Raw genomic sequence first — 286,677 nt, forward strand, 5'->3', positions numbered from 1 at the left:
ACTAATGAACCACTGGGAGGGAATTTGCTGCAAGCTTGCTGAAAAAGTTCTAGCTGTCTAATTTCTTTTCTTTTTTAAAAATTCTTGAACATTTTCAAATTAAGTCTTAAAATAAAAGGCCACTCAGAAGCCTGAAAAGAATCCAGACCAAGAGTTTTATTCTATCCTCAGGCAGAAAGTCCCGATACATTTGGTATGTTATCTTGTCAAGAAGAGAAGATTTGAAAGGGCAGTTCAATGCTGGAAAAAGCTGCAGACGCAACTAGGTAAAGCATCTTGCAGTACATTTCAGGGTAACACGTCACACCTTCCTCAATGGGCTGGGTAAAAGGAAAGGAAAACAAGTAGAAGCCAAAGAATTCTGAGTTTTTTATGAATTAGAATAGAATTTGGAAAGCAACAGTTTCGTGAAATACAGGACTAGTCACAGTGGGTATTATACCTCTCAGTATATAAACAAGTGGAAGTCGTCTTCTCAAACTTGGCAAAAGCATCCTTTAGTCACAAAATGGGACAACTCAGACATTTGTTAACGTCACCCATTGTTCTTCCAAATAGCAAAGTGCCTGGAATGAATACTTATTACTCTTTACATCAATTCACTGCCCTGCATATTCTAAACCAAACTGTTAACTATCTCAGTTGGTTAATACCAAACTTCAACATTCGGAAGACATAGTTGTTGGGGTACCACTTTGGTTAGTGGTGGTTGGAGGCAAGTCAAGCTACAGGTGAAACTTGAAAAATTAGAATATGTGCAAAAGTTCATTTATTTCAGTAATGCAACTTAAAAGGTGAAACTAATATATGAGATACTCATTGCATGCAAAGCAAGATAGTTCAAGCCATGATTTGTCATAATTGTAATGATTATGGTTTACAGCTCATGAAAACCCCAAATCCACAATCTCAGAAAATTTGAATATTACGTGCAATCAATAAAACAAGGATTGTACAAAGAACAATATCAGACCTTTGAAACGTATAACCATGCATATGTACTCAGTACTTGGTTTGGGGCCCTTTTGCAGCAATTACTGCCTCAGTGTGGCGTGGCATGGAAGCTATCAGCCTGTGGCACTGCTGAGGTGTTATGGAAGAGCAGAATGCTTCAATAGCGGCCTTTAGCTCTTCTGCATTGTTCAGTCTCATGTCTCATCTTTCTCTTGGCAATGCCCATAGATTCTCTATGGGGTTCAGGTCAGGAGAGTTTGCTGGACAATCAAGCACAGTAATCCCACGGTCATTGAACCAGGTTTTGGTGCTTTTGGCAGTGTGGGAAGGTGCCAAGTCCTGCTGGAAAATGAAGTCAGCATCCCCATAAAGCTCGTCTGGAAGGAAGCATGAAGTGCTCCAAAATCTCCTGGTAGACAGCTACGTTGACCCTGGACTTAATGAAGCACAGTGGACCAACACCAGCAGCTGACATGGCTCCCCAAATCAACACAGACTGGAAACTTCACACTGGACTTCAAGCATCTTGCAGTGAGTGCCTCTCCATTCTTCCTCCATACTCTGGGTCCTTGGTTTCCAAATGAGATGCAAACATTGCTCTCATCAGAAAAGAGGACTTTGGACCATTGAGCAACAGACCAGGTCTGTTTTTAGGCCAGGTAAGACGCTTCTGACGTTGTTTGCTGTTCAGGAGCGGCTTGACAAGAGGAATACGATATTTGAAGCCCATGTCCAGGATCCGTCTGTGTGTGGTAGCTCTTGATGCACTGACTCCAGCCTCAGTCCACTCCTTGCAAAAGTCCCCAACACTTTTGAATGGCTTTTTCCTGACAATCCTCTCCAGCCTGGGGTCATCCCTGCTGCTTGTGCACCTTTTTCTTCCACTTTTCCCTTCCACATAACTTTCTATTAATGTGCTTTGATACAGCACTTTGGGAACATCCAACTTATTTTGCAATTACCTTTTGAGGCTTTCCCTCCTTATGGAGGGTGTCAATGATGGTTTTCTGCACAACTGTCAGGTCAGCAGGCTTTCCCATGATTGTGATCCCTACTGAAGCAGACTCAGAGACCATTTAAAGGCTCAGGAACCCTTTGCAGGTGTTATGGCTTAATTAGCTGATTAGAGTGGGACACTTTGAGCCTAGAATATTGCACCTTTTCACAATATTCTAATTTTCTGAGATTGTGGATTTGGGGTTTTCATGAGCTGTAAGCCATAATCATCACAATTATGACAAATCACGGCTTGAACCATCTTGCTTTGCATGTAATGAGTCTCTCATATTAGTTTCACCTTTTAAGTTGCGTAACTGAAATAAATGAACTTTTGCACATATTCTAATTTTTCGAGTTTCACCTGTAGAATCCTTTTTTCTTCAGCTTAGCTTTGCTCACCCAACAGTGGTGACCCATCCATCCTGAATGCCAAAGCCTATTATAAACTTTAATCCTGAAGGATCATTGTTGAGATGTCAACTCGTGTGTGTTACATGGGGCACCAGGCCCAAGATTCACCAAGAACAAGACAGAACTACACTCTTACTGGGGTATAAGAATGGCAAGTGATTTTAGAGTACTTGTGACCCACTTCAAAAAACCAGATGGTGTCTTATTAAATAAGAGCAACCTGAATGGGTCTATTCAGGAATGCTGTTTTCTGTGGGATAGGAGGAAAAGATTTCCTTTTCTCTGTGATGGAGCAACAGAAAAGGCAATTTGCTTAAATTAAACCATTTTCTGGGTTGACAAAATGAAGCTAAGCACTTTGCTTCACACATAACGTGCTAAACTTCAAAAGCTTTTAATCAAGGTTAAAAGTCACATAATTCTATGAGTGCAGATGTAGTGGCTAAGTCTTTGGCCTGGTAATACATGTTAAAACTCAGTCATCCTTCATGGAATAATACTCAATCTTGTTTACATGATCTTTATAAACAGGATGATATCCATTCCATCCTGCTGATGGCAGGGATCAATTTGGGGATCTTTTGCATGCAAAGATGATATAGAGGCAGTCCTCAACTTACAAAAATGTGTTTAGTGACAGTTTGAAGTTACAACAGCACTGCAAAAAGTGACATGACCATGTTTTCAGTTACGACCATTGCAGCATCCCCATGGTCACATGATCAAAATTTGGACGCTCATGACTGCAGTGTCCCAGGGTCATGAGATCACCTTTTATGACCATCTGATAAGCAGAGTTAATGGGGAAACGAGTTACTTAACAAATGTGTTACTAACTTAACTGGTGTTTAACTTAAGTCTGGCAAAAAGGTTCTAAATGGGGCAAAACAACTTTCTCAGTTAGCAAAAAAAATGTTATCAATTGAGGTAGCAAGTCAAATACTACCTATATTGCCTATGAACTCTGGCCAACTCTCAATGGTGGTTTGTTAGACCCAAATATGGATAAAAAATACTTCAGGCTGCATTTTGTGGTTCCTGAAACCAGCATAGCTGCTACCAGACAGTCTGCTGCTCTCCTTACTCTCCTGTTTCACTTTCCTTGCAAGGATTCTGGCCAATTCATCTAGAGTAGCCGCTGTCCTATTTCTGAGCAAAGTAACGTTTGGCGTAAGTCAGTTTGTTGACCAAGAGCATAAACAAAGTTTCACAACTACTTGGTCATCGAATGGCTTGACTGCTGTAATGCAGCGTCTGGGGCTGTCCTTGAAGACCGTCTAGAAGCTTCACCTGGTGCCAAAGGCCACAACGGCGCTTAAGGAGCTGGGCTGGTCAGGGCTGCAACTCGAGGGGAAAGGCCCACCCTGCCCAGAGCCTTGGTTTACTCGCCTCTCCTGACAGGGATCTGGCCAATTCAATCCTGCACGTTAATGCCGTCTGGCCGTCCTGTCCCTCCCCCCAAAAGCGCACCTGCCGCCTGGAGATCCCGATGGCCCGCCTGCCTTGTTCAAGTCTCTTGCCCCGGGCCGTCGGAGAGCGAGAGCTCTTCCTTCCACCCGACTTGCCGTTCGAATAGAGTAACGGAGTCGGAAGGGGCCTTGTGGGTCATCTAGTCCAACCCCCTTCTCACGCAGGAGACCCCGCACCGTCCTTGCCCTCCTTTATCCTTTAATCCTGGGATTAAAGCCGGCAACTCCCCTTCCCCCCCCCCCGGCTTCAGCCACCGATTCGTGTCCCAAAATCGCCGCCGCGGAGCCCCCACCCGGCCCTCCCCCTGCCCACGAGCGGCTACTGAGCGCCGATCGGGGCGGCCGCAGCGTGACGGGACGGAGACGCCGCCGCGGAGCTGGTACCGCCCCTTCCAACCTCCCGCCCCTTCCAACCTCCCGCCCGCTGGCCGCTCTCTGCCGGAGCGAGGGGCGTGGCCTCGGAGCGTCCCGCGCTGCGGGGTTCGGCTTCGCGCTCTCGGCGCAGGCGCTGTGGCGCAGACGGGTCGCGCCGAGGGACAGGCCGTGCTGACGCGCTCCGTTTTCTGCGAGGGAAAGGCCGGGTTTGAGACAAAAGGGGGGAGGCGGGCAGGGAACATCCGGGTCATTCGCCGCCGCCGCCGCCGCCGCCTGAATCCGGGACACGCGCGGGGGTTGCTGCTGCCGCCGCCGCCTCCGCCGGGGCGCTTCACGGTAAGGCCCGCGGGAGGCCCGGGGGGCATGAAGGCCGCTTCGGGGGGCGCCGGGGGGGCGAGCCGCGCGGCGCCTGTCAAGGTCAGCCGGGGCCTCGGCCTTCCCTCCCGGGGGCCCCGACGCCGCCTTAACCGGCCGCCTTTGTGTCGCAGAGTCCGTCGACCATGTCTGGCATCGCGCTCAGCCGCCTGGCGCAGGAGAGGAAGGCCTGGAGGAAGGACCACCCGTTCGTAAGTGGCGGCGGGGGCGGCCGGGGCGGGCGGCGCGGGGCGGGCGGCGCGGCTAACCTCCGGCTCCTTGCAGGGCTTCGTGGCGGTGCCCACCAAGAACCCCGACGGCACCATGAACCTCATGAACTGGGAGTGCGCGATTCCGGGCAAGAAAGGGGTAAGGAAGCGCCCGGACCGCCCTTTGTCCGCTGCCGCAGGGCCGCAGGGCGCCTCAGGGCCCCGGGAGCCTCCGGAAGGGGAAGGAGGAGGAGGGGAGGCGGCGCCCGGAGAGAAAGGCGGCCTGGGCGCTGCGGTTGAAAGGAGCCCGAGGCGGAAAGGGCCCGGAGCCCCCTAAGAGAGCCGGCCTGTGGCGGCCTCCCCCGCAGCCTCGGACGCTTCCCCTGCGGCCCTCGGGAAAGAGGCGCTGCGGGCCAACGGCTCCCTCCTCTCTCTCTTGTGCTTTCCCCGCAGACCCCGTGGGAAGGAGGCTTGTTTAAGTTACGGATGCTTTTTAAGGACGATTATCCCTCGTCGCCTCCGAAATGTAAGTCTGGCAACCCCCGGAGCTGCCGGGTAGAAGCTCAGGACTTTAAAGTAAAGAGATGGAGCAAAGTAGGAGAATTTGCTGCTTCCCTTCTTTTGTATTCCTAGCTTACTAAGTTTTACATGGGCAGAGATTCTGAAATTCACTTTTTGGTAACTCTGAAGCTGTCCCGTCTTCTGTTTGTCTCTTCTGGAGGATTTCTTTCTTTCCATTGGATATTTTGATATTTTTCATTTTTATTTTCATTTTGTTAATTGGTGCCAAGTCTAAGTGCTTGAATAAATATTTTGGTGCATGGAACAAATATATTTAGATGCATTTTTAAAAATTGCTGTACTTCAGTTTCAGCTTCTTTCAATCCTTTGGGATTCTTTCCTACCCAACTCTTGTCACCATCTTTAAGTTACTAGTCCTCTTTTAAAAGAAACTCAAAGAAACCTCATTCAGAGGATTTCAGAGCGATATCGGCTCTAGTCCTTAAGATCTAAGGGACTATAAATAAATTCAATTGGTTTACTTCAGAGAAGGGGGTTCAAACTGAGCATAGAGGCAAAGACCATATTCTTGCTCCCTACAATAGATTGAAGCCCCGCTAGCTTTTAAGTGTTTTGCCAAAGCCTTGTATCTGAACCAAATTTTCCTTTCTCTAGGCAAATTTGAGCCACCCTTATTCCATCCAAACGTCTATCCTTCAGGCACAGTCTGTCTGTCTATCTTAGAAGAGGATAAGGATTGGAGGCCTGCAATCACAATTAAACAAGTATGCATTTTGTTAGAACACGGACGTAATTTATGAATCATACTATATTGACTCAAATGCCTTAATTGTAAGACTTAATGATTTCTTAATATTTTAAACTCTCAATTAACAGCTGAGGATTTAATATCTTGAAGAAAATATGTATCTGATTTTAATTCATGATTTTGCAAGGTGAAAGTCTACTTTACAGTGATACTTCTTCCCTTCTATGCTCTTAGATCTTGTTAGGAATTCAAGAACTCCTAAATGAACCAAATATCCAGGACCCAGCTCAAGCAGAGGCTTACACAATCTACTGGTGAGTTTCCTTTTGACTCCTTTTCTTTTTTAATAGCAAACATAGATCATGGAGTTTGAGATTAAAATTGGTTTCATCTTAGGTCTCTGAACTACAGGTAGTCCTCCACTTACGGTCAACAATTGAGCCCAAAATGTATGTTGCTAAATGAGACATTTGTTAAGTGAAGTTTTGCACCATTTTACGATTTTTCTTGCCATGGATGTTAAGTGAATCACTGCATTTGTTAAGTTAGCAACCTGGTTGTTAAATGAATCTGGCTTCCCCATTAACTTTGCTTGTCAGAAGGTCGCAAAAGAGGATCACATGATCCCAGGACACTGCAACCGTCATAAATATGAGTCAGTTGTCAAGGATCCGAATTTGATCACTTGACCATGGGAATGCAACAGTCGTGAGTGTGAAAAACAGTCACAAATCACTTTTTTCAGTGCTGTTGTCACTTTGAATGGTCACTAAATGAACTTGTAAGTCAAGGACTCCCTGTATCTCCTTTCCTTTCCACTATTCTTTTAAACATTCAAACAGGTGACAGAACAGATTCATTTTCTGCTGCTCTTGGAACAAGGGCTTCATTTTAAACACTGGCGTACCGGTGCCTACCGGGAGCACCGGCTACCATTCTGGTACGGTGCTCCGAAGGGCCCACTCGCCATCCTTACCTGCATTTGAGCTCTTCGGGGCTTATGTGCACAGAGTTTATGGCGCCTGCGCAACGTTCTGCCAAACAGCTGGAGCGTTGTGGAGTGTTGCAGACAGTAAATACGCATGCATGCGCTGTGTACATGCGCATGCTGTGTGCGTTCATGTGGTGGACCCATTGCACCATTCCAGTTGCACCGGGATCCGGAACTCCCTACTGGTGTGTTTCTATCTGTGCATACCTAGGTACATTTTTAAAAAGATTTATCTGAGGTACAAATGTTGCTGGGGAAGTGAGTCAGGCCGAAGAGGGGAAGTTGGCCTCAAAGCAGGAGGTAGGCACTGTTTGTAAGCGAGACCAAAGGGTGTGTGTGTGTGTGTGTGTGTGAGACCACCGTTTGCAGGCGTATTAGTTCATCCCTGCCTCCGATAGAATTTGATTGATTTAAATGGCCACCCACCTTTATAAAACACCAATAATATGATCAGTCTTACAGTTGAAGAGATGAGAAAACTCAAGGCGCCTAATCTGCAACCTCCAGCCTTATTCCTATGCGACCCCCAGGCTCCAGCCATGGCATTTCAGGGCCTGGGGTGTGTGTTTGTTCTCTTTATGGCTTTCCAGAAACGTAAAGAGGTGGAGGGAGGCTTGCTTGATCTGGAGAGGAAGAATGTTTACTGGATGGGGCTGCTACACAACTGGTGCTCTGCCTCGCTCCCACTAGATGGCAGAATTTAACGGGAGGGACCCAAAGGTTGCCCTGCAGTGAGAAAGGCACATGGGCCGCCTGATGGAATCAGCATCGCTTTGAATTGCACCCAGGAAGAAACTGAAAGGCAGTGCAGCTTCTGCAACCAAGTTGTCAGATGGGTAAAAGGGGAGATGTCCAGCACTGGTTGAGCTGCTGCATTCTGGGCACCTATGACTTCTGGGCAGTTTCCAAGGGCAGTCCCCGCAGAAGGTACTGCTGCAGTCCCACCAATAAGTGACCAAGCCATGGTTAATCATTAGCAGCAAGGCCTCCTTGCCCCGGAAAGGGTGCAGTTGGCCAGCAAGAGCTACCATTACAAAAGCCTCTCTAGCTGTGGTTGTTCCCTGAAGCCCCAAACCCAGGAGGACTCCCCTGTCACACAGCAGTTCTGTCAGGGAAGGGCTACCTTAGAGTCAGAGGGGAAGGGGAACAGAGAGCGCAAACCCTGTCTTGCTGAGGTTGAGCTTAGCCGCTTCCTGCCCGCCACAGCTGCCAGGCACTGAGGGAGCACTGCATCAGCTGCCCAGCTGGGGTGAAGATGCCCGTCTAAGTATCTTCAGTTCATGTAGATGTTAAAAGAAGTGGGCAGCCCAAACACTGAGGCAGTCACATTGTTGTGGTTTAGGGCTAGACATCCCCCCCCACCTCCTAATAGCCACAGAGAAAAGGAGAATCACTGAAAAACAGTGGTTCCCAATCTGCAGGTAAGCCAGAGGATGCCTGATCGTGATCTGGCCTAAACTCAGACTGAAAAGGGTGCAGGTGATCCACTTCATTCTGGCCCCTCTGCAGTTGAATGCCAGCCACCCTTTCAATCTTCCTCCCTAGGAAGCAGAAACTGAAGATTGGCTGGGTCCAAGGATGGCCTCTTCTAATAGGGTTGGGCCATTGCCCCCTTCAAGACAGGCAGAACCCCTCCCTCCCTCCCTCCCTCAAAGCAGCATTCACTTCAGTTGCAGATTTTGTCAGAGAAGTTATTGACTGTTAGATTTCTACTTACATGCTTCTTACAAGCCAACTCACTGTAGTTTTACAGTGCAACAACAAGTGATATTAAACAGGAGCAAAGTTATAAAACAGAAAATAAAGCAAATAAAAATGTGTAAATCCAAAACAGTCGTCATCCCAAATCATAAAAAATATAAGAATGAAATGCTTGTATAAGGAGGTTTTCAGTCTTAACCAGGGGAGAAACACGGCCGATTCTGACCGATTCACTAGAACCAGTAGCAAAAAATGCTTTAAAAAGTGAGGGGGGGGAAGGTTCCGTGTGCCCCGCAATCGTGGGAACTTTTTTTTCTCACTTTTTAAAGCATTTTTTCCTGCCTCTTTGTCTGAAACCACCCCCACCCCCAGCTACTCCCACAGAACTGGTGGCAAAAAAATTTAGATTTCACCTCTAGTCTAACACTCAAAAAGCAAAGAGAAAAATTAGGTAATTCCATAAGAGCAGCCCAAATGGAAGAAGCGTTCTGAGGTTCTTTCCTCCTGTCAATTCACTACAGCTAGTCCTCGACTTACAACCACAATTGAGCCCAAAAAGTAAAACATTTGTTAAGTGAGTTTGCCCCATTTTACAACCTTTCCACGGTTAAGTGAATCCCTACAGCTGTTACATTGGTAACATGGCTGTTAAGTGATCATTTGGTTTCCCCGTTGACTTTGCATGTCAGAAGGTTGCAAAGGGGGATCACGTGACCTCGGGACACTGACCGTCACAAATACGAGTTGGTTGTCAAGCATCCGAATGTAAATCACATGAGCCTGGGGATGTTGTAATGGTCATAAGTGTGAAACATGGTCACAAGTCACTTATTTCAGAGCCACTGTAACTTCGGTCACCTAATGAAGTGTTGTAAATGGAGGATTGCCTGCCCTCTGCTTCCTGGAGCTCTTTAGGGAGGATCCTCTGTGGTATTGCTTATCCAGAATGTGATCCCCCTCCCCCCCAAGAAGTGAGATCCCAAGAGCGGAGCAGGGTCCCTGAGCTGCTCTCTTGTTGCACTGAAGCCCCTCTTGGAGAACAGGCGGAGAGAGGATGGGGAGCCGATGGGGAGCCTGTTGCCTTTAAGCCAGCCAATGTGTTCAATCCCCTGCTTCTCGCCTGGGTTCTTGTGCTCATTCCTATTTTTTTAAGCAGACATAAATGCAGACATAAGGTAAATGCCTCCCTAATCTGCACACACGTAGCTAATCAAGAGCCCTTTGTAGTTTCCTAAGGCTCTCAGCTCCTTTAAGGGGGGGGGGCAGAGAGGGGGAAGCAGGCATTCATGGGCAGAATCCCAAGATTAACATTAAAGATGCAAGTTAGGTAATAAAATATCCAGTCTGTTCCCTGAGGAGAAGCAGAAATGACGTTGCTATTGCAATATGCAAACCTAATCCATTCCTAACAGGTTCCACTGAACTGCAGTCTAGCCAGGATGGTTTAGCAGAATTTCTGAAACAATGTATTTATTTGAAAAAACTTTTTTAAAATTTTGAAAGTTAATTTTGAAGTATTGTTTTATTTTATGAAATTATGAACTACTATAAGCATATTTTTTTCCCTGGAAAAGCTTCCTGCTAGGTGGATACTGTTAGGTATTCATAATTAAAAAGAGTTGAGGCCCATTTTCTATCTCGTGAATAAAGAGTTTGCTGCTAAAAGCCTTGGGGCATGAGAAAACACCATTAAGGTCTCTGAGGCATCGATTAAAAATGAAGCAGTTTTTGGTTTGATTTTTGGAGATTCCTCCCCTTTAGAGTTCCTGTGCTTATTATCTTTCCCATTCTTTTAAATTATTTCATTATTATAAATAATTGCATTCAGTCTGATACTGATTTTGCATCTGAAACCGATAGCATTCATACAAATTCATGCATATCAAAATTCTTAGGAGGCGTCTTCTAAAATGCTTGTACTTGAGTCCTAGCCTGTAACTCCTGTCTAATTTCCATCTCCAGGGAAAGTGAAAATTAACTTAAAATACCAACAGTTTGATTTTTGTGGGTTTTTGTGCTAGGGAGAATCTGATCTAGAACACTTTATGGATTCTGGTCTTTGAGAATCGTTAGCTTTTTTTTCCTCTACATTTAGCCAAAACAGAGTGGAATATGAAAAGAGGGTTCGAGCACAAGCCAAGAAGTTTGCACCATCATAAGCTCCTGTCATCCACATCTTTAAAGGAAGGGATTAATTGGCAAGAACTTGTTTACAAAACTTTTGCAAATCTAATGTCGCTATGTACAATTAATAGTCATTTAGGGGAAGGGATTATATGTGTGCCATTTTCCATATTCACCACTTGTATACAGTTCTAAACTTGCTGAATTGTCCCCAGTTTTTCATACAGGGTCTCTTCCTTCAGTCTTTTGTATTTTTGATTGTTATGTAAAACTTGCTTTTATTTTAATATTGATGTCAGTATTTCAACTGCTGTAAACTATAAACTTTTATACTTCTATAAATTCACTAGTATCTCTAGTTTCTTTGCTCTCAGATGCAGGCACGCTTTAAAATGTTTTTTGGGGTTTTTTTTTTTTGGTTTTGGTTTTTTTTTGCCTCTACTTGGCTGGTAAGAAAAAAAAACATGTCCTCCATTCCCTTTTGTTTTCTACCAATAAGGAATTAGATTGTTGCATAAATACCTTGGATCCAAAGTCAGCCGCATCTTGATTCTGCGTCACCTCCTTTGTGTTTATGGAGTTTTGTCTGTGTTGCTGTTTAGAGTAAATAAACTGTTTCTATAAAGTTTTTTGTCTCGCTTTCTTCAATATTACACCACTGGAGAAACAACTGCTGTATGGTGCAGATAGCACAACCTGATGTGCAGTAGTTTCCATTAAACACCTGGTGAAGGGAAACACTTGCTGACCCTCAGAAGATGAGTTTGTCTGCTGTAGCACCATCCTAGGAAATCCGGGAGTTTTTAAGAATTTTAACTCTGCTTTTCATACATCTGTAAAATGCAGTTAATTTGTTTATGATTGCACTAAAAAGTGCAAAGAAAAAGCAGAAATGTTTGAAAAATTGAGAAATCTTAAAGAAAGCTTACTTAATTCTCTGACAGACTTGTGAGAGTTTACCAAAAAAAATATGGTTCGGTCTGGAACTTATCAAGATAAGCAAGAATTTATCATTCTGTGACAGGAACTTTCCAGAGAACTCCAAAATATACCAAGGCTGGTTGGGGTATTTTCCAAGATGAATGATCTGAACATGAAGCACTGGGAGGGTTGGAGATGTGGTTCACCCCTTCTAAACTTTCTTGGTAAAGACCAAGAATCACTTCCAGAACCCCACTGGATCAGGAAGAAGGTACGATTGGCACAACTCCAGCAATCTAGTCTGACTTTGGGCAACCCCAGATAGATGAACATTTCAGTCAAACCTGGTTTTCTGATGGGGATGCTAAAAACTTTCAGGTTTTGAAAACGGACATTCTAGACTTGGAAAAAAGCATCCAATATTCTTGTTTCAACCCGTGTCCAGGACACCATTGGACTTCCTGGCCATTCCTCAATTGGCTTTTAATTGCTGGGGCAAAAATGTGGGGAAAAGTGGATGGGTCAAAGCAGAAAATGCAGATTTTCTTGATGGATTCAAAAAATCTAAAGCCACATTGATTTACTGCATCAAACTACAAACTGGATTTATTGCTGCTGTCTCTACACCTTTTTTGTGTTGTTTTTCTGGCACAAAAGGAAAAGCTTAAACATAGTAGTCAAAGAGTAGTATTTCTCCTAATCCTGCATTTGTTCATGAATTCCTATTCAATTAAGAAGCATCTCCAGGCAACTAACAACAAACACAAAATACAGGTGAAACTCAAAAAATTAGAATGTCGTGTAAAAGTTCATTTATTTCAGTAATGCAACTTAAAAGGTGAAACTAATATATGAGATAGACACATTGCATGCAAAGCAAGATAGTTCAAGCTGTGATTTGTCATAATTGTGATGATTATGACTTACAGCTCATGAAAACCCCAAATCCACAATCTCGGAAAATTAGAACATTACATGCAATCAATAAAACAAGGATTGTACAAAGAACAATATCGGACCTCTGAAAAGTATAAGCATGCATATGTACTCAGTACTTGGTTTGGGCCCCTTTTGCAGCAATTACTGCCTCAGTGCGGCGTGGCATGGAAGCTATCAGCCTGTGGCACTGCTGAGGTGTTATGGAAGAGCAGGATGCTTCAATAGCGGCCTTTCGCTCTTCTGCATTGTTCGGTCTCATGTCTCATCTTTCTCTTGGCAATGCCCATAGATTCTCTCTGGGGTTCAGGTCAGGAGAGTTTGCTGGCCAATCAAGCACAGTACTCCCACGGTCATTGAACCAGGTTTTGGTCCTTTGGTACTGGCCAAATCCTGCTGGAAAATGAGCATCCCCATAAAGCCCGTCTGCAGAAGGAAGCATGAAGTGCTCCAAAATCTGGTAGACCGCTGCGTTGACCCTGGACTTAATGAAGCTAAGTGGACCAACAGCAGCAGCTGACACGGCTCCCCAAATCAACACAGTGGAAACTTCACACTGGACTTCAAGCGTCTTGCAGTGTGTGCCTCTCCATTCTTCCATACTCTGGGTCCTTGGTTTCCAAATGAGATGCAAAAGTTGCTCTCATCAGAAAAGAGGACTTTGGATCACTGAGCAACAGACCAGGTCTATTTTTCTTTAGCCCAGGTAAGACACTTCTGACGTTGTTCAGGAGAGGCTTGACAAGAGGAATATGACATTTGAAGCCCATGTCCAGGATCAGTCTGTGTGTGGTAGCTCTTGATGCACTGACTCCAGCTTTAGTCCACTCCTTGCGAAAGTCCCCAACACTTTTGAATGATCTTTTCCTGACAATCCTCTCCAGCCTGGGGTCATCCCTGCTGCTTGTGCACCTTTTTCTTCCACACTTTTCCCTTCCACACAACTTTATTAATGTGCTTTGATACAGCACTTTGGGAACATCCAACTTCTTTTGCAATTACCTTTTGAGGCTTTCCCTCCTTATGGAGGGTGTCAATGATGGTTTTCTGCACAACTGTTAGGTGAGCAGTCTTTCCCATGATTGTGATCCCTACTGAAGCAGACTCAGAGACCATTTAAAGGCTCAGGAACCCTTTGCAGGTGTTATGGCTTAATTAGCTGATTAGAGTGGGACACTTTGAGCCTAGAATATTGCACCTTTTCACAATATTCTAATTTTCTGAGATTGTGGATTTGGGGTTTTCATGAGCTGTAAGCCATAATCATCACAATTATGACAAATCACGGCTTGAACTATCTTGCTTTGCATGTAATGAGTCTCTCATATTAGTTTCACCTTTTAAGTTGCATAACTGAAATAAACTTTTGCACATATTCTAATTTTTTGAGTTTCACCTGTATTTTCAAAGCAAGTTTAGGGGGAAAAAACAGATCAGTGGAGATTTAAAAAAATGAGAAATTCAGTCCATAACCACATGGACTCCAGCTATTTGCCTCATTATTCAAAAGCCCAGGAATAAATTTTTATGCTAAAATTAATGTTAGTGTGTCACTCTTGGCTCTAACAGCTATTTGCAGGCAGAAAAAAAGCTGTTACTGCTTGCTATAGCAAATGCCAATACTTTTTATAGGATTGGTAAGGAACAGCCAGTTCCCACTTATCCCACACTGTTATGGCCTCCTTTGTTCTGAAGTTTTTTAAAAAATGTTCACGTTCAAATGGAAGCTGCCAATGACACACTGCAGCCTTCTGAAAGATTTCATAGGAAAGCAAAGTGGATCTGTTGCTTGGATGGTGAGTTGCCAATCGTGACGCTGTGAGAATTATTCAGTCTCCAGCTGACTCACGACTTGCAGTTCTGATCCTTTGTGCCTGCTGCTTCCTATTTGAAGTTCTTATGGGTGATCATCAGGAGACCTGATCCATTCATAGGATTTAATTTTGAGGCTGTCCAATGCCACAGTGACACTGGGTGGCTTACAGAAAAGTAAAAGAATAAGCAGTATATCGAGTGCAAGAAGAGACTAGAGACAACACTTCAAAAAATGAAACCCGAAAAAACAACCCAAGTGGTGCTTCATGTTGTGTCTCAAGCAGTTTGCAGAAAGTCAAAGGGGTCATGGTGATACATTCCCCATTTAACTGACGAGACCCGAAGCATATAGTAGTTTGCTTTCTGGATTTAAGCGACAATGTTTTTATGACACATTTAGCTACCCGAGACCCTTGCTCTAATAGAACAAGGTAGTTATAACCACTTTGAGAACAACTTTGCTGCGAGCTATAAGTGGAATTGTTTTTAAAAAATTGGTTTGGGTTTAAAATTTGTCCATAATGTGGCAAAAGACAAAAGTTTTGGCCTCATTTCACTGCACTGAACTCTAGTACCTTCAGCCAAATTAGGCGCTAGAGCAGAAAGATCCCTCAGAGTATCGTCCTGGAGTCAAGTAAAGGTTTATTGTAAGTTTGCAATGCAATATTTTAGTTGCTATTTAATATTACAGTTTTGAGGCCACACAACTCTGGGTGGTTCACAATGAAGTAAAATTAAAATCTTTATCAAAGAAGAGACGGATGACTGCAACGCATTGAATTTCAAGGCCTGGAGAAGAACCAGGTTTTCAGCAAGTTGTGAAAAATCAATAGCTTGGGAACAATATGAACTTCCAGGTATCGATCATTCCAGAGAGCAGGAGCCATCATTGGGCTTTCTGGGTCCTGTGACATTGCTAAAGTCTACTCTGACCTCAATGGGCAATTCGCTCAGGTAGCTGGGCCCTAACTCACAAAGGGCTTTCACGAGTGCCTTGAATTGCATTAGAAACCAAACAGTAACCAGTGTAACTCATGAAACAGCAGAGGATGTGCCTATATTGTCATCCACCCATGACTGCCTACACTGCTGTGGGAGTGGACTAGCTGTGGTTTCCAAATGGTCTTCAAGGGTGGTCCGATGTAGAGGATATTAGCAATCCAATCATAAGATGAGTCATTTTCTGAAGAACTTATGGACCACAAATAGGCACAACTGGTGGACAAGATGCCCTTTCAGTCACTATTATTCCCTGCTCTTGAGCCCCAATCTGTTCTTCACATCCAGGCCCATCCAGGCTCCAGACACTGGATCAGCACTTTGAGAGTCACTTCAGTATAATTGGGTTCCCTCTGAAGGGGAGACAGACAGGAACCCTGCATTGCCCCTCCCGTGCTCCATAAATAAGGGACTGTGGTATGACTCAGAATCCTAGGGCCAGAAGGAATCTTGGCTGGCTGGGGGATTCTGGGAGTTGAAGTCCACAGGACCTAAAGTCGCCAAGGTTGAGAAACACTGCTCTAGGCCAATCCCTTGCCCAAGGCAGAAGTCCCTATACCACTGCAGACAAAATATTGTCTGATCTTTTCTTGAAAAGCAAAATGGAGCACCTACAACTCCAGGAGGCAAGTTGCTCCAGTGATTAACTCTTCTTACTGTCAGGAAATTTCTCATTTCTAGGTTGAATCTCACTCTAGTCAGCCATTCATTGCTACTTCTCCTGCGCTCAGGTCCTGTGGAGAATAATTCAATGCCCTCTTTCCTGTGATAGCCTTCAAGTATTGGAAGACTGCTATCACGTCTCTCCTGAGCCTTCACTTCATTCGACTAAATGTACATAGCTGTTTCTTGGCTGTTCATTGTAAGATTTAGCTTTGAGGCCCCGTTGCTCTTCTCTGCACTATCTCCAGGGCCTCAGCATCTTTTCTGAATTGTGGTCACCAGAACTGAATTCCAAGTGAGGTCTCATTGGTATAAAGCAGAACTATCACGCCCATGATCGTGATGTTATCCCTTTGCTGAATCAGCCTAGAATGGCATTTTTTTTTAGCAGCGGCAGTACACTGCTGACTCACATTTAAAGCAGTCATTCACCAGGATACTTAGGCTTTCTCTCTCTGTTGAGCCAGATGCCTCCTAATCTATATCTATGCATTTGGTTTTTCCTTCTTAAGTGCAGGACCTTACTTTTTTCGTCACTGAACTGCATCTTTATTGGATAGGTCCCAGTGCTCAAGTCTGTCAAGATCCTTCTGAATCTTGCGTCTATCTTCCAAAGCAATTCCCCCAGTTTGGTGTCATCTACAAATTTGATGAGTTTGCCATTATTTTATTTGTTTGTTTGTTTTTGAGATTTATTTATGATATTTATATTGCTGCCTATTCACACATGGTGACTCAAGGCGGCTTACAAGAATATAAAAATAAACAAAAACAATAAGAGAAAATCATATATAACAAAATAACCTCACCCCAGCAGCAACACATCATACGAGCCGTTTGATTTTAGCCCTTCATTTAGATCATTTATGAAGATGTTGAAGAGCACCAGGACCAATCGATGACTAAACCCTGAATGCGATTGTTCAGCCAACTGTGAATCAATCTGGTGGTAAAAAAGTCTATTCCATATTGTTCTATCTTATAAAGTAGTAGGCCATGGTCTGCTGTGTCGCATGCCTTATTGAAGTCCAAGTATATTATATCCACATGATTTTCCTGATTCACTAATTTAGTCACTTTATCAAAAAGAGCAGTGAGTTTTGTTTGGCTTGAACTATATTTAACAAACCCATACTGGCTTCCAAATAATCACCTTGTTCATTTCTAAATGCTCACAAATTCACTGATCGGTGCTCTTTTCCAGGATTTTCCCAGGTATTGATATCAAGAAGATTGATCTGCAATTTCCCGGATCCAGACCTTTCAAAAACCATGAGAAGCCAGTTTCCACTGTAATTTTTGGTTTAGAGCATTTATTGTCAACTATCCATCCACAACATATTAAGAACTGAAACAACCAAAAGGTAGCGATATCAGATATGAGGAAGTTGCTTCTGGTTTTTCCTCCATCATCTCAAAACAATTCTTAGAATAATAATTAACTGATATGCTAAGTAAAAAAAACAAGACCAGGATATGGATGTTGCATTAGTAAAATCTATTTGACAAGCAGTGTATTAATGAAGTTCATCACACAGCTCAATTGACAGACAAGACCCACAGGCTGAATGAAGTATTTCAGACTGGAAGAACATTGTCCAATTTGTATCCTAACTTTAGTAACAAACCTTGTTACTAAACTCAGTGAAACTTCTTCTCTTTGAGAATGCTCTTTTGCCTCCATGCAGCTGACTTACTGGCTCCAGAACAGTCTGTGTTTAGGTCCTCATCGCTGCTGCTGCTGCTGCTGCTGCTGCTGCTGCTGTCCTCAGGGATCTCCTCAGAGGAGCTCTCATCTGCAGCAGCAGCTCTAAACAAATGGAGATCAGGGTTATTCTAGAACAAATGATCTCTAGAGACTCTTCAAGGAATCCTTTAGAAAACTTACTCTGTGGTACGCCGAGGCCCGTTGAGTATAAAAAATTCCTTTCCTGAATCAACATCAAAAGGATCTGGGGGGAAAACATAAGAGACTGTTAAAATAAAAGTCCACATCCATTTGACCTACCAGAAAAGTAAGGTAGCAACTATTAATTTAAATTCCACATTAAATCCACAAATTCCAAACAAATGATAAATCAACAGCTTCTCTGACAGAGGTGGCTTATCATTCGCCAAGTAATTTTCAGGAACGGATCTGAATTTTTCTACATTAGCCTTACTAGGGATGGGGGTTAAAATGGCCTTTAAGGCAGGGCTGGAAACCTGCAGTTGAAGCCACCCAACTATGTAACTTTAAAAAAAAAAAAAGATTTTGTTGGCCCCAATTGTTATATATTATAATGAACTGATGTGAGCGATAAGTAAATTGGACTGAAGATTAAAGAGCAAATAACAGAACTATCTTTAAATGAGATGGATCATATTATAGGTCCACAGAACATAATAATTGAAATGATCCTAATTCATTTGTCTGCCTCACCCCCCATCCCACGGTGCTGCATTGCTGTGGTGATGGGTTGCTCCTTGGGGGGGGGGGGGAAGGATAAGCAAATAATATTGGATGCGTATGCCAAGGATATATATTTCCAGAGGCTGCTAAAGCAACCGGGTGTCCACACTGGGCAGCAGCGATAGAGGAACTTGCTGGAGCCAAACGATCCCTTGAATGGAAATGGCAAAGGTATCCACGGGAGAAGGCAGTGTGGAACCACTCTGGTATTTTCACCAGGAAAGCTACGTGGATAAAAAATATCACATGATTGAGCAAACACTGCTGGACGATGGTCTCTCAGGTCAGATGGCAGTGACAAAAAGGAGCTGGGGATGTTTTGGAGAACAACTGGCGTTTATGACATGGCTGGATTACAGCCTTCAGGATGCCAGGAAAAGAAAAAGTAAAGTTGCAAAGACAGAACTAAAGGGAGCGGGGGGCTGGGGGGGGGGGATGCAGGAAAATTTAACACAGTGAAATATGAATCAAACCAATACAAACTGACATCAGGCATGAAAAACATAAATAGTCCTTAACTTGCAAAATTATGATGGTGTTGAATACAAGGATTGTAAACTGCCCAGGGAGTGCTGTAAAGTAGTAGGTATGGAGTGGTATATAAGTGCTATTGCTATAGAAATCAAATTGATTCTATTATTACTAAAAGAGGTGGAGAAGCTCAATTAGTCTCAAAGAGATGGACAGGTGCTGACAATGGAACACATCACACTGTCACAAATCACAAATTGCTTGTGTGCAAGCTCCAAGTTAACCTAAAGAAGAAGAAATTCAGTCAGCTTCCATAATATAATCTTGAATGCCCATCAGAAATTGCTTTGAAACCCTGATCTTCTTTGACAGAGAACTAGAAAAACATGGAATGAATTTAGATAACTTGTTAAGGATGAATGTGAAAAGAGCCTGCTGAAAAGGAAGAAAGCAAACTGGATGTTAGAACGAACTGGAAATTGCCCAAGAGAACAGGAGCCAAAGGCAGGAAAGGTAACAAAAATCTCAGAAAGGAACTCAACATAGGGATTCAGAAAGCTGTTAGAAGAAACAAGCAGCAGCATTTGTAAAGGCACTGAAAAGGGAATCAGACACGGAAAGCAAGGGAAGTCTTTCAAAAGATCTCAGCAGGAGGCTCTGACCTTAAACTAGTGTGACAATGGACTGTAACGTATTCCAAAAAAATACGTTGGGAGGCATATAATGGAATTCTGTGCAGTAGACATGTCAATATCCAAGACTGTTTAGAAAATCTTCCGTACTTTACAAGAACCTCTAGTCCTAGAGCATGAAGTTAGATTAGTGGTCCAGTCATTATCAAGTTGGAAGGCTACAGTTGCTGACAGAAGACCTGCTGTAATATGGCAAGCAACAGATCAGGCAGCAGAGACAGATTTTAAGGCTCTTCGGAAAGTGCAGGGGCCGATGTCACATCAGGTGAGAGACAAGGGTGGGGCCAGAGCAGAAAAAGGCTCTTCTCTCGCACCCTGCTCGGTTAGTAGGTATCCAACAGAGTGAGTGGGACAGGCCAAGGTAAACTTTAAAGAAGCAGAATAGGAAGAGCTTTGGAGCCTTTGAACTTTGGGGTTGGACAAAACTGCTGAGGATACCGTGGATAGCAAAATAAATAAAATAAAAAATAAATATATTGAATATATCAGTACAGATACAGCATTAATGACATTTATTGTGGCTGCTTGATACCACTAAGAAATCCACACTGTTTGTTCACCATTATGATTACTTCTCATGGATTATGGTTGAAAGATTCCTCACTTTTTCTCATTACATCAAAATTTCTTGGAATGTTAATCAGAATAAATAATAATAAATAATTAAAATAAAATAAAAAATAAACCAATGATTCAAATCAATATTCAATGATTTATTTTAATTTTAATTATTTATATTTATTATTTATTTATAATAGAGTTCTTAATCAAGGCACCAATGACCATTTGTCATATTTTGGACATATAAAGATAAAAAGGTAAAGGTTCCCCTTGCACATATATGCTAGTCGTTCCCAACTATAGGGGGCGATGCTCATCTCCATTTCAAAGACGAGCCAGCACTGTCCAAAAACGTCTCCGTGGCCAGCATGACTAAATGCTGAAGGCGCACGGAACACTGTTACCTTCCCACCAAGGTGGTACGTATTTTTCTACTTGCATTTTTACATGCTTTCGAACTGCTAGGTTGGAAGACGCTGGGACAAGTAATGGGAGCTCACTCTGTTATGCGGTGCTAGAGATTCGAACCACCAACCTTTCTGATCGACAAACTCAGCATCTTAGACACTGATTCACTGTGTCCCTTTTATTTTGGACATATGTCCAATTAATGTGGACTATTTATCCCCCATGCATGTTTAAGTGATTTCTTCCTCTCTTTATCTAGACCCAAATATTTAAGTTTACTTTAAAATTTTGATAAAAGCATCACTAATTTGCCAATTCAATTCCATCTCTTTTTCTCTAAGAAGCTAAAAAAACAAAACAAAACAAAAACCTTGGGATGTCATACCTGTTTCATCTTTTTCTTGGGGGTGGTTCAGAAATTCATTCTCAACACTTAAAACTTCCTCTTCACAGCTACATGCTGCATATTTCTCCAGGAGATCTTTGTTCAGATCAAGAAACACTTTTCCCCATTTAAATTTTCCCAAAAGAACTGTGGCTATATCAGAGAGTCCTAAAATAAGGAAAATTATCATTCAGCAATGATCAAACACTCAGTAATTTGCATATCTTACTGGTGAAATATATTTCTCAGTCAAGGTTACTAAAAGAATCTTATATATGAAGCTTTTGAATTTGAGATTTTATCCATGGGCCAAGACTTGTGCTTTGGTAGTCTATGTATCATGGCATTTTATATTTCTGTCTACTTTATATTTATAAACCACCCAGCATCTTGGATGGGATCAGTAATAAACCAATGCAACAAATAAAAAGAAATGATGCTTCGCAGAGCAACTTAAATAATTATTATTCTAATCTGAAAGATAAGGAATCCAAACAATATTTATTGCAGCTCACCTACAATGCACAGGGTAGCTGCAAAAGCTTCCACACAAGTAAGTTTGTATGGCCGTCCATAATTCACTGGATTCGCAGCTATCAAGTAGGGTAACAGGCGGAGGTGACTTCCCTTCATCTTGCTAAATGGTGTTTTGTCCAGCTTTGCCCAAGAGCAGTCAATCACCGCAACTCCATTCTGGGATACAACCTCCCTGAAAATACACCTGCCGTTTTAATATAGGATATTTCTGTTTTGCTGCCTTGTCAGGAAATCAGATCAATTTTGCAGGCTGCCAGAAGAAAAGTGGTTGAAAAGCTGCCACCCTACCATGAAAGCAACATTACAAAAACTCAAATATTTTAAAATCAATAACAAATGTTTAGATTCTGATTGTGCAATTCAGAAAGTTTTCAGGAACCTGGAACAAAAAGCCGATTGGCAGAGCCAGCGCAGGGGCTTCCCCGGGGTTTTCAGGCGTGGAGCTGCCAAGGGAGCCGGGACCGCTTGAAGCTTAACCAGCAAAGGGTCCGGGAGGTATCGGTCGTTGGGCCATTAGCCCATCCGCTCCACCGGGCTCCTCTAGCAGGCGAAGAACCCCCCACAGCAGCCAATCGGCGCTCACCTGTCGGCGGGCGAGAGGAAGCGGGCGGCGGCGGGGCTGAGCACCAGGCCGCCGAAGCGCTGCCCCAGGCGGAGCGTCCGCACCAGCCCCTTCCGCGCCAGCCGCCTCCCGGTGCACCGCCGCGGGTCGCAGTGGCCCAGGTCCCACATGGCCAGCGGGCACAGGCGGCGCTGCGTTCCGGCCGCGGCCCCCGCCTCTTCTCCTCCCCCGCCTTCGCCATCCTCCAAGGCGCCTGCGGAGAAAAGGAGGCGCGTCAGGGAGCGTTAGGAGACCGCCCGCCCCCGCCGCCCGCCGCGCCCTCACCGCCCAGCGCCTCCGGTAAGGTCTCCAGGGACAGCTCCCCGCCCGCTCGCCTCGCCCGCCGCCGCCCCCGGCCCATCTCCCGCTCTTCCGGTGCAGCCAAAGGCTCCGCCCACCGTCGGCCAATCGCAGGGAGCGACTCCGGAAGGGAACGCCCGCCGCTTCCAGGGACGCGAAGATGGCGGCCTGGGACCCCGCGGGGAAGAGGCGGCGGCCGCCCCGGCTCCTCTGGTCGTTGCTGCTGCCGCTGCTAGCGGGAGGTGAGGAGGTGCCCGTCCTGCCCCCGAGGCGCTACCGTGGCCTCCGCCGTGGCTGCCCGTCTCTCTCGCGCTCTCTCTCTCTCTCGCCTTCCAGGACTCGCGGCTGCCGGGAAAATGAAGGTGGTGGAGGAACCCAACAGCTTCGGGTGAGGCGGCGGCGGGCCTGGGCGGGGCGGCGGCGCTTGGTCCCCGCTCTCCGCGATTCTGAAGGCTTGTCTTTCTGTCTCCCTTTCCCGAGAAGGCTGAACAACCCCTTCCTGCCTCCGTCCAACCGGCTCCAGCCCAAAGCGGCGCCCTCCCCTATCTCAGGTGAGCCGGGCGGGGCGAGGGTCCGGGGCTGCAGGGCCTCCCAACCGCCAGGCGTCATTCCGAGCCCGGCATTTTGCGAAATCCCTGATCGGATATAAACCGCTTTCCTTTTCCAGGGCCCGAGCATCTTTTTAGGCTGGCGGGCAAATGCTTTGGTTACGTAGAATCTACGTAAGTTTTTTAAATTACCGTAGACGTGCATTTTAAAAATCGCTGCCTTCTAAAAACTGGAAATAAAACTGACTTATTTTGAAATTTTAGGTATAAATACGAGTTCTGCCCATTTTATAACGTCACCCAACACGAGCAAACTTTCAGGTGGAATGCCTACAGCGGGATTCTTGGGTAAGAAGATCCAGCTCCACGGCCACCTTTCTCTGTTGTGTGTTGAAGGTGATGATCCAAGCTTAAAAATGCCCAGTTTGATGATGATATAATAAATGATAAGATAGTAATATTGCATGGAAATGATGCAGAATAATACCTTAATTTCTACATTTCCTAAGCACATTCTACAGTTTCATCTCTTGTGTATTTGCTACCTATAAAAGAATACTTTGTGTTACAGTGAGGCTGAGAGGTGGTGATAGTTTTAAGAATCTATGAGATTGACCAATACCCTGTTTCCCCGAAAATAAGACCTCTCCAGATAATAAGCCCAATCGGACTTTTGAGCGCATGTGCTAAAATAAGTCCTCCCTGAAAATATTGCAACACAGCAGCAGCCATGAGGTGACCACGCTTGCCATTTTCTTTTTTCTTTTCTTTTTTTTTTTATGAAATTTTTTTTAAATTTTAATTTGAAACAAGTACAACATCTTTCTTTACATCTATAGAAAGTGTATCAGTCGATCACAAATAAACTTTGGTACATCTCCTCCACAGTCAACAAACACAACTCATATTAACTCAAGCATTTTAACTCAGATATTCATACACATCACCATCGTCATATATCCATTTTCATTTGACTGTAATTATTATTTAAAAATATTAATAAAGGTAATAATCTTGAACACTACATGCCCACACCAGTGGGAAAAGAAAAAAGAAAAAAGAAAAAGCAAAAAAAAAAAAAAAAAAAGCAAAAAGAAAACAAAAAGGACAAAAGACAAGGCAGGAAAGAAAAAGAAAAAAAGAAAAAAAAAGGAACACAAGTATCTATTATAAAAAAAAAAGTATATCAGCTGGTTACAACATGCTTTGGTGCATCTCTTCCATTAACTCATATTAATTCAAATATCTTAACTCAAATGTTTACCATATTAACATCATTATACCTCCACTTTTAGTTAACTATAGTTATTTAAACATCCTTCATCCTTAACTATGCCAAAGAATTAATCCATAACACATGCTGACATTTCATTTACTTGTTTGTAAAATCCTCAACATCAAATCCTCATATCCTATTTTAGCTGAACATCCATAATATTTAGTTATATCATATATCATAACATTTTCCCCATATTAATTAACATTTAACTGTATATATTTTATTTAGTTTTTTAATAGTGATAATTATTGTAATTAATGCCCTTTATGTATAATCCAAAAATGTTTCCAACCTTCCTTTCTCATATCCAATTGTTATTTATCATATCAACTCCACATTATATACATTACTATCAATATCAATTATTATTCAGCTATATCTATTACAAATAAAAGTAGTTAGATTTAGCTAATTTTCAATTATATTCTTCAGTCTATCAGCCTATGTCTCTCCAATAGCAAAACTTCCTTAGTCCTCTTACCATTCCTAAAACAAATTCCCCAAACGTTTTTATAAGCAAGTCCAAACAGAAATATCTTCGCACCTTTTTGCTTAGGATGCCTCTGACATAATAACTTTGTCCTTGGCTTGTTCCAATCAATTTGTCTTTGTCTTTGTCTTTCAAGGGTGGTGTCGAAAGTTCTGCAAGTAATGTTTCATAAAGTATAGATTCTTTAATGTTTCTCATTCCTTCTGGAATCTGTCTTTTAAGATAAATTTTCTGTATGGCCCCCCTTTTTTTCAAACGTTACATCTCTTTCTCTTTCTGCCTCCGAAGTAAAACAGACGCCTGGCGTGTCAGCAAATTGAGAAACTTCCTTTCTGACATTCTTCATTTGGATTTCAGGAGCACTCAAACATTCAACGCTCTGATTCTTTCTTTCATAGTTTGATGTTAAAAACAAGAGATAATCCATTTTTTTTCCAGATTTTTTTTCAGATTTTTCATAAATATCAAACAACTTCTGAAAAGCGGAGAAAATCTTTTGAAATGAATCACTTGAAGCAAGTACAAACGCCATGATGTGACGCAGATGAAATTGCAAATAGGAACACGCTGGGAGCTATGCAGTCTTATCTGATCTTAGACCAACACAGCCAAGCAATAAAAGTGTCAAGTTATAAGAAGCCAAATTGTAGTAAATTGGTTTACAGCCCACTTAAGGAGAGCCGTGAGGGAGTGTTGAAGTAAAATAAACTTTCCTTTATCCACGTAAACAGCATTCAAGACATTTAAGAGATAGAGTAACTACCAGCCATAAATCCATTAAAAAAAACAAATTCGCCGCTAGATTCTTCTGTTCTTTGGTTTCAATTAGCTTAAATTTTAGTGCGGACCGTCTCTCTCTTTGAGTAATAAAATCAGCTTACCAGTTGGAAACACTTCTACCATTCTTAGGGGCTGCCTGCAGTTTCGGTTAGCATAGAGCTAATCCAGGAAGGTATGGCAAAAGGGGTTGAAATCCGAGCCCCCCCCCCCCCCCCCCCCGAGACCTGCGGACGTCTCTGAGGTCACTGGATCTCCCCAAACCTTCACTGTCTCTTCGGGACAGCTAGGGTCGTAAACGACCCGTCCATTTCTTCTGGAATAGAGGAATTTCAGGAATGGCCTGAAACTCCGTCTTCTCACTGCTAAGCCCCGCCTTCTTCCCACGCTTGCCATTTTCTATACCTCAAAAATAATAAGATCTCCACAAAAATAAGGCCAAGCACTTTTTCCGGGGGGGGGGGGGGTGTCAAAAGAAATTGAGACCCTGACTTATTTTTGGGGAAACATGGTAGTTAACAGCTGTCTTTTTTTCACTTAAGAATGAATAAGGTATGTGTGCTTTGCCTAAAGAGGAGAAATTAAAGCTACTGGTTGATACTTTACCTTGTAAATTACCAAATATGTACTCACTGCTCATTTACGCATCCAGAGCCCATTCGATTTAATTAAAGCATACCTGAATTAAGTTACATTAAGTACTCACTTCAGAGTAAAGGTCTGTAATTTTTGGAAGAGGTGGGTGGGTTTCAACCTCCAAAGCAGCTGAAGACGAAGAGGAGGCAATGGATGGAAACTAATTACGGAGAGAAGCAATCTAGAATTAAGGAGAAATTTCCTGACAGTGAAAACAATCAGCTTGCCTTCAGAAATTATGGATGCTCCATCACTGGAGGTTTTTTTAAAGAAGGGATTGGACAACCATTTGTCTAAAACGGTATAGGGTTTCCTGCTTAAACAGAGGTTAGAAGACTTCCAAGGTCCCTTCAAACTCTGTTATTCTGTTTTTAAAATCAGTCATTTTTAGAGATGTAATCTATGGGGTTGTGTAATGTACCCAACTACCAAAACATTCAAGTGGAAGTGAGAGGTAGGAATTGTGGCTGGAAGACAATTTTTGCAAATGTGGTTGCAGCTACAATTGGCAAGTGTTTGGAAAAAGTCAAGAGTTGGAAAGTGGTAGCAGGGCTGAAGACGATGTTTTAAAACAGGATGAAAATTAATCAAACCCACTGATTATTATTTCCTCTTTCATGTTGGGGCAAATGATAAACAAAGATCCTGAAAACAATATCAAGAGACTATGAGGAGTTAGGCATGAAAGCCAAAGAGATAGAAGCACAAGTGTTGTTTTCATCTGTACTTCCGACAGAAGGTCAACAGCCAATGAGGAAATGGAAGATTCTAGAAGTAAATCCTCTGGCTTAAGGGATGGTGCCTTCAAGAGAACTTTGGATTTCTAGACTATGGTTTACCTACAGAAAGGACTTCTGTGAAGTACCTCACAGGGACAGGGAAGAATGTTTGGAAAACAACTGGCCAAAAGATGCTGAGGCCATAGAAAGAGTGCAGAGAAGAGTAACAAAAATGATATGCATTTAGAAGCTAAATCGTGCAATCACTGGCTAAGGATATGTTTAGCCTAAGAGGTGTAAGCATGGCATATTACCTCTCTTCCAATATTTGAAGGGTTGTCACAGGGAAGAGGGGGTTGATTTATTCTCTAAAACACTGAAGACAGGACAAGAAACAATGGATGGAAGTTCAGAGAGAGAGAGAGAGAGAGACAACCTGGAACTAGGGGGAAACTTCCTGACAGAACAGTTAGTCAACCTGCCTCCAGAATTGTGGCTTTCAGGGAAAATATATTTTTTTAATCTTTCAAAAAAAAATTGGACAATCATTTGTCCGGGATGGAATAAGGATTCCTGCCTAAGGTAGCGCATTGAATTAGAAGAATTCAAAGGTCTCTTCCAGCCCAAGATTCTATGATTTTAATTAGCTGACTTGATTGCTGTAACATTTCATCATTTGTGAGATTGATAGCTGAAAAATTGATGATATAATTTCTGGAAATCCCTAATTAACTATTTGAAAAGTGGTTTGGGGAGGCAACTAACCCTTTCACCTAAATACAGCATTATATTTACTTATGATTTGACAGTGTATTTACTGTATTGCAAATATTTATATATCCTGTCTCAGGATAAGAGTCCTTCACAGGTTTGGAAACAAATAAAAATATATATTAAGCAACAATTATAGGATCTTTTAAAAACGGCCCTATTTTGGGGGCCATAGGGTTGGGCAGGAAGTCTGGCTTGCAGGAGCCATTTTGGCCTCCCTTCTTTTCCCTCTTCCATTTTAAGTGCATTGCTAATGTTCATAACAGTGAGAATATGTTTTGTGCTCCTTGAACTAAGGGGAGGTTAATCAAGCAAATCTAAGTTGCAGGTCAATTTGGCCCATTATGATTTACATCCATAAATTCAATATTTCTATAGTATGAGTTCTTGTACACTTGTCAATGTGCACTTCGCTTCTGATTCTTGGATTAATGCTAATGTTTCCTATACAGGTATACGATAAAAAACTGCAGGACTCTTTAATTTTGCAGATCAAAAGAGTAGCTCTGAGTAGCTCCTTTTTGAGATCAACATCTATGAGTGGAAGTAAACCTTAACAATCCTAAAACCATTGTTTTTAATATCAAAAGTTGCTGAGAGATCCAGAAGAATAAATGAAGACTTAACCCTGATTCATCCTGATATCAGGGTGAACTAAGAGAAGGTTCTAGAATCAGGCTTGAAATCAAACTGCCAGTGGCCTTCTTTGAAATATCTGAAGTATATTATTATTATTTCCTAGAATCTGGCATGAATGGGAAATTGAAAACAACACTTTTGTTGGAATGTGGATGAGAGAAGGAGATTCTTGTGAAGCAAAAAATAGAGAAACAAAGGTAAAGAATTTGACATAATAAAGAAACCAACACATATCTTTACATTCTATATTATTTATTTATTTGATATTTTTCCCAAATAATTTTTTATTTTTTTCTCTTACATTCCATTTTAAACATACTTTCACACGATTGTTATCTTTACATTTATCATTCTTATACATTTATAATTTCATTTAATAGGTTATAATATACAGTTTGGGTTGCTTTATTTACCATCCCTTCCTCCTTTTGTAACACCACCCTGTTTTCCCTTTCTTTTCTTTCTTTATTTGATTTTTATCCTGCCCTTTTGTAAGCAGTTTAAGCAGCATATTAGTGTCACCACCTGCTATTTTTTTCTTGCAATAATAATCCTGTGGAAGGTAGGGTGAGCTGAGAATGCAGGACTGGCCCGATGAGCTTCTGCAGCCGAGAGTGGATTAGATTCTGAGTCAGCTTGCTCCTAGTTCAATACTTCACTTCCTATTTCAATAAACATTATTTTTTTATAATCTAGTTAGATATACTTTATTTATTTAGGATGTAAATATTCAACACTAAATAGTTTGCAACAGCATAGCTGTAATATCTAGAATGTTTCTCTATATCTGTCAAATATTGTAAATTCATTGAGCAGATTATATTAGGTCTCTTTACTGGTCTGTGATTTAGAGAAATTAGTTAAATTTATGAATTCTATTTATAAGTACTGAAATTTCTGCTTTACAGGTACTTCTTGTATGTGGAAAAAACAATAGATTGGCTCAAGTATCTGAACCAAGTACTTGCGTTTATTCTCTTACATTTGAAACTCCACTTGTTTGTCATCCACATTCTCTTTTAGGTGAGAAAATTCTTTCTTTGGATTAAAAGCAGAAAACTGAAATGATGCAATTTATACTCCAATCTTGACATTGTATATGTTCAATAAGTCAGTTACATGAAACTATTTTTCGTTCCCAAACATTTCTTGCTATGTCATGATCCCAAGAACTAAGGGCTTCTGTAAGTTAGTCTTACTTTTTGATATGAACTTTTCTAACAGACAAGCCCTGCTAAGCTGATAGCAACTGACCCAGTAACACTTGCCGTTCTATAGCCGTTGGTGCCCAGAGTTGCCCCTTTTCACCAGGAAGGGGTGAGGATTGCTGGAAGATACATGCTGATTTATCTTGCTCAAAACCTATTTCAAGGGTCCGGGAACCAGGCCTTGTGAGGAAAGCTTCTATCTAGTTTTCCTAAATAAAAGACAGTTGAGGACTACTATTTTTATAATAGCTAACGCTTAGAAACATAAAACAAAAATGGCCCCAGATTGATTAGAATCTGCTTTAATGTAACCTCTAAAGAATCTGTCAGTAGCAGTCCCTGGACATGGCAGAGTGTGGTGCATCTTCTTTGTCCCTTTAAGTCACTAGTGACATTCCCTAACGGGCTGTATTGCTGGGTTGAAAGCAGGGGAGACGTTTGAATGGTCGCAAGTGTTCTCCTCTTCCTCTGGGCCCCTTGCAGAGCTTCCAGTGGGAGGATTTCAGGGAATACCTTTTATGGCTCTAACCAACTTTTGCTCTTACTTGGGCTTTTTTTCCTCCTTTTCATGGGCACTTTTAAGCTACAGAATTAAATTGAGTCAAATCAATTTTGCTGTTTATTGGTGAGAATTTCTTCCAGAATATCTGATTAGTTGAGTATTAATCATTTTTTCTGGGTGCTCATAATAAAGATGCCTGAACAGTTGAGGTGCTAATAACAATGATGGTGATGATGGCCAATAGAAACTTCATACCCAATTTATTGTTTACTAATAAAGTAGAAGTAGCAATAATGATTACCAATGCCAAACCATAAAGATGTTTTAGTGACAGTAATGAAAACAATTTTAGTAATTATATAACAGCAAGCACAGACTAGATTTCAATAAAGGAGAATATTTGTAGCTCAAGGTTTAATGAGGGATCCTTGGTTTTAGCTTTTCTGTACATTTTTTTTTCATTTTCATTACTTTAAAAAAAACTTTTTATTAGATTGTAAAATGCAGAGTTGCTGTATCAACATCATGGGCAGCATGGAAATGTTTACAATGGTAGCTTGGTACTTCTCATTAATTTGTTCCAGGAGGCACTATTGTTATCAAAATCGATGAGTATTAAAAAACAAGGAATAATTTAGTGAGTCACAAGACAGCCACCACTGATGTGTTCTAGCTTGTGCATTGAGTACCAAACAAATGATCAATACCAGGACAAAATGTTCATGTCAAAACATGTTGAATGCCAAAATTGATGCGTTTTAAAGCAGTACCAAGGTGCCACTGTAACTTTCTTAAGGGGGAATCAATTCTAGAATCATGGACGCACTCTAGATTGATTCTGCTTCTTAAGCAAAACAAAAAACTGGCAGAATCTTATCTTATAGTTATATAAATATAAAGCTTTGCTTAATCAAGTTTTGAAAAATTCTATAGCTTGTTTAGCAAGGCTTAATACTTTTATAGTTTATCCATTTATTAAAGGCATATTGCTGATCCAATTTGTGCATTGTGAATTGCCTGCATTATAGTCGACGCACTAACATTCCCTTCAGAATTCTTACCTTAGGTATTTTGAAAATCTGAACAAATATGTGGTACCAATAAAAGAGAATATTAATAGCTAGTTGAACAGTGCAGTCCTTGGTACTCTCTGAGCTCACTAGTTTTCACTTGATTGCACTGAAGATGTTAGTTAGTTTAGTAATGAAATGTCTGCAAGAAAAAAACCAAGCTCAGAGAGCACTAAGGACCCCACAAATATATGGTAAATCCTTTGCCCAATCCAGATAAATCTCTGAAGTTCTGAATCAGTTGCTATCACTTGAGGTACAAAGGAGTGCCCACTTCCTCCCTTGCTATTTGCACTCACCATTGAAACTGTCTGTGTGCATGCCTTCAAGTCAATATGGAGAAGTCTGCGGTTTTCTTGGCATGAAAATTGGAAAATGAGACAATACTTCTATAAAAGAATCACAGCTACTAACATATTTCCATCCTTCCGAGGTGGGTAAAATGAGGACCCAGATTGTTGGGGGCAATATGTTGACTGTAAACCCTTAGAGAGGGTTGTAAAGAACCTTAACTGCTATTGCTAGTGCTATTGCCTCGGTTTTTATTTGAAGTTTTGCTAATTCATTTATCTTTGTTACTTAGACAATGGGAAAATTGCTAATATTATACTTTCTATTTAAGTCTAGGATTTGTAAAATTGTATTTAAAAGCATCTCAGAATCAGTTTGAATTTTAAATTTATCTTTTTATTATAAGGCTTGACACATATAAAACATATCATTCTTAGTAGAGGTGGGAACCAAAACCTTGGTTAAAATGAAGGCCCCAAAAGAACATCCCAGTGGTAAGGATGTTAAACATTCCACGTTTCTATCAAACACTGTTAAAAGTTTTAAATACAATGACAATCATTTTTCAAGTTTCTTAACATTAAAGTTTGGGCAAAATGCGAAAAGCTTTAGCTTCTTATTTTACTCTTGTTTCTGTTTTTAGCTATCCAAAATTCCCTATATTAACTAACATTTTATAAAGCAAAGACCAATCAGAAATTATACATATTAAAGGATTAAGAGTTATTAATTTAAAGTTGATAATTGATTAATCTCTTCAATATATATTTGGCTACTTCATTTATAATTTAAATCTCTTTAATTTAGAAATAAAGGCTCAAACTTTTATTTCACAAACTTTGAAGCAGTGTTATTAAGTCTTTCAGAAAGAAAGTGATTGGCTCAATGTCATGCTGACTTTGTGCCCAAGCCAGGACTAGAGCTCATAATTTCCCAGTTTTTAGCTTGCCCCTCTTTTTGTTTTTTAAAGCCACCTTTATTATTTTTATAAATAACTTGTGAACTTACCTACTAATTAGCAGGTAGTGAGCTTATCTACTAATCTTTCCTCCTCCTATTTTCTACCCAATAACAACCCTGTGAGAGTTGGGCTGAGAAAGTGTGACTGGCCCAAGGTCACCCAGCCAGCTTTCATCCCTAATGTAGGACTACAACTCCCTGCCTCCTGGCCTTTTAGACAAAACTGACTCTGACAATTTAGCATCCATGAATCAAAAACATCCTCTGATTGTTAGAACATTTGTGAGAAAAAGGGAATACAATTGTCCTTATGGTGGTCATATTCCTATGTTTTTCTTGGAGTGGGGTCTGTAAGGTTTGAAGATTGGTAAAGTTATAAATCAAAATTAAGAGTATTCACTGCTGCTAAAATGTCCGTATTAATCACTGGAAAGATTAAACTATGATATTAGAGGTCTGTTACCAAAAGGACTGGCCTATCACCGTATCAGAGAAACTGACTTACACTTTTCATTTCTGTACTGGTCAAGCTGAACTCAGTTATTCTGTTAAAGGTAAAGCTTTCAAGCAGTGTGTTTTATTTTATACCTTAAAATAATCAATCAATGAATATATTAACAGGTGGGAAGAATTGTTATAACATTTGTGTCCTTGAGTGAGCATAAGATTCCTCCCTAAACAGGTTCATTTTCCCTCGGCCAGCAAGCATGTGGCTGATAGTGGTACTTAATGGCAGCAAACGAATGGTAAAAGTGCTTGCATTGTAACCCTCTGCCTCTGTGAGTCTTTGAGGAAGTGGAATCCAGAGAGAACTCAAAGTATGATCATTTCTTCTTATAGTCTATCCAACCTTGCCTGAAGCTCTTCAGAGAAAGTGGGATGAAGTTGAACAGCTGCTTTATGATGAATTAATCACAAAACAGGTGTGTGCATTTTATGCTATACTAATACATACATACATATAGACAGATAGATAGATAGATACAGACATACATACATACATACATACATACATACATACATCAAGGTAAATAACTAAAAAAGTGACCCCTTGAGTCACATTGGATTTCTGCTCACTAAATGGATGGCTGAAATTTCCTTGATAATAATGTGGGCCTGGTCTTCTACTTACTGCCATCTATTCCTTTGCATTAATTTACCAGTCCAGCCTTAAGCTTTTGGATTTCTTGGTGGGAGCCATCCAAATTTAGCCCTATTAGGCTTCTGATTTTTTTAAAAAGTTGTACACACACACACACACACACACACACACACACAAACACAGAGTATATATTTGTCTCAACTTGTTTAATGTAAGGCACAGAGTCGTCCTCTGAAATCTCTGTTAAAGTGCTGTTGGAGAAAGTCAGAATGAACCCAATAAATACAAATAATCAGAGGGTGGATTCAGCAGGTTCGCACTGGTTCAGGCGAACCGGTTAACTTTTTACCCAGTTCGGAGAATTGGCTAATCCCACCTCTGGCTGGCTGCTCCCCTCCCAGGAGTCCCCCCACACACCCCATTTTGGCTTCCAGGTTGGTGCAAGAGGCCTTCCAGGCCCAAACCCCTGCTCTAGGGTGAGTTGGGAATGGGGATTTTGTATGATGATTTAAGAACCAGTAAAAGAGGAATGGAAAAATCCTTATCTGTAGATCAGCGTTTTTGAGTCTTGGCAAGTTTAAGATGGGTGAACTTCATGCTGCATGGGAATTCTGGGAATTGAAGTCCATGCACCTTAAATTTGCCAAGGTTGAGAAGCATGGGTCTACACTAGAGCTTAGGATTTTCCATTCTTGTTTTATTTAGAGTTTGGTGCAATTAAATAAATTAGTTTTGGTTTCGTTAACAAATAGTGATTAAAGCGATAAGAACCATTATTGGACTATTTGTGAGAAACTGAAATTAAAAGTTGATCTGGTCTTTGATGGTTAAATAAGGGATTATGGAAATAATGTAGACAAATGTTAATCTTAGAGTAAGAGCTTGATATTCTTTTTCAGTTTTTCTTCTTTTCCTCTTTCTTGCGCTTCCACTCTTTCTTTCCTGAACCTTTTTTTTTCAAATCTGTTTTTTATTTGTTTATCCCTTAGCTTTGTATTTTTTGATGTATGAAGGATCAAATATCAGCCATTATAATGCTACATTCCTTATTTACAGAAATCATATCAACATTTAGAATGAAATCCACTGAGAGCCATCTCATATAAGGCAGACTCTTGAGTCCCTCTAACCAAAAAGTGTTTATCAATAAAAGAGAATATTTGTAGCTCAGGGTTGAACTATGGGGTCCTTGGTGCTCTCTGAGCTTGATGGTTTTCTTGCAGATGTTTCATTACCAAACTAGGTAACATCATCAGTATTAGAAGGGAGTGGAGTTTGCTCTTATTTTCATATACTCATGGCTTACCCTGTCAGTGTTGATTAGTTGCTTCACAAAAAGTGTTTTGATTAGTACCAGGTCTCTACAGCCTCAGGCAGAGAATGGCTACTCTGCACTCCTCCCTCAAATGTTCTTTAAAATGCAGAGTTTCCCAGCATTCCAATGTGCAAACTGCGGTTACTCATCCTAGAATGAATCCTCTTTACCAGGCGCTTCAAAATTTGCTGTTTGCTAGGAAGATGTGTAGTAAAAGTCAGTCTACATTTAGTGTACATCTGACTTTGGGGATATTTCTTCATAACCAAACAAAGGTGTATTCTCTGCAGTTCTCACCCCTTGCTCCCTGGATCTGTATGTCACAAAGCAAAGCCCATATTCTGTAATTAACCCCCGTGCCCCGTTTTGACTGGCAGAGCTGAGTGCTGTCATGCCCCCTGGCCATGCCCACCATGACCATGCCCACTCAGCTGGTCATTAGGGCAGAAAACCGTTTGTTAAATTATTTGAAACCCAACACTGCAAATAATAATTCATATTTGGCTTCCATAAGGGCAGTAAAATGCTTCGATTTCTATATCCACCTTATGTCTGCTGATGGTGTCTTGTTTATAGTTACTTATTGCCTGTGTGGGAGGGGCACTTGGGATGGTATGTGAGAAGGTAAAACCAAGAGGCTATGCCAGGCGAAAGGAGAGGCAGCTTAGCCCACAGTGGGAATGTGGGCAGGGGGAATGTTTCAGAAGGGACCCTCCCTAGTTTCTTGGGCTGTAAAGGCAACAGGGGAAATTTTTTCTTTCTGACTTGCAAGACTCTGTTAATGTAACCGTAGATTATAGAATAGAATGAGTTCATCTGGATTCTTGTCTGGATTACCTTACCAGGATGATAGTTACAGCCTCTGGAACAGCCTCCTCACAGAAATATACATGCCCCCCCCTCCCCGCTCTCTGAGGGTGCCAGAAGGCTCTTCAGATTTGGCTGTGTCCTGAGGTGGGTATGTTTAGAAGAGCCCCTGCTGTGTTTTTCACTGCTGTGGTGGTTTTTCTCCTCTGTTAGGTTCTGTGGTGTTTTTAATATTTAAAAATTGTGTTTGGATATTGTAAGCCACTGAGAGTCCTCTGGAGTGAGACCACATATTGATGAGGACTTGAAAGTGTACATATTTTGCTTTATGAATAGTATCCATTTTCCATCTTAGTACCCCATTATTTGCAACAAATGTTAGACTTTATGACCTAACGAGCATTGATCTGAAAATTAATGTTTTCAAAGGTAATTTTTGTGTTTGACAGGGGAAATGGAATAAACAAATGCATAGCAACATAAACTGAACCCCCCCCCCCCCCAAAAAAAAGGTCCCAGTTGAATGCTTCAGCCCTTGGCTAACTTTTAACCTTAAGCCACTGTCTTCTTCCAGAATGTTCTTTTCTTTATTAAAAAAAATTAAGGGGGAGGGGGGTAAACCTATAACAATTAAGCCTATAAACCTGGGATTTCTAGATCGTCTCCATCTGACCAGCCCTGCTTAGTTTCTGAGTTCAGCTGGAAATGTCTTCTGTCTCTTAATCTTGAGCCTTCCAAAATGAAAAATTAAAGTATTACTTTTGTTTTCAGGGATACAAGAAAAGACTGAGAGAACTGTTTGAAGAAGGCTCCCTTTTAAAATCAACCAGAGAGAAAAAAGAGGACATTCATCTTCGACATTTGGAATTTGAGTCTGTGGAAAAGTGCAGCAAGGTACAGGATCTTTTCAGACAGTCCCTTGTGGTTGGCTGGGTTTCCTTGCTGTTTCAGATGTGGTTATTTTAGGCTGTCCAATTAATTCACATAGGAACATCAGTGAAAATGATCCTAAGGCCCAGAAGTCTTACTAATGACGGCTGAATTAAAGATAAATCTTCTTCAGAAAAACTGGAGATGATTTTTTTTTAATTCACAGCTTTTCCTCTTTGCTGTTTTGTAACTCTTGGACTTTGTATAAATCTATTCTGTTTTTGTGGTTAAAATCAATGTGAAGTTACTCTCCTTTTTTTTCTAGGAATATAAGCGACTCTCCAATGATCTGCAGAAATTATCAGATTTACTAACCCAGCATGGAATTCCATATGAACCCGTCCTATGTAAGTTTGCAATATTTTTCCTTCTGAAGAACCACCTTGCTTAATGATTGCCATATTACAACAGCACTGAAAAAGTCACTTTATGACTGGTCCTTTCAAACTTCCTGGCCTCCTTACACTCCTATGATTGAGGTTCAGGATCCTCACAGAGCTCCACAATCACACACAGCTGCTTTTTGCAAGCAGCTGGTTTCCAACAAGCAAAGTTAATGGAGAAGCCAGGGGTAAATAGCAAGCCATGGCCATGTGCTGCCTCACTCAACGAGCCACAGGGGACTCTCTTAATGTCTGTGGGGTAAGTGAGGTTGTAAGTCCATCTGAAGCCAGTTATGGTCATTAAGTGAGGATTACCTGTAAAGCAGTAATACATTTCATTTTCCAAAAGCAGGGAACAAAATATCTGCTAGAATTTTTGAATTCTTAATTCAAAAATTATTTTGAAATAATCTTAAAATTATTTCATGTTGGTTTAAGCACCAGAAACCTGACATTTAAATTTGATGCTGTAATTGAAGTTAATTGTAGAGTTGGAAGAGACCACAAGGATCAATCAGTTGAGCCTTCTGCAATGTGCAGTAAAGCCAATTAATGTATCCATGAATGGGGCTATTTTGCCTCTTCTTAAAACTTTCCAGAAATGGAAAACCCACAAACCATAAGCAGATTCTTCCATTGTTGTATAGGACGTTTTTCCTTATACCTGAAACCCAGGTAACTTGAGATTTATATCACAGTTTCTGGTTTCCGTTTCTATGATGATGGGAATAGTAATTTTAGAAAAGATTACAACAAGTACAATAAAAATAAATACGAATAAAAATGTAGAAAGGGATGAAAAGAAAGGAAAAAGGGAAATAGAAAAGAAAGAAAGAAATAAGAAAATATTTCAACCACCTGCAAATTATCCAGTTCACTCGTCCATGTCAGGCTCTAGAAACCAAAGAAGTACAGAGGTTCTTTTAAGCAGTTTCTTTTCCTTACCTACAGACAGATTTGTTTGCCAAAATGAAGCAGACAACTTCACCATTAAACATATACTCTAAGAAGAAGTTGAGAGAACTTGCTATGTGTTCCTCCTGGAAATCCAGACTATTATTTTATTAACATTTTATTTAAATTAGTAGAACACAATAAAATGTAGACATTAAAAAGTTCTATGTTTACCAATATCTAGGCCCATCATGCAAGCCACAGGTGACACACGGAGCCACTTGTTAGGGCATGCAAAGCGTTGCCCTGTCAGCTACAGCGTGCATGCGCGCGTTGGCCAGCTGACTTTGGCCTTCATTTTCGGCCATTTCTCGCCCTTCGGAGGCTTTCCTTAAGGGCAAAAAACAATCCAACACGCAAATTGGAAGTCCGGGGATGGACTTCCAGTTTGCGTGTTAGGCAGTTTTTCTCCCTCCAGAGGCTTCCCTAGAAGTTAAGGAATGGACTTCTGGTTTACCCATAGGACCATTTTTTGTCCTCTGGAGGTTTCCTGAAGCCTTCAGAGGGCCTCCGGGAAAGGCAGGGGAGGCCATTTTCACCCTCCCCAAGCTCCTAGAAAACTTCTGGAGCTTGGGGTGGGCGAAAAAGAGGTCCATCACGGGTGTTGCATGCATAGAATTATGGGTGTGGGCAAGCCTGTGCACAAATTGCGCTCCCCGTTTTTGGCACACAATGGGAAAAGGGTTAGCCATCATTGTTCTAGGCCATCTAGCCATTGAGGCAGGATTAGGTATGCTCACTGTCTTAAGATATATTTATAAAAAAGACAGGATAAAAAACTAATAATAATAAAGTAATAATAGTAATTTCCACATGTTGAATAAGCAATGAGCCTGCCATCAACTTTGCCTTCTGATATAGTTGAATATATTCCTGCTTGCCTGGCTTATTTCCCACTTTTCCTTTCGTTTCCTCTGAGATGAAGCTTTGCGTTCTCTGGGCATGGGGCCTCCTTGAATAGGGGGCTGCCTATTCAGCCATGTTGGCTCTTTTAGCCACCTCCTAGTTTTCTTCTTCGTTGGTATTGCTTGAGACCCAGCTATCTGTCAACTCGCAAAGCATCCCTGGCCTGCTCTTGAATTGCCATAGGCAAGAGGGGGGAAAACTGGCACGGCAGCCACATCAAAAAGCACCTTCCACACGTACCTTTCTCAAGGCTGGATCCCAGGTTACCTGCAGCAGCCAGAGCCCACGAAAGTGAATATGATTTATGACACACTGGCGGAGAGGGGGGAAACAGGGTTATAATTGGGCCATAAATTACATGGGGTCAGAGCTGGCTTCACTTGGGTATGTGAATGTTGCTCCTAATAAATAACTGAATTTCTTTTGAAAATTTAATTAGGGCATCTTTCGGAACCCTGACACTATCTTTATTTTCCTTTTAAAGAAGTCTCAGCTGACCCGAACAGATCTTTTACCACAATTACTTTGACTTTTTTGCAATTTAATTTTTTTTCAAAGTTAAAATACAAACTCCCATTTTTTTAAACAGCAACAAACAAAAAACACATACAAAGACATTTAAAAAGTTGCATTAAAAAGAAACAAACACTTCTATACATACTTCTAGCTAAATACTGATAAATATATTGCAATGATAGACCGCCTGCTGCCAATTACCTCCCAAAGACCCATTAGATCACACAGATTAGGCCTCCTCCGGGTTCCGTCTACTAGCCAATATCATCTGGCCACTACCCGGGGGAGGGCCTTCTCTGTGGCGGCTCCGGCCCTTTGGAACGAGCTCCCCGCAGAGATTCAGACCCTCACCTCTCTCCAGGCCTTCCGAAAAGCCGTTAAAACCTGGCTGTGTCGGCAGGCCTGGGGTCGATGAGTTCCCTTCCCCTCTCGAATCGTGTGGCTGTTGGTTGTTTTAAATGCCCTGTACTTTTTGTTGTAGTTTTTGTGTTTCCCTTCCCCTCCTTGGGTTTGTGTGCCGCCCTGAGTCCCGCCGGGAATAGGGCGGCATATAAATAAAATGAACCTTGAACCTTGATACTAGTTCCCCACACTTTGAAACAGATCCCCAAAATTTTTTACATAAGTTCTATTTTCACATGATTAACTTGTCATTTATGAGCTGTGTTGGGGTAGTGGTTGGAATGCAGCATTGCAGGCTGACTCTGCCAACTGCCAGGAGTTTGATCCTGACAGGTTCAAGATTGACTCACTCTTACATCCTTCCATGGTCGGTAAAATGAAGACCCAGATTGTTGGGGGCAACATGCTGACATTTGTAAACTACTCAGAGATATAGTTTCCACATACAAATTAAGCATTAAAATATTTTACACTATCTCTTTACTTCACCTTCATCTACTTTTAATTCTATTCACCCTTCATTTAGCCTTTTTTTCATTCACTTTAAATTGTTCTGCATCTTCTCCTGTGTGTTGCTTGGAGAATCCAAGCATGGGTTAACTTTGTCCATTAGCCAGCCTAGAGACTGTTACGAAATTGTTGACCATGCCTCCTCTGACTGGAAGAGTTCAGTTTTTTTAACTCAGTCCAGCCTCAAGGTTTCAAGGTTTATTGTCATTTGTGTGCCGCCCACTCCCTAGGGACTCTGGGCGGCTTTCAAAGAAGACAAGGGGACATATAAATTTAAAAATAGACATACAATTTAAAAAAAACTACACATCATACAAACTGCTTAGAGTGGGGCTGGATAAAAATCAACAGCCCCAGGCCTGCCGGAATAGCCAGATCTTCGTAGCTTTACGGAAGGCCGGAAGAGTAGTAAGGGTCCGGATCTGTACGGGGAGATCATTCCATAGGACCGGGGCAGCAAAAGAGAAGGCCCTCCCCCAGGGAGCCGCCAACTGACATTGACCGGCCGATGGCACCCGGAGGAGGCCCAATCTGTGCGATCTTATCGGTCTTTGGGAGGTAAATGGCAGGAGGCGGTCTCTCAGGTAGCCTGGTCCTAAACCATGTAGAGCTTTAAAAGTAATGACTAGCACCTTGAAGCGTGTCCTGAGACCAATGGGGAGCCAGTGCAGCTCGCGGAGGATAGGTGTAATGCGGGTGTATCTAGGTATACCCATTATCGCTCGCGCGGCTGCATTCTGAACCAGCTGCAGTCTTCGAACACTCTTCAGGGGCAGCCCCATGTAGAGCGCATTACAGTAGTCCAGTCTTGAGGTGACAAGGGCGTGAGTGACCATCCAAAGGGCCTCCTGGTCCAGATAGGGTTGCAACTGGTGCACCAGGTGAAGTTGGGCAAAGGCCCCCCTGGTCACAGCCGACAGATGATGTTCTAACGTCAGCTGCGGATCCAGGAGGACCCCCAAATTGTGGACCCTCTCTGAGGGGCGTATAATTTCACCCCCCAGGCTAAGGGATGGAATGTCTGGACCATCCTTGGGAGGGAGCATCAATAGCCACTCAGTCTTGTCCGGATTGAGTGCAAGCTTGTTCGCTCCCATCCAGACCCTGACAGCTTCCAGGCACTGGCACATCACTTCTACTGCTTCGCTGAGTTGGCACGGGGCGGACAGATACAGTTGAGTATCGTCCACGTATTGGTGGTATTTAATCCCGTGCCGGCATATAATCTCATGAAGAGATGTAAGTATATTTTCTCTAGGTTAATAGACAATAATTTAACTCAGATTAACAATAAATTTTCTGTTTTGAATTGTTAGTTAAAACTAGCAATTTAAATTTCCTGATTTATTGTATTTGGTAGTTGTAATGTATTATCTCTTGTTGTACTGCGTGAGTGGATTGCTATTCTGATGGACAGCTGCTACTTAAAAGGGCCGGCACCAGGTTGCCTTCCAAGGCTTAGGCACCGGCAAAATGGGTGTTGTTCCTTGAATGAGAATGTCAGTTGGTCTTACCTGAACTGCATGTCTCGAAGGTGGCGTGGGAGTAGTCACAGCTGGGTATTAACACAGCCCATTTGCCCAGAGACTGAGGTAAATCTTGAGGCCACACCTCTGCTCCTCCTCCTGACTCCCCCAGATTAACTAACTTCTCATGCCCCTAGGCGCAGGGCACACCTAACGGGTGGGAAGTGACTACTCCTACGCCACCTTTGAGACATGCAGTTCAGGTAAGACCAACTGATGGTCTCTGAAGTGGGGCGTAGGAGGAGTCACAGCTGGGACATACCAAAGCTAGATGTCCATGGGAGGAATCATTGGGCCTGAGTCCCCCGAGAGTCCAGGACTCCCTGCAGAACCCTCCTCCTGAAGGCAGCATCCGCAGAGGCGTAGAAATCCAGCTGGTAGTGTCTGATGAATGGCAAGGGCGACAACCAGGCAGCTGCTCTGCAGATCTCCTCAATGGGTGCCTGGGTGGCCCAGGCCGCGGAGGTGGCTGCACTCCTGGTGGAATGCACAGTAAGGCCCTCCGGTACCTGGAACCATCGTGCCTCATAGGCCTTGGAGATCGCCAGTCTGATCCATCTGCTTATGGTGGCCGGAGAGACCTTAGCTCCTTGGGTTAAAGGTTGGAAGGAGACAAAGAGCATCTCCGACCACCTGAAGGCCGCCGTGCGTTTCAGATATATGCGCAGGGCCCTTCTTATGTCCAGGTGGTGCCAGGACGTTTCCCTTCCCCTGGAGGGGTTCGGACAGAAGTCCAGGAGAACTATCTCTTGAGCCCTATGGAAGGGAGAGTTGATCTTAGGCATGAAGGCAGGGTCGAGTCTGAGGACGAACCGGTTGTTGTGGAAGGAACAGAGATCTGCCCTGCTGGAAAAAGCGTTAAGATCAGACACCCTCCTGGCCGAGGTGATCGCTACCAGGAAGACCACCTTGAGGGTCAGGAACTGTAGGCTCACCTCCCTCAGGGGCTCGAAAGGTGCCTGGACTGTGGGAAGGTCCCAGGTGGGAAAGCGGTGGACTGCCAGGGGCTGAAGGTTCGCTGCCCCTCTGAGGAATTGCCTTATGATGGGGTGGTGTGACAAGGAACAGAAACCCGCCCCCCACCCCCAAACTGTGGCTAAGTCTGAGACCTGCCTCCTGAGGGTACTGTGGGAGAAACCCTTCTCTAGGCCGTCCTGGAGGAAGTCCAGTACCTGGGGCAAGGAGGCCGAGGTCAGGTCTATCCCCGCAGCCTGGCACCAGGTCGCAAAGGCGGCCCAGGACTTGTAAATGTGGGTGTGGAACTCCTTCTGGAGGCCTCAATGGTTCTGATGACCCTGGCGAAGAAGTGGGCTTTCCCTTAGCTGCTCCCGCTCAAGCGCGAGATGGAGCCACTCTGGATCTGGGTGTTCCAGAGTCCCCTGGCGCAGGGACACCTCCCCCTGTGGGATCCTCTAGTGGGGTAGCTTCAACATGTCCACCAGGTCTGCGAATAGGGGGCTATTAGGATGACCTCTGCCCTCTCTACTACTAGCTTCCTCAGGACCCAGGGAGGAAGAGAAGGGGAGGGAAGGTGTAGAGGAGGCCCGCCAGTCATCTGCAGCATAGGGTGTTGGTGTCCACTGCTCCTTGAGACAGGAACCTTGAGATGAATCTCAGCAGCTGGGTGTTTGATGGGGAGGTGAAGAGATCCATGGACGACCGAATCTCTGGCAGATCTGTTTGAAGATTCTAGGATGAAGCTGTCACTCCCCGTTGTCCACTGTCTCTCTGCTGAGCCAGTTCGCCTGTTGGTTCTCTACCCCGGAGATGTGCTTCGCCTGGATCGATTGGAGGTTCCATTCCACCCAGCTCCCCAGCCGAAGAGTTTCGTTGCACAGCGCTTTGGAGTGTGTGCCTCCCTGCTTGTTCACGAGCGCTTTGGCCGCCACGTTGTCCATCAGGACCAGGAAATGTTGACTGAAGACTGTCACCTTGAAGTGCCGAAGGGCTAGGTGGATCGCTCTGAGCTCCAGCCATTGATGTTCTTTCGCAGGTCCGTTGGGGTCCAGCGGCCCTGCGCTAGTTTGGACTCCAGGTGAACAGAGTTGCATCCATCGTTAGGACCATCCTTTCTGGTTCCCTGAACAGGGATCCCTTGCTCAGAGCCGGCGACAGCCACCAGCGGAGGGAAAGGAGCACCTGGGGTGTCACGGGGACCTTGAAGCTCGCGTCGCACATCCCGTCCCTCTGGTGTGGAAGTAGGAACCACTCTTTGGCATGGAGACGAGCCCAGGGCACGATCCCGATGCAGGATGAGTTTTACGAGAAGCCTGGATAGAAGAGCTATGGGAGCAGAGCGAGTATGGCAGATCTCCTGAACCAGCTGAACAATACTGTTCCTACGCTCCTGTGAGCGTGGCACGACAAAACCGCACTCGACTAAAGCGCGCCCGATTAAACCGCGTCGCTGACGTCATCAACAGGACGACAACAGCGAGCGCGGAGAAAAGGGCGCTTTAAATAGCGCTTTGAAAGCAAGCCGATTTAACTTAAGGTAAGGGTTAGGTTTAGGGTTACGTTAAGGGTTAGAGTTAGGTTAAGGGTTAGGATTAGGTTTAGGGTTAGGTTTAGGATTAGGTTTAGGGGGGTTAGGTTTAGGTTTAGGGGTTAATTTTAGGTTTAGCGTTTACAGCGTGCTTCTGTCTCCGCGCTGTTGTCGCCCTGTGATGACGTCAGCTACGCGGTTTCGTTGAGCGCGCTTTAGTCGAACGCGGTTTTGTGGTGGAACCTCCTGTGAGAGGAACACCTCGCAGGTCACTGAGTCAATGATGGTCCCTAAATGTTGGAGCCTGGTGGAGGGAGCCAGATGGCACTTCTTGAGGTTAATCGAGAACCCTAGGGACCTCAGGGTGTTGATTGTGATACCCAGATCCTCCTCGGCCCTGGCAGCCAACTTAGCCAGGATGAGAATATCATCTAGGTAGCAATGTAGCCAGACTGGGATGGAATGGAGGTGCCCTGCTGCTGCGGCCAATACCTTGGTGAAGGTTCTGGGAGCCGATGCTAACCCAAAGGGAAGAGCCCTGTATTGGTAGTGGGTACCCTCGTGGGAGAATCTAAGGAACATGCGGTGCTCGGGGGCGATCATGATGTGTAGGTAGGCCTCCATGAGGTCTATGGAGGCTAGGAAGTCCCCTTATCGGATACTTTCCAGGATGGACTTGAGGGAGGCCACCTTGAACCTGCGGTAGACCAGTCTAGAGTTCAGTAACTTGAGTTCCAAGATGGCTCTCATCCTCCCCCCCCCCCCCCGCGAACCCTTGGGAACTAAAAACAGGTTTGAATACAATCCTGAACCCTAGCCCTCCCTCCAACCAACTCTACTGCCTTGATATCCAGCAGGTGTTGGATAGCCTTGCGCATGAAGGAGCGCTTGGATGGATTCCTGGAGGAGAAGATCCGGAACTTATTCGGGGAATGTGACCGGAACTCCAGTCTTAGCCTGAGCCTAACAGTCAGGAGAACCCACTCATCCGTGGTGATGTGCTCCCAGGTATTTGCAAACAAGGAGAGATGGATCACTTGGACCTGCGGAAGGGACAGTTTCCCCCCTCCCGCGAAAGGGCCGCTTATCCTGTGGTTGGAACCTGAATCTGTCCCTGGAATACTGCCTATCTCCCTGCCTGTGGAATCTGAGTGCAGAGTACCTTGGTTGTTGGAAGTCCGACTCAGGGGGACAATAGGAGGGCCTCCTGGGATAAGGAGCCGGCCGATGATTGGAGCGCCTGTTCGTGGGTGGGAAGACCTTACGTTTGTTCTTGTCTTCTATGAGGGTGGAGTCCAGCAATGAGCTGAAGAGCTTGTCTCTGGTGTAATCTGCCCCTGTCAGATGCCATTTTACTTGGGACTCGGCCTGCCAATGGCGCAGCCATAGTAAACGTCTGGATGCCACTGAGGAAGATAAAGCTCTGGATGAATACTTTACCGCGTCTAGCGTGACGTTGGCTGAAAATTGGGTGGCTGCCATTAACTTCATAATGTCCTGCAGCTGTCTCACATCTGACGCCGGCGTTCTGTCCCGAAGCTCCAGCCATAGCAGGGTGGACCTGTTAAAAAAAATGTGACAACCGCCACCCAGTCGCCCATGTCATGGCCTGGAAAGTCTTGCGCATGACAAGTTCTGCCCTCCTGTCCTCCACCTTGAGGCAGTTGGAGATGTCTCCCGCCATCACCGCGGAGGAAGCCACTGGAGTGTCCACTGAAGGAACCTGTAAAGCCTGGGTGAAGGTAGCATTAAGATTGTAACACCTGCGGTCATTGCTCCCCGGGGTTGGGAAGGTACCTGGTTTAACCCACTGGGTCTTAAGTACTTCTAGGAAGAGGTCTGGGGTAGGAATCTCTTCCTTCTCTACCTGGGGACTGTGGAAGGGCCCCTTCTTGTTCCCATTTGTGCAAGGAGTGGCAGCGGCTTGGGTGGGCTCTGGGGTTGCTGTCCACATCTGCAGTGGCCTTGGCCTTGCATAAAAAGGAACTAAACAAGGCAGGACAGAAGAGCCCCGTGATATTGGGTACTTCAGGGACCTGGGAGTTCTCGTCTTCTGAGAACTCAATATCCTTCTGTTCTTCTAAACCTGACCCTTCACTGGCGGTGGAGGGTGAAGGAGGCCTGGTGTCAGCACTGACTTCATTTAGTAATCAGGAAAGGAAACCACTGGACTCCATTTGAATTGAAATCAAGTGTACTTTTACTAATTATAAATGAACAGTTGCAAAACAAAGCTGAGTCTGGTTAATTAGGCGCGAAAGCGGATATCAAGTACAGTTCAATCCCCTCCCCTTGGCACCCCTGAACATAGTCCAATTATAATGCACCCAACTGTCAGGTGGGAGATAACTTCAAAAAGTCTCATCAGAATGGAATGCCGGACAGTTAGCCTTGGCGGGAAACTCCCTTCTTCCACATGTGCAGTAAGGTGGTCAGATCAGCGACTAGAAACTTCCTTCAGCACATAATGATTCCCCTCCTAGATACCATGCCCCCCCTCCCCATTTCAATGACAGCCAAAGCAGCAAGCAGAGGCTGACACCTGGCCTCTCTGGGGACAGGGGACCCCAGTTGGTCTAGATGTATATAGAGCCGAGGTGGCGCAGTGGTTAGGGTGCAGTACTGCAGGCCACTTCAGCTGACTGTTATCTGCAGGATGCCCCTGAGGGGTGTGTAGGCGATAGAGGGGGTGATAGGGAGCTGTGCCCCCTGCCAGACCCTTGGGGAGGTCCCAGGGATTCATGCTGGGCCTCCACCAGCGTGGAAAGCCTGCGAGGGGAGTGGGATCTGGAAGGAGAAGGGCTGATGGTATCCCTAGCCCTCCTCCTCATAACCCTGGTGGTCCGCACCTTGCTGGGGATCTCCCTCCTTGCAGCCTTAAGAGGTGCTCTTCATGGAGGTAGACCTCCCCCTGGTGACTGGGAGAACCCCCCTGAAGGTCCCCTCACCTGTATCCGAATCCCCTGGGGATCTAGGGCCAGCCGCTCCCCCGCTCCTTGTGGCCTCTGCCACAATCCTTACAGTCACGCTCACCACCTCGCTCCTGTTGTGCCAATCTCGGCTTGGTTGCACGTCCTGCACCTTTAAGGGTTCCTTGAGCCACGGTGCAATTGCCGGCCAACCGCCAAACAGCTGGATCCTCCCCGGATTACTAGCAGAGCACAGGCCCAAGGAACTCCCTCCCAGGTTCCGGTGGTGGCTTCTGAGCGCCCGTGACCAAGCCTGCCGACCACACGCTCCACTCACATGCTCCTCAAGATGGTCACAGTCCAAGATGGTAACCGCCGAACATGCGGTCTGAATCTGCTCCGATCGGTCATCTTCCGCCGTTCCTTGGGCTTCCTGCAATCCTCCGCAGGCTGTGACTCGGAGATCGCATTGAGCAGCGCCTGCGGCACGTGGCCTGGAGCCCCCCCTCCCCGCGATCGCCCAGCTGCTTGGAGGCTCTGCCAGCGCAGCAAGCTCAGCCTGTGCAAAGCTAGCAATCAGAGAGGTGCAAGTGAGGAGAGGAGGTCAGAAGTCGAAACAATGGAAAGGTAAGTAGTCTTCAAATCGAAGGGAGAGTCAGAACAGTACTCCTTCTGGGCCAAAGACTGGGTTAATCTGGGGGAGTCAGGAGGAGGAGTAGAGGTGTGGCCTCAAGATTCACCTCAGTCTCCGGGCAAATGGGCTGTGTTAATACCCAGCTGTGACTCCTCCCACACCCTACTTCGGAGACTTCAAGTATAGGCAGTGGAAACCTCAAATTTTCTCTAAAATTCTGAAGAGTTACTGCTAATCAGAATAGAAAAGATGAATGGCTGTAAGAATGAAGTATCTCAGGTCTAGCAAAGAGGAGGACTGATAGCAGAGAAGAGGGGATGGACTTATTCTCCAAAGAACCAGAGGGCAGGCAGAAGTTATGGGTGGAAGATCATTAAAGAGAGATCCAACCTAGAACTATGGGAATTTCCTGACAATGAGGACAATTTAATCAGTGGAACAGCTTGCCTTCAGAAGTTGTGGGTGCTCCATCACTAATCACTGGAGGCTTTCAAGAAGAGACTGGACAGCCATTTGTCTGGAATGGTATGGTCGCCTGCTTGAGCAGGAAGTTGCACTAGAAGACTCCTAGGTCCCTTTCAACTCTATCAATATCCTATGACTTCTAAGATAGATTGACATTGTATAAAGTAGTTTTTTCCCCCCTGTGTTCTAGTTGGAAACAAAGATGATAATCACATTGCGCAAGCACTCGAGATAAAAAAGTCAGATTTTATCACTATTCCAAATGCTGACAAGCATGGAGATGCTGAAACTCGGTACAACGCCTTGTGAGAAAATTAAATTGTCCACTTTCCCAGATTCGGTAAAGTATTTCCATCCACATGCAATTTTTACTAATTTGATTATTAAATCCCTAACAATATTATTTTTTTCAACATTTATTCAGAAATTCTTTTCATTATTATGCTGGAGGGAAAATGGGGAGATCAGTGGGCATTTTATGTAGGCAGCTTCCTTAAACCCTGTTTTTTTGCCTCCGTAACAGAGCCTAGTGCGTGAGGGCAGCAAAGGATGCCTTAAGCTGCCAGACTCCGTTCCTTTGTGGAGAATCGCAACTGGAGCCCCATTCAACAGCAAGAGCAAGATTGACAGATGTCTTACCTGTTCAACGCTCACACTGGTGCTGCTGTGGCCCTTCTTTTCTCAGTGGAAGTTGGGAGAATACCTTGGAGCTTTGAATAAAGATAGAGTTATGACCATGCCGCACCTTCTGTGTCCGTTGCTGACTTTGAGGAATAAGTTTCCTTCTTGCCCACAAGAAACAGATTTGCTAGAATTCATTTTGTGTAAAGCTACTTCAGTTTTAATCTGAATTACTGACATGCTTTCCTATACCAAAATGTTTCTTGACTGGATCCAGCCTGTGAACTTCTTTTTGATAAAGAGAAAGGGTGTTGCCAGTTCTGGAAGATGATAAAAAGGCTCCTTATGCTGATGGGGGAGGGGAAGGAGTGGGGATCAATGCTGTCAGCTTCCCAAGGACCGGACCGGACCCGTCCCGTCTGAGGCTTGTTAGGAACCAGGCCACACAGCTGGAGACAAGTGGCAGGCAAGCAAATGAAGCTTCATCTGCATTTGCAGCCACTCCCCAGTGCTACCATCACCGCCTCATAGGAGCGCAAACCCTCCTGCAAACTGCGCCTGTGAGGGATTAGCCGTGGGGGGAGGGAAGAGGCTGGGATGCCTTGAGGAAAGGAGGGGGGGTTTGGGAGGCAAGCCCTGCCAGCCCAGAAAGCGAAAGGCATCCCTTGAGCAGAAGCTCAGCCAAAAGAAGCCCAGGTGGAGAAGGTGCCAACTGAGGGGTCCATTACGTAAACCAGCGGAGAACCTTTAATTGGACACGGACAACGGGGCCAGGGGAGAAAGTTAGTTGCATCTTTTGTGCCAAGCAGGCCGGTTCCCCTTTGCTCCTCCTGTAGCCACTTAAGGCAGTGGGACAGAGAACATTAAGCAGAACCTGCCCAGAAATAGCTTCTACCAAGGTTCTGCATATGATGGCCCAACTCTTGTGAAAAAAGCTTTGTGCATGATCCAGGGGATCCTCAACTTTGGCAACCATTCAAAGCTGCAGTGGGCCTCCCCAAAGGCCCTTGCGACCCGGTTCCAAGTTCTGACAGCCAGACACCCCCCCCCACTCCTTTCACATGGTTGCATTTTGGGTGCTGGCATAAAGGCCAGCCTGTGCTTATGGCCATCTGTAGTGTCCTCCAGTCACATGGCTGTGATTTATATTTTTGATGAAAGGAGGTGTTTACTTCTGGTTTGGGGCAAAAGTGCCCCATAGTGAACAATAGGTTCGTTTAATGTCTGCCACAAAAAAGGTCATAAAATGAGGTCAGTCACATGATGACCCACTTTACAACTTCACAACTTATTTGGGCAAAAGAGCCGTTTGTCTGAGATGATGTGGATTCCCCCTTCCAACCCTGGGATTTTATCACCTCAATAAGAAAATGAGGGGCACCAGAGCTGCCCCCTTTGCCCCACATCAGGGCAGAGGATCCTGAAGGGCAACTCCTCGCTGCCTACAGGACGAGAGTTTTAACAGACCTGCCTGGTTCACACAAAGGGAGGCCGAGGTCAGCAGCTAGGATCCCACCTGAAAGGGCCTGGAGAAGTAACGGCAGCCCAGGTGCCACCAATTGCTTTGCCTCCCCTCCCCTCCCCTCCCCCACTGGGTCCTGCATTGACGGAAAGGTAAGAGGCAAAGAAAGCAAGGCAGCAGGAGGTTTTATTGCCCCCAAATCTCCCCCGTGGGAAAAAGTATCAGACCGTTTCCTATTTTTATATGAATCCCCGAGGCCTCTGGCCACACAAATAGAACCTCCAACCACGGAGCTCCAGAGGGACGGAGAGTCTGGCTTCCATTTCCTGCCGGCCACCTAGTTAAAAAGGGAGCTGCCGACTCCCTCAGAAAACTCTAAACTGGATGCGGGTTTTGCTCTCAACAGTTGGGACAAAAGCAAAAGTGTTTGGTGCTCAGCCCCGAATGCCTCCCGAAACTGGGCTTCAGTAAGGATCCACCCACCTTTGCTGCATTGGCTTTCCCCAGCTCCTGCAAGATCACACCCCCCCACCCCCCCACACACAGGTGGAAGTCGACCGCAGGCACGTTTCATGAAAGTACCAGGAGATCAGAGGTCTTGGGGACATTGATGTCAGGTTGCTGAGTTTCTTTCTGCCATTTCAAATAAACCATCATAAACGTGAGCTGGGCCTTCATTCGCTTTCAAACGCTTGATTACAGAATGGGGGGGTTAGATAAACCAGCAGCCTTCAAGGGAGCCCAAAGCTGCCATCTCGGCTCCTGGGCTGAGAAGAGGCCGAAATGGCCGCAGCTGCTTTGCACCAGAGAGGCTGAGGCAGGGGAACCTTGGTCCTACACGAACTCTGTGAAGTCGTCCACGGAGGAGATCAAGCGCTTCCTCTGTCCAGTTTCGTAGGTGGGGGCCGGGTCCTGGGGGACACGGATGGAGGCTTTGGTGGGGACCGGAGGATGCACGCTGGGGAAACGGGCCTCTTGGAACTGGGTTTCTTCTCGGATCTGGAAGAAAGAGAGGCTGATTGCAAAGGCAAGACTTGTGGCAGCCCCTGCCCAGCTAGCTTCTCCCAAAGACACAGCTGCTGCTCTCTATGAGGTCTTTATGACCTGTTGGTCTTGGGCATCCCGGGCTGTTGCATATAATGTTGGGATCTCTGTCTGCCATCCAGAGAATAACCCTACCCTGAGCTGCCCTTCACTGAGCTCAAAGTGAGCAATCCAGGACTGTGTCGCAAGAGGTCTAGAAAGTGTGTTTCTCGCAGGACATGTTTGCCTTTTGTGGAGAAAGAAGGCTTGAGGGCTCCTTTGCCTGCTTAGACCTCACTGGCTGTTTGGAAGAAGCGAGTGGCTGCTCAAAAGGAGGAAAGAGGCTTCCTTACTCACCCTGTGCCGGAGTCGCTTGATGTGGCGCAGCCGAGCGATCCACTTCGAGGGATAGGTGTCGGTGGGGTTGGAGCGGCTGTGATGGACCAGAGAGGCCATCTGAGTAGAGAGAGGGGAGAAGGGACCTATGGAGCACACCTGAACGGAGGGGCTCTGCTGACTGCGGAATAAGCCAACCCAATCTGACAGTGCAGTGCATATTGGGATGAAAAGAGGCATCCTGGAGGCACAGGCAGGCCCTGGGCCCAGTGGCCCAAGCTGGAGCCACTCTGCAGGGAGAGCCTGATTCTGCTGGGTCAGCTGCCACAGGGACAGAGCTCCTGGCAGCAACCATAAAGTCTTCCTTGCCTTCCAGCCAAAGGATCCCTCTGCTCATTCAGTGCTGTTTTGAAGCTCGAGAGGGCAGAGGGCCTTGAGTGACAGGAGGAAGAGCTGCTGCCAAAGCAATGGCCACAAAAGAGAAACTTGAGTTTGGGCCAGAAAAAGAGCCTCTCCTTAGTTCACATAAGGCTAAAGAGAGGGAGGGGGAAGCTCATTCAGACCGACAAGATTCAGTTCCTAGAACGTTACAGTCAGTCCTCCTGATCTCCATGGCCTTGCCTTCTGAGTCTGGTCTACCTTGTAGGGCTGGTGGAAGGGGAGAGAAGGCCCACCCAAAGGAGACTTACATTGGCATGCAGCGCCATCTGCCGGGCGACAAAGGGAAGGTTTTTGTCTGAGACAATCTTCACCACACTTGTGTCAATGAGCCCCTCCATGTCTGGGATGGCCGGGAGAGAGGAGATTACAGGGTGAGAGCAGAAACCAAACCCACTCAACCCTCCAGCATCCCTATATCCCTGTATGAAGCCAACGGCATTTGCAACACTCACCACCTTTGGCAAACCTGGGTACAGAGAGAGAGAGAGGCTGGGCATACCTTTACGGCACTGGAGAGTGAGCAGGTTGCAGTTATAATCCAGCGGTTTGATGATGACATGAACAAAGTTGAATTGGCCCTAGAAGGGAAAAGCAGAATCAGCACGGAGGAACTGACCTTAAGGAGGACCACCAAACTTTAGTCGCTTTTCCTTGAGTAGCAATCACTTCTCTGGACCACCTGTGTAGGGCAACCTGCTTAGGAAAGAGATTCAGAATCAATCCAGAGTGGGAGTGGGCTTCTTGGGCCACCAAGAGTCCAAATGAAAAAATCCCCCCCGGACCCTTTCACTGACTTCACTCTTTGTTCAGAAGAGCCCTGATTGGTTGGAGATCTTGCTGTCTCTCAGCCTAGAACAGCAGAGGCAACTTCTATCTCCCGTCCATCGACTGGCAGAAAGCCCCTCCTAGAGGTGGGCCAATCGGAAAGCCACCAGCTATCTTGTCCAATCGGTGTCTTCTTCCTTACCTTGATGGTCCCCAGTTTGAAATCTTCCCCAGAATCATTGTAAATTATGGAAACAAAGTCATTCCCCAAATGTCGTTTCTTGTCACAGCAATTTTTATCCGAATCTTTGGTGGGCATCAAAGTGGCAATGTGGAAAATAGCTATAAAACAAGGAGAGAGGAAAATGGATGCAGATAGTAGTTCAGACCTCAAGCAGCAAACGAGGGATCCTCTGGAAATCCCTACTTGGGCAGCTAAATTTAAAACAAAGGGTTTTCGGTAGATGGCTGGATGAAGAGCAGCCGTCTCCGTCCATAAAATGCTCCCAGGAGCCCAAGCTCCCTGCTTGGAGAAACTGACAGAACTGAGAAGTGGGGGAGGTTTTGCTCAGCAAAAAACTTTCTCGCTGAGTTGATCAGAAGGAAAAGTTAAGCTGCAGAACGTCCCCCACCATCTCAAGATCCAGTCAGCCAACAAGCCTCCTGCACCGAACGTTCCTCGGCTGGGGTCTCTGTTCCTTCATGCCAGCTCAATGTAGATGCTAACATCTGTCCAGCATGTCACAGCCAACAGCACAGGCGTGAAGAGGCCTTCAGAGGGACTTCTTAGGCTACTTCCTTGCCTTGACATCAGTACAGTTACACCTGGCAAGGTTTGAATCCCAGAATCTGAAGAATCAAATTGTTCTTGGGCTTCAAAAGAGCTCCTGAACAGCTCAGAGGTGGAGGCGGAGCAAACACAGGTCAGAAGCCGCCTCTCATACCTTGCATGATGTCGTCGTGCCAGCAGTAGGTGAACTGCCCGTCCTCTCCACACACGTCCAGGCCGCCCAGATAAACCTTGTCTGGCTGGCAGTCCTTGAGCTCAATGAGCTTGCCCAGGCCACTCAGGAACTCCGTGTACCTGTAGGAGCCGTGCTCATTGGACAGAACGGCCAGCTCGTTGCTGCTCTGCAGGACCAGAAGCAAAGCAGGCCCTCAAAGCAGAGCCAAGGCAAGAGGAGCCCAAGGCCACCCCAAGGGCTCCATCAGTTAGCATGTATTTCGAAACCCACAATGATTGGATTGTCACGCAGGACCGATCACGCGACTCCGGGGAGAGGAGGAGCTATGGTGGAAACGAGGTCCTCCAATCCAGTTGGGCAACTGGCACTTCCAAGGGAAGAGGGACCAGCTCTTCCAAAGAGGTTCTGCTTACTGTTACCAGACATGGCACATACCTGTCCTTCTCCAACATACAAGACGGCAATCTTGTGGGTGTCATACGGAGGGATCTGATCTAGAAGCTGAATGGAGTTCTCAAAGGTCTATGGATTAAAAGACAAGAGGGTCAGATCCAGCCTCCTGGGCCTTTTAAAAGACTGAAACAAGGTCAAATGCAAACATCCTCTTCACTGCTGAAGGCCTCCCAGGCACCTGGAGAACCTGCACAGGCAACACAACTCCCATGACAACCCAACTGCTTGTCTGAGCACAAGAGATCCTTTTTTCGCCTTTCTTGCAATTCTCAGGAAACAGGGAGCCACATGGGTCTAGTAGTCCAAAAGCCCAGAATCCGCTTCCACAGATACAATCCCTGGAGTGCCAGAGAAGCAGATGGGGGGGAGGGGAGCTGGCCAGACCCCTCCATTGGCTAGAAGAGCAGCAGCTGCAAAAACTTCCTTCCCTGCCCTGATGAGGAAAAGAACCGGCTAAGCCTTTTCTTCTTCTTCCTTCTTAACCTGCTACAGCAGCTGAGGGAGATGACAATGCCACAAATAATAAGTACACACACACAGTTGCAGCCTTGTGTGGTTGGTGGCATTTTGTTTCATTTGCTACAAAACCTGAGCTGCTGCAGTCCCCCAGAAGTCACTGCAGACAGGATGGGGCCCAAAGAGACACGATTCCATCAACCCCCCCACCTGAACAGAAGCCATTAGTAGGCCCCCTCCCCCCACCCCAGGTCTCAAACAAGGGAAGCCCCTGGGAAGCCCCTGGGCGTCTCCTCCCCAACCTCTCCAACGCAACCTGGGAAATCAAGAAACACCTGGAAGCACCCAAAGCATTTGAGCCTCTCTGGGAAAAGAAGTATTTGCCCCCGAGAAGCATTTCTGGGAACACCCCCCTCCCAAGCAGAGCATTTCCCACCTGGAAATTACATTTTAGCAACGCTCCCTCTGCATCCACTCCACCCCCACTCTCTCTAGTGGCATTTATTGGTTCCACTATTTCACATATTTCATACCACATGCTCTCTCCCCCTCTCTACGTCCTGCTGCGCTGTTTCATTGTGGCAGTAACAGGGTGTGTGTTTGTGTGTGATGAGGGAAGAAGGCAGAGAGCATGGACTCCTAGCAGGGGGCGCCATATCCCAGCTGCCAGCTACAGCATCTGCGTTGGGAGCAGTGAGACACAAAGATGCTGGAAGCAGAGGATCAATTACAGGAAGTCCTCAACTTACAACAGTTCACTTGGTGATGGTATGAAATTACAACAGCACTGAAAAAAGTGACTTATGACCATTTTTCACACTTACGACTGATGCAGCCTCCCCATGGGGACGTGGTTTACATTCAGATGCTTGACAACTGATTCACACTTATGACGGTTGCAGTGTCCCAAGGTCATGCAAAGTCAATGCAGAAGCCAGATTACAAACACCACTTTACCAATTCAACAGCTGTGGTGATTTAATTAAATGTGGCAAGAAAAGTTGTAAAATGGGGGAAAACTCACTTAGCAAATTTCTTTGAGTCAACATTTCTCACTTAGCAACATGAATTTTGGGCTCAATTGTGGTGATAAATTGAGGACTACCTGCAATGTCATTAGAGACAATTTAACTAATTTATTTATATCCCACATTGACTTTTACAAATAACTTCAGATGTTGGACGTACCAAATGCCCTTCCTCCTCAATTTCCCCACAACAATCGGTGGTGAGGGAGGGGCTGACAGAGAGGGACCGTCTCTCTCCTCCACCCAGTTTTAATGCCTAAATCACCATTTTCCAGCCTGACGCCTGAACCTCTCGGCCAACTGGCTCTCTTGATGGCGAGAGCAGGAAAAGGCAGCCCTGGACCCTCCTTGTGCTTTCACCAAGAAAACCAGAGGGAGAGAAGAAATCAAATGGCTGATGATGGGTGGATCATCATGGAGAAATCAGCAATGAGTCAGCAATGATTTAATGATACAAAATCAATCAATGAGCCAACATGCTCAAACTTACTTCATTTGGCAGTAAAAGGGGCTTGTTGGATTCATCACCAAAGAAAGGAGAATGATACAACTGCAGGAACACAAAGCTGAAGGGGGGCGGGGAAAGAAGACAAAACCCATTTAGCTGCAGAAGAATTTAGGCTTTCGTGTCACTGTTCACTTATGGAAGACACAATAATCTACGATGAATGCTTTGATGTGAAAAAGGAAATGTCCTTTTTGGTTGCCTGCTCAAAACATTGCAAAGACCATGAAAAAGGGCCAAATGTCCACCCAGGATCCCTCCCATTTCCAGGCTCTTAAAAGCTTGAGCCAGTTTCCTGAGAGAAGGGAGGGGGGACCCTGGTCATTGGTAAAACTGGAGACATGAGCCATTTTTCAGCTATTCTTCCTGGCATTTAATCTGGACGCACCGTTATTATGGCCAGAAGAGCCCACAAGGCCCCCCGAGCTCTCTGCCCTATTTCATGGAGGAAAGGCTGGAAGGGCCTCTGGGGACCAGGCCTCGGCCGGGGAAGCTACCAGGACCGCCCTCCAGGAAGTGCTGCCCTCCTTATCAACTCTAAGCAAGCAGGCTTGTCTTCTGCAGGCCTTTGATTTGTGACTCCCGATTCTGGGTTCTTGTTTCTTCAGTTCCTCAGAATCCGGGCCACTCTCAGCTCTCTTCAACCCACTGAGGAAAGAGGCTCCATCGCCTACAAGGGCCTGTGGGCTGTGACTGAAGGGAAGCAAAGCGAAACTGGGCCAGACCCCACCCACTGATCTGCTGGCCCAAGACTTTCCCCAGGTGTTCCTACCCATTTCAGGAACTGCTGCTCCTTCACCCCACAGTCTCAGGCAGTTCTCTAAATTCTGCCCTAGATTCCGGGAGAGATTCTGATGGAGGCTTCACAGAGGGGAAGCCCCATTTTTACCCTCACCTTGGGTTGATGCCTGGGACTTTCCCTGCGTTGGAGGCAGCTGCTGCTCTTCCCTTCAAGAGGTCTCTCTCCATCCTTTTGCCCCTCCTGGAGGGGGCCGAGTCAGAGATGGTGTATCCGCGCGGCCGGTGGCCAGTTGGGGAATGGGGAGAAGAGGCGGGGGCCGCCACAGCCAGCCTCATCCCTGCCGAGCCCTGGTCCTCTACCTTCGCCAGAGAGCCCCCCGCGGCCTCTCCTTCCAGCTGATCAGACTGAGACTTGGCTTTGCCTTCTTCGCTTCTGAGTTTCTGGGTTGACTCTTCACCACCCGGATCCTTGAGGACTTCCTGAAGAGTCTGGAGCTCCGGGGAGGAGCTGGACTTGCTGAGAGTCTGGGAAGGCTGGAAAGAGAGGGCTTCAAAGGCCCGGCTGTCTTCCAGGTTCCTGGCCCTTTCGATCGGAATGCCAATGGCGGCCAGATCTTCTGCTTTTGGGGCCTTCTCCTCTTGGCTGGAGGTCGACGAGGACTGCCAAGGCGAGGGGGAGAAACAAGACAGCTGCTCAGGGAGGACTCAGCAGGAGCACTCCACCCACAGGGCTGCCCGTAGAAGGCAACCCAGCCTCTAGAAGGCCACTTCCTTGCTCTCTCAGAAACGGCTGTTGCAGGGCCCAGCTCCATTTGAGCCACATACAGGAGGAAGCCCTGAAATTGCCTTGAAGGCTCTCCAACTCCTTGGTCATAACACAAATGCAACCACTCAGGCAGCCAGCAGCTGCCCTGCCTCTAACCAGCCAGGAAAACAAAGGGAGCTGGCCGTTTTTCTAGGCCATCAGTTTCACCATCAAAATATTCTGATCATTTGGATGTTCCTCCGAACAGGCTCCCCAAATCTACCATCCATAACATGGCTTGAACAATCTATAGCGTCTTCCAAGGTGGCTAAACTGACTTGTTCCATTAAGGAAAAGAAATTAGTATTTGGCAATCCCTTCTATACCTTTTTCAGAACGGGGAAAAATGAACTTGTGATTCATGGGATTGACAATTAAAAAAGGCAGACTGTGGAAAGAAGGAAATTATAGTGTAATCTTAACAAGAGAATATAGAATAGAAATGCATTTATAACCATTGTCAACAAGAGTCCCTTCTTATACCACTTCCCAATGCTTTACAGCCCTCTCTAAGCACTTTACAGAGTCAGCCTCTGCCCCCGCAACAATCTGGGCCCTCATTTTTCCCACCTCGGAAGGATGAGTCAACCTTGAGCCGGTGAGATTTGATCTGCTAATTTGCAGGCAGTTGGCAGTCAGCAGAAGTAGCCTGCAGTACTGCACTCTAACCACTGTGCCACTGTGGCTCTTAATCATCTTTTCTTTTTCTTATCATTTGTCTTTCCCTCTTTTCTTTCTTGTCTATTGACTATTTTTCTTTATTTCTTTTCTAAAAAGTGAATTGTTTTTATCTGGTGAAAACTCCTTTAATAAAAATTGTGTTTAAAAAATCCAAAATAATTTACAGTGGCTTCTCTTCTATTTTGGTCTTTCTTCCTTTCTACAGAGCTCTTTACAGTGATTCCCCCTCCCCTGAAATTTCCTGACCATGAGAAGAATTAACCAATGGAACAGCTTGCCTCCTGGGGTTGTGGGAGCTCCATCACTGGCCGTTTTCAAGAAAAGATTGAACAACCACTGATCCAGGATTCCAATCAGGAAGCACCCTAAGCAGCTCTGCCTGAGGGGCAAACAGGGCAGGGAGGGGCTGACTTACTCGGCCATAGACTCCTCGGCCAAATCTCTCCTCCCCCAGGCCTTGCCCCAAACAGGTGGCTTCAAAGTCTTCAATCTCTTGAGATTCAGGGTGGAATTCCACTCCTTTTCCATCTTCCTCTGGGGGGCTTCCTTCTTCTAGTACGACTGCAGATTCTGTCAAGAGACACAAAGAGCCAGGAATGACAGGTGGAGAAATATTTCCTGAGAGCAGGATCCTCTCTTCCTGCAACCCTGTTGTTTTGCAAAGTATCTCCCTTCCACTTCACCAGGCAGCTGTTTCTTCAAACAAAAATTAGAACAATCTAATCTACTGTTTTTCAACCTTGGCAACTTTAACTCTGGACTTCAACTCCCAGAATTCCCCAGCCTGTTCCTCCCACAGAGACAAAGGAGCAACTGCAGCAGAAAAATGCAAAGTTAGTCCAATATTGTTAACAACTTGGCCCAAAGTTGTGACATATATTTAATCTTGTTATGATACCGTAGGTACAACAGTCCCACCCCAGAGGCGAAACTCTTTTCCCAGTATTGATGAGGCCAGAAGAGAGGGCAGCTTGCCTATGACCAGCTTCAGATGCTTCATTCATGGCCAAACGGGAGACAAACAAGAAGCTGATGAGTTCCAACTCTGTTCTTGAGTGTTTTGCTCTTTTTAGGAGGCTTTCTTGCAATATGCAGAGATGCGAACAGAAACCAACACAAACCTTATTAAGATGTCACTAGATGTCAATGTTACTGAACCCTTGAATCAACCCTGTAGGACTTGGGGGTGGCTCTGTGGCCTGGATTAGATTGTGGCCTGGCTGCATTATGGGGTGCTGGCCAGGTCCTATTTTTGTTAATGTAATTATTAAAACATATTTTAAAATGTTTAGTGATTTAGTATTAAAACCACTTATCCTTACTTGCTAATGTGATCTATTAAACTGTTCAAGCAGAAGACTTCTGGCCAACTTCACAAATGTCCCTGATTAGAATCAGGGGTTATTTTTAAGCAAATGGTCTATTTATTGTATACTTTATCTAATTTTCATAATGAAGTATACCTGGGGCAGGTGAGAAGGTAATGGGAAGGATAAGACTTGTTTTGCCCTGATTTCCTGATATTATTTTAAAGTAGCAGCAAAGGTTTGACATCAGTGGCTACTTTTGCACTGAACCAGGGCTCCTGGCAGATGCCTCTCTCCCACCTCTTGCGTTCATACTGGAACTCCCTGACATCCAGCGGTTACAGGACGAGCTTTATAGCTTGAGACTGGAGCAGAATCGTATATAATATGTAATAGCATGACCACAAGGAAATGCAACAGAACATGGCAGAAAATAGAAGGGAAATTGAAGTGGCAAGAAAAGGTCAACGGAATTCTTTGGAAGTTTTGAGTTTCCAGGGAGCAGAGGCTCTGCCTGGCCCACCTTTCCTCCCCTTCCTACGTCCAATGATCGGTGAGAAAGAGGGCTAGCTGGAAGGACCAAGAAAAGCCTTAGGTGTGAATCACAGGCATGCTTCCTTCCACACCAAGCTGCCTTTAGAGCCAAACCAAACAGCAAACACCCTCCTTGAAAAGATGCAAATGTACCTGCCCAGGAAATGCTCCTGTACAACCCTCCTTGAGAGCTGGTCAGGCCCATGGCAGAGAAAGAGGCCACTGTGGAGGGAAAACCAAGGAAGGAGCTACATCAAAAGGGAAGAGAGGAGAGATGGAAAGACAGAGAGAGAGACAGACAACATGGGGGGGAGGGAATAACTGCAACCACAAATGAATATGTGAAAGGCTCAGAAGCAGAGATGGAGGAATTGGACCACCTGCAGTGGAAGATTTAGGACATAGGCATCTTTCAAGGTTTTCACTATAAATTGTAATTTCCTGCTGGGAAAGACAGATTTAATTTCCTACCATTTCAAGCTTATCAGACAATTATTTAGCTTTGATTCTAAATGTACTCCTCTCTGAATTCTTTGACTGCTGTAAGGATTGTTATCCTCGAGAATTAGTTCCTAAATAGGCACAATGCTTAAATTAAATACTGAGTTATAGTTATCATTATGTGAGCTAGCCAATTTGTGAGTATGCAAACATCCATAGATGTAGGGCAAATTGTGACTTTTTAAACATTTCATAATGTTTTGACAAAGCAGATATTAAAGGATTTGTGGAACTTAAAATAAATTCAATTTACCTCATAGACTATAAGTTTTATTATACCACACTGAAAGTACAAATTTAGACCTGATTCACTGTAATTAACTTAACTTAGTCACTTTTCTGAACTTGTTTTATTTATGATATATTTTCTGTGGCCTTTTTCTACTATATTAACACAGATGTGCATGCGCACACACATTTATGGAGTTTCTTATTACTTTTTAAAAAGCAAGCACAAAATATATTTTCATATGTACATTTTGTATATATTTGAGAAAACAATTTCTTCTCAAACACAATGTGTTTTTACATGCTGCATTTACTACAACTGATGTTCTGGGATGTCATTTCACATACACATTGTTGGACCTTTAGATGGAAAACCTGCATCTTCGTGTATGGAAAAGTATCGATAGCAAAACATGCAGCATTCCCAGGCAATCGATACGGCTCCAAAATTAAGTACACCTCAGTTCCGGCTCTGATGTAGGCACAGTGCTTCTCCTGAAGCCCCTCTGAAGAGGGAAGGCGGGGCAGCAGTAGAGGCACTCATGGCCATAGGAGGCTCCCACTGCTCAAGTGCAACTTCTGGACATGAGAGACAGGCTGACTTTTATGGCTAAGGCAGGACTAGAACTCACCATCTCCCAGTTTCTAGCTGAACCAAATTAGCCTTTACATAGAATAAAAAAATAAAGCAGACCTACCCTGGGAAATTCCTGCAAACCTTAGCAAAGAAACAAGCTAGGCACAGAATAATGTTGAATGGCTCTGGTTAGAGGCATTGGAAGAGGAGAGCTGTGCTAATCTATGGTGGTAAAAAAAATCAGGTCTGCAAATCGACTAATTCATTTTTTATTAAAAAGCACACTTTTCAGTTAGAAAGGTGCTAAAAGGATCTTCCTGATATGGAGCAGGCAGCCACGAGCTAAGTAAAAAAAGTTTATTTATGGCCCCTCATTCAGATGAGGCTGCATCTAACCACTCAGATAGGTTGGCAGGAAATTCAGAAGCTGAATTATTTGCTCTAGAATACATTTTGAATGTTGTGATCCCATTAGGAACTGAGACATTGTTTTCCTGCACTTGATAGAATTCCTCAAGCTGCTTTGAGATGATTGCCACTGTCCACAAGCCAGACCAACAGTCTTGTCATCTCCTTTACATGGGAGCATCAGAACCACTGAGTCCCACACCAGACGAGAAGCTGCTCTGGCTGTCAGATTTCATGGTCAAGATCATGCACCACATGGAAAACACATTTACTGAAAGACTAGAGATTTTCCCCCCATGTTGGAAGCAGCAAAGGATTTGCCAGTGACAACACTGTTGCCCAAGGGATGCCCAGTTAGGAGTCTCTTTTGTGTCCCCACGAAGTTGCCCATCAAAGTGGTACCCAAGTCCACATTCAAACTACTGGGTCGGCAGGAGCTGCAGCATGTGATGGGAGCTCACCCCGCCCAGTAGCAGCAACAGGTCTCGAGCGCAAGCCTGCTGATTTCTAACTTCCATGCCCCCTGACTGGAGATGATACAATGGGAAAAGAGGCATTTGACTGTCAATCCACCAGTAAAGCCACAGAAGGAGGGATACTGAGTGATTGCCATCCAGTGTCTGCTGGAGATAATAAACCAGCACAGCTGCCCATCTCTCAGCTACAGGGATGGACCAATAAGGGAGAAAGCTCTTTAACTCCAGGAGATTGCTGAAGGGCCAAAGGCATGAAGGACACACAGGGCTGATCTGTCCTGTGGCTGAAATCGCCCACCAGGTTTGAGGTTTGAGGTTTTATTTGCATTTGTAGGGCGCCCTTTTCCCTGAGGGGACTCAGGGCGGCTCACAGAAAACCAGGGAGGGGGGAATACAACATTGAGACAACAACATATAATAAAATAGTAAACAACATGCATACATCATTCGGGCGGGGTAGCGATCCTTATCCCCAGGCCTGACGGGCGAGCCAGTTCTTCAAGGCTGTGCGGAAGGCTTGGACGGTGGAGAGGGTACGAATCTCTACGGGGAGCTCGTTCCAAAGGGTCGGGGCTACTGCTGAGAAGGCCCTCCTCCTTGTAGTTGCCAGCCGACACTGGCTGGCCGATGGAATGCGGAGGAGGCCTAATCTATGGGATCTTATAGGTCGTAGGGAGGTAATTGGCAGAAGGCGGTCTCTCAAGTATCCAGATCCACTGCCATGTAGGGCTTTATGGGTGATCAATAGCACCTTGAAGCGCATCCGGAGATCGACAGGTAGCCAGCGCAGCTCGCGGAGGATAGGTGTTATGCGGGTGAATCGGGGTGCACCCGCGATCACTCGCGCGGCTGCGTTCTGCACTAGCTGAAGTCGCCGGATGCTCCTCAAGGGCAGCCCCATGTAGAGCACATTGCAGTATTCCAGCCTAGAGGTCACAAGGGCCCGAGTGACTGTTGTGAGGGCCTCCCGATTCAGGTAGGGTCGCAACTGGCGCACCAGGCGAACCTGGGCGAATGCCCCCCTGGTCACAGCCGTTAAATGGTGGTCGAATGACAGCTGTGGATCCAGGAGGACTCCCAAGTTGCGGACCCTCTCTGAGGGGTGTAAAATTTGACCCCCCAGCCTGAGTGTTGGATTATTGGCCAAATCTTTGGGAGGAAAACACAACAGCCACTCGGTCTTTTCTGGGTTGAGCACAAGCTTGTTAATCCTCATCCAGTCCATGACGGCTTCAAGCCCCCGGCCCATCACGTCAACCGCTTCATTGATTTGGCACGGGGCGGACAGATACAATTGAGTATCGTCCGCATATTGATGGTATCTGATCCCGTGCCTGCGGATGATCTCTCCCAGCGGTTTCATGTAGATGTTAAATAGTAGGGGGGATAAGACCGAACCCTGCGGCACCCCATAGTTTAGGGGCCTTGGGGACGATCTCTGCCCTCCCACTAACACCGACTGCGACCTGTCCGAGAGGTAGGAGGAGAACCACCGTAACACGGTGCCTCCCACTCCCACCTCCCGCAGTCGTCGCAGAAGGATACCATGGTCGATGGTATCGAAAGCCGCTGAGAGGTCAAGGAGGACCAGGATGGAGGAATGTCCTTCATCTCTGGCTCTCCAAAGATCATCCATCAATGCGACCAAAGCGGTTTCTGTGCTGTAACCGGGTCTGAAGCCTGACTGGAAGGGGTCTAGGTAGCCGGCACTCCTGTCTTCCTGGAGGAAATGACCGTTGTCTTACCTGAACGGTCCTTCTATGGGTGCTGCGAAGGGAATCCAATCATGGGTTAACTTAGCCCTTTAGCCTTGAGACTGAGTATGTAAATTTCTAAACCACGCCTCCTCTGGCTGGACTGTTTCAGTTTCGCACGAAGTCCACTGAAGAATAAGTATGTCAATGTCAATCAAGCCGTAGGCAATCCTGGTACTAAAGAACAGTCAAAGTCCAGTCAGAGATGAAGATAGTCACAGAGTCACAATCAAGGTGGAGCCCTGGCCAGCCGAAACTGCGGGCGGGTTTGGATTCCCTTCGCAGCACCCATAGAAGGACCGTTCAGGTAAGACAACGGTCATTCTCCTGTGTGCTGCTCAGGGAATCCAATCATGGGATATGCCAAAGCAATTAATTGCCAGGGCGGGAGCTAGGCTGGTCAGGCTCCTCCGCAGAATGAAGGACCCTTTGCAACACTCTCCGCCCGAAGGACGCCTCAGCCGAGGCATAGACATCAATCTTGTAGTGTCGAATAAAGGGTGAGGGCGACGCCCAGGTGGCCGCCCTGCATATTTCCTCTACAGACGCTTGCGTAGCCCAGGCCGCTGTGGTGGCCGCACTCCTGGTGAATTGAGGGGTGATCCGCCTTGGAACCGGTCGTGAGTGACTGTCGTATGCCAACGCAATACACGCCTTCAACCATCGGCCGATGGTATGGGAAGATACTTTTTGTCCCATTGACGAAGGCTGGAAGGAAACGAACAGTGCTTCCGACCTCCTGAACGAAGCCGTGCGCTTCACATAGCGGCGGAGAGCCCGGCGAACATCCAGATGGTGCCACTGGCGTTCCTGAGGATGAGAGGGATGCGGGCAAAAGTCCGGCAGGACGAGTTCCTGTGCCCTGTGAAATAGCGAGTTTATCTTAGGAAGGAAGGTCGGGTCCAAATGAAGCACCACTCTGTTCGGATGGAAGATGCAAAGATCCGCGCGAACAGAGAGCGCTGCCAGCTCCGACACTCTCCTGGCTGATGTGATGGCCACTAGAAACACAGTCTTGAGCGTCAACAACCGGAGACTGATGGAGTGGATGGGTTCAAAGGGAGCAGCTGTGAGAGCTCTGAGAACCAAGGGCAAGTCCCACGTGGGATAACGGTGCACGGTCGGCGGTCGTAAGTTGGAAGCACCCTTCAAGAAGGTTCAGACGCGCGAGTGCTGAGATAAGGAGCGGCCTTGACCTCCCCCAATTACCGTAGACAAGGCTGTGACCTGCCGGCGAAGTGTGTTTGGTGCCAAACCTTTGTTGAGACCGGATTGTACGAAGTCCAAAACTTGAGGCACCGAGGCCTTGATGGGGTCGACCCCGGTGCGACGGCACCACCGACAGAAGGCCTGCCAAGTGGCCTCGTAAATACGGGTAGTCGACGGTCGACGGGCCGCTTGAATAGTGGCGATGACTTCGTCAGAATAGTGAAGAGCCGGTAGAATAACCCGCTCACGTGCCACACGGCTAACTGTAACAGTTGGGGGTTCGGGTGTATGAGAGCCCCCGGTTGAGTTGAATCCGATCGTCCGGAATCCTCCAAGGGCGCGAAACAGACAGATGGACGAGGTCTGCGTACCAGGGTCGTCTGGACCACATCGAAGCGACCAGCAGCACTTCCGCCTGCTCTGTCAAAATCTTCTGAATGACCGACGGAAGGATCGGGAGAGGAGGAAAGGCATAAAGAAGGCCGGCCGGCCACGGACTGCGCAGAGCATCTACCCTCTCCGCTCCCGGGGTCTGGTATCTGGAGTAAAAGCGGGGGAGTTGCGCGTTGTGCGGGTGTGCAAACAGATCCACCTTGGGTTGGCCGAATCGGTGAGAGAGCTCCTGGAAAAGAATGGGGTGGAGTTGCCACTCCCCTTGATCCACAGTGGTCCTGCTCAGCCAATCCGCCTGTGTGTTGGCCACGCCCGAGATGTGCTCCGCCTGAATCGAGAGTCTGGACTCCACCCAATGGAACAACTTTTCCGCCTCCAGCATCAGGGCCCTGGACTGGGTGCCCCCTTGGCGGTTGATGTGGGCTTTGGAGGCCACATTGTCTGTCAAGACCAACACATGGTTGTGAGATACAATGTCCCGAAACTCCAGAAGGGCTAGACGGGTGGCCCGTAGCTCTAGCCAGTTTATGCTGTTCGTCAGCTCCTGCTCCGACCAGCGCCCCTGAGCCACCCTGTCCAGGGCGTGGGCTCCCCATCCAAACAGGCTGGCGTCCATCGTGACCTGGATGCGGTCGGGTTCCTTGAACGGGCACCCCCGGAGAAGCCTGGAGGACATCCACCAACGCAGGGACCGTCGGGCTCTGCTCGGAAGTCGCACTTTGATCTGGGAATGACTGGTATGCACTCTCTGGAAGGGCAGAAGAAACCACTGGAGCGGACGCGCATGGAACCTGGCCCAGGGAACCACGCCGATGCAGGAGATCATCTTCCCCAGCAGCTTGGACAATGTCACCAGCGGTACTCGCCTCTGAGACAGCACATGATGCGCCAGTTGGTGTATGCTCTGTCTCCTCTCCGGAGACAGGAACACTTCGCACGTCACAGATGAAGTAGGGACGTGGTCGGGCGCAAGTGGCTTTTGGGCAAGTTGAGGACAAAACCATGATTGCGTAATGAGTCCATCGTGATCTGCAGGTCTTGCAGGGCCTGGTCCCGAGAGAGCGACAGCACCAACATGTCGTCTAAATAACAATTGATGCGTATTGGGATTGAGCGAAGGGAGGCTGCTAGCACGGCCAAGAGCTTGGTGAACGTGCGCGGAGCCGAGGAGAGGCCAAAGGGTAAGGCCCGGTATTGAAAATGGTGGCCGTTGAAGTGAAACCGCAGGAACTTCCGATGCGCCGGATGAATGGGCACATGGAGGTACGCTTCTTTGATGTCTATTGAAGTCATCATGTCGCCTTGGCGGATGGAAGCCAATATGCTCTTGAGAGACTGCATTTTGAATTTTTGGTATTTGATATAATGATTGAGCCGTTTCAAATCTAGGATTGCCCTCCATCCCCCGGAGTTCTTTGGTACTAGGAACAAGATGGAATAGAACCCTAGGCCTTCCTGCCCTTTGGGTACTTGTTCTATGGCCCTGATGGTGAGAAGATGGAGTATCTCGGCGTCCATAAGGCGCCGCTTCGATGGGCATCTGGGCACGGGGCACCTGATGAACCTTCTCGGGGGGATGGATAGAAATTCTAGAGTGAGTCCCAAGCTCACGACCTGAAGGGCCCAGGCGTCTGATGTGAGCTCCGCCCACTGATGAGCGAAGGCCAGAAGACGCCCCCCCTATGGGCCCTACCTCCTGCGAGTCACCGGTACCTTCGAAAGGACCGGTTGCTTGCTCCTCGGAAGGACCTCCTACTCTGGGACTGCGCCTGACCCTGCTGGCGACCCCTATCTCTGGTTCCAGCGCGGTCCTGGCCACGATCCTGTGCCTGGGAAAACCCCCTGGTGTAGTTGGGGACATAGGGAGCGGGAGCGAACCCCGAGTCCCCGGTCCAAAAGGGCTGCCGCCTATTGTAAGGCTGCTGCCTTCTGTTAATACGAGCACTGGTAGAGGGAAGGACCTTGCGCTTATCCCGTGTCTCAATGAGGATGGGATCCAGCACTGAACCGAACAAGGCTCCGCCCTTGAAGGGCGTAGACGCTAGGCGCCACTTGGACTTGACATCAGCCTGCCAATGACGAAGCCAGAGCAAACGTCGAGAAGCCACATTAGAAACTACGGCCCGGGATGCAAACTTTGCCGCGCTAAGGGTGGCATCCGCAGAAAATTCCAATGCCGTCATCAGTTTGGTGATATCCTGGTGAAGGCGCATTTCCTCCGGGTCCAGTCTATCCTGCAATTACTTAAGCCAAACTAAGGAAGTTCTATTAAAAAAGGAAGCTGCAGTAGCTGAGCGTAAGGCCCAAGCCGCAGCCTGATGAGTCTTGCGGATGACCGTCTCGGCCTTGCGGTCCTCGGCCTTTAATCCTTCTTAAATCTCAGAAGGAATTAATGCCAGCAAAGCAAGAGCAGCAATAGGGGCATCCACAGTGGGAAACTGAAGGAGACTTTCCAATTCTGGGGTGGACGTGTATAACTTCCTATCCCCTGACCCAGGAGGATTAACCACAGTCGGTTGATCCCACTGCTTCTGGATCAAATCAAGGAAAAGCTTGGGAGATGGAATAACATCCTGCAAAGCCACCTGCTCAGCGAAGAGACGCTCGGTGGCATCCAGACCTACAGCTGCACTCTCCTTAGAAGCCGCCTCCCCCATGTGGGTGGTGGTCTTGGCCTTATACAGTAAGGATTTGAAAAGAGCATGCCTGAATAGCCCAGGGGCAGTAGGCTGATCTCTAGGGAGGCCTTCGTCGTCGGAAAATTCCCTATCCAGGATTTCACCTTCTTCCACTAAGGCAGATTCCGCACTGAACACTGAGGGTAAGGGCGAAGGAGGATCCGTTTGCAAAATGGAAGAATCCCCTTGCAACGCCTGGGGAGCTAGGCCTGAGTGGGCTGCAGCGGGCCTAGGGGCCTGGGACCTATGCATTAACTCTGCATCCACCCCTCTAGAAATAGACTCGGAGATCATGAGGTATAAATCAGCAGGAAGGCCCAAATCCTGGCCCTCCAGAGGCCTGAGGCCTGCAGCTGTGGGCGTGAATGTGGCAGAAGGCCCAGCACGTGGGGGCGAGCGAAGAGAAGCCCCACTAGCTTCAGAAATAATTGGGGGGGAGCGAGGCCCAAATACCCCCGCCTCAGGAAGAGGAGCCTGGGGAAGCTGAATATCAGGAGACCAACCCTGCTCAGTAACACGCACCGGAGAGGCATTTTGCGGAATCAGAACCAGAGGTGGACAAGTGGGGGCCCCAGATGACTTTGGGGGAACTTTGGCCTTGTCTTTGCGCTTATGCGACTTGTCCCGGGCAGCGGATGAGGCTCGAGGCCTACTACTGGAAGCCCTGGTTGCGGCCCTGCCGGGCCTAGGGCTAGCCCCTCCTTCGCCAGGGGAACGGGGCTCAGAAACTGGCTCTACAGTACCTTTAACTACTGATTGATCAGCCATGGTATGAGAGATTTGAAAGAGCTCAATCACTGAAACAAAGGAATCCAAATTGCGCACCACTCACCAAAAACGCCACGTGAAAGCAGAGACAGAGACAAGCGACCTCCTCCCTGAACTAGCAGCCTCGAGTGAGGGAAAAGGGAGGGTCGGCAGAAGTGCGCAGACTCCAGCGCACGAACTAAATCTGCATTCTCATCCCTGGGCATTACCACGCATGCGTGAAATCGCTTCCAAATATGGCGACCGGCATCAAGGGCGCGAAATTCAAATGCGAACGGCAGGGAGAAAACCCAACAGCCGATCCATGCAGCCCTCCCGGCAGCCGCTCCAGCGAGAGGACGAGGGAGGTAGGCGGAGAGAGGGGGGGGAAATAGCCCTGTCAGGCCACAGCCTCGGATCCGACCGCGCCCACAGGAGGGGGCTATCCGGCACGAGAAAGGCGGCGGTGGGAGACTCACCGTCCCAACGCGTCGAAAATAAAGGGAGGACAGACAGTAAAGCCGCTTGCAAAGCCGGCAAGATCGTCTTACGCTCCAGCTGCAGAAACCAGACATCCCTTACAGGGGAAGCAGCAATGATGAGGAATCGGGCTGGCAGAAACTACCGCCTCCACCCCAATAACGGAAAGAAATCCACAGAAGTACAAATACTAAATCCAGTAATCCTGAGAAGTTTGTCAATTAGTCAAGAGAAAGACGTCTCGTAGGCTTGGACTGAGTAAAGAAACTGAAACAGTCCAGCCAGAGGAGGCGTGGTTTAGAAATTTACATACTCAGTCTCAAGGCTAAAGGGCTAAGTTAACCCATGATTGGATTCCCTGAGCAGCACACAGGAGAATGAAGGCGCCTCACTGCAGCCAGTCAAGTCCAGGCTCTCCTACAAAGGCGAGGGCAGGGCCTCTTCTACGACTGAGCCCAGAGGGGAGGCTGAGGTTAATGGCAGCTGCCACGCCTGGGCTGAGCCGCTTGGTTGCCTCAGAGACAGATGGAGCTGGATCTAGAGGACCTGCTTCGGCTTGGCTGAAGACCTGGAGGAAGTGAGCAGGTGGAGCGCAATGGCAGCAGGACAGTGGCTGAGCCCTGCCTGACAAGTATCAGATGCAGGAGCACCAGGCCAATCAGTCACAAAAGTTGAGGCTGCCCTGCCTGGCATCTATAGGGTGAACGATGCACTGGAAGCATCGGGAGGGACTTACTCAGTGGTGGGATTCAAATTTCTTTACTACCGCTTCTGTGGGCGTGGCTTGGTAGGCGTGGCAGGATACTGCAAAATCCCCATTTTCCCCCAGTCAGATGGGACTCGGGAAGCAGAGAATAGCGGGACCACTCAGAGGTGGGATTTACTGGTTCGCCCAACTACTCATAATTTCCGCTACTGTTTCTCCAGAACTGTCAGAACCTGCTGAATGCCACCTCTGGACTTACTTGTCCTTCTTAAACTTTCTGGTTCTTGAGGCCCAAACATCTCTTCCACTTCTGAACACAGCTCTTTACTACAGGCCTTGCTACTAGTAGCAGCTCAGGACAAAAATTAATGAATCTACCCAGACCGGGCAGGACTGGCATCTCTAACGCAGCTTCTCAACCTTAGCAAGTTTAAGATTTGTGGACTGCTGGCCCCATAATGCAAGCTGGGGAATTCTGGGACTTGAATTCCACACATCAATTAGGTTTTCAACTCAGGACTGAAGATTTGAACTCTATTCCTGACCTGCCAAAGGCATTCTAGGTGCAGAGGGGAGCCTGAAGACCTGAGCTCTGTTCCTGCAGCTCCGTGTCTGCCTCCACCGAGGGGACATCCTTCAAGGACACCATACTTAAGGATTAAATATGAACTGCCGTACAATCCTCCAAGAACCTGCATAGCATGTGGGCTGCCCCAGAGACTGAAGAAGCCAAAGTCAGCCAAGGCAGAAGCAGGCATTGGCTGGGAATTCAATGTGCTTCCTATAGAGCCTCTTGTTGCCATGTGATCCAGCAGAAGAACCACAACTGTCCTCATCTGCCTGGCTAGAGATAATGCAGATTTTAGTTCCATGTTGGGAGAGTAGCAAGAAAGATCTCCTGCAACTTTTTATGGCCCACAGAACAAATCAAGGTAGGCATCCACATCGACTGAATTTACATTTGTATCCTGCATTTCTACATTAAAGGCTTGAACTTATTCAGGAAATGTTTTTGATGGCTTTTTAAAAGAGACTTTCAACATGGTTATTTAGAACTATCCTGAGTGAACCCCGTCTTTCTTTGGGGAAGCCTGAGGCTGCTCCAAAGCAGCTCCTCCGAAGTGAAGGCAGCTTGGGACAAGTCGTGCTTCCCATTGGCTCCACTGGGGTGGCCCCGCAGGCCTCCCGAGCTTGGCCTCACCTGTGTTGGAGCGCTGCAGGAGAAAGGGCTTGGCTGTTCCCATGGACAAGCTGGAGGAGGGGACTGAGAGGGACTTGTACAGGGCTGTCTCACGATGTTCCTTGAAACGCTCGGCTGCCATCAGGGCGTTGGAGAGCTCCTGCAGGGGCATGTTGTTGATGTCGGAAGAGAAGGGGCTCAGTGGATTTTCCAGGCTCATCAGCCAGCTGGTGTTACCTGAGAAAAGAGAAGAAGGGAGCCAGGAGGAGCCCCATCAAGCTGGGCTGCCTTGTCTGGGAAGAGAAGGACAAAACTCCCAACTAAGGTTTTTCCCTCAGAAGCTCCTTTCGGTACAACTGAACAATTCTGACGCATCTTTCCCAGGAATATCCAGATAGCCCAACTTGGCCAATGGCTAGACTGGCTAAAATTCAACTCCCCAAAGAATCTGAATCCTCTGGCCCTAATCAGGTCTGACGGAAGGCTGCCCTTCTAGGAATCAGGACTTCTTTCCCAGCCCAGCTCCAGACTGGATCCCTTTGAAAGTGCCAGCAGGATCATCTTCTGTTCTCCACAATACTCTGGAACACGAATATCAGTAGAGCCCCCTGATGGAGAGCAGACTCCCCCCGCCCTCTGCCAGCTGTCCCCATTTCCTTGGCAGGCATAGGAAGACACACTCCCGGTACTTAAGTTCTATGGAGATTCTCCATCACCCAGGCCCTAGTTGTCCCAAAGCGGCTTTTTCAAGAGACAACTGGACTTTCTGGTTTTTTTCTTTTTGAAGAAGTTTCGCTTCTCATCCAAGAAGCTTCTTCAGCTCTGACTGGATGGTGGGGAATGGAAGGATTTATACTCCTTGCAGACAGCTGGTCATTTGCATGCTTTTGAATGCAAGGAATATACATCCTTCCATTCCCCACCATCCAGTCAGAGCTAAAGAAGCTTCTTGGATGAGAAGGGAAACATCTTCAAGCAAAAACAAAGGAAGTCCAGTTGCCTCTTGAAAAAAAGCACCTTTGGGACTCCCGTGCTAGTTACCTGTTCTGACCACCCCCTCTTCGCTCGTTCACAAACGACAGCCAGACAGAACTTCAAAGGAAATATCTTTATCAGCCCTGGCTCAAGCTGGCTGCGAGCCCAAAATAAACGTAAATAAAGTCTCTGGCAAAAAGTTACACACCAAATGCAAAAACAAAACTCTTACAGCAAACCAGGTTTACAGAAAGCAAATCACTTATCCAAGTGCCTCTTTGAATCAGGTTTACAGAAAGCAAATCACTTATCCAAGTGCCTCTTTGAATCACGGAACTGAACAAACGAACGATGAACCACAAACGTTGACTTCTGCAACTAAGGCGTGGCACCATCAATCTTTTATCTGCAGGAGAAGACCCTAACGAGCAACAGCTGCTCATTATCCTGCATCCCGAGAGCATCCTGAAACCACTCACTGATAGCAGCTCCAAAGGCTCCTACCGAGCCACAACAGTTACCTTAGTGCACCTACCTGTGGGCCTCCGCACTGATATTTCTGCCCAGCCTTGAGTCAGGAGGGGGACATAAGCAGCCAGGTTGGCCTTCTCGGTTTGGGGAGCAGGAGGAGAGCTTGGGGGCGCCTGGAGTCCCGTGCTGGCTGAGAAGTGAGAGGCAGAGCCGTCCAGAGCACCAACCCGCAAAGCATGGCCTCCTGCAAAAGAGGGGGGCATTTGATTTCAGGCTGAATCAAAGCACAGGAGGAGCAACACAGAAGGGACAAGTCCAGCCTGGGCAACAAAAGGAGAAAGGGCCCACCCCAAGGCCTGGAGTTGGAAATGCATGCACAATTGTACCCCTGCCTTTCTCGGCCAGTATGGCAGGCGGACATATTTCAGCCTAGCCCTCTTTTTCATAACAAGCCACGCACTCACCCACACACCCTGCCAGGCACAGACAACCCCTTTCCCTCCAAGCTCAGAGGAGCTTGGCAACCGGGTTGGACCACGCCCCACCACCAGTCCAGTCCACAGAATGTTTCTGTTCCTCTCCCCTCCAGACGGAAGCCTCGGGGCAGAAGGAGAGAGGGAAGCGGTGCCTGTGAACCCCGGGGCGCACAATCAGGTTCAAGAAAGGCCAGGCCGCTGCTCTTCGCATCCCCTCTGGGGAGCCACCCTGGCCATCTGGCAGAAGCCTTGCCAGGAAAGCCCAGCCGTCTACCTGTGCCCTGCTTAAGGCAGAGGTGGCAACAGGCTCTGAAGCTGGGTCCATGCCATTCCGTTTCCCAGATGAAAAGGGGCTGGGGAAGGGGTGGCTCAGCAGGCCCCGTGAAGAGAGTTATTGACTAGGCCGGCTGCTCTTCTGGGGACCCACAGGCCAGGGAGACACCATGATGCAGCTTTTGATAACATGTTGTGAGATCCAGCTGATAAACAAATTCCTCCTATTTAGGGCAGGGACTGGCAACCTGGTTCCTTCTGGACATTCTGGACTACAACTCCCATCAGTCAAAACCATTAGCTACTTTGACTGGGTTTTCATGGGAGTTGTAGCCTAAAGTCTTAGTGGCTGCCATCAAACTTTCGCTTTCAGTTCCCAAGCAAGAGGCCAAGTCATTCCATGCCGCTGGCCCTGTGGAGGCCGCCAGCATTGAGGGGCTGGGAAGCTTCTTTTGCTCCTCTTGCTCGGACAAAGCAGGCTCTCCTGCCGGAAGGGACCCTCAGCCACCAGAACCAGAACCAGAAGCCAGGCAGCGCCCACTCTATTGCTGCTGGCAGGATAAAGGGTGTGTGTGTCAGGATTTTACCCCAACATTCCCAGTTTCAGTTATCTCACTGCAGGACATCCTTCAATGGACCAGCAGAGCCTACAAACAACAATCTGATTCTTTGACACCATTAACAACCGCAATTCCAGGTATATTTTCCTGTCCATAAATTCATTTGGGTGTTTCAGAGACTCAGGGACGCTCCTTACCTGACATGGACCTGACTCGGTTGCGGGTTCGAACCACCTGAGGGCCAGCCTGAGATTCGAGTTTTGCCGGGGCCTCCTTTGACTGTCTCACTTGCAAGCTGTGATCTGAACTGGGAATCCAAAAGGATCTTGATGTCAATTCATTAGGAAATAGGAGGGTCTGTTGGCCTGAATCTTAACCTGGCAGCATTTACAGGATCTACAGAAAGGCTTCGACTCAACCCTGGCAAGACCCCCACCCCCCAATTTCGGCCCCCAGGCTCAAGCTGGTGTGCAGCTTGGAGTCCTCCTAGAGCTGGTGGTAGCCATGGCTGGGTGCCTGCTTTGCACAGGTTCACCAGGTACACCAATTTTGCTTCTTCCCGGACTGGGCGGCCTTGGTCACTTGTTTGGATTGCTGCAAGGCATTCTACATGGGGCTGCTCTTGAAGACCACCCAGAAACTATAAATGTCCTAGAATCCAGGGGTGCAGACAGTGATGGGAGGCCCTGCATTTGCCCATGGAAGAAGACCTTTATTGCCAGACGGCTTCTGCCTAAGGACGTCTGCCCGCCCTACCAGATGAGATCGGGTGGGCACATGCCTAGTCCTTCCCAGTTCATGCCTTGGAAAGTCAGTCTAGCAATCAACTAGCAACTGCCAGTCAAACATGAAATGAGGGGGAAGATGGACTTGAGGGTTATGGGGAGAAAATGCTTCCAATGTCCACATCTGATAGATTATTTGTTGGGCAGTGGCATCATTGACATGCACATTTGTTTGTTTGTGATGTAAAGCAATGATGTAAGCAGATAGATAGAATTAAAATTGGCAGATTTGTTTACGGCACCATTTTCTGTTTCAACTGTGAAGAAGCCCATAATGGTGGCAGAAGATCCTGGAGAACACTGCCAAGACTGATGACTTAAAAGTCCCCAGACCCAGATCATTCTTTCGAGCTCCATCCCTGCCTTGAGATTTAAGCTACCTTTACAGTTGCAAAGCAGTCTTTCTCAGTCTTGGCAAGTTTATATATGCTGGCTGGAGAATTCTGGCAGCTGAAGTCCACGCATCATACTGATCTAAATAATGCCAGTGTTTAAAATCTGGACAAAAACTCCACCTTCCCTTGCAGTTAGAACATTGTCGTTAATTTTCTGTACCTCTTAGTTTAAAAAGGATCTGAAAAGCGAGCGAGCTGTGGGAAGCTTACCTGGATTCTGCACCATTGTGGAGCTCTCCATGGTCAAGGCCCAGGAGGGACCTGGTTCCTGTCCCAACACTTGTAGTGATTGTAACAAGCTTGTTACCCACTAGCCATGTCTTGGTCCTCCCTCCAGCCAACAGGAACTCACCCACTGGAGACCTAAAAGCCCCCAGAAAACAAGGATAAAGATGCTATTGAAGTCTCTCTGAATAAGGAGATTTCAACATTCACTGAAACTTTTCCAAAGAAAGCTTCTAAATCCTTCTCCCACCTCTGGAAGGAAAATGACTCAAAGAGCCAGGATTCCCAACTGATTTTCTACCCTCCCTGAGCAAACCATTTCTTCAAGCATCATTCTTGATTTGAGGTGCTGATAATCAGACAGAAGTGTTGCCTCCGGGCAGAAACTAGAATTTGCACCAATCCTGGTGCTTAATGCTTCAAGTGCTGGGTCTCACTCCTGGGAAGAGTGAGACACCAGAGGAAAGCAGCTACTCCAACCTTTTGGGCACAGCTGTGAAGTTGGAAAAGACGTATCGGGCCATCATGTCGAGGCAGGTCTCGGTGAGCTCCAAGTGGAGGGTCTTCAGGTTGTCATCTGCCTGAGCCATGGAGTTCTCATCAGCAGAGCCCAGGCTGGAACTGGTGATGGAAGTTTGTATCCGGCTAGAAAAGGGGGGCAGGGAGATTATAATTTGGAAGAACACATCTCCCAAGGGAAGAGGTCCCCCAATTCCATTAAGCATGCAGCAGGCGGAGGTGTGGGCAAATATATCCGATTCGGGGAGGTTTTAACTGACAGGCCTCACACTGGCTTGGGGAGCCTTGAAGCCAAGGGCCAGGAAGCAGATGCAGGGAGAAGAGCAAATGGGTGGCTATTTCATCTGTTCCCAGAAGCAGAGAAGGTTCAGCCGGATGGCATCAGATGGGAACCGGCAACAACTGACTGCGAGTCGTTTTCAGGACTCTCGTTTGTCCTTGATTGAACAGCCAGGGGTTCAGGGGGCTGATTCAGGATTAAACCAGATAATTATGTATAAAAATGAATTTATTTATAAAAAAACTAAAGGAATCAAGCTGAAATACCTCAGAAAAATGCAAACAGAAAGACTCCCATTGATTCAAAGGTGGGAGCCAGAAATCAGTAAAATTTCTTTCTCTCCCCATTCCAGACAATCCAGGAGGCTGCAAATTGCTTTCTCTCCCCCAGTTCCAACCCACAGCAAGAGCCCTTGCAAGGCCCCCAGATGGCTTCTGGTTGAGATGCTCAACTCCACCCAGTCTGATATTTGGGGAAAACTTTATATTTAATATCAGTATTAAGTATTTAATATTAATTAAAATGTTAGCTTAATAGACTTAAGAACACAACTGAGCCCCAAATTTGACTGCTAAGTGAGACAGCTGTTAAGTGGGTTTTGCCCCATTTTACTCTCTTTCTTGCCAGAGTTGTTAAGTGAATCACTGTGGATCTCAACATGGCTGCTAAGTGAATCTGGCTTCCCCATTGACTTTGCTTGTCAGAAGGTCACAAAAGGGTATCCCGTGGCCCTGGGACACCGCGGCCGTCCTGATCCCCTTAGGGTTAAATCGAAACAAATGTGCCAATCTTGGCCACAAGAGGCAGGGCCTCTTCCACTCATTCTGGGGATAGAGCCATAACCTGCCGATGAAAGCCTGAGGGTCAGAGCAGCTTGAAATGAAATGTGCACCCAACACAGGGGTCTCCGCAAGGTCTGCCCCAAATGGAAAAAATGGAGTCTGCCACAGGGCATCAGGGATGCAGAGCTGCATTTGCACAATTTTGACTGCCATCTTATTTTACCATACCCTGCAGAAACCCCCACCCCAACAGTCCCCACCCCCCCAAGCAGAATTATTTCACAAACAAGTTCTGAAGGTGCAGGACTTTGTTCAAGGCACATCAGCTTTCATATCTGAGTCCTGTTGCCTGCGTTTGTGTTGGCTCTTATGGCTGTCCATTGGTTGCTCTTTAACCTACATCTGACCATTGTTGTCTGCAGAAAAATCCCTCCACTCACGCCTTCTCCCCCAGTTCTTAAATCCCCCCCCCCCAGTTAACTGGAAGAAAGTATGTGAGTTTCCAGACAAGGTCATCTCTGTGATGGGCTCCTCTGCAATTACTCTCTTGCTAACTAGGATTAGCAGCTAGGATTCTCCTCTACTCAGGTTCCCAATGTAGCTGTTGAAGTCCGCTCCTGCCAAACACAACCGAGAAGCCAGCACAGATAAAATTTTGATGCCTAAGACAAGACTGGAGGCTCGCAAATCCCCCCTTTCTTTCTCTTCTTCACAACTGGTTAATGATACAATAAAGCAGGCCAAATTATGGTTATCTTCCAAACTAGTGTCAAACATTGACTGACGGGGATCAGGATTAGCTCTGACAAGGCGGGGTAACCTAATTGAATATGATGCTTCATCAGGGCGAAGGTCAGGGTGAGGCTCAGCCTTCAGATGGCAGGGAATAAGTGGGTTTTTCTTGCAGCGAATGTTACATTTGCCTTGGATATGAAAGAGATGCATTCTATAGCAATGGCAATAGCAGTTAGACTTATATACCACTTCATAGGGCTTTCAGCCCTCTCTAAGCGGTTTAGAGAGTCAGCGTATTGCCCCCAACAACAATCTGGGTCCTCATTTTACCCATCTCGGAAGGATGGAAGACTGAGTTAACCCTGAGTCGGTGAGATTTGAACAGCCGAACTGCAGAACTGCAGTCAGCTGAAGTAGCCTGCAGTGCTGCATTTAACCACTGCGCCACCTCTGCTCTTCTGGATGCCTTCCTTGTTTTAAACTGCTTAAACCAAACACGGAGCTATGGAAGATTATGAGATGGCAAACCGTGGTTACAGTTCATTTTCAAAAGATCTCAGGCTTCCACTCCGTGGAATCTGCACAGGTTTTGAACTATGATATTATGAAGCACAGAGCCAGCAAACAGGATGTTTTCGTTCCGGCCATTTGAAAGGCCATTTAAGCCAGAAGCAACTGCAACCTGTCATACCTTAAGAAATGGTGGTGGTGCATCTGAGCAAAGCACTCAAGCCAAGCCAAGCCAAACGGAGACTGTTATCCTGAAACATGCACCGACATGCGTTCAAAGCTAGTGGGAGGCTGGGCATTAGGAAGCCAAGCAGGAGTCTAACATGCAGCATCCCAGCCCCCTTGGCACAGACCCCCTTGCTCCTCCTCCCCTGTCCCAGCATCTCTACCTGTGGGCTGCATGGTCAGACACACTGATGCTGCGGGAGCGGAAGGCATCAACGGCCGAGGGATCCTTCAGGGCTCTCACGGAAGGAGACGGATTCAAGTTTGGCCTGGCATTTTTGGCTACTTTAAAGCTACTAAGGGCAAAGCAGCATCAGAACCAGAGGCATGATTGCACAGCAAGGAAATCATTGGAAGGATGGGATGTGAAAGGCCAGAAAAGCCCCAGAAGACGGTGGAGAAAAGAAAGGAAAAGAAGAAAAAACAGAAGACAAAAGGCCAAAAAAAGGAGGGAAGGGAATTAAAAAACAAGAAAAACTTAACAGCATGAACATTTAAAACACAACAAGCCCATTTTGCTGCGGACTGCTCGGTGTTACCCCAACCCGAAATAAAACAGAACACAAACCAACCACACACAACCAGATGAAATTAGCGCAACTTAACACAAAGGCGGACTGAAAGTGGCAGCTGGGATGTTAAGGTGTGTAGCACAAGGGAGCCCCTTACACAGCTGAGTGGGCAGAGACTTCAAAGTGCCCTTCACAACTGTGCCCCAAGGGACCCACAAAGTACAAGGCTCATAAGGGAGCCCTCCACTCAACAGGGCTGAAGCAGGACAATCCTAAGACTGAAGGCAGGAATGACGGCATTTCTCTTGCTGCCAAACAAAATGATTTCGCTTCCAAGCAAGCAAGTTTTTCTGAGTGGGAATTCCCCTCGTCTAGACCCTAACAGGAAGACCACCCGAGAAAGACATCAGGAGCTGGGAGAATGCATTTCTTACCAGGCGAAAAAGACATTCTTCTATCTCCTACCTGAGCTGCTTCTAGGAAGACATCACAAGACTGACTACAATTGATTCATAGTTTGGGGTCTCCTGGAGAGTGTTCTGTTTAGAAGCCTTAATCTCTGACCAAGAGGGTCTCTCTTTTGGGGAGGAACAGAGTCCAAGAGGTTTTGGAAATAGTCTGTGGAGACTTTATATCCCAATTCCGACTGACAAATCAACAATATTTCAGCTTGATGAGAATAAAATATTCAGTCAAGTTAGTGGAGAGAGAGACAGAGCCAAAAGGGGGAATTGTGCCTGTGAGGGAGATTGATTCAAAACATTTCAATGATTCTGATGTAACCTGAGTCCCAAAGACTCAGGGTCTCTGTCTGGCATCCCCTTCTGATGGCTGTCAGAACTGGGAGAGGAACTAAGATGCCTCTAGAGCACCTCAACCCCCTCAAAACATGGGGAGAAGAGATCAGGCAACACAAGAGGGGGAGTCCGAGTTCCGCACTCGTTCCATGCCCCCAGCCAGCCAGAGCGAGTGAGCCAAGGCCGAGGGAAGCCCTTCTGGCAGAAACCGCCTTCAACTGCTGCCAAAGCCAAGAGAGAAGAGCCTTTCCTGCCCTTAGGACCAACTTACTTCTTGGGTCTCTCGTTCAGACTGGTACTCCGAGCCCGGAAACTGTCTTTCTCTGGGGTGTCATCGAAGGAGAGGAGGATGTTCGACCGCAAGCCCTGTCCAAAAGAGCGGGGGGGGGGAGTGTGCAAGTTTGCAAGTTTAATAACATTTATATGCCGCCCAATCCCTTACGACTCCGGGCGGCTTACAGTACAGAAATAAATAAATAAAAATACAGAGAAAAAAAAGATAGATTTAAAAACAGCACACCATGCACTCCGTTCTAAATGGGGCTGGACCGTATTTTGGGGTCAACTGCCCCAGGCCTGCCAGAACAGCCAGGTTTTAATGGCTTTCCGGAAGGCTGAGAGAGTGGGAAGGGTCCGGATCTCTGCGGGTAGATCATTCCACAGGGCCAGGGCAGCTACAGAGAAAGACCTCCCACGAGTAGTCGCCAACTGGCATTGCCCGGTCGACGGTACCCAAAGGAGGCCCAGCCTGTGAGATCTTATGGGTCGTTGGGAGGTATGTGGCAGGAGGCGGTCCCGCAGATATCCAGGTCCCAAGCCATGTAGGGCTTTAAAGGTAATGACCAGCACCTTGAAGTGTGTTCGGAGACCGATGGGAAGCCAGTGCAGCTCGCGGAGGATAGGTGTAACATTGATGTACCTAGGTACACCCGATATCACTCGCGCGGCCGCATTCTGGACCAATTGCAGTCTCCAAACACTCTTCAGGGGCAGAGAGGATCCACTGGGTCTCAGCCACCTCCAGCTGAACCCCCCCCCCCCAAAAGGGCACCTGATGTCGCCCTACAACGTAGACTCTGGACACCATTGCCATGTCCCAAGGGCTGTTTTTATGTAACAGCCAGAAGAACCAAATTGTGCAAATTGGACTGTGCTTCCCCCTCCCTCCCTTCCTCTTCAGGTGAATGAGGGAGAGGGCCCCTTGCCCTGTAGTGGCTTTTCCTCCTGACCTTCAAGGCCAGTCCCTCTGTCCTCTACCCCTGGCTGGGGAATAGCCGGATCAAGCCGCAAAATCAACTCAAGCAAAATCTTCCCAGCCTCACCAACTGTGAGGTATGTCACAATGAGAACAGCCCCCGCCCCAAAGGCCACGGCTGCAGGCTGGGAGACCCACTTTGGGAGCTGGAAGCCACATTGCTGAAAGCTGCCAGGATTGAGAAACAGCTGTGGCAGCCGGACTTTTCCTTGGTCTCCCTTAATTATGGAAGACACTCACCTTAGTGATATAGGGAACAAAGTCTTTCCGAAAGGGGAGCCGGCATTTGATAAACCACATGGCTATGACATGATGCGCCAGGCATACAATATACTGGTTAAACCTACAAACAGTTAAGAAAGGACGTTTAGTAGCCCTGATGGTCTGGGCCTATGGGCTCTTTGCCAGACAATCAATCCATTTATAAATCAATTAAACGCAGTCAATCAAATGAATAACCACCGCATGGGACAAGGCAGCCAGGCCAACCTGCAAATGGAAGCGCTACAGAGAAGTCTGTACGTGAAGTTCAGGCCAATAGGCAGGAGATTTGCCTGAGAAGAAAATTCACCACAGCCGATACATTCATCAACCAGCCTCTTCACCTTAAGAGCCGCTGTGGCACAGTGGTTAGAGTGCAGTACTGCAGGCTACTTCTACTGACTGCCGGCTGACTGCAATTTGGCAGTTCGAATCCCACCAAGCTCAAGGTTGACTCAGCCTTCCCTCCTGAGGTTGGTAAAATGAGGACCCAGATTGTTGGGAGCAAATACACTGACTCTGTAAACCGCTTAGAGAGGGCTGTAAAGCACTGTGAAGTGGTACAGAAGTCTACATGCTATTGCTATCCCCTTCTGCCTCTTTCAGTCTCCTAAGAGAAGGGGAAGGAGGACAAAGCAGCTGCATGCTTGGGACAACAGGAGGGGGCCATCTAAACCTAACTTCTCTTCTGGGGTGGGAAAGCCGTTCTCAAAACAACTGTCAACAGAAAACCAAGGATCCCTTGCTTATGAGTTAACATGAAGCAGCCAGCTTACTTGGAGGGGTTTGTATAGGGCAGAGAGATGGCAAATACACTGGCGTACTGCTCCGCTGCAAAATTCCTGTAGAGATGAGGCAGGCGGGCCAGCGCTGGAAGGGAGAAGAAAATAAGGTCAGGTGAGAGGCCTCATCCTGCTCCATGCACATAAAGGAAATTCACATAGCCTGTTTTGCAAAATTCACACAGATGAAGGTTTCTGACTCAGGGCTGGGATTCTGTATCACCCTAAATCATAAACAGCAGCCTACAAGCGCAAGGCTGGGCCAAGTAGCTTAGCCTGCCCACCATGCTTATCTGATCTCATGCATGGACAGGCCAGCTGGACTCCCAAGTAGCCTTTTTGGCCAGGGAAAGGAAGTGGCATGCTAATGCCTGTTTCGGTGGTTTCTCACTCAAGTCCCAGCTACATCTGAATTTGGGCGCCTGAGCTAGAGTTCTATCACTTGCGGAGATTGAAAATATAACCCCAGATGCAAAGAGTAATTCAATGATCTCCAGAAACTAAAATGGTTTGAACTTTCCTGCACCTTCTCACTGTCAAAGCACCTGAAATTTGCACAAGAAGGGCAACAATTTCAGAGACAGGGCAACTATTCAAGTATCCCACCGTCAAAACTCTTAGGAGTTTCTGAGAGTTCCCAAAGGAGCAGAGACTCGCTGCTTTTTGCTACTCGTCCCGAAGAGACAAGCCGACGCAGGCTCCAGGGGCCCCCACGACTTACTTGAAAGGAATTCCAAGAGAGGGATGGCCATGTTGGCTGTGGCTGAAATATGTGTCAACTTAACTATCAGGACTGGCAAAGCTTTGATGATAATATCTGGCATCTCAACGCTGCAGATCGACAATGCCACCACACACTGGCTGGCACAGCGGAAGATCAGCCCATGCTCCAGGCAATAAACCATCTCCCCCTGGGTGGAGAGAACATGATTATACAGGAGAAGGTACAACATGGGCTCTAAAACATTCTTTATGTATTGATTATAGACTGTTTGGATGAGGGAGTTGACTATGATGGGTTTAGCATCCAAGATCATTTTTTAAAACTTTTTTTTAAAAGGTTCCTCCAATTAAATATTCTTCCAGGCATCTTTCTATGCTAGACCTTTGGAGGTCTTTGGAGCGACAAAATCACTTGCATTAACTTGGAGGCCGCTTGGGCAAATCCATTTGAAATGACAGGCTCTTGTCTTGGGGAGCAGGGAGTAGCTCTAACCTGTGGCTCTTGAGGACGCAGACTGAGACCCCTGTGGGATTCGCTCCACTGCTTGTGAATTAGGGTCCTGCCTTATGTGGTCAGTCAAAGCCTGCGTGCGTGCATGCGTGTGTGTGTGTGACAGGAGACCGAGTCGGGTGGTAGTAAATATATTGGTAAGTGGTGGTGCTCCTCCTCTTGAAAGAGGGGCTACATCCCCTTCTCAAGAAATCATCCTCAGCTATTCGAGACCATCATCAGTGTGAGAAACGCCATGTCACTTTTTCAGTGCCTTTGCAACTCTGAATGGTTACTACTAAACGTATGTTGAAAGTTGAAGGCTGCCTTAATTCATGCCTTGTCACTAGGCTCTCTAGCAGACCCATCCCTGCACTGCTCCAGGCGGCCTTGGGGAAAGTGCAGCAGCCCTGGCTGGTCATCCACTGACGCCTCCCACACGGCCGAGAGTTGTAACAATTGCCAGGATGTTCTGGGTATAGCTCAACCCTTTGAAAACCTGACACGACTCAAGGGTCGGAAGTCTCCTGGCCTGCCTTCTCCAAGGGGAATCTGCTGATCCAGTGAGAGATGCTCTCATGGGATCCTTCCACCAGGGGAATGCTATTGGGAGAACCCCTGATTAAGCCTTTCCCAGTTCACTTCCTGGACGCCAACCACCTCTGGCTGCATTGACACGGTGCTTCAGACCAGCCTCTGACGACGATTAAGGCCAGCTAGCCCGAATGCTGGAACCCTGAACTGACTGGCTATTGCTTCCTAGGCTGAGTTTGGCTTTTCACCTTCTCCTGTTAATGCTTATAAAGCCTCTGGGAATGAAATGGCAAAAAGCTATAAACAGCTATAAGAGCTATAAATGCTGGAGTCTCAGAAGCCCCTAAAGCAGAAGAAAGAGCACGTTCCCCTCGTCCTGCTGCCCCTCCGGCAATACCTGCTTCATCTTGTCCAGGTAGCTGTGATAGGAGATCAAAGCAGTCAAGACTGGAACCACTGCCTGGTGCAGGTCATTCCGGGACAGCCCTTCCGACACATCCTGCAGCCGCTCCGTCATCTTCTTATCGTTCAGCTGGGGCAAAAGAGACACCAACTTGCGCTTTCCAAAAACAATGTCACACGAGGGAAACCATGGACTGGGGGAGGGTGGGCAGCCAAACCTCTGGGCCTCTGAAGCCCTGGTGGTGTGCGTGTGTTTGGGGGGGGGGGGGAATAACACTCCTCAAAACCCCTGCTGGATGAAAAATGAACTGCATTTTTCATAGAGGAGGAAGAGAAAACAAATACATGGAGAATGATCAAAGTGAACTACATTTGACTTAAAATGTACTTTGCAACTTTGCAACTTTAATAAGACTTGTATGCCGCCCCTCCCTAGGGACTCTGGGCAGCTCACAACAAAAGTAAAGACATAAAAATATTAAAAATACAATTATTTAAAATAAGATATCATCCATTCAATCACGTGGGGTTGGATTTCCATCAACAGCCCCAGGCCTGCCAAAACAGCCAGGTCTTGGTCGCTTTACGGAAGGCCGGGAGAGTAGTAAGGGTCCGGATCTCTGCAGGTAGCTCGTTCCATAAGGCCGGTGCAGCTACAGAGAAGGCCCTCCCTCGGGGAGCCACCAGCCGGCATTGTCCGGTCGACAGCACCCGGAGGAGGCCCATCCTGTGCGATCTTATTGGTCGTTGGGAGGTGAATGGCAGGAGGCGGTCTCTCAGATAGCCAGGTCCAGTACCATGTAAGGCTTTAAAAGTAATGACTAGCATCTTTTGCGATTGTGCAAAAGTTTCATAATAACAGTTTTCGAGTTGAAGGCCAGGACCTGATTGTTTTCAAAGATATTCCTTTTCAGATGTTGAAGGCAAGAAGGGATTACACCTTTTTAACTAAGGAGCTTAGGAGTCAACAGATTCGATACAGATGGGAGGCCCCTGCCGGTATTACAGTTACATTTGAGAATCAAAGATATCGTCTTAACTCTGTTTCGGAGGCTCAAGATTTCTATTGTAGGATTCTGAAGGCGGGACTTCCTGACGCGCTTGGAAGAGAGGAGAGACAAGCGGAAGGAGAAAGCAAACGGCTGGCCATGCGGCTGCAAGATGGAGGGGGCAGCCCCTCCTTCCTCAGAGAAGCAGAAGAACGCAGATCGAGAATTTAGATACTTCAAAAGACTTCCTAAAGTTGAGGACTGAATGGGGGTTTGAGACCTCTCTCCGGTAGAAAAAGTGGACTAATTCCTATCAGAAGGGAAAGCTGGGTGAAACTACTTTGAGCTAGATTCTAAAGTAACGTTAGCATAAATTTGATAGTGGTTAAAAGAATGCGGAATGATTTATGTTGTTTAAACTTTGTTAGATGGGACTATTTTAAAATAGAAGGTTAACTGACTCTTGCTGAAAGTATTATTTGAATATAATCCATGCTACTTAACTTTTATTTGAAGGGAAAGTTGGTTGTAATAGTTCTGAGTTACTTTTTAAATAAACGCTAGTATAAATTTGATAGTGGTAAATATCAGACAAGCAAGAGATGAGGGTAAAATGCATGTGGAATGAACTACGTTATTTGTGGTAAACATCAGACAAGCAAGGGAAGAGGGCAAAATCTACGTTGTTTAAAGCTTATTAGAACAGGAAGCCGCTTGGGAAGATAACTGTAAAAAGAATGCAGAATGATTTATGTTGTTTAAACTCTGTTAGAAGGGACTATCTTAAAATAGAAGGTTAACTGACTCTTGCTGAAAGTATTATTGGAATATGTGGAATGATTCATGCTACAAATCACTCTGAGTTATATTTTAAACAAATGCTAGTATAAATTTGATAGTGGTAAATATCAGACAAGTGAGGGATGAGGGTAAAATGCATGTGGAATGAACTAAGTTATTTATTATTTTGAATTACTGTTTGAAGAAGGGGTAAAGAAAGATCATTTACGTTGTTTAAATTTTACTAGAAGGGAAAGTTTGATTACTTGTCTGTAAAGTTATATTTGAATATATGGCATGAACCACGCTGCTTAAATTTTATTGGAAGGGATCATGAGGTTTAGGAAGGGAACGGGAGAGTCTACAGAAGGTTGGGGTAAATAGCAAAGAAGTAAGAGACGAGAATAAAATATAGATAGAATGATTTATACTATTTAAGCATAGATAAAGATGGGGGGCTGAGATCAACACAAGAGTGGTTTCTTTTTTTTTTCTTTTTTCTCTTTTCTCTTTTCTTTTTTTCCTTTTTTTTTCTTTTTTTTTTTCTTTCTCTGCTTTTCTTTTTTTTTGATATATACTTTTATTTTTTAATTCATATGTATACAAGATATTTTAGACAGAAGGTAGTGCCAGGTGTGGGCCCTGGGAAGTCGGGAGGATTAGGGATGGGGATTTGTGGGGGGTGGGGTGGGGGGGGTGTTAACATAGCCTTAATAAGAATAAGAATGTATTTATATACGGTGGTTCTTTTTTTTTTTCTTCTTTTTTTTTATTTCTTCTTTTTTCCTTGGTTCATTTTACCTTTATCAGATCAAACAACACTCGAATAAAGGCATACACCAAGGAGGGAGGTAGAGGGAAGGAAGAGGGAGGAGTAAGGAAGGAGTAAGGGGAATGTAAGGAGTAAGGGGAATGTAAGGAGGGTGTCTGGGGAGTAAGGGGAGAAGGAAGGTTTGAGGGGAAAGGGAAGTAGGAGGGGAGTGCTAGAGGGAGAAAGGAAAGTTGGAGGGGGTAGATGGGGTGTATGGAGGATGGAAGGGTTAGGTGGGGTTGTGAATGATGAGTTGTGTTTCCTTTTTATCTGTTCGTTTTATTCCTTTTTTTTCTTTTTTTTTTCTTTTCTTATAGTGAATACCCTGTATATAAATGATTGCAAATGGAATGTGAAAATTGAATAAAATATATTTAAAAAAAAAAAAAAAAAAAAAAAGTAATGACTAGCATCTTGAAGCGGGTCCGGAGACCAATAGGGAGCCAGTGCAGCTCGCAGAGGATAGGTGTAACATGGGTGTATCTAGGTACACCCATTATCGCTCACGTGGCTGCATTCTGGACCAACTGCAGTCTTCAAACACTCTTCAAGGGCAGCCCCATGTAGTTTTTTCTTATGCTGGACCCACCCACATACTGTAGAGTCTGGCCCTCAGCCTAAAACATGCTCTACAGCCCTGGACACAAACAGCCCAGCCCAAATTCCCAGAGGCCCAGCACATCCTTACCATGGAGCACAGGGCAGAAGACAGCTGATCAATACTGCAAGGGGAGGTTAAATACAGGACTTTATACTGCAGAGATTTGGGCAGCTTGTTCAGGACCTGTTTCAGCACCTTCCAGTCAGTCTCCTGAAAGGGAAGAAGAAGGAGGAGGAGGAGGAGGAGAAGGAGGGGGAGAGGAAGAAGAAGAAGAAGAAGAGGAAGAAGAAGAAGAAGAGGAAGAAAAAGAAGAAGAAGAAGAAGAAATAATAATAATAATAATAATAATAATAATAATAATAATAATAATAATAATAATGGAGGAGGAGCCTAGAGAGCAGCAGACAAGGGAGGATGCTGATGCCCCAGGAAGGATCCTTTTTCTATGTGAATTGAGTTGTTCCTTCTCAGCATCCTAGCCATTATTCAATCCCTGTATGGGAACATGTAACTGCAAGATACTAACATCCCCCACTCTGGCTCGATACTGAGAACTCAGATCAACTGGCTTTTGTCCCCTTGGATTCCTCACTCACTTGCTTCAAGCACTGCAGAAGAACTCCAAAGAGGAGCGAGTAAGACAGGTGGCCTGTGCGGATGGGGGCGTTCTGAGGGGGCGCGCTAGGACTTCCCGAGGGAGGGGACAGAGGGCCGACAAGCTTTTTCTCGGGCTCCCTGCAACACAAGAGAAGACCATCGGTGTGGCCGGTTGTCCAGAGCTCCCGGGAGCTCCCCATTCCCTTCAGAAGACCGAGCTTCTTCCAGACCCTTTCAAATGAGCTTCCGGCTAGGACAAAGGAGAAGCCTTTGGGAGAAGAGGCAGCCGCTGCCCACACGCTCTGGGAAGGGAAAGGCTGTAACCAAAGGAAACATACACCGAATCACAGAGGCAGTAGGGGCTGAATCTCACAAGGCCGTCTTTGGTGGGGAGGCCCAGGCGGTGGAGAAGAGCGTCCGCACGAAGTGAGAGCAAGAAGTCAAAAACCTAAAAACGGAAAGAACAATCCAATGTAAGAGCAAGGAGGAGAAGAAAAGGGCATTGTTTTCAGTCATTCCAAGTGAAAAGAGCTCCTCAGCCAAGCTACCATTTCAGAAAAAAATTATTTCAGAAAGCATTAGATGGGCAGCCGAAAGAAATCGCCCCACCCCTCACGGTCACAGGGTCCCTGCCTGCAAAAGTCAATGTCCCACTGCATTGCTGTTAAACCTCATTCCTCTTGTCTCATCATCAGGTTCAAACCTTCACAATGACACCCCGGAGACAGGCAAGGGGGCCGCAGTTAGCCTGGTCTGGGGATTCATCAAGAGAGCTCAGAACTTGTAAAAGCAAGACAGCAGGTTCAGCAGCAATGGCCACGCAAACCCTTTTGCTCCCCCTTTGCTTCCTCCCTCCAACTTTCCCTGCAAATCTCTGGATCTGGGAAGGGGTGTGAGAGAGCATTTTCACCTGCAGGCGGATGCTGCTGGCAATGGGGAGGCTGTACTTGTGCTTATAGTGGAGCTGAAGGTGATGGACGAGCATCTCGTAGACCCGCATGGCGTGGCTGGCAGGCAAGCTGTACAACTTCGTCTAAGAGGAGGAGGGGGAAAGTTTTTGTCAACCTGGAGTTGTTCTCTTCTACTACAAAAGCACAGAAAGAATGGCTGAGGACCACATTGAAGTCTTTAAAATATTTTCCTGGGAAGGGAAAAAGAAAAGGCGGGCAGGAACTTTACCTGGAAAATGACAAGTAAGCCAACGACGGCCGTTTTCACGTCTTCTAAGGAGGTCGAGTAAGAAAGCAGGTCTCTTTCTTCCAGGTCAGCAGGGGGCAGCAAAGTGTGGGAAGCCACCTTTACAGGAAGAGAGCAAGCAGTTTTGCTGAAGACAACAATGGGGACTTAAAGGGGTGGAGATTGGGGAGGCGGGGCTTATGCTGCAGCGGCACGACGTGCGATCGTGTAGCTCCCAGATCACCGTCAATATCTCTCCCGCTGGACAGTCCTTCTGGATCTAAACCGTCCCGTAGAGATGGTGATAGTGAAGGGCACATCCTGCCAATCCCAGGGACATTGCAAAGTCTCTGGTTGTTCCAGGAAAAGCCTTTCTTTCCGGCAGTTGCGAGGCAGCCATTAAAGCTGCTGAAGTTGTGGACAGCTCCGATACAGAAGAGAGAACAGGAGAAAGTGTGTTGTTTTGGTGAGAGGACTTTTATTTACTATTATTTGAGAGAACACCCTAAAAGACTATTATTAAAATTAAAATTGAAAACTGAAGTGGTTAAGCGGCGAAATTAAACCACAGTCACATTGAGTGTTTTTTTCCCCTTTTTAATATTGGAATTTGGCTGGATTTCTACAAACATCTTTTATTTTTAAACTGGACTGGGTTCCCCCCGCCCCCCCCCCTGTGAAACACGGAGTCCATACCTTCTCTATGATATCCAGCAAGCTGCTGAAGTGATGGGTATTGCAACCTTCAGCCAAGTCCACCAGCAACTGGGTGGCCAGTTTGCGAACTTGGTGGTCTTTATCTTCCGGGACATGAGACAGCTGGGAGATGACCAGATTGATCAATTCCTCCTGCAATCAGAGATAATTTCCCACTGTAACTAAGGTGGGTGGATATACAGGTTTCTATGCTGTCAGGCAAAACCATCAGGTTCAGGAGTCTTGGATTTCTAGGTCCTTAAGCAGCCACACGTCATCCGACCTCTAGAACCCACAATCTCTTCAACACACGCAACCATGAATGTGCATTGGGATGTGCAAAAGACGTTGGGGAATGAGGGGAAGAGAGGTTGGGTGCAGAAATTCCTAGTCACTTAGGGGTCAAGAAAAGAAACTAAGGGAAGGATCTGTCCTAGAGGGAAGATTTTCTAACTTGCAAGATTGATATCAGCCCTATATTGTACAGGTAGTCCTTGATTTACGACAATTGAACTAAAAATTTCTGTTGCTAAGCTAGACTGTTGTCTAGAAAATTTTGTTCCATTTTATGACCTTTCCTGCCACAGTTGTTAAGTACATCAATGCAGATGTTAAGTTAGTAGCACACTAAATGAATCTGGCTCCCGCAGAAGATCAAGAAATGTGATCACGAACCCAAAACACTGCAAATGAGTCAGTTGCCAAGCGCCTGAATTTTGATCTTTGCTTCTGCCTTACTTTTTTTGTTTATAAACTATTGTTTTATCTTTCAGCAGTGTTAGTGAGCAATTGTGGCACTTTTACAACTGTTAATATTACTCCTGAGATTTTGAATTCAGCTGATTGCCAAGATCTCTGAGCACTTCACAGTAAAAATGCAGTTTTCTATAATTTTTAAATGCTGAACTAGTCTTTATTGATTGTTGTTTCAATTTGTGATTTTAAAAATTATGTTCTGCTGCTTTTACTGAGTCCCACCCAACATACTAAAAATCAATAGACAAATAAGTAATCATTATAAATTCACCACCTTAAATAGGAATTTGAGAAGTGCAAGCAGTGACAGGTGGGAGAAGAAAGAGAGCAGTGCATATATTCAGGGTTTCCAAAGGATCCAAGGATCACCTGATGGCAGCCAAAGAAGCAACTCACAGATGTTCCATTTCACTGCAGGAAAGCACTGAATCTATGAGACACAGACAAGAAAGAGGCTGCGCAGCTTCCTCAGACAAAAACAGACCTGTCCAGACCAACCAGATCAGAAGATGCATCTCTAGCTTGGCCAAACACCTGGTCAGTTTGAGCATGAACACCTCTGCTTCTGTACATAGAACAGTTTGCACACCAATTGTTTGTGCCTCTCTCCTCTGGCCCGTTAACCACAAAGCCTGACGACCTCTCTGCACAATCAGAATAAGAGGGAGACTCACCTCATAAAGCTGCCTGTTGACACTCAGCACGAAAGACAAAACGTGCAAAACCTTTATGCGAACAGCACCCCGGCTCTCATTTCTAAACAGAAAAGATGGAGAAATAAAGTTGCTTTTCAAAAAGAGACCAAATCTACCCTTGCAACTCAAACTCTTATGGTGGGCAGCGTTGCTCAGCTTGTTAAACTATGAGCTAACTCTGGGAGTCATCTGAGCCTTTAGCAGAAACCAATCTTTGGTTTATTCAGTGGTGATGAGCTTCTGGGCTAATAGGACATGTTCCAATGATTTGTTATCCTAATTATAACATTTAACTTAAAACAATATAATAATTATAGAAATACTGCTACTACTATGTAGTTTTTTCATCAGAAGTTACTGTATTGCACTTATGAGATGGCTTGATTTTACAGCAATTTTTATGGCGATCATTAAGCAAATCACTGTAGTCATTAAACAAACAATGTGGTCATTAAACAAACAATGTGGTCATTAAGCAAATCCAGTTTCTTCAATGGGCATTTTTTACCACTTTTTGCCAAAAAACAGCAAAAAAAAGGTCACAGGTAGCAATCATGAGATCTCATTTTGACACCTGGCAACCGGCGCACATTTACAACCAATTGCCAAGTGCCCAAATTGTGACCACGTGACTGTAAGGGTGGAACAGGTCAAGTGTGAGTCCAGGTCATGTCACTCTTTCCAAGCCCATTTTAACTTTGGACCGTTGTTAAACGTACCGTGATAAGGTGAGAAGTAACTGTAAATCTTTGGTTTGAATGATTTGGATTTCCTATGCTGTAAACCATGCTTTGCACTTAGTTTCTCTCTGGGATCCAGACAACCATGGCCTCAACGTCCCTACTCTGATGTGGGGACGCAGCCACAGAAATGTAAGCAATGTGACAGAACATTAGGTCCAATGCAAGGTCCACAGACGTATCGGCTGCCCAAGTGTCCAAATTCTTGAGCAGCCACTGTCTCTTTCTAGGCCCTTTAACAAAAGAAGAGGCCACCATCACTAAGTCTCTGTAATTCCACTTTGGAATCATCTGAACCAGGCAGAAATTTCTCCTAATATTTCTTCAGTTATAATACGTTGGTTGGTATCAAATCATTTAGAGCCAAGTGAAAGTAAGTTTGCTACTTTATCTATATATTCGGTATTCAAACTGAGATCAGGTTCAACACCCACCTACCCACCCTGCCACTCCCAGTGAATGGAACTCACAGCTACCCACTCATCCTCCCTCCCGATCCATGTGAGTGGCCTTCAGCTCCCAGAAGAGAGACGGGACGTTATTGCAATACATAATATCAAAGATCAGAAAGGTATGATTACATGGGCTGGAGTCATAAATAGCTCTAAGCCATAAAGCAGTTCACAAATCACAGTGGCTACATTCAGAAGGCGCAAACCGTTTTGAATGTGGGAGCTCAGTCCCTTCCTGACATGGCCTGCAGCAGCTCTTTGTGACCCTCACCTCAGCATCCCCAACCGGCAAAGCCTGGAGAGAGAAGAGGTGATGTGGAGCCACGTGGCGGTTGTTGGTCCTACCTGAAGAACCTGTCCATTAATCCCTGCAGGTTCTGAATCCAGCCGTCCTTCGCAGGATGGATGGACTGAGCTCGGTAGGTTATGAGGTTCAGAACTGAAGATTCCTTTCAAAAGGAAACAGAGAGGCAGCTGTGAAGGGGTGGGGGAAACGATACTGGAGTTCTGAATAATTTTCATTTTAACTCTCTTTTGCTTCTTATATAATTTTATATACAGTTTTTAGGTTTTAATATTTTACATTTACAGCAGCCAGAGTCCCTCTGTCAGAGATATGGGCAGTTTCTAAATTTGATAAATTAAATAAAAATAGCCTCCTACCTTTTCCCAGTAAGATCCAAGCATTCTTGGATCACGTTTTGTTGTGAATCTCACCAAAGATTAACCAAATAACAACAACAACAACAACAATAATAATAACAACAACAACAACAATACTGATACTGATAGATTATACCTGCCCCGAAAATCAGGTGGCAGAGGATTATTACAAGTGAAGCAAATAGTTGAAGAAGAAAAACATGCACTGGCTGATTATTTAAAAGAAAGTCAAGAACATCTATTAATCGAAGTAAAGAACAAAAATCTACTGAAGGTCCAACAGACGAAACAAGAATACAGAAAAGATGTGATAAAATCAAGAATGGAGAGTTGGCAGAACAAAGCATTGCATGGCCAATTTCTGGAAAAAATAAAAGATAAAGTGGACAGTAAAAAAACTTGGTTATGGTTAACAGCAGGTACATTAAAGAAAGAAACAGAGTCACTAATCCTGGCTGCGCAAGAACAAGCTATCCGCACAAATGCCATTAAGGCCAAATTCAAAAATCCTCTGATGATGCCAAATGCAGACTTTGCAAATAAGTTGATGAAACTGTTGATCACATACTCAGCGGCTGCAAAAAAATCGCACAGACTGATTATAAATTGCGGCACAATTCAATAGCACAAACAATCCATTGGAATTTGTGCAAAAATTATAATATTAAAACAGCAACAAACTGGTGGGAACATAAGCCTGAGAAAGTCACCGAAAATCAGATTGTCAAGATCTTGTGGGATTTTCGTATACAAACGGACAAAATACTAGCGCATAATACACCAGACATCACACTGGTTGAGAAAAATAAGGTTACAATCATAGACATCGCAATACCAGGTGATAGCAGGGACGGGGAGAAGGAATATGAAAAAATCACAAAATACCAGGACTTAAAAATCGAAATTCAACTATTATGGCACAAACCAGCAGTGGTAATTCCAGTGATAATCGGCACACTGGGTGCTATTCCAAAAGCACTGGAATTACATTTAAAACAGTTAAAAATTGACAAAATCACCATCAGTCAAATGCAAAAAGCCGCACTGCTTGGATCTGCACGCATATTACGAAAATACGTTACGACGTCCTAGGCCCCTGGGTGGGGCCCGACTAGTAACCAATGCCAAATCCGGCGAAACAACTGGCCGCTGTGATACAATTGTATAATAATAATAATAATAATAATAATACTCCGCCGTTGCCGGTCCCAAGCCCGGATGAGAAAGGAGGAGGGTTGGGGTCAGGTTGGCATCTGGTCCCGTAAAAAAAAACCCACCAACCCATACAATATGGTGAAAAAAACAAATAAGAATTCCATACCGCATCGGTCGTCGCGCGGGTTAACAAGGGCCGCGGCGGATGTTGGGGTCCCTGGACATCCGTCGACAAGTGGGCTACAAGTGGACCAGCCAACAAAACGACAAAAATATAGTGCAGATGAAAATTGTGCCATAATGGCCTGTTACTACAACTCAGAGCCAGAAAAAAGAGGCTATTTAAAGCGAATGTATGAATTATGGAAACAACAATATCCAGATTCAAATGTTAGTGAACAACGACTAGCAGATCAAAGGCGATTTATTATACGGAATAAAGTGTTTAGTGAAGTTGAACATGAGGAAATTCAGGCAAATTGCAAAACCCAAAAAACAATATCACAAGCGGAAATAACTGATATTCAAGACACAACTAAAGACATTATAGTAGAACTCCCAGTAGAAGCTCTCGGGGAGGAAATAACATCACCACCACTAGAACCAGTTATCACTGAACCAACTGATGAACTAACTCAAAAACAAAAAGAATTGAAGGATAAGATCATGGAGCATTTTCTGCTTAATGAGGAAAGGCAACGTTTACCATCACTAAAAACTGTGCCTAAGAAAATTTTGGCCCCTATCATGAAAATGGTTAATGCAGTGTTTTCAACAATTGAATCAGGATCCATCTTGGAAACAAACCAGTTAATGTACAGCACAGCTGTAATAGTCACTAATGAACTAGGCATTAAAATCAAAGTACCTAGTCACACAACAGAAAAAGTATCAAAGCCAAAGTGGAAAATCCGATTAGAACAAAAAGTCAAAAAATTAAGGGCAGATGCTAGTAACTTAAAGAACATGCATGAGCAACGGCTCAAAAACAAAAAAACCATAGATCGGCTAATCAGAAGATATAGATTGGATACAAGAAACATCAATGAAGCTGTAGAGATTGTAAAACAGCAGATAACAGCTACAGCTAGAAAAATTGAAAGATATGAGGCACGAATCATCCAATATAAACAAAATCAGCAATTTCGATCAGACCAACGGCGTTTTTATCAAAGTCTTAATGTGAATGGTGACACCAAAAGTGAAAAACCAGAAAAACAGGCCACAGTTGAATTCTGAAAAAAATTGTGGGACTACAACAAGGAAGCAAAGTGGATACATGACTTTGAGAAAAGCATTGGCAACAAACAAATGCAAGTATTAGAAATAACAACTGAGATGGTCAAAAATCGAGTTAAAAAGGTAAAGAATTGGACATCACCTGGAAAGGAACAATTACATGGTTTCTGGCTCAAATATCTGACCAGTTTACATGCAATATTGGCCAGGCAACTGAATGAAATTTTACAAAAGGGCCAAATTGATGAATGGTTGACAACTGGAAAAACATACTTGATTCAGAAAGATGCAACTAAAGGAACAACACCTGAAAACTACAGACCAATAACATGCTTGCCAACAACCTTCAAATTACTCACAGGCATTATTGCAGATAACATGATGGATTATTTGGAAACAAACAAACATCTTGCCAATAGAGCAAAAAGGCAACAAAAGAAGGAGCAGGGGCACAAAAGATCAGCTCCTAATTGATAAAATGATATTAGAAAATTGTAAGAACAGAAAAACGAACTTGAATATGGCCTGGATTGATTACAAAAAGGCATTTAACTCACTGCCACATAGTTGGATCATAAAATGCTTAGAAACAATTGGCATTAGCAAAAATATTACATCCTTTACTGAAAAGGCGATGAAACAATGGAGAATTGAGTTGGCGGTAGGGAATGAGATCTACGGAATGGTTAATATCAAGCGAGGAATTTTCCAGGGTGATTCACTTTCACCTCTTCTCTTCATCATCGCAATGATCCCACTATCAGTAATCTTAAAAAAATGAAATTAGGCTACCAAACAGCCAAAGAAGCTGAAAAAATTTCGCATTTACTATATATGGATGATTTGAAACTCTATGGAAAGTCAGAAATAGAAATCCAATCATTGACAAACACAGTCGGAGTATTCAGCACCGATATTTCAATGCAGTTTGGCATGGAAAAATGCGCCACTGTATCCATAAAAAGGGGCAAAATCACTGCATGTGAGGGAATTGAAATGCCCAATGGCCAATTAATTAAATGCAAAGAAAATGAAGCCTACAAATACTTAGGCATTCTGCAGTTGGATAACATCAAGCATGGAGAAGTAAAAACTGTTGTCAGGCGAGAGTACACCAACAGAGTTAAGAAAATTTTGAAATCTAAATTGAATGGTGGAAATACAATCAAGGCCATAAATACCTGGGCAATACCAGTTATAAGATACACAGCTGGTATAGTTAACTGGACACAAGCTGATTTGGACATTTTGGACCGAAAAACCAGGAAACTAATGACAATGCACTACAGTTTACATCCACGTGATGATACTGATAGACTATATCTGCCCCGAAAATCAGGTGGCAGAGGATTATTACAAGTGAAGCAAACAGTTGAAGAAGAAAAACATGCACTGGCTGATTATTTAAAAGAAAGTCAAGAACATCTATTAATCGAAGTAAAGAACAAAAATCTACTGAAGGCCCAACAGACGAAACAAGAATACAGAAAAGATGTGATAAAATCAAGAATGAAGAGTTGGCAGAACAAAGCACTGCATGGCCAATTTCTGGAAAAAATAAAAGATAAAGTGGACAGTGAACAAACTTGGTTATGGTTAACAACAGGTACATTAAAGAAAGAAACAGAGTCACTAATCCTGGCTGCGCAAGAACAAGCTATCCGCACAAATGCCATTAAGGCCAAAATCGAAAAATCCTCTGATGATGCCAAATGCAGACTTTGCAAAGAAGCTGATGAAACTGTTGATCACATACTCAGCTGCTGCAAAAAAATCGCACAGACTGATTATAAATTGCGGCACAATTCAGTAGCGCAAACGATCCATTGGAATTTGTGCAAAAATTTTAATATTAAAACTGCAACAAACTGGTGGGAACATCAGCCTGAAAAAGTCACCGAAAATCAGATGGTCAAGATCTTGTGGGATTTCCGTATACAAACGGACAAAATACTGGCGCATAATAACCAGACATCACAGTGGTTGAGAAAAACAAGGTTACAATCATAGATATCGCAATACCAGGTGATAGCAGGGTCGCCGAGAAGGAACATGAAAAAAATCGCAAAATACCAGGACTTAAAAATCGAAATTCAACGACTATGGCACAAACCAGCAGTGGTAATTCCAGTGGTAATTGGCACACTGGGTGCTATTCCAAAAACACTGGAATTACATTTAAAACAGTTAAAAATTGACAAAATCACCATCAGTCAAATGCAAAAAGCCGCACTGCTTGGATCTGCACGCATATTACGAAAATACGTTACGACGTCCTAGGCCCCTGGGTGGGGCCCGACTAGTAACCAATGCCAAATCCGGCGAAACAACTGGCCGCTGTGATACAATTGTATAATAATAATAATAATAATAATAATAATAATAATAATAATAATAATAATAATAATAATAATAATAATAATAGTAATAATAGTAATTTATAGTACTTGGGGATTTTAGAGGCCTCTGACTTAATGCATAATAAAGTCAAGGAATTTACTTCAGCCAAGTACATTCGACGAATTCGCAAGATATTAAAGTCCAAATTGAATGGAGGAAACATCATAAAAGCCATAAACACCTGGGCTATACCTGTGATTCGATACTCTGCAGGAATAATTGACTGGACCCAGATAGAGTTGGACAATTTGGACAGAAAAACAAGGAAGCTTATGACAATGAATCATGCTTTGCACCCTAAAAGTGATGTTGACTGATTATATCTACCAACAGCAGAGGGTGGTCGAGGACTCCTACAAGTAAAACAGACTGTGGAAGAAGAAAAACACAGCTTGAATGATTACATCCAGAAAAGTGAAGAACCAATAATTAAGGAAGTAAATAAAGGAGGCCTTTTAAAGACAACTAAGTCAAAAGCTGAATATAAGAAAGAAGTAATTGAGAAGCGAGCTGAAAATTGGAAAAATAAAGCTATGCATAGCCAATACTTGAAAAGTGTTGAAGGCAAAGCTGACCAAAAGCTAACTTGGAACTGGTTAAGATCAGGAGCCCTGAAAAAAGAAACAGAAGGCTTTGTTTTGGCAGCTTAAGAACAAGCCTTAGCCACAAACTACATGAAGGCAAAAATTCAACATGTTACCACCAACAGCAAATGTCATCTCTGTAATGAGAAAGACGAAACAGTCGACCACTTGATCTATACACAAACGCACAGAGTATGAAGAATATAATGGGTGAACTAGAAATTCAAGTAAATAAGAGCAGATACAATATTGTTGCCATTACAAGAACTTGGTAAGATAGAAAAATGTGGGTTAGACAGCATCAGCACCAGATCGATTTGTAACTGGCTGACCAACCAGACTCAACATGTAGTGCTCAATGGAACTGCATCTACATGGAGGGAAGTATTCAATGTGGCATCCCATGGCTCTGTTTTAGGCCCAGGACTCTTCAACATCTTCATCCATGATTTGGATGAGAGGATAGATGAGAAAACTCATCAAATCTGCAGATGACACCAAGCTGGCAAGAATAGCCAACACTCTGGAAGATAAGCTTAAGATACAGAATGATCTTGACAAGACTTGAACGTTGGGCGCTAACAAAATGAAATTCAGTGGTGACAAAAGTAAGGTTCTATATTTAGGCAAAAGAATCCTAAAGCACAAGTATAGTATAGGTGGTACTTGGCTCAACAGTAACTGTCAGAGGGATCGTTGGAGTCCTAGTAAACAATCACTTAAATATGAGCCAGCCGTGTTCTGCAGCTGCCAAAAAAGCCAACAAAGTTCTAGGCTGCATTAACAGAGAGATGGAATCAAGATCACATGAAGCATTAATATCACTTTATAATGCCTTGGAAAGACCACACCTAGAATATTACATCCAATTGTCATCGACATGATATAAAAAAGATGTTGAGATTCTAGAAAGAGTGCAGACGAGCACCAAAGATGATTAGAGGACTGGAGGCTAAAACATAACATGCCTTCCATTGGCGAGACATCAGTGTCAGCTCGGGAGTTCATGGCTTCCATGACGGCTATGGACCTAACTCAGTTAATTCAAGACCCCACCCATAATGGGGGACACACGCTTGACCTGATTTTTGTCTCTGGGCAGTGGATGAATGATCTAGATTTAGGGAATATTTCTATCCAACTCTTGTCATGGTCAGATCATTTCCTCATCAGGCTTGACTTCCATACTGCTACCCCTCACAGTAGGGAGGCGGAACCGACTAGATGGTTCCGCCCCAGGCGCCTGATGGGCCCTGAAAGGTTCTTGATGGAGTTTGGGACTTTTCCTGAATCCCTTGCTCACAACTCGACTGAAGCCCTAGTGGAAGCCTGGGATAGGGCGGCCACTGGGGCTGTGGATCGTGTTGTGCCTTTGCAGCTACTGACCCGGTGTCAATCCTGGGTAGCTCCCTGGTTTACCGAGGAACTCCAGGAGATGAAACGCCGGAAAAGACACCTAGAGAGTGGTTGGAGGGCCAGCCGGTCCGAATCTGATCGAACACTAGTAAGAATTCATATTAAATCCTACTTAGTGGCGATAAAAGTGGCAAAACAGCAACATTTTTCCGCTCATCGTGTCCGCAGATAACTGCCCAGCTGCCCTGTTTAGGGTGACCCGCTCCTTACTTAACCAAGGAACTGGGAAAGACCCCTTGCAGGGTAGGGCTGAAGAATTTATTCAGTATCTGCAGGATAAAATCACTCAGATCCAGACAGGCTTGGACTCTGACTGGGTAGATTTGGGCGAGTCAACGGGGATGAATCTTGTGGAGACCATCTGGGATGAGTTTGACCCTGTGACCCCAGAGGGCATGGACAGGATTATGGGGAGATTCAGTGCTGCCACTTGTGTGCTGGACCCGTGTCCCTCTTGGTTAGTCTTGGCTTCCCAGGAGGTGACACAAGGCTGGCTCCAGGCAATTACCAACACTTCATTGAGAGAGGGGTTCTTTCCCACTGCCTTGAAGGAAGCGGTGGTGAGGGCCCTCCTTAAGAAGCCTTCCCTGGACCGAGCTTCTTTAGCCAACTATCGTCCGGTCTCCAACCTTCGCTTTGTAGCGAAGGTTGTCGAGAGTGCGGTAGCACGTCAGCTTCCCCAGTACCTGGATGAAGCTGTCTACCTGGATCCGTTTCAGTCGGGTTTCAGGTCCGGATACAGCACGGAGACGGCATTGGTCGCGTTGGTCGAAGATCTCTGGCGGCCCGGGACAGGGGCTGCTCCTCTGTCCTGGTCCTATTAGACCTCTCAGCGGCTTTCAATACCATCACCCATGGTATCCTACTGCGACAACTCGGGGGGTTGGGAGTGGGGGGCACCGTTTTATGGTGGTTCTCCTCCTACCTGTCGGATCGGTCACAGTTTGTGTTGACTGGAGGGCAGGGATCGACCACGAGGCGCATCCCTTGTGGGGTGCCCTATAGGTCAGTTCTCTCACCCCTCCTGTTCAACATATATATGAAACCACTGGGTGAGATCATCTGTGGTTTTGGGGTATGGTATCATCAATATGCTGATGATACCCAACTTTTAATCTCTACCCCAAACCACCCAAATGATGCCCTTGACGTGATGTCCCGATGCCTGGAGGCTGTGCGGATCTGGATGGGAACAGGCTCAAACTCAATCCCTCCAAGACTGAGTGGCTGTGGTATCCGTCATCCCGATTTGTGCATCTTGTTCCACCTTTGATGATAGGGGGAGAAACCTTACCCCCCTCAGAGAGGGCCCGCAATCTGGGCATCCTCCTGGATACGCGGCTTCGTTTAGAAGAAAACCTTACGGCCGTGACCCGGGGGGCCTTTTACCAGGTTCGCCTTGTACATCAGTTGCGCCCCTTCCTGGATCGGGATGCTCTGTGCACAGTCACTCATGGCCTCATCGTTTCTTGCCTGGACTACTGTAACGCTCTCTACATGGGGCTGCCCTTGAAGAGCATCCGGAGGCTTCAACTGGTCCAGAATGCGGCTGCGTGGGTTATCATGGGGGCACCTAGGTGCTCCCATGTTACACCCCTTTTAGGCGGCCTGCACTGGTTGCTCGTTGTCTTCCGGGTGCGATTCAAGGTACTAATTATGACCTTTAAAGCGCTCCATGGCTTAGGCCCAGGATACCTGCGAGACCACCTACTGCCACTGGTAGCCTCCCACCGTCCAGTGCGATCCCACAGAGTTGGCCTCCTCAGGGTGCTGTTGGCGAGACAGTGTCAGCTAGCGACACACACCCCCCCCCCGGGAGAGCCTTCTCTGTGGGAGCACCTTCCCTCTGGAATGAGCTGCTCCCGGAGCTTCGTATAATCCCCGACCTCCGGTCCTTCCGACGCGCCCTAAAAAGTTGGCTTTTCCAGCAAGCCAGCCTGGCCTGAACAAAACAAAATAAATTATTGATTACTGTTAATTTTAATCGATTTTTTAAAAATGTTATTGTTAATCTCAATTGGGTTTGTTTTGTATATTCTATTTAATTTTTTTTAACTTTTGTAATATATATTTTTTTAATGTTGTACGCCGCCCTTAGTCCTTGGTAGAAGGGCGGCATATAAATCCAATAAACCAAACCAAACCAAACCATAAAGAATGGTTGCTGGAATTGGTTCTAGTTTAATGAAAAGAAGGACTAGGGATGACATGATAGCAGTCTTCCAATATCTCAGGGGTTGCCACAAAGAAGAGGGAGTCAAGCTATTCTTCAAAGCAGGGTAGGACAAGAAACAATGGATGGAAACTAATCAAGTAGAGAAGCAACCTGGAATTAAGGAGAAACTTCCTAACAACAAGAACAATTAAGCAGTGGAACAACTAGCCTCCAGAAGTTGTGAATACTCCAACTTTGGAAGTTTTAAAGAGATTGGACAACGATTTGTCTGAAAGGGTATAGGGTTTCCTGCCTGAGACCTCCTTCCAACTGTTATTCTGCTCTGTTCTGTAAACCTGAAATCCTAGCTTATTTCTATTTTTCAAAATAAAGTTCAAGTGCTCCTATCAATTATAAGAATGTCTCAAATCTGGTACTGGAAAAAGGAGATTTATCTGAGGAAGCAGGATTTCCTTTGCTCTTTTTCTGTTAAAAAAACCATGTTTGAAACAAACTGCCCATGTGAAAAAGAACAAACACCCTCTTTGAGTTCTATGGTTTCATGAATCAGATAGAGTCAAAACCATCTGGCCCTTAGCAGTTCTTGAAAGTAGGTAAATACAACCTCAGATGAACACCACCACAATTTCACACAATTTTTCTCTGTGTATGGTCTAACTTCGGGGGTTGCTGGGACATCCACTCCTGGAAGACTGGCACTGCCTTGAATGTTTTCCCTTGGTGAATAATCTTCCTCTCTGGAGAACGATGGACTTTAAATTATCTGGAAATGGCCTTTATAACCCTTCCCAGATTGATGGGCAGCACCAATTGCTTCTCTGGAAACCTTTTCTGATGTCTTCCCTCTTTGGCATTGTGTGAACACACAACTCAATGCTGGGGACCAGCAAGTGCCTAAAAGTTTGGCTTTTGTAGAGGTTGTCCCAATTGCTGATGCTCAGTTGATCAAGGGCCCCAGATTAGCAGCTCCTGGCTGCTATGTAGCCTCCACATACCTATGGAAGTAGTCAGGGTGGACTTAAGTTTTCCACACAGGGCTTCTCCACTTTCTTTTTGTCAAATAAATGATGCCCTGTGTTGTTCTTCATCTGAGGCTGAATTCACCTGTTTTAAAGAACTGCTGAGGACCAGATGATTTGTCCCATGTCCTGAGATGTAAAACTACAGAACTTAAAAAAAACTCCATACAACTCCATGGACATAGAACTCACAGAGGGTCCTCAATTTATGACCATAATGGAGACCAAAATTTATGTTGCTAAGCAAGACATTTGTTTAGTAATTTTTGCTCCATTTTACATTACATTACAACATTAAAAATGAAAACCAAAATGTCCCATCCAGAGCCAGTGAACTGTTAAAAGCCTTATTGACTGGGATTCTAGATTGGGTGAGAAAAAAAGTTGTTAGGTTGGTAACACAGCTTCCCCATGGACTTTGCAGGACAAAAAGTGATCATGTGACTCTGGGACCCTGCAACCATCACAAATATGAACCAATTGCCAAGTGTATGAATTTTGATCACCTGACCATGGGGATGCTCAATGGTCATAGGTGTGAAAAGTGGTCATAAGTACCATTAACTCTGAACAGACTACCTGACCGCTTTTTTCTACGTGGCTGTAGCAAAGCATTGCATGCTAATGCCATCCAAGACTCCTCAGCTGGCTTTGACCAGAGGGCCTAGAAGACCATCTAGAAGTGCATTAAATCAGCAACTGTGGGAAGGAGCAATTTGGGGCTGAATCAAATGACTAGAAGGGATCGCTTGAGGGGGGACATTTCCCACCCGAAGCCTTACAGGCCTTCGGTCAGCACATCGCTCCACAAGTTCGAAGTATCTCTCTTTGGAGCCGTGGAAGTCATTCTGGTCACACAGCTCCTCAACTGTGGTCAGCAAATCGTGGACAATGGACTTCAGTTCCTGGCTTTCCAAAGTCTAGAAGGCAGAAGGAAAAAAACCTCTTATTTCAACACACTGTTTAGCAGCTGCTTCCATTAACCCCGCTGCCTAAGAATGGAGGAAAATGCACATTCTTCCTAGCTACAGTTCATAACCCAAACGGTTAGACTTGAGACTCAGCTGATTTCCCCCTAGCAATTATTTAATCAAGAGCCTCTATTTCTGTGAGAGTTCCAGATGCAGAACAGGCACCGGTTGCTGGACCTTCCAGAAAGAAGCAAACTTCCAGCTGGAAACCAGGAAACAGACACATTTTCTGACCTAAATTTAGAGCAGTTGCCTTTGAGAGTAAGGATGGTCTCTGGAATCCTTGTGTTCTACCTGTTTACCTTCCTGCCAATAAATATTATTAATCCGAGTTTCTAGTGTTATTCTGTAGATTAACTATTACAAATCTAGACAGCAAGAACAACCTTCAACCACACACACCAGAAGTTCACAATTTGGTCAGCTGCATAGCAAACTCTGCTCCACCAGGAGGGCACCAACCTGTAGCTGCTCGACCAGCCGCTGCATGATATCCAAAAGGAGGTCCCAGGTGACTGCCTGGAGGTCCTTGCCGTATTTCTTAATCAGCCTTGTTATGGAGAGGACGATTTCGTAAGACACGATGGCATTGGGGGCTGACATGGCCTAAAAGGAAAAGCCCCAGTCAAGGAAAGAGCTGGTGAGTAGAAGCAGCACTTGCACCCTCCCCAGAATGGCCCCTCTCCTCGTGAATTTTAGCCAGACAGTGGTGGAGGTACTCTTCTGCTGGGGCGAGGGGGAAAACAGAGCAGAAGTGGTTGACTCTACTTAGGGATTTTTATACATGTGCCATTTTTATATTCTATTATTATGTGTAGCTGCTTTCATCAGTATTATTGAAATCCAAAAGCTGCATCATTTTTTGTATTTTTGTTGCCTAAAACCATCTGGGAAGAAAGTGGTAGACATATTTTATAGTAAAATTAATAACAAATCTAAATAGTAAACAAATGCAAGTAAGACTCCAAGCCAGCAACTAGTCTGAGTAGAACTGGATGTTTGTGAAACATTTCAACCAAGAGAGGAATCCAGATGTTTATAGCTTCCTTAGATTTCTACTCACTCAGCGCTCTTATGAGGCTCCACATCTGGGATGGAAGCCACTCTGAAGCCACTAAGAAGAGAACCTTGTGTTTAGGAATCTCTGAATCTATCCCCTGCCCAGGTTCTCTTCTCCAGCATTCATCTAATTGTTCCTCCACCAAGGAGTTCAGAGATCTGTAAAAGATTCCCTTACCCAAATTGTATCCTAGTTGCTGATCTGCAGGTAGGCAAGGCAACCAATCCTCAACCAGAGTGAATATTCGGTGAACTTTACATCTAAGCTGGGACTGGAATATCACTTGCTTTGCTATCAAGAACCCACAGCAGCCTTTGCAAGCGGGGAACTTTGGGAAGAGTTGGGCCAACAGCCACGAAGCCTCTGGCTTATGGCTGTGCTGCACTTGGAATTATTTGGAATAAAATCCAATACATCTGGAGGGCCCAAATTTTAGGAGGCAACTCTACACTCTGTTTCAAACCCTTTTCAGAGTCTCATGTTTACCTTCAGGAAAGAGGGCAGTACGGATGTTGGTGAATTTTTGAGAGACTGCAGTCTGTGTGCACCCCACAAGGCCATCCCCACAAAGAAGACAGCTCCCCTCAGGAGGACAGCATCTGCCATGTAGGTCCTGAAAACAGATAACAGTGGGAAGCATCCCTAATCTTCCTCACAAAAGTCTGCACAAGAACAACAGGTCCCAGCTTTTCTACATTTCCTACGTCAAGCTGAAACCACATTTCATTTTTGTGGCGCCCAACCATCTCTCTGCGCTGACAAGGTGGTCCTTCTACGTGCCACAACTAAGGCTTGCTCCCATCCCTGAGAAAGACATACAGCCACATACCTATCCTCCATGATCCGACACATGTTATAAATGGCACTATGACCCAGGTGAGTTCCCAACAGATTCCGCATGAGCTGAAGGACAAATAAGGGCTCTTAAGCGTACGGAATCCCAAGAATTGTACATAGAAAGTACTATACATTTTGCAACAAAGACATGAAGAGAGCACCAAGCCTGATGACAAATTTTCCAACAGAAATTTAATGAAGCTACATTTACATCAACAATGTGCTGTATGGTAGATGACTTGACATAAAAGGTAACGGTAAAGGTTCCCCTCGCACATATGTGCTAGTCGTTTCTGGCTCTAGGGGGCGGTGCTCATCTCCGTTTCAAAGCCAAAGAGCCAGCGCTCTCTAAAGACGTCTCCGTGGTCATGTGGCCAGCATGACTAAACACCAAAGGCGCACAGTACACTGTTACCTTCCTACCAAAGGTGATCCCTATTTTCTACTTGCATTTTTACATGCTTTCAAACTGCTAGGTTGGCAGAAGCTGGGACAAGCAACTGGAGCTCACTCCGTTACGTGGCGCTAGGGATTCAAACCACTGAACTGATCTTTCTGATCAACAAGCTCAGCATCTTAGCCACTGAGCCACTGCGTCCCTTAACTTGGCATACTATCTTCTAAAACATCACCCAAACATTTTCAATGCAAAATTCCTGCTCTTTAAAGCACAGATATGTGAAGTTGAATTTCAGATGTGTTTCTGATGCAAAGCAGCCAATAAAGGGCTGAACCCCTGATCTATAAGTGATCTGTAAAACCTGGTCTGTAAAACTGATCTGTAAAACCTGGGGGTGGAAACCTGGGGAGGAGTGGTGCTGGAAGAATTATGAGTGAAAAGCAGCTCTTCAGGCCTTCTACCTGCCAACCTGACAGCTCCAAAAAGGGCAGAGAGAGATCCACTCTGCATTATCCCAAATATTTTGTATGGAAGTTCTACTAGGGCATTAAGGCAAAAGGAGGCTGTTTGAAACCCATCCCTAGAAAATACCTGCTCCCATCCTAGATCTCAAAGCAACTTTCTCTGGCGAATAGAAGGACCTGGGCATGTTTGCCTGGAGAGAAGAACATTACCAGATCAGAATATTGCTTGGTTCGCAAATCTACATGACTGAATTTGCTGTTTGGGATTGAATGTGCCTTATTCAACTCAACCTACTTATAAAAATAGCACTAATCATAAACAAAGCACATTATGGCTTAGTATAGGACATGAACCAGACCAGTATACCAGGGCTTGCTTAACTATCATAGATTCTGGCCTGGTTGATAGGTAAACCCAGCAGCAGGTTCCTTAAGCCACCACCTCCCCCCCCCCGCCCCCCCAAAAAACTCCATGCTGCTGAGTTTTTCTCCTGCTGCTCAGCTGCTTCCTGCTCTGAGCCCGGGAGAAACGCCTCACCTTCCAGCAGGGCTCACAGAGCTCCTTCACATTGATGGTCCAGCACAAGGTGATGATGAACATCGGGAGGATTTCGGAAGGCAGGCAATTGTAACACACCACGGCATCCAACACCTGCAGGGAAACCTTGAGGGAAAAGATTGGTGTGAGGAGCTTCAGAGAAACGGGATTTTTGTATTTCATTTCTATTTTGTCTCAACAAAAATACAAACGACTGAAGCAAACCAGGCAGGCATTTGATAAAAACAAGCTAATGCCGAGGGAGCAGCAAAGAAACCCAGCATTATCCTCATCTGAGCAAAGGCTGCAGTGCACGCAGTTCAGACATGGGGCCCTTCCCAGACCTCCGCCCAAGGACACAAGCTGCCAGCCACAAAGTGACCCAGTGTGTGAAGAGCCCGGTACAAGCAGGCTTCCAACTGCCCCGCCAAGAGACGCTGGTGGGCAGACTGAATTTTCTGGCTGATGGCAGGAGGCGGAGGGATGGGTTGGAAGGTGTCGAGGGAGAAAGAAACAGACTCAAAGTCTCATTGTCCCAGTGCAGACCTCTTCCTATTTTTAAGGGCCCTTTTATCCCGCCCACAACATTTATGTCACTGCTCACCTTAATGTCAACTGCAGAAGAAGTCTGAATGCATAAGGCGCAAATCATGCTGAAGGAAAGGAAAATCTGGTTTAGTGATTTGGTTGGTTAGCTTTGTTAACTGAACCTCCTGGGCAGAAATCTTAAATGTACAACTCAAGCCTGCCAGAAACACTCACCCACCTACCCCCAAAATCAGGCTCAGGTATGTGAAGGTGCTTCACTAGTTTATGGCTCATAGTTCCCTTAGGCTGCCATCTCAGTGAACGCAGCACTTGTACTGATACTGATATACTTTCTCCACAACCTAGCCAGCAAAAGGACCTGGCTCTATCACAATGATCGTTTCAGAGCAACCTCCAAATTGGGTTGTCTAGGTACATTGGGGCCACAGAATCCAGAATTCCACAGTAATCATGCTTCCTTATAAGCAAGGGAAGATCTAAAACTTTGTCTTACTTGACCATGCCAGCAATGTAGTCATCCAAGTAGCAGCTGTTGAATTTCACTAAGTTGATCAACACCAACAGAAACTCTGAAGTCAAACCAGCTTTCATCCACTGAAGAACAAATTCAGCTGAAAGAAGCAGCAACAAGAAAAGGGAGAAAATGCCAGATGCTGAACTGCAGAAAACATTCTATACAAACGACGGGTCAATACCTCGAGCTTCTAAATGACCCACACAAAAATTCCCCAGAGAGGTCCTTCCTTGTAAGACCAGGAGGAAAAAACCTTGCTGGATCAGACCAGAAACTCAAAACAGATGAGCTTTGGTCACCCCCTTCTCAGTGCAAAAATGTACTGCTGAAACAAGGGACCTACCTAGTTCCTCTTCCAAGTATGTTATGTGTTTTCCATTATCAGTCAGTGCCTTGAATACCTCTAGCCGCTCATGCAGGTCTTCATTGGACGGATAATCTTTAATCACTCTAAAAAAATGAGCTCGGAGAATCCCCAGCCTTTCACCCTTCAGGATAAAAGAAAGGAGTATACATTTTTGAAAAGGATGCTTCCTTCTAGTACAGTTGCTTGGGAATGCAACTTACCTGTCCCAGAATAATTGCCTGCAACAGATGGAGGACAGCATGCCGGGCCTCAGGTGGTCGATCTGGCTGCAGCATATCAGCTACCGCTTTCCAAATAGCTTCCACTGCATGCTAGAGGGGCATAGAAATATCAAAGATAGTTGGCTCCTTTGGTTTCTTCAGCTAAAATTGCATCAATTATAAATGTAGATCCAACAGCAAACATTTGCCTATTAGGTAACTGTGATATTTGTATCTTAACGTCACAGGGTTAGTTTCTGATTTATTATTTATTATCCGTCCTGTTCTAATCCTACCAGAAACATTCATGCCTTTTTTTAAACACTTTCCATTCTGTTTCAAAGTAAATGGATGCTCTCTCACCAATACATTGTAAGATAGGAACCAAACACTGTAGAATTTCAGATCATGTCTATTCTCAAATTAACAGCTTCTTTCTGACATTCTCTTCCAATGCCATATAACTACCCAAAGCCAGGTCACCTTGAGAAGAAATGAATAAAAATATCTACTTTCAAAAGAAAAAAAAATGAGCCAGTTTTGCCTTCCTTTTATTTATTTAAACTCTGAATTTGCTCTCTCCCCTTTTCTACTAGGGAAGGCAAACAGAAATTCTCTGAGTGAGCCATCCAGGGTCCCACCCTCCATTCATTCCAGGCCATCTATAAATGGGGATCCATGTAAGAAGTACAGTTCAGCAGCAGTGGAGTGGATCAGGCATTGATTTATCCAAAGAGCAAGCCCTGCATACTCACCTCTTCAAATTTCTTAGTTTTTGCCACCTCACAGATTTGTCCAATTGCTTTTATCCGATTGTTTAAACCACATTCTATGCTCAGTTCCTGAAAGACAAATATAGGCTTAGATCTGCAGAAGCAGCAGCAGGTTCCAGACAGGATGGTGACTCTACAAGTCTGACCACATCAAGCAGTGAAGGGACCTGAACTAGCACTTCCTGGTTAAATAATCTTACACACAAGCAAGGGAAAAACCTGGCCTTCCTTGCTCATGCCGTCCTCTGGGGAGAAACTCCGCTCTTACAGGTTAACAAATCCCTGTTTGCTGAGTTAGAGAACATACAACTATAAAAGGAACCAAAACTTCTAGGCCACAGTTGCCAAGCAGTTTCCCGCAGGTACCAACTGTCCCACCTGACTTGCATAGTGTGAATGAGCTCCTTTTAGATTGAGATTGAGATTTGTTTTATTTATATGCCGCCCTATTCCCTACAGGGACTCAGGGCAGCGAACAACTCAAGCGGGAAAGGGAACACACAAATATAAGACAAGCATTTAAGATAGCCAACAACCACACCTGTCGAGAGGGGAAGGGAGCTCATCAACCCCAGGCCTGCCGACACAGCCAGGTTTTAACGGCTTTTCGGAAGGCCAGGAGAGAGGTGAGGGTCCGAATCTCTGCAGGGAGTTCGTTCCAAAGGGCCGGAGCTGCAACAGAGAAGGCCCTCCCCCGGGTCGTAGCCAGATGGCATTGGCTGGTAGTCGGAACCCAGAGGAGGCCGACCCTGTGCGATCTAATGGGTTTTTGGGAGGTAATTGGCAGTAGGCGGTCTCTCAAGTACCCAGGTCCAATACCATGAAGGGCTTTATAAGTAATAACTAGCACCTTGAAGCGTATCCGGAGACCGATTGGAAGCCAGTGCAGCTCGCGGAGGATAGGTGTAACGTGGGTGTATCGAGGTACACCCAGAATCGCTCACGCGGCTGCATTCTGGACAAGTTGAAGTCTCCGAATGCTCTTCGAGGGCTGCCCCATGTAGAGCGCATTGCAGTAGTCCAGTCTTGAGGTCACAAGGGCGTGAGTGACTGTTGCGAGTGCCTCCCGGTTCAGGTAGGGACGCAACTGGTGCACCAGGAGAACCTGGGCAAATGCCCCCCTGGTCACAGCCGACAAATGATGTTCTAAAGTCAGCTGTGGGTCCAGGAGGACTCCCAAGTTGCGAGCCCTATCTGAGGGGCGTAGAATTTCACCCCCCAGCCTGAGTGATGGAATGCTAACCAAATTTTTGGGAGGGAAACACAACAGCCACTCGGTCTTGTCTGGATTGAGCACAAGCTTGTTAACTCCCATCCAGACCCTGACAGCCTCCAGGCACTGGCACATCACGTCGACCGCTTCACTGAGTTGGCACGGGGCGGACAGATACAACTGAGTATCGTCCGCGTATTGATGGTATTTTATCCCGTGCCGTCGAATGATCTCACCCAGTGGCTTAATGTAGGCGTTAAACAGGAGGGGGGACAGGACCGAACCCTGAGGAACCGCATATTTCAGGGGCCTAGGGGTCGACCTCTGCCCCCCGACCAACACCGACTGCGACCTGTCCGAGAGGTAGGAGGAGAACCACCGAAAAACGGTGCCTCCCACCCCCACCTCTCGCAACCGTCGCAGAAGGATACCATGGTCGATGGTATCGAAGGCTGCTGAGAGGTCAAGGAGCACTAGGATGGAGGGATGACCTCCATCCCTGGCTCTCCAGAGATCATCAGTCAGTGCGACCAAAGCGGTTTCCGTGCTGTAGCCAGGCCTGAATCCAGACTGAAAGGAGTCCAGATAATCGGCTTCATCCAAGGATCGTCGGAGTTGAGAGGCCACCACTTTCTCAACAACCTTCCCAATAAAGGGGAGGTTGGAGACTGGACGGTAGTTGTTCAAAATGGCTGGATCCAGCAATGGCTTCTTCAAGACGGGTCTCACCACCGCTATCTTCAATGCCGGTGGGAAGAAGCCCTCCCGAAGAGAGGCATTCACCATCGCCTGGATCCAGCTCCGTGTCACCTCCTTGCTGTTCGCGACCAGCCAGGAGCGGCACGGGTCCAGTATACATGTGGCAGCACTCACCGCTCCCATGGCCTTGTCCACTTCATCAGGGGCAACAGGTTGAAAGTCAGTCCAGAGATGTCGTTCAAGACCTTCCCCCGGTACCCCGGTTGGTTCTGCGCAATTGGAGTCCAGGTCCATCCAAAACCGAGCAACTTTGTCCGCGAGGAACTGGACATATTCCTCTGCTCTACCCTGTAAGGGGTTATCCGCAACCCTCGTGTTTAGGAGGGAGTGGGTCACCCTAAACAAGGCGGAAGGGCGGGACTCGGCGGACGCTATCAGAGCGGCAATATAGTTGTTCTTGGTTGTCCGTATTGCCAAGAGGTATGATCCGATGCAAGCTTTTAAGAATGCTCGGTTTGACTCAGATTTACTGGACCTCCAGCGGCGCTCTAGGCGTCTCTTTTGGCGCTTCATCTCCCGGAGGTCCTCGGTAAACCAAGGGGCCCTCCTGGATCCACTGCTGCGGATCGGCCGTAAAGGCGTAATCCGGTGGAGAGCCTCAGACGCCACCGAGTTCCAAGTAGTGACTAAGGTCTCCACCGAGCTGCGGGCAAGAGTATCAAGCATAACTCCAAGCGCTGTCTGGAAACCCTGGGGATCCATAAGACGCCTGGGGTGGAACCACCTAATCGGTTCCTCCTCCCTACAGCGGGGGATTGGTCTCTGAAAGTTGAGCCTCAGTAGGAAGTGGTCCGACCATGACAGGGGCAAGGTCTCACTACCCCTCAGACCAAGATCACAACTCCACTGCTCCGAGAGAAATACGAGGTCGAGTGTGTGACCCGCCGAGTGAGTCGGACCCTGGATTACTTGGGTCAAGCCCATGGCTGTCATGGAAGCCATGAACTCCTGTGCTCCATCAGAGTGTTCGCCGAGCGAGGGCAGATTGAAGTCCCCCAATATCATAAGTCTGGGGAACTCAACTGCCAGCTCAGCTACTGACTCGAGGAGCAAGGGGAGGGCTGTTGTCACGCTGTTGGGAGGCAGGTACGTTAACAAGCCCACTTGACCCGCAAGGTCCATTTTAGTTTTAAGTATGATTGGTCATACTTAAATGATGATGGTCCCTCAGAAAATAAAAATGAAGCCCAGCTGCAGCACTGCTTGTACCCAGAATAAGAAAAAAAGGTGGTGGGGAGATGACTTAAGTATTATCCTGAGGGAATAGGAATTTAAGAGGCGATGGACAGCAGTCTAGTGCAGTGTTTTTCATCCTTTTTTGTGCAAAGGCACACTTTTTTCATGAAAAAAATCATGAGGCACACCACCATTAGAAAATGTTAAAAAAATTTAACTCTGTGCCTATATTCAATATAGGCGGGTGTTTTTCCCACGGCACACCTTACACTATGTCACGGCACACTAGTGTGCCGCGGCACAGTGGTTGAAAAACACTGGTCTAGTGGACAGAGCTTAGAAACTGCTTGTTTTTCATATACTGGTAACATTTTGTATGGATTGGAAACTCCCCACAGCAGCCACGAAGTTCAATGTGTTCTCAAAACTCTAAAGGCACGCATCAGCCTCAAAGATTGGGGGCCATCGGTGAAAGAATTACCTCTCCAATACGGTATCCTTCCCATCACAATCACAGCCCACCCCCAGCAAACAACAGTTCAGGATGTCCAGTTGTCAATATATTCTTTCTTTCCTTTCTCTTTCTTCCTTCCTTCCCCTCCCTTCTTAAAATTGTTTGCCACCCAGCTCTCCACAAGACAACACTGGACAGCTTACAATATTAAAATGAAACTACAAATATATGTATAGATATATAAAATCACATTAAAAATTACAATAGACTACAAGTTATAACTAAAAATGGGGAAGGAGGGAGAATATTCAGGAGGGAAGGTGGGAATTGGGGCCCCATGCCAACTGCAGAGCCAAGTCTTCAGGCTCTTAGGGAAAGTCAGGATGATGGGAGCCCACCTCATGGGGCAAGAGGTTCCAAAGGGCTTTGGGGTTTAAGACACTCGCTTCATAAATCAAAGCTAGTTAACTCTGGTTAGTTACATAAAGCAATTCCATCAGGATGGTGTCACTGCATCCCCTCAGCTGCACAGTAATAGGGAGAAAGGGTTATCTTTTAAAGTAGAATACCCTTTAAATATAAAGGGGATTTAAACATATATATATATATATATGTGTGTGTGTGTGTGTGTGTGTGTGTGTGTGTGTGTGTGTGTGTGTGTGTGTATGTGTTGTATTTGTGCTGATAAATAAAGGGAGACTTTATATATATATATATGTATGTATGTATGTATGTATGTATATGCATATGCATATATGTATATATATTATATATATATATGTATGTATATGCATATATGTATATTATATATATATATATATATATATATATATATATATATATATATATATATATATATATATATATATATATACACACACATATATATATACACACACGTATATACATATATATCTATATATGTTATGCATTTGTGCTAATAAATAAATAAAGGGAGACTGGTATAGATCTATTTCAAGCTATTTAGCTCTCATCAGCTAACTATACCCTTACTAGGATTCGAACCTGGGCTGTATTACAGAGAAAGGAAGCAGTATGCTTCCTCCCATATTTGGGCATACCAGGGGTTGTGACACAATAAATACATACATATATATGTTATATATATACATATCATGACTATCAGGATTTTATGCTTAGAGCATATAGTACACAGATATTGTCTTGCATCTGAAGACGATATGACTACTGGTAATTCATTTCACTAAACCAAAATCTATTAAATTGAGGATTTAATTTATTCACAAATCCTTGAGGAATCCCAATCAAAAGGCAATTTAAAGAATCTAAAAAATCTTTGAAATTAAAATCTGTATATTAATTTTCTTTTCTGGCATCTATTACAATTCTTGGCTCTTAATATAAGTTCCAGGTTTGGAATATTTCTGAATGTTACCTTGAGTATTTCTGCAGTGATGATGAATTCTGTCTGTTTTCCTTCAGATGACTTAGAATTGGGCCTGGATGACAGTCCTAGGAGGCTCTTAAACTTCTCCTTTAGCCCAGGATCTTTACTTGGTGGTTTTGCCATTGTTAACTAAGACAGCATCCAGGAAACTGTATGGAGAGAAGATTGCTTCATCAAGGGAAAATAGTTGAGATTTTCTCAATGTAACCCTCCTGAGATAGAAGCTTAAGAGAGACAAAGAAAAGTAGGCAATCCACTCTATGCATGCTCAAACATGGCATACAGGTAGCTGCTTTATGGAATACAACATATATCCAACTTAGTCAGGAATTCTTTCTTTATTTTAAAAAAGCTACCACTGAAACAACCACCAAATTCTGTGCATAAAATGTTATCAATTTATATGAGGAGAACCAGTGTGGTGCTCTAGTTAAAATGTATGGAAGAGCCTCAACTCCCTTTTAGTCCTGAGGCCATTGGCTGAGCCAAAGAGCCAAACTCTGAACCAAACTGGCCTTGCAGAATTATGATACCAGAAAGTTTATAGTGGGGAACTGAATACCTCTCGGTGGTCCCTCAGTTCCTTGGACTATAGTTTTTAAACAAGAAAAAAAAACAAAGCCTTCCTCTTGAAATGGAACAAGGTAGTTTCATAAACGAGAACCTGAAAATAATTAAATTCAGACCAACAAGTTTTCTTTTCACCATACTGAAAGGCATGACCATACAAATTCAAGGTATTTTAGTTTTAAAAAGATAATTACTACAGGTCTGTAGGTATTAGCATGCTGGTTATTTATTAAGATAAGTTGATGTTATAAATCTACCTTGTTTTCAGATTCTCAAAGTTCTAGAAATAGTCACACTGTTCTTCCCAAACACTAATGGTAGTTAATCATTACAATAAATCTTATTTTTCAGTCTGGATAGAGTACTTCAAACTTTATTATTCAACAACTAGTTAGTGGATTAATATTAATATGTGGAGTAATAATATGTATTCCACTAGTACTTATAAAAGCTTTTTGAGCTGAAATAATTGTATTGAGAGCATGAAAGATTGGTTTATTGATCTCATATTTATTGCTGGTTGTAAATTACTTGTTAGTACTTTTAGAAATTATTTCTAGAATATTTCCAGTGTAGAAAACACAAAATGGCTCATAAGAATATGGTGTTACTGTAACAAAAAGAGAGCATTTTGGAAGTAACATGTCTCATAATTTTTACTCTATCACCTTTTCATTAATCAAGCTATGCTTCAGTGAGCTACTGTTTTAATTAGGTTTAAGAGTTATTCATGCATTCATTTCAGGAACGTAGCCCTTAAGCCATTCAGCATCGCAGGCACAGGAAGAGAGCCAGGTTTCTAGAGCCCCAGGAAAGGCCAAGGGCCATTCTCCTGTCCAAGGGAGGATGCTCCATGGCCGAAGCTACCCTTTGCTCCCTGCCAGCTGACTCTCCCGGCTGATGGGCTTTGCAGGAGGCCCTCCTGCTCAGCCCGCTTTCATGGGACTAGATCCCCTCCCTTATCCCTTCTGGGAACATACTCGGTGCTCAGCCCTCCTCTTTTCCCCCCGCAGGCACCCAGGGAGGATCGCTGGGCCGAGAGGGCATGGGCCAAATCTGAACGACCCCCCGGCCCCCCACCAATCTCTAGCCCGGCGCCTGTTTCAGCCCTCGGCCATCTCCTGGCTCCCCTGGCTGCGAAGGCTTCGCGGGCGGCGAAAGGGACCACGAGCAGGAAACCCTTTATCCGCTGCCCTCCGCCGGCCCCCGCCCTCTCCTTCAGCCGCCGGAGGGCCTTTGCCAGCCGCGCTCCCCCCCCCTCAGGCCGGGCCCTGAAAGGCAGCTGTGCCGAGGGGGAAGCCCGAGAGAGGCCGCCCAGTCCCTCCAGGCACGCGGGCCACGGCCTGACTCTCCAGGGGCTCCTCGGGGCGGCAGCGGCCACCGACCCTCTTCCCTCCGGCTCTGCGCCGATTCTTCGGGTCGTTCACGGCTGCCGAAGACCAGCGCGGCCGGTGCTCTCGATCCGAAGGGCGGCCCCGCTGCCACCCACGGCCTCCTCCGGGAGTTGCAGCCCGATTTGCCGAGCGAGCCCCGAAGAGGATCCGCCGCCTGCCCCGCCTCCTCCCGGGCAGCTCAGCGGCCGCACCGACCCCCCGCCCGGGCCGCTCCTGACCTCCCCCCGCCTTTGCCCCCCCCCGGCGTTCCCGCGGCCGCCTCCCACCTCAGCCCCGCGGGAGAAGCCGGGGGAGCCACCGGGGCGCCGCCGACTGACTGGCCTGCCTGACGAGGGTCGCGGCGCTCCGACCGCAAATCCCGTAAACAGCCCCGCCCCCCCGCCAGCCGAAGGGCCGCTGAGCTTCCGGCGTGGGGCTCAGGCGACGGCGGAAGAAGGCTCTGGCCGCGGGGCACTGTGGGGGCTGTAGTCCCGGGTAGGCGGGCCATGTGCGCGGGGCGCAGCTTCGCAGCCCGGCGTCGGCTGAGCAGAGCCCGAGGTGAGGCGGGGGAGGGGTTGCCCGGGGTCCCCCTCTGCTCCTCGCTGGAAAGGGGGGCCACGGGGGCTGCGGCGGAGCGGGGGCCTTATGCCGGGCACTCCCTCTGCCCCCCCCAGCCGACCTCCGCCTAAGGGAAGGGGGCGACCGGTGGCTGGAGGGCATCGCCGCTCTCGGGCTCCCCGCAGCCGCTTCCCCTTTCCTTGTTTGGGGCGCGGAGCGGCTGCGGGAGGCTCCGGCGCTTTGCCGCTTGGAAAAAAGCCGGCTGCCCTTGTGGGGGGGGGGGGAGGCTGGGCGCCCTCTGGGGAGGGACCTCCGGAGCCCCACAGGACGGAGCTGACGCCCCTCCGCCGCCGCCAACCAGTCTTCCCAGTGGCAAAAGCCGCACCGGTGCCATCTCCGGAGGGTCCTCGGTTGGAAGCAGGCTCCGCTGGGCTTGGGCAGGCGAGGCTCTTTCCTCTGCTTGGCTTGGTTGTCCCAAAGGGCCTTTTTTTTTCCTCAAGAGGCAACCGGACTTTCTTGTTTGTCTTTAAAGACGTTTCACTTCTCATCCATGAAGCTTCTTAGGCTCTTCAGAGAGCTTCTGAGGAAGCTTCTTGGATGAGAAGCGAAACATCTTCAGAGAACAACAAGGAAGTCCAGTTGCCTCTTGGGGAAAAAAAAGCCCCTTTGGGACAACCAGGGCCTGGGTGACGGAGAATCTCCATAGACGTTAAGCACCGGGAGTGGGCCTCCCTATGCCTGTCAAGGGAAGGGGGACAGCTGGGGGGGAGCAGACATTGAGGATTAGGGGTGCTTGCCACCTTGAGTTATTTTACAAAAATAATAGGGAGAGGATACAAATAAATAAAACTCCAGTCATTGACAAATACTGTCAGAATTTTGAGAAGAGATAATAGCAATGGAATTTAATCTAGATAAATATGCTACACTAGCAGTAGTTTGGGGTGAAATCATATCCATTAATAGAATTAAAATGTTGAATAGCTAAACGATCAGGAGCCGTTAGGATGAAGTTTACAAGTACTTAGGCATTTTCTAGTTGGATTACATCAAGCATAGATTGGGCACAAATGTGATAAGGAATGCATTCAAGGAATGAGAAAAGTGCTAAAAACAAACATGAATGGTGGAAACACAACAAAATCATCAATGGTGGAAACAATAGCAAAGCACATACGCTATATTGCCAAAAGTATTTGCTCACCCACCCACATAATCAGACTCAGTTGTAAGCGAATACTTTTGGCAGTATAGTGTATCTGTGATATAATATACAGTTGCACTCATTAACTAGACCAGGGGTCCCCAAACCACAGTTTGTGGCCTAACGCTGGGCCATGCAAACAAGCAAAGAAGCCCCATCCATGGGATGCAGGCAACATGTGAAACCATGCCCCCTCCTCTCCATGGAACCGGTCCCTGGGGCCAAAAGGTGGGCCGCTGAACTGGCAATTTGGACCAAAAAAGAATGCACAAGGCATCACCTTTCCTTGGTGATATTGATACATTAGGCCTGCCTTGCAAGAAATGGATGCAGAGATTTACTTTGTCAAGCAAAATGTTTGTGGGAAAGAGCCAAGGACAAGCTTTGATGCAAGTCTTTTTCCTCATGAGCTTCTCAGAGCCTTCACGAGTGAGGGAGGAAGAAGGAGAGGATCACAGCCGCAGTAGCTGGCCTCCCAGTTGCTACCCTGGTGTTCACCTTTGACTCTTCCTGATTCAATGTCTTCTCTTTCCTTTGGCCAAGTTTGAAAATTTCATCCTATCTTGTAGCTCTTGGATGAAATGAACCAAGAGCTTTTCTGAGTCTCCCATTGCTTATTTGAGTGTGTCTGTGTGTTCCATTATGTGTCACAGCACCAACAGAAATCTGCATAAGAAATCTCCGGAGGGGGAGGAAAGTCGGCATTGCCTACGAACCCTCAGAGGGAAACGGGGCAGCAGAGACCCCTGAGCCCAAGAAGCAGAAATGGGAACCAGTCAACTGGGAGCAGCAGCTGGCCAACATCCGGGAGATGCGGAGGGAGAGGAATGCCCCAGTCGACCAGATGGGAGCTGGGGCATGCTTTGATATGGAGGCTACTCCGGAGGTGAGCAGGGCAGCCAGGAAGCGGAGGAGGGCCTAGGCCTAGGGGAACCCCAAGTCAACCAGAAACACAGCGTCCCCCCTGCCTCTCTCCCTTCTGCTTGGCAGGTGAAGCGCTACCAGATTCTGCTGTCACTGATGCTTTCCAGCCAAACAAAGGACCAGGTGACCTCCGCGGCCATGATGCGCCTGCGGGAGCACGGCCTGACAGTGGACCGGATTCTGGAGACTGATGAGGAGGTGCTGGGCCGGCTCATTTACCCCGTCGGCTTTTGGAGGGTGAGTGATTTGCTACGTGCTGAATGGAAGAGCCAGGGAAGCATGGTTAATTTGTATGTTAATCTATTCTCTGATTTCCATGGAGAACCTCTGCCACCCACTCACCCCATCCCAACCCTGTGAGGTCGGCTGATGGGGCTCAAAGCTTTACAAGCTTTGGAGCTTCACAATCCGTCTTAACAGCTTTGCCAAAAGAGGCGCTGGCCAATTGTGTGTGAGTGTGGCTGTTACATTCATTACCAAACTACTTGGCATCCTCAGTGCACTACAACTTGTTCCATCTTCTGCCTGCACAGAGCAGCCCAAGTAACCTCCTGCTGATTAGGAGATGCTGCTCTGCACATCCCAGGATGGCAAGGAGACCTGCTGGCAGAGGGTAATGGTCTGCCTCTCTGTCCCCTTCGGTGTCCCCTTTATTTCCTGGCCAAGCTTCACAATGCAGGCTTTTGTGTTTATAACTTTGCTTCACAAAGGAAAATTTAAGGGCAAAAAAAAATTCTACCAAAACATATTCTAATAAAAATATCTAAAATAAAAAAGTATGTATAAGAGCCATGGTGACACAATGGTTAGAATGCAATATTGCAGGCTAACTCATTGCTCACTCCGGCAGTTCAATTCTCAAAGTTGACTCAGCCTTTCCTCCTTTCGAGGTCAGTAAAATGAGGACCCAGATTGTTGGGGCAACAGGCTGACTCAGTAAAACTGTGATTCCCTCTTTCACCTAGTTTCTTCTTCGCTCTCACATTGACAACAATCGGAAGGGGGGATGGATGGTATGTCCGGGAGGGAATGGAATGCCAACCTGCAAATTGTGAGGCCCTGCTGCTAATCCCAAGGTCACACAGCGCTGGTGTTTAAAAGATCAGACTGTTCCTATAACAAAAGAAATGGATTTAATTGGGCAACGCAATGAACTGAGTGGGATGGCCAAGGGGGAAAAGCAAGTCCGACTATGTAGACTTCCACGTGGGAAACCCAGAGCTGGTTTTGCTTCTTCTGTGCCAATGTAGTGCATTCAATAAAGTTTTCCTTTTGTCCAAGGAATTCTCTAGCTGGACAGCTGACACTTAGAGAGGAATGTGAAGCACTTTTGCGTAATATCTAAGTCTAAGTGCTATTGCTGAGTGCTATGGCACATTCTGAACCTGTGAAATACATTGCCCTAATGTGGTGATGGTGACCACCACCCTGGATGGCTCTAAGCTAAGGCAGGTTAGATAAAGAATGGAAAAGGATAATCTTTGGAGGGCTGCTGGGCTTGGACGGCTTTTCAAAGGGTTTAGAGAAGTCTATGGAGGATTATGGTCTTGAGGCTTCCATGTTACTTCTAGACAGCTGTCTCCAAATACTATTTGAAGGGGAACAGTGGTGGGACAGAGAAAAAGAAGGTCTTTTTTTTGAATTGCAAGAACTAAGTTCCCTTGGGGCCAGCTGGTTAGGACACAGTAGGAAAGGGATTAGCCTTGGTCTGATCTGGCAGGGCTGTTCCTCCTCCTGAGTTAGCTCATTGACCGACCTTTTCATGGGCTGCAGAACAAGGTGCGATATATCCAGCAAACCACAGCAATCCTGAAGCGGGACTATGCTGGCGACATCCCACAAACTGTTGCAGAATTAGTGAAGTTGCCTGGGGTCGGTCCGAAGATGGCCCACCTGGTGATGGACATTGCCTGGAATAATGTCTCGGGGATCGGTATGTCTCTTGTCATAGTGTCTCTGTCTTTTGGGGGAACAAGCATTCAGCTAATTCTCGCACATTTAGATTTCACGTATCCACTTCATATTCACTAATGTTCCCGTCTTCCAATCCTTCATCTTCCAATTTCTGTTCAGCTGGCATATTTACATCTGGATTGCCCAAACTTCAAAGCTCAGATTTAGTTATTTATTCATTCGTTCATTCATTTACAAGCCCTCACTTTATGACCAGTCGCTTAGCAACCATTCAAAGTTACACAGCCCCTTGGTTGCTTATGATCCTCTCCTGAAGTTATGACAGCCACTGCTGCCCCCACTGCCTCCCCCCTCGCCAGTAGTCACAGGATGTCTCGGCCGTTGCTCTGCATTTATGGGCATTTGCAGCTTTAAATCCACAGCATTCACTTAATGACTGCCACAACAAAGTCATAAAATCGAATGGGTGATGTGATTTATGACCCTCACAACTTACAAGATGATGAGTGGTCTCCATTGTGGTTCTAAGTTGAAGACCACCTGTGTGTTTCAGTCAATTTACATGATCTTGTTCTTGAAACAGTTCCCTGGGCAGCCCCTGCTGAATTAAAACTCGGTCACAGTAATGGCATGCATGTAATGGGAGCCAAGGACCAGAACTGTCCCTACCAATCACATCCATCTCAGGAACTTCACACATCTCTTCCTAGGGAAACAGGCGTGTTTTTGAAAATTTTCTGAAATGCCAGGAAGATCAGAGCCAGAGTGTGGCCTCAGCTGGGACACTATGCCTCCTCTTCACAGCCTGTTTTCCTTCCTACCTTCTGGGAGGGGCTTCCTGGTATCCGAAGCAGAACATCCAGATTCAGTCAGAATTTGTTCCCTGTAGCATCAACTTTGTGAACTCTTAAGTTTCCTCTTTCCACTACGTATTCAAAATGGACAGTGAAATCTATCTATCTTTGTGGGGGTTGGCATGAAAGCTGCCTGCCGGCCACTTTTTTAGCCACCCCAAATTTCAGAGGGGAATAAATAAAGTGGGATGGATCTTAAAGGATGGTCACAAGCCATGGGGAGAGGGGGAGGCCGGAGGGGGGACATCTTGACTGGCATCCAGCTGCAAAAGCTTGTCCTACGGGATTGGGCGGCATATAAATTTATTAAAAGTTAAAGTTTGCGGCTCAGTAGCTCTGCTTGGAGTCTCTCTGCCACATGATGGAATTCTCCAGCAGGGGGCACTGTGGTGCCTTCTTGGCTCTTTATTCTGCCCTGCTTTCCTGAATGCTGATGAGCGATGGGGGGGGGAGGCGGGGGGGGGCTTTCATTTGAGGGAAATACAACTTGTTGATTCCTGATGAAGGGCTCCTCGGCTGTGAGGGTAGTTGAGAAGGAGTCGTAGGGCAAAGCAGCCATTAAACAGATCAGCAGGGATGTTGGAAATGGTCTCCAGTTCGATTTCCTATTGACGATGAATATGCCATGGACAGTCCTGCTACTCCTGGGAGCCCCTTTTGGAGCCTTTCCTATCCAGGCCACTGATGTTCTCCTCCTTCCAGGGTCTCCAGTCGTGGTGGGAACTGGTACAGAAAGCTTGGGATCAGAAAGTCTCCAGGTTTCTGCTTGTTTCTCCATCCGCTTCTTACTGCAGGAGCTTCATGTAGCCCTTGGCTGAATAAAAGGCCTTCAGCCTGTGACTGCAGGTTTTGTTCATGAGAGGGAGGAGAATCAGGGGGCTGAGTTGGGAAAGCGCCAGAAGGCCCTCTGCTTCAAGGCAGCGGCTAAGGTGTCTTCCCACACTGAGAGCCACAGACCAAATTGCAGGCTTGGATCATCTGACCCGGCCCTCTAGAAAACCAAACCCTTGTCAAATGTCTAGTCAGCCTTTGTTGAACTCTCCAGTAAATCCATGGCCTCCAGTCTAAGATCTCCTTCCGTGGGCCAAACCGGGATTTCTCTACACTTAAACAAAGGCCATTTTGCAGTCTCAGCTGATTGATTGGGCTGCAACTGTCCTCTCAAGGGGATCAAATGCCCCCATTCAAGGAGCTGGGGATGCATCTGATTGCAGCAGGGAGGGGCTTTGCCCAGTCCTTGTTTAGGAAAGCCGCCTCTTTCTGATTTTGAACTACAGGTGTGGACACGCACGTGCACCGGATTTGCAACAGGTTAAAGTGGGCAAAAAAGCAAACAAAACTTCCAGAGGAAACGAGGCAAACCCTGGAAGAATGGCTGCCCAGGTGAGCCTGTCCAAACTGGCCCTAAACATTTCACTTCTCTCCCTCTCCCTTAGTCTCCGTGTGGGATCCCAGCTCCCATGATTCTTGTGCAAGGACATTGAATTAAGAAGCTCCCACAATACCATTCCTTATTAAGCGGATGAGATGGAAGCAAAGGCCCTTCAAAACTGGTCTCCAGTTGTCCTTTCCTTCCAGTATTGCCTCTTTAAGGAGGTGGGGGTGGGTTCTGTTTTTCAAGGTTCATCACATTTTCCTCTCTGGAACTGGGATCAACCGTGGAAAAGCTCAGGTTTCTCTGCAAAAAAATGGGGGTGGGCCTTTGAGCCAGTTTTGACTCCTGGTGAGTCCCCTGCAGTTTTCTTACCAACATTTTCAGGAGCAACAGCCTACGTGCTTTGAGATGGGACTAGAATTTGTGGACTCTCAGTTTCAAGTCTGGTGCCGTAACCACAGTGCCAAAGCAGCCTTCAATCCCATTCTCTGGAATACAGGCTGAAAAATGCTCGCCTTAAGGTCTGCATTCCATATGTATCCACCAGCAGCACTGCTCCTTCCAATGGGACCGGCACACTTTCTCACTTGGAAGAGGGCAAGGCCCCTTTTCCACCATACTCCATCTTCCTATTTATTTCAGTGTTGTAGCAAAGGGTTGACCTTGGACCTACAACAACAGAATTTGAGTGTTCTCCTGTAGGAAATTTCTCACAGTTGTAGGACTTTGGTCAAAGCATTCTCTCTCCCATCACAATAGAGGGGGCAGACCTCAGTGCACCAGCCAACACCTCACTTGTTAATGAGAGTTAAAGAGCAGCTCCAGACTTGCCAGGTGTCCCCGAGGAATCCACCTAACCCTGGGGATTATGCATGGAAGGTGACTCTAAAATGCCTCCTCCAACCCAGGACAAAGAAAAGAGTTCTGGTGGGGCAGGGAGCAGCCTCTCTGCTTGCACTTCGATAAATGGGGTGTGGTGGCAATTTCACTTCCCTTTAGTGTCGGAGACCAACTCACCCTTATTGCTTGACCCTCCAGAATTGTAGTTATTTCCTGGTGTGATGTCCCCTTGGTCTCACCGGCTGGGAATTGTCTTCCTGCGACATCTGAGGGTGGGCTGCTTCAGGCATCGCTGGATATCAAAGTTGTGCTACTTTTTCTACCACACTAAAATGTTTTTTTCCTCTCCCTGCTCTGCTGCTTGCAGGACTCTCTGGAGTGAGTTAAACTGGCTCTTGGTTGGCTTTGGGCAACAGATTTGCTTGCCTGTCCGTCCACGCTGCAGTGAGTGCCTCAATAGGAACATCTGTCCGGGATCCACAAAGTGCTGAGGAACAGCCCACCCCCACTCCCAGCCTCTTTGTGTCAGGGCTTCCGTTGCTTGGGAGAAGCTGTTTTCCACTAGGCCAAAACTTGGAGCCCGTCCCAGGAACTGCAGTGCCTCCTTGGACAAGGAGGAGGTCTCCCTGTCCGCCATCTCTGGGCACGGAAGTGCCAGGCTGGGATTTCATGCTGCCTCTTGAGCCTCCATGAAAAGGCTGCTATCTGGGAAGGATGGACTTTACCCAGCAAGCACTTTTAATAAATAAAGTATGTGGGAAGAGACTTAGGCTGGCTTAATTCAAGAGGGGTGTCTGGAAGGAGAAGGAATGACTGCATAGATCTGGGGCAGGCAAGGGCCTCCAAGGTGTTTATTTATATTTATATTATATTAAATATAACTGGTTTCCTCACTTAAGGAACAAAATCTCTGCAAATGAAATGAAAATAAACTATTCGGTCAAATGCTTGAAGCATCAACAATGACACCACAATCCTAGAGAGGGACAGATTGGGACAGCAGGGAGGCCCAGGCAGCGGGTGCCCAGCCCGGCATTCTTCAGGGAAAGACTGGTGCCCAAAGCAAGCGAAATTGGTGCAACCCAGATGCTGGAGGAGCCAAAGCCAGCCCATTGCAGAACTTCAGTCCCCTGGGCTTCTAACATCCCCCCCCCCCCCGCTGTTGATGAATCTAAGAGTTGGAAGGGACTCAAGAGGTCATCAAGATCAACTCTGCACACTGCAGGTTTCACTACACCAGTGGTTCCCAAACTTGGCAACTTTAAGACTTGTGGACTTCAACTTGTGGAGTTGAAGTCCACAAGTCTTAAAGTTGCCAAGTTTGGGAACCACTGCACTACACCATCCCCAGTACATGATGAATAGAATCTTAAGGGTTGGAAGAGGTCATTGTAATTGTCAGAGATGCTTGCTCAGCTCTTGACGAGTTTGTGCAGATGCAACTCTACAGACAAGGGGGCCTCATGGTTGAACTAGGACCAGAGGGGCATCTGTTCAAAGCCATGGAGAATTGGTAGGTTTCTTAAGCAAGGAAACCAGCCATACCAGCAACTCAACATCGGGAGAGGGGGGGGGGTTTGAAGGAAGAAGTGCTCCAACTCCTGACGCAGCGGGGATGTAGGTCTTACCATAAGGAACCCAGCAGAATCCCAATGAGGTGGCTGCAGGTTGCAGAGTGGCCTTTCCAGCCTTGCCTCGGCTTTGAGGGTTTTGGTTTCTCTGTCGCATACCAGACTGGTTCCCATTCCCCCCCCCCCCCCAACCTCCTACCTGCCTGGAATCTGCATTTCCAATACTCTTCACTTGATGCCAGCAACTCAGTCATCTGGTCCGACATGCAGTCTCAGGAGCCCGCACCAAGGTGGCTCAGACTTGGAAGCAGTTACGACCGTTCTGAGGAGAAGCCGATTGAAGTCCGATTCTGGGCAGAAAAGGCCATGTCTCGATGGGAGGGGGGGAGGTTTTGATGCATTCACACCCTACTACACCAACAGCTGAATGGACATAATAGGATCCTAAATGAATTGTCAGTCTACATTTTCACATTTTAAAACAAGCGAAAGCATCCGTTGTTACTTCCCAGCCAAATTTGGTCTTTGGCAAGGTTGAGTGATGAGACTTCCTGCACAAAAAGATAAATCTAGACCCAAACTTAAGTTTTGTCTGCTATCATTTACATTAGTTCATCAGCAATGAATTCAGGTGATGCTGCTTATTTTTCTAAACATTTTCTTGTGCTACATTGAAAACTAAAACTTAGCAACATTAAATGTTGCTAATTAGTTAATGCTAACATTAACTAAGGGTGGCCGCAATGCAGTGGGGTCATGACGCAATTAAGGCCCCTCCCTCTTTACCTGTGCCACATGTGCAATCCAAAAGGGGCTTCAATCCCACAGTGGTGGTGGTCTTCGTGCCACACAGAAGCCTGACCGACATCAGCAGTCAGGAAAGGCTCAGAGGAGGGAGGACGTTTGTGATTCTGCGAATCTTGAGAATTGTCGGAAAATGTGTTTGGAAGACAAGTTCAGGAAGGGGAAAAAATGGAAAGAAAACAATAACCAACACAACAAAACTTGCTATCCATGAGAAACCAGTTTTATTATTGACATTGTAGTATACTTTTTTAAACACAATGCAATTAAAATAGTTCTTTTTGTCAGTTTTTGTGTGAGAGAGAATTTCTAAAATGTGCAGAAATCAAGTTACAGAGCTGGCAGGATGGCAGAAGAAGAAAGTGTGTGCTTTTATCCACCAGCATCATTCCAGGAAGCAGAGGGAAGTCCCTTTGGGAATAACGCAGGTGACAAGTCAGGATGATCGCTGGACTCATTTGGGGCCTTCATCCCACCCACCATCCAGGGAGCCTTCAGTCTGGAAAACTTACAAAGCCCCTGCTTAGGTTGGCACCTGCATACTTGTCCTCTGGAGAAAAAGGCCACAGGGCTGAGGCCCACCTTTTGCCCCAGCGTCTCTTAATGTGAAAACGATTCCATAAAACGATGAAACAAAAAAGGTGACTCAAAAAACACTTTCAATGCAAGCCATGAGAACTACCTGAAGAATTTCCACCTTAATACCAGTCTCCCCACACATTTTAAAAATGCACACCTCCCCCAGAAGATGCCTCTTCCACATTGGCATCCATCAACCTCCCCAGCTGCCTGTTGTGGTGGCTCCAGTTCCTCCAATGAAGAGCATCCCCTCCCCCATTAGATCAGCTGGACATCTCCAAGCCTGGGGCTCTGAGCCCACCAATTCTCACTAGGGGGAACAGAGCAGAAACGGACAAAGGGGGACTCCTGCAACCGTGAAATGGAAGGGGGTGGGATTTCCATTTCTGTAGCCTTGCATTATGCACATTATCATGCCACATTTTTATGCTTCCATCACTTACAGCAGGACAGCTATTAAAATAATTTGGAATCTGGTGGTGAATCATTGCAGAGAAACTGAAAACTGCAGTGACATTTTTCTCCCTGCTCATAAGTTGGTTCCGGGGCACCAGTTGGGGGGCAGGAAAGAGAAACCGAAGATGGCAGGAACAGCTGTGCACTGGAAGCCCTACCTCCTTTGCACATGGGTCTCCCATGGAAAGGGGAGGGGCTTTGGCTGCCATCTTGACTTTATGGAAAACACCCAGTGGGCACTGCTACATTTAAAAAAAACACCTTTAAATATTTTTTTAAAATCCATTATAACAGTGATGTTTGAGGAGCCAGCTTCTATGATCTGTATCAATCCTTGACATCCTGCATGGACAATGGTGAAGTCAAAGATTAATGGAATCATTAATCTGAAATTTAGTTTTCTAAATCCAAAATTCTTGTTTAATATCTCCCAAATTGGGACCTTCCACAGACAAGGAGAAATGCACTGCTACTTGTTCTCAACCAAGATGGCATTAAGGACACTCTAGCCCCAGCACCTCTGGAGAGCCTCAAGGTGTACAAGCTGGAGAGACAGACTTTCAAAAATGACAAGCATTGCTTGCTGCCTAACTGACAGGCACCTACCAGCCCCAAAGGGTGGACAGGACCACCGCCAAGCCTTCCCTCTCTCTGCCGGGATATCCCCTTTCTACAAAGACAAGACAAAGTTCCAGAGAACCAGACACTCGTGGCTTTTACTTGTCCTTTCAAACACAATCACATCTTCTACAATCAGATTCACTGGAAAGAAAACAAGAAAGGGTGAGGTGTGAATTGCAGCTTATGGTCTCCCCACTCCTAAAAAGTTCTCACTGGAAGCTTCTTGGTTTCTTTAACAGGAGAGCCAAATCTGGAATTTGATTCTCTTGCAATACGAAGCTTTTCTCAGCCCAGAGATTCTGTGGTTGAAGCCCGACTCCTAGGGGTATAATTAAGCAGTGTAGCCTCGCATAAGGGATGCAAATGCATCATAAACTCATATATGATGTATCGGAAGCCTCTTCAGAGCATCAGAGCCCTCTGTCAGGTCCCTGATTTTTAAGTCAACCCAGGCAGCGCCTCAACAAAAGGCCCCTCTGGGAAGAAATGCAAGAAATTGCTCAACCACTACCTTTTTTTCAAAGGAAGAACAAACTAAGCAAACGTCAAGTCCACCATTTGCAAAATATTCATAAAGCACCAAACATCACTCCCCCCCACCCCTTTCAGGAGTGCCAGGGAACAGTTTGTATACAAAAAAAGGCAGGGCTTTCATTGCACCATTGCAGCCAGCTCCTGGACTTAGGGGACCCCAGGAGAGCAATATTTAATCTCTGCCATCATTAAAAGGCAACTCCTTGTTTACATGCCCTCTGCTTTTTTTAAAAAAAGAAAGAAAAACTGCACCCCATTCAGCTAGCTTCTTAAAACTTTTTTTTTAAAGTAAAAAGGGTTGTTCCTTTTCCTGGGGAAGGCACAGAGAGCCATCCCTGCCCTTTTCCTTCCCTCATTAGCAAAGCTGCGAGGAGGCCCCTCCCTTCCTGCTCAGGGAATTGTTCTCTGGTGGGCATTTTTTTCCATGCCAAAGACCACATTCAGCCTTTAAGAGTAGGGTAGGGTTCATTCATTAACTCAATTAGGTTTATATTTAGGTTTAATAAATACTCCATATGGTTAAGATTATTTCTGACTTGCCACATATCCCTCCTGCCAAATTAATCGTTAAATTTGGCAGCTCCTCTGAAGGTGTCTGGGGCATCACCAAAATGTTGGGAGCTGTACTTCTGTCCAGAGTGACCTCCACTTTGGGTCCACAACTCTTAGTGGCATTTTTATGGACAAGAGAGTTCTGCAGAACTTACTTGGAAATATTTGCCTTGATTTTATGCTGTTCAGAAACACTAGAAACCACATTCCCACCAAAAGAGAATCAATTTGGTGGGAAATTCCAAATTTGCCTGCTCTGTCCTGACCTGGATCCAAGGCACGTTGGCATTTGCAGCCGAAATTTCCCATAGCAGGTGCCTCGCCAGGAATAAAGATGGAGTAAAAATACTCCTTGCCTAGAGGGCTTAGATGTAAGTTTCCCTGTGGGTTCCATTCCCTGGCTCCCTTGGAACGGTCAGTGGCCAATGACGACCACCAGAAACAACACCCTCCCCCCGTTGCCCACTGTCTCTGGATGTTGAGTCTTCACCGAGTTAGGCACAAAGGGACCACTCTGGAGCAGGTGGGCCACAATGATCTTTGGGGATCAGCAGACCCACTGGTATCTAGCATTCATGCTTTCCCCAAGAGCAACCGTGGAAGAGCTAGAGAGCATCACACCAAATTCACAATCATGTTTACCATCTGTATGAAGATTAGTCCCACCTGAGACCAAACCCTGTCAACATCTTGGGGACGGAAACTTTAGGTTGCAAGCTGAAAGGGATGCTGGCTGCCTCACAGCTCCTGAAAGATCAGCAAAACTAAAGAATTGTAAGTTTTTTTTAATGTCCTAAAAATAATAGAAATTCACCTTGAGATGTTTCTTGCTTACCAGCAAGAACTTCATTCTTGAGGGAACATTTTTTTATATGTTTCTCAAGTCTCACTAAAAAGTATATTCCATTTATTTACTTATTAAATTTATAGGCCATCCATTTCATTATTGAGCGACTCTGTTATAACAAAAATGAATTCAGATTACAATCCCTTAATAAATGACAGGTTGGCTTGACTGCTTATGATCTCTGTCCTTGTAATCGTGTGTTGTATTTTGTAACAAAAATCTTGTACTTGTTAAGTTATGAGCCTGAAAAAGGACTGGAAAGAAAAGAATCCGCTATGCTAAAAACAAGGGATTTTCAAATGCTAACTGAATAAAGTACTGAAAAAAATAAAGTACTGAAGATAAAGTATGACAAAAATAAAACTCCAAACTCAGAACAGAAAGAGTCACAATGAACGAATAGTTGGCTAATCCATTTCTGAAGCTGTTAACATTGCAGTCCATAGTGGTATAAACTCTAGCTTTCAGCTAAATGGAAAGGAAAGGTGCTGATTTGGAATGTAAAAATATTTTAAAATATCTAAACACAAATAGGGAAGAAAAGCAACTCAAACAATTCCTTATATAAAAATGGTCCTATAAATAATATATTCTAATATTGCCAGTTAAATGATCCATAATTAATACAAACTGCAAGAGGTTTTCTCTCCCTCCCGCCTTCTTCGCATTCCCTTTCACTCGCCGCGATCAGGAAGAATCCGTCTTGCCTGTGGAAAAATGTGGAGCATGAATTGCGTTGTCCGTCGGGGTGGGACACAAGTTGTGCACCTTGCAAATGTCTTCGTGCAGGAAGAGCCGGGAGGGAAAGAGAGCCCCTTGGTGGGCTCAGAAGTTGCTGAAAATCTCCCGCTTCTTGTTCCAGTCCATCTGAGGCGCCCTCTTGTTCACCCGCTTGGCACGCACTCTCTCTTTGGCTTCCGCTGCGGTGGGACTCAAGTTCAACCCGCTTTCTTCAAAGGGATCTTTCTTTTTCGCCTCTCTCACCTAGGAGGAAACCAAGGAGCTTCAACAGGGGCAGTTCTTTGGCTAAACTACTGCTCTGCTTCAAACTATTTTGACAGGTTCTGAAAACCCAGCACAAACTTTGCATGACTTACAAGATCAAGACAAGACTGCAAAAATATGTTGGGATAGAAATTAGTCACCTGAACATCTTACTTCTGGAGTGGGAAAAAGTCCTCTGAGTTTGGGCCATTGCAGATGCAATAGCAATAGCAGTTAGACTTATATACCGCTTCATAGGGCTTTCAGCCCTCTCTAAGCGGTTTACGGAGCAGCATATTGCCCCCAACAATCCAGGTCCTCATTTTACCCACCTCGGAAGAATGGAAGGCTGAGTCAACCCTGAGCCGGTGAGATTTGAACAGCCGAACTGCAGAACTGCAGTCAGCTGAAGTAAGCTGCAGTGCTGCATTTAACCACTGCGCCACCTCGGCTCTGATGCGCTAACATGGTTATAATTTCTGATGTTCCTTGCCAGCTTGCCAAAAGCAAACTCAATGGGGAAACCAGCAGGAAGTCAGAAGTTGCAGGCCCTCATTTTATGCCAACAGCCAGAGTTGCCCTGGCTAAGTGGCATGGTCACGTGATGTCATACTCTGTGACCAAGTCACTTAGTGATGGAAGTTCTGGACCCCATTGCTAACACTAGGCGAGGATAACCAGTAAATACATCCTTTTAGTCATTTGCAGGTTGCTGTCAACAGAACTTGATGCTGGCTGGATTCACACAATATGCCTAACCCTGAAACTAAGAACACAATTGCTGTGTTCATACTGCGCAACCAACTGACCTCTAGGATGGCTTAAAGCGATGCTAAAGTTTACACCATATGCTGAGACAAGGGAGTGGTTTCCCACAACAGTTTGACCTAAATGCCATCCAAGTGTATTTCACCCTAAACTAACGGTCCGGCCATTTTAATAGGCTGTGGTCTATTGTAATCAGCAGCTCCAAAGGAAGCTGAGAGTTCCAGCACTTTTCATAGACGAACCACAGTTCGTGTGATGGCCTTCTCGGACGCTTCCCCAGACGCCTCTGTGAGTGCCAGCTCGGAAGAAGATGAGCTGGTCCCGGGCACATCAAAAGTTTCTAGGACAACTTGCCGTGGCCAGGTCTCCACACTAACTCACTGAGGAGTAAAGTTCAAACACAATTACGCGAAAGCAGTTTTGGCTCCGCAGGAGTACACGCCAGAATATTGATCCTAATAAATGAATGGATTGCTTTTGAACTTTGTCTTGAGGCTCATAAATTAATTAGGACATCTTCTGGGAACTTCACAGAGAGCCAAAACGTACTTTTAAAAATCTATCAAGATTTCCGGGTTTCCTTAATCCTTATTCCTCAATATTTGGGGTGCTTGGAGGGAAAATCAGGCAACAGGAGGTATGCAGCAATGCCAAGCAGCGATGCCTTTCCCAGCAGCAGAAGCAAGAAAGGATGAGTACTTGTGGAAATTAGCCCCTAAGGCAGCTGAAGTAGAATTCCTTCACCCTAGACCCCAGATACAGGGGAGGGTCTCAAGCAAACTGGCAAGGGTGGACTGGAGGTGGGCTGGACACAAGCCAGGCTTTCAAAGCCCCAGATGGAATCCCTGAAGAGTGAAATAGACCAACAGAGGGAGGATCTTGACCGGACCACCCTTGCTGATGAGGGGCCATCATGCGGGGAGGGACATCTGATCCTGTTGAGGGGAAGAGATGCAGACTGGAGTGCAGCCCCCCACCCATAGGAGAAGGAGCCCAAAACTAGAATCAGTGCCTCTCCCACACAGTAGGCTGGACAGGGCAGACAAACCCCTCCCTCCCTCCAAACTAGAGGTGAGGAAGACGGCCAGCCATATCAGGCGCAAGCATACAGAGGCGGACAGGAGGAGTAGGGCTGAATGACCCGCCCCAATTCAGGGGAAATTTTGACGGGGACTCAGACCAACTAGCTCTATTCCTCGATTCAGCTGATATCCACCTAGAACGCTATGGGCACCTCTACCCATCCCCCAGGGCCATGGTGAATACCATCACAGAGGGGCTAGAAGGAAAAGCAAGGGAATGGTTAGCAGCCCTCCACAAGAGGAGAGCCCCCCCAACTGCAAGACATAGATGACTTCCTGCAATTTGCTTGTCCAGGCAACCGTATACTGTGACATCCCAAATCAACTCTCTGAGTGGTTCCAAGTAGCAACAAAAGTCAGCAGCGGGCTGTACGTCAATGACATGAGAGAGCAACTGGACACAAAAGAGAGAGGTCAACCTGACCTGAAACCACCCAGGCGACGAGGAACCACAGCACCACAGCAGGCCCTGAGATCAGCCCCCCCTCGAAGTCCGCTGAAATGCTATCAATGTGGGGGGATGGGCCACATGGCAGCTGCATGCCCAACCCCAGCCCCAGCCCCAAAACCAAAGCCAGACCCACCGCCCAGGGCACGACCAGAACAAGGCCCCAAAAGGACCACCAACACATCCGGCAAAGCCCTCCAGGCTGCAGAGGCCCCTTCCCCCTCAAGCAAAAGTGGTGGAACCCCAGGCAACAACAATCAGTCGCCCAAGTCATATGACAGCGAGAATGATGGAGAAACTGACCCAATGGTGAGTGAACCAATTCACCCTTTCCTTTTTCCAATAAGCCTCACAGCCCCAAAAACAGGAAACCAGGGGGATTTTCAAGCCCTAATAGACTCAGGCTGCACAAGGTGCTTGATCAACCTAACCACAGTCCTAAAACTGGGGATCAGAGCAAAAAGACTGGCTCACCCAATCCGGTTCGAGCAGGTTGACAGGTCCCTAATGGGAGGAGCCTATGCTACCCACCTGACTGAACCAGTGAGGCTAGAGCTAGCAGATCACTGGGAAGTAATTTGATTCATAATAGCCCCCAAAATGACAGACACAGTCATACTGGGACTTTCCTGGCTAGACAAATGGAGACCGACCATCTGGTGGCAAGGGGGTACCCGCAGACTTAGGAGATCAAGGGTGCCCAACCCCTCACACACCAGCTAGCAGAAACACCACGCACACAAGAACCCCCCAAAAGAGCCCACAAGAACAACTGGCAACCACATCCGACAAAAACCCCAGAGGCCGAACTGATTCCGATGGAATATCAGGACCTCGCAGAGGTATTTAGCGAGGCTGAGTGCGATGGCACAGACTGTGCCATCGAAATCATCCCTGGGGCAAAACTACCCAAACCCAAACTGGAGGCGCTTAGGACCCCACGGAAACTATCACCCAAACAAGTCCGACAGGCTCAATACTTCAACCGTTTTGATTTTGTGTTAAAGCACATTCCAGGGGGGAGGACTTTCTAGCTGACGCCCTCTCCCGCATGCCTCAGTACAAATGCGAACGGGAACATGTAGTGGACGCCATCATTCCCTCTACTTAAACAGCTGCCCAAGTGACCACCAGATGGCAACTCCATGACTGGCAAGACCAACTCGCAAGCGACCTAACCACAAGGCTAAAAACTGAACTACTAGCAGACCCCTGGTCCCCAAACCACCAACACATCTTGACAAAAAGAGATAACTTTGCATGGAAGGGGACGAAACTCTATGTCCCAGAATCCCTACACACCCTATTTATCCAGAGGAGCCATGATGCCAAACCGGCAGGCCACTTTGGGTTCCTAAAGACTTTACACTTAGCCCAAAGATAATTCTGGTGGCCTGGCATAAAGAAAGATGTGGATAGTTACACAAAAAGTTGCACCATCTGCGCCACAATGAAGAGATGACTGGGAACACCACCACCACCACCCCCGGACTGCAAACAGTAGCAGAGCCAACGAGGCCTTGGAAGGAGATCGCAATGGACTTTATAGTAGAATTGCCAAAAAGTGGGGGAAACAGTGATTTGGACTGTAATAGACCTGTTCCCAAACAGGCACACTTCATACCCTGCAGCGGACTACCCTCGGCTCACAAGCTGGCTAAACTCTTCCTGAAGCACATCTACTGACTGCATGCAGTACCTCGAATAATTATTTCAGACAGAGGGGTCCAGTTCCGGGCTAAGTTCTGGAGGGAGTTCCTGCGGTCCATTGGGTCATCTCAGGATCTTAGTTCAGCTTTTCATCTGAGCACCAAAGGGGCAGCAGAGAGATGCCATGGTAGAGCAGTACCTGAGGTGCTACGTGAACTATCAGTAATCCAATTGGGCAGACCTTTTATCTTTTGCTGAGGTTGCGTACAATAATGCTGTTCACAGTAGCACAGGACTCACACCGTTCAAAAGTGGTATGGACTTCGGTATGGACTTCATCCCAATGCCTGAGTATCCAAGGGATTCCCCTCTCCTCAGTCAGCTTGACTGATTGACTGAAGCAGTTTTGGCTCCGCAGGAGTACATGCCAGAATGTTGATCCTAATAAATGAATGGATTTCTTTTGAACTTTGTCTTGAGGCTTGTAAATTAATTAGGTCATCTTCTGGGAACTCCACATCAAAGAAATGGTGAAACAGAATCATTAAAAAAAAAGATGCCAAAGGAAAATATGACAAAATTTAAAATATTTTAAAAATTATTTTAGACGATTAAACTGAATTATTGAATTGTCATGCAACAAGTTGTCCCATGGTGAGCTGGCTGTGGAAAGTTGTCCCATGGCAAGTTGGCTGTGGTGGGTTGGCCATAGCAAGTTGTACAGGCTGAGTTGGCTGTGGCGAGTTGTCCCATTCCCCTTGGGGTGAGGGGGGTGGCAGCATGCCCAGAAGCGGACAGTGGCCCTGAGCTGGCAATCAGCAAGATCAAACGTGGTGGGATGGCTGCAGGGGGGCAACCAGACGAGCAGCCGGCTATGCGTGAGATGGTCGAGAGACAGCCCCACGGCCTCAGGAGGAGCATGCGTGCAGCTGCAGCCAGCCAATGTGGATGAGAAGGAAGTGTCTCCTCCGCCTGATCCGAGAGTCTGCAGAGCGGAGAAGAGGCAGGAGCAATGGCAGTCATCCCGGCTACTTTGAGGCAGCAGCCTCATCCCTCTTGATGGGCTGCACTGAGCACTAGCACTAGCAAAGCACTTACATTTATATACCGCTCAACAGTGCTTTCCAGCCTTCTCTAAGTGGTTTACAGAGTCAGCCTATGGTCCCCAACAATCTAGATCCTCATTTTACCGACCTCAGAATGACGGAAATCTGAGTCAACCTTGAGCCTGGTAAGAATCGAACTGCCAAATTGCAGGCAACCGAAAGGCAGCAGAAGTAGCCTGAAGTACTGCATTCTAACCACTGTGCCACCACTGTGCTCTTGTGATGCAGCGAGAAGAAGGGAACAACGCTGGCAACACCACATTCAGTTTGATGCCTAGCATTTGTCCGTTTCTTTGTTGATCTTCCGGGCCTGGACGGTGGACTTAGAGCCTTGACTCTACTTCTCAGACTTGCCTTTGCCTGGGACCTTGATGGTGGACTTTGGTGTGGAGGTGCTTTGCTTTGCTTCTGCCTTGTCCTTGCCTTGTGGACTGCTCCAGCTCCTTGGATTCGTTGTGGGAGTCATTTAAGAACTGAATTGGGAAACTCATTGGGGGTGGCTTCTTGCTGGACTGGGGTTCCCTGGGGAATGCTTTGGGGGAGCTTGGAAAGGCTCAGTAAACCCCTTGAATCCTTTGTGGTATATGTGCGTGAGAGCGGGAATAGGACAATTAGGATCTCAAGGCCTGCTTTTAATAAGCAGCCAAGAAACCAACATCAAAGGTTCTGAAAGCCAATTTTGGTCGCTTCCTATAACCAACAACCTAATTGCCGCAATACAAATATTTCTGTGAAGTTCCCTCAACTCATTAAAAAAAATGCTGGAAGAGTTTTGAAGTTTCTCAATGTTCTTCAAGGGGCAACCTCATGTGGAGCACATAAGGCCTGAGTAATTACGTCAGTCTGGAAAATAATGCCACTGGGACACAAGACAAAGTCCTGGCTGGCTTTTCACTGAACAGCAGCTGCAAGTCCATGAGGACCCTCAGGTTGTGCACTGGTTCTGTTTTGTGGCAGTGCACAACTTGAACAACCAGAACAAGAGACGGCAAACTCTTGGGTCCAGAGGCTCTAAAGCCTAAAGACTTGCTAGGAATAAACTGAAGCGTATTCTTCCTCCTGCAGCCCCCGACATCCTCCAAGGCCGTCTACTGAAATACTTGTTGGCCAGGAGCAGGAATGTAGGGCTAGGTATCATCGCTGATGGTTTCTCCCAGAACCTCCATGTAGATGCAGGGGGGAGAGTGTTCAGCCCTAAGGCATCCCACTGTGCCAGAGCTGTGGGCTCCATCTCTCCCCTGCATTGCCACCAACTGGAATGGGTCCAGAGCAGAGGTGGTATTCAGCAGGTGCTGACCAGTTCTGGAGAACCGGCAGCGGAAATTTCCAGTAGTTTGGAGAACCGGTAAATACCCCCTCTGACTGGCCCCACCCCCATCTATTCTCTGCCTGCCAAGTCCCAGCTGATTGGGAAGGAATGAGGATTTTGCAGTAACTTTCCCCTGCCATGCCCACCAAGCCACACTCACAGAACCGGTAGCAAAAAATTTGAATCCCAAATTTTTGAATCCCAAACCACTGGTCCAGAGGAAGGAGGAGAGACAGGGTAACACCATGCCTCCCTCTCCCAACTCTCAGAGATGGTCCAGAAGATACCATGGTCCTGAGAAGGCAGGCTGGTCCATAATATTAGGAGCATTGAGGGTCGAAGAGGTACATTGGGTTTCTATTTTGGGGGGTATTGTTGACAAGAGGAATGGCTGTGTTTATTGTTTAATGTTATATGGCCCCGGTTATGCACAGTATATATGTGACTGTACGAAAATGAAAATGGAAAATAAAAACACATTTACGAGAGAAAAATATATATATATTAGGAGCATTGTGGTGGCGCAGTGGTCAGAGTGGAGTACTGCAGGACTACTTCTGCTGACTGCCAGATGCCTGCAATTTGGCAGTTCAAATCCCACCAAGCTCAAGGTTGACTCAGCCTTCCGTCCTTCCGAGGTTGGTAAAATGAGGACCCAGCTTGTTGGGGGTAAAAGGCTGACTCTGTAAACCGCTTAGAGAGGGTTTACAGAGAAGCACTGTGAAGCGGTATATAAGTCTATGTCCTAATGCTATTGCGGCACCTTCCTGGTGGGCTTATCCCCCCTCCCCCTGTTCCATGCAGTAGTGAGCAACTGTAATAGTCTTCCCGGAGATGTTATTGGATGGTACAATTCTGAGCAAAGGAAATGCTCTTGAAGCTACTTTAGCAAAAAAGATGGCTGGAAAACTTCCCCATGATCCTATTGGAGCATTTGTAGGGGGACCACGGGCACATGGGCTCAAACATCACCCCAACTCCACTTCCTGCTTCCCTTCTCCAGTTCTTGGCATTCTGACAAAAAGCACACACACACACACACACCGCATTTTCCAAGAAGCCACACTCCCCACTGCTCTTTCTACACCCAAAGCAGAAGGAATCCTTCAAGCGGAACCAACTGTGAGTAGAGGTAGCCCTCGATTTACGACTGGTTGATGAGCAAGCTTTCAAAGTTACAATGGACTTCAAAACAGCTCCTGACAGCCGGTCTTCAGACTTATGATTGCTGCACCCTTCCCCGCAGTCGTCTTATTGCCTCTTACGGTGCTTGGCAACTGGCTCACATTGGCGACTGGTAGCAGCGTCTCATGGCCCCCTAGCTGCAATTTGCAACAGTTTTTGCCATTTTCCAGCAGAATGGCAAAAAACACCATACCAGATTCGCTTAACAACTATGTGATTTGCTTAATGACTGCTATGACTCACTTTATGACTTTGCAAACATGGTTGTAAAATATTCTGGCCATGTGATGCCTTGATTTATGACTACAATGAATTACAACCAAAATTCCAGGCTCCACATGGTCGTAAGTCAAGGACTAACTGTACAGCAGAATGACTCGGCAGGGGGGCAGCAGTGGGGAGTAACTGAGGGACCCTTCTTCTCTCTCAGCTGTGCCACAGGAGCGGCCAAGAGGGGCAGCCAGAGGGAGATGGGGGAGGGATGGGGGGACTGCCCCTGGAACCAAAGCAGCTTGAAGACCGAGAGGTCCACCCTGGACACGAGGGTCCAAAGAGGGACAAGAGCCACTCCCTCTGTGCTGGCTGAGCCTCCCCCTTCCACCCCAACAAGATCCCACACAAAGGACCCACCCGATCCCGTTCCTCTCCCCAGACTGGCAAAAGCCTACTGAGACCAGCAGAGCCTTCTCCCCACTCCCTCCCCTCTGCCGGCCCCCCAAGTGTGGAAAGAATGCGGAGCTGGAGGACCTCAAGCCAAGATCCAGCGGCTCCCTCACAAGCGCCTGAGCGGATCCTTCCTAATCAAAGCCACACAGTTTCGCTCTTCAAGAAAGAGCAGCGAAGAAGCCGTGTTGCATGGAAATATTTTCTTTCACATTTGAATGCAATTAAGGGAGTCAATTGCAGGGCTCGGCAAGGGCAGCCTGTGCATTGCTCCACGCTGGATGTCAGATGTCACAGAGTGGAAAAAATCCGAATCCCTTTTGCATTTACACGGCCTGCCCGTTTGTGGCGTCTCTGTGGATCAGCAGAGCCTTTTGGGACGCAGGAGAGAAGCGGTTTGAGTGCGGCCGCCTCTGGGAAGGGGCCAGCAAATGTTGAACCGCTTAGGTAGCAAGGAGGGAGGGAAGACTCAGAGCGGGGAGAAGAGGACGGGAAACACTGGCTGTGGAAGGCATAAAGTGGGAGGGAAACTTCACCAGCTGCTCGGAAGAAAGATGAGGAAAGGGGGAGAAAAGGCTAAAAGCTGGAGGGGAAAACTTGACACGCAAAGGGCTGGAAGCTAAAAAGCAATGCTGGAAGGGAGAGCTACCCATGGTGGGAAAAGTTCAGAATGACATATAAAGAAGACAAGATAAAAAAGACAAAGGCTAATAAAAAAGGGAAGAAGGAGAAGGGGAAAGGGCCAAGAAGGCTGCAGCCACCATGGGAGAGCAGGCGGAGAATCCTGACTTGGGCTAGATAACTTCCAGGGGCCCTTTCAGCCCCAGGAGTCTATGAGAACGGTGAGATCTTGGTGGTTTGCAAGTCAGTACTTGGCATGGGTGAGGAAAAAGGCTGCTTCTTTACCTCGGCCTCCTCAGGACTTTGGCAATCGCTGTGGGACGAAGACATGGATCCACCATTCAGCTGTGAGGGATGGAAAAAGGGGGCACATTTATCACAAGACATGGAGAGAGGCTGGGAAAGACCCCCCTCCCTTTGTTGGCTGGAGAAAGCAGCGGGAGGCCTCTGCCAAGGCAGATACCCTGCTTGATTAAAGAAAACAAAATTGAGAATCATTGGGCAGATGAAGAGAAAGGGAAAAGAGGCCAGGACCTTCTTCTGGAGACCCGGTTTGGGCCACATACCAAGCCATGGTTTTTTGAACAAAGCACAGCAGGCTGGCTTGTCACATCGCACTAGGACATTGGGCAAAGTTGAGAGGGTAGGCTTAGGTATCCCGATTGTGCAAAGGCAGAGCGGACGTGCATTATGATGACTCAAAGCCATGAGGTTGAACTGGAAGAATCTGGGGTCCCTAACAGCCCCCACAGGCAACGGTGCTCCGATCTCAGCCAAATGCCAACTATCAGCAATGGCCAGAGAGTTCCTATCAAAGGTCTAGAGGTGGAAAGCAATCTTGGATCCGTTTCAAAGGATCGCTTATGGCCCTCTGGCCTCAGGGCCAAAATCCCTGCTTCCTGCAGTGAGAGAAGGGGAGGTCAAATGCCCAAACCTGCTGGCTGGAGAAGATGAGTAGGACAGAATGGTTCCCAAAATGCTCGCCCAAGAAGAACAGCCAACGCTCAACTCCGCTTACCTGTGTTTGCGCTGACCCATTCGTCATAGGTGGAGGAATTCCCCCTGCAGAAAATGTAGAAACAACTCCAGTGAGGAACCGTTCCCGTGAACTCCCTAAACCCCTGCAGAGGATTGGCCCCTTTGGGCCGGAGAGCCATCCATTCTGCAGCTTCTGGGGGTGGGGGAGGGAGAGGGCCCAGCCTGTCAGTGGCAGCTTGTGTAGAAGAGCTCCACCTTGGATCACAGCACAGGACAGCCCAGGGTTAATGAGAACAGGGCACAGTGGTTAGTGCAGGGATAGAGACCCAGCAGGAAACCACTGGTCACCTAGGCTGGGAAGTGACCACCAAGCAGCCCAGAAAGAGGCCTGGAGAAATGCCTCTGCCTGGTCTCCAAGGAACAAGGTGGCTCGGTCCATACAGTCACTGCTCTTGGAATCAACTTGGGGCAGACTTTACTTTTCACACACACACACGCACATGCACGCACGCACACACAGTCTCTCTCTCTCTCTCTCTCTCTCTCTCTCTCTCTCTCTCCCTCCCTCCCTCCCTCCCTCCCTCTCTCTCTCTCTCCTGGCAACTCCTGCGAGGGCCCAGCCAGCCCCCCCCTCCCCCGGTGGTCCCTTGCCCAGAAGAAAGAAGGGCAATATTTGAACCTGGCCTGCGGCATTTGGAAAGCCAGTCTGGGCATTAGCGCCTGGTTTTGGCGCTGCTGCTGCTTGCAAACAAAACTGGGGGGGGGGGCTCCTTCTATGTGGAGCCAAGAAGAAAGTATCTCCGCTTCGTCTCTTGGTTGTTCCTGAGCTCAACATCTGACACCAGCCGCTTCTCTCCCTCCCCTCCCCCCACTGCAAAAATCTCAAAATTATTCCAAGTTGTCCTTTTGGAGTCTTTCTTTCCACTGAGAGCCAGAGAAGAAAAGAGGGCAGGCAGCTTCAATAGGAAACAGCTGTGCTAAGAACACAGAGCGCTCCATTCAGCCTGGCTAAGGGGAGGGAGGGGGGCTGGCGGTGGAACTATGTAGGCTGGGTGGAAGGCATGGTCTCCTCCACCGCACCCTGGGCAAGAAGAGCAGGGAGTCTCTCCAGCAGCTGGGATCCAGGCCTTGCTCTGTTTGAGACCTGGGTCTTTCAAGTCCAACCTGCTGAAGGACAACTGGACACCCACTGCAGCCCCAGGCAGTGGCAGGGTCAGCCAGAGGCCTCCTGAGACACTTCTAAGTGTGGGGAAGGAAAGTGGTTTCTGGGCCTGTTGCCGCCAGGCCAACTCTCAAAATGGAAAGATTGACGTTTTGTCCTCCTAGTTGGGCAGCAGAGACATCTGCCCAAGGGGGAGGTCAAAAAAGTCATAATCATACCAAGTTCCCTTTCTTTTTTAAGGCCTGTTTGATACCTCACCCACCCACCCCTCTCTTTCCCCAGTCAGATGGGTAGGTTGCCTATTGTAGCCTAAGAGAATTGGCCACGGATGCTTTCAAAATCTGTTCACTTCACTTGCGACTGCCAAGAGACTGCGGAAAATTTGGTTCCACTTCCGTCCATGGAAAGGATCAGGTGCTCTGCCCTTCCACACATCTTAAAATTGCCAAGTTTTCAAAGCATTGGATTATACCTTGCAATTTCATTTCTCACTTTTTTGGGGCTGAGCAATAGATTTGGCGGTGGAGGTCAACCAAGATTAATCTACAAGAGAGCCGAGTGGCCTTTCTCGTGAGCAGGCTCTGCTCCTTTCCTGGTGGAATTCCTCACCTCGAATGTGTTCCTCAGCAGGGGCAACACCAAGTTTCTTGAAATGCTCATCTGTGGCAGGGTCCACTACCAGCAACCTTGTTTCGTTTTCCTTAGACTTGATGTGGGCCACAACTTCTGAATGCTTCATGCCTTCCACATTGATCCCATTGACCTGCAGAGCAGCCAAACCAAAAAGGAAGAAGCTGGTAAGAAATGCACATGAGGGCACCCAGGGGCTTTGCACCAGGACCCCAATCCCTGCAGAACCAAAAGAGGGCAGCCACACCAGAGAAGGTATGGTGGGAGGAGGAGAAGCAGAATCAGGCCAGCAAGGCTCTAGTATTCTAGCCACACTCAATCAAGTTGAGTTCTGCCCATCCCACGGGGTGTGTTTACGGATCTGGTCTACCTCACAGGGCTGACATTGGTATTACCACACGATGCACATGATCAAAAACAGCAAATGCTGAATAAGGTATAATACGTAACATGCTGTGAGGGGGGAATAGAGGACGGAAGAGTTGTTAAAGGAAGCCGAGCAGTTCCTGCAGTCTCCATCCCCGGGCAAGGCTGCACCTGTTGAATGCCCACTACCTCTTCTTTGGGAGTTGATGGGAACACAGGTCCTTGAGTTTCAAATCTCCACAAGATTCATTGCTTATTGTGCTGATTCCAGCAAACTTTCTTTCTCCTGGCCAACCCTCCCAGTCAGCCTCTAACGGCTGCCCGGGATCCCTTCCTCCCCTTTAAGTAATCAGTGGGGAAGGGGGGGCAGGACCTCTGCAGGTGCCCAGAGAGCTCTCCAGACGTAGCCCTGGAGATGCTGCCAACCCTTCTCCCCTTCCGACAACCTTCTGCTTGCAGTGTTTGAACAGGTGGCCTGGTGGGGGCTGCAGGGAGCTGAAGGGAGCTCAAAGGGGCCAAAAGAGCAAATAAGACAAAGCCACCCCTCCCCCCCCCGCCCCAGCCAAACGCTCCCAAAGGGAGGAGGAGCCCATCAAACATTGATGCCAGTCCCGAAGAGCAGGAGGCGCCTGGATCGGGTGGCGACTCCACAGGTCACCAAGTCCGTTTATATGCCTGGGAAATGCGCCAGGCATGCTAAATTAATTATCAGAGGCGATGGGGGAGGTATTGAGCGGCAGGAAAGCAGGACTTCTCTTTCTCTTCCCTCTCCAAAGCCCATGCAGAAGTCCGCTCGGAGACCAGGAAAGAGTCCGACAGAGCCTTTTCTGGGATGCCCCGCAAGGATCGCCCCAGAGAAGGACGCAAATGGAAGAGGGTCTCTGCTGCTCAGGAATGAACTGAGGGCTCTTGGGGCTCTCTGAGTGTCTTGTGGTTCGCTTTCAGATGTTTCCTTACCTGACCCGGTTCCAAAGTTCTGACGGTCGCTCCCCCTTCCTCACCCAGAGTGACATGACTGCACTTTAGGCAATCGGCAATGGAGCCCCCCCACACACACACACAATCAGGTGACCATAGTTTACTAGAGTCCTTGACTTACAACCATTCATTTCACAACTGTTTGAAGTGACCACACTATGACACTGAAAAAAGTGACGTGGCCGTTCTTCATGCTTACAGCCACTGCAGCGTCCCCACATGTGTCATGTGATCAAGGTCCGGGTGCTTGGCAAAGGTGGGCATTTATGACGGTTGCAGCGACTCCCGTTTCTAACCTCCCCAACCAGCTTCTGACAAACAAAGTCAACGAGGGAATCCAGACTTCTTTAACAACTGCAGTGACTTGCTTAACAACTGTAGTAATAAAGGTAATAAAATGAGGCATAAGTCACTTAACAGCTGTCTTGCTTAGCGGTGGAAATTTGGGGCTCAATTATGGTCATAAGTAGAGGACTACCTGAAACTTCTGTTTTTTGGCAAAATTGTGCCACAGCAAAGAATGGGTTTGCCTAGCAGGCATTTTGCACCCGTTTGCTTACCTCCACAAGCGAACCGGGCAGCTCAAAGGGCGCCCAGGGCCCCCCAGGGAAGGCGGCCCCAGCACAGGCTCTCCTGCTTGGGGTCCTCTCTCAAAGACTGGAGGGCCTTCCCTCTGCCTCTTTTTTAACTATTGAACATTCTCATTGCAACCTTGTTCTTCATGCTGTGTTTGTGTTTGTATTTTAATTATGCTTTTTATACCACTGTATGTTTTTCTTCTAAACCGCCCAGAGTCCCTGAGGTGAGATGGGCTGTGTGGAAATTTGATAAAGAAACAAAATGCTGAAACCCGTAAAGCCAAAGGTTTCCCCTGAGGCCAACTCTGGCCTTGGCCTCCTTTGCCTTCCTTCCACTTGCTGAGGATGATGTTGCGTAAACAGAGGGAGAAATAAAACATCTTGCCACCTCGGAGGGGCAGTAACGTCGGGTGGATTCTCCTCCAAGAGGCAGGATCCTTCTCCTGCTTCCCGGATCCCCTCATTACCTCCACAAGTCTGTCTTGTGGCCGGAGACCCGCCGTGAATGCTGGGGAATCTGGATCCACTGAGCGGATGAACTGGCCAGGCCTGGACTTCTCGCTGTGCAGGTTGAACCCATAGCCATTGGGCCCTTTCTTGAGGTGGCAAAGTCGGGGCCCCAAAGGCTCCTTGGCCTGCCCATTCACATCCTGGATTGGGGGGGGAGAGAAAAAGGCATTGTTTTTTCTTCTTTGGTAACAATAAGGAGCCCCGAGGAAGCGCCAAGCGAGACCTGCTCCCCCAAAGGCCAGGAGGAGGAGAGGGTATAAATAGACTCAATGGGAGGAAACATCTTGGATAAAATCAATTGTCCAGTCCCATCCTGAGAGAAGACATCGGAGGGGCTCACTGAATGGCAAGAGGGTAACGTTAGGTAGACCTGATCAGCTCAAGAGCAACTTATTCCTGCGCATTACGTGGAAGAGGAACCCCAAGAGACGAAGGCAGAGGCTCTCCCCGGAGCAAAATAGGGAAGCAGGGAAGGCATCTTTGATCCATCAGAGGAAGGGGAAAGGCCTCCCTTCACTAGGCTGGTTTATTTACAGGCACAGACCAAACTTTCACAGAACAATGACATGCATAGAAAAACTGAAGTACAAAAAGCTACATATATTTGCCTTATAACATGAAAAATAGTATACCTTATTTTGTTTATCCTGTAAGGCTCGCTACAGCCATCACAACTAAACACTGTTGCGCAATTTGTTTGATTCTGCAGATTTTCCCGCTAATAAGACAGAGGCCTCATCTTTTTCCATAGAGCAGCCACAGCGACCAGCAAGGAAGGGGGATCCTGATTGAGAGCACCATCATGGAACCACCAACAATGCATCAAAGCCTCCCCCCCCCCCCGGTGATTCAAGGACACCCTTCACATGGAGTGGATCTGATCCTAGACAGCTCTTCCAGAACCGCCACAGATGGAGCACTCAACCCAGGAAGCATAAATGTTTTGCAAGGAGCAGGGAGGATGCTAGAGAAACACCCAAGATCAGAAATGGGTCTTTGGAATCGAGAACTTTGCCTGCTCTGGGTCTCCACTTTTTGGGGGCTCCAGTTCTCCTCCTCCTACCCTGCAGTGAGCAAACAGCCATCTGGTGAAGTCCTAGGCAAGACTCTGCAGGTGACTCAGTGTAGCTTTCTCCCGCTTTCATTCAGACTGTAGTTTACAATAGGATTAAAATATAGTTTTTTTAAAAAAATAAAGAAAATACCTAAAGCTCCCCCTACAAGAAAAGCAAGAAAAATAGAAAATCCACGTCCATTGCAAAAACGAACATACTGTGTAACTCTTGGCCTGGCAGAAAAGAGGCAGCCAGTCCTCTGACATAAGTCTTAATTATCTAAGTGTCAGGCGAACAGATTAGATCCACACATGAAGGTTCAATTAAATTGATTTATTGGCTAACCCTCTGCACAGAAACCTCCTTAACTAAAGTCAGCACCTGCTTAGAGTTAGATAAAGGTCAACAGCATTCAAGGGGGAGCTGGGCTTAGTTTGCTTGTAGCTACATAGGTGTTCCAGGCTGACCCACTTTTCACTTACACCCGGGTTTTGCTATTCTCTCTCCTAAGCTAAGTTTGAAAAATAAATAACGCAAAACTAAGCTGGCTCAGCCTGGTTGAGATTTAGAGAGGAGACCACCAGGAGATTCCAGGACAGGCAAGTTGAAACAAAATCACAAGAGAACACTGCCAAAGAAAACCAAATGGACGTGTCCAATTAAGATACCAGGAGTTAATGCAGGGTGAAAAGACACCACTGAAGAAGCTGATCTTTCTGGGCCAGTTGGGATTTGGAGGTAAGGTCATTCATAGAAGATAGAATAATGGAGTTGGAAGGGACTTTGGAGGTCTTCTAGTACAGCTCAAGTATAAGACCCTATATATCATTTCAGACAAATCGTTGCCCAGCCTCTTTCCGAAAGCCTCCAGTGATGGAGAACCCGCAATTTCTGAAGTCCAGCTATTCCACTGGTTGATTGTTCTCACTGTTAGGAAATTTTTCCAGAGGAGGGAGAGGGAGTGGTCACGTGTGGGTTTTCTCTTAGCCTGATTGGTCCAAAGACTGAGAGCAAAGCTTTAAATACTGGTGCCTTCCAATCCTGGCCCAGATTCTCTCAGTCTTTGGTCCAAGCACTGTTAGAGAAATACTTAGGTAGGATTTATTGTTGTTTCCAATCTGGTTTCTATTTGGCTAAATTGGGCATTTAAAACTTTTCCAAAAATTCTAAATTGTGCAGCTGTGGCCCCAAGGGTGTTTGGCCTACCCCCCCCCCCCCGCGGGCCTGGAGCCTCAGCCCTATCCCCGGGAGTGCGGGGTGCCTGGCTCCAGTCTTCAGGTGCTTGAGGAGCAGCTTTCCTGCGGCAGCAGTGGCTTCAGCGCCTCGTGGAGCGCTCGAGCCGCCCGCAGAACAGCTAATTGCCCCAGGCGGCTGCCGCGCCGCCAGATTTGTAATTGCTGCTGTGGAGGCCAAGCGGGGGTGAGGAGAGCGTGCCTGGGTGCCGCCTGGCTCTCCCCAACTCAATTCAGCGCGGCGCCGGCTCCAGGGAGCCCAGCTGAGCCGCTGGAGTGTTTGCCGGCCTTTTCGCCCGCACACGGAGTTCCGGCGGCCATTTTAAAGGTCGCCACGTACGCAGGGCCTTGCTTCGGCCTGCCTCGTGGGTGAGGCCTAGCACGAGGCTTTGGGCCTAGTTCCCCCACAGACCTTTAGGCCCTGGTCCCGGTGGGGCTTTCGGAGGCCTGTGTTCCTGCTCCTTTCGTCGGACACGTAGGTTGGCTATGGACGAGGGAGCGGAGATTCCCTAGGGCCAGGTGGTGGGCCTGACTGGGGGTGAAGAAGCCCTGGATCAGGAGGTGGGGTGGGGGTCTCCCCCCCCAGCGATCCTTGGTTGCCCGGCGCCCTTCTAGGTCCTCCACTAGGGAGGAAGCCAGGCAGCATAGGGCGCTGGAGAAGACTTTTGCAAGGGCAGAAAGGCAGGCCCAGTCGGCCAGGCCTTCATCCCAGGACAGGTCCAGGTCCCCCCTCGGGCCTGTTTCCAGCAGATCTTCCCCTAGGGGGTTTAGCCCTGCTTCTTCATCGAGCTCTCCCAGCAGGTCTCGGGCCTACTCCAGGAGGAGGCGTTCCCCCTCCCCTGCAGGTGATCCTCTGGAGCAGTGGTCCCCAACCCCCGGTCCGCGGACCAATGCCGGGCCGTGGAGTACCTGGCACCGGGCCGCGCAGCGACCGGGGGCCAGGATCGCTGCAGCGGCCGGGGGACATGATCGCTGCAGCGGCCGGGGGACATGATCGCTGCAGCGCAAAGGCTCCTGGGCCGTGCGCAAAAGCTCCTGGGCCGTGTGCAAAGGCTCCAGGGAAGAGAGCCCCGCGCAGGTACGCACGTGTGGCCCAAAGCTGTCATCGCGAACAACGCTCTCCCACCCCTGCGCGCGCTCAGCGGGCCACGGTAAAATTATCAAAGGCTGACTGGTCCGCGGCGATAAAAAGGTTGGGGACCACTGCTCTGGAGGGTACGTCCAGGGGCCCCTGCTCCTCTCACAGGTTGGCACCTCAGGGGCCTGGTTCTGCTTATGGAGATGTGGAGGATCTGGATAATCTTCCTGAAGGAATTAAAAGGCTTATTTCTGCAGCCATCTCACGGGGCATTGCCCAACGAGACAGGGGCTCCCTTTCTTCTAGGCATGGGGGGCTAGGCAGAGCCCAGTATCGAGCTTCCTCTCCTTCCATGTTTAGCGAGGCTTCGTTCTTGGGGGGGGGTTGGGAGAACCTCCAGGACATGGGCTTCTCGGATGATGAGAATGCGGGCCTTTCAGACGAGCCCTCTTCTAAGTGTCTCTTTGTTCCTGCCATGTTCAAGATTCTCTTAGACAAGGCACGGCAGACCACTAGGGTAGGGACGGGGGATCCTTCAGTGCCCCCTCCTAAGGATCCTGGCATGGCCATGTTTTCTGCTACGGCCACCAACAAGGAGGAGATTCCTGCTCCTCCCCTGTTTTTGGAGGTCTTGACCAATCAGTGGGCTCGCCCCTCCAATTTCTTGGCTCCCCGCAGTAATGACCGCCGGCACTATAACGTGGAGCAGACCTTTGCTCAAGCCATTCAGCTTCCAGCCATTGGCAACCCGGTGGCCGCCCTTGTTTCCTCCTCTCCGGTGGTTTCGGGCGACGCGGCAGATAAGATGAAGCCGGAGGATAAGCGTGCAGAGCTTACCTTGCGGAAGAATTTTAACGCCACGGCATGGGCTATTAAGTCCGCAGCCTCGGCTTCCTATTTTAACCGCGCCACGGTCATGTGGCTTAAGAAGTTTCAGGAGCGCATTCCTATCCAGGACGAGCAGCTCCACCAAGATCTGCTTCAGATCATGGCGGCCTGCCAGTTCTCTGCTGATGCGACCCTGGATACGGTCAAGTTTGCTTCCAGTGCCTTGGCCACCTCTGTCACCTCTCGTAGGCTTCTTTGGTTGCGTCACTGGCAGATGGATAACAAGGCGAAATGGGATTTGGCAGCCGCTCCCTTCAAGGGGCCCAATCTTTTCGGGGAGGCCCTTGTCCCCATCCTGGTAGAGGATAAGGACAAGAAGAAGGTTCTTCCTTCTAATGCTAAGAAGCCCGAGGCTAAGTCACGTCCTTTCCGTAGGCAAAGGTATAGGGCTGCAGATTACGGCTATAACTAGCGTTTTTCTTCTTTCCCAGCTGATAGGCAGTTCTCCGGGCCGTCCTTTCAGGACAGGAGTCGTTTCCAGGGTCAGACCAGGCGGCCCTTTAGTGGTGGAGGCGGCCGTCCCTACCGCAGGGGGAAGTGACTCGAACCCAAGTCGTCCCATCGGCGGCCACCTCTCCCTCTATGCGGATCAATGGGACGAGATCACGTTGAACGCTTGGGTCTGAGCCACGGTTCGTCACGGTCTCAGGTTAGAATTTCTCTCCACTCCTCCAAACCTCTTCCGGTCGTTCCCTCCGTCTCGGGGTTGGGAGCGCCACCGCCTGATGGATCAGGCGATTGCCCACCTTCTTGACATTTGGGCGGTGGAGGCAGTTCCTCTAGGGGAACAAGGCCTGGGCCCTACTCCAACCTCTTCGTGGTTCCGAAGAGTACGGGGGGCTGGAGGGCGATTCTAGACCTGAACATGTTTCTGGTGTACAGGCACTTCAAAATGTCCTTCCTCAAATCTATCCTTCAGGGCATCAGGAAAGGGGACTTCCGTGAGGTCCACGGAGGCCTATCTTCACATTCCTATCCTGCCCGCTCACCGCCGGTTCTTGAGGTTTTTGCACGGGTCCCGCCACTACCAGTACAGGGCTCTCCCCTTCGGGCTGGCCTCAGCTCCCCGGACCTTCACGAAGGTTCTGGTGGCCCTGACAGCTCATCTATAGTCTGTTCCAGTGCGGCTCCAATGTTATTTGGACGATGTCTTGGTTCAGGTGGGGTCCCTTCCTCAGGCCATCTCGGATCTTCGGCTCACCATTCGGAGCCTTCAAAGCCTGGGCTTTTCAGTGAACTTCGCCAAGAGCCATCTTTCCCCCTCCACTCGCATTCTCCACCTGGGGACAGTCATAGATTCCATGTCGGGGGTGGTGAGTCTGTCTCAGGAACGGCAGAACAGCCTTCGTCAACTAGCAGAAAGCGTTCGCGGAAGGCGGTTCACTTCCATCCTCTCTCTGTCACCGTTATTGGGCAAGATGGTCTCTTGCATCGGGATTGTCCCGTGGGCCAGGCTTCATCTCAGGCCCCTCCAGTGGGAGCTCATCCCGTTTCAGAGGGGGCAGTTGAGCAATTCTCTTCGGACTCTCCGTCTCCCGGCGGGGGTCCGTGTCTCTCTGGCGTGGTGGCTTTCCCCGGCCATTCAGCGGGGCTGCTGCTTCTGGGAGCCGGACAGGGTGACCGTCACCATAGAAGCGAGTCTGTTCGGGTGGGGGGCCCTGGTGGGCTCTCGGATGGCGCAGGGCAGGTGAATGGCCTCAGACCTCCGCCACAACATAAATTGGCTGGAGTTGAAGGCCGCGCGCCTGGCTCTGTGTCACTTTCAGTCCTCGGTGGAGGGGCGTCATGTGCTCCTCCTGACGGACAATGTGGCCACCAAGGCTCACATCAACCATCAAGGGGGGACCCACTCGCGCCCCGGTTGAGCCTCTCCGGTCCGTTCATTTATGTTTCTTGTTGTTGAAGGTGGCCTTCCTGGTGGCGGTTACATCTGCCTGTCATATTTCAGAGCTGGGTGCCCTGTCTTCTAGGGACGACCTTTGTCACTTTCAGCAGAACAGGGTGGTGCTTCGCCTTGACCCGGCCTTCATCCCAAAGGTGAATACCCCCTTTCATAGGGCTCAGGAGATCGTCCTGCCCGACTTTTGCCCAGGTCCATCCAATGACAGGGAACGACTCTGGCATCGGTTGGATGTCCGCCGCGCTCTGCGGATCTACCTCCGGCGGACCGAGGGGGTCCATAGGTCGGAGGCCTTGTTTGTTTCCTTCCAGCCGGGGACGCAGGGGTCAAGGGTGTCTTCATCTACCATTGGCCGTTGGCTGCGTCAGGCCATTGTGGAGGCTTATGGGGCTTCGGGTCGGCCGGCCCTGTCGGGGATCATGGCCCATTCTACTAGGAGTGCCGCGACCATGGCGGCGTGGGCCACAAGGGCCCCATTTGAGGACATCTGTCATGCGGCCACTTGGGCTTCCCCAACGTCTTTCATCCGACATTATCGTCTGCATGCCTTCACGTCTGCAGACGCGTCCTTCGGTCGGAGAGTCTTGCAGGGGGTGGCGGCTGAGGCTCCCCTTGGGCCCTAGTGGTTCTTGTTCTCCCTCCCTGGGACCTTAGCTTGGGTATGTCCCACACGTGACCACTCCCTCCCCCTCCTCTGGAAAAAGGACGTTGGTCTTACCTGAACGTCTATTTTCAGAGTGGGGGAGGGAGTGGTCATGACCCGCCCTGAGTTGTGTTCCGTTGGGGCCAAGGGGAGGGCCCGGGCGTTCCCGGGGTTTGTTGTGGTTCTTTTTTTGTTGTTTCAGTTGTACTGTTCGGCTTCGAGAATCTGGGCCAGGATTGGAAGGCACGAGTATTTAAAGCTTTGCTCTCAGTCTTTGGACCAATCAGGCTAAGAGAAAACCCACACGTGACCACTCCCTCCCCCACTCTGAGAATAGACGTTCAGGTAAGACCAACGTCCTTTCTCCTTAGTTCTAGGCTGCTTCTCTCCGTGGATAGTTTCCAACCAATTTATACACTTTCTGCCACAAGGACAGCATAAGGAGGCTCCTCCTAAGCCACCAGTGACCAGAAAATGCTTCCTGGCATCCCTCCCACCCACCCCAACTCTGTCCCCTCCAGCTGATCTGGCATCCTTCAGGCCATCCTGTCAAGTCAACTGCTGGGCCTGGAGCCATCACCTCTAAAAGCAAGGCCCTGCTGCAAAATTGGTTTGGCAGAATGAAGGCTCTCCCTCCCTCCCCCTCCCCTCTCAGAAAGAGACAGAAACACAGAGACAAACAGAGACTATATACTTGTCTCGACAAGCATGGGAATTATGAAAAGAGGTGTGCATGGCTTATTGGGGTCTCTAACAGACAACCCAGATCAGGTCTCATTTAATATACAAATTTGGTCTTATTCCATTCAATTCCTGTTTTCTATTAACTCAGGATTACTTTTTTCTGACTGTATTTCTTTCAACGTTTCAAACTGGGACTGCAAAGACCCAGGATAGAAGAACAGAAAGCTTGCAGTAAGAAAAGACAGGAGCACCTCAGATAATTTTGCTAACATCTGACAGTGGAAAAGGTCAGAGAGCTCCAAAACAAATTCTGTTTTTGCTTTATTGATTATCCAAAGGCTTTTTGCAGGCCTTTAAACTCTGGGTACCCAGGGCTGCTACCTTACCTGCCTCCTGAAAGAGCTGCATGACTACAGGAAGCAACTCAACTCGTAAAATGGAATAAGAAGCAGAAATTAGGATTAAACCGCTGGGAAAACTTCAGCAGGCTCAGAGATGCTGACGATGCCACTTGGATGGCTGGAAGCGAGGCAGTTTCTTCCTTTGTCTGCTTAAGGATGAAAAAGAGGGGGCCAAAGCCGGCCTGTGGCTCAGTATTTAAAAAGGCCTCAGCTTCTCTCAACAGGCAATGCCGACTCCATGCAAATGGACAGAGAGTGGCAGATTTTGTCTTCCTGGGGTGAAAGCTTCACTGGGGTGGCGAATGGAATAAGGAGAGGTCTCTTCCTTGGGAGAAAGACTATGGCTACTCTGGTAAGACCAACTAAAGTGCAGAAGCCTCAGACTGCAACCAAAACCCTGCAAGGCTGCAAGCCAGCCAGGTGACTTCTTTCCGGAGAAGTAATAAAAGGTTTGAATATAAGTTGGGGATGGAGGGGTGGCTGAGGGGGTGTACTTTGTCCACACAGATTCCTCCTAACCAAGCGGTTTCAGATTGTAGAAAGTAGCTCTCTGTGGGAGATTTGCCTCTTTCAAAGCACATTATGTCAGGATATTGTTCTATACAAGCAAAGGTTCAGGCAAGTACTCCTAAGGCATTGCTCCAAGCTGTCGCCAGCATGCCTTCATGCAGCAAAGAAGACAAATGTCCCCCACCAAGCAAGCGCTTCTACCCCACAAACCCCTCTGACCTGGGCCATTGCTTGAAACCAAAACCTCTAACCAAGGGCTCCTGCAAAGCAACAGGTTCATGTAAACGGTCTGCATCCTGGTTCAAATTAGCCCCAGGTGGCCATGGAAAAATAAAGAGCGACATGAAAGCAGGAACTGAGGCACAGTAACAACAAGGGTGCAAACTGAGGGGAAAAACCTGCTATAGCAAAGATGAAAAGGCATTCAAGTTATTTTTCGTTTTTATTTGACTTGCATAAAATGTTGTTTATTTTAAGCCCCATTTCCCCTTCTTTCTTTTTTTAGATAGGACTCATGTTGGGTGCCTTAAGCAGAAGGTCAGAAGAAAACAAAGGGGCAGCTCACAAAAACTTCTGTCTTTAATAGTTTGTTAAACAGAAAAGGTGTGTCACTCATGGGTACTTTTAACCAGGAGTGGGTTCCTGCCAGTTCTAACCTCTTCTATAGAAGAGGTCCCACAAATCTACAGTGCCATTTAGAACCAGTTCCAGCTCCCTCCCCCATCCGCACATCATCAAGATGAAGAGCAAGAGGAGGAATTCTGGTAGTTGAAGTCTACAAGTCTTAAAGCTGTCAAGTTTGAACACCCCTGGGGTTTTTTTCTAAAGGGTTAGGGGTACGAGGGTCTTGTACTTGACAGCTTTAAGACTTGCGTGCTTCAAATGCCAGTTTCTGAGCCAACATTTTGGTTGCTAAGCAAGAGAGTTTCACCACATTTTACAAGTTGGCCACACCCACCCAGTCACATGACTGCCAAGCCACTCCCACTCGGTCACATGGCTGGCAAGCCACTCCCACAAAGCAGGCCACACCTACAGAAGAGGTTCTAAAAAATTTTGAAACCCACCACTGCTTTTAACCTGCCAGAAAGGAAAGCGACAACCAAGCAGCTTCTTCCTGTTGTCCATTAGAGACGGGGGAACCCCTGCAGGGCAGAGCTGAAGAATATGCCCAATTCTTAGCGGACAAAATTGCTCGGTTTCGGTCGGACTTGGACTCCACACTCGCAGTTCCAGCCGAGGCACAGGGGGACCAAGTAGAACAGCTCTGGGTTGAGTTTCAGGACGTTATCCCCGGGGATGTGGACAAGGCCATGAGAGCTGTAAGTTCCTCCACCTGTGTTCTGGATCCGTGTCCCTCATGGCTGGTTGCTAACTGCAGTGAGGTGACACGAGGCTGGATCCAGGCGGTTGTGACCGCCTCCCTTCGGGAGGGGAACTTCCCCGCCTCATTGAAAGAGGCGGTGGTGAGACCCCTCCTGAAGAAACCATCCTTGGATCCAGCTGTTCTTAACAGCTATCGCCCGGTCTCCAACCTCCCCTTTCTGGGGAAGGTTGTTGAGAAGGTGGTGGCCTTTCAGCTCCAACGGGCCTTGGAGGAAGCAAACTACCTAGACCCCTTCCAGTCTGGCTTCAGACCTGGTTACAGCACAGAAACCGCTTTGGTCGCATTGATGGATGATCTTTGGAGAGCCAGAGATGAAGGACATCCCTCCATCCTGGTCCTCCTTGACCTCTCAGCGGCTTTCGATACCATCGACCATGGTATCCTTCTGCGACGACTGCGGGAGGTGGGAGTGGGAGGCACCGTGCTACGGTGGTTCTCCTCCTACCTCTCGGACAGGTCGCAGTCGGTGTTAGTGGGAGGGCAGAGATCGTCCCCAAGGCCCCTAAATTATGGGGTGCCGCAGGGTTCGGTCTTATCCCCCCTACTATTCAACATCTACATGAAACCGCTGGGAGAGATCATCCGCAGGCACGGGATTAGATACCATCAATATGCGGACGATACTCAATTGTATCTGTCCGCCCCGTGCCAAATCAATGAAGCGGTTGACGTGATGGGCCGGGGTCTTGAGGCCGTTATGGACTGGATGAGGATTAACAAGCTTGTGCTCAACCCAGAAAAGACCGAATGGCTGTTGTGTTTCCCTCCCAAAGATTTGGCCAACATTCCAACACTCAGGCTGGGGGGTCAAATTTTACACCCCTCAGAGAGGGTTCGCAATCTGGGAGTCCTCCTGGATCCACAGCTGTCATTCGACCACCATTTAGCGGCTGTGACCAGGGGGGCATTCGCCCAGGTACGCCTGGTGCGCCAGTTGCGACCCTACCTGAACCGGGAGGCACTCACAACAGTCACTCGGGCCCTTGTGATCTCTAGGCTGGAATACTGCAATGTGCTCTACATGGGGCTGCCCTTGAGGAGCATCCGGCGACTTCAGTTAGTGCAGAACGCGGCCGCGCGAGTGATCGCGGGTGCACCCCGATTCACCCGCATAACACCTATCCTCCGCGAGCTGCGCTGGCTACCTGTCGATCTCCGGATGCGCTTCAAGGTGCTTTTACTCACCCATAAAGCCCTACATGGCAGTGGATCTGGATACTTGAGAGACCGCCTTCTGCCGATTACCTCCCTACGACCTATAAGATCGCATAGACTGGGCCTCCTCCGCATTCCATCGGCCAGCCAGTGTCGGCTGGCAACTACAAGGAGGAGGGCCTTTTCAGCAGTCGCCCCGACCCTTTGGAACGAGCTCCCCGTGGAGATTCGTACCCTCTCCACCGTCCAAGCCTTCCGCATAGCCTTGAAGAACTGGCTCGCCCGTCAGGCCTGGGGATAAGGACCGTTACCCCGCCCGAATATTGAATGTATGGTGTTGATTTTATTATATGTTGTCGTCTTAATGTTGTATTCCCCCTCCCTTGGTTTTCTGTGAGCCGCCCTGAGTCCCCTCAGGGAAAAGGGCGGCCTACAAATGTCAATAAAACCTATAAAACCTATAAACCATTACAGTATGGAACTGCAAACATCAACATCGCTTTTCTTGCAAAGGCAGAAGAAGACCGACAAGCGCTGAATATGCTTGCAGAGTTCGCATCATCACCTTTCTCCGTTTTTCCCCCCACAGGCGTTTTGGCTACATCCTTTATCCCCCACCCTTTCTTCTTTTAAGGGAAGTCTGATATATGGATAGTGCTTCATGGACATTTTTATAACATGTCAAGATAGATTTAATTTTAATTTGTTTTCTATTATCCAATGTTGTGTCATCTGCACATTTGATCTCTCCACCTCCAAGTCATTACAAAAAGTGTTGAAAACTTTTGACTTACTTTGTCTCAAACCTAATAAGGATTCAGGCTAAATAAATTCCAGGTGCAATTTTCCAGCCCACTTAATTGCTATGCCATCCAGCTCAAATTCAACTAGCTTGTCAATCAAAATAGATGAAAGACTGAAATCAAGATATTTATGCTTGTATCATTCCCACAACCTATTTTAGAAGTTACCCAATCAAAACAGGAAAAGGGAAGAGTTGATCTTAGCAAATCCAGGCTGACCTCTGGTGCTGCCTAATTATCTGGGTCCTTACAGTCAATTTATCCATGATCTACTTTCCAGTATTGGTCAGACTAATTATCCACTGCTCCTTGAAACCTTAAAATAAAGAAAACAGGCAACATTTGCCTATCTCTAGTCATTCAAGAGTCCATAAACGGTTAACATAACAGGCTTTCAGCAAGTTCCTTCTGGATCCTAAGATACAATTAATCTTTTCCTGGAGATTTAGCTCATGTAAAGAAAGTATTCCCTGGCCATATTGCCATCCCATTTCATTTTTCAAACTTGCCACTTCATTCCATACTTCCAAAACTGCAACACATCTTTTTGAAATCTGGCATCTACATTTTCTTGTTTCTTCTCCCACATCTGCCCCCCAAATAGTCCCTGCAATGCAGATGGTCCTTAGTAGGACTGCTGTTGGAAAAGCTATCCCCACATGCTTTGGGGGAACCAACCAACCTTCCATTTCTTATAGGGCCTCAAAGACCGAAAAGGTTCCTTGTCAAAGACAAACTCTCGAACTGAGAGCAAGGCTTCAGACAAGCCTCTGTCGTTTTGACTCTTCATTGAAGAGAATTTGTCTGGTTAATTTGGTCTGGCAAGTATCTTTCTGTCTAAAAGTCTGAGAATGCTACTGGCACCAAATAAATTGTTTAAGGACATATGATCTTTGTCCCACCTTGGCAGAGTCTTTGGGAGAGGGGGTGTGTGCTGTGACTGGAAAGGCTGGCTTTGCACTTTGGGTGTTGGACATAATTCAGAACAGACAAAAAAGAAGATTTAAGGAGGAGAAAAGGAAGGAAGGAAGAAAGGAAGGGGCTTCTGGAGTCTGGAAAACTGGAGCGGCTTGGGTTTACGGCCTGCAGTGGGATAAACTTATTTTGCCACTAGATGTTTTAAGGGACATTTTGGTAGGATTTTGTTTGATTTTTAGACAGTGGGATCCTACCCCAAATCTTAAAGACATCTTGTTTCTGGCTCTGTTAATTAGTGCCCGGCAGAGAAATTGTCCTGCATTTGTTCTTACTATTTTTCATTTAGTTTGATGGAAGAGAATCTGAATAGAAGGTTCTGGTGACATCTGGGATTCCTGCACTTAGCAACGAGGTGGGCAAGGGCTGGACTTGCATGTCTGGAGATTCCCCTCCCCCAGCTGTTCAGAGTTTCCAAAAATCCCAAGGAAAGCTGGGGGGAGTGGGGGAGGAGGCTGCCAGGAGGCCTTTTCTCCTGCACTCTACTACTCTCTGCTGCTGCTGCTGCTAATGCTAAAGAAGAGCAGACTGTGATTTTTTTCCCCTGGACAATGGATACATTTAGTGCTTTAATTCAAAGGAAGAGAACTTCAGAGATGTTGTTCCCCCAATTTCTTTCCTATAATTTTGGTGGAGAATTTTGCTTAAATTAAATGATCGGTTAACTTCATTTAGGGAAACATCACCCCAAAGAAAATTAAAATCCAGGTCTAAGCAGCCATTTTCTGCTATTTCTCCCTTTGGCCAATATTTGGACTAGAAGGTTGTTTACTTGTCTATGCAGCCATTGGGTGGTTGAAGTCCGACTTCCAGAGTTTCTGGATTCCAGATTCCCAAATCTGGGCTAATTGTGTGTTATGTAAGCTGCACACAACTCACATCCCACGGACACTAGGTACAGAATGCTTTCTAGATCTGATTATCAATCGCAATGTCTACTCTCCTCAATAAAGCGGGAAGGCCTCTGTAAGGCAGCCAAGTTTGAGCCATCTAGCTAGCGCAGGAGCCAAGCAGACAGGATGACCATGGGACCATCTCCTTATATATAAATGCAATAAACCTTTAACCTTTAACCTTTACTCTGAGGGACAAAACTTCACCTTCAGGTTTTGTAGTCCACCACGAAGACCTCTGGCCTTGCAGGGACTCACCTCTTCCCCAGGATGACTGCTGGTAGTCATCCTATTCTGCAGCACATGCAAAATTGCAGCACAAGATCACAAAGATGGCTTCAGATAATCCGTTTGTTCCCTAAGAGAAAAGCCATCATGTGAACAGGGGGATCTTTCCTTGCTTTTTCCCTGTCAGGCTCGCAGCCTGGCAAATACTAGCAAAGGATTTCTTGCTACCATCCCACCAGCCTGACCTATCTTAATCACATTTGAGACTGGGTGTAAATCTCCAGATTTACACTTGCAAAATGTCTGCCTCTGAAATCCAGCCAACTTTCCTGACAGTTCCTATTTCTACCACCCTCAACTCCTGATTGAAAGCTGAGTGATGACAGCCAGGAGATAATCCCATGGTGAGATAGCAGAGGAATCTTGTCCCGCAATCCCCGTTGGTTGGCACCAGATCGTTTACCCATTCACTGCTCGAGCCTCTTCTTGACAGCCAGGGCTTCCGAGGGGGAGGGCAAAGAGTTCTCGAGGATGAGTTCTCAAGAACTCTTTCTGGGATCTGGGTATCAGCAGGATCTTTGCGCCCACTCCCACAAAATCCACTTCAGGGTGGAGCTAATCTTGAAAGCAGCATTTCTGAACTTTGGCAACCTTAGATGGGTGGACTTTAACTCCCAGGTCCACCTACCTTAAAACTGTCAAAATTGACCGAGGCTGCTGCAAAGGCAGCCCTCAAGATTAGATCCTTTATGGAAGTGATCCGATTTCATGAAGAACCCGAGGAATGAGCAGAAAAAACACCTTCTTGGCTGTTCTGCACCCCACCCCCCTTGGGGATTCCAGAGGGTCTACCTATGCAGGTGTGCTGGCCCAAGGCCAGATACCTATTCGAGCCAACAAAAGATCCTTTCTATTTGTCTAGGATCAGGATTGAGTCATGCAACTTTTTAAAAACAATTTTGTATTTGTTCAACTCAGGAGGCACCCAGAAAAGCCTGCAGTTATAAGTGGAGAGCAAATCTGCATAATAAAATGATAAATACAACCATTGAATAATGCTGCAATGGGGCCATTATGCTCTTCTGCTCAACCAAACCGTTTGTTTTGGGGTCAAATTGCTATTTCTAAATATTTCCCTACAACACAAGGGAAAGTGTTTCTCCTACCCCTCACCAAGTTTCTCCTCTCAGCATAACTGTTGAAAACTTGCAAGACCATTTCCTCTTATGTTGCAGTATCAAAACTCAAAAAGATGTAATATCAGCTCTAAGATAGGTGCAGCCACATTAAAAAAATCATTTTCTTCTTCCCATTCTGTGAGCCCACCCGCTCCTGGTCTCCCCACCCCAAAAAGTACAAAGGCAGCCCCCCCCCCCCTGAAAAACTGACAGCAGAACACCTGGAGAGCTGTGGGGGGGGGCAGCCCTTTCGCTTTCTTTCCCCCAGTGTTGACACTGGGCTGCCCCCCCCCCAGAGAGAGGCCCTCCACCTGCAAGGTGATCTCACCGGCCAGAGAAAAGCTCACCATTGGATCCTGCCGACCACATAGAGCCAAGACGGGCTGGTCCCCAGATTGCTGAGTAGGACCATGGAGCTGGCTCTGGCAACTCGCCTTCCTTGGCACTCTGTGCGCCTCAGGCAGAGAAAATAAAATAATAACCACCTGGTGACATCTCTCCTCCTTCCTGGAAGAGAGGCAGCTGGTAAACAATCCAATTATGCAGCCTGTACTGAATGGCTCCCTAGCCAGGAAGCTGGGCGGGTGGCTGGGACATCTGAATTGCTACTACGCTTCTTCTCTGCAGTGGGAGACCAGAAGAGCTGCCAAATCTTCCTAACGTGCCTATATATACATACACCTATACATATACATATACACACACACACACACACACACACACATATATATAGAAAGAGAGATACATACATAGACACATACATACACACACACACACACACACACACACATACATACATCTTCACCGCTTCAAGTTCAAAAGAGGGCGGGGGGGGGGGGCAAATCCAAAAATACCCTAGGCCTACATTTATACAGTCTCTGGAACCATGCCATTCTATGCCATGGAATCCAGCTTGACAATTTTCTCCTAACAGTTTTTTCCAGAAATGCTACTTTTGCAGAATTCCTGTACAGCCCGATATCATAGCACATTTATTTATTTTTTATTTTTTTAAATTTTTAAAAAAGATTTTATTGGTAAAAAGAAAATACAACATCCATAACTTGTAAAAAACAATACAACTACATTTCAAGATATTCCCATACTATCAAATCATTATAAACATCAAAGGTTAGGTATCTTATTCCTTCCCTCCCTCTTCTCTTCCCTCATTTCTTCTTTTCCATACCCTTTTCTTCCCTCCCCCCCTTACTTCCTTCTCCCCTGCCTTCCCTCCTTTCTTTTCTCCTTTCCTTCCCCCTCCTTTCCCTCCCTCGATCCCCCCCTCCTTCTCACATACCTTCCCTCCCTCCCTTCCTCTTTCCCTCCTCCTTTCTTTTCTCTTAATCTCCCTCCTTTCCTCCCTCCCTCCTTCCTTCCTTTCAACACTCCTTCTCTCTTTCTTTCCCTCCCTCTTTCCCTCTTTACTACCCTCTCTTCTTCCCTCCCTCCTTCCTCCCCCAGTTTCTTCTCTTTCTTCTCTCCTTCTTTCTTCCCACCTTCTTTCCCTTCTCTTCTTTCTCTTCCTCCTCTTTATCCTTCCCCCCTTCTTCTGCCTTTCCTATTCCTCTCCTTTCTCCTCTCCATCCTGACTTCCCTACTGTCCTCCTTCCCTCCCTTCTAACCTTTGTTACATTTGCATATTTTCCTCTGCTGAGGACAACCTGGTTCTCTTTTCCTTTCCTTGCTTAAAGAGGCAAGGATTATAAATCCTCTCGCCTCATCTAAAATGAAGTTTAATCGCTAATTTCATGCAGGTAATTATAGCGGATTTCCTATCAGCTTTTTTAAATTTTCCCAACATTGTAGTGTAACAAAATTGCTCGACGGTGGGTTCTCACCCCTAATACATTTCTCCTTTCGCTTATCTCTCAGTTGTTGTATATTGTTCATTTGAGTTATTGGTTTAATCATATTAGGTTAGTCAGCTATCTCTTTTTGTGTCTAAGTCTTCACTGACTCATCAAGCCATTTGTACAGCTTCTCCCAGACTGTATAAAAGTCTGTATCTTCTTTGTCATTAATTCGCATCGTCAATCTGTTCATTTCTGCTAGTTCTAAAATTTTATTCATCACCATAGTGTTGGTGGGGGCATTTTCACTCTTCCAGCACTGTGCGTAAACAATCCTTGACGCTGTCAGAATATGGACTAGGAGGTATTGGTTAGATTTGCAAATTTTTTGATCTATTATCCCTAATAAGAAAGTTTCCGGCTTAAGACATAGTTTAATTGACAAGATTCCATTCAGCCATCCTAGTATTTGCTTCCAATATGCTTTGGCTACCGGACACGTCCACCACATATGGTAGTACGTGCCCAGCACTGTTTTACATTTCCAGCATATGGCCGAAACTTTTGAAGACATTTTCACCAGTCTTGTCAGTGGAAGATGCCAGCGGTAGAACATTTTATATATATTTTCTTTATAGGCCGTCGATTTTGTCAATTTTAGGTTCCATTCCCAGACTCTTTCCCAGTTGTCTAGGTCTATTGTGTGGCCGATGTTTTGGGCCCAGGTTACCATGACTTCTTTTACTCTTTCTGCTTCCGTTTTTCAAATCAGTAAGCAGTTGTATATTTTTGAAATTAATTTCTCATCTGATCCAATTAAAATTTTATCTAATTCCTGGTTCTTGTTCTGGAAGCAAACAAACACAAATTCGATCTAGCACAACCCGGCATAGCACATTTATATGAATCAGTTGAGTCTGGTTGTGATAACTCCTGAAGGGTGTCAGCTGACTAACACCCCTCCCCCCCCCAACATTCTTCCTGCATTGACTTTAGCACATTGCACTCCACTGCCTCAGGTAAGCCTATCAGAAGGCCATGAGATGGCAGGAGGCAGTTTTATCTCTTTGCTGCCATCTAGTGATCCCGCAAGTCTATGCAACCTGAGTAAGGCATGTTGCACTGGCCCATTATTAGAGTGCCAGCCTTACTGGATAGACCAGATGGGAAAACAACGAGATGAAGTAATTTATTGTAAAGCTATATTGGCAGAATCTTGCAAACTGAAAGTACAATTCTCTCACTGTCCCCCTACAACCAGAGAAACAAGGGAGGGTCCTTGCCCCATCCACTCTCCAGCTGCGGGCTCTGCCCTCTTTTATCAGACCGTTCCCCATGCAGCATCTCTTCACCCCAGCTCCACATTTTTCCCACATAGGATTTCAGAGAGAGAGAAAGGGAGATGAAAAGTGAGCTGTGCATCACACACTCTCTCTCTGGAGGCCAGGGAGCACAGAGCACCGATTGGCCACAGAGGTCTCACCTGCTGCTGGTTTAAGAGCTCACAATACCAAGTAGCCTTACACACTCTTTCCTTGTGCAAAGACTAAAGGAATGTGAGACACTCCCTGGAGAAAGAGACAACTTTCAGATTAGTGGGACTGTGTGTCCTGCCATGAGATTGACTGGGGGTTGAAGAGCAGAGGCTACAGCTAATGTGAAACTCCCAGATCGAGCTGGTCTCATGGACAGCTTCCTTGGGGAACCCATTGTTTCTTTCCCCCTGCAGAAAAAAAGAGGTTTTGAGCAAGAGAAGGCAGCTTTGTAAGCCCAAGGTTAGAGAATCTGTGCAAGGCAGCTCCGTCTCCTCTAGAGCAGTCAAGTCAGCAAGCTCAATTGTCTTTCGTAACTTCTATCACACAATGTGACGCTGCACACTGTCACAAGCGTGCACAGCTGGCTCCTCTTCCCTGGCAAGTGTAACAAATCAGGATATTTCCCAGGCCTTCAGGCCAGCACGTTCTTGAGGCACCACAAATATTTTTAGCCTGCCTCAGAAAATTCTTCCAAATCTTCAGAAAACAGGAAATGATTCAACTGGTTGAATAATAAGAGCGCTGAGCTTTCCTAACTCAAAGTACGCACAGGCAGAAAAACCTATTAAAACTTGTATTTGTAAAATTAATGACTAAATGGACACCTTTCAGATTGTCATTAAGATTCATGCTTAGATTTTATTACAAATGTTATTACAATTTGTCTTCCAAAGTACAAGAGTTCACAGTGCTCTGCAAACTAAGGAGCAACTGGATTGGTGCTGATGATAATATCAAATCAACAATTGGCTTTGTTAACCCAGAATCGCAGTATGTTGTCTGAACCCAGCCCTTCTCATCGGGATTCTTTGGGAATTAAGGCAAAATAGGAAAGATACTCTAAGCTGCAGTTTTGTTACAGTTTTCTCCACAAATCACACTGCCAACAATCTGTATGATGACAATTTTACAAATCTATCTTTGGGGGCTTCTGGAGCAGCTGTGGACCACATCCAGCCTGCAAGCCATCAGTGTTCTGACCCTGGCTTCCTTTGAAAGAAAGAAACAAAGTCTTGGTCCCGACAAAACCTCTTTTATTTACATGACTCTGATATCCTTTCATTCACAGTCAGCAAGGCTTTAGCAAACAGTCTTTCAGAGGAATGTTTATCCACACATACCTTATCTCGTTTAGAGCGCTAAACTTTGCAAAAACTTTGCACAGTCTCTTATAATCACAAACAGAACTTTCCTGACCGAATGAATGGTTTCCTGCAAAAGCCCACTCCGCGTTTGTTCCTCTTTTGTTTCCTATGGGAGGGGTCAATCATCTCCAACGTGTGGCTTTACTCTTAAGTTGACTCTGCTTTCTTAGTTGTTCTTGTCTTCTGGCAGCTCTGCACATGCATATATTGGGAACAGTCTCCAGCTGTTCTTCTGCCTCACTGCTGTCTAACTCCCTCTCTGCCTCTGACGCAGAACCCTCATCTGAGCTTTCCTCAGCCCCCAGGACTGGCCCATGTTCCTCCTCAACCTCTCATTGTCCGACTCTGCTGGCCACCACCAGCATTCCAATCTAAGAATTATCAGGAACATGTATCCAACAGGGTGGGTTGGTTTTTTTTTTTTTCAAATGCAGTTGATATAGCCAAAATGGTTATTGTAAAAATGTATTTACTTTGTTATTCCATATAATGCCCCATTAACTATAAGAATGATTTTGTAAAAGCTTTTTCATCATCCACCCATTTGATCCTTAGATCTCTACATTTTGTTTTTGCCCCCCCCCCCCAAATTCTGTACTTTGGCCCTATTGTCTCTCTGGCATTGCCAAATCTACAAAAATTATTCTTTCCTTTTCAATTATTTATTTATTAGATTTGTTTGCTGCCCATCTCACCTAGAGGACACTCTGGGTGGCTTGCAAAGATCAATAGCCAATAAAACATTCAAACAATAAATAATCATAATAATTGTTCGATGTAATCCCCAAATAGGCATCTTAGGTGCGATCCCAAAACACCTGGGCATGATTTGAACCTTATCAGTCTTGACAAAATCCCCATCAGTCAATTGCAAAAGGCAGCTTGACTCGGACAGCTTCCATTCTGAAATGATACGATCCTATAATCCCTTAATTTGGGCTTGAGTTAGAGCAATCTGATGGAGCTGAGCATTTACTGGCCAGATGCCCTTCCTGACACCTAAATGGAGCTCCCAGTAGATAATTTCTCTTTCTGCCCTAAGAGAGAAACTTTGGCTGCTACCTAGGATTGACCTCTCAACCTTTTGAGTGGGAGGCAAGCATCTTCACTTCCACATCATCTAACTAACTCTAATTAACACCACAAAACATCAACATCTGCTTATCCCAGCTCCTTGGAAAGGACTCCATAGGTGGATAAAAAAGCCAAATCCAGTCTGAATATCTGGACATCTGTGTAATGAACCATATAGTAATAATTTACAATTAAAAGACTGGGAGGAAGATAGCTGCTCTTCTCTTAATCTGCCAGCCACCTCCAGCATGATACACCCCTGTTGGGGCCCCAAGCCAACTACTGTTATATCTGTAGTGTTGTGTTCCAGATGGCAATCAATTTGTATGCCAAAGTCCCCTAAACTGTTAACCTCTTCATTTTCAATAATTTTTTTCAATGTTGTGTTCATTCCACATTTGGGAAAGTTGAGAGTTGAGTTTCTGTATAAATTTCAAGGGGTTATAGTGGTTGGTAGTTTGGTTGATTTAATTGATCCACCCACACACAAGTGATTCGCAGTAGCTTACAAGATTAAAGACAAATTTCCCTTCCCCTTGGCATCACACACACACACACACTCATTGCCCTAGGATAAACACTGAACTATGAACCACCCAGAATAGTGGGGCTCATCTCCTGAGCCAAACACCTGAGGTTACTCTGAGCAATTTCTTGCATTCACGAGCCACACCAGCCTTGGTTTCATCCAACTTTCTTTATAACCGCTGCATTGCTCTTTGATCCATGTTGAATTCTTGCTTGCATTGTGTTTTTTTCAATGCTTGTTTTCAGCTGCAAAAAAGAACCTTTGTTTCCTCCTTGAAAGTGCCAACCATTATCAATTCCTGGTCCTGCCCACTTTATTCTCAATTTCTTTTATGTATTAGCCATGTAATGTAATTATTTCCTCCATGTTTTTTTCTTCAATCCTTTTACTGTCAGTAAACCATGACCTCCAATATTCCATGGTACATATAGTCAATAAACATCACCATGGATTGTGAACTATGACGCACTAGCATCAGTTTTGGGTTTTCCAATTTAAATTGTTTTATTCAAGCTGTATCCCGTTTTCTCCGTCAGCAATATATCTTATTACAGGATTGATACACCCATTATTCATGGCTGTACAGTAATTGTATTTCCACCATTTAACTTTCCATGTAGAACTTTTTAAATATGCTAAGTGTTTTTAATTTCACTATGCAAGATGTTTTCTGATCCAAGTATTCCTAGATATTTTGTAGTTTTCTTCTATAGGCAACTGCATTATTTTGATCATTTTTTCCTTTCTTTATGCTGACCATTGCACATTTGGTAAATTCAAATTCCACACTGAAATCATTACTATATATCCTTATAATATTAAGGATTCATTTTCGGTTTTTGATTTTCCATAGACTTTCAATCAACTATGTATAAAAGGTACACTATTTTTCCATTTTCTTTTGATAGTTCATATCCAGGTTTTGTTTTTATTCAGGACATTAGTGAAGGGTATGACTGAGACAGTGAAAAGCAAAATAATGAATCTCCTTGGAAAATTCCTGTCCTGAAGTTTACATTTCCCATCAAAGTTATTTTCAATTTTTTCATAGCTTCTTTTACAAAATTTGGGTTTTATACACTAATGCCAAACATTTGCAAGCATTCCTATATGCAACTAAGTGAAGAGGGTCAAATATTCTTTTATAATAATTCCTAAGTTAATTTTTCTTCACTTGTAGTTTTAAAATATCATTTTGTCAACCAACAACTGGCCTTTTGCTCTTTGTGGATTTTTAGCAAATCTTTTGTTCAAATGAACATAAAATGTTTGAACAGTGCACATCAGTTAGCAGTCTGAACTTTCTTGGCAAACGAAAACTGTTCCACAGTTGCTTGCAAATACACTTTTGTCTGTTTTTTATTACTAAAAGTGTTCTATCAGTTGCCATTCATTCTTCAAAGTTTCCAGTCTGAAAGATGACATTAAATTGAATAGTCCACCTTTTATCAAGTGTCATCAGATGCTTGAGCCAAAATTTGGGTCCTTCCTCTTTTCCTGCTGCAATCCAGTTCTTAACCTGCTTTGCCTGGTTTTTAATTTCTGATGTAATAGCCATTTGGACTCAGCAAAAGCTTTTCTTAGTCTCTTTTCTCCGTTTTGCAACTTTACATTCTATTGAGTTATCTTGAGTATCACTCTAATATGTGAATGTATCACTGTTATCAGGGCAAGCATATATATTTTTGTAGAATTTCTCAGCAAAATTTGTTAAAAAAGAAATTTTGGCTTGTTCAAAACTGTGATTTATTCTACCTTCATATCATTGTTTCTTTGAAATATGTGAGACTCAATGCTTTAATTCTTCTGAGACTTCTTTAATCAACCTAGCACTTTTATGTCTATATTTTTTTCTTCAAATTCTTCCCATTATGCTCAAGAACTGAATAGACCAGCAATTGTCAGCAGCCAAACAACTAGTCTGTACTAACATTGTAGTCTCCTGCCTAATGTAACATCCCTATATGCTATACATATTCCCATCACTGACATTAGCTCAGAATTTATCCATTTTTCTTTCCGATCAAAAGTTCCTTTTTGGTGTCTGATGTTATTGCGCTTGTTTTATTTTACTGTATTTCATTTCTTATGTTAACACTGCATGATGGATAATGATGATGATGATGATGGACTAAACAATTGTATCAATATTCTGCCTTGTCCCCAACAAATCACTGTGATTCATACGGGTACGGCCCAAATTTTATTTCTTATATATCTTACCTTTCAATCAGGAGCTCAGTGAAGTCCCCACAGAACAACCACTCTGTGAGGCTGAGGAAGGACGAGAGGTCTAAAGTCACACAGTAGGGAATTGTGTTGACCGGACTCAACACAACACTTGGGACTGCGGCCACAAGGTCCACTCAGTGGGGAATGAAAGTGGGCAGGTGGGGATGAGTGAACGGAAACCACATACTTTTCATCAAGATGTAGGTTCCAATGGTGTTGATTGAAGCTCCATCCTTTTTTTCCTGCAATGCCTCCTAAATCAGTATTTCTCAACCTTGGCTGGAAAATTCTGGGATTCAAAGTCCATGCATCTTAAAGGGGCCAAAATTAAGATACACTGGCCTACACCAATGTGGGTATCATCTTAACTTCTTTGGTCACAGGCCTGGGGAAGACCAGTAGATGGTCCTCCAAGCCAGATTTGGGGTCAGAGGAGGGCTCCTTTGGTAACCTCCAGCTTTAGGGATTGGAGAGAGAGAGAAGCGTTTCTAGCTGGGTGAAGTCTACAGAGCAGTTCAGCTCGACTGCCAGCTCTGCTTTCTCTCCTGTCCCAGACAAGAGCAGCCCCGAAACTCCCACTCAGCTTGCCTGGAACGGCTGGTGGCTCTGGCCTCATCAGAAGGAAAGTGCTGGCAGTGAGGAAGAGATGGCAGGAGGGAGGTCCGGGAGTGCATGGGAAGGCAAAATGTTTTCTGGGCCACTCATTTTTGCAGCTGGTTTATTTGTTCATTCATTCATTTGTATTACACCTAAAGTGCTCCAAGGCAGCGGCCCTCTGGGTGTGTCAGAATGATGTCTGTGACTTTGAGAAGCGGGAGTCGCACATCTGGGGAGCAGCAGGTTGGAGAAGACTGCTGTGACAACGAAGGAAAATAAATTACCATTTTTTCTCGAGAACATTTCTACAAATCATCTCTCAGACAAGGGACAGCATAGGATGCAAAGGAGACCCTAATTGTCACCTGCTGCAAGTATATATCTGGGCTTATTTGAAGATTCTCTCTGCTCCCCAACAGACCGCCCTCCCCTCAATCCCTGCATCTCGGTCATGGTGGGGCTCCTGTGGGGCTGCCCTAAACTATGAAATTTGCTGCCTCGGGAAGTTGAGCAGAAATTTATGCTGAATGCCTTTGGCTTAATGACCTCTTAGACACCTTTACTTTACAGATAGTCCTCAACTTACAATCATTTATTTAGTGACTTATAACGGCACTGAAAAAAGTTGCTTACAATGGGTCTTCGCACTTATGACCGTTGCACCGTCCCCACTGTCCTGTGATTAAAATCCTGGCATTTGGTGAGCGGAATGTATTTACAACAGTTGCCATGTCTGGGACCAGGGCAAAGGCCACTGGCAGCCCTCAAGGCTGCTTCCAATAAGTGAAGTCAATGGGGAAAGCTGAATTTGGTCAACAACCACATGATTCACTTTGCAACTGCAGTGATTCACTTAACAGTCACAGCAAAAAAGGCCATAAAACTGGGCACAACTCACAACAACCTCCTTGCTTGGCAATAGAAATTCTGGTCCCAATTGTTGTCATAAATGGAGAATTTTCTGTTTTTATATCCTTGCTTAAGGATATAAGGCTGAATTTGCCTGTTAGAGCTTATTTTCTTCACTCTTTGCAAAACATTGTATGTTGATATTGTTTTATTGCTGTTTCCACTGGTGTTAGCCATCCTAAGTGGGGCTTTACAGACCAGACTAATGGATTATAAAAATTGTGCCCAAATAAATAAGTAGTAAGGTCTGAAACTTTGTATTTCAACAAATAAATATTTGCCCTTGGAAACAAATCTCTACCTGCAATAGACAGTTTTAGGAGGCCCTCAAGAGTACCTTGTTTAAGATCTTTCCAGAATTGCCCTTGCTTTATATCCGGGCGAGAGCTCTACAGACTGTGCAGCAGCCCTCCGCAAAATATCAGAACCAGAATCGAGCTTAGAGGTCTTCTAGTCCAGCCCCCTGCTCAAGCAGGAGACCCATGTCCAGTCTCTTCTTAAAAACCTCCAGTGATGAAGCACCCACAATTTCTGGAGGCAGCTGTTCCACTGATAGATTGTTCTCACTGTCAGGAAATTTCTCCTTAATTCCAGCTTGCTTTTGTCCTTGATTAATTTCTATCTGTTGCTTCTTGTCCTGCTTTCGGGGGCTTTGGAAAATAAGTTGACCCCCTCTTCTTTGTGGCAGCCCCTCAAACAATAGAATACTGCCATCATGTCACCCATAGTCCTCCTTTTCTCCTGACCAAATGTTGCAAGCATTCTTCATATGTTTTAATCTTAATTACCTTAGTTGCTCTTCTCTGCTCTTTTTCCAAAGTCTCAACATCTTTTTTGTAATGTGGCGACCAAAACTGGATGCAGTATTCCAGGTGCGACCTTACTAAGGATTTATAAAGTGGTATTAATACTTCACATTCTACGCCTCTATTTATAAACCAAAGATTGTATTAGCTTTTGTGGCTGCTGCCACACACGGCTGACTCATGTTAAGGTTCCTCTCACAGTTCCTGTTTCTGAACCAGGTTTTGCCTAATCTGTACTTGTACTTTTGGTTTTTCCCACCTAAATGTAAAACTTTGCTTTTCTCCACTTTCTCCAGATGCTTTGGATTTTAGCCCTTGTGACCCCTTTGGACGCCCGGCTGCTCAAGCTGGTCTGCAGGAGCGGAAAGCCAGCGTAGTGGGAGGGGGCCAAGGGCAGAAGGCCAGAGCCTCCTCTGTGACCTGGCTGAGGACGCCATCCCTGGGGTTGTGGAAATTACAGACAGATGACAGACCTGATAGACACGGACAGACAGAGCATAAGACACAGTTCCTGTTACCTGGAACCTGAGGCTTCGGTGTAATTTGAGAAAAAACAACAGATGATGCCCCTCTGAGTGCAGAGAAGGAACCTGCTTTCTGCCAGTCGACTCTCAGCACACCCATATAAAACTCAGAGGCCTCCAGACGGGCTTGGGAGAGCAGAGATGAAGCCCTCGAATGCCCACAGAATCCCACCTTCCCCATCCCTGTTTGGCAGATCAGGCTTGCAGGCTGTCCAGCAAGAGACCCTGATGAAGTTTAAGAATGGGGCATAGATTGTGAAAGACGGTCATCCCTTATTGAAACTTTCCTGCAGAACTTTACGGTATATCTACACACCCGGCAGCCAAGATACATATTTCTTCTTGTTGTTCAACATTTTTCCCCTTTCTTTTTCTATTTTTGTCTTCTTCCAGGCCAAAACAGGCCAAACTTTTTAAAACCATGGTGTGTTTTTAGAAGACTCGTTACTCTGCAGGGTGGTGAAAGCATCTGTTGAAGCACCCCAAAATCTTGGCAATGATCTGCCTAGGAAGACAACTGGCTGGGGGCTTCTTGGAAGAGCCATGCCAATAGAGCTGCATTTCAGCATGCAGGCCTAGGTAGTCTAAACACCCCCTCCCTATTTCAAATAACAAGAAAAAGACACTGCCCAGCATATCTACCTGCCCCAATAAAGACTGCAGGTAATCAAAGGCAGGAAGCAGTCAAGGCACCTCCTGCCAGAGGCACCCATAACAGGTTATGTTCTTGGTGGTGGCTCTTTTGCAAAAGCACCCACAACCCATGGATTTTTTATGTTCTCCTAGACAGCCACAGTTGTGTAGCAGAGAAGATGTTTGAGTCAAAACAGAGGAGCCCAGTTTTTATATCTAGAAGCTCCCTGGGAACTCGAGGTCAATTCTTCCCTACCTCACAGGGCTGGTGTGGCGCAGAAGGCTGGGAGGGGTGTGCTCTGCATCCAGCCTTCAATTTCTGAATGACATTTCTAACAATTTAAAAAATAAATAAACATTCTTGAAATTGAAAGTTGGTAGCCTGAAACACCCAGGAACCTTGTTGCCTGGCCATTAATTGTTGAGAGATTTGCAGAGGTCTGTACTGAATGTAGATTAGACAAATTCCAAAGCATTTTCCTTTTATGAACTTTTACTCCAAATAAATTTAGCCTTTCATTTTAAAAAGTACAAAGGCAACCTGCCATCCTTTCTGCCCCACCAACTGCCTGGCATGAAAGCTAGTTTTGCAGAACCCACCCAGGGCACCAGGCTGGGCTTCTGAAGAGAGGAGCCATAACCTTCTCCTTTCACACAGGCTGCCTGTCCTCCAGAGGGTATGACGAGTAGAGGCCCTGCCCCCCTCCTAGTACTACTGCTTGATACTAGGACGACTCCCTGGGACTCCTAAAAGCAGAAGGGAGGGTCTCCACTATTGAAGGGAGACCCCAATGCCAATGCCAGGCTTAGTTTGGACCACACAGACAACCCAAAATGGCTGAACTTCACCAATGGTGCTTTTTCCGTATAATGTGCAAACAACCTGTAACACCCACCTTATTTGAAAACCTCATTTTCTTTTATTTTGGGCTGTATATTTATCAAAGACAGACACCCTCAATTTAAGATTATTTCCTCCTCTAAGAAGATTAGGCAACCACCATCTCCTTAGCCTGTTTCCATTCTGAGTGGATGACACCCTTTTTCAAGGAGGTAAATTATTTGGGACAAAGAGTAAAAGCTTGCAGGAGTGAGGGTCCAGTTTGCTGCAATTTTTATGTAATCTGGGCTCAGAGTCTTTCCATGGAAGAAGGAGCAGAAAAATGCCTTAAATAAACAAGCACGCAAACACACTGCTACTGATGAGAGCAAGAGCAGGTCAGACTGGTTCTGCGTTTACAGGCATTACATACATTCTCCAGATGGTGAGGAGGCCAAAGACAATGCTAACTGCCTGCAAACCAGCCTTGCCAAAGCTGGATAGACTTCAGCTCCCCATCCAGCAGGGCCAAAGGGGAGAATCCTGCAAGATGATCCCAAATCTGGAGGTGCCTGGTTGGGGAAAGCTGTTTCTTTTACAGCAAAGGGCAGATCTCCCACCCAGGTTTGAGAGCTGTCACCCAGATCCAGCCCATTGTTCAACCTTGAACACATTCAGACTTGAACCTATCCAACAAAATGAAATTTAATGTAGATAAAAGTAAGGTTTTACACTTAAAACAAGGGAAACCAACTGTACAGGTACAGGCTAGGTGAAACGTAGCTTAATGCCAGTAATTGTGAGAGGGATCTTGGATAATTGCTTAAATATGAGCCAATAATATGCAGCGGCAGCCTACAAAGCCAATGTGATCCTAGACCATATTAATAGAGGGATAGAATCACGTGAAGTATTAGTACCACTTTATAAAGCCTTAGTAAGACCACACTTGGAATACTGCATCCAGTTTTGGTCACAATATAAAAAAGGATGATTGGGAGCTGGAGGCTAAAACATGAACGGTTGCAGGAACTGTGTTGTAGACTGGAGACGGATAATGTTGTATCCTTCCCCACTACTGAGAGAGGGCTGTTCTGTTTTGACATAGTAAAAACAAAGCAATATGGTGTATATTGCAGTAAAATGCCTCAAATTACCCCTTCACAGTCCTTGTGAAACATACTGTGAACAACAGATGTGCTACGCTTATTTCAAATTTCCTGATGAATTCACCTACATTCCCATGTGCATTTTTGTAAATGTGGCTTATTTATCCCAGCTAGCCCACAGCGCTGGGACTCCCAGATCCTAACTTAGCTTCCAAGCACGAAGTCAGGCTGCGTGTCGCCAACTGAAGCCAAAGCAGTGGACTAAATTAGGGCCGCTCCTAATATGGGCCAGGGCCAGCAGCTCTGAGCCAGGATCAAGGAAAGACCTACAACATGCCAGAGGCTCCAACTCATGGAACCAAAGGGTGCAAATTGCTCCTCAGCTTCAAATAGCTAAATGTCTTCAGCTCTGGTTATGCAAGGAGCAATTGGACCAGCACGGCCATTGCTGACAATGAAGTTGTAAAGCATGACATAACGTGGCTGTATTGCTTAGTGACACCAGTCCCAGTGGCCAGAGTAACAGCGGGACTGCACAAGTTCTTAAGTGGGACAAGGCGGGAGTCCCAGCAAGCAGGTGCCCCCAGCAGGCGCTCTGGAGCACAGGTGGGTAAAGAATGGCAGGAGTGGGAGTGGCTTCCAACTTCCTGCCAGCTTATCCGTTGGCTTTGCTTGTGGGGACTCATCAGGGAACGTTGCAAATCGTGATTGCTTGACTGTGGAGACCCCAGACCTCTGAGGATCAATTGCAAGGCTGCCTCATCCAGCACTGTTGAACAAGTGGTCCTATCTCAAGGACTCCCGGTAATGCAAATGATATTAACTCGGCAAGACTGAACCCTCTGGATAAAAGGTGGGGTAAACAAGCTTTAATAAAGAGAGACAGAGACCCGTCTTTCTATTCTTATGAGTGCCTGTTGTTGACATAATGAAGGACGTGAAAGCTACCTGCAGTTCCAAAGAGAGAACGCTGCAGTCTCACTGACAATAAAATATTTATGTCCATGGCCAACGTGCCAGATAAAAAGGTAATGTGTTCACACAAAGGACAGAAATCAATCTCTCTTCAGCACTGAAATTTTCTACCTCATTTCACCCCCACACACAAAATCCTCCAAGAAACTAGGCCAACGTCTCTAGCTTTAGACACAGATAAGCACCAACATACTTTCTTAAATGTCTGCAAATGTCTGGGATCATAAGGGATCTATTTCCCCCCCCCTTTAAAACCCTGAGAAGCCTAAGAATTCCCCCCCACACACACACAGACACACAATGAACCTGCCCACTCCAGGGGTTCATATTGCATGTCTTACAGTCAGAAGAGATCACACTCCTGATGTTGTCCACCCTCTACTAAGTCCAACTGCTGAACATCATGCAAGGCTAGTCACCGGAATCCATAAAACATTATTTCTGGCTTAGTACTTTTAAATATTGCGATCAGTTAGTAAACCATGGCTAAATAAATTATGATTTAGCATCAGCTCTCATAGACATATTTACACATCTCTCCAATGTAGCATTATCTGAATGAGATTACTTTATCAAGTTTTAATGGCAGAAAATTATCATTATTTGCTAAATGTATATGCAGTCTATCTCACTATCCAAAGCGACTCTAGGCAGCTTGCAATACAATAAAAGCATGTTAAAACATTAAAATTTAAGAATTATCGGTACATGTGGCTATCCCACTTGTAATTTTGTTGAATTTGCAGTCAGAGAAAAATCACAGAGAATATTGGTAAAAAACAATCTGTATGATTATCACATTAGTCCAGTGCAGGGATCCAGACTGAAGCATCCTGAAGAGGTGGACATCCAGCCTCCTCTTGGAGATCCCCAACAGCTGGGAGCCCAGCTCCTCCCTGGGGCATTCAGCTGCTCTTATGGTGAAAACGTTTTTGGCTCCTTGGGAGACCCCAGGAAAGCTCTGAACTAAACTAAGTGGAAGATAAATGAGCAAACCAGACCTATACTGTTGCCAAGACAACTCCAGGATATACTGTAGTTATTAAGACTCAGGCCCAGCTTGAGAGAGATTTATGCTTTTGAATAGTCTGGGAATCTTTTAAAAGAGAAATAAAAGATTAAAAGATTTTCCTTTGGAGGAAGAGTAAAGAAAATTGAGCCTTGCCACAATTCAATCTCCCTGATTTTCTTACAGCAGTTTTACTCTGTCTGTAACCAAAAATAATTCTATTGGGGGAAGGAATCTGTTTGGGAAGCAAAATCTCTCCTAACTAGAGCAACCTATAACAGAGTGAAGCAGTCCACGGTCAATACAGGTAGTCCTCGACTTACCATTCATTTAGTGACTGTTTGAAATTACCACAGCATTCAAAAAAGTGATTGATGACTATTTTTCAGAGTTACAACCTTGCAGTCAGATGATCAAAATTGGGCACTTGGCAACTAACATGTACTTGTGACAGTTTCAGTGTCCTGGGGTCATGTGATCGCCTTTTGCAACTTTCTGACAAGCAAAGCCAAATTTCTTTAAGAACTGGGTTTAAGAACTATGGCAAGAAAGGTTGTAAAATGGGGCAAAACTCACTTAACTGTCTTTGTTAGCAGTGGAAATTATGGGCTCAATTGTGGTCCTAAGTCAAGGACTATCTGTAGATGCCATGCTGGTCCCTGCCTGAGTTTGTGGCCTGTGTTGGATGAGAAGAGCACATCTTTCTCCTTCTGTCCCCGCCACTTTTTACAGAGGCACAATTGAGATTGTTTTAACAAACTGCATCCCTACTTGGTATGGTGGCAGCAACACCTCAGCTAGTAAGTCCCTACAGAGAGTGGTGAGGACAGTGGAGATTATAGGAAGTTTGCTTCCCATCATTCAGGATACTTATAAACACTATGATTAAAACTCAAAGCACTGTTAGAGACACCCACACACACCCACACACACTTCAGTCAGTTTCTGTTGTTCCCCTCTGGGAGAAAGTTTTGAAGTATTTCTAGCAGGAATGATTCGAAGGGCTTTGTTCCCCAGGCCATTCCTCTGGTAAATTCACAAGGTTCATTTCTCTCGCCGTCATGTACATGTATACATCTGGACTAGACTGTGTTGTTTCTCTGTGTTACATGCATAATATTTATGTATTTAATTAGTCATGTGTATGTAGTGTATATTGGAGGAGGGTGACTCTTTGAGAGCTGCATGCCACGAAATGTCCTTTTATTGTAGGCCGATTACATTCACAGGGGCCCTAAAGTGATTCCATTCCAGAAAGACAAGAGCTTCACGTTCAGGAGGCTCAACTCTTGTTCTCTTGCGGGCGCTTCCTTTGCCTTCTTCAGAACAGGAACCAAAGGCCACCTCCGCACAAAAGGCAGCCCGCCTCTCCCTGACGTCGCTTCTCCTGCCGCGGCCCCGGGAGAAAAATGGGGAGGGAAAGAAAGAGGCGCCGCAGCCCCTCCCGGGCAGCCCTCGGCCCACGCCGCCCTCCTGCACCCCGTGACAGGTTCAAAAACTCGGGGCGGATCTCAGGAGGAAGAGCGGCCGTGGCAACCACCTTTCACCAAAACGGAGCCCCTTCCTCTTGGCCGACAATGCCGCCGAGGGGCGCCGACCGCCCCCCCCCCTTCAAGCTCCCCAGAGCCCCGCAACGCTTTAGGTGCTGCAGCCGAAAGCCAGCCGGCCAACCAGCCAGGCCGGGTGACATCCGGCCCGGGACTCGCCCTCGATCGCGCCAAGCTTGGCGAGATGGGAAAAGGCTCCCTTATCGGCCGGGAGCAGAATTCCTCCGGGCGGCCGTACAACAGCAACCAGAGCCGCTGGCCCAGCCGCCAGTCGACATTCCTACCGCTTCGGGGCCGCTTATCGGTCCGCGTAGCTGGACAAAGAGCGCACGAAGTGCTTCAGAGAGAGGGAGGGAGGGAGGGAGATCCCCTCCCCCCAAGGCCTGGAGGGGGAAGGACGCTCTCTAGGTTGCTGTCCTGGGGAGAGGAAGGTGAGGCCCAGGGAGGGGCAGGGTTGTCAAGGGCCTCCCCCAAAAGGTGGCAGAAAAGATCAGCTGAACCAAGCAAAGGGGAAGAGTCAGAAATCAGCGGGTCAATCAGCTGCTTTGGAGAATGAATGGAGGTGTCTTCTGGAAGTATTGGAGGACAGCTATCATGTCACCCCAATTCTTCTCTTCAATAGGTTACACATACCTAGTTCTCTCCACCTTGTTTATTGTATAGTTCAGCCTTCAGACCCCTTCTCATCTTTTGCTCTTCTCCCTCTGTACTGCTTCTAGCATGGTGACCAGAAATGAATGAGGAACAGCCTCCCTTTGGGGGGAGGGGCAGGCCTCAAAGCCATTGGCTCCCAGTCCTGCCCTTTCTCAGCATCTGAACTGGACTGGGAAGACCCCACAGACACAGAGGGATCATTTTAGACTTACAAAGGGAGAGGAAATGACTTGTTTATAAAGATAAACAAGGACAGGAAGTGCACTTAATTCACTTAAATTTAAGAAAACAGAAAGCAAGTTAACCTGGCATTAATCCTCATCCCACCCACTCCTTTGTCCTTGCTCCACGAATTCTTTGGAGTCAGACCCACCAAAACAGGCCAAATGCCAGGGGCATCCACAGGTGACGCCGGGCAGTCAAAAAGGCCCAGATGGAGGCCGCAGCCACATGATCAACCTACTGGCTTGTAGCTACCATATTGACTTTTTTGAGCCTTGTGTACACCCCTCCCATCTGTGGCCTTCATCCCAACAGTCGTGCTGCCATAATTCAAAGCAGCAAGCTTGAAATGATGGTAGGGAAGGCTTTCATCCTTTGCCACTATAATTTCTTATGTGCGGATGAGGCTCCTGATGACAACAGAATACTTGATTTGGCCAAGTATAATTAGACACACCAAGAATTTCTCTCTGGTGCAGAACTCTCAATGTACATGCAAAGCAACAAAGTAATAATAATGGCAATATGATACGAATAAGTGTTGAGCTGACTGATGGCATGAGGGAAAAAACTGTCTAATTGTTTACAATTGTTTACATACAAATTAAATAAAACTTCAAACCTCATAACCTAATTGTTTACGCCTGCCATGCCCTGTAGTGCCATCCCGAGCAGAGGAGTTAAAACAGTGAATGTTCAGGATGTGAGGGGTCTGTAGATATTTTTCTTCTGACTCAATATACAGATCTTCTATGTTGTCAAGCAACTCCAGAGATGTGGTCAATGGCCCTGCCTTCTTCTGGCACGTTTTTCCCAATCCAGACGTATCTGGGATGTTTTCTTGGCAATCCTATGCAAGTGACCTGCCTCTAGCCCTTCCAAGGGCACTTAAATGCTTTGCACAATCAACATACAGTTGACCTTGTCAGAGGAGCCCTGTCCATGGCCCGGGACTTCCCACTTGGGCCATGCAGAGGCTTCTTTGCCAACCAGATGGTAGGAAAGTGGAAAACCGCTGCCTTAACAGCATTGGGTTCCTTGGCTTCTCTTGTGAAGCGAAACCCCCTTTGCTTGGTTCTGTACATTTCATCTCAATTACACATATCCAAAGGCCAGAAGGAAATGCTTCACACAGAACAACAACAATTTCTCGCTATCTCTCTCTTGCCTAACAGTCAAGAAAGAGAAGCTGTGTCCACTATCTTGCCAGGAATGTTCAGATAACACACTTGTCTTGTTCCTGGGATGGGTGTGGACGCCTCTCCTGGGTGCAGTCCAAGCCCTCTTCCTGGCTCTGTGTAAGTCACTTCTGCTGTGTGTGGTTTTCACAATTTCTGCCCATTAAATTAACCTTCATAGACTAACTGAAACTGGAGTTAATTTTCAGTTTGCTGCTATGGCCAATGCTGGTAGAAATCCCGACTTGGTCATGGTTTGTCCTTTAATTAGGGTAAGTGAGAAGTCCCTCTCAGGTGACTCAAGAACCACATGGTGGCACATTGAGCACTAACCATAAGCTGCAGTTAGCATACATACATAATGGTACTACACAGAATGTAGTAAGAAGTTGGAGTACCACAAGGTTCCATCTTAGGCCCAATATCTTCATAAATGACTTAGATGAGGGAATAGAAGGGGAACTCATCAAATTTGCAGATGATATTAGCTGGCAGGAATAGTCAACACTCTAGATGATAGGCTCAAGATCCAGATGGATCTCAACAGACTTGAACGCTGGGCCCCACCTAACAAAATGAAATTCAACGTAGAAAAAAGTAAAGAGGCAAGAAAAACCAAAAGTACACATATAGATTGGGTGAAACCAGGCTTAAGAGCAGTAACTGTGACAGGGATCGTGGGAGTCCTAGTGAACAATCACTTAAATATGAGCCAGCCGTGTGCTGTAGCTGTCAAAAAAGCAAGCACAGTTCTAGGCTGCATTAACACAGGGATAGAATCAAGATCAGGTGAGGTACTAATACCACTCTATAAAGCCTTATAGGCCACACCTAGAATCCTGCATCCAGTTTTCGTCACCACACTATAAAAAAGATGTTGAGACTCTAGAATGAGTGCAGAGAAGAGCAACCAGGATGATTAGGGGAATAGAGGCTAAAGCATATGAAGAACTGTTACAGGAACTAGGCATGGCTAGTCTAGTGAAGAGAAGGACCAGGGGAGACATGATAGCAGTCTTCCAATATTTGAGGGGCTGCCATCGGGAGGTCAACCTGTTTTCCAAAGTACCTGAAGGCCAGACAAGGAATAATGGATGGAAACTGATCCAGGAAAGATTCAACTTAGAAATAAGGATAAATTTTCTCACAGTGAGAACAATTAAACAATGGAAAAGAAGTTGCCTTCAGAAGTTGTGGGGGCTTCATCACTTGAGATTTGAAAAAGAGATTGTACTGCCATTTGTCAGAAATGATGTAGGGTCTCCTGCTTGGGCAGAGGCTTGGACTAGATGACCTATAAGGCCCCTTCCTGTTCCTATTCTACCACTGTAAAGTACTCTTGAATATACTACGACAGAAGGTTCCAAAGAATTATTCTGGAAATGGTTCCAAGGGGTCCTCAGCTAATCAAAAGAAAATTGTGAATTAATAACCTGGAAGAGAGCTTGAAGGAGACCCCAGAGCAACTTCTTGCTATGGGTTATTAAAATGCAACTACTTGGGAACCGGGGAAAATCATCGACATAAACAGAATGCTGCTACTTTATCTATTCAATTTATATGCCACCTATCACACTCTGCAAAAGTGATTTGGGAATGGTTGTGACAGCATTTAATTATCATGTATAAAAGTGAATCACATACCTGTACTTTACATTCTCCACATAACAGTTTAATATTTATCCATATTCCATATATTTTAACCTTTAATTATCTTTCCATTATCGTATTCAATCAGTTAGCAATTCAGTTTTATTATCATGTATATGGGTTCCGGATCCCATTCCAACATTACCAGTTGGAACGGGCCCGGTGGTGTCCAAATGGACAGGCGCAGCGCGTGCACATGCATCTTAGCACCTCCACAAGCCTCCACAATGCTCCAGCTGCTCCACGGAGCGTTGCGCAGGCGCTATACGGGCCATGCACGTGTGTGGAAGCGTAGAAGCCTTAAAAGACAGGTAAGGAGCTTGGGCAGGCGGGCGGGTCCTCCAGAGCACTGCACCGGAACGGCATCTGGTGCTCCGGGTAGGCTCCAGTATGCCCGTACCAGGCGTACCGCCTGAAACCCACCACTGGTATAGGAGTAAACCACATATCTCAGCTTTATATTTCCCATATAACAATGTCTAATTGCCTGATTTTTTCCTAGTAAGTCTTTTGTCCCACTTCTCTATTCCTGTCTTCTCTCTTTTCTTTGTTTTGACATGTCCACCCTCTTCAATTTTCCCCAAGCCACCGTCAAACCCAGTGAAATCTTTTGTATTTTCCTTTGTTGGGGCATAACCCCCTATCTTCAGTTTTCCCTATGCCACTGTCAAACCCAAGAATATTGGATTGATAAATGCAATATGCTTTAACCTGGTTGTATTTAAAAAGTGCCTAATACTGAATATTGAGAAAATATATAAATAAATGCAACAAAGAGAAAGGCCCAGAGAATCAAAATCGCCCATTCAAAATGCTGTTAGGGCCACCAAGTTGGGCCAGATTTCTGTTGACTAATAAGCACTACCTTCTTGAATCAACTCCAGACATAGTTTTTGTAAGTTTACTATTTGTAAACTTCTCTTTGATCCTCTCAAACCATTTTATCCATTCTCCTTCTGCTTCCTGCCACTCTGCCAAGCACAACCATTTTCCCAGCCTATCCTCTGTTTCCATTACACACCCAAAGCAGGCGATTTTCTGCTTGGGTATATCAAGACAAGGAGCTGGCAGCTATGGTTCCTCATGCAGACCAACCCATTCCAGAACAGAATGGCAGATTCTAGAAATAAAGTTGCTGAACTGCCTGAGTATTGCGCCTCCCTCATTCCTTGAAACTCCCTCCCTTCTTCAGTGCAGGCATTGTTTGCAGCAGACTTTTTCAGCCTTTGCCCTCCCCTGCCCACCCACCAGTCTTGATCTACGTCCATTGACCCAGAATTGTTACTACTGCATATTCTTCTCTTTAGAAAAGAGAAGAATTTCTGCTGCTTTCTTCCTCATGAAGTTGGTTCCTGGACTTACTGTCTTCCTCTAAATGTTTCTATCATGCTAAATTCTGTTTGTGAATGTTGCCCTTCTCCTCAGTTCTTTATACTAAAGCTTTTCCACACACTCCTCCTCCTTCCAGTTTTCTTGGGATTTCTCTTATCTTCTTAATCTCTTGCTTTGGCACCTTTTCCCTCTTTTCTAGCTAGAGAGGTTTCCAGTCTCTTGTCAAAGATCCTTGAGGCCCAAGGTTTCCAATGACATCCATCTGCTGATTTGTTTATGTTGCATAAGACAGATGCTTAATGAATGCAATAATGAACAAAACTCTTTTCAATCCAAATCTACCTATAATTCCAGATAATTTTGACAATTATCTATTACTAGGCAATGCACTTTCCAAGTGGTGCATTTAGCACAGCTTGTTATTTGCTACATTTTTGTCGAATGTGTCTGTAGCAGGCACATCACAGTACATAACTGTTGATGTCCATCAATAATAAAAAGTTCATACTTTTCAAGTCGCTTTGATTCCTAGTGACTCCTTGAGCTAGTCCCTAAAGTTTTCTTGACAAGGTTTTTGGAAGTGCTTCGTCAATACCTGGCTTTCTTTGTCACAAGATGGGTCTTGTGTCTATGTTGATGCAGCCATGTAACAACCAGTTGATGCTCAATTGTTGATGTAAACAAAGCCCACACTTTTCTCACAATGTCTATTGAAAATGGAGGTGGACAACCTTTCAGTGGTTCAGGATATACTAAAAATATTGAGAGGTCTGAGTTGTCTTCGTTGTTGTTTTTGGGTGCGGTCTTTTCTTTTTAAAACTCGGTTAACCTATTTTAGGACTTCCTTAGAAAGGCAGGAAACAATGTCACTAGTTTTCAGCAGTTGTAGTTAGAGAAAATTCCAGAGCCTTGAAAAAACAGGTGTGTGGTCTGGCAGTTGACCATCCCTGTTTTAAATAAACCAAACTTTTCTTACCTGGAGTAGGGGACCTGCACTGGAATTATTTCCCGAACCAAAATGTTCCGTGATCTCAGAGAAAAATCTCCTCGCTTCGTATAGTATCTCAATAGGACAAACCATCTAAACCAACTGATTCCCAGGTTCTCCAACATACAATGCCTCAATTCAACAATGGCAGGCATTGATTCTCTGCCCTTAATTCAGAGCATCAGGACTAAGACAAAGCATGGAAGGCCCTCATCCATTGGAACTAATCATGGAAGATTACTAACTGTACATACATCTTTTACTCCATGCCTTGGAGATCCCATCTCAATCTCATTTTCAGAAGCGCTCTTATGATTTCTTCTACCATCAGCTCCATTCAGCCTCCTCTAGAGAACCTCAAAAGTCCCCCCCGAGTGGTTGTTTTAGGAAAGCAGGGAAAGGCTGGATTTGCAGACACACCAATCAATCAAAAGCAGAGAAATTTTTCAGCAGAATGTATCTGGAGAAATGCTGCCTGAGGCCAGCATGCCAACCAGCTGAATCAAGAACATTGCCATCAGATGGTCTCAATGGACTGGGTTGGGCTGAAGTGAAACACATGACAGTTTTGTTAGACTCGCATCTGTGGCATTTTTGATTCCTTTGGAATATTCTGCAGTTGTAACATTCTTTTTGCTTCGATCAGGAAAGGCATTTAATGCAACTTTCACCAAAGGCAGCCACTTTATTTAGCTAATATCTTTTTTATAGTTACCTACAAAACCGTCCTCCATTCTGACATAATATATTGTTAATATAAAAGAAGGATGTGAGATTCAAACTGTTATTAATTAAAGTAAAACTGTTAATTTCAATACTGAAGAAGTTACCTAAAGTCTTCTAACCAGAGTTTTTCCCTCCAAATATAATGCAACTAGTGGGATATTCACAAGAATCTTTGGCAAGACTCTGCCAGGTACATAGAATTCAGAAATATGCTGTCTCGGAGCACACAGAGACTATTCTTAGCCATTGTTGACAGAAACTGTTTATAGTCGGGCAGGCCATGGACTTAAACTAAGCTGTATTTTCACAAAATCATGCAGAGTAGCTTTTCTTGAGCAGGTAGGAAACTCCCAAATGATCCTTGGGGAGGGGGGGCAAAGGAGACACACAGAAGACAGACACAAAGGAGAAACATTCCCCACAAATGGGGGGAAAAAATCTTAGAATTTCAAGAACAAGGATTCTAAACTAGTTTTCTTCTTGATGTGCTCATTTACCATGGATTAGTGATTAAAAACATAATTCCCTACCTAAAGCTTGAAATGATAGTTTATAACAACCAAATGATAATTCCTGCTAAATGTTTTGCAAGATATTTGTGGTTATACATTCCATAAGTCTCACTACACTGTAAGAATTTCTTTGGTTTCCTTTGAATATTCTGCCAAGTCAACCTATTTAATCTTCCCGTTTCTAGAATGCTGTTGGATTCTGGAAAAACTCATACTACACATTCTTCTTAAAATGTTCACGTGTCATCACCATAGCTCACCATAGCATCATACTACATCTCTCAGCCACCATTAGCTATCTTCCTACAAAGCACTTAATGGAGTTGAGATGGGGCCACTAAAAAAAAAATTAAACTCAACCAAAAGTTGACCAGACATGCAGAGAGTTAAGTAATTCCACTCAAGCCATCACAACATGAGAATACCTAAAACAAGTGATGATTTTGCTTTACTGATCTAATCCCCCAAGAACAAGAGTTGGAGAGAAAGACTGGTCCCCAAAACAAGTCTCCCATTGCATAGCCCATTCCCGCTGGGGTCTCAAATGATGTTTGGCTGCAGTGCCCATCTACTACTTCCTGGGTGGCCAATGGGGAAGGGCATGCTATGCTCCCAAACCTGGTGAATACTCTTGGGATACTGGATGCGCCTAAAAACACAGACTGACTATTCTGCCTTCTGAAATGGTGATTTCTGACCCAGCTCATGATTTTAATGCAATCAGTACTATATGCAGAAAATAAGACTCGGTTAAGAGCTGATTGGCTTAAATATATCTTGGAAACTATTGTTTGTCATTTTCTCTTCTTTTTTCTCTCGTTCCCATTTTCACCCTTATTTGCTTTGGCTTCTTTCCCCCCTGTTTTTGGCCCAGCTCCTCCTTCTCACAAAATACTTATTTTGGGAAAACAAAGTTTTTTTTTGATAAAAAGGCCTAGGAAACATGCAAAGAAACTGACCTGGACATAAAAAACCTACAGCCTAGAGCCAAGGCAGGAAGTCCTTTTCAATATATAAAATGCAAGCCATTGTTCTTGCTATTATTGTAATTCTTCCAGGAGTGGTGAGAAATGTTTCTAGGGTTTTGTGCTTCAGAATATGCTAAAATGACTTGGCTCCTATGCATCTTTTTTTTTTTATTAAATGTTTTTTAATTTTAGTTTAAAACGGGTACAGCATCTTTCTTAATATATCAATCAATTACAGATAAGTTTTGGTACATCTCCTCCACAGTCAACCAACATAACTCATATTAACTCAAGCATTATTATATATCCATTTTCATTTAACTGTGATTATTATTTAGAAATATTGGTAGGAGTAATAATCTTGAACAAAAATAAAAAAAAAAGAAAAAAGAAAAAAGGACAAATAGAAAATAAAAATTAAAATAAAAGATAGTAAATAATACAAAAAAAGACAAAAACGACAATCAGGAAAACAAAACAAAACACAAGTGTCTACTATGAAAAAAAAGAAGTATATCAACTGGTTACAACATGTTTTGGTGCTTCTCTTCCGTTAATTCATATTAATTCAAATATCTTAACTCGAATATTTACCATATCAACATCATTATACCTTCAGTTTTAATTATTATGGTTATTTAAACATCCTTCATCCTTAGCTATGCTAAACAATTAGTCCATAACACATGCTGGCAATTCATTTACTTATTTGTAAAATCCTCTATTATCATCAAATCCTCATATCCTATTTTAGCTAAACATCCATAATATTCAATTATATCATATATCATAACATTTTCCCAGTATTGATTAACATTTGATTGTATGAATTTTATTTGGTTTTTTAATAGTGATAATTATTGTAGTTAATACTCTTTATGTATAGTCTAAAGGTGTTTTCTCATATCCAATTGTTAGTTATCATATCAACTCCACATTATATACATTACTATCAATATCAATTATTATTCAGCTATATCTGTTACAAGAAAAAGCAATTAGGTTTAACTAGTTTTCAATTGTATTCATCAATCTATCAGCCAGTTCCAAATTATATATATTGCTATCCATTTCAGTCATTATTCAGCTATATCTATTACAAATTGAAGTAATCCGATTTAGCTAATTTTAAGTTGTATTCTCCCATCTGTCAGCCTGTGTCCCTCCAACAACGAGATTTCCTCAGTCCAATAGCCATTCGTTGGATAAGTTTACCAAATGTTTCCATAAGCAAATCCAAACAAAAATATTTCGGCACCTTTGGATTCTGAATGTCGGTGATGAAATAATAATGTTGTCCTAGGCTTATAAAATTTCCCAAATTAACTTTAATTCTCAAGGGTGGATTTTCCATTCCTCCTGCACTCTGTCTCTTTAAATGAGTCGTCTTTATAGCTCCCCCGCTCCTCTCTTCCTCTGAGATAGACCAGACACCATTTCTCACATTTTCCATTTGTGTTTCAGGAACATTTAAGCATTCAACGATCTCAGTTTTAGCTTCATATTTTATAATCAGTTGATCCAGTTTTCTTTCCAGTTTTTGATAAGAATCGAAAAGTCCTCTACACGCAGAAAAAAGAGCCTGAAATGAAATCTTAGAGGTATTTTGGGACGCCATGATGTGTCGTAGTTAAAAATTAGAAGCTCTCTTTTTTTTTCCCCACCGGCTTCGAAGCACTTTTTTTTAGTCTCTTACAGGCTGTCAATCTTATCTAGTTGTAAACAGAACTAGGTAGTAAAGTAATAAAAATGTCGAATCGTGACGAGCTAATTAGTAGGAGATAAGTTTTACGATCCACTTAGGGAGATTCAGAGGGGGGAGGATGTCGCGGAGTTTCTTGAAGCATTTAAGAAGTAAAGTAACCACCAATCATAAATCCATTAGAATAAGCCAATTCGCCGCTAAATCTTCCTGTTCTTTGGTTTCAATTAGCTTAATTTTTTAACACGAACAGTCTCTCTTGGATAATAAAATCAGCTTACCAGATGACATCACTTCTTCCATTCTTAGGGGCAACCTGCAGTTTCAGTTAGCACGCAGCTAATCCAAAAAGGAATTGGCACGAGGAGTTAATACCCCCCCCAGAGATTTGCGGGTATCTCTGAGGTCCTGGGCCTCTCCCCACCTTCACTGTCGTCTACGGAACAGCTAGAGTTCAAAGAACCCGTCCAAAAATCCTTCGGTATAGAGGAATTTCAGGAGTAGCCTGAAACTCCATCTTCTCACTGCTAAGCCCCGCCTTCTTCCCGGCTCCTATGCATCTTGAGTTGAAAACCAGGAGCCTCTTTGAGAGATGAAGGAAAAATATATAATAAAGTCTACATTGGATTTTGGTAGTGTTAGAACTGAAGAGGATGGTCCAAAGTCCAGTTGGTTTATTGTGGACCCCTAAATCTCCACTGCTGCTGTGTTTCTCACTCCATGATCAAAAATCCTATCCAATACCTTTAGAGCAGTGTTTCTCAACCTTGACAAGTCTAAGACTTCAACTCCCAGAATCCCCCAGCCAGCATTGCTGGGAGTTGAAGTCCCCTCTGCTTAAGGTTGAGAAACACAATGTTAGAGGAAGTACTTCCCCATCATTGTTTGGTTATATTTAAAGGACTGTGATGTTCCTGCCCCATATTTATGTCCAAGGGAAGTGTGGTCTCCATCAGGAGCCTCTAATTAAAAGCCCCAAGAGGCTTTTAATCATTCACAATCAAGGGGATGTTGGATGCCTTCAAGCAAGCATTCTAATGTACACCAGTCTCTTGAATAAAAGGGGCAGCAAACAGAACCTCTTTGCACACTGAAGCTTCTGTTCGCAATAATTTGTGCTAATCCAGAAGAAGCAGAGAAGTTAAATTTGGGACATTACTGAAGAGGATGCAAGCATTTGTCATATCACACAAACAGCAATTGGAGAAGAGGGCTTAGCAGTATTTAGCTCATTCTTTGCCAAAGTCCAGCAGATGGGCGTAGCAGAAGCCCCCTCAAACTATTTTTCCATGACCCAATTTAATGCACATTCTCTTCCTCTCACGCCCCAGGAGGCTACCTTTTAGGACACACGGGCAAATCTGAAATTTGGCTATATATAAACATGAAATAAAAGAGATGCAGTGGCTCAGTGACTAAGATGCTGAGCTTGTCGATCAGAACGGTCAGCAGTTCAAATCCCTAGTGCCGTGTAACAGAGTGAGCTCCTGTTACTTGTCCCAGCTTCTGCCAACCTAGCAGTTCGAAAGCATGTAAAAATGCAAATAGAAAAAATAGGGACCATCTTTGGTGGGAAGGTAACAATGTTCCATGCACCAGGCATGTTTAGTCATGCCAGCCACATGACACGGAGACGTCTTTGGACAGCGCTGGCTTTTCAGCTTTGAAACAGAGATGAGCACCGCCCCCTAGAGTTGGGAACAACTAGCAAATAGGTGCGAGGGGAACTTTTACCTTTACCTAAACATGAAATAGAGACCATAAGCTGTAGTGATTAAGGTGCTGCATGAGAAAGCAGGAGACCAGGCGTTCTAGTTCTCCCTTAGGCAGAGACGGCAGCTGGGTAACATTAGCACAACCCACCTTGCCTTGTTCAACCCACCTTTTACAAGGTTATTGTTGACAAGAAAACAGCAGGCAGGATCATATGTATGACATCTTGAGTTATGCAGAAATAAAAACAGGACAATAACGATAATCACACTGACAAAATAGATGAGATGGCAGACTTGTGTGTTTACAAAATAGCTGACTTAGCTAATCACTAAAAATCAACAATTGATCTCTACCAGCCCAAAGACATAACTGCAACTAATTACAATACTTGGAAGCTGGTCTTTTAACAGCTTCTTTCAAAAAACAGGTCCAGGTGGGACATGCAAGCTGGTGAGCTCCAAAGAAATTGTCTCCCCTATGAGACCAGCCATGAAACCAACAATGCTGTAGTTGCCTTTACCATAGTAAGTTAACATTTTTTCTAACTGACTGGCAAGACAGCTTTTCTCTGAGAAATAACCAATTATTGTGTCTGATTGTTTTGGGGCCATAGATAGGTACAGATGGACAATTTAAGTCTCTGTTGCTAGACAGGGATGAGTACATAGGATTTATATTCTGTTCTGTAACAAGATAAACCAAAGTATCAGAATAATAACAGAGTTGGAACAGACCTTGAAGGTCATCTAGTCCAACCCCCAGCCAAAGCAGGAGACCCAATCCATTTCTGACAGAGGGCAATCCAGTCTCTTCTTCAAAGCTTCCAGTGATGAAGCTTCCACAACTTCTGAAGGCCACATCAGTTCCATTGGTTGATTGTTCTCACTGTTAGAAAATTTATCCTTATTTCTAGGATGAATCTCTCCTTGATCAGTTTCCATTTGTTGTTCCTTGCGTAGCCTTTGGTGCTTTAGAAAACAGGTTGACCCCCCTCCTCCCTGTGCTCAAATATTGGAAGACTGCTATCATGTCTCCCCTGGTCCTTCTCTTCACTAGACTAGCCATGCCCAGTTCCTGCAACCGGTCTTCATATGTATTAGCCTTTACTCCCCTAATCATCCTGGTTGCTCTTCTCTGCACTCATTCTAGAGTCTCAACATCTTTTATAGTGTGGTGACGAAAACTGGATGCAGGATTCTAGGTGTGGCCTTACTGAGACTTTTTAGAGTGGTATTAGTACCTCACCTGATCTTGATTCTATCCCTGTGTTAATGCAGCCTAGAACTGTGCTTGCTTTTTTGACAGCTACAGCACACGGCTGGCTCATATTTAAGTGATTGTTCACTAGGACTCCCACGATCCCTGTCACAGTTACTACTCTTAAGCCTGGTTTCACCCAATCTATAAGTTTCCTTTTGGTTTTTCTTGCCTAAGACGTTCTCTACGTTGAATTTCATTTTGTTAGGTGGGGCCCAGCGTTCATGTCTGTTGAGACCATCTGTATCTTGAGCCTACCATTTAGGGCCATGATGGTGCACCTATGGCACACGTGCCTGAAGTGGCACACGGAGCCATGTTGCCTGGCATGCGTGGCATCACTTGTTCCTCTTCAGGGTTTCTGGTGTGCATGCGTGCGCAGTGATCTGCTGGACTTGGTGTGTGTCGCAGTGCCGGAAATTGGAAGAACATGCATGCACACGCCAAAAACCAGAAGTTCATTTTCCGGTGTGCGCATGCCTCTGGGCAGCTCTTCTTCTGGGTTGCGGCCCAGAGGAGTTGTGTGCGGACTCGCGCTCCCTTTTCAGCACGGTGCTGCAAAAGGTTCGCCATCACTGATTTAGGGTGTTAGTGATTCCTGCCAGCTTAATATCATCTGCAAATTTGATAAGTTTCCTTTGTATTCATCTAAGTTGTTTAAGAAGACTTTGAAGAGTGCTGGGCCTCAGATGGTACCTTGTAGGACCCCACCTCTTACTTCTCTCCACATAGATGAAGTACCATTGAGTACGGTTTGCCAGCCAGTTACAAATCCAACTGATGGTGATGCTATTTATCCTGTTTTTTTCTAGTTTACCAAGAAATAGGTTATGCTCTACTTTGTCAAATGCCTTGTTGAAGTATACTATGTGAAGTATACTATGTGAAGTATACTATGTGAAGCATACTATGTGGAATATGTGAAGTATACTATGTGATCTACTTTGTCAAATGCCTTGTTGAAGTATACTATACTAAGTATGTCCACAGCATTTTACTGGTCTCCTAATTTAGTCACTTTGTCGAAGAATGAAATAAGATTGATTTGGCATGATCTGTTTTTAACAAACCTGTGCTGACTTCTAGTTATTACTTTATTTGTTTTTAGATATTCACGGATCTGATTTTTGATTATCTTTTCCAGTATCTTTCCAGATATTGATGTAAGGCTGATTGGTCGGTAGTTTCCTGGCTCTGTTTTTTTCCTTTTTGAAGATGGGAACTACATCAGCTCTTTTCCAGTCCTCAGGTAGATTCCCGGTGGGCCAGGATTTTTGAAAGATGTGGTCCAGTGGTTCTGAGATGACATCTGCCAGCTCCCTTAGAACTCTGGGATGTAATCTGTGAGGTCCTGGTGATCTTGATTCATCATGATCAAATAGGTGTTCTCTTATAATTTTCTTGCTTATTTTAACTTTTCTTTCTAGTCTGTCTTTTACAGTTATGTTTTTGGTAGTTTATTTTTGCGTCAAGACCGATGCAAAGAATGAGTTAAACAGCTTTGCTTTCTCTCTACTGCCTGTTACTTGCTTGCCATCTTCTTTCTTTAGTCGACTGTTTCCTTGAATTTTTTCTTGTTATTTATATGTTATCAGCTAGGTTGGTCAGGAACCTATTCAATTTCTCACTTGATGCAGAATTAGTCTTCCAGTTGATGTTAGAGTAATTGAAGTCCCCCATTACTATTGTTGTGGGCTTCCTACATATATCTGTTAATTGGTTACCAAAAAGTGCATCTATTTTTTCTGCTTGGCTGGGTGGCCTATAGTATACACCTATGGCGATGTCATTTTTTTCTTTTATACTGACCATATGCATTCATATTAGTTTATAGTTTATAGTTGAGTTTATTTATAGGCCGCCCTTTTCCCTGAGGGGACTCAGGGCGGCTAACAACTTGTATGGGAGGGGAAGACATACAATAACATAAAAACACAATGTATAATTAAAACCAAGCAACATTCATACAGCATTCGGGTGGGGGCGGACTATGGTCTTTACCCCCAGGCCTGGCGGGATAGCCAGATCTTGAGGGCTGTGCGGAAGGTCTGAAGGGTGGTGAGGGTACGAATCTCCACGGGGAGATCGTTCCAGAGGGTCGGAGCTGCTACTGAAAAGGCTCTCCTCCGCGTAGTTGCCAGCCGGCACTGGCTGGCAGATGGCACTCGGAGGAGGCCTAATCTGTGAGAACTTATGGGTCGAGAGGAGGTGATTGGCAGGAGGCGGTCTCCCAAGTACGCAGATCCACTACCATGAAGGGCTTTGTAGGTAGTAAGAAGCACCTTGAAGCGCACACGGAGATCAACAGGTAGCCAGTGCAGCTCGCGGAGGATAGGTGTTATGTGGGTGAACTGAGGTGCACCCACAATCACTCGCGCGGCCGCATTCTGGACTAGCTGAAGCCGCCGGATGCTCTTCAAGGGCAGCCCCATGTAGAGCACATTGCAGTATTCCAGCCTAGAAGTCACGAGGGCGCGAGTGACTGTTGTGAGAGCCTCCCGATTCAGGTAGGGTCGCAACTGGCGCACCAGGCAAACCTGGGCAAATGCCCCCCTGGTCACAGCCGACAGGTGGTAATCAAAGGTCAGCTGTGGATCCAGGAGGACTCCCAAGTTGCGAACCCTGTCTGAGGGGTGTAAAATTTGGCCCCCCAGCCTGAGCGATGGAACACCAACCAAATTTTTGGGAGGGAAACACAACAGCCACTCGGTCTTTTCTGGGTTGAGTACAAGCTTGTTAGCCCTCATCCAGTCCCTAACAGCTTCAAGTCCCTGGTTCATCACGTCCACCGCTTCATTGAGTTGGCACGGGGCGGACAGATACAGCTGCGTATCGTCCGCATATTGGTGGTATCTTATCCCGTGCCTCCGAATGATCTCGCCCAGCGGTTTCATGTAGATGTTAAATAGTACGGGGGACAGGACCGACCCCTGCGGCACCCCATATGTTAGGGGCCTCATGGTCGATCTCTGTCTCCCGACCAACACCGACTGCGACCTGTCCGAGAGGTAGGAGGAGAACCACTGCAAAACAGTGCCTCCCACCCCCACCTCCCGCAGTCGTCGCAGAAGGATACCATGGTCGATGGTATCGAAAGCCGCCGAGAGGTCAAGGAGAACCAAGATGGAGGCGTGGCCTCCATCCCTGGCTCTCCAGAGATCATCGGTCAATGCGACCAAAGCGGTTTCTGTGCTGTAACCAGGTCTGAAGCCGGACTGGAAGGGGTCCAGGTAGTCGGCTTCCTCCAAGGACCGCTGGAGCTGGTAGGCCACCACCTTCTCAACAACCTTCCCAATAAAGGGGAGGTTGGGGACTGGACGATAGTTGTTAAGTACGGCTGGATCCAAAGATGGTTTCTTCAGGAGGGGTCTCACCACCGCCGTTTTAAGTGCGGCGGGGAAGTGCCCCTCCCGAAGCGAGGCGGTAATAACCGCTTGGATCCAGCCCCGTGTCACCTCCCTGCTGTTAGCAACCAGCCAGGAGGGACACGGTCCAGTACACAGGTGGAGGCACTCACAGCCCTCATGGCCTTGTCCACATCCCCGGGGGTAACATCCTGAAACTCAACCCAGCGATGGTCTACCAAATCATCCTCTCGTGTCTCGGCTGGCTCTGCAAAGGTGGAGTCCAAATCCGACCGAAACCGAGCAACTTTGTCCGCCAAGAACTGGGCATAGTCTTCAGCTCTACCCTGCAAGGGGTCCCCCATATCCCTCTTATTTAATATTGTATTTTTATATGCAGTATTTATTTATATACAGTATACAGTATTGTTTTAATACTGTATCAATACAGTATTAAGAGCCTTTGATGCAGCATTCATTATTCCACCCTCCTCAGCCTGGACCTTTGGTCCTGCCAGTTGGAACATCTGGAGCAGCAATTTTACTCTCTGTAACTGAAGAACTGCCATCATCTGAAGGCATCTGATGCAAGAGTGCTACAGAAGCCAAAGACAACTGGGCAGGAATGATGCTTGAAGAAATCCACGTGGGAACACCGTTGGCAGAACAATTCGGACCCCTCTTGCTTAAATGGAGTTGCTGTGAATCCGTCCATCCTGATAATCTTCACATGGCCAGAACCAGCTTGCAAAAGAGCCTAACAAAGCGGAGGTTGCTTTAAATGTGTCAATTTAAATGTGTAAGCAGGTAAGACAGGAAGCCAACAGAGATTCCTGGGGAGGCAGAAGGGACAGAATAACAGAGTTGGAATGGACCTTGGAGGTTTCTTGTCCAAACCTTGCTCAAGCAGGACACCCAGAGGTGGGTTCCTACTGGTTCACACCAGTTTGGTAGAATTCGGTAGGAATTTTGAAAAAATGCATGCACACCGAATGGGCAGTAATGCCGGCAGAAACCCACTCCTGAAGAGACAGTATATGATTCCAGATAAATGACTGTCTGGTCTCTTAAAAACCTCCAGTGATGAAGCACCCACAACTTCTGAAGAAAAACCATTTCACTGATTAATTGTTCTCAATGTCAGGAAATTTCTCTTTAGTTCTAGTTGGATCTTTCTTTGTTAAGCTTCCATTTATTACTTCCTGTCCTGTCCCAAGGTGCTTTGGAGAATAAGTTGACCCACTCTTCTTTGTGGCGGCCCCTCAAGTACTGGAGGACTGCTATCATATCTCCGCAAGTCCTTCTCTTCATTAGAATAGACATTCCTAGTTTCTCAATTGTTCATCATGAGGGTTAGCCTCCAGTCCCCTAATCATCTTTGTTGGTCTTCTCTGCACTCTTTCTAGGGTCTCAACATCTTTTTTATAATGTGAACTGGCTCCAAATGTGTCACCAGTGCAGTAGATGGGGTACTATACTGAACAATGGAAGATTTCCCCCAAAGCCAAGGAGTAAGAGCATGCAGCATATGGCGGGGCTTACAGGTTTGCAAACCCTTTTGAATCTTCAATATTCTTGCATCAATCCATGATGACCTCTAGCTTTGTTTGAAAGTACAGTATAAAACTCAAGCCAGAGAAGATCCATGTGCCGCCTGCCCTGGTTAACTGATCTCAGATGTTCTTTTAGGGAAGAAAAACGCATGGAGAATCAATTGCCTGACTTCAGCTCCTGCTCTCATGACCTTCTCCAAGACAGACCTAAGCAATGGGCTGCCTGGATACAATGGGGCCAAGAGACAGCTACTGATGCCTATCAAGCTCATAGTCCTGGTTTTGTAATCCAACAAGAATAAAAGCCTTGGGTTCCCTTGGTAAGGGGGCTCCCCTCTCCTGGAAAATAGCCAGAGAGAATCAGGAAGAGGACTCGAACAATCTTCAAACTGCCTTGGAATTTGCTATTCACTTGGGAGCTTTTAAAACTCACCAAGTGCATCAGAAAACTAGTCTGATCTTTTCTGAGGACTTTCCATCTCTGAAGCTCCCTGGTCAGAAACGGATCCCTTTACCTATCTATGCTCATTGTATGGGCCTTATGGGCTGCTTCTCACAAACACAATGCTGAGTGGTACACAATTCCAGTTCCAAAGCACCTCGCTGAGAGGGCGATGGAGCTCCACCAAGCAGTTAATGGTGTTAAAACACCCTCAGAGGAATGTGAAATCCACAGCCGAGAGTGGTTCAAATGCTCTCCACGGAAGCCACAAGTAAATGATTGGGCGACTCCAGCCAGGATTAGAAAAGTCAATACCCCAGAAGGGAAGAGCCCGTTTGGTCTACAGGCATTTCATATTCTTAGGAGTCCCTGAAAGAGAGAGGAAAGTTCTCCTCTTAAGACCCAGAATAAAAGAAGCTACATTGGAAAAACAAAACTCTTTCCAGATTATATTCCAGCACACATTATATAAGCAGCGAGCAGGGAAGTTGCATGGCTGTTAAAGGGGGGGGTGTCCCCATAAACACCACACCACAACTCCATATGAGGAGCTACTACAGTCCTATAGAACTTCCTGCCACCCACTCTGCTTCAGCACTGCAGCCTCTGTGGTTATTTTTCAATAGGTTTATAGGTTTATAGGTTTATTAGCATTTGTAGGCTGCCCTTTTCCCTGAGGGGACTCAGGGCGGCTCACACAAAACCGGGAAGGGGGAATACAAACATTAAGATGACAACATATAGTAAAATAATAGACAACATACATTCATCATTCGGGCGGGGTAACTATCCTTATCCCCAGGCCTGACGGGCGAGCCAGTTCTTCAAGGCTGTGCGGAAGGCTTGGACGGTGGAGAGGGTACGAATCTCCACGGGGAGCTCGTTCCAAAGGGTCGGGGCTACTGCTGAGAAGGCCCTCCTCCTTGTAGTTGCCAGCCGACACTGGCTGGCCGATGGAATGCGGATCAATGATGGGCAAGGGGAGACAATTCAGTCAGAAATAAACCAAGGTTTTCAATTATTCCAGGTTGAGCAATCTAAAGGATGCTGTCATTGTGTTAGAAATTCTGGGAGGGTGAAATGTCTTTTCAGACACACAACAGCTACTTTTACATTAAGCTATGATATAATAGATTGTGTAGATATTGTCACAGACATTATGGCATATTGTGTTCTGCAAACTCAGTTATGATTTATTGAATGAACCATGGTTAAACAAAGCATGGGTGAGCAGAGGTCACACTCTTCGTTTTGCCTGTCCTACTGCTGCCTCCATTTCAGTGCTATCTGATCCAAGCAACCTCCAAATGGGTAGACTTCGCCTCCCAGACTTCTCCTGCCCCGTGAACATTGCTGAGAATTCTGGGAGTTGAAGTCCACATATCTGGAAGCTGCCAAGATGGCAAATCATGCTCAAAATCATGCCCCCACCACAAAACCCCTCTTTAATAGAGCTTATGGATTTGGGCTAGAAATATTCTTTCATCCTGCCAATAACCTTCTGCCGCTCCTTGGTATCATCTCTACATCTCGCAGAAAACATGAGGCCCAGCAACATAATTGTGTGGGCTTTGCCTCCAAAGCCTCAACTCCTCCACCTTTGAAGTCTGGAGCAAAATGCCTTTGCCTGGCAAGGTCCCCGCCTGCCCTGCTGGGAATCTGCCGCTTCTTTGGTCCAGAAAACCACAGCACTTCACACTCAGGTCCCCGGGAACAAAAACAGGCCCGGAGCAGCCCATCCTGATTTAATCTCCTTCCGACCTCCTGTTCCTTTCCACATGCTTTGTGTTTCACTAAAAATACCACTGCAGAGGAAATCTCTGTTCTGGGGTGGATCCCTTCCTTCTCAGGAGGGGTTTCCTGCCAACACCCCAATTCAAAGACAAGCAGGCGACCCAAGTTCCCAGGCCAGACCGGAGAAAACAGGGGGAGGGGCAGAGAAGGATGCTCTGGAGTAACACAGAGAGCATGGAGGGCGTGCACAACCCACGGCCTGACCTTTGCAAACCATGGTTTGTTGAGCTAGCTGTACCGTTCTGATTCACACAGCATCCTAGAGCAGAACTATAGTTCACATTAGACATTAAACTCACATCAAAACAGCCACATTAAATTTCACCATGGAGGATGAGCCTAAGTAGTTTTAAAATAAGGGTTAGGACAAATGTGATGTGTAAAGCAGGACATTACATTGTTGCTTATTCTACAGACCATGGTCAAAATAATACACAGTTTAACCTGATGGTTTGCAAGTGCTAACATTATACAGACTAGATTACCATGGCTTCTTCTGTAAACTATGGTTAAAACAAAGTACAACCTGGAAGGCTATATGAAGCATCAGATGACTGGACCATCTCACTCCATTTATTTATTCAGATTCTCAACCGCTCTGCACGTCAAACCATAATTCCGTGATAAAACAAACCCCCCAAGAGGTCACCCTTCCCATCCTCAGTAAAGAGGAGCTAGGACAGCCTACCGTAATTCAAAACCCACCCATTATCATCAGGGATCCATTTAAAGGTTGGGTCAAACATATTCCAAACTGTTGAACGGGGCTGCCATACGGAAGCTTTGCCTCCTGCTCACATTCCTTACTTCTTGAGGAGGTGGGATCTTAAGCAGACCCACCTAGACATCTAAACAGTTGGGCAAGGCAACATGCTGTGCAGGGCTTTAGGATAACCAGCACCCTGAATTGAGCCAAGAAGTCTACAGATGCAATTCTACAACAGCGGCTTTCCCCAGCTAGCTAATAGCTTGCTACCTTCTGTCCTAATGAAGCTTCCAAATTACCTTCAAAGGCAGCCCTAAGTAGAATGCACGGCAATGGTCCACCTACACAGGAGTCAAGGAATGAGTTAGTGTCACCAAGACCCCCTGATCTTGATAAGGCAGGGCTGCAACTAATGCATCAAGCAAAGCCATCACCCCAATATAGATGGGAGGGCATAATGAAATAATAGCAGCATTTGTTGATGTTCTTCCAAGAACATTGAGAGATGGGTTCTGGACGGAGGCAGAGGGCATCTCCCCTCTCCCCAGAGAAGCATGAGTCACTTCTCATTCCCAGCAGCTGGCCTTATGACCGAACTAAGAGGGGCAAGAACCTAATATGAGTATTTTCTATTATTTTCCAGTATGCTTGAAAAACCATGGGGAGTCAAGCCTGATTGATCCTTGGAGAGAAGACCACCAGAAAATGCCCAGTCTGGGGGCTACCCCGGGAGTTCGAAAAAACACCTCTGCAGGCAACAGTGGGATGCCATATCTCTCTTCTTCCTCCCATGGGGCGGAATCCCTTGGCACAGAGAGAAAGGGGAAAAGACAAACAAAGATGCTCATAAACATTGTCTAGAATGTGAAAAACACAATTCTACCCACCCCCCACCAAAAAAAAGATAAATGCAAACATATGCAAATGTCTGATTCCAGAAATCAATTTTCCTCAGAAGCAAATCTGTAAGTCAACTGAAGAGGTAATTGTTTGCGCTTTAACCCCCAAAGCTTATCTGGGCAACATGCAAACAGAACTTCTCCAGGAGTGGAGAAAAGTTTGCAATGCTGAAAGGAGGCCTGGCAAAAGCATCAGAGACTTTGTTTGCAATGTCTGGGTCTTGCCTGGGCCATGAGGACCCTCAGGCTGGACCCAGCAACACTGGCAAAGTCTTTGGGGAGGCAAAGCTCCTTCAAATATGCTTTTCATTTTTAAAAAGGGACGTTCTTTGCAGCCTCCCGCAAACCAGACGAGGGCGACACCCAAGTGCCCCTTTTGTATGCCAGTCATTGTCTTCCTCAGCTGACACAAGGCAAACAATGCAGCACTGTTTCTACTGGACTGAGAAGAGGATCGCAAGGTGCCAGGCGGTCAGAGGTCCCAGCGAGGTGAGGCTGATTCACTCAGTGCCCTGTCTCCATTCATGCATCAGCCTTAACCATTGTTCCATTCCTGGCCATGAGATAAAGCTGGATTTTAAGTGCTTTAGTGCCACCAAGCTCTTGGGCGACCCAGATTATCAGGGTAATTCTGTCCTTTTATCACCTACACTTGCATTTTAGCAGACAATCTGAGGCAGGCAGCAAAAATTCAGCCTACCACCAGCTGGTAGCAAAGAGTTTGTATCTTCTCGGTCTTTTGGCATCTGCTGCTTGTCCATATTTTTGCAGCCCTAACCTGATAACCAAAACGCAATGTCTGATTCAGTTAATTTCAGAATCCCTTCCAGTCCATTTTTTGCAGAAAATTACTTGATTACATCTGCTTCTCTCAAATGCACAAGTTCCCTAACAAATAAAAGTGCTTGGACAGCAACATTTAGCTCTGCAGTGCATCTGAACCTCAGTTGCCTGAAAGTTGCATCTAAGGACAATGAGGAAAATATGGGGCAGCTTGCGCAAAGTAAGGGCCATCAGCTGATACAATGTCCGCTTAACGGAGGCTCTACCATCTGCCATAAACGTTGGACCAGCCTTTACCAAAGGCTTTGCCAGCATGATCGTCCCGGCTGTCTGAACTTGACCCTCTTGAGCACAGCAGGGTGGAAGGTGCACCAAAGCTTAAAATGTCAAAGATAAACTTGGAAGCAGGTGGACAGTTCCTACGAAGCTCTGAAATGACAGCATGCCTTCCTTCCATCTGTTCATTTGCCCCCCTCCCATTACTAGCAAACATAGAAGGACGTGACAATCTGATACCCTAATGCGCTTTGCACCGCTTCATACAGGTGACAGAAGTGAGCTGCCATACAACTGCAAAGCCAGTAATGAGGTTTGACCACAACTGTATCAAGAGCATCATTTTGCAACAGCTGTTAGTTCAGAGATGCATATTTCCTCCTCCACTCCTGGGACATTCTTTTCTCCAGTTTGTTTGGAGTTCAGCAATTCGAGATTTGAGCCCCCCCTCCTCCTCCAGAAAAAAGTGCAACCTCCTTCTGGAGCTCAAAATCTTACTGGATCTCCCCACCCCCACCCTGGTGCTGCATTCCCAGCAGATGTCATTGAAGTTTCCTAAAGCTCACCCGGCAGTGTCCGTTCTCTGCTATTCCACTTTGTTTTCCTAAGGGAGAAGCCAACCAAGAGCGGAAAGGAATCTGCAGAGGAGTCGATCATGCTGACATTCTCAGTACCCGTTTTAATCAAAGTTCCTGGTTCGGGAATCCCTGTGCTACAGCAATGAACCTAAAAGGCGTTTACCCATCCAGGCTGCATTAACAGGGAGACAGACAAGCTGTCCCAAACATTTGCATAAAATATAGAGCTACGGCTCAATCGCTCTGCTAATTTGTTATTTTGCAGTGTTAAAGGGGGAAAAAATCTTCAGGAAACTATCCACCAGGTTCATCCAAATGGAAATGAAATTGAGCACATCGTTTCAGCAAGCAAGATCAAACAGTGCAAAATTAGCATTCCAAACATTTGTAGACTAATGCTATTAAATGAATAGATATTGTCACCACTTAACATCAATACTTACAATGACTTACAACCAGTTGTTTAAAGACAGTTCAAAGTAAAAGTGATTTACAACCTGTTGTCAAAATTACAACTGTCACACAACCTTCATGGTCAGGTGATCAAATTTGGGAGCTTGGCAACTGGTTCACCTTTACCGCTGGCTGCAGTGTCTTGCGGTCGCATGATGGGTATTTGTAACCTTTCCAGTCTGTTTCCACCCAGCAACATCAACTGGGGAAGCTAGATTCACTTAGCAACTGCAAGATTCACTTAATAACCATGTGATTTGCTTAACAACCACTGAAAAAACTGTCATAAAATCCAGTTTTGTTATGTGATGACTCATTTAACAACCATATTACTTAGGGACCAAAGTCCAAGTCCCAATTGTGGTCATAAGTTGAGTAACTGACTTTAGAGGTGGTGCAGTGGTTAGACTGCAGGCCACTTCAGCTGACTGCTATCTGCAGTTCGGCGGTTCAAATCTCACTGGCTCAAGGTTGACTCAACCTTCCATCCTTCCGAGGTGGGTGAAATGAGGACCCAGACTGTGGGGGCGATATGCTGACTCTGTAAACCGCTTAGAGAGGGCTGAAAGCCCTATGAAGCGGTATATAAGTCTAACTGCTATTGCTATTGCTAAACAATCTCCAAAGCTGAATCTTATGAATGCCTGGATGGGAGATCCTGCAAAACCCCAGGGCTCCAGGCTAGACATAGGAATGGGGAATAGCTCCCTGGGAAGGGCAGTAGGAAAGCACTTCCGTACTGCTTCCAAAGCCTGGACACGGATACCCCCAAGAAGTCACCAGGTACCCAGCAAGAGTCCTGGAAGTCTTCTCTTGATATCGGTCTGGCTCTTTGGAGAAGGGCAGGGGGAGAAGGCTCAGCTGCCTGGTATCCAAGCAGAGCTATGATCCCTCCCAGAACTTGCCTCAGCAGCCACGGGCAGGGCCAGTCGAGCAGCAGAATCAGCCACTGTGGACCTAGCTGTGCTTCTGTCATAACGTGGGCATGCATTGACTTCCTCTGCATAACAGCTTCTCCTCCCTGTTGCCACTGGCATTCTCTTGCCCTCTGCCCTCCTGAACCCCTACGCAGAACGGCTTCCCTGCTGGGCTCAAAACCTTCCACTCCACCTGCTCTCCATGGCAATTGCCCACACAGAACTCCTTTGCCCCTTGGCCTCCCCAATCATCCTCCGGCTCTTGTTCTCTGCACAAGGGGGAGAAATTGAGGTAAGGGAGGGGAACGGTTGGAATTCACCCTGGAAAGCAAAACAAACTGACTCTGCATCGGTTGAGGTCCTATTCAAAATGCCGTTGGGTTTACTAAACCCATCAACAGAGTTTGCACATTGTAAAAAAAGCAATCACAGAAACTCACTCCTAATTATGAAACGAAGGTCCAGAAATGTTTGAAAAAAACAGATAATATTAGGCAAAACTGCCAGCAATCTTTGTTATGTTTGGAGAAATCAGCTGGCATGTCATTTGAAATGGAAACTTTAAAAAAAAAAGATTTCTCAAATTCAACAAAGCAAATCTGATACATTCACAAAATTGACTATCTCAGAAAAACTGAATTTGACAGATTTGGAGAAATGAGAAATTGATATTTAGACCTTTCACCACTGCTAGGTTCCTCCAATGTCCGATGGCCCAACAAGGAAAGGCCAGCCCAGCAACATGCAGGTTCAATGCTCGGAAAGTGGCTGCAGCCCAAATATTGATCTGGGGGAGAGACAAGGCGCCTTGCAAGGAATGGCATAAAGAACCTTGGACTACCCTGAGGCTAGGCCAGGCTAAGGAGTGCCCCGCCCAGCCTCTGGGGTCTCTCCGCCAGATGCACATGGTAGCATCCAAGATGGAGAAGACAGGCCTCTTCTGAGGATCTTCAAGGCCCTGGGGCCTCGCCTGCACTCTCGGTAAGCTCTGCAGACGGTGACAGAGGAAGCCTTTCCCGCTGCACTTCCCCTCCATCTCCGGAACAGCCAGCCAGCCTTACCTTCTTCCCACTCTCCGAACCTAAACTGTGCTTGTGCCTTTTCAGGCTCCTGCTGCTCAGCTCGGCCAGAGCCTTCCAGGAGTCTCCATTACTGGAATGGGGCCCCTTGACTGGCAGTGCTTCAGGGTTTGCCACCATGATCGGCCGACCGGCCTCCTCGGAGCAGGTCAGACGGAGACTCCGGAAATGCTCATCAGTCTCTTTGTCCACCACCAGCAACTGGGTCTCGGCTTCAATTGCTTTGATGCGCTGCACAACCTGAGGAAGGACAGATGGGCAAGGGGAGAAGAAGAAAGCATCAGAAAGACCCCCCCAAAAGAACAGGAATTTGCTAAATAGGAAAAAAAAAATCTCCTGAGTGGCATTTATAGGAGCAGAAATACAGTCCCTTTCATTCCAAAGGCGGGGCAGCAACTGTGGCGGTTTGTTCCTTTGGCTGGGAAAGTGGTCAAGGGGAGCTTCTCAGGGAGGTCAGTCTGGCCCTGGATGTCGAAGAGGAAGGGAGACGCTTGAGGTTGGTTAAATCAATTGCAGTTCTTGGATTCAGATGTTGCTCTAAATCTGCGGTTCTCAGTTACCCCTTGACTAGGGCCAGGAAGATCTTCCAACTGGCAAAAGCTTCCCCAAGGTACAAAGAGAGGACTCCATCAAGCAGCTGGCTCTTTTCCTGGGGTTCAGGCCTTCAGGTGCCACTCCACAAAAGTGTTTTCTTTTCCTGGAAGACATTTTGCTCCCCATCCAAGAAGCTTCTCCAGTTCAGTTCCAGGGGAAAGGTCTAGCCCTACAGGCATGGGGCAACCCCATCCATTCTATCTGTGGCCCCACCTGCTGCAGGGAAAACATTCAGGGACAGTCCCCCCCATCCACAGCCTGTCTCACACAACTCAGCATTTGGGGAGGATGCAGTCCGCGTGAACCAGCCTCCCAACAGAGCCATTTCTGCCTTGAAGACAAAGCCACACAGATGAGGAATCTGGGCGGGCTGCTCTGCCTGAAAAGGGGCCGGTGGGAAGCAGCCCCATCAATGCTACCTGCCAGTGCTGCCATCTGTAGCTCCACATCCGAAAACCATCTGCTGCCTTCAGTTGCATTTGCAGATGCCTTTAATACACCTAGGAATGGTTCAAACCTTTGCACCACATTCCCACAAGCTGCAGAGAGTCTGGAAAGTGCTCCCCCCCCCCTGCCTCAGCACATTGCAAGCAGGCCCTACCTGAAGGGAGGCCCACCCCTTCCCTCTGCCGCTTAGAGACTCCCTTAGGTGGAGGTGAATTGTTTTTTAAGCAGGTGCTGAGTAACCCATTCAGCATTTCAAGCAGCGAGTTGAGCATAAAACATTTGAGTGAGCATGGGGAGCAGCCTGTCCCAGGCAGAATCCGCCTCTGAATCTGGAGTGTGTTTCAGGACTCATTGTGGCCAGAAGCAAGAATCTATAGACAGTGATGACATTGTGGCCAGCTGCTGAATCTATAGACAGTGATGACTTACAGCAGCTTTGGATCGTCATTAATATTACATGGAGAAAACCATTTGCTTTGATTAAAGGGAAGGAGCAACCACCAGGAGTTCTTTGCACAGCTTCATCTGGTGTACCAGTTGCACTTTTTCTAGATCAGGCTGACAGGTCTTTCTCCTGACAATCACTCATGCTGTGTGGCCATCTCACGACTTGACTATTGCCATATGCTCTTTGAGAACCTGCCCTTGAAGACCACTCAGAAGCTTCAACTGGCCTAGAAGGCAGTGATGGGCATGCTCCGATATGCTACCCTCCACAGCTGCCCTCCACAGCATCTGCCCAGCCCACTCAGGAACCGTGCAGGGTCAGTATGCTCCAGGTTCCTTCAATCAGGCAATGCTGCCTATTGAGACCCCTCCTCTGGGGCAATGCCCACCCTCTGGGACAGGCAGACCTGAATAACCCACTCCCTGCAGGTGTTTGGAAGCAGCCTGAGGCTTGGAGACATGGCCTCTTCACCTGGGTCCTTTAAGAGGCTTTTAATCCAGAAAATAGTGGCTTTCTTTTGTTTCCACCCAGTTTGTTCTCCTGTCATTTCGTTCCTCCTTTTTGTTTCCTGCCGTTTACCTTGCTTTCCAAGGGAGAAAAACATTTTGATGAAATTCCCTGAGTGGAGCAAGACATTTCTGCTCCCCCCTCCATCGCCTAATGTCAAGGTGGTTATGTGGACGCCCTTCCCTTCCCTGCATGAAGCCCTCCCTAGGGCTCTGAAGCTTCCCCTTCCTCCAGTCCCACACCTGGCACAAGGGGGCTTTTTTAGTGGCAACTAAATGCTGATGTTTGGAAAAAAGATCCCACTCAACTTCTGAACTTTGATGGAGAAATTCTAAAGTTGAACAAGCTGGCCGGGAAGAACCTGGAAAAGCTCCTTGGTGACCATCCTCACTGCTTTCCTGCAGAACCTCCAGAAATGGAGCCTCTACTTCAAGATGCCCACTTAGGAAGCACCCCAATTCTCCGTAAGAGCCTCCGTCTTATTATCAGTAGGTGTTGCACTGACTCAGATCCACAAGGAATTGTGGATTAGAATCTGCACATTTTGAAATCGGGATTTGAAGAAATGGTTCAGGGACAGATCCTCCAACCATAGTTGGTTGCACTTCACTTCTTAATAAGCATGCCTGGAATTGCCCTGAAGACAAGGAAAGAGCCTTGTGGTTTGGAGTCCAAAATGTCAACTGAAAAGACAGACACAAACACACATGCCCAGAAAGAAACATGCGAAACATGCAAAACATTTGAGCTGAAAGCTGACTGATTAGTGCTGTGAGGAAATGTTCATTTAGCAGTATCAAAGGAGGAGATCGTGGCTCTATGATTGCACGATTCAAGGAGCGATGCTAGCCCAAGAAGTCTCACAGCCAGAACAGAGGTTGGTGGGGATTCTGGAGCTTGTAGTCCTAATGCATCTGTGGGACAGTGTGACACACGTTGGGTACAAGAACATCCATATAGCTCAATTGGCCTACCGAGATTTACTCAGGCACAACTGCTGAGGTCCACCTGGCACATTAAGCAGGAAATCAGGGTACGCAAATTATAGTTGCCAGGCTTTACAATGCAATTATACAAAACAGAGACACCTCTTACTTCTCTAATACAGAGATATCACACCCAGCAATATTATCATGCAAATGCAGCCATTCAGTCCTTGAATCCCCCCTACATCCAATGCAACAATGTAAGTCACAACAGCGTTTGCATAATGACATGGGAGGAAAGGGACCTTGGGGGTCTTCTAGTCCTACCCCCCTCCTCAAGGCAGAAGCCTTATATTCCTGATAAATCAAATGATTTATTTCCGCACCCCTCTCTCTTCACACACCTATGTCTTGGAATGCATCTCTTATTCTCCCCGGTGTGATAATTCTGCTGCAGGATCCATTGGTTGTGTTTTCAAAGTCCCAAACCCAGATTAAGAAAGCCAAATGGAATCCAGTTTCCACAATACACTGACTGACAAGCTTCTCAAAGGCATTTTAGCTTCATCTGGGGTGTCTTCAAAGCAACAGCTGCCCAGTGAGAACAGAACGATCTCTAAATATTGTGGTGTTCCAACCTGCACATCAGTCTTCAGCACTAGCCCATAAGAACATGCTTTAGCCACCTGCTTATACATTGACAGCTAGGAAAAAGAAAGGAGGCTTCCCCACCTGGTCACCCAAGTGTGGCTGTTGTTCACTCCAAGGTAGACAAGTCCCTCCAACTGTGTGGCTGTTAGCAGAAGGCAGCTCCTTCTGCCCCCCCCCCCCTGCTTATCAGCAGGCACCCCGGAGGCATCCTTTTCTGAGGAACAACCAGGAAGTCTTGATTCCTCTCCTGTTTGGCCGGTGGGCATGACCACAGGTCTGGCACTGCCCTCTCAGGTACATTCAATGGGAGGGAGAAACAGATGGGAACGTGAAGCAGTCCACCCCAGTTGACCTGTCCTTGCCCAAATAAAAGGCCTGAAAAATTTCCAGGGCGGATTTCAACATGCTGGATTCTCCCCATTGGGCTGATCTCCAACCTCAGCCACTCAGCAAACAAGTTTCGGTTAAGCAGAGGTTGCGGAAAGGAGTTTGCAGGGATGCCAGAGGCGCTGCCAAAAGGCAAGAAGAAAGCCTGGAGCCAAGGAAAGCAGAGCGAGGGAGGTGAGACGGTGAGAAGCGATCCAGAGGCCCACCACAGCTCTCCTGGGGAGTGACCACCTGAAACACAGTTAGTGCCCCCTTGCTGGAAAGAGCTGCACTATGGACTTAGGCAGGGCAAGCTGGCTCTCTGCAGCCTCCGGGCCAAAAAGCAGAATATCATTCAGACACAATCCTCCTCCACGCAGACAAGGCCGGCAGCCGCCGCTGTCTTTTGCCTCCTTCCTTCCACCTGCCCATTTCTCCCTTGTTTGGCCGGCTTCCAGCCCAGGCCTCCTGCTCATGAGAACTTCATTAACCTCACCCCTTTCATTATAAAAGCACCTTCTTGGTCCCCTTGGTGCCCTGCAGCGGGGAGCTCGGCTCCCTGTGATTCTGCCTCAAAGGAGGAGGGGAAAGGACCTTCCTCTCAGCCCAGCCTGCCTGGCAGGGAAAAAGTTAGAAACGCCATGACAGAAGAAGCAACGGCAGGACTTGACTAAGTCATGATAAAGGTTGAAGCTGCACAGCCCTGCTCCTCATTCAGGACACTGGTTGGATGAATGGATGGATGGATGCATTTGGCCCTCCGGTCTTATCATTGCTCGCCTGACTGAAACATCTCAATTACAACCAAAGAGCTGCTATGGGATGCCTTATTTTGGGATATTATTATATTATTATGGGATAGCTTATTTATTCTCCATTTTTGAGGCCAAACGGCAGGAACCTCAGCCTCAGACACCCCCGTTTTCCCTCTGAACCCAACAGAGCCAGGCCATTGCTGGTGCAGCAGCCAAATGCTGCTCTTCGCAGAGCCCCAAATGAGACCCCTCCCTGCCTGCCCTTTGAAACCAGCTTGGGGCTGAGCCGTGAGCCCCCTCCCCCAGCAGATGCAGAAAATGAGACTCTGCTCCCCCCACCAACACTCTCACAAGGAAAGACACACAAGCGTGGCAGATCTAAGATGTCCATCAAGCAAAGGAGGTTTTACCCTCTCTGGAGGGGTGGCAAGGAAGCCTCCACGGAGGTCTCTCCTCATTTTAATCTTATTAGACCAGCCAAACTCTCCAATGAGCTCCCATGAGAGTATGGTCGCTCTCCCCAGTCGGGGATCAGCGCTTTCTCTTTATTCTGGGCCCAACACCCAACACCCTCCAGCCTGCGAATCCTCTCCGTTTTCTCCAGCCTTTGGATGGCCCACTTGAGTGCAGTCCTGCAAGCACAAGGCTTGCCTTGTTTACACAGCAGGGGAAGGGAGGACTCAGTTTACAGAGTAAACTTTCCTGCTGCAAGTCCTCTGAAGCAGCTGGAAGGGAAGGGGCTCCCTCACTTCTCCAGGCTTCAATATTGAAAGCAAGCCATGAACGAGCTGTTTCTCCCCCCCCCCCAAGTTGCTGCAGGGTCTCTAGCAACCAAAAACCCCCTGCACCAAAGCGAGCAGAAGAAAAGGGGAGAACCGTCCAGCAGGCTGACATGTTGTTTCTTCCTTCCCTGCACATGGGTAGTTTCCAAGTAAATCCTCCTTAAACCACAGCTGTACATACACTGCCAAGTTTTCTGAGCTCCATCACTGCAACAGCCACTGGGACCCTGGCACCTCTAGGGATGTTGGGACCGATTTTCCAGAATTCCCAGCCAGGCTAGTCCCGGTGAGAATTCTGGGAAGGTGCCAGTTGGGCGGGGACCACTCCAAAACCACCTGCCACCTCAGGCTTAACCTGGCATCCACCTCGAGGCTCCTCCCAGAAGCAGCCCCTCTGCCCTGATTTAAAGGTGGAAACAGTCCAGATGTGCAATAGGAAGATGGCCTTTGTGGAGGGGGGGAGGCTCTAGTTCGGCTCCCGAGCTCCCCACCAGGCAGGTCCCTGGCTTGCCTGTCCTGATAACCCAGGGAGGAGCCCGGCAAGACCCTTATCTGGCGGGCCAGCCGGCCAGGCCATGCGGGCATCTTCCCCGCCCCAAGTCCTCCAGAGACCCCTTCCGTCGGGGGCCAAACTGTCCCGAAGGGCGGCTGATTCGGGGCGGGTCTGGGGGCGTTTGGGTACGGGTGTGGGGGAAGGCCCGGGAGACTCAGGGCTGAGGGAACTCGGAGCCCCTCATGCCGCCTACGCCGCCGCGCTTTTAAGGGCTCCGGCTTTTCCAGGTAGACTGCGCCGCCCGGGGAGGCTCGTCTGCCCGGCCGGCGGACCCACCTGGTGGTGCGTCTCTTTCTCCACGTTGACGCCGTTGACTTCGAGCAGGCGGTCCCCGGCGCGCAGCCCCGCTGCCTCGGCCGGCGAGCCAGGCTCGACCTTGCGGATGAACTGGCCGCTTTTGCCCTTCTCGCCGTGCAGGTGGAAGCCGTAGCCCTGCTCGCCGCGGAGCATCTGGCAGAGGCGCGGTTGGCGGCGGGGCGCGCCCTGCTCCATGGCCGGCCGCCGCTCCTGGCTCCGCTCCGCTTCCGACGGCCCGGCCGGACGAGCAGCAGCAACCAGCCAGCCAGCGGGGCGGCGCTCGGCGCGGGGGCGTCTCCGGGCCGCCCCGGCCGCCCCCGCCCCGCGCTCCGCAACGGCGCCCCCAGCGCCCGCAGGCGGCCAGCAGCCAGGGCGGCCCGCACCTCCCCGGCTCCGGCGGGGCTGCGCGACCCTCTCCCCGCCCCCTGCGCCAGATCCCTCCCGCCGCCCGGCCAGGCGGGGAGCGGAGGCGGGCCGGGCCGCGGAGGCGGGCCGGGCCGCGGAGGCGGGCCGGGCCGCGGCAGAGCGTCTCTGGGCGCGTGCAGAGCGCGGAACGACGGCCGAGCGAGCGAGCGCGGGCAGGGGCGGAACTCCGGTCCGGGTCCTCCCGCCAGGGACCGGCTGGGAGGAAAAGGGAGTTGCGGCGGCCGAACTCCGCGGCGCATCCTCCGTGCAGTTGGGAGCGGAGCCCGAGCCACCTCCTGCTCTTTCGGGGAAGTCCGGATGGCGAGGAGGCGGACGGGGCCTCGGTCCTGTCGGGGACTGGAAGGTGCCGGGACACTTCCGCGGGACGGCCGCGTCTCCCAGCCTCCTCTCCAGAGCGGCTAGGTTCTTGCGCAGACCCAGCAATGCCGGCTTGCTCAACAAACCGTGGTTAAGCAAAGCGGGACTTGAAAGAGTTCAGGAAAGAGGCTCCTTAGTTTGACCCGCCCTCGTGGCTGGGGCACAGCCTGATGGGCCTCGGAGCCGCCATTCCGGGGCAGCTGAGGAAGTTCAAGCAGCTGCTGTGCTTTCAAAACCCACCCCCGTTGCCCCCCCTCCCCAGTCGGGGCTACCTGCAGGAAATGTGCTTTTGTCCATTAAGAGAAGAGAACCGCCTCCAAAGGCACGCTTGGGCAGAGGCCCCGCCGTTAGCGGGAGCTGCTTTGATGCCAGCAAAATACCCTGAGACGCTTTTCAAGGCTGAGTCCGCCCCCGCCCCGGTTTTATGCTGCTGTTCTTTGCCACACAGAGCAGAGCAGCCAAAAAAAAAAAGGGGGGGGGTGTTCAGGCTCATTGTGGAGCAGCCTATTCGAAGCTAATTGGGCGTGGGCTCCTCGGTGCTCTCTTGTGGCTTTCAGGCCGCCTCCTGGTCTCATTCATGCATCCAACTTAACTAAATGTCGCAGGGGGCTTTGGATGGCTGGGAACAGCCAGGACCCAGATTGGGAGCTGCTCCCTTGTAGCAGCTGAAAGAGGAGAGATCAGAGGCTGGCGGCTTTGCTGCTATTTTCATGCTCTGAAAGCAAGCAGGTCTTTAAAATAATACTGTGCCCAAAATCTGCATTGCGGTTTCGTTTGTTTTGCCCCTACAGATGTGGCATAGGAGGAGATGCCATAGCCTTTATCTTCAATTCCTCTTAGTGGGCTTTTCAACCTACTTTCCTTGGTTGGGGATGATGGAGGGTGAGAGAGGATGGAGCCAAAGGCCGAACCGGATTATCCACCTGCAAACAGCTGAGCTGTTCAATCACTTAATACGTTCCAAAGCATCCTCAGATTTTCAATTACATTTTCTTCTTGGTCAAAATAAATTTGAAAAGCAAATTCTCTTTCATCAGGCTGATTAAAAACTGGCAGAAAAATAGGAGCATTTTTCTGCATGATACTAACAGTGAGATCAGGTTGCCAAGTTCAAAGGAGGTCTCTGGGTCTCTGCTCCCCAGTCAGGCACATTAATCACTCATGTGTGCTAGTGGCATCTCCTGCCTGGGCCTCCCTTTGGGCTAGCCCGGTGGTGCCAGGGGTTGACTGCCGCCTTTCTCACAAAACCAGGCGGGCTTTCCTTCTTTCCCTGGAAGCAAAAGTCGGGCTGAGCCAAGCCAAGGTTATCAGCTGCCCTGAGCTGTGTATCCAGGTCTTTCCCACCCAGGGCAGGCAGCCGGTGGCAAGACGGAAATTTCCAAGCCAGCTTCTTAGAGGAAAGCTGGGTTAATCTTTTCCCACGACTGCTGGGAAATTCTGTGGCAACCAGTTGCTGCCAGATTCCAATACCTGGTCTGTGTTCCTGCTGGCAGCAGAATGTAAATGGATATTTACCTTGTCCCCCCCGCCCCTCCTCCTCCTCCTCATGGTGACATCATTATCCAAAAATACATGGCTGAAATCGTGTAAGTAGCCATGACAAGGACAGCATTCATTCACCTTGGACACGCCCAGTCCCTCATGAGCAGAGAGACGGACCCAGACAGGCATTCAGCCTCCTCAGATCTTGATCGTGCCTTGGGCTTCTGATGCTCCAAGCTGGCAGTGCCAAGGAGATGCTTCTGGGTGGCTGGCAAAAAGTGAGGGCAGCTATGATTGGGCTGATGCAGCTCCTCTCTGGCTGCATCAGCTGGAAGATGACAGAAGATGCATCATTAAAACTGGTCCAACTGGCCCTCAGGCTTGCTCCTTCCAAATTCTACTTGGGATGGAGAGAGAGAGGAAAAGAGATAGATAGACAGACTGGCTGGCTGGCTGACTTGTTGAAATTGAAATTGGTGGGAAAGGAGATCACTGAGCATTCAGAGCATGGACTCAAGTACAGAGATGTGGGATCAGCTCAGCAGGGATACCCACTGTGTGAATTGGGGGCTGTATTTTTTTACTGCATTTATAGCTCAACTAAAGATTTAAGGCAATATATGTGGGGATCTATTACAACCCCAAAGCAGCCCCATAAGATAGCAGGAGTTAAGAGAGCATAACTGACCCAAAGTTAGCCAGAGAGCCATAAACTATCATATTTTTCAGAGTATAAGACGCATCGGAGTATAAGACCCACCAAGGTTTTGAAGAGGCAAATTTTAAAAAAAGTTTTTGTACTCTGCAAACTTCCCAAAATCAGCCCATTTTTTAAAAAAAGGCATGCATAGCCTTTAAGAGGCTTATAGAGTGCTCCTGGGGGCTGAGGGGGCGAAAAGGAGCAAAAAAACCCGGCCTGTTTTTCACTCATTTCTGCCCTCCCCAGCCCCCAGGAGCACTGGCAGCCTAAAGGCTATGCATGGCCATTTTTGCAAAGGGGGTGGGCTTTGGGAGGCAAAAAATGCTGTATTCAGTGTATAAGACACCCCCAGATTTTCAGCCTCTTTTTGAGGAAAAAAGGTGTGTCTTATACTCCGAAAAATACGGATATATGGGGATTTAAACCCCATACCTCAGAATTTTAACCACTAGCAGGATGAGTTTGAAGCTAGAATGAGGAAAGTTGAGAGACTCATTGCTCACAAGTGACTTGTAAACAATCTAAACAATATTGGATGGAAATTAGTAATTGGTAATACAAAACTGTTGAATATTTAATACTCTTTGTGTGTAATCTTCCAATTGTTAGTTATCATATCAACTCCACATTATATACATTACTATCAGTATCAATTATTATTCAACTATATCTGTTACAAGAAAAAGCAATTAGGTTTAATTAGTTTTCAGTTGTGTTCTTCAATCTATCAGCCAGTTCCAAATTATATATATTACTATCCATATCAGTCATTTTTCAGCTATATCTATTACACATTAAGGTAATCAGATTTAGCTAGATTTTAAATTACGTTGTTCCATCTATCAGCCAGTATCTCTCCAATAGCAAGATCCTCTCCAGCCAATTGCCACACGTTGGATAAATTTACCAAATATTTTCATAATCAAATCCAGACAAAGATATTTTGGCACCTTTGGACTCTGAATATCAGTGATGAAATAATAATAATGTTGTCCTCGGCTTGTAATGTTTTCCAAATTAACTTTAATTCTCAAAGGTGGATTTTCCATTCCTCCTGCACACTGTCTTTTTAAATGAGTCTTCTTTATAGCTTCCCCCCTCCTTTCTTCCTCTGAGATAGACCAGACACCATTTCTCACATTTTCCGTTTGTATTTCAGGAGCATTTAAACATTCAACAATCTCAGTTTTTGGTTCATATTTTGAAATCAGATGATCCAATTTTCTTTCCAATCTTTGATAAGAATTATAAAGTCCTCTACATGCTGAAAAAAGTCTTTGAAATAAAATCTTAGAGGCATTTTGGGACGCCATGATATGTGTCGCAGTTAAAAATTGCAAACTCTTTTTTTTTTTCCCACAGACTTCTTAGTCTCTCACAGGCTGTGATTGTAAAGAAAGCCGAGTAGTAAAGTAATAAAAGTGTCGAGTCGTGACGAGCTAATTAGTAGAAAATAAATTTTACGATCCATTTAAGGAGATTCAGAGGGGGGAGGGTGTCGAGGAGTTTCTTGAAGCATTTAAGAAGTAAAGTAACCACCAGCCATAAATCCATTAGAAAACGCCAATTCGCCGCTAAGTTTCCCTGTTCTTTGGTTCAATTATCTTAAGTTTTTAACGCGGACAGTCTCTCTTGGATAATAAAATCAGCTTACCAGATGACATCACTTCTAGCATTCTTAGGGGCAACCTGCAGTTTCAGTTAGCACGCAGCTAATCCAGAAAGGAATTGGCACGAGGAGTTAATACCCCCCCCCCAGAGATTTGCGGGTATCTCTGAGGTCTAGGGTCTCTCCCCACCTTCACTGTCGTCTCCGGGACAGCTAGAGTTCAAAGAACTCGTCCAAAAATCCTTCGGTATAGAGGAATTTCAGGAGTAGCCTGAAACTCCATCTTCTCACTGCTAAGCCCCGCCTTCTTCCCGGCGTATATAATGTATATAATGTGGAGTTGATATGATAACTAACAATTGGATATGAGAAAACACCTTTAGACTATACATAAAGAGTATTAACTACAATAATTATCACTATTAAAAACTAAATAAAATACATACAATCAAATGTTAATCAATACTGGGAAAATGTTATGATATATGATATAATTAAATATTATGGATGTCCAGCTAAAATAGGATATGAGGATTTAATGATAATAGAGGATTTTATAAATAAGTAAATGAATTGTCAGCATGTATTATGGATTAATTATGTAATGCATAGCTAAGGATGAAGGATGTTTAAATAACCATAGGTAATTAAAACTGGAGGTATAATGATGTTGATATGGTAAATATTCGAGTTAAGATATTTGAATTAGTATGAGTTAATGGAAGAGAAGCACCAAAGCATGTTGTAACCATTTGATATACTTCTTTTTTTTTCATGATAGACACCTGTGTTTTGTTTCGTTTTCCTGCCTTGTCTCTTGTCGTTTTTGTCTTTTTTTGTATTATTTTTATTTTTTATTTTTTATTTTAATTTTTATTTTTATCTGTCCTTTTTTTCCTTTTTTTTTTCTCTTTTTGATTTTTTCCTCTCCCACCGGTGTGGGCAGGGATTGGTCAAGATTATTACTTTTATCAATATTGCTAAATAATAATTACAGTTAAATGAAAATGGATATATAATAATGCCTTAGTTAATATGAGTTATGTTGGTTGACTATGGGGGAGATGTACCAAAACTTATCTGTAATTGATTGATATATTTTTTATAGATGTAAAGAAAGATGTGTACCTGTTTTAAACTAAAATTAAAAAACACTTATTTAAAAAAAAAAAAACTGTTGAATATTAATGTACAGTTTTGACCAGAAAAACCTTTGATGGTTTTTGGAAAACTAACTTACTGTTTTGTTGTTATATATAATAACAGCAGCACAGTGGTGGGTTTCTGCCAGTTCGCACCGGTTCAGGAGAACCGGTGGTGAAATTTACTGATCCGGTGAGAGGTTCGACCGGTGGACCCGAAAGTAACTTCCAGAACGCTTGCCCCAGCCCTGTCGCTCGCTCACCCTGGACATCCCATTGCAGCTCGCTCGCTTCCCTTCCATCCGCACTAAACTAGCCCAGCCTGCCGCTCACTGATTGGCTGGAGTCCAGCCAATCAGTGAGCGGGCTGGAGGCAACGCGTTTAAAAGCGTGGCGCCAGAGTCTTTCTCGTTCCCGAGCAGCTGTCGCATTGCGCTTGCTGATCGATCCTCCTTTCGCTTCGATTCGCCTTCCAGCAACTGGCTGCTTCCGTCAGGTAAGCAACTAAGCGCAAGGGGGGGCGGCGGGAGGCTAGCTTACACCAGCTCGCGGCTGGTTGAATATCTTGCTGGTAGAATACCTTGAAATGGTTACAGTATAAATTATTGTGTGCGGAATACTTAACATTGGTTTTTAAGGATTTCTTTATTTATAGAATATCTTATCTTAGGGAATTTTTATTTTTTAATTGTTTATAAAATATATTTACTACAAGAAATGTTATTCCTTTTTGCAAATGTTTTCTTTGTGATGTAATATATTGCTTTTAAGTGTTCAGACCAGGTTTATGTGTCTCAAAGTGGCTGCTTTTCTATGGGCAGGCCAGGTTGGTGCAAGGCAGCTTTGCCAGATTTAGTGTGTTTCACCCTGGTTGTTTAGGTAATTCTGAGGTGGTTGCTGGTTCTGTGAGCTTCCTGGCACTGTCATTTATAATTTCCCACAATGCCTTGATGGTTTTTATTTCAGTGGCTTTGTCTTTCCTGTCATTAGGGTTAGGGAAAAAAACTGGTTTCATTTGCAGTCTTGGGGGGGGGATTCTTATTTTTTGGTATTTTCCTGGCATTGTCATAGATTGTGTGGGTGTGGATGTGTAATGTCCCGCAGTTATCTACACATTTAGGTTTATGGTTTAGGTTTATTGGATTTATATGCCGCCCTTTCTTAGGCCTTCTATTACTACCCTGTTTTATCCCTGTCATCCGAAGTATAATCCAGTCCACAGTGGAGGGCATGGTACAGAAAAAGAGTATCAACATGGCTTTAACAGGCCTTGATGCGCAGCAACAAAAAGCACTGTTGACAGCCCTGTCAGATGAAGAGGCAAACGAAGAGGAAAAGTCTTTTTGACAAAAAAGAAAAAAGTAGGAGATGTTGTTATATAACTCCTTGTGTAGGTGTGGCGGTCACCCATGGCCCAGTGCATAACAGGGCATGCGCAGCCATGCTGAATCACACAGGAAAAAACAAACTCCATAACATCCTGATAGTTCATAACATAACATCCTGACCAGGATTTGACCATATATAGACAGAACTTCCCTGAGCAGTAGATTAGCAATTGTAGTTTGACAGGCTGTCTTAAATCACATGCTGATTGCTCCTCCTGCCTTTGTCCTATCTCAATAAAAGGGGCTCCCAGGGTCCAATCTGGGTCACCTCATCCCGAGAAAGCTCGTGTCCCTGTCTTTTCTCAACATTGGCCTCATGAGCGAACCATGGGTACTTCACATTCCCAAGGACTCAGTGCAGCGTACAACATAAAAGAAAACACATATTACAAAAATTAAAAGGCACATTAAATAAAGTATCCAAAAAACCCCAATTGATATTTACAATAAATATTTAGAAATTAAATTTAAATTAACAACCAAATTAATCCTATATTTAATTCAATTCAGGCCAGGCCGGCTTGCTGGAAAAGCCAACTTTTTAGGGCGCGTCGGAAGGACCGGAGGTCGGGGATTATGCGAAGCTCCAGGGGCAGGTCATTCCAGAGGGAAGGCACTCCCACAGAGAAGGCTCTCCCCCAACACTGTCTGGCCGACGGCATCCTGAAGAGGCCAACTCTGTGGGATCGCACTGGATGGTGGGAGGCTACTGGTGGCAGTAGGTGGCCTTGCAGGTATCCTGGGCCTAAGCCATGGAGCGCTTTAAAGGTCATAATTAGTACCTTGAATCGTACCCGGAACCAGTGCAGGCCGCCTAAAAGGGGTGTGCCATGGGAGCACCTAGGTACCCCCATGATAACCCGCGCAGCCGCATTCTGGACCAGTTGAAGCTTCCAGGTGCTCTTCAAGGGCAGCCCCATGTAGACAGTGTTACAGTAGTCCAGGCGAGAAAGGACGAGGGCATGAGTGACTGTGCACAGAGCATCCCGATCCAGAAAGGGGCAAAAAGGCCCCCCTGGTCATGGCCGTCAGGTGTTCTTCTAAACTAAGGCGCGTATCCAGGAGGACTCCCAGATTGCGGACTCTCTCTGAGGGGGGTAAGGTTTCTCCCCCTATCATCAAAGATGAAACAAGATGCACAAATCGGGATGATGGAAACCAGAGCCACTCAGTCTTGGAGGGATTGAGCCTGAGCCTGTTCCTCCCCATCCAGATCCCCACAGCCTCCAGACATCAGGACATCACGTCCAGGGCATCGTTTGGGTGGTTTGAGGTAGAAATGAAAAGTTGGGTATCATCAGCATATTAATAATGATCAAGAACTAATAATATTTCCTTATACATTTTAATGACCTTTCCTTACATAATTGGTGTTTTCGTTCATACTTTTGGATTTTTAATTTCTGTTTCTGTTAGTTAGCAATTTCTAAAACAAATCCCATGTGAAAAAGTATTCAAAGCCTTCTTGATTTTAATTGTCAATTTATTTATTCCTGCACATTGTAATATTTATTCATTTTCATATCTCTGTTTTTCCACTGTTGTGCAAACACAATTCCAGCAGCTGTTAACATGTGTAAAATTAAATATATATTGTACTCTCTTTCAAATAGCCAACAAAATATTTCTGGTTTTAATTCCATATCTTGCTTTACCATTGCTTCTAACCACTAACTTCTGAATAGCTACTTGCACCGACCTAAGTACTGAACCTAATTCATATATTCCTGTTTTTTGGAACTGAGAACTAAATTTCAGAAAAAGGAAATCTGTATTGCTCTGGGAATCTACCTATGACATTCATTCTTGAACTAACTTCTTGGATGAAAGACTGTTGTGTTAATTAAATGCCATAACTTATCTTTGGCTCGGAGTGTGTGTTGGTGTGGGACGAGGGGGGTCAGAACAAAATACTATATTTTTCCTCTTTGTTTTTATTCTTTCCTGTTTCTCATCCTTCCTGAAAAGACTGTACATTGTTGGTTGAAAGCAGAGGTCCCTTCTGTTACCTGTTGTCCTCAGCTTACAACCACAATTGAGTACAATATTGTTTTATTTCTTTTGCAGTTAGTATTATTTATTTTTGTACTTATTTTAATCTTATTGTAGTTCATCCATTGGGGCAAAGAATTCAGTGACATCGTCTTGGCCACTCCCACCCAGTCACATGACTGGCAAGCCACTCCCACCCAGTCACATGGGCAGCAAGCCACTCCCACAAAGCAGGCCACACCCACAGAGTAGGTTCTAAAAAATTTTGAAACCCATCACTGCAGCAGCCTGACTTTTGTATGCTCAGCGTTGAATAGATCCTACACACCATCCACCATAGAAGAATGGCTAATAAAGATGACAGAACTAGCCATGATGGCCAAGTTAATGGCCTTTGTGAGAGAAAAATCCCTGAAGAAAATACAGAAACAGTACACACACATCACGTGATCTCAATGCTGTTCCTCTGTTGGTGCAACCTAGGACTGCATTGGCCTTTTTGGCAGTTGCCGCACTCGGCTAGCTCATACTTAAGTGATTGTCCACTAGGACTCCTCCTCACAGTTCAGCCAGGTACCACCTATTCGATACCTGTGCATTTGGCTTTTCTTGCCTAATGGTGGGACCTTGCTTTTCTCACCACTGAATTGCATTTTATTGAATAGGGTCCAAGTCTGCCAAGATCCTTCTGAATCTTGAGTCCATCTTGAGCCGGTCTAAATTCATATATCACTGGAAGCCCTTTGTGGAGAAGGAGATAAAGAAAAATCAAATTTTGACATGGATTAGATGATTATTAAATTTTAAAAAGGGGATTTTTTAAAATTTCCTCTTTTGGGGGAGTGTAAATGGACATATTGTCTTTAACTAAGTAAATAATCAAACTAATAATTATATCATTTGAAGTACAGCTTGACTTACGACAGTTCATTTAGTGAAAGTTACAATGACACTAAAAACAGTCACTATTTATGACCATTTTTAACACGTATGACTGTTGCAGCATTCCAAATGATCATGCGATCAAAATTTGGGCAATGACTCATATTTATGACGGTTGCAGTGTCCAGGGTCATGTGATCTTCTTTTGCGACCTTCTGACCAGCAAAGTCAATGGGGAAGCCAGATTCACTTAACAACTGTGTTAGTAACTTAGCAATTGCAGTGATTCACTTAACAACTGCGGCAAGTAAGATTATAAAATGAGGCAAAACTCATTTAATAAATGTAGGCTCAGTTGTGGTTGTAGGTGGAGGACTATCTGTATTAGTACTGCTATATACTGCTTTGCTAAGACCACACTTGGAATTCTGCATCCAATTCTGGTCACGACGATATAAAGAAGATGTTGAAACTGTAGAAAGAGTGCGGAGAAGAGCAGGAAAGAGGATTAGGGGGCTGGAGGCCAAAACATACAATGAACAGTTGTAGGAACTGGGCATGTCTACTCTAACAAAGAAAAGGACCAGGGGTGACATGATAGCAGTCTTCCAATATTTGAGGGGCTGTCATAGAGAAGAGGGGTCAACCTATTCTCCAAACCACTTGAGGGCAAGTAACAGATGGAAGTTTAGCAATGAGAGATGCAACCTAGAATTAAGGAGAAATTTCCTGACAGTAAGAACAATTAATCAGTGGAACAGGTCGTCTCTTGTAGTTGTGGGTGCTCCATAACTGAAGGTATTTAAGAACTTGTCTACAATGGTATAAGATCTCCTGCTTGGAGGAAGTAATTTGAAAAACAATGGAATGTGCTGAAATGAGTAAATTGACATTTGAAATTAGAGAACAAGAAGATGAACAATTCCTTAAGATTTGGGACTTGTTTTATCAATGGATACAATTATCATAATTTTGAATTGTAATAATAGAATGTGATAGGAGATACTATAAAGACATATTACTTTTATATAGATTTTATAGATTTATAACAATGTATGGTATATTTATGAATTGAATATATATTCTATAGATTCATAACAAAGTAATGGAATATTGGTATATATATGAATTTTATATTTAGAATATTTTGTTTAAAATGAAGAAACAAAAATTGTAGTTGAATATATGAGATATAATGATAAAGATGTATTTATATACATTTGATAGATATTTTATGATTTTACATATAATTGAAAGTAATGTTACACAAATATAAAATGTTGGTGAACCTTTTCTTTATATACTGAAAGAAATACCAGTATAAGATTGATGATACCATAAAGACATGTTATTATTAAATAGACTTACAATGATGTAACAGATAGTTAGCATACATATGAATTAAATCTTTAGAATACATGTTTAAAAGGAAGAAATTATAAGAGTAAACTGAATATATGATTTACAAAGATATTCAATGTATTAACGTTGGGTTGATAACTATTGATTTTATTTGTTACTGTAAGCGGTGATGTACGAATGTTTGTGACCAAATGACATGCTACATAGATTTGTAACTGATGATATGTTTTATGTTATATGTATGTTTTTGTTTGTTTTAAAATATATTTTTTTTAAAATTCTCCTGCTTGAGCAGATGGTTGGAGTAGAAGACCTCCAAGGTCCCTTCCAGCTCTGTATTCTGTTATTCTATAAGAGATGAATATAAGCATTCTTTATATCCTTGGAAAAAGAAGCTGGAAGTTATTCTTTATATATATTTGTTTTCCTTATACTTTCTATACTTTTATGCTTTTTATACTTTTTCATACTTCTGTCCCTATTCTCTTTTTACTCTTTATCATTTCCCTTAATTGTTAGCTTGTTTATGTCTTATGTTTTGTAAAATATAATGAAATTATTATGAACATGTAGTGTGAGAGACTCGTGCTCTTTCCTACCTCTTAGAAGAAAGGTAATATTTATAAAATTGAAGCACTGCATTAAAAAACACCTGCACAATAGATGAAAAAGTGTGCAAAACTGGATTATTCTCCATAGTGAGGGGGGAGGAGTATCCAGACTGGGTTGACCTTGTCCTCTCATTGATTGGATTGAGTCAGATAAACTCTCTGGGACACGCCCCTGGCCACCAGGTATTCCCCAGTTATCAACTCAATCCACTCATTGGAGGGTTCACCATTCTGGATCTCCAGCAAATCGCAAGGAATTAAAAGGAAAAAATGTTTGGACCTGCGAATTTTGCCTCCCTCTACCACACACACACCCCTCCTGCAAGGACTGGACTGCCACAAGCCCCCTGGGGCAGCACGCTACCCTGTCCACTGAGTGAGACCAGAGTCACTCTGTGAGGACCTTTGCCGGGCAAGCAGGAGGAGAGGGCACAAGCCTCCTGGAGGCAAGCCCTGCCGCAGAGGCTCTACAGGTGCAGGAGCGCTCCGCCACTCCCCTCAGGGGTCAAGCGGCGAACCGCGGCTTCCCAAATGCCGCGGAGTGCCCGCGCTGCCTCCACATGGCCAGAAGACTGGGAAGGAGCCGAAGAGAAATTCCCTGGCCACAGTGGCGTCAGAAAGAGGCAGGAAGCAAGGAATCCAGCTGCAGGGGCACGTGGCAGCTCCTTGGAGCACAAGCTGCCTTGTGAGTACTTTTAAAATTCGTGCCCTTCGTTTCCAGCTGCGCGGCACCATTTTGAAGCCGGGAGGATCCACGAGATCCAAGATGGTGGCACCCAGCAGCTCCCAGGACGAAAGGACCCAGGCAGCTGCAAGCATGGCCAGCAGCCCCACCGGAGGGGCAGAGGAGCATCTACCCAGGTCAGTGGCCTTCCCAGAGATTGCCTGGCGGTGGAGGAGGAAAGGCTAAATCCAAAAGGAAGCACCTCTCCCCCAGGGCAGATCCAGAAGAAGGAGGGTCACAAGCCTTCCAAGTCTCCTTCTAAGTACGAGAGGCTAAGGCACAAGACATTGGAGAGGCTCTGCAAGAAGGCTAGCAGCCATCAGACCACCCCAGGCCTGGGCATAGAGGGGAAAACTCCAGGCACTCCCTTACCCAGTGGAGCCATGGAGGAGAATCCAGCCATGCCAGCAAGGATCCCTATAGACACCTCAGGCCTGTGCGGCTTTATTCAGGGGTGGCAATCCAAGGTGGCGCAGTGGTTAAATGCAGCACTGCAGGCTACTGCTAGATCAGCAGGTCAGCGGTTCAAATCTCACCGGCTCAGGGTTGACTCAGCCTTCCATCCTTCCGAGGTGGGTAAAATGAGGACCCAGATTGTTGGGGGCAATATGCTGACTCTCTGTAAACCGCTTAGAGAGGCCTGAAAGGCCTATGAAGCGGTATATGTCTACTGCTATTGCTATTGCTATTTGAAACGCCTGAACCATTCCATCCGATATAGGAGGTTCAAGATGCACTCTCTGCACTCCATTTTGGAGGGGGTTAGACAGGGAGACTTTCTCACCTCTATAGACCTCACAGAGGCATACCTGCACATTCCCATTGCCCAGGAACACTGCAAGTACCTCAGATACTACCTGGGGCACCACTTTCAGTACCCGGCCCTGCCCTTTGGGTTGTCTTCGGCCCCGAGGGTATTCACTAAGGTAATGGCTGCTCTGGAAGCACACCTGAAGCAGGTTCCAGTGCGTATCCAATGTTACCTAGATGACCTGTTATTGCAGTCATCCTCCTTTAAGGGTGCCCTACAGAATCTAGACATCACCATGACAGTCCTGAGAGAACACGGGTTTACGGTGAATCTGGCCAAGAGCCACCTCCACCTGTCTACTAGTCTGATCCTCCTAGGAGCCCGAATAGATACCCAGGTAGGCACGGTTTATCTTTTACCTGAAAGACAGTTAGTTCTTAGGCAGCTAGCATCCTTGGTAGCCAGGAAGCGTAGAGTGTCCTTAGCCACGCTGTCTAAACTGCTGGGCACCATGGTCTCCACCATTGGCATTGTCCCATGGGCTCGTCTCCACACCAGAGACCTCCAATGGTTCCTCTTGCCTTTCCAGTGAAGACGCACAAGCTGCTCGCAGGCCAAAGTACTTCTTCCTGCAGAAGTCTCCTGCTCCCTGACTTGGTGGATGTCTCCGGCGATTACGAAGGGCGAAGCCTTCTGGACACCAGATCGCATGACGATAACAACGGACGCCAGTCTGAGCGGGTGGGGCGCCCATCTTCAGGCTCAGATGGCACAAGGACAATGGACTCAGGCGGAAGGGGCTCACAACATAAACTGGTTGGAGCTCAGGGCAGTCCACCTGGCTCTGCTATACTTCCAGCGCTCCTCACAGACAATATCACCACCAAGGCCCATATAAACAGATGTGGGGACCAGATCGAGGGCCCTCATGAAGGAGGCCAAACGTCTGGGACAGTGGGCCGAAAGGAACCTCTGGTCTTTGAGGGCAGAATACATAGCGGGGATGGACAACACCAGAGCTGACTGGTTCAGCCAGGCCAAGGTGGACAACTCAGAGTGGAGGCTGCAGCCGGCGATCTTCGAGGAGGTGGCGGAGCACTTCGGAAGCCCAGAGGTCGGCTTATTCGCCACCCCCCTCAATGCCCAGCTCCCGAGGTTCTTCTCCAGGTACCAGACATGGGGGCAGAAGGGACAGATGCTCTGCAGAGCCCCTGGCCCAGGGATCTTCTGTATGCCTTTCCACCCTTACCCCTGATCTCCAGGGTCATACAGAAAATCCTTCGGGAGGGGGCGGAAGTGGTTCTGTTGGCCCTTCACTGGCCCTGGAGGCCGTGGTTTGCGGATCTCCAGTCACTTTCAGTGGAGAGGCCCTGCAGAATCCCCCAGGAGACGATATCCCTCAGTCACTGGAGCACCCAGATCCTCAATGGCTCCAGTTGACCGCTTGGCGCTTGAGCGGAGTATCCTGAGGAAAGACCTCTTCTCCCCCAAGGTGATACAGACTATCCAGGCTGCCTGCAGACCCTCCACGGAGCCCATCTACGGCTCTACGTGGTGGGCCTTTCCACATGGTGTAACTCTGGGGCCCCCGATCCCATCCAGGCCACGGTGCCACAGATTTTGGACTTCCTCCAGGCGGGCCTGGACAGAGGGTTAGCTCCCAACACGATTAGGAGACGGGTTTCAGCCATCTCATCAGTTCTCCTGTGTGGCAGGAGCCAGAGTTTGACTCACCACCCCATGGTCAGGCAATTCCTCAAGTGGGCTCCCAATCTCAAACCGCCCACGGTACATAGGTACCCTTCCTGGGACTTACACAGAGTATTGGACGCTCTAACAGGCACTCCGTTTGAGCCTTTATGAACGGTTTCTCTTAAGCTCCCTGTCAGCGTTCCAAATACCATGTAGAATTAAATCAGAGTCAAAGGCAAAACTATGATTAAAGTTCCAATTTAATAAAGCAGGCATGTTGGCACATAGCTGTGGGGATTCCAACTCTGGAAGTTACATCAGAATCCCACCCAGTTAAAAGTTCAGGATCTTGTCCTCACACCCACAGTCCATCACATGGTCCAATCTCCTTCTTCCACACTGGCGTCCATGCCCAGCTTGTTCCGGTCAGGTGTACTGGTGTGGAGACAAAGGATGACCTTGCTTCTAGTAAAGAATGAAAAACAATACATTCCAAAATCCTACTCCTTCTATTCCCCCCTCCCATTGACTATACTTAAAGAAACAGCATAATGAAATTAGAGAAAGTGTGGCAGGCCAAAATTCTAAAAGGAATATAAATGCAGGCCTGACACTCCTGATGCTTAAGGTGGCTTTCCTGGTGGCCATCACCTCCGCCAGGCGGATTTCATTTCATTTTCATTTTCCCTTTATTTGTATGCCGCCCTTTTCCCTGGGGGGACTCAGGGCGGCTCACAGTTCAAAAAAGGGGGGGGGAAGGACAAAACAATTTCCAACGTAAGGACAATACAACATATTAAAAGAAACACAACAGTCACACAATTCGAGTGGGGTCAGAATCTTAACCCCAGGCCAGCCGGGACAGCCAGATCTTTAGGGCGGCGCAGAAGGACTGGAGGGTGGTGAGGGTCCGAATCTCCACGGGGAGTTCGTTCCAGAGGGTCGGAGCAGCCACCGAGAAGACTCTCCTCCGGGTAGTTGCCAGTCTACACTGGCTGGATGATGGAATTCGGAGGAGGCCTAATCTATGCAATTGTATCGGTCTAGTGGAGGTAGATATCCGAGCTGCAAGCGCTGTCCACCAGGGAGGATCTCTGCATGTTCCGCCAAGACAGAGTGGTGTTATGGCTGGATCCGTCTTTCATCCCCAAGGTGTGCTCCTGCTTTCATCAAGCACAGGAACTGATCTTGCCTAACTTCTGACCAGACCCTTCTCACCTGTTAGAGAAGAAGTGGCACACTCTGGACATAAGGAGGGCTCTGAGGATCTACCTCAAGAGAACCAGGCCAAGCAGGAAATCCGAAGCCTTGTTTGTCTCCTTCCAACCAGAGTCTCTGGGAAACGAGGTAACTTCCACCACCATAGGCAGGTGGTTGCAAAGCTGCATTGCCACTGCTTACCAATCACAGGGTCTGCAGACACCAAGTCATGTCACAGCTCATTCCACGCGGAGCGCAGCCACCTCCTTGGCCGAAATCTTCAGGGCAGCCACATTGGCTTCCCCCTCACCCTTTGTTAGGAACTATAAATTGGACACTTTTGCCTCAGCAGAAGTCTCGTTCGGCCGCAGGTGTTACAGGCGGTCCACAGGACGGGGGCCACACCTCACCAGGCATGAGTTGGAGGCATGATGCCTCAGGGGTCTCCCTCCCTAGGGATGTGCGGGCTTTGATACATCCCAGTCTGGATACTCCTACCCCCGCACTATGGAGAAACGGCATTGGTACTTACCTGATACGCCTCTTCTCATAGTGGGGGGAGGAGTATCCAGCCCCTCCCTGACAGTGTTTATGACTAAGTGTTATGTTTGTTGTTTAAAGAAGGTATATATATGTTGATGTTTAAACCAATAAAAGCTAATAACTGAATAAGAGTCTGGAGGGAATGGTGCAACGAGTCAGATAGAGTTCTTCGCCGATAACTGGGGAATACCTGGTGGCCAGGGGCGTTCCCAAAGAGCTTATCTGACTCAATCCAATCAGTGAGAGGACAAGGTCAACCCAGTCTGAATACTCCTCCCCCCCACTATGAGAAGAGGCGTATCAGGTAAGTATGCCCCTTTTCCTGTGGATTCTGTGTTTCCTTGCTGAATCTTAACCGTGTGGCAAAATGACTCCATGCTGCCATCTCTGGAGCAGCAGCCGCCAGTTTATGTCTAACCTCCTGCATGCCCACCGTATCCTTTTTGGAAGAAGGGTTGTGTGTGCTTTACCTGGAAACCAAGGGCTGCAGTTGGGGGGAGGGAGAGGGGGGGTTAAGATTTTGCCTTCCTTTTTTCTGGGAGGTTTTGGGAGATGAATTTTCTATAAGCACATGAGATGCTTCAAGTAGATAGTCCTGCCTTTTGCACATCATTAGAAGCTGGATTATTGCGTCCCATGATTCATTTCTGGGGGGGGGGGTTCAGTGTGCTGTATGACCCTCCCCAACCTATTTGATTCATGTTTGAAGGATTATGTGAATGCAGAAATTGGGCTAATTCAATAAATAGGTAAAAATGAGAACAGAGTCATTGCATCTTAAGCCTTTTGCAAGTCTTAATATCTGAGATTTCCTGCTTTTCACACTGAAGATCAGTGGAAAATTGCACCAGTGATGTCCAGGATAGCAGCAGGGAAGGGAAGAATCTCATGGATTAAACTCCTTAGCTCTTTTGCTGCTGCCCTTATTGAACCTGCCATTAGGGGTTGTAGTCCCAAAGGTTCTTTTTCAGGAGGCAACTGGTTTTTCTTTGTTTTTTTTTTCTTTGAAGAGCTTTCGCTGCAGATCCAAGAAGCTTCTTTGGCTCTGATTGGCTGGTTGGGGAATGGAAGGGTTTATATTCCGTGCAGACAGCTGGTCATTTGCACCTTTTAGATGGTTGTTGAGGCCACTTGGAGGTTTTATTTGTGTCCTCGAGGTTACCTGAGAGATGCTTCTGGTTCCTGTAGTCTGCAATTTTTTCTCTTTGGAAATCCATTCCTACTCCCACACCATTCCAAGGGTCTTCATCCCAAATTGTATAGCTAAAAGTCTGTAGAGATTCTCAGCCATCCCAAAGGTGCTTTTTTCAGGAGGCAACTGGACTTTCTTGGTTTTTTTCAGGAGTTGCACTTCATCCACATTTGGAAAACTGAGCCTTTAATCCCACACCTCCCATCTCCGCAAAATATGGCAGCAGTTCCAGATATGGCCGGTAGGTGGTACTACCGCCATTCCAGTGAATGCATTTCTGACAAATTTGCCTCAGTTCCAGGCAGCTTCTTTCCCCTACTTGTTAGGCTGTTTCCCAGCCTGGAATTTTTTTTTTGGGGGGGGGGGGGAATACGAAACCCCCGAAGGAGATTAATCTTATGGATTAATGCAACAGGTAATTAGGGCAAAAGGTACTGATAGGAATACATAAAATTGTGAGCATTTGAAACCCCAGAAACAAGACTGAGGACCAAATCCAGCTTCCGGCTCAACCGAAGAATCCTAATTAACTTTCATGAGGAGAGGACCTTCTCTTTCGGTCTTTGCACCCACTGTCAAACTTTTCCAACATTCAGGAAGATTTCCTTCCTGTCTTTAACTTTAAACTACCAGGCCATCCGGCTCCCATTTAAATGGCTTGGTAAACAGCATGCAGATTCTTTATGGAATGCTTTGGTGAAGTCAAGATACCTATAACTTCCTAGCATCTTCCTACACCAGGGTGTTTCAAGGCGGTCAATATTAACCCAATATTAAGCTCAATGGGACTATCCATTAATATTGTGGTGGTTGTTTTGTGTAGTACCATTAAAGTGATATGTATCATTTTCATATAATAACTCTTTAATAAACTGAAACTTCACGGAGGGATTGATGGGAGAGAGCTAGATATTTTTACATCTCACCTTTTTTTGTTGTTAGTTGCAAAGTCATGTCCGACCCATCACGACCCCATGGACAACGGTTCCTCCAAGCCTTCCTGTCCTCTGCCATCCTCTGGAGTCCATTTAAGCTCACGCCGACTGCTCCAGTGACTCCATCCAGCCACCTCATTTTCTGTCAACCCATTGTTGCCCTCCATTGTTCCCAGCATGAGGCTCTTCTCCAGGGAGTCCTTCCTTCTCATTAGGTGGCCAAAGTATTGGAGTTTCATCTTCAGGATCTGGCCTTCTAAAGAGCAGCCAGGATTGATCTCCTCTAGGACTGACCAGTTTGATCACCTTGCAGTCCAAGAAACTCGCAGGAGTCTTCTCCAGCACCAGAGTTCAAAGGACCCCATTCTTTGGCGCTCAGCCTTCCTTATGGTCCAACTTCACAGCCATACTTTGCAACTGGGAAAACCATAGCCTTGGCTGTATGCATTTTTGTAGGCAGGGTGATGTCTCTGCTTTTTAGTATGCTGTCTAGATTTGCCATAGCTTTCCTCCCCAGGAACAAGCTTCTTTTAATTTCTTGGCTGCAGTTCTCATCTGTGGTGATCTTGGAGCCCAGGAAAATAAAATCGGTCACTATCTCAATTTTTTACCCATCTATTTGCCAGGAATTGAGAGGGCCAGATGCCATTATCTGAGTTTTCTTAATTTTGAGTTTCAAGCCAAATTTTACACTCTCCTCCTTCACCCGCATCAAGAGGCTCTTTAGTTCCTTTTCACTTTCTGCCATTAGAGTGGTATCATCTGCATATCTGAGATTGTTGATATTTCTCCCGGTAATCTTAATTCCGACTTTTGATTCATCTAGCCCTACCTTTCCCATAATGTGCTCTGCATATAAATTAAATAGGCAGGGTGACAGTATACATCCTTGGCGGACTCCTTTCCCAATTTTGAACCAATCAGTGGTTCCGTGTCCAGTTCTCACTGTTGCTTCTGACCCGCATATAGGTTTCTCAAGAGACAAATAAGTTGGTCTGGTACTCCCATCTCTTTAAGAACTTGCCACAATTTGTTGTGATTCACACTCTCAAAGGCTTTAGCATAGTCAATGAAGCAGAAGTAGATGTTTTTCTGGAACTCCCTAGCTTTCTCCATGATCCAGCGTATGTTGGCAATTTGATCTCTAGTTCCTCTACCTCTTCGAAATCCTGCCTGTACTTCTGGTAGTTCTCAATCCACATACTGCCGGAACCTAGCTTGTAGTATTTTGAGCATAATTTTACTAGCATGTGAAATGAGTGAATTGTGTGGTAGGTTGAACATTATTTGACATTTCCTTTCTTTGGAATTGGAATGTAAACTGACGTTTTCCAATCCTATGGCCACTGTTGAGTTTTTCAAATTTGCTGGCAAATTGAGTGTAGTGTTGCAGGAAATTAAGGGACTCAGATATCGGAATCAAAAGAAGTTGCTTTATTGATACCAAGGTTCAGAGCAAGTTAAGGCAAGACAGTCATTTGAACATCTGAACAACAACTTATAGAATAGACAGCCTTTATATATTTTTCAAAAGCAGCAGAATACGCGAATATAACATACTTGCATTGATGGGTTCGTGGTTCCTGTTACTACATATCTTGCCTAACTTGTTCCAGGAAGTTCTTGTGGCTAGCTTGTACTTCTTGAGTCATATGTGTGAACTGTAGCTGAACCTGCAGTTTTGGCATTCACACTTCCTATTCTTCTGCAAGCTTCAAACTCCGTCTTTTACATTATAATAACAAGATGAAAGGTACCCCAAGAGGCTATCCAGCCTGACTCCATATGATCACTCTTAATGTCCAAATCTCGCTTTACATCCTACTTTAGCTGCACTTTTACTACATTGTCTTTTAAGATTTTGAATAGCTCAGCTGGAATGTTGTCACCTGCACTAGCTTTGTTGTTGCTTAGATTTCTTAAGGCCCATTTGATTTCACAGTCTAGGATGTCTGGCTCGAGGTCAGTGACCACCCCATCATGGTTATCTGGGACATTAAGCTCGTTCTTGTATAGTTCTTTTGTGTAATTTTGCCACCTCTTCTTAATCTCTTCTGCCTCTGTTAGGTCTCTGCCATTTTGGTCCTTTATCATGCCCATCTTTGCATGAAACGTTCCCTTCTTATCTCCAATTTTCTTGAAGAGAGCTCTGGTCCTCCCTATTCTATTGTTTTCTTCTATTTATTTGCATTGTTCATTTAAGAAGGCATTCTTATCTCTTCTAGCTATTCTCTGGAATTCTGCATTCAATTGGGTGTATCTCTCTCTTTCTCCATTGTCTTTCACTTCCCTTCTTTCCTCAGTTATTTGCAAAGCTTCCACAGACAGCCATGTTGCTTTTTTGCATTTCTTTTTCTTTGGGAAGGTTTTAGTTGCTACCTCTTGTACAATGTTGCAAACCTCTGTCCATAGTTCTTCAGGCTATCAAAGTTCTCTGTCTATCAAATCTAATTCCTTAAATCTATTTGTCCCTTTACTGTGTATTCGTCAGGAATATGATTTAGTTCATACCTAAGTGGCCTAGTGCTTTTTCCTACTTTCTTCAATTTAAGCCTAAATTTTGCAAGGAGAAGCTCATGATCTGAGGCACAGTCAGCTCCTGGTCTTGTTTTTACTGACTGTATAGAGCTGCTCCATCTTTGGCTGCAGAGCACATGGTCAATCTCATGTCTGTGTTGAACGTCTGGTGGTGTCCATGTGTAGAGTTGTCTCTTGGGTTGTTGGAAAAGAGTGTTTGCTATGACCATCGTATTCTCTTGACAAAATTCTATTAGCCTGTGCCCTCCTTCATTTTGTACTTTGAGATCAAACTTGCCTGTTATTCTGATTATCTTTTGGCTTCCTACTTTAGCATTCCAATCCCCCATGATGATAAGGATATCATTTTTGGTGTTAATTTTATAATGTGCTGTTGGGCTTCATAGAACCGGTCAATTTCATCCTCTTCAGCACCGGTGGTCGGGGCATGGACCTGGACTACTGTGATGTTGAATGGTTTGCCTTGGATTCGAATTGAGATCATTCCGTAATTTTGGGGATTGTATCCCAGTATTGCTTTTCCTATTCTTTTATTGACTATGAAGGCTACTCCATTTCTTCTGAGGGATTCTTGCCCGCAGTAGTATACCTGATGGTCATCTGAATTAAATTCACCCATTCCTGTCCATTTTAGATTGCTGATTCCTAAGATGTCGATGTTCAGTCTTATCACCTCTTTGACCAGTTTGCCTTGATTCATGGATCTTACATTCCAGGTTCCTATGGAATATAGGTCTTTACAGATACATCCACACCTGAGCATCCTTTCAGCTTTTGCCCAGCCGTTTCACTCTTTCTGGCACTACTAGTGCTAGCCCTCTGCTCTTCCCCAGTAGCATATTGGACACCTTCCGACCTGAGGGGCTCATCTTCCAGCGTCCCTTTTTTTTGCCTATTGGTACAATCCATGGGGTTTTCATGGCAGAGATCCTGGAGTGGGTTGCCATTTCCTTCTCCAGTAGATCACGTTTTGTCAGAGCTCTCTGCTATGATCTGTCCGTCTCGGGTGGCCTTGCGCAGCATAGCTCATAGCTTAATTGAGCTACACAAGCCCCTTTGCCACAGCAAGTAATCCATGAAGGGGAATTTTAGCCTTTTATAAATCACTTAAAGTGGTGAATGTTACTAATACTCCTTCCGCCTCCTAGTTTCTTCACAACAACCCTGTAAGGTGGGTTGGGCTATGAGAGGGACTGACCCAAAATCATCCAGGCAGCTTCCATGTCTAAGGTGGTACTAGAATGCCTAATCTCCTGGTCTCCTGGCCTGAGGTCTTAATCACTAGACCAGGGGTGTCAAACTCACGTTGCCACATCATCTTCATGTGACATATCAGAACTTTTTCCCCCTTTACTAAACTGGGGGTGGGCGTGGCCAGCACGTGGCACATCCAACCTGTGGCTCAGGAGTTTGACACCCCTGCACCAGACTAAACTGGCTTTCTCTGATAAATAGATATCATATACCGTATCTCATATCATCATACAGATGATGAATGGGGGGTGGGGGTGGTCGTTATCTTCCACCTTCCCTTAGGTTGTGACAGAGAGGAGAGAAATATATCTTGTGTATTCTATGTTTTCCATTAGTTTGGCCACCAGGGAGCAGTGTGGGAGTCCCAAAATAGGATGAAAGGGAAGGAATCCTTGGTGCTGTCTGAGTTGGCTGTTTTCTTGCAGGTTTCATTAGCCAAACTTGTAAACAGCATCAGTGCTACAAGGGAATGAGTGAGTGCTAGAACAGAGAACAAGCCCCATTCCCTTCTAGCACTGAGGATGTTTTACCTAGTTTGGCTAATGAAACATCTGCAAGAAAACAACCAAGCTCAGACAGCACCAAGGACCCCTCCTTTCAACCCTGAGCTACAAATTTCTTTTTTAAAGATAAAGTTGGTCACATATTGCCTCTTGCTGTCAAAATCAGATAAAACAGCATCTGTTAATTCATCTCCCCATCAGTCCCCAAAATGTAGCTCTCTGGGTTTGTGATCACAGTGGTTTGGACAGATGTTTTTGACAAAACCACCTTGTCTCTTCATATTGTATTGTTTCAAATTGTTTCAAAGAGGTTGAGACTTTGGAAAAAGTTCAAAGAAGAGCAATTAAGCTGATTAAAGACCTGGAGACTAAAACATGTGAAGAGTGGTTGCAGGAACTGTCTACAGTCTACAGAAAAGAAGGACTGGGTGGAGATAGTATGTGAGAGGTTGCCACAAAGAGGTGGGGGTCAGTTTATTTTCCAAAACACCAGAAGATAGGAAAAGAAACAATGGATAGAAGCTAACCAAGGAGAGAAGCAACCTAGAATTAAGGAGAAACTTCCTAATAGTGAGGACAATTAACCAGTGGAACAATTTGCCTTCAGAAGTTGTAGGTGCTTCATCAGTGGAGGTTTCTAAGAAGAGACTGGACAATCACTTGTCTGAAGTGGGATAGGGTCTTCTGGTTGAGAAGACATTGAAAGTCCTTTCCAGCTCTATTCTGATTGAAGTTGCTTACTGGAGAGGGAAGAGGAAGTGGCCTTGAACATGGGGGAGAGCTGTTACCAAGATAAGAGAGGCTGGCTCTCTGGCCAGGATAGTAATTTGAGAAAACATTTCAGACAAGCCCCTCCCTAGTTCACAATGTTACAGAAAATGACAGGCGTTAGACTTCTCAGGATACAGGAAAAGTTTATTTGGCAGCCAGGTTCAGAAAGCTAGCCCATGGCTAGCATTGCAAGTTCTGAACAACCTTAATTATCAAAGCACACATTCTTATACATTCTCAAAAGCATTGCAACATGGAAATACTTAACACATTTCTTAGTGGTTACCTTGAGGAGAAAGCCTTATAAGGAGATGGGATCTTACTTCTCCTTTTGTTTATGGAGTACGTGTCATTAATGAACTTTAATTGAACCTAGGACTTTTAACATAAGCTTTCGACATAGGCTTTTTTGACATAGACATCTTGTGGTTAGGCACAGGCTTCCTGTTCTATTGCAAGTTCCAACTCTGTCTATGTGGCTTTTAATATAGAAGTATAGGGGCTCTAAGAGGCTGTCCAGCCTGACCCAGTAGGTTTCACACTTAATGTCCAAAACTCACTTTACCTGCTGCTTTAACAAGAAGATAAAGTGACCTGCAATATTCAGCTATTATTACTTTGCAATAAAAGAAGTCATGTCCTTGGTTTCCCCATCTGGTCTCCCTTGGCAGATTCATCTGTTTATGATCTCCTGGATATCAGTGTCCAACTGACACAGCTGTAATTTGCTGGAGGTAAGGGGCACGTTTGCTCTTCTCAGTCAGTTTCCTCACCCCTGCTCCTTCCTTGAATCAAGGCCTCCTGGCGCTGAGGTCATGGACAGACTCGTTTTCCTTTTCAGGGTAGCAGAAGCATTTGCCCGTCACGTCTGCCCATATTTATTTCAATTTCCTAGTCTTGCCTACAGCCAGAGTCTTCCATTATTCCAAGCTTTTATTTTTTGCTTCCAGACTAACCAAGGTCAGCTAAATGCAATGTGTACTGAAGCCTTGGGTAGTATGAATCTCAAATTTTCAAAAGTGGCTGGGGAGCATTAAGTGGGTGTATTATTATTTTACTTGTTCCGAGAGATCCTCTGTGCCAATGAAGAATAAAATGGGAAAGCCACATCCGGTAGTTGCTGCTGGAGTTCATGGTGTCCCCTTGCCTTCTCTCCCCATTGTACCCTCTCTGTAAAGATCTGCCATCCTACCCACATTGCCTGGGTGGCTGCTGGGCGCCAGAGAAGCCACTGCAATGCCAGGCAAGGCCTGGTCTTTGGAGAGCCCTTTGCTGAGCGAGAGGCCCTTCAGGATGAAAGCCCTGGAGTTTCTCATCCCATAATTGACACATCCAAGGGCTCCCTTCAGCTCCGCCACAATTTGCAGCCAGGGCTGAATCACCTTAATGCAGCCAATTAAGCCGCTCAAATGGGTTTTCATCTCCCTCGTCTGCTCAGCCCTCTCCCCACTTCCGATGATAGCCCACTTGTTATCTCGGCCTGGCGGACGATAAGATGGGACTGTTTTCCTGACAGCCTTTCCTGAGAGGCAGGTTAGCTGCAGAAGCCGGGGCAAACGCCTGATGCTCGGGGCTTAATGGTTCATTTCCAGCAGGTGCCATCCAAGAGCACTGTCAAGGGCCACTCGTGGCCTGACGCTTTGCAGGCACTGAGAGTGAGCAGGAAAGGGAGCAATCTGCCCATCCCTAGCTGGTCCCCAGAGGCAGCTGGGGGTTTGGGGAGCAGGGATGCCAGCTTTCCATGTTCCCCTTCTCCAGGGGGTGAAGAACAAAAGCATTCCCTCACCAGGCAGAAACCCAGGAGAAATGAAAAGGGCAAACTAGTTTACACCTTGTGCTAATTATGCTAGGTTGCATGTGTCTGTGTTTTTAAAATAAACCACAATTGGCTAGATTGGTATTCAGCCATGGCTTATGAACTTCAATGACTGGATTCACACAACAGATGAAGCTGTGACGTGTGTGTGTTTGTGTGTGTGTTGGGGTATCACACAATCCATTTATTGGGTCTCAGCATGATGCACAAAGAGGGTCGTTTTAACTCCAGATTTGGTGCTATGCTGTCCTATGACAGCAAAGCCAAAATGTCCTGGAGCTGCTCTGGAGGCCTGGCTCTCTGCTGTCAAGGGAGCCATGCACATCCTGCTGGGGCTTCTGGCCCTGATCCTGCAGGGTTTGCTGTTTCTCGGCATTGGCCACTGGAAGACATGTGGACTTCAACTCCCAGAATTCCCCAGCCAACTATGCTCCCCATCATCTTTGTTGCTCTTCTCTACACCCTTTCTAGAGTCTCAGCTTCTTTTTTGCATTGTGGCGACGCAGCGTTCCAAGCAGAATCTGACCAAAGCAGTACAAAGTGGGAGGAACCCTTCACGTGATGCTACCCCTCTGTTGATGCATCCCATTGGCTTTGCATTGGCTTCTTTGGCAGCTGCTGCATATTGTTAGTTTGGCACATGATATGAGCAAAGCTATGCATGTGGGAGCAAGTATAAAGTCAAGGTTGGGCCCAGCAGAATGGCAAGCTGTCTGTGGACATCGATGTGTGGCCCTGCAGAGCCACAGGAGGTGGGCGTTGCTGTGGGAAAGGCTCAGTGCCCTCTGGCCAGTCCTTGGATCAAGACCCCGCTCTCCTTGTGACTGGCAGCACAAGGTCCAAGAATGAGGCAATTCACCCTTGCAAGAAGCATGTCTCCTCCAGGAGGGAATTTCAGCCATTTCCTTATTTAAGAAGCTGCTGGGAAGGTGAAGATTTGGGGGCTGACAACCGTTTCCCCACCCCCTGGCCAGCCCAGAGGCCAACGAGCTTGTGCTTCCTACAACTGCTGTTTTACTCCAGGCCACAGAAAGGAATGATGCAGAGTGAACTGGTGCACTGGATCCACCTCCCGCTCTTCTAGAGGACTGCCGCATTTGTCTTTGTCAGAAGATCCGGTGCCATTTGACTTGGCATTGGGATCTTCTGAGGCTCCCTGGGTGTAACGTCTTGACACCTGTGAGCCCTGATCTCCTGCCCTGAAGCAGGGGGTCTTCTTCCTAAAATCCAGCCACTGCAGCACAGCTGAGGCTCACCCTGAGGAGCCTTTCCAAGTGGGAAGGCAGAACCCATGGGGCAAACTGAGGGTGTGGGGTGGTCGAGCAGTGTAGTGGCTCTGTATGTGCCCAGGTCCCAGAAGGGAGGCTGCTGGAGGCTGCAAGTGCTTCTCTTGCAGCTGAGACCCACAGAAAGCCTCGGGCCCAGATGTGGCTCTCTTGGCAGTTACTCTGGCTTCTGGAGGCCTCGGGGTTTTGCAGCTTTCTGAATTGGCTGCTTACAGGTTCTCTTGGCCTGCCCACATTTGCTGTTGTCAATTAACTTTATTAAATCTTTGTGTGTCTGTCGCCAATAAAAAATATTCTATAATGTTTCCACATTATAAACCACTCAGGGAATGCTGCAAAGCAGAGCGTTCCAACATTGGCAACTTTAAGACTTGTGGATTATCCCAGAATTCCCCAGCCAACAGTGGTATCATCAGTTACAGCATCCTGCAGTCAAATGATTGTGATTTACAATACCTTTTTTTCTCAAACCTACTTCAAACAGTGGTTGAAGGGGAATGCACCTAACGAATGAATCAGAGGTATTTACCTGGCTAAGCAGCCTGGAAAAGGAACAAAAAGAAAAGAAAAGCCTTTCTCCGGGTGCTTTTGAAGCAGAAGTGAAACTGAAGGTTCTGCGATGCCTCTGGAAGCGATAGCAACGTATTGGCATTGTAACCCCAAAGCAACGTGTGTGGGAGGCTTTCACATTGGCAGCAAGTGCAAGACGCAAGGAAGTCCCTGTGCCACTCGTTCTCCGGACAGGAAGAGCTCCTCAACAACTAGGGAATGGACAAGCCAGCAGGCTGAACCGGACCTCTGGGGCCTCAAGGAGCAGGTGGGATTTCTGCTTCTACTGGCAAGAGGACAAAGGGGAGGCTGTAGGAAGGTCCTGGTTTCATATTAAGAGGAACAGAAAGTAATATAGTTAGGCCTTGACTTACAACCATTCGTTTAGAAACCCCTCAAAGTTACAATGGGAGTGGGGGAAAAAAGATGACTTATGACTGGACCTCGCACTTCCCACCATCATGGCATCCCCAGGGGCATGTGATTAGAATTTGGGTCCCTGGCAACCGGCATTTGTTTGCACTAGGTGCAGAGTCCCAAGGTCACATGATCATTTGCGACTCCCCAGCAAGCAAAGTCAACAGAGGAAGCTGGATTCACATATCCGCCACGTCATTCACTGAACAACTGCAGTGGTTTGCTTAACAACTGTGGCAAAAAAAGATCAAAAATTGGGCAGGATTCACTTAAGAGCTGCCTTGCTTAGCAACAGATATTCTGGCCCCAACTGTGGTCAGAAGATTGCCTACATGAACTTCTCCCCCTGGGCCCGCTTGCAAAGGGTCTCGGGAATGGAGACCTAGAGGGATGTGCTGCTTCCTGTCTCCTCTCTGGCGCGTTTTGGTTCTCGAAGCGCTGAAAAGAGATGTCGGGGGAGAGGGTGGTGGGAGCAGAGATGAAGAAGGAGGCTTACAAATGAAGGGCTTTTGCAGATGCCTTGGTGCTGCTTTCAGAAGAACCTTTAAAGGGAACTGAGACAAGAATGAGAAATCTAATCGAATGTAGTGAATTACAATTTAAGATTGAGAAGAAAATTGAATATCTGCTTATCACTGTGACAAATACTGTATGAATTGTATGTCATTTCAAAATAACTATGTTAAAACAAGAATGAATGAAATTTTAAAAGATATGTTAAGATGGGAGAAACTACAATCGACTATCATGGTTGACTTGCTACACAGCCTGCTCACAACCAGACAACAAAAATGGGAGGCGGAGGGAAGGCACTGGAGTGCAAGCAGGCCATCTGGGAGATGGGGACAACACACACACACTCACGGTCACCAATTCGGACAATGTCCGAGGCAAACAGATTGTTCTCAACAGGCCTGAGGAGAGGGGGGTACATTGTTCTGGGACCCATGGAGCTCAAAGGGGTCCATGAAGGGGGAATTTTTTTAAAAAAATTACATAACCAATTTTTTAAAAGCAAGAAAACAATACTGGAGATATAATTCATACTCTTCAGTTTGCATGTATAACTGCCTTGCAGCCTTGTTTGACATAACCTTTATGGGTGTGTGACCCCCTCATGCCCCGTTTTGGGCCTAGTAGGCCTAGTAGGCCTCCCTGCAGTACAATTATGACATAATTGACTTACCTTTCCATGTGTAAGTGAGGAGCCCATATTAGTCTTGTTCCAGCGCTTCATAATCGTCTCAACAGCCCTGGTGCCCAAAACAACCTGGGTGCAACGGATTGGTAGACAAAGGACCATGCGGGGGTGGTGGGGTGGAAACAGGGAATGTCTCTTATGCTTTCATGCACAAAGTGTTAGAACTGGCTTTTTATTGAAGTCTGGACAGATAGACGACAGGTAACCGGAACAGCGTTTATTAACAAAGAACAGCACACAAGGTAACTACAAACAACTTCAGCACCTTGCTCTGCTTATACAGGAGCTGTCAAGCAGAGCAACCAATAGAAAAAAAGCAAAAGCCCACTTCTAGCCAGGCGTGTCTTAGCCAATAGGCGCAAGCCTTTGGTTGCCGGGCGGTCAGTCATAAGTCGAGGACGTTACACTTTCCCAACTTCTGTACCCACATGGCTTTTCAGTAAAGTTATACTCTTGGAGGAAAAGAGGATTCTCAGGGATTTCTTTTGCTGGCTAGCATATAGGAACAGTTGACGTTGTCATTGCTGGGAAGAATTTTGGGATACAATGAATGCCCTGCCTAGAATGAGGGTTTTGTTTCAGACAATAACTCTTTTGACAGCTGATGTACCATTTCAACAGTGGCAGGAGGATACATCTAAATTTGTGTGGCAGGGGAAATACCGCGAGTTAAATCTAAGGGGTTACAAGATGCAAAGGCAAGAGCAGAACAAAGTTTACCTGACTGGAAATGGTATTTTGCAGCTTCCTCTTTGGCTTCTATGAAAGAGCGAATGTTGCTGAGAAACAAAAGCCTCTCGGGGTTCGAAGGGCAGGACCTGAGATTTGAGGAAGCATGAAAGTCAAGAAGTGTCTCCTACCAACCCCCTATGTGATTTAATATATATATTTTATTATGTTTTCATTCTATACAATCACATATTTACTGTGCTTAATCAGGGCATATAACATTGAGTAATAAACACGGCCCTCACTTATATAGAAAATGCCCTCTACAATACAAACCCAATATACCACCTTGGCCCACCATACACCCTCTTTCAACCCCCTCCAACTTTCATTCTTCCTTCTCACACACCCCTCTACGCCTACTTCCCCTCCCCTTCTTTCTAACCCTAACCCTATCACTCCCTCTAATCCATTCCCTCCCTCCCTTCTCCCCCTCCTCTCTCTCACCCTCTCCACCCTCCTTCTTCTTTCACTCGACTCTTTCCTTCGGTATATTTCTATTACCTTCCAGTATATTCGGTTTGTTCTATTTTCGCACTAACATTGAAAAGCCACAGTATACAAATGCAATCATGGAATTTAACACATATTGTATTTCCCCCCTCCCCCCTCCCCCTAAATCCCCACCTCCCTTCCCTCCCCCCAACTTCCCAAAGACCAGACGTGGTATAACTTTTGGACAATCACAGTCTAAAATATCTCTACATTGAACTCAGCTTCTTACTGTTACCCAAATTTTAAACAATTTAAATTGTTACTGATACTAAGCATAAGCTATCTGGAGTTTCTTAGTCCCATATTTACTTTTTATGTAATCAATCCATTTTTTCCAGTCTCGTTTATATCTCTCGTTTGAATGTTCTTTGAGATATGCTGAAATTTTGGCCATTTCGGCTAAGTTCATAACTTTCAAAGTCCATTCTTGAATTGTAGGTAAATCTTTCTTCTTCCAATACTGCGCCACCAAGAGTCTTGCTGCCGTTATTAAGTACAGAACCAAATTAGTCTCTGCTGCTGTAAAGTCAATACATATACCCAGTAAAAACAACTGGGGGGTGAATTTTATCCTTCTTTTGAAAATGTTTTGCAGGATCCACCATATTTTTATCCAAAATGCCTTGACATTACGACATGTCCACCATATATGAAAATATGTAGCATCACAAGAACCACATCTCCAACATTTAGGTTGAACATTTGGATACATAGAGGCAAGCTTTTTAGGATCTAGGTGCCATCTATAAAACATCTTATAAAAATTTTCTCTCAAGTTTTGTGCTTGTGTAAATTTCACATTTCTTACCCAGATTCTTTCCCATGTTTCAAGCATTATTGGTTCCTCGATATTCTGAGCCCATTTTATCATACAATCCTTAATCAGTTCCGTTTCAGAATCCATCTGTATTAGTACATTATATATCCTCTTTATGTGCATTGAGCTTTGATCTCTTATTTGTTTAAACAAATTATCCTCAACTTTTACAAAGCCAATTTTTTTATCTGTTTTCCACCTAGCCTGTAGTTGACCATACTGAAACCACGTTTGAACTACCTTCTCTTCTTTAAGTACCTCTAAAGATTTTAGTTGCATCACCCCTCTTTCTGAGATAAGAAGTTGTCTATAGGTGGTTCTATCGTGTTTTTGTTCTACATTCATATTTTCAATTGCATGTCTAGGAATTGCCCACATGGGCACTTTATCATTTAATTTATGTTGATATTTTTTCCAAACCCGCAATAAAGCATTTCTTAAGATATGATTTTTAAATTTCTTATCCATTTTTTTGTTAAATAATAGGTAAGCATGCCAACCATATAACAAGTCATATCCCTCGATATTCAAAATTCTGTCATTAGTTAGATGAATCCAGTCACTAATTGCAGATAATGCCACTGTGTCGTAGTATAATTTTAGGTAATTTCAATCCTCCTCTTTCACGTGCATCTTGCATTATTTTCATCTTTACCCTCGGTGTCACGCCCCACTCCACTCCATAATTAGGAAAGAAGACTAAGAGACTCCATGGGTTGGAAATCCAAAGTACTTTTACTAATTATAAATGGTAAGCGAGCAGTAGTGCAGCAAAATCTGAATAATATGGCGCGAAAGCAATTGATATATAGGAAAGCCCGTTCCCCCCCCCTTAGGATCAAAGCTCCAGTCCAATCATAAGTCCTTCAAATGTCAGGTGTGAGATAACTTCAAAAAGACAGGCCGAAGATGGAATGTGTAGGCCGTTGATGCAGGCGGGAAACACGTACGCATGCGCAATCCCAACGACTGGTACATCCTAGAACATTCCTCCAGCATTCCTCCAGCACATCAATTAAATCCCTCCCACATACACGCCCCCCCCTTCCCGTTTCATGGCAGCTGAAGCAACAGCAAAGCAGAAGCTGACATCCGGCCGTCCCCCGGAAAAAGGCTGTCAGGCCTGGAAGAAAAAACAAACAAAACAGACAAATAACAAAACAAATGAAAGAGGGAGGGGAGAAGAGTCAAGGCTTGTCGGGATAAGAAGCATAAAATTTCTGGAGTAAGCGGGGGGCACGAACGTGGGACTTATCAACCCATTCTGTGTGGGAGGGGGGAAAATGTTTCCAAGCCACAAGGTATTGGATGCGATTACGGTGCCTACGGGAATCCAGAATGTCACGAACTTCAAAATGATGTTCCCCATCAATAAGTAACGGAGCAGGTGGAGGGTCATCTGTGGGCCGTAGGTTGGACACCCGAACTGGTTTGATGAGGTTGATGTGGAACACCGGGTGGATACGGTTGAGATGTTTGGGCAATTGCAAACGAACAGAAACAGGATTGATAACTTTCACAATTGGGAAAGGGCCAACATACTTGGGCCCCAATTTCTTTGATTTTTGTGTAGTATGCAAGAATTTCGTGGACAAATACACTAAATCTCCAACGTGGTACTCATAGGGCTGAGAGCGTTTCTTATCAGCTTGCTTCTTATGAGCCTTATGGGCAGCGTCCAAAGTGGAAAGAGTCAGAGGCCAAAGGCGACTGAGACGTTCACTCCAGTCCGCAACGGAAGGAACCTGAGGCTGGGCCGTAGGCAGTTCGGGAATAGGAACAAAATCCTGGCCGTAAACGACCCGGAAAGGGGTGAAGCCCGTGCTGGAGTGAACCAAATTGTTATAGGCCACTTCAGCATGTGGTAACAAGTCAACCCAATCGTCCTGTTGATAATTGATGAAACAACGTAAATATTGTTCAAGGACGGAATTAGTACGTTCACAGCTGCCATTAGTCTGAGGATGGTAGGCGGAGCTAAGGCCTTGGGCGGAACCAATGCGTGTGAGGAACTCCTTCCAAAATTTAGATGTGAATTGGACTCCACGATCGGAGATAATACGGTCGGGAACCCCATGTAACCGGTAGATGTGGGAAAGGAATAGTTTAGCCAACGCCTTGGCGGAAGGAATTTTGTGGCAAGGCACGAAATGAACTTGCTTGGAAAACAAATCAGTGACCACCCAGATGACGGTGTGCCCCTGGCTCTCGGGAAGCTCAACAATAAAGTCCATAGAAATCTCCTTCCAAGGGGCAACCGGGCGGGCGACGGACTGTAGAAGTCCCTGCGGTTTCCCCGGCGGCTTTTTGGCGGTAGCGCAAACCGGGCAACTGGCCACATAAAGTTCAATGTCCTTTTTTAAAGAGGGCCACCAGAATTGTCTCTTTACGAGGTGCAAAGTTTTTACGAACCCAAAATGACCCGCCATCCTGGAGTCATGAGCGCGACGAAGGACGACAAGTCGTAGGGAAGCGGGGATGTATAATTTAGCACCAATCCACGGTAGATCGTCCCTCATGGTGCACTCGTCCCGATGGTTCAGGAACCAGTCGTCTTGAGGAAGAGCCGCTTTGAGGTCAGAAAGTAGATCGTGAGGCACTTCCTTTTGAGCTTTGGTCTGTTGACGTGTGAGTACCGGAGCTGCCAAGAGCGGTTGGACGATGCTCAGTTTGGAACAATTATACTGAGGTAACCGGGACAAAGCATCGGCCATGAAGTTCTTTCCGCCCGGGATATACTTTAGAGTGAAATTGAAACGGTTAAAATATTGGGCCCAACGCATCTGTTTGGGGGAGAGACGACGAGGTGTGCGCAACGCTTCCAAGTTCTTGTGGTCAGTCCACACCTCAAATGGGTGTTTAGAGCCTTCAAGGAAATGGCGCCAAGTAGCGAGGGCCCAACGGACCGCAAAAGCCTCTTTCTCCCAAACCGCCCAGCGCCGCTCCGTGTCAGTGAGTTTACGTGAGGTGTACGCGCAAGGCTGTAAGTTACCTTGGTCATTGGCTTGTAGCAGAACGGCCCCAACGGCGACATCACTGGCATCAGCCTGGACGACGAACGGCTGGTTGAGATCAGGATGTTTAAGAACTGGTTCAGCGGCAAAAAGGCGTTTAAGCTTTTTGAATGCCGCCTGGCATTCCATGGTCCAGTCCAAAGGCTTATTGGGTTTAGGCTTCGGGTCGCCTTTAGTCTTGAGCAAATTAGTAATAGGGAGAGCAATGTTGGCAAAAGAGGGAATAAATTGACGGTAGAAATTAGCGAAACCCAAAAAATTTTGCAATTGTTTACGAGTTTTGGGTGCGTCCCATTCAGTGACCGCCTTCACTTTTTCAGGGTCCATTTCAACGCCATCAGGGGAGATACGGTAGCCCAGATAGTCAATAGTCGTTTGGTGAAACTCGCACTTAGACAATTTGGCATACAGGTTGGCAGCACAGAGTTTTTTCAAAACAGTGCGCACCAGATTGACGTGGTGGTCGTAAGAGCGGGTATAAATGAGGATATCGTCCAGATATACGATAACGCCCTTATAGAGATGATCGTGCAGGATCTCATTAATAAACTGCATGAACACAGCAGGAGCCCCCTGTAGGCCAAAAGGCATAACTCGGAACTGGAAACAACCAAGAGGGCAGTTGAATGCGGTCTTCCATTCGTCCCCTTCCTTAATGCGTACTCTATAGTAAGCTTCTCGCAGGTCCAATTTTGTGAAGATGCGGCCCTTCCCCAGTTGCGCCAACAAGTCCTTCATCAAGGGGAGTGGGTAGAGGTTTTGAGTACAGATCGCGTTAAGGTTGCGAAAGTCACAGCATAAACGAAGAGACCCATCTTTCTTTTCACGAAACAGTACAGGGGCAGCCACTTTGGGTCGGGCCGGTTCAATGAAACCACGTTTCAAATTTTTGTCAATGAAAGAACGCATCTCCTCCATTTCCCTGGGTGACATGGAGTAAATGCGGGGTTTTGGGAGTTTGACCCCGGGCAAAATGTCAATGGAGCAATCAGTAGGCCTGTGGGGGGGTAGAATGTCCGAAGATTGCTCGCTGAAGACTTCCTTAAGATCCAAATATTCTTTCGGGATTTTCTCCTCTCCTGCAATCCTCTCCTGCCCTCTAGCGGCCACTTCAGGAACGTTAGTGACGTCAGGTTGGTCCGGAGAGCCCTCCCCCACTGGAGGCACCTTCGAGCGAACACGCAAGCGGCCTGTCCGCCAATTTATGTGAGGGTTCCACTTCCGGAGCCATGGGATGCCCAAAATGAGTGGCCTGTCCATGCCAGGCGCGACCACAAAAGAGATTAATTCAGTATGGGTACCCATTCTCATTTCCAAAGGTTCAGTAAAAAAATGGGCGGCCCCCCCCCGCAATCGATCCATCTATTTGGCAAAACACAATCGGGGTTTTCAAAGTGCGCAATTTGATGCCCAATTTTTCTACCATGGCTGGATTGATCATGGATCGGGAACAGCCGGAATCAAGTAAAGCTAGGAGGGTGGCAGGTGTCCCCTCAGGAGGCACTTTTAATTCAATAGGGATAAGAAGGGGCCCCTTGTTTGAACTCACCCAGTGAGGCGATGTGTCGTCATCAGAGTCCTCTGAAGAAGAGGAGTTAGCATCTGCGTCATCCTTTAATGGCTGGGCAAAAGGAGGGGGGTTGGTTTCCCCAGCGAAAGCCGTTTCCTTCTTCTTCTTTTCAGAGCCTCTGGCAGGCTTTTCTTCACGTCTGGGAGGGGGTTGGGCAGAGAGGGGCAATTTAGCCCGACATTCGGGGGCGGTGTGCCCAAGCTTGCCACAGCGAAAGCATGTTAAAGGTCTGGAGGAGCCAGCAGGGGGCCCTCTCGCGTCGCCTCGTCGTTTGGAAAACGATTGAGTAGTAGGAGGGGGGAGGGACTTGGCAGCCCTCTCTTTCCGCTTCCTTCTTTCTTCTGTGGCATAACGCAGACGGATTAAGTCAAGCTCGGCGTCTGCAGCATGCTCAAACCAAGTGATTAAACGTCTCGGCAGGTTACGATTGACACATTGTTGATAAATGTCTGCGTTCAACCCTTCAGCAAATCTGTCCAGAAGCGCATCCTCCCCCCAGCCTCTCATGTATTGGGAAAGACACTGAAATTCCTGGATGTATTGGGCGACAGGTCTATCGTCTTGGTCGAAGGTTAAAAACTTCAATTTGTTCCGCTTCTCAGTTAACGGGTCATCAAAACGTTGGCGGAAAGCCTCCATAAAACGGTTGAAATTCCCCAAGAGGGGAGAGCCAGACATGTGCAAAGCAGTCGACCATGTAGCCGCCTCACCATCCAAAGATAAAAGAACCATTCTGACCCTTAAAGTGTCAGATTCAAAGTCCCGGCCATAAATCTCCATGTAGTTAAACACTTGCATAAGAAAGGAGGGAAGGCTAGCAGAACCCCCATTAAAACGCACAGGCAAGGGAGGGATTTTAGCCATTCGATGTCTTCGGGGGGAGGCTGGGGGGGAGGTCCTCTTTGATCAGCAAAACCTCTAGCCGCAGGGGGTGACACGGGCCGAGGGGGGGGGGAGAATCCTGGCGTGGGTAACGTTGCCAATTTCTCCAGTCTCTTTCCTCCTCCCCCCTTCTTTCCTCCAAAAATGTTTGACCCCAATAATCAGGTAATTCACTCCGCTGGGGTTTTCTCATGGGCCCCTGGTGCTGATAGCCTCTCCATTCTCCTTCATCGCCCCCTCTTCTTTCCCCACAGTACCTTTGGCTCCAATAGTCAGGGAACTCACTCGCCTGAGGTTTTCTCATGGCACCTGGCTCCAGCGAAGTTTGTTGAGGTGGTCTTTGGGTGAGCCCAGCATTCCAGCTTGTCTCTATCTCTCTTTGCCCCACTGAAGTTGACCAATGGGGTGGGGGGGAAGGTTCAGGCTGACTGGAAATTTGCAGTTGAAATAAATCTTCGTGCAAAGGTCGGTCAGACGGGCTGGGCTGGTGTAAGGAAAGGTCGGGAGGTCCTAGTTCACTGGAATCCGCTCCTCCAACGGCGCCCTCCTCCTCTCTGGTCGGAGAAGACATTATTTCCCTTCTCGGTAGACGTAAATCTCCTGGAAAGAGATATTTTCAGATTTTGCTTCTTGTCACGCCCCACTCCACTCCATAATTAGGAAAGAAGACTAAGAGACTCCATGGGTTGGAAATCCAAAGTACTTTTACTAATTATAAATGGTAAGCGAGCAGTAGTGCAGCAAAATCTGAATAATATGGCGCGAAAGCAATTGATATATAGGAAAGCCCGTTCCCCCCCCCTTAGGATCAAAGCTCCAGTCCAATCATAAGTCCTTCAAATGTCAGGTGTGAGATAACTTCAAAAAGACAGGCCGAAGATGGAATGTGTAGGCCGTTGATGCAGGCGGGAAACACGTACGCATGCGCAATCCCAACGACTGGTACATCCTAGAACATTCCTCCAGCATTCCTCCAGCACATCAATTAAATCCCTCCCACATACACGCCCCCCCCCTTCCCGTTTCATGGCAGCTGAAGCAACAGCAAAGCAGAAGCTGACATCCGGCTTCTTTCCTGCCCACACAAATTTGTTAATACCCTTCTGCCATTCTGAAAGATTCGCATCTCTTTTAAGTATTGGTAACATTTGAAAAAGAAATAAAAATTTTGGTAAAATGTTCATTTTTACTGCCGCTATTCTACCCAGCAAAGACAAATGCAATTTTTCCCACCTTTTCAACTCCAACTGTATACTATGCCAAAGTGGTTCATAATTATGCTTATATAATTTCCCATTTGAGATTAAAATATTAACTCCAAGATATTTAACTTTTTTAACTACCTCACATCTTAGCATCGCCCCCAGTTCTTCCTTCTGTTTGATAGTCATATTTATAGCTAATATTTTGGTTTTTCCTAGATTTATTTTAAATCCCGAGACTTGACCATATTGATTGATCGTGTTCAATAATACCCTACTAGATTCCTGCGGTTGTTCCAATATTATGACCAGATCATCCGCAAATGCACGGACTCTATATTCTTGCTGTCTAATTTTAATCCCTTTTAGACCGCCCATGCCCCGTATCTTATTCAACAGTATTTCCAAAGTTATAATAAACAATAATGGGAACAGAGGACAGCCCTGTCTTGTACCTTTTTCAATTTGAAAGGAGTCTGTCAGACTTCCATTGACAATGATCTGGGCTGTTTGCTGCTGGTATATTGCACCAATTGACCGTAAAAAGCCATCTCCTATCTGCATTTTTTGCAATGTCTTCAGCAGGAATTGCCAATTAACTCGATCAAAGGCTTTCTCCGCATCCAAAAATATGAATGCGGCCGGGATTTGATTGTTCTTTCCCAGGTATTCTAAAGCGTTAATAATTAATCTAACGTCGTTCTTCATCTGTCTGCCCTGTATAAAACCAGTTTGATCGGTATGTATCAATTGTTGAATTACCACCATTAGCCTATTTGCTAATATTTTAGTAAAAATTTTATAATCTACATTGAGTAATGAAATAGGTCTATAATTTTTTGGTTGGGTAAGGTCTTGGTCTTCTTTGGGTATCAACGATATGAACGCAGTCTTCCACGAAGGGGGCACTTTCCCTCCCGATTGAATTTTATTGAATAGTTCTCTGAGGGGTTCTACCATTTCTAACTGTAAATTTTTATAATAAACAGCTGTTAAACCATCTGTGCCTGGTGCTTTCCCTAACTTTAATTGTTTAATTGCCTGCAAAATTTCCCCAGAGGTTATAGGTTGATTCAGCTTATGCCTATGTTCTTCTCTAACTAGGGGAATTTTCTCTTTATCTAGGTATTTGTCTATATCTACGTCCTTAATTTTGTCCCCTTTATACAACTCTGTAAAAAATTCCCGAAATACCTTTTGAATCTCTTCCTGTTGAAACACTTCCTTCCCTCTGTAACACAATTTGGATACATTTCGAGCTTTCCTTTTTTTTCTAATCTGATAAGCCAGCCACCTACCAGGTTTATTTGCATTGCAGAAAGTATTATGTTTAGCATATAATAAACTGGTGGCTGCCTGGTCAGAGATCAGCATATCAAACTGAGATTTTAATATAGCAATTGTTTCCCTAATCTTTGTATCTCCTGGATTCAATGTTAATTCTGACTCTTTCCCTTTAATTTCCTCTTCCAATTCTTTTCGTTTTTGCCCTTGTTTGTGTCTATGTATTTTGTTTATATTCATTAATACTCCTCTCATATACGCTTTGCTTGCATCCCATACATATTCCATAGATGTACCCTTATTCATATTCAGAACAAAGTATTCAGATAACAACTTTTTACAATCATTAACATACTTTTCATATCTAAATAAGTTTTCATTCAACCTCCAGGACCTTCTTGCCTGGGCTACCCTTCCCAATTCCATCCAGACTGGATTATGATCTGAAAGAACTCTCGCCATAATCTTTGTCTTCTTCACCCTGCAAAGTAAATCATTTGTAATTAGTATAAAATCAATCCTTGAAAGAGATTGATGTCTGTTGGAAAAAAAGGTAAAGTCATATTCTTCTGCATGCCTCTCGCGCCAAGCGTCTCGCAATTCAAAGTCGTCCAGCATGTCAAAAAAGGGTTTGGGTAACTTAGCTCGGAATTTGGTGTTCGGGCGAGATGTCTTCTTATCTCTTTTGGTGTCGATCACGCCATTCCAGTCACCCATTAATATACAAGACTCAAAGTCCCACTGTACTAATTTAGCATGGAGATTTCTATAAAATCCATCTTGTTGTTGGTTAGGAGCATAAATTCCCAAAAGTAACGTCTTTTTCCCTTCTAAGATTAAATCTAATGCAATATATCTTCCAAAGGGATCTGCTTCAATTAGCTCAGCTTTAATGTCTTTTCTTAAGTATACTACTATGCCGTTTTTCTTTTCCATGGCTGAGGTCGCAAAATGTTGGCCCAGTTTGGGGTTAAACAAATATTTTTGATCGGTTGATTTGATATGAGTTTCTTGCAAACAAATTATGTCATTCTTAAACTGTTTGAGATAATGAAATATTTTCTTTCTTTTCTGTGGGGAGTTCAGTCCGTTAACATTCCATGTCAAAATCTTAGTTGTCATTTTTGGTTGCCTGAAGCTTTTTTAGAGCCTCCCGCAAGGCCTGTCTCACCTTTGGTTTGGCTCCTCCCACAGCTTCTGAGCTTGTTGCAGTAGCTCCTTGATCAGAGGCCAACGATTGTTGAGATTGTTGCATGGTAGTTTGTTTATCCGTTTGTCTGGTGGTCATACGGTTGGATCTTTTTTCCTTGACTCCTTGCCCTTCCGGGAGAGGGAGATGATACATTTTATCTGATGGTTGTGTGGTTTGCTGTTTATCTTGTTCGTCTCGTGGTTTTTCACCATATCCCGAAGATTCAGGGTATCCCATCTTCAGAATCTTATGATAGAAATCACGAGCTTTCCATACAGAACTGAGACGATATCTTTGTTTGTCCATTGTAACTATAATACCGAATGGGGCATCCCATCTGTACTGTATCTGACGCTTTCTGAGCTCTTCCACCAGAAAAGCATAATCTCTTCTGGCTCTTAGCATTTGAGGTGGTATTTCTTTCAAAACAATCAGATCCTGTCCACCAATTTGAAGCTTAGTATTATAAGACTCTTGTAATATCATATTTCTAGATTCTCTTGTAACAAAGTATATTACCACATCTCGGGGAAGTTGCCTTTGTTTTGCCGCCCACGAGTTAACACGAAAAGTCTTGTCAATCTGCCAATCAAAATTGGATCCCGGTTTTCCCACCAGACGGTCAAAAGCTTCAGAAAACATTTGCTTTAAGTTCTCCTGCTTTTCTTCACGCAGCCCCCTCACTCTTAATGCAAGTTCCATCTGCTTATACTGTATCATAATAATTTGTTTTTCAGCATTATCAATTTTTTGTTCCACCACTTCAGTTTTGGATATCAGGTTAGTTTTAGCTTCATTGAGAATTTCTAAATTATCTTCCATTCCAGAAATATATTCTGTTATCACATTTACAATTCCCATCATATTATCATTCATTTTAGTGACCCTAGTATCGAATTTGTCATATAGAACTTCCATCTCATTCCTTATTTCATCTTTGAACTCTCTAAGCATTTCTAGATTCTGTTCTCTGGATTCTCTAAACATTTCTAAGTTCTGTTCTCTGGATTCTTTGAACATTTCCAAGAAAAATTCTTTTGTTAGTACGTCTCCACTAGGGGGCATAGATGGTGGGGGCTGCAACTTTGTGCCAGGTATGGGAGACGTTTTTGGAGGTAATTTCACAGAGGTTGATTTGGATGCCATTATATTTTGGTTTTAATTATTTATTCTAAATTGCTAATCCACTGTGCTGTTTGGAGAAAAAGAAATTCCTCCCCCCCCCCTTTTTTTTTTTACAAAGGGTTTTACGGAGGACTTCAAAAGAGAAAGTCCGTTTGGAATGTTTGGAATGTCTCTGTATCAACAACAAAGAGTCTTTGAAGACTTTTAGGGAGTAGGTCTAATTAGATTATAAGAAGTTATTCTTTTGATTCTGTACCAGGAAGCCGGAGATAACAAATGCAGAAGCTGTAAACGCCATTTTGAAGGCAATTAAACAAAAGAGATTTTTATAACATTGAAGCTGGTATTTCAGATAGAGAAAAATTTTAAAGTTCACAAGTTTGGTCTTTGCTCGTATTGATTTTCAATAGTCTGTTTTCTAAAGATTGTCCTAAGGGGGAGGGGTTCCTGTCTTGTGCTGTGAATGACAGCTGAGAAGTTCAGGTCGGAGTTGAATGACTCAGCTTTGGGTTGATCCTCCCCCTCCGTCCACAGCCCAAAAAGAAACAAACTGTGAACTTCAAAGAAGATTCTTACCAGCTGAGATTCCTCACTGCTTTTTTCTTGTCTGAAAAAAGAGTTATCTTCTTGATATTGAGTAGATAACGAACCAGAACTCTGGGGGCAGCTCTGTTAAGCTACCGACGGCGCCAGACCCCTCCCCGGAAGTCCCCCCTATGTGATTTAATCTGTGTATGTGTGTGACACACACACACACCAAAATTCATGCAAAAAGGGGGTGGTGTTCCCATTGGGTCCTCATGCCATCTTGACTTTTTTGGTCCCCTTGGCAACACCCTGCAAACCAACAAGGAAGGTTAACTCAGGAAGTAGAAAAAGTAGAAGCAGACCATCGTTTACTTTAATTTAGACAGGCCTGTCAGGAAGAGCAGGCAAAACCGACTCTGCAACGGTGCCTTTCCTAACATGGCTTTATAACTCCATACTTTATGCCCCAGAAAATTGGGGAGGGCAGCCATTCTCACTTCTTCCTTTCCTGGGCTGGAGACATATTTTTGTTTTCACAACTGTTTCAACATATGAGCTCCAAGGCCCTTTGTGTGGTTCTTCACATTGCCACAATGTATGAATCCCACCACAGCCTTCTTGGCACTGCCATCTTGTACCCTCCACCACCCCACCCCCTTCTCTTGGCATCAATGCACAATATTTTCTCATACTGAAGCATCACTCAATTTCTCTTTGATTTTTGTTTTGGATTACAAATGTTTGCTTCCTGTACATTGGCAGAGGTACCTGAGGATTAAAAGATGGATCATCAGTGTTCCAATAAAAATAGTATTAAGCTTCAGTTCAGACTGCCAGCCACTGAGATTGGCTCAGCCGTCAGCCCCATTGAGTTTGATGGTGCTTAATTCCTGGAAAGACTAATCATGGCTACAGCTCTGACTCGCTTAGCCGTTATTCCTCATTTATCCATTTATCCATCAATTACAATTTGAATATGCATGAAGCTTTTTAATTATAAACTTCAAGAACAACAAATTTTCGCTTCATTCGTTCACTCATTCATTCATTCATTCATTCATTCATTCAATTTATATAGGTTCCCATCACATGGGACTCTGGGCAGCCCACAATTAAAATATAAACAGTGCAAAATCATAAACAATACAAAACCTTAAAACACTTATAAACAACACACTATAATACATAAAAAGTTTAATAAGAAAGTTATTTAATAAAAACAACTGTCTTAAATAAGCTGACCAGATCTAACACTTCAGGTGGGATCCATGGTGTTTATTTCTTGGGAGAGATTAGGACAGAAGCCCAAGCAATATATTTCCTTAATAAATGTTGTTTGTTGTAAATGAAGATAATTTTTATAATTAAACAGGTTACTTCAACATGAGATAGTAATAGAAGGAAACATGACTTTCTAAACTGGAGAAAGGCCCAACCAGACAGGAAGGTCAGAATCTGAGATCCCAAGGTTTTGTGATCTCCCAAACTCATCAAAGTTTGCATCCAATTAGCGGCTCTGTTTAATCTGAGAAGGGGAAATTATTAGTGACATGATTATTACTGATATGAATCAGTCTATCAATCAAATCTGGTGCTTGTTCTGACTTTGCTCTGAATCATGGAAGAAAACCCTTACATTTTCTTGGTCTAGTATCTTGTTTTCACTTGCTTTGTGCCAGCCTTTCTCCCCCTGCGGCTGCAGAACAACTTTCCTGAGTAGAGGGAGGGTGTTTTTCTCCCTGACAATAATAGTCTTCTCGGGAGTAATCTAAGCCTGACTGTTGGAAACCAAAGGTGGCTGAATCAGAGAGAACCTGTTTGGACAGAATGGCAGGCCCTCCAGTTGCTGGCCCAGCACACCACCTTTTATGGTTATCCGGAGGGATGATGGGCTTCATGAACTGTAGAGTGAATCCTTGATCTAAGCTCACACAGAGGAACATGGAAGTGCAGCAGCATCCTAGGAGGGCCTAAAACAAACATGTGCCAAGGGGTAGAAGATCCAAAGAAGGATGACTGATGGATCAAGCAGCAGGAATCGGGACCTAAACTTCCATGATCAAGAATCCCAGTCCCCAAAATAGTCTCTTGTAAAGTGTAACGATTTCTCACAACAAAATGAATTCCTTTCTCTGGAACACGTGTAGGGTGTGAGGTAAGCAAGCAGGGAGAAAAGAGTCTGCTGGGAGAAGTGTGTGAAAGGTATATAATGCAGCGTGTAAGAGTCTCTCCACTTTATAGCTTGCTATTTCCTTTGCTGCTGTCACTTCTCGCTCTCTTTTTCACAATGAGACATCTGGGAAAGGAGCTGCAAGACAACTTTGGGTAATGTTCTGATTACTAATTTAGAGGAGCCTCTGCTTACATTGGGAACTTCATGGGGATCAGTGATGTGTAGCTCTAATTAGTTGTGCTGGATCTGAGAACAGGAGGAGGAGGATAAGCGCATCCAAGCTCAGATTCAAAACTGTGCAATTGTGAACTGTTTGCAATTGGTGGCAAGGGGGGCGGCAGTTGGACTTAAACCGTGAGGCGATGGTGTGAGCAGCCGAAGTGAAGAGTAACTTTGACTTTTTGGCACCTGCTCGGGAACTGGCATAGAATGGCTGTGGGAGGAGCAGCCAGCTGGGGGTTTCAAAAAGTCTGCCCTGGGTCAGCCACTCATATGGAGCATCGGCCACCTTGTCTGTTTCTCACAGTTGTTTGATGTATACAATGAACAGCTCCCAATGGAAGGGCGGCATGTTGATTCTTGCACCTAGTCTGCCCACTGAAGGAACGTGCAATCTTAGGCAGCCAAACAGCAACAACATTGTAGGTTCTTGGCTTTTAACAGACCAAGACATACACTCAAACAAACAAAACAAACAGCTCCCAATGGAAGGACAATCATGATGATTCCTGTACCTTCTTTGAGATCAAAATATTTATATTTTTATTCTTGCCAGGTGGTTGTAAGGTAGGTTGTAAGGTACTGGACTTTTGGTTCTTGCATTAGAAGGTATTGATGGGGTAGAGCACCTCAAACCTATATTTCAACACCCCCACTGCCCAGGTGAGAGAGGGTTTGGTGGGGATGGTGTAACATCATGTTGGGAAGGCCAGCTGATGACTGCATGGTGGCCCATCAGTTAGAATGCAGCCCTTCAGGCTACTTCTGCGGACCGCCAGCTGCCAGCAGTTCAATTCTCACTGGCTGAAGGTTGACTCAGCCTTACGTTCTTCCAAGATCGGTGAAATGAGGACCGAGATTGTTGGGAGCAGCCAATATACTGACTCTGTAAACCTCTTAGAGAGGGCTGTAAAGCACTGTGATGCGGTATATAAATGTGTTATTGCTATTGTATGTGGTTTGGGGGCATCTGATGATACTGGAAGCTCACATATGACCACTGTTTATGGCAGCTGCAGGTGCCATTGAAGGTGCTGGCAAAATGCTCAGTAAGGGCCTGGCCATTTGTGGACTTTGCCTGCAAATGTTTTTGCTCATCTCCCTGGGCCTGTGCTGGGGCTGTTCCATTCATTATACAATGCCATCTTGTAGGGCTAACTCTATGGCAAAGCTCCCCATGGAGCTGTAGATGGATGCCACCCCATTGGGAGCTTTATCTTCCAGACCCTTTTTTATACCATCCAAGTTGCCCACCACAACCACAATTCCTCTGATTTTACTCTGGGCTGCCCACAAATGGCTTCCCTTCCCTCACTCCCAAATCCAGCAACATCTGACAAGCCCCAGGGAAATCAGGAAACCCAGGCAGTTCAAATGAATATTTAGGTTTATTTAGTTTAAACGCTTTAGAAGAATCTGAACTACTAACAGTCAAAGCAGACCATTGCCTACTGAGGCTCGACTTCCAGAGACCAAACCCCCACTGTAGGGAGGAGGAACCGACCAGGTGGTTCCGCCCCAGGCGACTTATGGAACCATTAAGGTTCCATACGGAACTTGGGGTCATTCCTGATTCTTTCGCCCACAATCCGGTAGAGACTTTGGCTGCTGCCTGGCATTCGGCAGCATCAGAGGCCCTCGACCGGATTGCGCCACTACGGCCCCTCCGAGGCGGCGGATCCCGGAGACCCCCTTGGTTCACCGAGGAACTCCGGGAGATGAAGCGCCGGAGGAGATGCCTAGAGCACCGATGGAGGTCCAATAAGTCCGAATCGAACCGAGCAATGGTAACCACCTGCACCAAGGAATACACCAGAGCGCTTAGGGCAGCGAAAAGATCCTACATAGCCACCTTGGTTGCGTCCGCTGAGTCCCGCCCAGCCGCCCTGTTTAAGATAACCCGCTCCCTATTAAATAAAAGGGAGGCGGGGGAACCCTTGCAGGGCAGAGCTGAGGATTATGCCCAATTCTTAGCGGACAAAATTGCTCGGTTTCGGTCGGACTTGGACTCCACCCCTGCAGTTCCAGCCGAGGCACAAGAGGATCAGATGGAACATCTCTGGGTTGAGTTTCAGGATGTTACCCCCGGGGATGTGGACAAGGCCATGAGGGCTGTGAGTGCCTCCACCTGCGTACTGGACCCGTGTCCCTCATGGCTGGTTACCAGCAGCAGTGAGGTGACACGAGGCTGGATCCAGGCGGTCGTGACCGCCTCTCTTCGGGAGGGAACTTCCCCGCCGCACTGAAAGCGGCGGTGGTGAGACCCCTCCTAAAGAAGCCATCTTTGGATCCAGCTGTCCTTAATAACTATCGTCCAGTCTCCAACCTTCCCTTCCTTGGGAAGGTTGTTGAGAAGGTGGTGGCCTTTCAGCTCCAGCGGTCCTTGGAGGAAGCAAACTATCTCGACCCCTTCCAGTCAGGCTTCAGACCCGGTTACAGCACAGAAACCGCTTTGGTCGCATTGACTGATGATCTCTGGAGAGCCAGAGATGGAGGATTTCCCTCCATCCTGGTTCTCCTTGACCTCTCAGCGGCTTTCGATACCATCGACCATGGTATCCTTCTGCGACGACTGCGAGGGGTGGGAGTGGGAGGCACCGTGCTGCGGTGGTTCTCTTCCTACCTCTCAGACAGGTCGCAGTCGGTGTTAGTGGGGGGGCAGAGATCGTCCCCTAGGCCCCTAACATATGGGGTGCCTCAGGGTTCGGTCTTATCCCCCCTACTATTCAACATCTACATGAAACCGCTGGGAGAGATCATCCGCAGGCACGGGATCAGATACCATCAATATGCGGACGATACTCAACTGTATCTGTCCGCCCCGTGCCAACTCAATGAAGCGGCAGACGTGATGAACCGGGGCCTGGAGGCGGTTATGGACTGGATGAGGGCTAACAAGCTTGTGCTCAACCCAGAAAAGACCGAGTGGCTGTTGTGTTTCCCTCCCAAGGATTCCACCAATATTCCATCTCTCAGGCTGGGGGGTCAAACTCTATACCCCTCAGAGAGGGTTCGCAACTTGGGAGTCCTCCTAGATCCACAGCTATCGTTCGACCACCATTTGACAGCTGTGGCTAGGGGGGCATTCGCCCAGGTTCGCCTGGTGCGCCAGTTGCGACCCTACCTGAATCGGGAGGCACTCACAACAGTCACTCGGGCCCTCGTGACCTCTAGGCTGGAATACTGCAATGTGCTCTACATGGGGCTGCCCTTGAAGAGCATCCGGCGTCTTCAGCTGGTACAGAATGCAGCCACGCGAGCGATTGTGGGTGCACCGCGGTTCACCCACATTACACCTATCCTCCGCGAGCTGCGCTGGCTACCTGTCGATTTCCGGATGCGCTTCAAGGTGCTGTTAATCACCCATAAAGCCCTACATGGTAGTGGATCTGGATACTTGAGAGACCGCCTTCTGCCAATCACCTCCCTGCGACCAATAAGATCACACAGATTGGGCCTCCTCTGTATTCCATCGGCCAGCCAGTGTCGGCTGGCAACTACAAGGAGGAGGGCCTTCTCAGTAGTCGCCCCGACCCTTTGGAACGAACTCCCCGTGGAGATTCGTACCCTCACCACCGTCCAGGCCTTCCGCACAGCCTTGAAGAACTGGCTAGCCCGTCAGGCCTGGGGATGAAGATAGTTGCCCCTCCCGAATGATGAATGCATGTTGGTTACTGTTTTTATTATATGTGTCTTTGTTATTGTCTGCATTTCCCCTTCCCTGATTTTATGTGAGCCGCCCTGAGTCCCCTCAGGGAAAAGGGCGGCCTACAAATGTCAATAAAATCAAAATCAAATCAAAGCAAATTGGCAAGAGATAAGAATCAGTGGAATTCAGAGTGGGCTGGACTTAGATCTCTTGTGGGTGCGAAGGGACTCGAGACTGATGATGCATTTCACCCCTCCCTCAGGCCCAGCCTGGTCATCTCCTACATTAGCTGCCCCCAATCTTTGGGCCACCAAGGATCGGTTCTATGGAGAGATTTTCCATGGACAGGAGGTTCCATGTTTTTATGTGCTGCCTGCATCCCACGGATGGGACTTCACTTCTTTGCGCAGCCTGGTCCATATCAAAGACAAATGAAGCTAAATTGGCTCTACAAAGTTCTGTACATTGCAGATTTACACAACATCCCACAAACATTGCACCCATCCTGATCTTCGTGCATATCTTGAGCATCTCTTCCTTGTCTTCCTTGGTTCTGAGCTGAAGAATCCCAACTGTTGGGATCCTGCTCAAGGAGCAGCTGTTGTGGAATCATAGAACTACAGGTTTGGAAGAGACCTTGGAGGCCTTCTAGTCTCTTGCTTGCCCAAGTCCTTATACCATCCTGGACAAATGGTTATGCAATCTTTTCTTTAAACCTCCAGTGAGGGAGCACCAAGAACTCTGAGAAGCAAGCTGTTCCATTGTCATTTGTCTGGAATGGTTCTATAGGGTCTCTCGCTTGAGTAGGGGGTTGAACTAGCTGACCTCCAAGGTCCCTTCCAATTCTGTTATAATTCCCCCTTATTTCCACAACAGATCTCCCTCTGACAAGCTTCCACTCATTGTTTCTTGACTTATCCTCAGGTGCTTTGGAGAATAGGTTGACTCATCTCTGTGGTTGCCCCTCCTGTACCAGAAGACATTAACCATTCATCATATGGTTAGTCTCTAGACCCCCTTATCATCTTCAGATATAAGAGGTCACAAATCATTGTGAATGCCCCTTTTTTCCAGTTTCAGAGTATCCTCTATGGCTTCTGAAGCAACCAGAACTGGAGCCAATTCTTTTCCTTCTGGTGGGTTAGTATAGTATTGTACTGTTTTCAACCCACTTCCTAATAATTCCAAGTGTGGGAATTCCAGCCGCTGCCTCTATGCACTGGGGGGTGAGACTGGACACAGGGACATTTCATTAAAATGTTCAGCATGACTTTAAGATCTCTTTCCTGTTCAGATACTGACAATTCAGTTCCCACTGAGATAGATGTTTGCTTCTGCACATAACATGAATCATATTGTGATTGTTTAAACTGAGCTGCACTTGAGATTATTTCAACTTTGATTGTAAACCATTCTGAGATTTTAATGAAAAGCAGAATACAAAATACCCATTGAACTGCACTTACCATTTCTGAAGCCTGTTCAATCTAGAGAAGCTTTTGAGGCCCTTGAATTTTTTCCAGATTGATGATCTGTTATAATCTTGCTGCAGAGTTCCAACTGTGCACACTCGGCTCTTGCTGGGTTTGAGGGAAAGGGGGTTTCTGGTGAGGCACTTCTCAACCTTAGCAACTTTAAGACATGTGGACAGCAAGCTGCCTGGGGAAATCTGGGAGTTAAAGTCCACCTATCCTAAAGTTGCCAAGATTGGGAAACCACTAAAATCCTTTGAAAATAATCAGAGTAGTGCTTGTGTGAACCCAGCATGTTGTTCTAAATTAAAAGATAACAGATTAACAGAGTTGGAAGGGGCCTTATAGGTCATCTAGTCCAACCCCCTGCTCAAGCAGTAGGCCCTACACCATTTCTGACAAATGGCAGTCCAATCTCTTCTTGAAAGTCTCAAGTGATGAAGCTACCACAGCTTGCAAAGGCAACTTCTGTTCCATTGGTTGATTGTTCTCATTGTCAGAAAATGTATCCTTATTTCTAGGTTGAATCTCTCCTTGGTCAGTTTCCATCCATTATTTCTTGTCTGGCCTTCAGTTGCTTTGAAAAATAGCTTGACCTTAAAAGCTCTCTGTGGCAGCCCCTCAAATATTGGAAGACTGCTATCCTGTCTCCCCCTGGTCCTTCTCTTCACTAGACTAGCCATGCCCAGTTCCTGCAAGCATTCTTTGTACGTTTTAATCTCCAATCCCCTAATCATCCTGGTTGCTCTTCTCTGCACTCGTTCTAGAGTCTCAACATCTTTTTATAGTTTCATAACCAAAACTGGATGCAGTACTCTAGGTGTGGTCTTACTAGGGCTTTATAAAGTGGTATTATAAGTGGTATTATAATTTATAGAGTGGTATTTATAAGGCTGTATAGTACTAATGGTATTAATACCTCACTTGATCTTGATTGTATACCTCTGTTAATGCAATTTAGGATTGCATTGGCTTTTTTGGCTGCCGCTGCACACTTCTAGCTCATATTTAGCTGGGTGTCCACTAAGATTCCAAGATCCCTCTCACAGGCTGGTATCTTAAAGCCTCCTGCAGAAACCTGTGGTAACTGCAACTGTTTTTAACAGTTGTGTTAACTTTGAGTGGGTTCCTTGAAAAAAATCAAGCACTGTGGAAGTTTAGAAAACAATTAATCATTGTAATGAGTAGTAGAAATGGCCCAGATTCACACCAGACCCATGGCCTGTCTTATATTTCTCAAAGCAAATCCCGATTTACATTTTTCTTCCATTCCTTCGAACTCCTATTTTGGTCCTCCCCTGTTTGGTATCACCAGCTGCCCTTGCTGAGCCCCATCCTCCTCCTTTTCCTCCAATGTTTATCTAATCTTTTATTATGACTTCAAAGCGGGTTGATTACATTTGAGTTTTAATTATTACAGTATCCCAGAGGGGGGAAAAAACAAGAGTACACATCATATAGCAAAAAGCCATTAGCGACATCTGAAAAGCAATAATGAACTTCATGTATTTCCTTCTTTCTTCTCCATCCTAAGATGTCAGCATGAGGTTGGCTAGAAGCAGAAGTTTCTTGCCTACATCCCAAGAGTTGAAGAGCAGAAAAGAATCAAACAGGAGCCTCGATTCCAAGGACCCCAAGACTCTGTTTGTGGTCTCCAGCAAGTCCAGGGAGGTTCAAGGCAAGCGGGATGGGGGTGGCGAGATGGTTTCCGGGAGTGGGGTAGAAGACGCAGCACCAGAGGCTTTGCTCACACTCTGCTTCCCAAATCAGTTTCCGTGGCCCTCCGGTGGCATTTCTCAGGCCGTTCCTCCCACGGGACATGTGGCTTCATGTGAAATCACATCTCAGGTACAAAAATACTGAAAGGGATGAAAAGAGAAGCTGGTGAATTCTCCCCAAAGGAATTCTCTTGGGCTCTTCCTGAGGGGGGGGGGCAAAGAAGTCAGGAAGGAGGCTGAGAGCAGGTGCTTAAACCCTTTTCCTCCCCAACATCACACCCCGCATCTAAGAAAGCTTTTTTATCAAGCTGTCAGCCACCTAGAGCTTTTTAAAACTTCGCCTGCAGATGCTCCTGCATTGATAAAAACTTTTAAAACTATTCCCCTTTCTGGAGCAGAACTCACTCAACATTACAATAAATTATTGCAAAAATGGCAGCCTTGTGACACACCCATCACCAATCCATGAGGTGTTATTGGAAACTCTCTCTTTTTAACAATATTATAGGAGCAGCCATTTCGCACACATGAAAGTGGAGAGTCATCACATTCACACAATGCATCGGACTAAAACGGGGCTCATTTCTGAATGGTGGTTCGACATCCTAAATCTGCTTAACCAAACATAACAGATGTCTTAGTGGAACTGATTTTCTTCCTAGTGTTTTACTGCAAGTGCAGAGCGTGCTTTTGTTTTGGTTCCATCTGTTGGGACAGGAACTGACCAACTGGCTTGTTGTCCAAGCTGGACATTAAGGGCTGAGGAAGAGGGATCAAGGCACCGGGCAGCTTTCACAGCTCAGAATTGTGCTCTGGGGTTTCTAGTCTGGTACCTTAACTACGAAACCAAACGGAATACGTTCTAGCCAGCAAACTGTACAAGTTAGTCTGTTCCATGGGGGGACTCCAGCTCCCAGAATCCCAAAAGGAGGGGGAGACATTTGCATTCCCCTCTATGGGGGGAGGAAAGGGAGGCGACATATCCAGCCGCCGTCTTGGAGGAGCTTTCCGGAAGCGAAGCCCGGTTTGCGCGGGTCCATTTCCAGGCCCACCTGGAAATCTCCCCTCCACACACCTCGGGTCAGGCAAAGGGGCGGAAGGCGCGGCTGGGAAAGCGCGGAGGTGGAAGCGCCCCTCCTCCTCCCCCGCTGCCCTCCAGTCCGGCCAAGGCCAGCGCCGCACGGAGCCCCCCGCCCAGCCTCTCGTGGCTCTTGGGTCGCCCCGGGTTCCAAGCTCTCGCCCGTCGCCGCTCGCATCGATTGGCGAGCCCCCCACGGGGAAGTCGCCGGGAGCCCGCTCTGCTCGCCCGCCTTTCCGTCGCTTCCAGCAGCAGGAGCGGAACTGGACGGCGGGTGGCCCGAAGGGGGGGAAGCAGCTCCGCCGGAGCGCCTCCTGCCCCCGCCGCCCCAGGACCCCTCGACGGCTCCAGGCCCGCTCCCCACGGAAAAGGCTCCCCTTGTCGCGGGGGCCGAGACGCTTTCCCGGGCAGAGTCGCCCCGCCGTCCGCCCGCCCCGCCTGGCGGTTACCTGTCGGGCGGCGGGTCCCGCTGTTCGTCGGGCGGCGTCTGCTTCCGCAGGGCCCGCTGGAGAGCCAGCCCGGTCCAGGCGTCATCGGGCGGAAGGCAAGGCGGCCGGAGGGCGGCCGCTTCCCCCGGCCGGCCGGGCAGCCTCTCCAGCGCCTCGCGGCCCCAGCGACCGTCGGAACGGGGCGGCTCCGGCCAGGGCTGCGGGTGCGGCCGCAGCCACCGCGGGGGCGCGTCGGGCGGGGAGCTGCCGCGGGGCTCCGGCCCGGCTTCCTCCCGGCGCCACAAGTAGGGAGAGCGGCGGACGCCCATCAGAAGCCCCGACGCCCGGCCCACCGTGTGGTAGCGCGGGCTGGCCACGTGCTTGTACCAGGCGCCGGCCGGGCCCGGCAGCAGCAGCAGTAGCAGCAGAACGACGACGCCCGGCCCGGGCAGCCTTCTGTGCCCCGACGCCATGGGGCAGCCGAGCCCCACGCCAGACCCGCCGCTCGCACCCGCAGCCGCCCAACAGAGCTGCCCCCTCCTCGCCCGACTGGCATATAAGCCCGACGGGGAGGGGGCGGAGGCGACGTGGGCCCGACTCGGGCGGCTCCACCCTTTTCCCGACAGGGGGAGCAGAGCCGGAGCGCCACAGCAAACCGCGCCAGGCGGTCGGCTCGTCCTCCGAAAGGGCCGTCGGGGGAGCGCTCGGCCAGCGCCCAGATGCTCCCTCAGCGGTGTGGCCGCGCGGAGCTCGGGACGGAGGGTGCGCCCATCGGATTTTCTTTCCAGCTTCGTCCCCTCTTCGTTCGCTGTTGCTTCCCGGCGCCCCGCGGCCGCATCTGCGAGGAGGGTAAAGAAAGAGACTCTCTGGCTCCTTCCGCCCCCGTCGCTTCCCTGCGAGAGCCGACTCTGCCCTCTTCCCCTTCCTTTCCGATGTGGAGCCTCGCTTGCTGGCTTCTGCAAGCCGTGGCTGCCTCACACACCGGGCAAAAGCAATGCCAGGTTAACAAAAACGGCAGGTTCCACGACCCCCTGGCAACGGCCTGGTTTCTGCAGCATCCTGAAATACAAGGTCCCCAAATCCATTTTAGCCTGGCTAGCAGGTCTGAGAATCCAGCTGTGGAGGTTTGGGGTCCTTGCTGTGAACAACAGCTGGGCTACCTCAGAATATCCCGTGGTCCTGGGAACCTTGTGCTGTTTAGCCCAGGTACAAACTGATAGCCAGTGTTTCTTGGCCTTGGCACAATGATAAGACGTGGATGTGTGGCTGGGGAATTCTGGGAGTGGAAGGCCGCCTGCCTTATGGTTGCCAAGGCTGAGAAACCCTTGTTAGCTGTGTACACAGATTCTGCCCAGCAGTTGCTTGACTCCTGCCATTCTAACCATTGGGTTCCATAATTCCCAACCCACATAGATGTTACCTACCTTGGTAATCCAGTTTGGATTGCAGCATCTGTTCGCATTTGCGTTTCTTTCACTGAAGAGGCCACTGAAAGAATCATAACAGTACACAGCCTAACCCCCTGGCTGGATCAGGACCCCCGAGGTCTTGGGTCCATTCCCTGATTTCTAAGAGCTTTAAGCATTTTGCAAAGAAGATAAAGTGGTGAAGGCACCAGGCTAGAAAACAGGAGCCCGAGAGTTCTAGTTTCACTTTAGGAATGAAAGCCAGCTGGATGACTTTGGGCCAGTCGGTCTCTCACCACATAGGAAAATAGGTATGCTCACCACCTTGAGTTATTTTTAAAAATAATAAAAGCAGGATATAAATATAGATGAAAGTGATACTTTGTCTTTCTTACAACCTACAGTGGGTGAACAACTTCTGAATAAGAAGGGTGCATTTAGGTTTTATAACTCTTGATCAGGGGTGAAATCCAGCAGGTTCTGAGCAGTTCTGGAGAACCAATAGTGTAAAATTTGAGTAGTTCAGAGAACCGGTAAATACCACCTCTGACTGGCCCCGCCCCCATCTCTGCCTCCCGAGTCCCAGCTGAGGTTTAGGTTTTATTGAACACTTATAGGCCGCCCTTTTCCCTGAGGGGACTCAGGGCGGCTTACAATAATGAGGGAGGGGAGTGCAAGACAAGACATAAAAGAAAATGTGAGTAAAAATAATTAACAATAAAAGCACAACATTCACTCGGCATTCGGGCAGGGAGAGAGTAAAGTCCTATCCCCAGGCCTGACGGGATAGCCAGATCTTAAGGGCCGTGCGGAAGGCCTGGACGGTGGTGAGGGTGCGGATCTCCACGGGGAGATTGTTCCATAGCGTCGGAGCTGCAACTGAGAAGGCTCTCCTCCGCGTAGTCGCCAGTCGGCACTGACTGGCGGATGGAATTCGGAGGAGGCCTACCCTGTGCGATCTGATGGGACGCAGGGAGGTAATTGGCAGAAGGCGGTCTCTCAAATAGCCAGATCCACTACCATGGAGCGCTTTGTGGATGGTAAGTAGGACCTCCCTGAGGGGAGGGAATGGGGATTTTACAGTAACCTTTCCCTGCCATGCCTGCCAATCCACGCCCACCAAGCCACGCCCACAGAACCGGTAGTAAAAATTGATTTTCACCAATGCTGTTGATAGTTCTCCCTCCACCCCTCCCCTTCCCCAACAATGTGCCTTGTGCTGTTTTGATCCATGGAAGCTCTCACTAGTTAGTGAGAGTTAGTGGGGAGGGGTCTGAAGCCCCGTGGCACGACAAAACCGCGCTAGTCAAAATTGCGGTGATAAAATCGCGGCGCTAAAGCTGCGACGTCATCACCGCGCGTCATCACCGCCGCGACAACAGCGCAGCAACAGAAGGGCGCTTTAAAACGGCGCCACGGCAGAAAGCCGACTTCAATTAAGGTAAGAGTTAGGATTAGGTTTAGGGGTTTGTTTTAGGGTTTGTTTTAGGGTTTGTTTTAGGGTTAGGGTTAGGTTTAGCGTTAAGTTTAGGGTTAGGTTTAGGGTTAGGTTTAGGGTACTGAGTGCTTGGGAATGTGCGATTTTGTCCTCCGCGATTATGTCATCGCGGTAGGGTCGCGTTTTTCCTTAGCGCTTAGAACGACGCGAATTAGTCTTCGCGCTTATGTCTCCGTGGATAAGGGCTTCGCGGATTTGTGGTGGAACCCTGAAGCCCCCCCTTCACCAACTACGATTTGTATGTAAAAACAATCAAGAGGTTTCCTCTGAATTGTGCTTCACCACCAGTGACTTCAAGGAGGCAATTTTCTTGTCAGAACATCTGCAGGGGGAATGCCCCTCTTTGGTGTTGATGAAAGAAATGTCCTTCTGGGTCCAGCTCCAAGTGGGGAAAAAGACACTGGAGACATGGAGGCTGCTTGGAAAGATGGTTTATTGTTGGACAGGGCCACATGGCTTGAGCCCTGAACAGAAAAGAGGATCACATGCTTCAATGTTGGTGGAGAAGAAGAGAAGGGCTGAAGGGCTTGCTAGGCTTTTTATAACCTATTTAGTCCCACCTCTCTGTTTCCTGTTCCTGTGTAAGAAATGTATTCTGATTGGTTGTCAGACTCCCATAGGGCCATGCAGGGGCAACTCTCTGGGCTGTGTTTTGAATCCAGGTTTAGTTGAGTTCTCAAATGCCATATGGTCAGTTGAGTAAAGGGCAATATTATCATGCCTTTACTCCCATCCCCCCGGGGCTGCAGTGGAGAAATCTTTATTATGTAAAGGGGACTAGCTTGGCCTTCTTAATGGCACATTAACAGTGGGGATGGGCAGGAAGCTACAGGCAACTATTATGTCTTTTAAAACATGTTTCTTTCTTTTCATATCCAGAGAAATATTCTGCCTTTTCAATATTTCCTAGGATATTTCATTTTTCTGGGAGAGGGCTGGATGATAACTTCCCACAGTGTGTGTAACACTTGTAACACACAGTGTGTGTGTGTGTGTGTGTGTGTGTGTGTGTGTGTGTGTGTGTGTGATATACTATAAGAAAAATAGGTCAGGCTTCAGTCACAAGGTCATGACCATTTTCACACACACCATCCCTGCAGTAACATTCGAGTGATTTACTACTTGTTCTCCAGAATATTTGTTTTGACTTCCCAGTCCGGCTGTCAGCCAGACCAAAACCAGAGCAAGAAGCCTCACAGCCAGATCCTGGAGATCCCAGCTCTTGATAATGCAGTTTTATTGCAGCAGCTGGAAAAGACTCTAATGGAAACCACTTTCTACCAACTGCAAGACCATCCCTCCCCCGCACCCCTCCCTCTCTTTGGCCCACTGGGCTCCCTGCTTTCCTTCCTCTGGCAGCACAAGGGACAGAGAGCCTCCTCTTCCTGAGTGGGAGGAGAAGTTGATGCCTCCTTGTAGGGAACCAGCCTTAGAGCTGGTAAAGCTAAACCCTGCAAGAATATATTAGAGGTGGTTTAGAGGTTTAGAGGTTTATTCAACTTGTATGCCGCCCTATTCCCGAGGGACTCAGGGCGGCTCACAAACCTGGAGGGAAGGGACATCATACAAAAGGGAAAGAACAAAGACAAACAACAATACAAAACAGTTTAAAAAGGTCTCAACTAGCACTCCAGTTCGAGAGGGGATGGAACTCAGCAGTCTCAGGCCTGCTGGAACAGCCAGGTCTTAACGGTGATACGGAAAGCCTGAAGGGTGGTGAGGGTCCGAATCTCCACGGGGAGATCGTTCCAGAGGGCCGGAGCAGCGACAGAGAAGGCCCTCCTCCAGGTGGTTGACAGCCAGCATTGGCCGGTCGATGGAATTTGGAGGAGGCCTAGTCTGTGGGATCTAATGGGTCTTTGGGAGGTAATCGGCAGAAGGCGGTCTCTCAAGTACCCAGGTCCAATACCATGTAGGGCTTTATAAGTGACGACTAGCACCTTGAAGCGTATCCGGAGACCAATAGGCAGCCAGTGCAGCTCGCAGAGGATAGATGTAACGTGGGTGTACCGAGGTGCACCCACTATCGCTCGCGCGGCTGCATTCTGGACAAGCTGAAGTCTCTGAACACTCTTCAAGGGCTGCCCCATGTAAAGCGCATTGCAGTAGTCCAGTCTTGAGGTCACAAGGGCGTGAGTGACTGTTGTGAGAGCCTCCCAGTTCAGGTAGGGGCGCAATTGGTGCACCAGGCGAACCTGGGCAAATGCCCCCCTGGTCACAGCCGACAAATGGTGGTCTAAAGTCAGCTGTGGGTCCAGGAGGACTCCCAAGTTACGAACCCTGTCTGAGGGGCGTATAATTTCACCCCCCAGCCTGAGAGTTGGAATACATGGCCAATTATTGGGAGGGAAAAACACAAGCCACTTGGTCTTGTCAGGATTGAGAGCAAGTTTGTTTTCTCAACCTTTCTGGGTAAAGAGCTGGAGGCAAATTTCATTGCCCCCCCCTGTGAAGGGGGCTCATCCAGGGCCACTTCTCTAATTTATGCTGTTGTGAGGACTTTGTGATGACTCCACCCCAGTCTGCCTTTGTACCCTCCCGTGTAAGTACTGATCACATCTGACTGTTCTTGGCTTCTGTGTCCAGAGCCCAGGTGATAAGAGAGAATAAGCCCTCTCTAATTTTGGAAACCTCTTTTCCCTAAGACCCCAAACCCCCAAAATCATTTGAGCTTTTCCATTCTGACCTCTGAAATTTCAGTGGCTTTTTTCTATAGTATTTCTAGCTCAGTGTGACTTTCACGTGAAAATTGTTTCAATGAGATCACCCCTGATCATTGTACCCAATTCCTCTGGCTCTCTCAAGATTCCCACTGCCCCTTCCATCCTTCCTGTGTGGACATAATTCCACCTTCTGACAGCTGAAAGAGAAACAAGACAATCACTCAAATGTGATCATTCCCTTAAATTGCACTGTAACTTCGACACAAACCCACCCAGATACCCCAAAAGCATGTGTGGCACCCATTTCCCACTTCTGGGGCTGTGATGCACAAAGAGGATGATCCCCTGCTGATCAAGGCATTCTTATGCAGGAACCCCAGGGCCCCATTAATTATGTGTGATTCAACAATCGAGAATGACTTGAGCTTTGCTCATCCATGACAGGAGTGCATGTCATGTTCCTTCTTCCTTAGAAGTGGGGGGGGGGAGAGGCCAGATGGGAACAAATGGCTGAGAGAGCCCAGTTCTGAACCAAGAGGGAAGGGAGAGAAGCAGCTCAGGGTGAACAGCAGCTGTAGTTATGACAACAAGGCACTAATTGATTTAATTATGTCCCGCTCTTCCTCATTCAGGAGCCCCAACTCAGCTCCATCACTCTTGGGCTCTGGTGTGTGGGTGAACTGAGGCCCTGCCTGGGGTATCCCAAGAGAGGGAAGGCGTGAGTTGCCTCATCCTCTCTCCTTCCCCACAACTGCCTTCACTCTAGCTTCATCCTCCCCGCCCCCCTGCTGCCTTGTGGCTGCATTCTTGCCAGAAGGAGTCCTGCCACCTGGAGGGGGCCAGGAGCAACCCAGAGATGAAACCATGTTCATCCATGGGACTCTCGAGAGCCAAACTTGCTCTTCCTAGGAGCCCTTTCTCACTTGGTTCACCAAGATTAGAAAAGACTTTGCTGACTGGGCTGCATTAAACATCTCCAGTGAACACAGCAAGGCTAGAAGTGGCTGGGCTGAGCTTTCCAGGCCTTTCTAGGCTCTTCTAGGCATGGGCCTGGGCCTGGGTTGAAGCGAACGACAGGAAACCAGGCTGCCAATGTTCAGCAAGCCTACCACAAAATTAAGTGGTGCAGTCCGATATTTGAGGGTATCTGGTTGTAGACCCGAGTCCCCTGGGCTCAGCTCTTGCAGCGCTTCACCAAAAAAGCTGAAAGCAAAAAAAAAAAAAAAAAGAGTGGAGTGAAGGAAAACTGGATATTCTGATATGCAAACCCAGCCCCAAAATGATTGAATCAATCCAACTAAAGTTCAGCTCTTTATTTGCTCACACCAACAGACAGAATCATGAAAACTAAGATCTCAGATTTACTCTCAGATTATAGGGCAGACCAGGACATTTTATGATCCGTGAGCTGTATGCAGCCCCCAGGTAGTCGCAGTCCTGCCTTCAGTGCCAGCAGTATTGTTGAGGACAAGGCAGTGGGAGGGGGGGACCAGCACACGGAGGAGTGTGTGTGTGTGTAATGGCAGTCGTCCACAACAGTCCCAGTTTCTCATATGGCCCCTTGGGAAAATTAATTGCTCACCCCTGTTGTATTGGGCAAGGTTATTTTAACTCCCTTCCTATGCTTTGAAAAATAAAATCTGTAGCTTTTTCTGTAGGGTAATGAGAAGGTTTTTTTTAAATCTGGCAGCCTTAATTTATCTCAATAATAAAATTATGTGTCAGTCACTGACTTTTCCTATTGATCAATATGGCAGCATTTTTCTTCTTTCATCTGTTACCTGAGAGTCAGGAATATAATAGGTCCAGTATGTAGTTGGTCTTCATTTGGAAAGGAGGTAGAGTCCTGAAAGGATCTGCCTTTGCCCCCTTCCTTCACATGAGCTATTATTTGCAAATTGTCCATGTCCTTGGTGCTCTCTGAGCTTGCTTGTTTTCTTGCAGACATTTCATTACCCTCACTAGGTAACATCATCAGTGCTAGTAAGGACCTCCTTCAGTGCTATTGGTGGCTCTTTGGCTGTTTCTTGATTGGGGTGTTGCTTACTTGATTGTTGGTCTGAAGTTAACCTTGGAGTTCATCTATGCTGAGCTGGGTGCTGATTGCTGGTAGAGAGGTGCTGGAGTCTAGGGTTGTCACATTTTCCCAAAGGAAACTATAATTAAATCTGTCCATATATCGTGAAATTAAAGAATTTTTGCCCTTGACTGTCAGTTGGTGTTCATGGATGCCTTCTGCCAGTTTAGAACCCTAGAAGAAAAAACAGGAGTCATCTACAACATACAGTGTAAGGGCTGCCACAACTAGTGTGTAGGACAGGCAGGCAGAAGGCTGGCAGAATGCATCCATGAACACCAACTGGCAGTCAGAAGGCATGATGAAAAAATTTCTTGGGAAATGTTGGGTAACAGTCTTGGGAGAGCAACAGTGGCATCTGCAGGAAATGGCTTTACAGGAAGGGTATGGGGAGACAGAATAGACAGAAGTTTTTTACCTTGCTGGTCAGCCCCACTTTCCATCACTAACAGGATTGTGTTGCTTGACAAACTCTGGGAATCATTGAGAATGTTGAGTACAGTCGGAAGCAGATTCCAACAGAAGGTTTCAGAACCTTGGATAGTTCCAAACAGAGCAATTGCTTGAAAAGGCCTGGAAACTCCAAGGAGTTTCATCATCCTCAAATATACCTTTCGACTTCATTGAATTTGCCCATCTGAAGTACTTGCAAGCTTAATGGGGGCCTGAATGGATGCTGAGACTGACGGAGAAAAGTTTTCTTCCCCAGAGGAAGCAGCTGCCGCATAGCTTATTGGCAAACATTGGCTTACCTAGCGGCACAGTTCAGGATGTTAGGAGGATTTATTGGATTTTATTGGGTTTGTATGCCGCCCTATTCCCGAGGGACTCAGGGCAGCTCACAATAAAAAGGGAAGGGATACAAAAAAATAAAATAAAATAAACAACAATTTAAAATTATAAACAGCCGTAACCTCGAATGGGGCTGGATGACTCAACAGCCCCAGGCCTGCCGGAACAGCCAGGTCTTAACTGCTTTGCGGAAGGCCAGGAGGGTAGCAAGGGTCCGGATCTCCATGGGGAGATCATTCCAGTGGGCCGGAGCAGCCACAGAGAAGGCCCTCCCCCGAGGAGTCGCCAGCCGACATTGGCCGGCAGATGGAATTCGGAGGAGGCCTAGTCTGTGGGATCTGATAGGTCTTTGGGAGGTGACTGGCAGGAGGCGGTCTCTCAAGTAGCCAGGTTCAATACCATGTAGGGCTTTAAAAGTAATGACTAGCACCTTGAAGCGTGTCCAGAGACCAATAGGCAGCCAGTCCAGCTCGCGGAGGATAGGTGTAACGTGGGTGTACCGAGGTGCACCCACAATTGTTCGCGCGGCTGCATTCTGGACAAGCTGAAGTCTTCGAACACTCTTCAAGGGCAGCCCCATGTAGAGCGCGTTACAGTAGTCCAGTCTTGAGGTGACGAGGGCATGAGTGACTATCCGAAGGGCCTCCCGGTCCAGGTAGGGTCGCAATTGGTGCACCAGGCGAACCTGGCAAAGGCCCCTTTGGTCACAGACAAATGATGTTCTAGAGTCAGCTGCAGATCCAGGAGGACTCCCAAATTGCGAACCCTCTCTGAGGGGCGTAGAATTTCACCCCCCAGCCTGAGTGATGGAATACTAACCAAATTTTTGGAAGGGAAACACAACAGCCACTCGGTCTTGTCTGGATTGAGCACAAGCTTGTTAACCCCCATCCAGATCCTGACAGCCTCAAGGCACTGGCACATCACGTCGACCGCTTCACTGAGTTGGCACGGGGCAACCCTCATATTTAGGAGGGAGTGGGTCACCCTAAACAAGGCGGCAGGGTGGGACTCAGCGGACGCTATCAGAGTGGCAATATAGTTGTTCTTGGTTGTCCGTATTGCCGAGAGGTATGCTCCAATGCAAGCTTTTAATAGTGCTCGGTCTGACTCGGATTTACTGGACCTCCAGCGGCGCTCTAGGCGTCTCTTTTGGCGCTTCATCTCCCGGAGGTCCTCGGTAAACCAAGGGGCCCTCCTGGATCCACTGCCGTGGATCGCCGTAAAGGCACAATCTGGTGGAGAGCCTCAGACGCCACCGAGTTCCAAGTAGCAACTAAGGTCTCCACCGGGCTGCGGGCAAGAGTATCAAGCATAACTCCAAGCGCCGTCTGGAAACCCTAGGGATCCATAAGACACCTGGGGTGGAACCACCTAATCGGTTCCTCCTCCCTACAGCGGGGGATTGGTCTCCGAAAGTCGAGCCTCAGTAGGAAGTGGTCCGACCATGACAGGGGCAAGATCTCACTACCCCTCAGACCAAGATCACAACTCCACTGCTCCGAGAGAAATACGAGGTCGAGTGTGTGACCTGCTGAGTGAGTCGGACCCTGGATTACTTGGGTCAAGCCCATGGCTGTCATGGAAGCCATGAACTCCTGTGCTCCATCAGAGTGTTCGCCGAATGAAGGCAGATTGAAGTCCCCCAGTATCATAAGTCTGGGGAACTCAACTGCCAGCTCAGCTACTGACTCGAGGAGCAAGGGGAGGGCTGTTGTCATGCTGTTGGGAGGCAGGTACGTTAACAACAAGTCCACTTTACCCGCAAGGTCCATCTTCACCACAAGGACTCACACCCGACAAGCTCCGGAGCAGGGATCCTACGAGGAGCTAAGGACTGCCGGATAACAATGGCCACTCCCCCGCCCCTTCTTTGGGGTCGCGGTTGATGAAGCACCTGAAAACCCTCTGGGCACATTTCGGTGAGGGGGACTCCTCCCTCCGGGCCCAGCCAGGTTTCAGTAATACATGCCAGGTCTGCCCCCTCGTCTATAATTAGATCCTGGACGAGGGGAGCCTTGTGAACCACAGACCTGGCATTTAGCAACAGCAACCTGAGACCAGGGTCCCGACTACTCGCGCCATCTGGCCTTGGAGTGGAACTCACAGGGCCGGAAGGTGGGATCCCTCTGACATAGGGAGCCCTCCTTCCCCGGTAATGGCTCGCCCTGAAGTTCCCGCCATATCTGCCCCTCCCCAATATGACCCCAATATTCCGGCCCACTCCCGCATCTGTGGTCCCTCCGCCCTCTCCCCCTGCCACCGAATTCACCGGCAGGCCCTTCGACACACACATCCAAGGGCCGGAACCGGGCCTGGGTCCCCCTGACACTTCTGCCAGAGCACTCAGTGCAGGAGGCACCCAGCTAAACTCCCGGCCCACCAAACATACCCATACATACAATCAATCAATCCCCACAATACAAGTTAAAAACAGAAAAACAGCAATATCATGATAAAAGTGGGAACATTCAATCAATCACAATCATACCACACACTCCCCATACATTAAAATTATAAAAAATTGTGACAATTACCAATATATAAAAATGTAAATCTCCGCAATATCGCCAGTTATATAGTCCGAAGAGGCTAAAAAGGGGGTGGTATCCAAGCCTCCCATACAACTGGCCGCAACAGAAGGCCAGTCGCCGAGCTCTCGGGGTCACAGTCCCAGCAGGCAGAAAGAAGAGCGATGTGAAGCCCCGCAGGGGCAGCGGCAAGATAGAGAAAAAGCCGCGCCAAGAAGGAAGGAGGGGGGAGTCAGCAGAACTGCGATGGAGGCAGGAAAACAGTCCCCCAGGCCAGACAAACATTTCTGTAGGGCTCCCTACCCCCTCTTCGGGGCACAAACTGACATGTCGGCACCGCTCAGCGCAAGACCAACACCTCCCAGGGCAGCGAGGCTGAGACCGTTGCCGCCCGCGCAAAGTCGTCTCCGCCGCCGCCATCGACCAGCTGTAGCTCAAAAATATAAAGAGGCCACCAAGGGAGGCAATGCCGTCCAAGAGCTGCCCAAAGGCAGCCCCCCCCCCCAGGTAGTTACCTCCCCGGCTAGTCCAGACATTGGTCTCTTGCAGGACCCCCTCCGTCATCATGTCCGAGGTCCTGGTCACCAAGAATATTTTGTTGCAATTTTCCAGTAGCCGGAGCGAAGAGGCTCAGCAGCCATTTCCCATTCTCACGCATGCGCAAAAGGCCAGAACCCCACCCTGCTTTATAATTTGCCAGGTGGTGGTGGGTGGTGTCTATTTCTTCGCCCAGGATGCTCCTTTAGAACCCATAAGGGGGGCAAGTAAGGGGGGCTTCCAAGTACTGCTGCAATATCCATTTCTTTGCCAGCTGCATTTTGCCAGCAGCCATAGGTTTAAGCCAGAGGTGAGGAACTGCAACCCTCAGGATGTTGCTGGATTGCATCTCCTCACGGTCCCAATCAGTACATGGAAGGATAAGAGATATGCCAGGAGCTCTAATTCATGGACCTTGGAATGATAAACTCCTTGTCTCATTGAAGGTCTCTTCCTGCTGCATACCAAGAAGAATAGAATAGGAATAGAATAGAATAGAATAGAACAGAACAACCTTGGAGGTCTTCTAGTTCACCTCCCTGCTCAAGCAGGAGAACCTATACAATCTCAGACAAGTGACTGTCCAGTCTCTCCTTAAAAATCACAGGAACATTTCTTCCTATTTTTTATTTAATTTTCACTCCTCTAATATGATTCCTGCTTTGAAATACAACTTTCCTCCCAGCCAAGAGAGTCATCATATCTGGAGTGGGTAATCCTGGGTAAGACTCTTGTCCATCAACAAGGAGAAGTTATTGACTTCCTTTCATTATTCTCTCAGAAAAAAATGTCTTATATTAGCAGTTAAGAGAAGTCTCCTTTATAAAGCAATTTCTTTATTTGTGAGAGGTGGCTATCTTTTTCAGCTTTTTAAAAATTCTTGCACACGTAAATTGCAATATTCATATTGGTGTGTCGATAAAATGAAACACATTTTAATGGAATGTATTTCATTTCTTAAACATAAGAAAGCAAATATTTCTGTGATCTGGAAGCTGGGGAGGGGGGAGAGATCAAATCTCTCACAGATCTTGCACAGCTCGTTATGGACAGACTAGCCATGCATGTCCAAATTAAGCATATCAAGCCCACCCCAAATGGTCATCTAATGGCAGCTTTTCTCTGTGAGTCCACAATGACCCAAGGAGCATGGCCTGAGACCCAGAACTGCTGCAACCAGACAGCCACCTACTTCACTGGTGGGTTTTGTGAAGGTCAAAGTGAACCAAAATTGGATCTGATTCCCAGCCAGTTCATGTGTGGGAATTGAATTGAACATGGCAGCTATTGTAAGAAGAAGAGAGTCAAACTAGGCTCTGGCAGCCAAACAGTAACAGGAGCCTGGTGGCACCTTGGCTCAGCTTTCATGACCTTCTACATAGATTGTTGGAAATAGTTCTATCAGACACCTTTGGATTTCTGGCTAATAATTGGTCATAAGAGCCTAAGAGAAGCCCTTCTTTGACCAGCTTCCATGTGGCAGACCACTGTCCCCTTGTGTCTGCCTGACTCCATCATTCAATATTTGTATTTGTATTTATTGGTTTTTCAAACATGTACAAGATAGCAGGTATAAATATAAACATGGACATGAACGAAAGAAATGAATACAAATAAATGGGGACAGTAGGACAGGGACGATGGTTCACTTATACATGTCCCCTTTACTGACCTCTTAGGAATGGGATGAGGTTCATAGTAGACAGTTTAAGGTTGAAGCCGTGAAGTTTAGCGGATGTAACAATGGAGTCAGGTAGAGCATTCCAGGCATTGACCACTCTGTTGCTGAAGTCATGTTTTCTGCAATCGAGTTTGGAAAGGTTTACTTTAAGTTTGTATTGATTGTTTGCCCATGTATTATTGAAGTTGAAGCTGAAGAAGTCATTGACAGGTAAGACGTTGTAACAGACAATTTTGTGTACTGTGCTTAGATCATACTGCAGGTGGCGCAGTTCCAGATTGTCCAAGGCCAAAATTTTGAGCCTGGGGGCATAGGGAATTCTGTTGTGAGTAGAGGAGTGGCATACTCTTCTCGTGAACTACCTCTGAACCCGTTCAATCGTATTAATGTCTGATATACAGTGTGGATTCCAGGCAGACAAGCTGTTACAATGTTACCGGAGAATAAGCTTTGCAAAATTAGGTTAACAACTCTTAATGCCTTTTTGGCAATTCTGTTCCAGTGAGCTCTGGGGCTTAGATCGTTTGAGATGAGCACTCCTAGGTCCTTGACAGAGGGTGGGTCGTCTACGAGCTCGTTTCCACCAACTTGTGTTTGGTGTTCTGGTTTTTATTGCCAATGTGTAGGACAAAGCATTTATTAGTCAAAATTTGGAGTTGTCAATTGCGTGACCATTCAGACACATGATCAAGGTCGCTTTGTAGGGTATAGCATTGTCAGTGTGTTGAATAATTTTACATCATCAGCAAAAAGGACACCGTTGTTTTTAATATTATCGCTTAGGTCATTAATGTAAAGCAGAAAGAGTGTGGGTCCTAGAACGCTGCCTTAGGGGACGTTGCTGTTAACTGATGCCACATTTGATAGGGCCCTCGTTATTTTGACTACTTGTTGCCTGTTTGACAGGAACGCAGCTATCCATTTGTGTAGAGATCCAGAAATGCCGTAAGAACTTAGTTTTAACAGTAGTTTGCCGTGCACCACTGAATCAAAGGCTTTGCAGAAGTCTATGTAAATAGCTTCTATTGCTTTACCCTGGTCAAGATGCGTGGTACAAATGTTTCTGCAGTGTAGGAGTTGCAGATTACAGGACAATTTTTTTCTGAAACCAAATTGCTTGTTAGAGAGCCGGTTGTTTGTCTCTAGGTGGAGGGTGATGGATTGGTTTATGATGGATTTCATGACTTTACAGGTGACGCAGCACAAGGAGATTGTTCTGTAATTTTCTACTAGACTAGGGTCTCCTTTAAAAAAAAAATTATATAAGCAGTCCATGTTCCATTAACCAGTGTGTCGTCTGGGTATACATATTTTGTACCAACATTCAAATATACAATCTTATTCATAATTTAATCTCATCGTAGATTAATTTCCAATACCTTAAGTATCTAATATTATAACAGTCACATTGTAATTTATTTAAATCTATTAGTTATATTGATTATTAATACATTTTCTATACTTTAACTTATTTTACTATTAATTCTTATGTCTGTTCTGTAGCCACCGGTAAAAAGATTCTCAAATCACATAGTAATCTGTTTATTCTTTCTCTTTTATAGCCAGTGTCATCTGTTCATTTCTGCACATTCTAATATTTTCCTAATCACATTCTCCTCTGTAGGAATCTCTTGACTTTTCCAATTTTGTGCAAATACAATCCTAGCTGCTGTTATAACATGAATAATCAAATATACATTTTCTTTACTATAATTTTCTGGTAAAATCCCCAGCAAAAATATTTCGGGGTTTAAGTCAATATGTTCTTGTATCATTTTTTCCAGCCACATATGTATTTTAGTCCAATATTTTTTTTTGCTTCTGCGCAGGTCCACCACATGTGATAGTATGAACCTGGTGTCTGGTGGCATTTCCAACATTTAGCTGATTTATCTTTAAACATTTTTGCCAGTCTTGCTAATGGCCAATGCCATCTACAAAACAACTTATACAAATTCTTTTTATATGCAGTTGACATTGTTAATTTATAATTTCTGTCCTATAGTTGCTGCCATTTAGCTAGTTCTATCGTATAACCAAAGTTTTTAGCCCAAGCTATCGTTTCTTTCACTTGTTCTTCTTCTAATTTAATGCTCAGTAGGTAGCTATACAGTTTTTTTATCATTCTCTCTTCTGTTCCTGTTAATATCTTATCTAATTCTGTCAATTCTGTATAAAAACTATATAATTTGGCATCTTTTTCATGCCTAGATTGTATTTGCAATTGTCTATACCAATCCATATTAATCCCTTGTTTTTCTAGATCTTGTTTAGTTTTAAACTCCCCTTTTTCAGCCAGTATATCTTTATATCTCACAATGTTAATGTCAGCGTTCCAAATACCATGCAGAATTAAATCAGTGTCAAAGGCAAAACTATCCTTAAAATTCCAATTTAATAAGACAGGCATGTTGGCATCGTGCTATGGAAATGACATCAGAATTCCACCCAGTTAAAAGTTCATGATCTTGTCCCCACACCCATCACATGGTCCAATCTTCTTCTTCCACGCTGGCGTCTCCACCCAGCTGCTTCCGGTCAGGTGTGAAAGTGCGGGGACAAAGGATGACCTCGGCTTCTAGTAAAGAATGAAAAACAAGACTTCCGGGGGAGGGGTCGCCGTCATCGGCAGCTTAACTGAGCTGCCCCCAGAGTTCTGGTTCGTATATCTACTTAACATCTATAGATATCTCTTTTTTCAGGCAAGAAAAAAGCAGGGAGGGACCCAGACGGTTAGATCCTTCTTTGTAGTTTGCAGGGGGTTTTTTTTGGCTGTAAACGGAGAAGGAGGATCACCTTAAGCTGAGTCATTTACTCCGGCCAGATCTTCTCAGCTGTTTTTTTTTTCAGCTCAAGGCGAGGAACCCCCCCCCCTCAGGACATTCTTTTGAAACTAAGCCATTGAAAATAAATACGAGCAGAGACCAAACCTGTGAACTTTTCTTTATTTTTTTTCTATCAAAATACCAGCTTCAATGTTATAAAAAACTCCTTTGTTTAATTGTTTTTAAAATGGCGACTTTTTAGCTTCCGCATTTGCTATAATGATATATCTCCAACTTCCTGGCACAGAATCAAAGGAATAACTTCTCACAATTTAATTAGCTCCCTTGAAGATTTTTTCTTATCAATCTCTAAAAATTTACTGAAATTATTTTATTTGAAACTAATGCGAGCAGAGACTTTGTTTGCTTCCTTTCTATAATGGCACCGAAATCAAGATTGGGGAGACGTCTTCTTAGCAATACATCTCAGGCATTTGCTACAAGGTCGCAGCCCTTGCCTTCTACGCCCCCTACTGGAGATTTGTTAACGAAAGAATTTCTTTTTGAGATTCTTAAAGAATTTAGAGAGGAGATGAAGCAACTTATTACAGACTTATGTGATAAGCTTGATACCAAGATTGTTCAAACAAAGGAGGATATGGTTGGACTTGTAACTGTATTGACAGATTATGTTGCTGGAATGGAAGATAAGTTGGAGCTCCTGGAGGAAGCCAACACCAACCTGACATCTAAAATTGAAGTGCTGCAACAGAAAGTTGAAAACGCAGAAAAACAACTTGTTATGACAAACTACAAAAAGATGGAGCTTGCATTAAGAGTTAGGGGATTGCGTGAAAACGAACAGGAGAACTTGAAACAGATTTTTTCAGAGGCTTTCAGTTGTTTGGTGGGAAGTCCGGGACTCAACTTTGATTGGCAGATCCAAAAAATCTACCGTCATAATTCGTGGGTGGCGAAACAGAGACAGCTTCCGAGAGATGTAGTTATATATTTTGCTACAAGAGAATCCAGAAATGCGATATTACAAGAGTTTTATAATACCAGGCTGCGAATTGACGGACAGGACTTGATTGTTTTCAAGGAAATACCATCCCAAATGTTAAGAGCCAGGAGAGACTATGCTTTTTTAGTTAAAGAACTCAGAAATAGTCAAATACAGTATAGATGGGATGCGCCATTTGGTATTATAATTACATTCGGTGAGCAAAAATATCGTCTCAACTCTGTATGGGAAGCCCGAGATTTTTATTATAAGACCCTAAAGGCGGGACATCCTGAACCACCTGGACCCGGAGAAAGACAAAGAGAAGGACAAGAGAAACAACAAAACACATAATCACAAGACAGGAAGTATCGCTTTCCCCTCCCGGAAGAGCAGAGGACCAGAGAACAAGGACCTAGCCGTGCTCCTAGGCGAATGGAAAATAAGGTGGATCGCAGCAACATCTATGATTATCAGCCATTGATTAAGGAGATATCTACAAAACCATTATAAAAGAGAAAGTAAACATCTTGCTATATCAAACAGCTCAAAAACGACATAACTTTTCTGTAAGAAAATTATATTAAATTAACTGATCCAAAATATTTGCTTAACTTTGAACTTGGCCAATATTTTGTGACTTTTGTTTTGCATAAAATGGTATAGTTGTATACCGATGAAGAGACATTTAGGCTGAAAGAACTGATGCTGATCACTTTGGAAGATATATTGTATGGGATCTAAAAAGACTTGATGGATAATTTCGAATTTTTATATAAATTACTGATGACTTACTTTCCAGGGTGAGGAGGGCGGAGATCGTGGTGATTTTCCTGTATCGTGGCCCAGTTCGGATGGAGTTGGGAGGTGTGGTGTAGACGGCAGGGTAGTAGAGGTCGAATGAGAGCTTATTTTGAGATGGAAACTTTATTGATGTTTGTAAAAATTGTTATCTGAATATACTGTTTGGAAGGATACATCCAGGGAGTTTGCAGGAGATCTAGGCGGAGCATATATGAGAGGAGTATGGATGAATATAAAACATATGTATGTGTATGTATGTGTGTGTGTGTATATATATATACATATATATATATATATGTGTGTGTGTGTGTGTGTGTGTATATATATGTATATGGATACGGACAGAGGCAGGGACGAGAAGAGCTGGAAGAGGAAATCGAGAGAAGAATTCGAGATGTGTTTAAATTGTGTCATAGAGGAAGGAGGCATAAAAGGGATAAATTAAGGGTTTAACAGACAGATATTTAGATAAAGAGATAAGGCCTCTAGCTAGAGAAGAATTCTACTTTAACTTACTTGGTTTTAACATAGTCTGAAAACCTGCAAGTAATTAATTAATTGAGATTAGGACTGTTTAACTTTTTGTAGTGATAAGAAGCTGAGCTCAAAGCAGAGAGTTTATTGACTTTTTTTTCTTTCTTATTCTTCTTTTCTTTTACTCTTTTTTTTTTCTTTTAACTTTTAACTTACTTGGTTCTAATATACTCCAGACTGTGTTTGATAAAAAGTTATACCGGGTATGGGATTTGGGAAGTCGGAAGGGGGGAAGGGAGGGGGGATCATAGGGGGGAGGGGGGAGGGGGGAAATATAGTTTATGTCAATTTTTAAAACAATAAGAACGCACTTGTATACTGTTGCTTTTTTCTTTCTTTTAATTTTAGTATAAAATAAGAAGCCGAATACATTGATGAATAGTAGAAATACACCGAAGTGAGGAGTAGAGGGAAAGAAGAGGGAGGGGCAGAGAGGGAGTGAGAGGGGAATGGAAGGAGGGTGAGATGGAAGGGAGGGGGAGAAAGGAATGTTAGAGGGGGAGGGGAAGTAGAAGAGGGGAATGTTGAAGGGGAGAAAGGAAAGTTGGAGGGGGGAGAAAGAAAGGGTGTATGGAAGGTTGAAGCGTTATGTTGGTTTTGTATTTTGGAATATAAGAAGAGTTATGTTTATTGCTTAATGTTATATGGCCTCAATCTTGCACAGTATATATGTGATTATATAAAATGAAAATGAATAAAATATTTTAAAATAAAAATTCCCCAGCCAGCCACGCTGGGGTTGAAATCCAAAAAAAAAAAAAAGAATGAAAAACAATACATTCCACAATCCTACTCCTTCTATTCCCCCCCCCCCCAATCGACTATATTAATGAAACAGCATAATGAAATAAGAGAAAGTGTGGCAGGCCAAAATTCTAAAAGGAATATAAATGCAGGCCTGACAGTTTCCCCTATTCATAATATTTGGATGTATTAATGCTTCCATTGTTGAAAGCCAGACTGGTATCTTTAAGTAATGTTGTTCTCTAACTTTCTCCCAAATAAACAGTAAAGCGTTTCTTATATAATGTCTTTGAAAGTACCCATGTATTTTATTTTTCCCATACCATAAAAAAGCATTCCAACCCAATTGCAAATCATATCCCTCCAATATCAATAATTTTGTATTTTTCAACCAATTAATACTGCTGCCTAGTAATATAGTTCCCAATTTGGTAGTCCAAAGACTCCTCTCATTTTTGCATCCTGAAAGATTTTTAACTTAATTCTTGCTTTTTCCCCTTGCCAGATATATTTTATAATTAGCTTATTCAGGTCTTCAAAGTATTAATAATAGCTTATTAAAAACCTCCAGCATTAAATTACCTATGGTGTCTTGCAGTGTTTTGTATAGTTCTGCTGGTAATCCATCTGGACCTGGTGTTTTGCCAAGGAGCTGGTTCTGAAAGATACCTCATAGATTGTGCATAGAGATTCACCTATGGCAGTGGCAATTTTTTTAAGAAGTAGGCACATAATTCACCAGGGCCAATAGATTACGTAGTCAATATATAGTAAATCATTACAATAGGTTGTGGTACGACTAGGGAATGTAGGGTAGCAGCCATTGCTGTCGACGAAGTCTGAGCTGAAGAATGTATTGAAGAGGTTGGCATTAACAGCTTCATTGGTATGGTCTTCCCTGTTAGGTCCTTTTAGGGGTGGGATAGTTTTCGAGTCTTTTAAGTTTGGCATTTACAAAGTTATAGAAGGCTCAGGTGGATTTTGAGTGTAACAGCTCTTCTTCCTATTTGCAATGGTGATTGGTACATTCTGCCTTTATTTGGCAGCATAGGGCTTTATAGCAGTTTTTCAAGTTAACTAGTAGCCAGTTTTGTTTTTTCACCAAAGAGATTTTTTCTTGGATTGTAGCTTTCTTATTATTATGGGTAATTTTTTTTGGCTTTAGGGGTTATTATTGGTATGTATAGGCTGATGACTCTATTGACTTCAAGCAAAAAAGTGTTATAATGGTCTTCTGCAGTATTGCGACCTGTGAACAATCAAGAGATGCAAGGTCAGCAGCTATGAGATCAGAGTTTGCTTTTTTAAAGTTATAATTTGGAGTCCCATTATTATGATCCTCTTTGCAAGGACACAAATTGAAATGGAAGTCAGTCATGTTGTGGTCACTGTTTGAAAAAGGTTCTTTCACTTGTATGCCATAAATTGAGTTTAGACTGTTACAGAAGGTGAGATCTAAGCAGTTTTTGAGCCTCGTGTTATTCATTGCCAATTGTTTCAGCCCCAGAGTCGTAATAGCCTTGTACAAGGTTGCATGTATAGGTTCAGCTGTACATTCATTTAGGGTCCAATTAATAAAAGGCAAATTGGGGTCACCAAGAAAGATAAGAGGAAGCTGCCCATGTTAGTACTGCAGTTAGCTTATTCGGATGACCAAGGCTGTAATCAGGGGCTCTGTAACATAGCAAGAGATGGACTTGGTATTTATGCCTTGAAATTTGGTTGATGGCTTGAAATTGTTGATGATGTTGCGAACCTTTGTGATGTCATCAGATTTGTTGGTGTCCTCCAGTCCAAATAAGATAGTGTTGGGACTCTCCTGTTCACGTTCAGTCATGTCTTTGACAAGGATAGAGATGTTGTTCGCAGAGTTAGTGGTTTTCTGCAGCTGAGGTAGTTGGGTTGTTTCAAGGTGTTAGAGTTTCTCTTTTCTGTGTTTTTTCTTTGTCTTCCAGTGATGCTAATCGGGCTTCTATGGTGTCAACCCATTCTAGTAGAACAATTAATTTGTCCAGTCTAGGCTTGCAGGATGGGCAGAATAGTGGAAATGCAAACTGAGTGGTTTTAAGTGATGCAGATTGTAGGAATTGGGCTACGCTTTTGATTCTTCCCAAGCATTTATGGTGAGCATACATGACGCATAGGGAGTACTTTATGGTACTTTCATTCTCCTCAAATGCTTCTGTACAGATGAAGCACTTGCATGGGTTGTATGGGTCATCAGTAATGACTGTCTTTTTTAGGGTGGGGGTTTGGCAGTAGGGTGCTTGCCTGGCATGGTAGGTTTGCATGGTGTTTCTTGCTGGTTCAACCCTCTTGTTTGTTGGATTCTGTATGCAGCCTGTGGGAGCATCTTCTTCCACTAGCATGTCTTATTGGACTTTGGGAGATTGATCTCCCTTCATTGTGGCCAGCCTGGTTTGCTCCCTGCTGTTCTCCCTCCACCCCGGAGTGATAGGAAATGCTGGTTCTGTGCTAATTCTCTTGCTGGTCAGAATCGAAGGACATGGCCACCAGTTTTAGACATTTCAGTAGTTTGTGAAATAGTACATCTAACCAATAATGCATGGCAATAAACTTGGTTTCTTTGTCAAGCTTGATTTCTTTGTGAAGAAGGTATTTCCAAAGCTGTAGGGAACATTTCAAGACAGTAATCTCAGCAGAATTCTTTATAATAAACACATTTAATTTAAATTACAAGACTCCAAACAAGTGTCTAGTCATCTTGCTTTGTGATACAAAAAACAAACATATTTTTTGGGTGGGAGGGGGTCTGGATATGACTCCTATTGTCTTGAATGGAAATGTTCGCAGCTGGTCCCCGAGCACAATATAATCTTCCTAAATGACAGTTAAAAAGAATAAAACATGGTGCTAAATAACAGATTACATAAAAATGTTATTAGCGCATTCTCTCTCTCGGCAACAAATATATTAGTACAGCACTTTTTAATTTTGCCTGTAATTCAGCAGAACAATTTATATCATCATTTTTCTGGCAGTATTTAAACTATTTAACAATTTTCAGAGATGACAAACAGCAACAGAATTAAACACAGTGTAACCAGTTTTAAAGCATTGGTATTTACAAAATTCTACAGAAATCCAAACCCAGATGGATTCCTGAGAGATGTCAGAGTCTTTTACCATTTGCTGTTTTGTTTAAACGCTTTAGTTGGTGGGGGTGGGGGGTGGGGTGGGAGGGGTGTTTCCAAAAAGTCATATCAGGAGGCAGCTGCCTTTTAGGACATGGCTGCCAATGGCCATTCTGGGTTTTAAAAGCAAAATGCTCCTCCATTGTTTGGACTGGAGGCATTTCAGGTTTGTATAAAGTGGATACAGCAGAGATCCGAAAGTTCTGTTTATGTTGTGTAAGGTTTGCATCCATTTAATATTTATAAATGTATGTAGATATGTAGCTCCCTGTTACTGTTTTTGTTATCTGTGAAACTGTGTCTAATAAAAAATGAACAAATCTAAATGTTTTTTTATCCTAACATCTGCCATTCTCCTCCTCAGGAAATCCAACTTACTTCTTTAAGACTCTGTTTTGATACTTTTATTTCCAAAGTTAAAGTATAACTTCAACAGGAAAAAGAGAAACAACAAGCCAAAAACTAAAAACAAAAAAGATAAAAAATAAGTCTACACACATATTGTCCCCTCGTTGAATACTGTTGAATTTCAACAATCTTAATTATTTAACCTGAAAGCTGACTTCACAAAACAATGCCAAGCTGCAAAGAAAAAAAAATTAACCCTAACAAAGTTTAGCATATGGTAAAAAGGTCAGTACTAGTTTGTAACTGAGCGTGCTTTCCCCCTTACACACACGTGTAACTCTAGTTTAGTGGGTTAATATTCCTCCGCAACTCTCTTTGAAAAACCCCCAGAACTGTCCCAATTCAGTCCAGCCACCAGAGACCAATGCTGGTCCACAAAGCAATGGGCAGGGAGTCCCGGAGGCCCTGGGAAGTTTCATAGGTTGGCTGTTGCTTCAGAAGAGAAGCAGCAAGTCCACTTAACAACAAGGGCCTGGAATTTTCCACACCATTTCAAACCCGCAGAAATAGATTCTTGACTTTACAAAATAAAGTCTAGATTAAGGCAATTTTATAAAATCAGATATTCTGTAATAAAATTTTAAAATTTTCCCAATTGTCTTGGCTGTTACCTCCTTAACAGAAATCTGGCTATGTCAAAATAGTTTTAGAAGAAAAAAGAGACACTTCTCCAAACATTCAAGTTGGTTATACTTTTGGCAATTCATTTAATGCATTACCTTGACTTTGATCAAGTCCCCAAGAGTGTAACTTTTATTTCATCAGGCAGCTAGTTCACATTTAGTTTTTCTTCTTTCTAATATTAACCACATTCAATGAACTTTCTTTTCACATCAACTTTTAGAGACAGAGAGAGAAAGTGTTGTGGTATTAGTAG

The 286,677-nt window shown here is 46.1% G+C and overlaps 6 protein-coding genes, 1 non-coding gene and 1 pseudogene across 14 annotated transcripts; 3 read left to right on the forward strand and 5 right to left on the reverse strand.

Moving 5' to 3' along the window:
• Window positions 1–4,362: 4,362 nt before the first annotated feature.
• UBE2I (ubiquitin conjugating enzyme E2 I) lies at window positions 4,363–11,482 on the forward strand. The gene is made up of 7 exons (XM_014067652.2): window positions 4,363–4,544; window positions 4,697–4,774; window positions 4,848–4,931; window positions 5,225–5,297; window positions 5,948–6,057; window positions 6,276–6,355; window positions 10,829–11,482. Exons 2-7 carry the CDS (start codon window positions 4,709–4,711, stop codon window positions 10,890–10,892), a joined length of 477 nt encoding a protein of 158 aa, XP_013923127.1. The 5' UTR covers window positions 4,363–4,544; window positions 4,697–4,708; the 3' UTR covers window positions 10,893–11,482.
• A 6,186-nt stretch (window positions 11,483–17,668) lies between these two features.
• On the reverse strand, window positions 17,669–22,711 carry TSR3 (TSR3 ribosome maturation factor). Its single transcript, XM_014067644.2, has 6 exons — window positions 22,584–22,711; window positions 22,281–22,512; window positions 21,676–21,869; window positions 21,161–21,328; window positions 18,080–18,143; window positions 17,669–18,001 (listed from the first exon to the last, which is right to left on the reverse strand). Exons 1-6 carry the CDS (start codon window positions 22,657–22,659, stop codon window positions 17,833–17,835), a joined length of 903 nt encoding a protein of 300 aa, XP_013923119.2. The 5' UTR covers window positions 22,660–22,711; the 3' UTR covers window positions 17,669–17,832.
• Window positions 22,711–49,076, forward strand: GNPTG (N-acetylglucosamine-1-phosphate transferase subunit gamma). 2 transcript variants are annotated; one of them, XM_014067648.2, is made up of 12 exons: window positions 22,712–22,840; window positions 22,935–22,986; window positions 23,082–23,149; window positions 23,266–23,320; window positions 23,411–23,494; window positions 28,561–28,654; window positions 29,366–29,480; window positions 33,329–33,411; window positions 36,484–36,606; window positions 36,908–36,989; window positions 48,523–48,672; window positions 48,856–49,076. In XM_014067648.2, exons 1-11 carry the CDS (start codon window positions 22,759–22,761, stop codon window positions 48,639–48,641), a joined length of 957 nt encoding a protein of 318 aa, XP_013923123.1. In that variant the 5' UTR covers window positions 22,712–22,758; the 3' UTR covers window positions 48,642–48,672; window positions 48,856–49,076. The 2 variants fall into 2 exon arrangements, with proteins under 2 accessions (XP_087585045.1, XP_013923123.1); XM_087728919.1 differs by lacking the exon at window positions 48,523–48,672 and having other exon boundaries at window positions 22,711–22,840.
• A 1,507-nt stretch (window positions 49,077–50,583) lies between these two features.
• TSC2 (TSC complex subunit 2) lies at window positions 50,584–117,786 on the reverse strand. 6 transcript variants are annotated; one of them, XM_087728914.1, is made up of 42 exons: window positions 117,639–117,786; window positions 115,397–115,557; window positions 110,360–110,446; window positions 109,605–109,715; window positions 109,381–109,525; window positions 109,017–109,134; window positions 108,579–108,627; window positions 107,975–108,100; window positions 106,565–106,638; window positions 106,222–106,348; window positions 105,138–105,281; window positions 104,487–104,624; window positions 93,398–93,501; window positions 91,840–91,921; window positions 90,410–90,562; window positions 89,717–89,833; window positions 89,448–89,570; window positions 88,876–88,985; window positions 88,537–88,675; window positions 88,028–88,150; window positions 84,755–84,889; window positions 83,332–83,521; window positions 82,605–82,698; window positions 81,808–81,910; window positions 80,584–80,678; window positions 79,168–79,296; window positions 76,433–76,597; window positions 75,938–76,090; window positions 74,745–74,854; window positions 73,303–73,482; window positions 71,814–72,029; window positions 60,609–60,677; window positions 59,030–59,184; window positions 57,283–57,788; window positions 56,373–56,448; window positions 54,381–54,467; window positions 53,925–54,111; window positions 53,183–53,322; window positions 52,715–52,793; window positions 52,464–52,555; window positions 51,796–51,894; window positions 50,584–51,414 (listed from the first exon to the last, which is right to left on the reverse strand). In XM_087728914.1, the coding sequence occupies exons 2-42, from the start codon at window positions 115,529–115,531 to the stop codon at window positions 51,250–51,252; spliced, it is 5,430 nt and encodes a 1,809-aa protein (XP_087585040.1). In that variant the 5' UTR covers window positions 115,532–115,557; window positions 117,639–117,786; the 3' UTR covers window positions 50,584–51,249. The 6 variants fall into 6 exon arrangements, with proteins under 6 accessions (XP_087585040.1, XP_087585039.1, XP_087585042.1 ...); XM_087728913.1 differs by having other exon boundaries at window positions 79,168–79,299; XM_087728916.1 differs by lacking the exon at window positions 79,168–79,296.
• LOC106545294 (lamina-associated polypeptide 2) lies at window positions 66,962–68,973 on the reverse strand. Its single transcript, XR_015698473.1, has one exon. It is a non-coding gene; the product is annotated as a lamina-associated polypeptide 2 (transcript).
• On the forward strand, window positions 117,771–125,785 carry NTHL1 (nth like DNA glycosylase 1). The gene is made up of 6 exons (XM_014067653.2): window positions 117,771–117,909; window positions 119,767–119,999; window positions 120,104–120,274; window positions 121,811–121,970; window positions 124,083–124,188; window positions 125,388–125,785. Exons 1-6 carry the CDS (start codon window positions 117,858–117,860, stop codon window positions 125,509–125,511), a joined length of 846 nt encoding a protein of 281 aa, XP_013923128.1. The 5' UTR covers window positions 117,771–117,857; the 3' UTR covers window positions 125,512–125,785.
• A 1,817-nt stretch (window positions 125,786–127,602) lies between these two features.
• Window positions 127,603–210,721, reverse strand: NHERF2 (NHERF family PDZ scaffold protein 2). 2 transcript variants are annotated; one of them, XM_014067649.2, is made up of 7 exons: window positions 210,284–210,717; window positions 203,961–204,218; window positions 145,960–146,142; window positions 143,550–143,703; window positions 141,819–141,862; window positions 141,086–141,145; window positions 127,603–131,968 (listed from the first exon to the last, which is right to left on the reverse strand). In XM_014067649.2, exons 1-7 carry the CDS (start codon window positions 210,497–210,499, stop codon window positions 131,810–131,812), a joined length of 1,074 nt encoding a protein of 357 aa, XP_013923124.1. In that variant the 5' UTR covers window positions 210,500–210,717; the 3' UTR covers window positions 127,603–131,809. The 2 variants fall into 2 exon arrangements, with proteins under 2 accessions (XP_013923124.1, XP_013923125.1); XM_014067650.2 differs by lacking the exon at window positions 141,086–141,145 and having other exon boundaries at window positions 210,284–210,721.
• A 72,536-nt stretch (window positions 210,722–283,257) lies between these two features.
• Window positions 283,258–284,003, reverse strand: LOC148042733 (uncharacterized; annotated as a pseudogene).
• Between the last annotated feature and the right edge of the window lie 2,674 nt (window positions 284,004–286,677).

This window comes from Thamnophis sirtalis, unplaced genomic scaffold, assembly GCF_051295495.1.
Source record: "Thamnophis sirtalis isolate CommonGarterSnake01/CBP01778 unplaced genomic scaffold, rThaSir2_p1.2 scaffold_14, whole genome shotgun sequence".
Classification (NCBI taxonomy): Eukaryota; Metazoa; Chordata; class Lepidosauria; order Squamata; family Natricidae; genus Thamnophis; species Thamnophis sirtalis.

Bases quoted from the DNA above. Each gene is read 5' to 3' on its own strand.
- UBE2I (XM_014067652.2), top strand. From the start codon at position 4,709: ATGTCTGGCATCGCGCTCAGCCGCCTGGCGCAGGAGAGGAAGGCCTGG. The intron at 6,058-6,275 runs GTATGCATTTTG...CTATGCTCTTAG, and splicing joins CTGCAATCACAATTAAACAA to ATCTTGTTAGGAATTCAAGA. The intron at 6,356-10,828 runs GTGAGTTTCCTT...CTCTACATTTAG, and splicing joins GAGGCTTACACAATCTACTG to CCAAAACAGAGTGGAATATG.
- TSR3 (XM_014067644.2), bottom strand. From the start codon at position 22,659: ATGGGCCGGGGGCGGCGGCGGGCGAGGCGAGCGGGCGGGGAGCTGTCC. The intron at 18,144-21,160 runs GTATGACATCCC...TTTTCCCCCCAG, and splicing joins CCAAGAAAAAGATGAAACAG to ATCCTTTTGATGTTGATTCA. The intron at 18,002-18,079 runs GTAAGTTTTCTA...CCATTTGTTTAG, and splicing joins GGGCCTCGGCGTACCACAGA to AGCTGCTGCTGCAGATGAGA.
- GNPTG (XM_014067648.2), top strand. From the start codon at position 22,759: ATGGCGGCCTGGGACCCCGCGGGGAAGAGGCGGCGGCCGCCCCGGCTC. The intron at 22,841-22,934 runs GTGAGGAGGTGC...CTCGCCTTCCAG, and splicing joins GCTGCCGCTGCTAGCGGGAG to GACTCGCGGCTGCCGGGAAA. The intron at 22,987-23,081 runs GTGAGGCGGCGG...TTTCCCGAGAAG, and splicing joins GAGGAACCCAACAGCTTCGG to GCTGAACAACCCCTTCCTGC.
- TSC2 (XM_087728913.1), bottom strand. From the start codon at position 115,531: ATGGCAAAACCACCAAGTAAAGATCCTGGGCTAAAGGAGAAGTTTAAG. The intron at 89,834-90,409 runs GTATGGACTCCG...CTTCCTGTAAAG, and splicing joins TGCTGGATATCATAGAGAAG to GTGGCTTCCCACACTTTGCT. The intron at 83,522-84,754 runs GTATTGCCGGAG...CTCTCCACCCAG, and splicing joins ACCTGGACAAGATGAAGCAG to GGGGAGATGGTTTATTGCCT.
- NTHL1 (XM_014067653.2), top strand. From the start codon at position 117,858: ATGTGCGCGGGGCGCAGCTTCGCAGCCCGGCGTCGGCTGAGCAGAGCC. The intron at 120,000-120,103 runs GTGAGCAGGGCA...TCTGCTTGGCAG, and splicing joins ATATGGAGGCTACTCCGGAG to GTGAAGCGCTACCAGATTCT. The intron at 124,189-125,387 runs GTGAGCCTGTCC...TGCTGCTTGCAG, and splicing joins CTGGAAGAATGGCTGCCCAG to GACTCTCTGGAGTGAGTTAA.
- NHERF2 (XM_014067649.2), bottom strand. From the start codon at position 210,499: ATGGAGCAGGGCGCGCCCCGCCGCCAACCGCGCCTCTGCCAGATGCTC. The intron at 146,143-203,960 runs GTAAGGCTGGCT...CCCCCAATCCAG, and splicing joins GTTCGGAGAGTGGGAAGAAG to GATGTGAATGGGCAGGCCAA. The intron at 131,969-141,085 runs GTAAAGAAGCAG...GTTTCCTCCTAG, and splicing joins AAAGTCCTGAGGAGGCCGAG to GTGAGAGAGGCGAAAAAGAA.